This window comes from Lethenteron reissneri, chromosome 25, assembly GCF_015708825.2.
Source record: "Lethenteron reissneri isolate LAM-NWPU_2019-01 chromosome 25, ASM1570882v1, whole genome shotgun sequence".
NCBI classification, from domain to species: Eukaryota; Metazoa; Chordata; class Hyperoartia; order Petromyzontiformes; family Petromyzontidae; genus Lethenteron; species Lethenteron reissneri.
Genome location: NC_083803.1, coordinates 10,817,343 through 11,052,419, shown reverse-complemented (window position 1 = coordinate 11,052,419; position 235,077 = coordinate 10,817,343). Strand labels below are relative to the sequence as shown.

Here is a 235,077-nt window from a genome sequence, read left to right as displayed (position 1 = left end):
TTATGAAGATAAACAGCAAAATCATGTGCCTGAGTGGTGAGCGTGTTCCAGTACTGAGTGCCACTGGTTGGTATTAGGGTAAGAAATGCAAATCATGACTTCGAGTGTTCATACAAAATTACCCAAAATATCAACAGATAAGCACAACGATCACGTATGTCAGTATTTCTACCATAAGGCGTAACGTTAACAGTTACCATTTCAGGAACTAAGCAACGCAAAATGTTTTGTAGAAAATAAACATTGAACCAACAATTGGTTGACATTTTGGCCAAGGGGCCTTACGGATGGGGGAACTTTACTACAAATCAAATGCACACACAAGCTGTATATACAATGCAGTAACAAACATATACTTTACGTAGTACGGTGTATTATAAATTATGCGCACACAACAGCACGTCCTATGAAAAGCTACAATGCATGACACATTGAAATGCATTGTAAATTATTCATTTTTACAACGTTAAGCCATTCGATACTGTATATAAAATGCACAGGCACTCAATGGACTCTACGCTAGGTGGAACAGAAGTAAGATTTTTTTTAAAGACTGCTAAAACGATGAGCATTTTCACAGCCCATGTAGGCGGTCGTACAAACAAAATTGATTATTAATAAACACAAAATTAATTTGAAAACACCCGAGTATTTTCAACATTCAATGGTTTCCAGTTACCGTACGAAGGACTGCCCTTGAGTTTAGCACCGGGCTTGGTGCTCCACGATTGTGTCGATTGTGGGGGGCCCCCTGCACTTCAGAGTGGGGGGGGGGTACAGCACTGGGCATGACCCCATGAGTGCGGTGGGTGCTCGGCCACAGGTTAACGGGGTTGTTGGGTTGGGGGGGGGGCATAGGGGGGCCGCAATCGGGCAGGGAGGGATCAGGAAAAAAAAACTTCGGGCACGCGGGTTCTTTCTCGTGGTTTTTGTACGTTTTAAAATTTACAAAAAAATTACAAAAAAAAGTCGTTTTGCCTGTGACATGATGACAAAACAGATCTAAGAGTATAGTTGTACATCTTTTGTACGTGATACTTGAATGTAACAACTGATTTCGATCTGGTTGCACTTAAAACTGAAACACGGCGCCTTTCAATTGTGTACTACGGCCTGGCACTATTCTAACAGTTTCCATTTTTACGGCTTTTCATAGATGTGTGAGCACGCATGTTCTGTTTGGAAAAAAATTAAAGAATGTGACATTGTGGCCTGCGCGTGGGTTCCTGCGTGCACATGCAAACAACCGCGGTAGGGTTTGGTTGGAAATTCAATATTCATCACTTGCACCTCTCAAAGCAACTGTTTGCTGAAGCTGGCCAACTGCGAATTTTTATTAAATGAAATTCTGAAAATTAAAAGTCCATAAACGTGTGTGTCACACCAATTGCTCATTCCCATCAGTGTGATGCATGTGTACTGTATATCGGTATTTCTATTCATTTTAATAAAACAAATGAAAGGATTCACAGCAAAATTGAAGGTTGCGTTACAACTCCACGCAACCGGCCACCTTCAAATGCCAGTTGGTTTGAGAAGTGTAGACGATGCTGTTGTGAATTTTAACTTTAATATTGAACTTACAACCAATTCTGCTGCTGTGTGCAAGCCTGCAAATGCAGCTGGGGCTTGCGGTTAAAGCCCTCAGCTCTGAGACGCAACATTTTCGTTTCCCCCCAATACGGTCTAATAAACGTTTAATCGGCATTGGTGGTGCCATAGGAGCCGTTAATAGAACATCTTGGTGGTGGAGCTCAAAGGACAGTGAGAATGGAATGAGATTTTAGAGCAGCAGGCCATTTGTCTCCCGTGCACGTGCGGTGATGAATTCCCACTACGATATCTTGTCAACAACGCCACACACTCCGAGCCTCCACGAGATACCAAAGTAGGTTGATTACCCAAACATCCATATGCTCATTGGATTTGAATTTTTATAGGTTTTGTTTACAATTAGCATTGAGTGTTGAGAATTGTGTACTATTCGTTTTTAGAGAACTAAAAAAGTTATTATCCACGAATAATTATAAACTTCTAGGCTTCAAATATTACACCCCCGAGATGAATTTCAACCAAATCACAAGACAAAGCTCAAGGGTGACCGACCCTTTAGAAGTTTAGATGAACGTTAATTGCAAGTGCAGTCTGCATGTCCCGTTCCAAGTGAGCATTTTGTGCGTCAATTAAACCACATTGCGGTTTCCCATTCTGGCTCTTGGCACCGAAATTGTGGCTCTTGGGATAATTCTTAATTAGGACACTGCCAATGGAGTCCGAGGAGTCCCAATGCTGATAAGTTGAGATGTAAGTCGTAAGTTCCCCCATGAAATACACGAACCTGCCAGGGTTATCCTCGCCATTCATCGCTGTTGACACACTAAGCAAACTACTTGGATGTCTACTCGTCAATATGACAAGAGGGGATAAGTAGCTCAGTGATTCACGTACTGAACTGGACGTTTTGAGCAAACTTACCGTCGCGGCTAAAATAAGTGGCCAGTGATACCCGAACATGTCCTGGGACTGCCTTCAAAGATAAAGATCCCCCCCATAGCCTTAAGAGACTTGGGGCAAGTGCTGTCAGCGAGCACCTATGAAGGCCGGCATGGCACACAAGGCAAGAGAGTGTTGAGCACCACACCCGAACGCCTTAGTCTCCCCAGTGGCGATGTTTACACACTACACCAGGTGCTAGCCGACCGTAGGGGATTCCCAGTACCGGTTCAGATAATTGTCAATGTGGTGATGGCCGTAAACAGGACAGAAAAAACTCGGTTCGCCGGGTTCATAGCGCAGCGCGATAAACACTGCACTACCGTTCCCCAACCACCTTCACCCACCTGCGCTACGAGCGTGGTCGGTCAAAAGTCCCTGAGAATGCAAGGCACAGGGTGGACTTTGTACAAGTGGCTTGACAAGGGGATGGACTACAATTATAAATGAGGTGGCCCTTTTGTGAAAGATACAACCTCAATAGATCACTTAGGCAAATAATGATTTTACAGAATTCTGCCAATAGGGCATTCATCTAAACCCATAAATAGTGAAATACAAGAGTGCACGTGCAGTACATTTTCCTTCACAATGTTTTGCATACAACACTTTACATGAAGAGGGGTAATTTTATCAAATGTGAAAATACAATAAAGGAATTCAAAGCTGGCTAATCCACACTTCACAACTGATGTAATTTTACAAAAGAAATTCCACAAATGAATAAGTAAAATAGTTTATTTTAATATAATACATTAGCTATGTTATTAAGCAAAATGTGCAAATTTGCATATTTTAATGTAAAATATATATTAGACCATAAACTACCCATTCTCTTTCATTGGGAAAAACATTCTACTGAAATCTGATGAAATTTATAGCACTGCAATTAAAATCATTACAAGGAAAAAAATCTTATTTTTTTTTAAATACTGTGGTGTTGTAGGAAAATCAAGTTTTCGTACCAATTCACTGCCAAAGCAGTTGCACTAATGAACAATTGGTATCCAACTCTGAAATGACCGATTGAAAAAATAAACATCACACGTACACCTTTACATCACAAGGAGGTTCAAAACACAAAAATGTTACATTGCAAAACGGTCGTAAACTTTAAACTATGTAAGACTTCATCTGTTTATGGAAACGTTACACAAGTAAATGGTTATACAGCAATCGAAAGGAAGACAATTTTTTAATGATTGTCTTGGAACCCATCACACAATGCAGGCGCACACCCTTCTGAGGACGCGAGAATGAGTACAAAAATATCCTCACCACCTGCACTACAACTGTTCTTTTTATTTATTGGCGCATTTTCCTTTTAGAAATATTTACATGTGAATACGCATGGATACCTTGCCAGAATTACAATCAGAAGACAAATGGTCATTGCACATGTTAGATAATTTAGTGTTTTTATGCTTTTTTATGCTATTTACTTTTGCTTCAGGAGAAGTAGCCCTACCCAGAGGTAACAACTATGAAACTGAATGCAAACATCGAAAAACAAGTTTTCTTCTTACAATAACCCTACAGGGTTCTCAACCACAACCTTTTGTTCAGAGGGCATGGGGTACACTTGCCAGGCACCACTCAAAACTTTGTGAACCATGATCTCGCTAGCTCTGGATTAGCATTTTTTTAAAAACACCTCTCTCATGACACGGCCACTTGGGCCTCTCTCCTCACTCTTTCCGCCATGGAAACAATTCACATTCGGCTCATCTCTGGAATGTTAGGTACAGCGCTGCACGCACCAACAATGCGCCAAAGCTACCAAGTGCTTTATTTACGTCGCCGTAAGAGAAGCATCGCCACACTTAAAATGTTTCTCGTTGAATAATCAGGTAGTGCCTCTTCATCTTAAAACTTCATACCGCCCACGCGGAGTGTTATCGCTGGAAGGCAGGTGGGCATCAGGGCGAGCCCAGGAGCTCCTTCAGGGTTTTAGCGATGGCTCCAGGCTGCATGGACGCGAGCGTGATAAGGCCGGGTCCCATGGCGGTGTGCAGGCTCCGTGCCAACCTCACCGTGGAGGCACGGATGTTACCGGTCCCGCCGGACATCATACCCGTGCCCGTCATGTTACCGAGCAGGTGCCAAAAAACCGGCAGCACGTTCCGCTCGACGGCCTGTGGCTTCTTCGTGTACAGGTTCTCCACTAAATCTGCGGTCACAAAAACGACATCACGACCTCTCATCAATGCTTCGAGACCCGCTGGCTCACCGTAACAATGAATAAACATACACTGCTGTAATAAAGTGCACGACAATCATACCACCAATGATCATCATACTGGCTTAACGGGATTTTCCATGGAACAAACATATGTAGTGACATCGAAGAGGTGAGAGTAACAGAACACTGATATGGTATGGTTTATTTAAAATTGCTTAACTTATGTTATGCTCCTATTAATGTAGTTACCCAGAACATTTTTTTTTAAAGCCTAAACAATATTTTTAAAATATCACAATAAATATTGTGAGAAGAATATGAAAACGATAGCCGTCTCTTATTTTCTGTTACACAGCAAAGGGTGTTTCTCTACTCGTATACTTAATCATCTATTACTTATATTTCCTACTGATGGCACAGCTACCAATGGAACAGCCGATGAGAATTTAAAGGTGCGGTTTACACCTGATAAAATGAAACGTTTGACTGAGAAGCCTAGAATGATAAAAGGAGTTGCTAACAGTCCCATAGGGCTGAACTCAGAAACACTTTTGGTTGGACTGTCACCAAATGTACTTAATCAGCCACATTGCATTAGATTTCTCTTCCACCAAACTAGATTATAGCCCAACCTTACAAGGACATAACTTCCAAGTGATCATTCAGTTCCGCTGTCATGTGTGGATGCTGGAGTAGTAATGAAAGGCCACGTGTGTTAGATGCTCCTTATTTTACAATTCATGAAACCACCATGAGATGAGCCGTTTGGAATTCTAATGTTCAATGCAGCAGTCGGAAAGAGGAACCATACCTGCGAGACGTTCCGTCATATCCAGTTTGACTCTTCCACTTCCAAAATGGGCTTTATTGGAGAACAACTGCAGCAGATGGATATTGTCTGTAAAAGATCAAAAGAAATACGAAAACTGATTTGAAGGCCACGTGAAGACATTTTTCATGAAGATGTAATCCAGACAAGTGGAGAGTAAGCAAAGATGACGTATTTCATGATTATCTGTATGGCTTTGTATCGAGTGGGATGATGGTTGAACGGTATGTGTGGCACAGTAACTCGTAAATGCGTAACCTGAACTACACCATGATTACCCAATCATGGTATGTAATGATTAGCAAGGAAAAGGAACAGTTTCTACACATTTAGCTGTTTCATTAACAGGAAAAGGTTGACAACTTTTTATTGGTGCAGATAGTCTTCTTCAATTGCTCAAAATCAGCCCACAAATTCTCATGTTAAACACCACACACTGTCCACACTTGTATCCTGTGCACAATTCAATATGAATGTGGCACCCACAACTATCAAAATATCGGGGTGCATCAAAACACTAAACGGACTACTACGAGCATGGAAGCTGCCATGCTGTGATGGTGAGCACACTGGACTTGCAATCCAGAGGTCGCCGATTCCATCTTCCGGCACCAGCAGTTAAAACCAATGAGCCAAGTTTCTCACATCCCCCCCCCGCCACTGCCTCTGTCCACCCAGAAGTGTGAACAGGTGAACAAGTCGTTGATCGGCAGCTCGTGTATGATGGGATGAAGTGTGTGTATTCCCACATTTTCCAACATAACTGAGACCAATGTGGAAGAGTAGATAACATGCCCCCTCTTGTGGAGGCCATTCTGCGAGCAATGTCGTGAGCGAGCAATTGCCGGGCTTTACCTTCGTGTTAGCATACTGCACTCATTTTGTTTTACTGCTGCAACATTAAACATAATGAATGGTCAATTACTCCACTCCACCCCCCACGTTTAGTTTATTGGATAAATTTTTGTTCAGACTGCACGGCACTGTGCCCAGCCACCTTTTTTACCGTCAGTGCTGATGCCGACACATAAAGAGGCACCCAATGAAGGCTGAAACACTTAGGAAGGGACATCACGCGAGTTTTTTAGCCACCAATTGCTAATGGTTTTTGTCCATGGGTCGGGATCAAACCTGATTTTTTAGGTTTGTAGTAAAGCACACTGACCACAGAGCGACTGCTCCCCAAAGTCTACAAATGTAGCCCAAAACCAAATTGTGCACACAACGAATCTCGGATTTGAATCTGGAATGTCAGTGGTGCTGACTCAATGTTCTGGCCACCCGAGACACCTAACCACTGCTCACTCTGACCTACGCGACCAGCAGCTGCCACAAACTGGGAGCTATCGGTCGCCTTCTTGATGTGGCCGTCTCTCACCGATATGTTGCATGAGTGTGTCGATGACGCTGGTGGCAGCGGTGTAGATGCCGCTTAGCTTGGAGTTGAGGTTGTTGTCCACCACGGCTGGCACCACCGACTGCACCACTTGCACCAAGTTGTCCTTGAGCGCTGGGATAATGAGCAGCAGTGACTCCAGTGCTGCCTGGTTCACTTTGCTGTTTGACTCTTGGAGTCGTGGCGTGAACACGTCAAAGAACTGCATTCATTAAAACAAAAGGAAAAACAAATTGGCATAATTCACGTCGAGGAATGGCGCAAGGGTTTGGTAGAGAATACAAATTTGCGTCACTCCCAAAGCCACTAGCTTACATGGTAGCCAGACGGTGGCAGTACGTAAAATGTGCTTGTAAATGGTCTGGGAAAACAGTTTCTGAGTTGTATCCCATCATACACATGTCTGGGTCTTATCCTGATACTGTGGTTTCCTCTCACATATCCCAATGCAAGCCCCTCCTGCAAGAGTCCTGAGACTCGGCAAGGCTTTTCAGGATAAACATGAAATATAAAACATCAAACATATGATAACGTTCATCTAAACAGGGGACGACACCTGTCTAAATGACTGTCTATACACAAAGCACCACATGTAAGCATTACGTTTGTAAACAAGTTTTTGTAAATTATCACTTGACACTATTGGATCAAACTCGACACAAAATTTTCACCGATACTGGTATCCCAATGCAATTCATCGTCAAACTTTGACCATCTTGAAAATCCATCAAATATGTACAGATTCTATTTGTGGCATGAATTGAATTATTTATCAATGGCATTCTTATATTATTCATTGGCCTGAAAAATCACTGCTCAGGAACGCTCCATTAGGCTGCACGGAGCGCATTCACAGTGGACGATCGGTTTTGCGTCAGGGGTCATTACCCCTTTATTTGGGCTGGTTAATTTGGACGCGACACAGCACACGGAGCACATCAGTGTGGGCTCAGAGACCGTGAAGAATGGGGCCGGTCTGTGCAAACAGCCCTCCCCCCACGTGCCTCACTCAAGCCTTCACTCTGTTTTGCTCTCCTCCTTTAACCGCCGCACACACACACTGCTTCCGCCGCAAATACATGCATTCTCACGCAACGCAACCTTGTCGTCAAAACACTCGACATCACCAACACCACGCGCCCCCCCCCCAGGACTGCACCACGACCCGGTCACAGAACAAGAACCATGCCTGGCATCTAATTATATTCAATATTCAATGATAATGCGACGTGTGCCACGCACAGTTAAATTGAATTTATGGCGGTGCCCATTTCATGGTTACACAGCCCTGAGCCTGTGGGTGGAAGTTCCACATTCCTCTGGTTGGGGCAATTCTTCGTATATGACAGTAAAGTAAATTTTTCCCCAAAAAATCGTCTCAACTCAGGGCTCAGTCGAAGTGCCTTCGGCTCATAGATTACTTGAACAAAACTACACAAAACACATAAAAAACATCAAGGACGATTCAAGTTTCTTAAAATCATCAGGCCCTGTTCTTCACAAAGGGGCTGGCAAAACTTACCGATCAAATAGGATTGCCACCTTTTCCACAGACCAAAACTGGGCATATATTTCAGTCAGCCGAGGTCTGTGAAAACTGCAGTATACTGTAAGAAAGTTCAACATAATGCCACCAGACCTTGGTACAAACAAACTCCTGCCACTGGAACGCAGATGCAAATTGCCGGAGTGTACGAGTCAAACCCAGACAGGTGACAACCCTATGATCAACTGCTCACCTTGACCACGTTAGAGGCCACACAGTCGGGGTTGGCATGGCAAGTTTCCACGAGCATTTCGATGCCCTTGATGCGCTCGCGGAAGTCTTTGGATGCGAGCAGTCCCGTCACGGCCTTGAGGCGCTCCGAGTAGTCGCTTTGGCTGCGTGCCAGGGGCCGATAGGGGGCTTCGCGAGGAGGCATCGCCTCCTCCCTGGCCGTGGAAGCGTTGAACAAGTTCGGTTACATTTTGGCGGATCAGCTCTGCACACACGATTATTTTGTTATCATTACTATCACGGAAATTTGTTTACCCAGGAAAAAGCCTTACGGAGTCTCAAGACTCTTTAAGGAGAATCCTGCCAAGTTTTCGCTGGAGAGAACGATGACTGACGTTTTCCTATTCTGGCAATTTAGAAGTGATCTAAAAATGTGGCTATTTTGGAACGTGGTATGCCAGCACACAATGGCCTACTATTCTTTAGATTAAGGCAAGGGAACTTCAACATCCACTGTGAAGTAGACCAGGGTGGCCTGCCAGATTAGAACCGGAAACCTCTGCAACAAGCAGCAAACAGGCTACCGCTGGGCCGCGGCACCGCCCAAGACGGCAGAGAATTCTCTTCTCGCTGTGCATCATTGGGTACTCCACTGCAAAAGGACAAAGGGGACATACGGCTGTTCTTACTTGCAGTCCTCTTGAGCCGAATGTATTCCAGGTTTTCTCGACAACCCATCATGAGGTGCATTTACATTATGAATGTGATTAAAATGTATTACAAATTAACCTTAAAAAACGATCATTTGCAATGTGCAAATTATACACTAAGGATACCATTATGCCAATGGAGGGGCCCTGATGCATAACAAGGACATGGTCAAAACAAACCATTCTTAGTTGTAGACTCTTTACTAGTCTGTCGTACAAAAGTTCACCACAAGCACAACAGACATTCATACATACAAAGTCATAAACACGACAGTTACAATAGTAATGGAATTCAATAGACTGCCGATGCAAAATATGTGATTATGTTAAGTGAATGTTGTGTATAATTGAAGAAAGCCCTTTTGATGGAGGCTGGTGAGAAATTAAATAATATAATCAAGGACAAGATATTAGTGGGAAGGCTTTAGTAACAAGGTTGTTCAATAAGAATGAACTGGTAAATTTGGATGAATGCTTAAAAACATCTATTAAGACGCACCCGATATCTATTGCACTATTGCACATTATTTCTAAGTGCACATTTGGTGCTGCCAGTGGGCTGAAAATCACACCGACCCTGAACGACTGGCCTCGACGTTATCGGTAGAATTTAGTCTTGGAGAATTAACCACTCGGCGAATTGCAAGATGACTGGCGAAATGGATATTGGGCTGAGATCTGCTGGTCCAGTAATAGGCGAGATTTTTGGAACTCGAGTAACAAGTGCATGCTTACACAGCTTGTGAACAGCGCCAATGACTAAGCTGTTATGTATTAGTTTGGCTAGGATGCCACGGAGTTCATGGACATTTTGCTTACCAAGCCTATATGGATGTAGTTCGCTCCCATAGCAGTTTTGGCGATTGGCTCTGTTACCATCTCCTGTTGGTAAGCACAAGCTCCAGCTCCATCACCGAATAATGTGAAAGCTGCGTGAGATAGCTATCAGTGATGATGAGACGACGGTGGTGGTGATGGTACAGCCACTGACCTGGCCCTGGTGTTGGTGCCGTCCCTCACGTCCTGAGCGGGCCGCGTTCCCAGGCCGCTGCCAGGGCAGAGACCGACGCCCGTGTGCTGACGATATCTCGGGAGGGGATTCTCCAAGGCCCTGTAGGACCACGAAGACAGGACATATGGTGACATGACGCACAGACCCATCACAGATGGAGATACGGCACAGACACGGTTAGCATTACACTCTGCACCGACAACACCTCAAGGCACTCACTGTGTGGTTACTTAATAGTGCACATTGGTTCACAAGTTAGTTACATGGAAGTGCATACCAATGACAGTGTTTGCTGGACAACAAAAGAAAATGCTATCCGTAGTGTGGTTTTGGCGAAGACTTACTTTATTCCTGAGCGTGGTCACGGTGTCACGCACGTAGTGCAGATCCTTGGGCAGAACATACTTATCAATCATTTTGTCAAAATCCGGGTGGCCCATCATGATGAACAGCATCTTCTTGCCGTAGTACCTGTGTAGGTATAAAACATGCCAAGCGATATACTCAGTTGAAATCACTCACACAACCAATGGTTAATTATAAAATGAACAATTAAAACATTGCTGAGATTTGGAGACAAGATTCAATAAAAAAATAAGTATTTTTTTGTAAAATGCTTACCATTTATCTAATTTGTTTCTTTATTTTTTATAAGAATTGTAAAGTTTAGCTTGCTCCATTATCTTGAAAGCATATAATTCATATATAATTTGCAAAAAACAGTCAATGGTTAAATTTTCACACCATTGTCAATCAATTGCTAAAAGGCCTCCCCACACCAGACTGGTCATGAGGTCGCTTCAGCATACTTCACCACACCAGTCAGTAGAGTCATTGACCAGCGAGTTGAAAAGGGGGCAGGGCAGGCCAGGACCAGTTCAGATATCACTCGTCACCGATGTTAGTCGTGGTAAAGAATATAACTCAGCTCGCCAAGTTCGTAGCATAGTGCGTAAACCATTGCACCACTGCTCCAAGACTTATGCTTATCATATACAAATCGAAGCACCGTTACATGGCTATAGTTAAGATTTCCACAAAAAATACAATCTCAGCTCAAGTGTCGAGAGAGGCGTCGTGTGCAAAGCGGAGGGGGCACCTGGTCTCGGGGGAGGCGTCCTGTGCGAAGGCGGTGGCTGCGAGCAGCACGCGGTCCGTCACGTCCTTGATGCCCGCCAACAGCCGTGCGGCTCCCAGCCGTTCCACCACAGGGATGAGGTGCTGCGCTGTGCACTTGCGCACGTATATGTTGCGGTGCCTGTGAACGTTTTGCAGGGTCAGGGCCATGGCGGTTGTTATACAGCTTTATAGTTTGTAGACATTAATGACAACATTCTTGAAAAATGACAATAGGTTTTTGCGCTAGTCTGACACTTGTTTTCCAAAACCATATAAAATATAAATTATAATTTCAGACGCGTTTTTACAATTTTGTAATGCAGTCCCCAAGAAACCGATTACTGTGCTGCTGTGACTTGAGTTCCTGGAGGCTGAAAAGGTGTTCACGACTAAGATGCAAGTTACCCGCATGTGGTGTGTACTCATTGCAGCGTGGTGCTTTTTGGGAATTTTTACCGTTTCAAAATTAATCTCGCATTTACCCTAGTGTAATAATTTTCACGTCCAATCTGTATAAAACAAAACCACCGGAAGTTCCCTTCAAAAAGCTATATGTGTTCCGTAAAAAATAAACGAGATTCTCTCCGTGCATCTCGGGCCACTCACGCAAATCCCCCGTTGATGAGCGCAGTCAGTGCCCGTGTCGCTGTCACATTTGCAACCATGGTTTCCAGTGCCTTGACGATATCTTCTCGCATGAAGTTGTTGGTTTCTCCGGACTTGTGCAGCAGCACCTGGGTCACTGTGTCCAGCTCCTGGTCCATGCCCTTCTTGAGGTGAACGAACATATCACTGATGCAGCTCACCGCAGCGCGGGCAACCGTTGAGCGAAGGTTCTTTGCCTGTGAAATTGGAGGGACAGTTTTACTCTATCACTAACAATGTGGCTCAAAGTTCAGAGCACTGAGCTGGCACGACTGGAGATCCTGGGTTTGAATTAAAGCAGCCAAACTTGTGATTAAACCAGGTCCTCAAGTAAGGAAAGTGGATTGTCTCAGCCTGGTCATTAATCATATAATATTACAAAAAAATTGCTGGCTGGATTCCTGGCTGGCGTGCAAGTGCGCATGTGTGGAGCGTCAAACTTGCGGGATGCCGTCACCTGCATCCCACGGCATTGAGCCGGGTTTGTGTATCGTGCTGACGTCACGGCTCCCTCACCCACCCTCTACCCCGGACATGTATATCGTGCAAATACATTAGAAGATAGAGGAAGATAAGGGAGGTAGAGGAACGAGATAAACGAGGGAGTAAGAGAGTGAAAGGGCATGAAACGGAGAGGAAATAAAGAACAAAATGTAAAGAGAGTGAGGGATAAGCAGTGGGAGGGAGAAGGCAAAGGTGAGAATAAGGAAAGCAAAGGTGTGAGGTGAGGGAGAGACAGGGGGGGGGAGGGAAATGGACGAGATACAATGGAGGGAGGAGAGGAATATAGATGGCATAGGTAGAAAAGAGGAAGAGGAAACAGAAACAACATGAAACATTGAGATACATTGGGATATAAAATGAACCAGTTTTGCTGCCTGGGAGGGATGGACAGATGGTCATGCCCAAAGGATGTGCGGGTTGCTTTTGAATGGAGAAAAAAAAACTATCATGAAAAATTGTTCTGCAATTAATTTGGTAAATTTAGTATACTTCAGAGAACTCTGGAAAAATTAACGCACACTGCCCATCTGATAGGCCTGTAACGATTCACCATCCTCACTATTCAATTAATTGTTGAGCTTCAAGGTCGCGATTAAATTCAAGCAGCTACATTTTTGCAATTTGGTGTAATGCAAGCATCTATAATGATTCTAAGTGTGCCGTAAACCCAATTTCAACTAATTGATGTACTGCAACACTGCTACCGTCCAGCATCTGTTAAAACTTTATTTCCGCAGATCATCCTTGAAAACACTTACTTTTTGATAATATTCCCCATCCAATGCAATGTCTAGTTTAAAACAGAAACGTAAGCACTCAAAATAAGTGACTCCACGTACGAGGGGTATCACAGTCTGCCCGGTCGCGCTGCAGAAACGCAAGACGAAGCTCACCTCCTTGGTGACAGCAAAGGAAACCTCGTGCAGACGCGTCGCTAGCAGCTCGGGGTGGAAGGTGGCGAGCCGCTGTGCGTACGAGATGCCCAGCATCTTTTTCTCCCTGCATGAGAGTTTGAAAAACAATCTATTATCCTTCACCAACCTTCACCAAAGGTGGACTGAGAGAAGGTCGTAAGTTGAATATACATTTAATGCAAGGGGTTGTCACCTCAGACTTTTGACTTCATTATTTCAGCTGGTAAGACTCACCGAGCTCAGCAGCTCTGTTATAAGAACAACCAGCCCAAGACCGTCAGCAATGGTGGCAGTTACCGGACATTGCATGGAGGGTATGTGCAAGGTGACAACAGAAAAACTAAAAGTATTTACACGATACATGCTAAAACGTACTGCAAACAAGATAAATAGTGTGAAAAAATCCTGTCACAGACGTATGTTCGTAAAATATGTATACAGCCTCAAATTTAATGGAACTTCGTTATAGCATTCACGATTGTGGCAGAGGTAAGCCTGCAGCATGGCCTTAACACATTTTAAATATAGTGAATGTGGAATATTAAGCCTGGTTACGAGGACATTCCAAATGTGGATGATACACAAGAGAAGGCCCTGAAACCAATCTAAGTGCTCAACTGGCACTCATATGTCCATCTAAGGTTGTATTTTTTTTATGGAGGGAGAATGTCAGTTAAAAACCGAGCTGATATGGATTGAAGAACTCTGCAGATGTAAGTCCAAAAAATGTAAATTACATTTAGTGTAAAGCTCAGTGATTACTACTATCAGGGGCATCTCTGGCAAGTGTTACAATTGGCAAAGGAGTGATGAAGAATATTTAGTTTATTAAGGAGAGTATTTGCAAATTACAAATGAGCTACATCTCAGACATCAAACAGAGGTAGGATGGGTAGCTTCAACAATAGGAAGTTGGATCCTGAGAAGATAGCATTGCTTACTTCTAGAGAAAACAAATTTGACGTTTTACATTTTTAAGTCAATATGCGAGTGGAAAGTATGGGCAGAGTCGATCATGAGATCAAGGCATTTGTAGTAGGTTGTCTGTTCGAGAGCTGTAATTGGTGGGGCTAGAAATGGTTAATCCGTGTTCAATGAGGATATAAAATTAGTTTTACTAGTATTAAAGAACAATAAGCAATCACATTCGAAAACGGTGTGCAGATAGATTGCCCTCTCATTCCAATTGGATGGCTGTACAATGAAAAGTTGGCTTTAATATAGGACAATCAAACAAGTTACATGGTTTCATGCCTCCTTTTTGCAGACCCCCTAATGAGTTCCCTTCTTTTGGCTGCCAGATCATTGCCATTTGAACAATTGACAATCTTGATACATACAAATCCAGTGTGAACCCCAACAAATACTACTATAATGGCAAGTTGCTTTGAAGCAAATATGTTAGCATTAGAGCTAAAGCCAAGCATAAACTCGAAACAATGTTGCCACTACCACTCACCAATCATCTTTTGACAAAAGCATGAGCAGCTGATCGATGTCTGCCTCGGGGGTTGAGGATGGCTTCAGCTGTGCCGATGCCAGCTCCTCTGCTGACACATGCAAGGAATCCTGGCCTCTGGAAGTCTCAATATGAGGTTTGATTTTCTCAACTGAAAGAAACACAATGTGGCAAATAAAAAATCCATCATTTCACCAAAAATAACACACCATGAGCTGCTCTCAAAGCACATTTCAAACATATTAAATTAATATAAATAAATGTTTAAGTCATTGTCATAACTGCTTAACCAATGCACAGATAGGAAATTTCAATTGAGAAGAAATCAGGAAATGTTGTAAATGTGTGGTCGGTGGCAGATCTTGCCAGGTTTGTGCTGGCCACTTGTGTGCACGGCAGGCAGATTGGGTGTAATGAGATTGGTCTTCGCAGCACTGGGTCTCTTCTTTATTTCTGGAACTGGGGAGTGTCTGGTCTGGACGATATTAGTGGGGTTTATCAGACGTTCAGACACAACGCCTCCGTAGACAGTCAAACCTGCCCAAAAAACACACAGTGACCAACATTAACATTGCCACAGAACTCAGCGTACACATAGCATTCGCAACACTTAACATCATGCTGACAGAAACAAAAAATTATGCTATTGTACAACTGAAAATAGCATTCTTAAACCATTTAGTAGTATATACCGAGATTGCATGCTCGTCACCTACTCCAGAATTGTCAGGGTTTGGAGTCGCAAGTCAAGAGTCAATTATTTTTGTAAATTTTTTACCATCTCATTGGTATTTTTCTATATGGTCTGATTTGTACAGTTTTGCTCACTCTATAAGCATAACTGTAACATTACATTAACATAAGCTCCCCCGCCCATGCTGCTGACACTTGGGGTTATGCCCATTTTAAACCTTTATAAACAGTTTGCCTTTAGAGGCTAACCTTATTTTTTTTCCCTATGCTGATGACGACCGCTTGTGTTGCGATCGAAACGTCGTAGTTTTTTATTTTCTTTGAACCTATCTACGTGACTTTACCGAAAGATCGAAAGAATATGAATTCCCACAGTCACGAAAGCTTGAAGTCAAGATTTGTATACCAATTTACCAACCGTGGCCTGGAAATTTGAGTATTCACAGATAAGCACGGTGTTAAGGAAGTCACATGATGTATGACAGCATGACATCACTGTATTGTGACGTCATTCGTCTGCGGTCGCCATTCTATGAATCTAGAACACACGGGTCCGCAACAGGCATTTATAAGTTTAGCAGGGCCTTGGTCCTCCTCCGGGCCACAGTGCCACCTGTGTAGCCGATTGGCTGTCCATCTGTTCTGTTGTACACACTGTCCTGTCATTCTCGCAGCGCATAGACCGTGTCGCATCGCAACCACATTCACATTAACCCTTTCCCGCCCCGAGATGTCTGCAAGTTGCAGGGTGGGTCCCATTCACCGCCGAGTCTCGGAAGGCCCAAACGGTGCCATAGCGCCGTTGTTTTAAAGACATTGCACGGTACTCATCCAAGAGAATTGAAAATTCGGGAATTTTAAGCAACACACCAGAGACTGAGCTGTCGTCTATGCCGACTCTCCCGGGGTCGATAGACTTGAGCTGCTGCCACAAATTCTTGAAGTTGTCATGAGCGTGCGGATTCACGTTCTCCCGGCTGGGAGGGTCCCTCACGACCAGCTGTGGGAGTATTGCTTTACTGCTCTCATCCTTCTCGGGATGCTTCAGATGGATCTTGTCCAACATCGGAGACCGTAATGAAATGCTCAACTGCAAGGAAACACCCAAAGACATTTAGATTTTTCATAATAAACGCAGTACCAGCGTACGAAGTTGTATTCCAGTTGTGCTACCGCATCACGACATTGGATAAAAATAATTAAATTTTAAATTCCAAAATCACATTTTGCCAGAAAACAGCCCATCATAGAACTACTCGTGAATATCCCCCTATGCCAGTATTTTTTTGCATATCAATAAAACATATTTGTCAGAGCTTACACAGACCGAATTAATTATTTAAATGCTAATTTATTATTTTTTGTGCATTCATTGGTGACCGCATCCAAGACAACTCCCAACACTTGAGAACCCAGTTTAATCACAGATGGCTGCCCACATTCTAATCTACGATCTCTGCAAGGCTCAGGACTTTGAACAAAATTAGCCTCCCGAGCGTCCCAGCCACCTCAACTGTAGATGGAGGACCACTGCCCAAAGACAAGTATTTCTATCTTCCAATGAAAGTGTAAATGCACGAGCGAGCTCGATACATTTTCGACACACAGCGCTCGCAGGTGTTTACAAAGTACAGTCCTGTCGCCGTGCTTCACTATGCAGCCCCTAGCAGGTGGATATCATTTACCGACAAGCGGCTGGCATCAAGTGACTACATTAAAAAGTAAACGGAGGTGAAAGCAGCGAGTGCTACTCACAGTATTCCCACTTTCGCTGGCACCATGGCTGATGTGAGGAATGCTTTTACCATTTACCCCATTCATCGATTTCCTGTGATCGTTCCTGATATATGCTTCGGAACTTTTCGCTTCTTCCTCTGCAGAGGTATTTCCAAACTCTGTGTTGTCATTGACCAACCCAAACAACATTCCTAAAGTGGAACGCAAAACAAATGTTATAAGGAGAGGGAAAAACTGTTATCCATTTTAAATAGGTAATGTCATGCGAGCAATATTTGTATAATTAGAAAAGGAGTGATTATTATATTACAGCAAAAGCTGTTGTTATCTGGCACTTTACCATCCGGAATACTCCAGTATCTGTCAAGCACAGCCATACAAATCTTCCGTCACGTATTTGTAAAAATTCCGACAGCCATCCTGCATCTCGCCGTGTGCTTATCGTAGATCTGTTTGCTAGAGCTTCAAGACACTGCTCAGTTGTGGCGCTAGTGGAAGGATGTATAGACAATACTGTACACGACTGTATATTGTACAGTAGCAAACTCCGGTAATCCTCATAGTGGCGGCTTTGGCTAACCAACAAACAAAAACGGTCACTTGCATCACACGCTTTCAGATGTGCTTCTGCAGCCACCTGGAACGCTCTTCCTTTACGATATTATAAAGCCACTGAAACTATGCACTTGTAAATCTAAATTGGAAGCGAATTTTGCGAGAATTTATTTTTGTATTTGGTTTTGCTGTCCTCCCACACCTCCGTTTAGCACGGTTCGCTACAGTACTGAGCAAAAGAAGTTCAACATACTGCTTCTCGACAATCAACTTAGAATTGTCGACAACTGACTAGCGAGTACCTCTGTAAAAGAGTATATAATTTATTATATCATAGCAAAAATGCAGGCTTAGCTTCTTTCTTGAAAAGTTTTATGAATTTGCAAAAAATGGTGAACCATGACTATTACTCTTCAATAACCGGAATATTTGATTAACTGGCACCCTCCATTCTCCATGAATGCCAGACAATAGGTTTTTCTGCATAATAACGTGCAAAAAATAGAAAAAACGCAATGCGAGTTTAAACGGCATCCAAAAGGCAATCCCATGGGTATAGGAATTTGTGCACTTTTTCACAACACCTTTTCCAACAACGGCCACGTCTTTGGTAGAGTGCTGCTGCTCAGAAGCTGTTGCACCATCCATAGAGGCTGTGAACACAAATATCCGTCAGAACGAAATGTTCATCGGTGTAAATCAAGTGCTCAACAGGAGAAAACCAAATTTCAGTGAAAGGCAACCACACACACGCATTCAGATAGTATCTTCCAGAAACAAATGATAATCAGCCACAGTTCCATGCAATTATTTTTGCAAGCATTATTCAGGATGCATAACAGAGTATTTGAAAATGTCCCGAGTTTTTAGGTTTTTTTCAATGGGAGGAAAAAATTTCCACGACGTTTTGGCCAAAAAGGCCTTCTTCAGGAACTACTGAAAATGCTACCTTTTTGCAGTTGATTTTTATGCCTGCTGGTTTTGGGCAGCGTATCCTTGCTCTGAGAACTGCCTGCAAAGATATTCTCCACACGCTTGACTCCTTTCTCGGTGTAAGCGCCGCCTGAGTTAATCTGCTGCCCAGTCGCATTCATGCCCCTGTCAGTCTGCGGGAGGCCTGCGAAAGCACGCAGCCCCAGCATGGCAAAAGTTAATAAAGCATGCTCAAAGTCACCATTGCTAACAACAAGACCTTGAACATGTAACACATGAAATGTGCAGTAAAGCTGATTAATCTTTCACTTTTGTATGTGTAACTATTGGAAAAGTAGTAAACTACCTTTAGGAATAGCTTCCAATATAGGGTCAGGTTTGGTGATGAAAGATACCTCTTCAGTGCTGTAAAACAGAATACAAAAGATACAATGTCCATGGCTTCCACGAGTACTCTTCTATAAGAGTGCACTGGTCTATGCTACAAATGACATGATTGCATTGTGTACCAGATAAAGCATACAATTAATATTAATAAGTGCAAATCGAAACATTACTTGGACATTGAATAAAGAAAAACAAGCTATCAGTGCAGGTTTAATGCTCATTTATATCACATTTTTTAATTATGCATTTCAGATGCACAAACATCACATGTGCCATCCATACATTGCATCTTGACACACGCACGATTCATCTACCTTTTTGATGCAGACTTTGTTACAAACGCTTGCTGTGCGGACGGTGAGGGTGCATTTCCACCAATACTGGCCTTGACCCTCCTCTCCTGGCCAAACTCGGAAATGGGGGAGACGTTGGTCGGGGTCACGGTACGCGGGGTCACGGTACGCGGGGACGCCCCCCCGCAACTTGCGTCCCCGTCCGGTGGGTTGCTGTCTTTCAGCCACTGTGCATGCTTCTTTGCAGCGCTCGATCGGAGGCTCCGCAATGAGTTCTGTATCTGGACATTGGGAGGAGCAGGGAGGTGGGACCAACGTTCAATGTGAAGGGCTGCTAATCGCGAGCCCACTTGAAAGACTACAGGGTGTGCCGTGAAATTACCGTGCATCCAAATTGTGAGAAAATTAACATGTTTTACATTTTATAGCATGTATGCATGAGCGTTTGTCATCCGTAGTGGGGAGACCTCTCAAAGAAAATGCAATCTGAACAAACCCCGAGTATACAACTTTTCTGCAATTAGAGATGTAATGGAAACTGGGCAAATTACAGGGTTACCCAAAACTTGGGATTAAATACCGAAACAAACCACTAATTGCAAATATGCAAACACATTTTGCCCAACAGCTACCCTTGGGTTTCCCGAACGCTAGTTAAATACTTCCAAAGAAAAATGCTTTTTGGAAAGCATTACATAATCCACGGACGTACAGGATTTTTTACTAACTTGATTAAAATGCAAAGGCACACAACAGCAATAAATAACTTGAACTATTAAAAAGGGTCATGCGTTAACTCGGAAATACTTTTTGCAGCGTCCACTCGGCACACACACCCCCTCCCACGCACTTGTTTATGATTTACCTGGCCTAGTTAGTGGGGTACAATTTCTTATCGTACAAAAATGCACAGCACTTGTACAAATTCCATTGACATTAGAGATTAAGGTTGTTCAAATACATGTAACAAATATCCATTTTCATTAGAAATGTAACCATTTGCCTTTGTGACTCAATACATTGTAAAATATGGTCATATATTTGGAATGTAGCAACACTTCAATTCCTTAAACACAATCATTCAACTCGCAATACATGTATAAAGCAATGTGTGTATAGATTATTTTCAATTCGTATGTGTTGTGTGAACTATAATTGTGCAACGTAAATCCTGGAGCAACTACACATTCTAACTTGATCACATATTGGCTTCAACAAAATGTATTATTTAATCAAACCACCACTTACAATTGTAATATATTGATAAATGGGCGTGTAGTGGCTAGCAAACTCAACACTGAACTTGGCAACCCGAGTTTAATGCCTAACCATGGCAAACATCAGTGGCGAGTGACTGTCTGATCCAGTCCTGGATTCTCACCCCAAATTCACCAACACGCACTGACCAGCATGGTGAAGTATGTTCAAACAGCATCCATAACTTACATGTTGTGAAAAGGATTCAGGAGAGAGTTTGCAAAGCTTTTATATTCCTCAATTGAAGGATCGAAGACTGCAGCAGAATTACTATATAGCCGTGGGCTAGCAGACCTCAACATCAACATCGAGCTCCTTAAAATATTGCGATACGCAATAGAATAGAATGCTGCGAGAGGCATTAATCCTGCCAGAGTAAATTTAGTTTTACATTCCAAAATAATAGCTTTGCTTAAAATGACGTGCCTTTACATGTGAACAGCACGCCCACCTCTTCCAACTGCACCTCTTCCGTCTCGCTGTACGGTAGAATACCACTGGTCTTGCGCTCGTGGCTCTTGTTCGCCTTCTCGTGGTCCTGTGTGCGCTTAACGACACGGTCAAACGGATCCCTGGCGCCGCTGCCGCCGCCGGCGAGAACGTCGCCGTGGTGCTGCTCCCTGTCGTTGAAAGGGACGCGCGGGCTCATGGTCGCCTCCATCGGCGGCATAGGCCTGCCTGTGGCCCGGCAGGCGGCGCGACGCCGAGCGCGCGAGCGTGGCCTTTGTCGGCACCGGCGACTCGATGCCCTCCTCTGCGCACGCAGGCAAGGCACAGCAGACAACATAGCAACAGCGTAACCGGAACAGCTTCACACATTTGTTTTTTGTTAAGACACGAGTGATACAATTGTTTTTTTTTATATACATTTGACACATTTTTTATAAAGGTAATTAACTCATGATTGGAGTTCACTACCAATGAGCTGAGCAGCAGAGAAATGCAAATATTGCATTCACACTGAAGGTATTGTGACAAAGTGCAACAAACGAGGACATACGTCGCTTCCAGTTGACAATGAGTGCAGAGCCCATGTAATCTTCCGTTTTTAAATTGCTCAGAACAGTTTAATGTCAACAGTTACTTTGTTTAACTAGTGTATTCTTTAACCGGATGCTCAGGTGAGAGAATATTTTGTTGACACTGTGGTCCTGGTGACGGTGTAGGGTGATTTGTCACCAAGGATAGGAGATACAGCACAGACTGTGTTCCGTGAAGTTGACACCTTCCCCAATCGTAAATATCATGACGCCAAAATGACTCCGACAACTCTGGATGCATTGAGTGAAATACCAATTTTTTTTTTATTTTAATGTCTTTGAAGGGCATGTTTTCTAAATTCTGCTCTTATAGCATACGCTTCAAAAAGTTTAATATAAAAATGGATTACCAAAGAAAATATCCTTACAAAATGGTCTTCACCATGCCTAACATGCTACACGGCTTAAAACTTAATTCCGTCTAATACCCGTACCCATTTGAAGCTCTTCTGTAAAACGCTGCGGCAGTTTTGTGCGAGGACGGGGAAAGTCCTCAACATGTTCGGAAGGCCAAGAGTATGCGGAGCGGCCCTTGTGTGTCTGCTCAGCGCTAGCGGTGGGGAGAAGGTGGCTCACGTCCACAAACACGCTGTCACGCGTGGCCGAGTGGCACACCACACTCGAGCCCTCTGCCCAACTGTGCACCGCGGCGGTGTGCTCCGCTCTTGTCGCTCGTTTCGGGAGCATTGAATTTTTGTTGAGGTTACTCGCAAATGGCTCTAAATTTAAACAGATACACATATTTCAACAAATAAACAACAAATAAATAACAGAAGTAAAGCAAATGAAGGAAAAATTGTTAAAATAATTAGTCAATCTTCATTTGAATCTAACTTTTTTGACAATGTTTACAGTGTATATCACCGTGTGTTTGATTAAGCCTGTGATGACAGCTATGGGGTACCTTGATGTGTAAACCACTGGTTAGTGGCTTTTCCGAAGAACGGGCGTTCAGTTTCAACACCCCTTCCCCGCTCTGAGTCCAACTCCTCGTTAAAAAACTTCCCAGCCTTGTGGATTGCAGCAAGCGGTCTGTGTGTGGCGAGGCCTACAATAAATAGAAGTGGCCAATCAATTTATTTGCAATTTTACAAGAACTGTTCGTTGAGGACACCGTGTTCCACACGCACCAATCACCTCCGTTCCCCAGAGCACAAGCAGATGTCAAAGCATTTTCACACCACAAAGCAATTACTTCCGCGTGCAAGCAGGCCACACATGAAAGTTAAATTATTTCCATTAAATGTTACTGCACACTAAATAAAAGCACACCCCATAAAACTGTTATTAATCCAGTGGCTATACATTTTAAAAGTTTGAACACAATTTTATGCTTAACATTAATGAGGTAGTTTTTCCCGATAAGTCACATTTCAAAGCGGAACGCATTCCACAAACCTAGCATTTATAATATTGACGTACAAAAGTTAGCACATTTATGTGCACCATGAAACTAGACTTTACCGACAAATAAACTACGGATAGTAAGTACATGTCAAGGAAACACAGGTCTGCATCACACTAATTATACAAGGACCAAAGCCTGGAGGACAAATTGTACGTGCTCAATATAGAACAAACTTTAGAACGTAATGACTCTGATCTTCCACCGGCAAAGCAGCCTTTAAAAAATAATTGGCTAGGCATCCTTTCGGACGAACAATCAACACTGAGTTTGCCGACACATCCCAAATATAAAATAGCGAAGCTTCAATCACCACACACACACACACCACACAGAGGATATTTACCAGTAAATGAATTGAAATCCTGTCTGCCATGGACGGATGCTGGTAATGGCAATTCTTCACCTGGATTCGCCATGGGTCCTTGAGACCAGCACTCGGGAGCGAACCGTGAATCCTGCAAAGGGGCCTTTCGTTTGTTACCGACTCAGCGCCGCATACATCGCCTGTCCGCAGCAAAAAGTGAACGGCGAGTGGGGGTGGCGCTTGTAATACGAAAAAAATTAACCCGTAAAAACAAAGTTTTTCACTATGAATCCTTTATATGCGTGGCATCGGTTTTATTTTATTATTTATTTCTGTTTTTCTTGAGTAAGAGTTTCATTTTTATCACATTGGTATTTTAAATTAATATGACATTTTTTTCCCTACAAAGTGGAAAATTTAGAAGAAAAAAAATTTCACGAAAATAAATTGTCACGCACAACGAGTCTGTGTGCAAAGTGTCAGCTTCATTGGATCACGGGAAGTGGGTTAAAAAACGACCGAAAGATTTGCATGGCAGTAAGCACGCAAGCAAGCAAGTGAACTTAATATAAAGGATTTAAATAAAAAACAAAAAGGACTCCATCCTTACCGACGGGAAAACGTAACCAACAAAACTCAAGGTCTTTTTCATGGAATTCACATTTGGGCATGCGCTATCTGCGGTTTCTGAGGCTACAAGTTTAACATTAACAAAAACAAATGCTGACGAACGTTTTACCTGGGCAAGAGTGCCAAGCACACCAAGTTGGATGCAGAGGGTGGGTGGGTGAGGGGGGGTGTTCGTCAGTCATAGTACCCCTGCTGTGAGCAGTAAATTCCATCGCCAAAGTACACAACATCCTTTTATGGCCAACTCCAGGACTGGTGGTGGGCAACACATTTCAGTGAAGCGTACAAACAAATAAAATATATGTACGGCATTTAAGCGTGTGTTGTTGCTCCGTTTTAAAGAATTCTGTGGATCAACTTACACCGACAATCTCCCGAACGAGGCTCCTCCTCCATGGGTATTCGAGAGATCGAGTAGAGGCAAGCTCGCGGAATCTCCCATGAATATTTTACTTAATTTCGGACACGTAGAGCCATGTTTGTTCGATAACTGCTGGAAGCGAGCCTCCCCCTACGCAATGTGTATTGGTGGGAGCTTATTCAACCAAACTTCACCGTAAATGTTGAGTCTAACAACCGATTTTTCCGTACTGCCCTCTGCTACTCAACACGTTCTTACCCGGTCACTACACGTGCCTGCCTGCCTGCCTTTCCATTGCGAACGAAGCACTCGCTCCAAAAACTGCCACCATTTACCTGTCGCATGATGGACATGCTGCCACCCGGCAGCCTGTTGCTCTGTGGGATGGACTCAACTGACGCCGACCGAATGAGGAGCTCTTCCTCCCACGGCAGGCGGCTCTTGGGACGTCCCGCGCTCAGCACCCGCCGAGAGCCGACGGGGGCCGTGCCCTCTGGGTGCTGCTGCTGCTGCTGCTGGTGCTGCGGTGGCTGGTGCCGAGCCGACAGCTCCGCCTCGGCGCCGTCGGCGCGGGAGCTGCGAGCGCTGGACGATCCCCCGGCCAGGATCCACTCCATGTCGGCGTCGTGCGTGGCCGCCTCCCGCGCACCCCGCGCGCCAGCCGATGACGGGAAGTGCGTGGCGTACTCCACGAGGCCCGAAGCGCCCAGCTTGGGCAGCTGCCGCCTGGCCAGCCGCGCCTGCACCGCGGCCATGAGGCCGTCCACGTCGGCGCTCAGCTCCACGGCGTCGACCGCGTCCACCAGCGGCGGCAGCTTGCCGGGGCCCATGAGCGCCGCGAGCACCGCGAACGTCTCGAGGGCGGCGTGCCGCACCTTCCGCTTGGGGTCTGCCAGGCTGGGCGCCAGCACCCGGCACAACTCGGGCAGGTTGAAGCGGCTCCGCGGGAAGGAGAGCACGGCCGCGATCACCGTGCTCAGGATGTCCTCCCGCACGCGCGCGTTGCTGCGGCTGCTGCCGAGCGCGCCCAGGAGGATGTCGAGCACTCGCTGCGGCGGCACGGCCTCCATGAGGCTCAGGAAGATCCTCAGGCACTCCTGCTTGGTCACCTCCTTGCCGTCGCCCAGCACCTTCACGAGAGCCGCCACCAGGGGCTGAGCGTAGCGGCCCAGCTCGCTGCGCAGCTTGCCCACCAGCATGCCGATGAGCTCCAGGGCGCCGTGCGACACCTTGAAGTGCACGTCGTCGAGCACGTTGCTCAGGAAGCCGACGAGTCCCAGGACGTTGCACGCGGCCAGCGTCCTGCCGTCGGCGCGGACGATCGCCTCCTTGAGTTTGTCCACGGCGCCCACTCGCCGCTTGTAGTCCGTCTCGTCCACCAGCTCGTGCATCACGTGGCGCGGCACGATGCCGAACTCGCAGTCCTCGAGGCCCGACGCGGCCACGACGCTGCCGCCGCCGCTGCTGCCGTCTCCGGGCTCCCTGGGAGAGGCCGCACCGGAGGCCACCGCCGCCGTCGTCGCCACCACGACGCTGTGGGCCCCACCGCTCGCCGCTCGCGACCTCTTGAGCAGCTTCTCCACCTCGGCCCTGAGCGAGGCGGGCAGTCTGCGCAGACAGCCGTCGAAGACCGCGTCCCCCACCAGCGACCACACGTGCTCCAGGCACTTGAGCGCCGCGGGGTCGTGCTGGGTGGGCCCCGTCTCCAGGCCGCCACCCGGCGGCGTGAGCTTCTCAGCGGCGGCGCGCACCACCTCGCCGAGGTCCTCGCGTGCCGAAGTCTTCCCGCGTGAGCAGCACGGGCAACAGGAGCAGCGCCTGCGCGCTCACGTCGCCGTCCCGGCTGCGCACCCCGTGCTCGAGCAGCGCGCCCACCACGTGTCCGCGCCGGCGCGAGTGGCGCCCGTACACGTGCAGGGTCTGCAGCGCGGCCTTGCGCACCGCCGCCTGCGGGTCGCCCAGCTGCGCCACGAGGCGCGGGGTCACGACGGCCATGCAGCGCTCGAGCTGCGGGCCCAGCTCGGGCACCACGTCGCCGATGAGCTCCAGGCACTCCTTCCGCAGTCGCCACGCCTCGCCGCCGCTCAGGAGGGCGCCCAGGGCCTGGAAGAGCGCCGCGCGTTGCTCCGACAACGCCGCCGACGCCGGCGCCGACGAGGAGGCGAGGCCGCCGCCCGCGTCCGCCGTGGGGGGGTAAAGCGAAGCGCGGCCGCCGCCCCGACTCGAGCCGGGGGGGGCCAGGCCGAGGCGGAGTCGGCCCAGGGCGGCCGCTCGCTCCGAGTCGCTCCCGCGCCGGAGCTGCTCGAGCACCGCGGGGTCCTCCATGGGGCGCGGGGACGCGACTCCCTCCTCCTCCTGGGATCTCGGACTCCCACCGAGGCGACGGGGAAGGGGAGGTCGAGGCGGTGTTTGACGCGGTGGCGATTCGGAAACAATGCTGCCCCCCCCCCCCCCCCGTTAGGTGCGGCCGCTCTTACAAGTGGCCCAAGGCGCAGGACGGCGGCGGCGTTGCGGCGTTGGCGTTGAACGCGGCCACTTGGAGAAGCGGTCAGGTCGAAGCGCGCGGGCTGGCGGGGTTTAAACAGCGGAACGGGCGGAAGCCGCGGCGCGAGGCAGAAGAGAGACGACGCAGAAGAAGGAGGAGGAGGAGACGGCTGCGCGGGGCCCCACGGATGAGCGTCGATCTTCGTCGTCGTCGTCGTGGCGGCCGCCGCGGTCCAACGAGGGCGCCGTGCGGACACCGCGGGGCCCCCCCCCCGCGCCGCGTCTCCCCTAGCAACGGCGGCCTCGCACCCTCCTCGCCACAGCGGCGGCAGCAGCAGCCATCGGCTTCGACGACGATTTTAGTTGTGAAGTGGAACGGCGGTGGGTGGCGGGTGGCGAGGACGGGAGCGGCGGCGTTGTTTGTTGTTGACGTCCCGGAGCGTCCGCGCAGATTAAAACCCCGCGGCGGCGGCGCCGAGATGGCGGCCACGCGATCGCCAAGGGGGGAGGGGCGGGGCGAGGGGAGGGGCGGGGCGAGGGGAGGGGCGGGGCGAGGGGCGGGGCGAGGGGCGTGGCAAGAGGCGAGGGGCGTGGCAAGGGGCGGGGCGGAGGGGCGGGGCGTCTTTACGTGACGCCGCTTCCCGCGCGCGCGCTCGCGGGAAGTGACGTCACGCGCGGCGGAAGCGGCGACGGGGGCAACGCCGTGGCGACCCTGGGGCCTGGGGAGGCGGTGGCGCTGTCGCGTTGTGTTTGGTGGTGGTGGTGTTGTGTTGTGGTGTGTTGTGTAGTGTTGTGTGGTGGTGTTGTGTTTGGTGTTGTGTGGTGGTGGTGTTGTGTTGTGTGGTGGTGGTGTTGTGTTTGGTGGTGTTGTGTTTGGTGTTGTGTGGTGGTGGTGTTGTGTGGTGTTGTGTAGTGTTGTGTGTAGTGTTGTGTGGTGGTGGTGTTGTGTGGTGTTGTGTAGTGTTGTGTGTAGTGTTGTGTGGTGGTGGTGTTGTGTGGTGGTGGTGTTGTGTGGTGGTGGTGTTGTGTGGTGTGTCTGGTGTTGTGTTTGTGTGGTGGTGATGTGTGGTGTTGTATGGTGGTGTGTGTGGTGGTGGTGTTGTGTGGTGGTGGTGGTGGTGTTGTGTGGTGGTGTTGTGTTTGTGTGGTGTTGTTGTGTGGTGTTGTATGGTGGTGGCGTTGTGTGGTGTTGTGTGGTGGTGTATGGTGTTGTGTGGTGGTGGTGTGTGGTGTTGTTGTGTGGTGGTGGTGTTGTGTGGTGGTGTGTGTGTGTGGTGGTGTGTGTGGTGGTGGTGTTGTGTGGTGGTGGTGGTGGTGTTGTGTGGTGGTGGTGTTGTTTTTGTGTGGTGTTGTTGTGTGGTGTTGTATGGTGGTGTGTGTGGTGGTGGTGTGTGGTGTTGTATGGTGGTGTGTGTGGTGGTGGTGTTGTGTGGTGGTGGTGGTGTTGTGTGGTGGTGGTGTTGTGTTTGTGTGGTGTTGTTGTGTGGTGTTGTATGGTGGTGTGTGTGGTGGTGGTGTGGTGGTGGTGTTGTGTGGTGGTGGTGTGTGGTGGTGTGTGTGGTGGTGGTGGTGGTGGTGGTGTTGTGTGGTGGTGGTGGTGTTGCGTGGTGTGGTGGTGGTGTGTAGTGTGGTGGTGGTGTGTGTGGTGGTGTGTGTGGTGGTGTGTGTGGTGTTGTATGTGTTGTTGTGTGGTGGTTGTGGTGTTGTGTGGTGGTGGTGTTGTGTTGTATGTGTTGTTGTGTGGTGTTGTGTGGTGGTGTGTGTGGTGGTGTGTGTGTGGTGTTGTGTGGTGTGGTGGTGGTGGGGTGGTGGTGGTGGTGTGTGTTTGTGTTGTGTGGTGGTGGTGTTGTGTTTGGTGTTGTGTTTGTGTGGTATGTCTGGTGTTGTGTGGTGGTGGTGTTGTGTGTAGTGTTGTGTGGTGGTGTAGTGTTTGTGTGTGGTGGTGGTGTTGTGTGGTGGTGGTGTTGTTGTGTCTGGTGTTGTATGGTGGTGTGTGTGGTGTTGTATGGTGGTGTGTGTGGTGGTGGTGTTGTTGTGTGTGGGCCCCGGTAGTGTAGCGGGTAGCGCTACGCTGCGTTCCGAACCTGGCGACCTGAGTTCGATTCCCGCTCACGGCCACCAACACCCATTGACGATTATCTGAACCGGTCCTGAGCCTCCCCTAGGTCGACTCAGCCTTAAATGAGTACCCGGTGCCGTGTGTAGTAAACATCGCCACTGGGGGAGACAAAGGCGGCCGGGCATGGTGCTGGCCACCCACCCCGTTGTGTGCCGTGCCGGCCTTCATAGGTGCTCGCTAACACAACTTCACCCAACAGTCTGTTATAATAGGGGGGCATCTGAGAAGCGGGGAAGAAAGGAAGTAGTCTTTCCTCTTCCGGAAGAGTACTTCTATGTAGCAGGAGAAATCTCCCAGAAGAGGAGGGCCACCCGTTGGAGGAGTGTAACGATGGAGCACTTTTACAACGACTGTCAAATAAAATTCACAGTAATCCATTGAGTGTCTGTTCACAGATACTTGGCAAACACGTAATGACATGTGTGTAGATATCACCTAAATATAACTTTCGCGGTTTGTATTTTGTACCGCGGTGGCGAGATGTTAATTCCCTCGCCTGGTATACAGGAGGTCAGGGTCGATCTCGACCCTGACGCCTGCTGCTGTATATTTGGAGTGTTCATGTCATCTTTCTCTCGCCTTGGTCGCGTGGATTTTTCTCCGGGTCCTCCAGAAACGTGCGTTTAGAGAATTTGGCTGCTTTAAATTTCCACACGATAAGCCACTTCGTTGAGCTGTCATTTGTGGCCAGGTAGCTTCTGAAGAAAAAAATAGTTCAATATTTGTTTTTATTGTTTAACTGCTGCCAATCAACACCAGCTCACAAGCCAGCACTGCTGAATGGCTGAAGAACCCAGACATCGATTATTCTAAATCGTTTGTAGCTATTCCAAAAAATTGTTGCTTATCTCTGCAACACGTCGTACGAAAGGTGGATACGGGTTCTGTATAACGATTTCTCGCTTCGGAGATAATGGTTAAAGTCAAGGATCAATTTAAGCAACGTGACTTGCTGACCTACGACTGGACATCTGTGGAAAAAAACAGCTTCATAGCTCATCGGATTCCTCCAGGATAAACACTTTTTCTGATTCTGAACATTTTCATTGGCTTGTTTGTGCAATTATTTTCATACAATTTGTACACATCGTAAATAATCGATAATAAATTCACTTTTTAGTTCACCGTTTCAGGTTGAGTGGACCTGGTGGGAGAACAGACACGCAATGCCACTGCTCATATGCTGTACTCCCCACCCTACCAACTCTTCTCTTCCCTTGCATGCAATGCTTTACCAAAAACGCCATAATTTATCCAATAAGTCACACCACAAACAACAGTTCGTGTTAAATACTTTATCCTGGATTACAACAACGTACATTCAAACATGAAGCATTACAAATGTCGCTCCCACCCTGCAATTTGACGAGAATAGAGGCCACATTTGTCATTCACACAATGTGTAGCATTTCCAAATTCATAATCCTATTATCGAAAGACAATGGCAAGCCTTTATGGCAATACCCTAAATATTGCAACGACATTTCGAATACTTTTTTTTCAAATCAAATGGTTCAGGTTTTGCCGAACAGGTAAAAAACAAACTATTCAAATCTTTTAATATTCCAATGTTTATACTTCCACTTCACAAAGCTCATGGCTGACATCTGTGCTAATCCAAAGCACTACATACAGGTGACATCATGACAAGGGGGCATTCATACGCGTTACAGAGATAAGCAGGTGTCAAGCTTGACAGTCGATCACTCCGTATCACTCGTGTCTATTCACGTGCTAACTTAAGAAAAATTCATAATGTGTGTGAACCCTGATAAAGACCCAATTTAAAAAGTATTCAAAGCATGAATAGATGCATGCTGAGATTTAAAAAACAGCATGTACAAATAAGAGACACCATAAAATTAACACGTAGGCTTTCGTGACCAATATTCATGATAAAAGTCGTTTGGGTTAGATCACGTGAATGTGTTGTACACCCACCTGCACCAGACAGCCATTTAGTGAGTTTGTCACATGACCAGAACGTGCATTATTACTTCAGCACACCGGTTGTGTGTTGGAGAACAAACCCACAACATTTACAATTGAGTACGACGTTTCGCTGGTGATAGTGAAACGTGTATTAAGGTGCGGGAGATCTGAGGGAGAGACGACACGAACGGTTGATGTTGTGACCATCGCTGGTCCGGATAAGATGTTTATGTTGTAATCAGAAGAGCTTAGCCACTTTTGATAGTGGGTCGTGGGCACGAGTAGCATTTTTTTTGGTACGGTGGCATCTGTGGTTAGTACAACAATGTTTAGCAGCAGTAGCCCAACAAATGTTCACAACTAGTTGAAGAACTTAAAAATACTTAATTCTTGATTTGAGGCTTTCGTGACTGCAGGAATTCATACTCTTTGGTTCTTTCGGTAAAGTCACGTAGTTAGAAATAATACTTATTCCGGAAATGTTTATGAATTATATCCTCGAGTCTGGGACTGGCTTGGAAATTTAATCCGATATGTATGATAACGTGGATAGTGATCATGATAGTGATAATAGTACGTCAATGCTGTTTAGCAGAAAAGCCTGAGTCGCAAGACGGTCTCTTTTTCAAGAGGATCCTGCATTGAATTGTTTCACCAATTCCACGAATAAGTGCTTGACATTTGGAAGAAAAACTGTTTACTCATCAAATCTCGCATATACGAGGGAATACCACTCAAAGCTCCATGCATAAAGATGAAAGACTCAAGAATTCTTCTGCGTGGACTGCCATACCAAAAATGTTAAGAACTGAACCTGACCCAAACTAGGATCGTAGTGCAGCATTCTTCATATTTACTACACACCTATCGGTTGTGCCATTCCACCAGGTTTACCTTCCCGCGACTTCAGAAAATAACATCTAGTTTCGATGTAAAGCTTTCGTGACTGCAGGGATTCATCTTCATGGTTCTTTTAGTAAAGTCACGTAGAATGGAAATAATAAATATAAAAATAAAACATAATAAAATAAATCTCACTATTATGTTTTTTATTATTATTTTATTATTTCCATTCTACGTGACTTTACCGAAAGAACCAAGAAAATAACATCTCATTGTTAAGTGGTCGAGGACGGCGCTGCCCCCGTGACGGTCATGACTGCGAGATATGCGTGAAGGCCCTCACTCTGCTTAGTTCTCCTCCGTGGGGCCCGGGGAGCAGATGCCTCGTCCCTGCACGAGGAAGTCGGGGCCCCCGTCCAGCTTCCTCGGGTCACCGTGGCCCTGGGCCACGCAGCTGTACTCCAACCCGGCATCCGCACGGCCACCGTCGTCCGCGGAGCTGTCATGACAAAAGCGGAGTCCAGTAGGTCACCAAGATAGCATTTACAACGAACGCGTGAGAATATCGCCTTCGTGTGTTTTTGGGGTTTGTCCCGCAACGTTGTCCGACGTTTCAGTCCGTGCGCTGTGACCTTTTTCGGCACATGGAGTGAAACATCGGACATCGTGCCAAGCAACAGGCAGTAGAACACACGGCACGACCAGAATACAGTACTCATCACAGAGCTGTGCAGCTTGATGGTGAAAATCTGCATAGTAAAGCTTAGGAGAGTACACGTACAGCCTTTGGTCAATCCACTGCTGGATGAGGGCATCTCTGTGCCGTGCGGGTCGTGGGGGTTATATTCTCATACTTCACCATGGTGGTGATTTCGGGTGGGAGCATGATAGTACAATAGTGGATTTGCTGTACACAGAGTAGCTCCACAGCCTATAACACCTGTTAAGCGAGGTGGTTATCCATTTAAATTATGGTATGTACACAGTACAAAGAAAAAATATGTCAGCACAAATATAAGCAATTGATTTAAATACATATATGTTATTTCAAAGAGACCTTTTTTTACGGAAACACCATGTGACAGTCGAAGAGCGACATCAGATGTTTAGGAATTGGGTTGATTTCTTAAAATTGGGATCTAAACAAAAAAACGTGTGCCTGTTGATGTGTTGTGAACAATACCAAACGTTTCAGAAAAATACTTCTCTTCGTCCCTCTTTCCTCGCATTGCTCAACATTAGAACTCCCTCCAAATCGTCTCTGCACCCCCAAGTTCCTTTAATCTTGACTTAATTAAAGACGCATCTTGGGTTATTATCTGCTATACTAGTGCAAAGACGACTTGGACGCACTTGTCTTGAGATGGTTTATTTAAGGTGCCACGTGCTCGCAATCGAACAGGCGGAGACCCCCACTGCAACAGCCTCGAATCTCCCGCGCGTCTCCCTTAAATACGATCAGAGGCCACGCCCCACCTCATTCCCAAACCTTCTCGCTGGTTCTAGACCACTCACTCTACCAGCAGACTCCACTGTCCTCTTCCATCACCTGGCCATGCTCCTATTCTCGATCATTCCCATAGCCACCAGTCCCTTTGTACTGCAGGCTCACTTCCCTGCCATTACCTGTCGTGGCCACTAGTCCATTCACACTGCAGGCTGACTCCCCTGTCATTACCTCCCGTAGCCACTAGTCCATTCAGACTGCAGGCTCACTCTCCTGCCATTACCTGCCATGGCCACTAGTCCACTCACACTGCAGGCTCACTCCCCTGCCATTACCTGCCGTGGCCACTAGTCCATTCACACTGCAGGCTGACTCCCCTGTCATTACCTCCCGTGGCCACGAGTCCATTCACACTGCAGGCTGATTCCCCTGTCATTACCTTCCGTGGCCACTAGTCCATTCACACTGCAGGCTGACTCTCCTGTCATTACCTCCCGTGGCCACTAGTCCACTCACACCGTATGTTGACTCTACGATCGTTACACAAGCAACGGTGTCTTAGCTGCTTGCTATTTTACGCTAAATATCCCCCTTTTCACCTGTGTCCAGCAATCATGATTAAAAAACCTAAAAACTTCTGTTCATATGTCTATTGCATATTCAAACATAAAAATGGAAATACGTAGTAACGTATACAGTCTTAAGCTTGAACATGAAGTTGCTGCAGAATATGCTATTACATGCACCCCCAACTTCTGCATTTCCAAATTGAATTATGTAATCTCTCCTAATGCCCATGTTCACAGCATGTGTGCTGTGTAGGATGAGCAGGAGGTACATTGCCAGTCTGCCAATTTGACATGAAACCAAATTGCAACGATTTCTGTTCAAATCCGCATGGCCGCTCATAGGCCAAGCGCAGCCAGACACGTACTCGAATTTTCCTGAGAGACCAGACGAGTCGTCTTCACACTCCTCCTTGGACGCCCTGGCCGCTGCACTCCTGGCACCTTTGCATAGTGCATGCGCCTGCTGTTGTTGTTGATGCTGATCCGTTTGATATTGTGAGCTGGCATTGTTATACAGGCTCTGGTCATCCGTCATATTTTTCGCTTTAAACATGGAGCTGGGCGCACTGCAAAAGATAGAACCAGCGTTTGTTTTGGGGGACTGCCTGCACTCAGAAGTTGCTTCATCCGCTAAGCTTCTCGGCACTGCCACCGCAGGCTCGTTCATCAAAAATGTTCCCATTTTTTCTTGGATCGCCGGTGAAAGCTGCCTGAGCCGGCCCGGGCTCCGCTGCCTGCCATGGGGTGGCGGGCTGGGCAGCTTCCGTTGGCCGAGTGGGGGGCTGGGCAGCTTGCGCTGTTCTCCGGGTGGGCTGGGGAGAGGACACGGAGTGGAATGGCCCGGCTGTAGGGGCGGACTGGGCAACCTCCGAAAGGCCTGCCTGCGCTGCAGGTGCTGGCTTGGCTCCGTCGCCCAAGGTGGAGTGCTGGGGCATGCGCCCCTGGGTGGTGGGCTGAGCTGGCCATCGTGCGACAGTGGTTTGAAGTGCCTGCTACTCAGAAGGGGTGGACTCGTCTGTTCCTCCTCCGTGGAGGGCAGGTGGACTTGTCTCCACTGTCGGGGTGGACTTGCATTCCTTCGTTGAGATGGTGGACTCGGTTGTCTGATTATCGGTGGACTGGCCTGTTCAGTCAGAGGTGGACTTGACTGTTTGTCAGGGCAAGGGAATGTTACTCGCCTCCACTGTGACGGTGGGCTAGCACCCCTGCATTGAGGTGGTGGGCTTGGTTGTCCAGTCCAAGGTGGGCTGGCCCGCCTTGTACATGGTGGGCTGTGGTCTCTTGTACTAGGTGGGTTAGTCTGTGTGGTTCTAGGTGGGCTTGCTTGTCTAATACCAGGTGGGTTAGTCTGTGTGGATCTAGGTGGGCTGGGGTGTCTGGTTCGAGGTGGACTTGGCTGTCTGGAACTAGGTGGGCTAGCCTGTGTGGGTCTAGGTGGGCTGGGGTGTCTGGTTCGAGGTGGACTTGGTTGTCTGGAACTAGGTGGGCTAGCCTGTGTGGATATAGGTGGGCTGGGGTGTCTGGTTCGAGGTGGACTTGGCTGTCTCGTTCTAGGTAGGTTGGCCTGTGCGGCATGTTGTGCCAGGCTTTCCCGTCCTGTCTGAGACTTTGTACTTGAATCTTTATGTTGTGTAGGTGGACTGGGTTGTCTCCAGTGGGGCGGTGGGCTGGCCTGCCTGGCTGTAGGTGGACTCGACTGTCCATCTGGGTTAACTATATGACTCTTTCTCCATTTTGCAGGACTTTTATTTTTGTGCTGAGATGGGGGGCTGGGAGGCCTGGCTTGAGACACGCTGTCCTGCCTGTCTCTGAGTGGTGGGTTGCCTTGTGGAGGTTTTGAATCGGCACTTATGTCCATGTAGCTGCCATCTCCCCGCTCCTTTGCGTTGGAATGTTGGGAAGGCGGAATGAGCCCATCGTCAATATTCATGAGGCTGTCGGGGCAAACTACAGATTTGAGCAACCGGTATCGTGTGGGCAGTGGAGGAAGAACTCCCACAGCATTAAAAAGCTTCGGCTTGAATGGTATGCAACTTGTGCTGCTGTAGCTAGGCATGACAGGGATCCTGCTTGAATTGGTTTTAGGTGTGATAACTGGCACAACCCTGCTCAGTGGTATATGGGGCTCATTGTTTTCCTCTGGCAGAGATGGCTGGGCGTGGGGAATGATGGCTTTTAAAGGACCAGATTTTTTTAGAGAGGAAACCTTGTTGCTCTTTGGCTGCTCATTCTTGTTCCCTTTAAGCACGCCGTGACTTGGCAGCACGCTGAAGCCCTTATCGAGTGACGTCTTGATCCTGCTGCTCCTCGGCTGGGAGCCCTGCGCGGCACTGGATATCTTCGGCCTTCTCTGCTTGTCCATGAGGACACTCTGCTTCGCCGTCTGGAACGTCGTCTCCAGGCACTTGGCGATGCTCTTCTGCACGCGGTGCAGCTCCCGGAGCGTCACGTCCTCCTGCTGGTTGGCGAGCGAGTCGGCTGACCGCGAGCGCCTCCTGTTTGCGCCCTTTGATGGGCTGCCTTGTGCCGTTTTGGGCCGGTTGCCCGACTGCAGTTTCCCCCCCTCCTCCTCTGACCATTCCGGGTCTGGGGGCCCTGGCGACATGAACAGAATGCGACTGCTGATGGCCTCCTTCAGCTTCAGTACCAGCTCGTCCATCTCGCTCGAGTTGCCCACGATTTGCATCACGTGCTGCTTCGCGAAATCAATTTGCCGCTCGTCTTCACGCTTTCTGTCCCACGTCGCATCCAGAACGCCGACCTCGACATGCGCCTCGTCCACGATTTCATCTGCGAGTGCGTCCAGAGAGCGCAAGAACGAGGTCCTGCCCTGCTCCGCCATGCCGCGGTCGAGCGGTGCAATCGCGGTGCGTCCCACCGCCGCGCTCTCGGTGTCCCTCGACTCGGCAAACATGGGAATCTGCGGGGGGTAAAAGACGTCCTTGAACTGCTTCTCAAGCGCGCAGTGGTGGGACATGGACCTGTTGCCCGGCGGCTCCGTGCCCTCCAGCTGGCACACCGCGTTGCACACGAACGTGTGCCCGTTGCCGGGCGGCCGCGACTCGCATCGCCGGCCATCCCTGCGAGCGCACGCGTGCGTGCCGCTCGGCGAGTCGGTGCTCATCTCGCTCAGGGACTCGTAGTCGGCGGCGATGCCGCTGTCATCCGAGAGGGCTGTGGCTCTCTCGTCCGCGCTCGGTGACGGGGCGGCTCCCACCGCATGCAGAGCGAGATGCGCCATCGTAGCCGCCACGCTCGAGTCCAACCGCATCTTGGCGATCATCTTCTCCTGGAGTTTCTCGTGCGCCGACTTCATGTAGCCGACGATCAAGTTGAGGGCCCCCGACGTGGTGCTGTTGGTGCTGTCGCCGATGCCCTGTAGCTTGTTCACCGAGTAGCGCAGCACCTGCTGCGGTAAGTCAAGCCCTTCCATCTTGTCACTGCACTGCGTCGAAAGTCCGAATTTCAAACTCTTGAGCAGCGCTTCGCCGGTGAGCACGGCGCTCTGCATCGTGCTGTTGATCTCCTCGCACTTGAAAAACAGGAAGCTGATCATTTGCTGCAAGCTCTGCTGGGTCTCCACTATTTGGTCGGCAGAATTCATCATGTCGTCGTAGTCGTGCAGCGTGCGGTTCAGATACTCGTAGACGGCCTTGTGAGCCTCCACCATTCCGTCGGGAAAGTCGATCTTACTCCGCTCTTCCTGCCCGTCCGCCTCGCTCGGACGCCGCTCCCGCTCCGGATTACCATCCTCCCGTGTCTCGCCGACATTTTCAGGCACGGCTGGGCAGTGATACTCGAAGTCGTCCACTTTGCTCGACGCCTTTATTTTCGCGATCAAATCTTCGGCAAATGCCGGCTGTCCCGCGATCACCTCGGACATCACGAGCGAGGCGCTATTGACGATCCTCTCCCTCAGCCTCTCCTCCACACAGACGTGCACGATGTCCTTTTCTCTCGGGACGTAGTAGTAGCCGACGTGGCCGTCGTCGTCCGCGTCCGAATCGTCCGTCGTGTGTTCCCCATCGTCGCCGCGACGGCCGCTCGAGGTCGTCACCCAGTCGGACCGTGAGCATCGCTCGCTGACTGCTCCATCGCACGAATCCCGCAGCGGCTCCTGCGCGCAGGACTCATCTGAGCAGGTGAGGCCCAAGTGGCCAGGTAAGGAGGGCAGCACGTCCGCGTGAGATGGTGTACACCCCATGGCAAATTCTCTTCAACCTGTAAAGACAGGACACAGATATTACAGGTGTGCGAATGCAAATATTTACAATGCACAAACCGTACTTTGTTGAGGAAATGAAATGACCAAACCATGACATAAACGTTCGGCGTTGTTCTGGACGTGTCGGAACATTCTTGAATGAGTGTGCATTGTTTAAAAAAGAAAAACTATACAAATAACACAGTGATTTTATTTAGGTTAACAACAATCAGTTTATCAGCTGTTCACGTCGATCACTGAACAACTTTTATTTAATGACAACCAAGTTGTGAACAAATATCAACTTTTTGGTTCTTTCAGTAAAGTCACGTAGAAAGAAAATAAATTAAGCAATAGAATACGACGTTTCGATTGCAACACATCAGGTAGAAAACAAAGCTAGTGACCTTAGAAATACAATGCAATCCAACACAGAGAGTCGGCTAACACAACAGTCAGCACCTCACCTGGTTGATTACATTCATCCAAAGATTGCTAAATTTGACAGAGAGACAAAACACAGACACGGAGACACACAGACAGACACACAAGCAGAGAGAGAGACAACACAGAGACACACAGAGAGCGACACACAACATAGACACACACACAGAGGAAGAACTTAGAGTAATTCCTGCAGTCACGAAAACTTCAAATCAATAAATATCAAGTTCATTAAAACCATTCTATAGTCACATTATACAACATTAAAAAGCTATCTACAAATGTAATACATTATTATATATATACAGCCAACCCAGTGCTCTCGGGGGGGAAATATAAAACAAACAGTTGTTTAAGTCACCATTTATTTCAAATTACATTTGAAACAATTGCCTTGTTTGCATGGCAGCTGGTTGGCTAAGCAGAGCTCGGATTAAAGAGAACACGACGGACAAAATAAGCCTCATCGCTCCGTACCTCCGTGGCGATGACAAAACGCAGCCAACGTTGTCCATCTTCCACGGCAGCCGCCCTTCGGCACGGACTCCATGTGATCGGTGACGCCGCAGCCACTCATCAAAACAACAACAGCAGCAGTTTTAATTGTATTTGACACCTTATCGTCGATTCGCTCGCACATTGTCCACGGGTCGCCACCAGCGCAATGACGACACTCGCCTGCCACGTCCGTCGCGCAAGGGAAAAACACGCAGATGGTGGCGCGAGGTATTAGGGTAAAACTCTAAGCTGATTAGCGGGATTCTCAGGCGAGATCTGGCGCGTGCCTCGTGGTGCCACCTGAACGGGATGGCGCTGACGGAGTGGGTGACGGCGGTGCTAGAAAGCTGTGCCTGGGAGGCTAACCCACACAGACACACAAACGTGAGAAATGTTCAATTGCATTAAGCCACAGTGGCTTGGGGAGAACCATGGTGGCGAGATGTTAACTACCTCGCCGGGTATGCATGAGGTCGTGGGTTCAGTCCCAACCCTCATGCTTGTATTCTCTCCTTGTGGTCGTCGTGTGTATTTTCTTCCAGGCCCTCCCGTTTTTCTCTCTACATTTAGAAACATGTGTTTAGAGTATTTGGCTGCTATGCATTTCTACATGATAAGCCACTTCGTTGAGGTATCATTTGTGGCCAGGTGGCTGGCCACATACTAACCAGTCCCCATGACCCAACAGGCGTGGGGAGTCCTTCATCCAGCAGGGGATTGACAAAGAACAATAATTCACAATGTAAGTGCACATGTTTACCTCTGCTCACACTCCCCAATTACCAATTTTTTTGTCAATTGCACAACTAGCAGCGAGACGTGGTGACGCGTGGCATCTGCCCTGCCCGTATGTTCCCTTCATCAATGGTGAGTGACACATTTTCTGAGCCAAGCACTCACTTCATAACGCATCTCATCAATAAGTGACTCCCCCCACAATCGATCATCAGCCAGGTCCATTTTTATTTAATCGATCACCACAACAGTTATGAAAACAACACGTAAGAAATCACGACAGCAGTCTAGCGTAGACATCCACTCGTCTACAGAGCCGGTGAGCCAATGTGTGAATCCACGTCTTAGTAGGCGTTCTATCGCCGTGCCGAGTTTCACGTTGATCGGTCCTGACGCATTCAAGGTCACGTCCCCGCAGACATTTTCAGATCAGTCCCAAGTCTGGAAGCTCCCAGCGTGACGTCCCCTTGCTGTGCTGTGCGGTCAAATCCCACCGTGACTGAAGGAGGCATTCGCAACCCAGCCGCCACAGCCCGGCGCAAAATATTCAAGCGTCGACCTTTCAGAGCTCGGCTTGTATAAAAACCTTACGTAAAAACATTTTAAGACCTGTGGTCTATTACGTGAACATGTCAAGGCAATAAAATAAGTATAACCCGTAAAAACAAAGTTTTTCACTCTAAATCCTTTATATGCGTGGCGGCTAGTGTCCTCTCGTCCTCTGGCTTGAGATGGCTGCCACCTATGGGTCAGATGATTGTCTGCAGTATTAAACAATTGGTAATTAAATATTTAATTTGTTTTCCCTAAACAGTGTAAAATTGTGGAAAAAATTTTTCACGAACATTAATTGTCTGTCACAACGAGTCTGTGTGGAAAATGTCAGCTCGATTGGATCACGGGAAGTGGGTTAAAAAACGACCGAAAGATTTGCACGGTCGTAAGCAAGCAAGCACGCAAGCAAGCACACAAGCAAGCAAGCACGCAAGCAAGCAAGCGAACTTAATATAAAGGTTTTAAAAAGATGTAACATCCAAGGCAGTAAAATGAGTTTTCGTGGCTCGCGTTTGTTTTATTCAAAACGATGACTCAATCGGTCAGTTATATTCTACGATCTCAGCCTTCTCACCACCTGAACTGGAACCCAAGTAAATAAGAGGAAATATACTCTTTGGTTCTTTCGGTAAAGTCACGTAGGCATAAAATAAAATAGATCACGGTGTTTCGGGCGCAACACAAGCGTCCGTCATCAGGTGGGAAAGCATGGTCTGCTGCTGATGCAGACTGTTTTAAAAAGGTTTGAAATGGGTGCAGCCCAAGGGTCATAAAGAAGTGGCTGGGTCTAGTGATGTTAATGTGGGAAATTATCATGTAACTGGGCACGGAAGTGGCTATGTTAATGTGGGAGATTAGCATGATGTTAATGTGGAAAATTAGCATGTAACTGGGTACGGAAGTGGCTATGTTAATGTGAGAGATTAGCACGGAATAACAGCTAAAATAACAGCTGACATGTTGCGCCCGAAAGGCCGCTTGTGTTGCGATCGAAACGTCGTGAGTTTTTTTGCTTTCATTACTTTCACATTTTATTATATTTTTTTTATTTGTATTTTCTATCTCCGTGACTTTACCGAAAGAACCAATAATATGAAATCCTGCAGTCACGAAAGTTTTAAGTGAAGACATATATATTTTAAAAGTGTCATGCACAGTGCATGTGACACGCATTTCAACCCCTTCACACTTCTCAGATGCGCACGGAGTCTCATGCAATTTTTTTTCTCACTGCCAACCCGCTTCGGCAGACGCAAACACAAATCGCGCACAAACGCACACTACTGACACGCTTCTGCTTTGTAAGGCTGAGATGTCAATGTAGAGCGACAACTACAGGGTTACGTTGCGGTGGTTGAGTCAGACAATTGCGTTAGGCGGAGCGGAGTGGTGCATCGTCTCCCTCGTCATGGTGAGTCGGGCAGTGAGTCGTCAATATGATCCGTGCTCTTTGTTTTTTTCGGTAAAGTCACGTAGGTTTTTTTAACACCTGATGAAGGAAGCTTGTGTTGCCTCCGAAACGTCGTGATTCAATTGAGTTGTTTTATTTTATTTTATTGATTGTTTTACCTACGTGACTTTTTCCGAAAGAACCAAAGAGTATGAATCCTTGCAGTCACGAAAGCTTCAAATCTAGAAATATGTTCCGTGCTCTCTTCTGGGTGACCACATTCGCATGCTGTCAGACAGTTTTTTTTTAAATTTCCCATATGTGCATTGGGTATTGGCATCTGCTGCCGCCACCGTTACAGTGCGGATGGCGGTTTAAGGGTCGTAGCCCATAAGCTTGGCGGAATAACGAGGCCAGGGATCTGCATCATAATGTCTTGCACGAGATGTGTTTGTGACTTGTTGTGAAATGACAAGCACGTTACGCGTTAAGGCCATTCTATTCGCACGAAAACGGCGCAGAACTCACACTCACACCTCCCATTCCCCAGGCTACCGTGACCGTTTAAAGGTGAAGATCTACACTCGCTTTCCCCAATTATGGCAATTGGTAAATCTCACACATTCACCATAGGAAACCTAACAGGCCTGCAACACCGATTCTATTTTTGGGTGCTCTCGCCATCAAGGGGCAACAGTGGCGAGTGAACCTGCAACACCACACCACCGTGCTCGTGCCACGTTACCGAGGGCACCGTTCCACCTCTCCCGCTCACCCGTTTGTGTGCGGAGCGCGTGCTCCACGAAGAGCGGCGCTGGGCACCTCCCCGTCTCGGCTCCTGGCGTGGAGCTCTTCCCCCAGTAGCCAGGGCGTGCGCACGGCGGCCCCCGCCCGGCACGTGGGCCAACTCGGGCACCCACAGCCGCACGCAGAGGTCGCAAACGGGTTTTGATTCCTTACTCGTACCCGTACCCGGCCGCACCAGGGTTGCAAATGGGTACCCGTACCCGTACCCGGCCGGGTACGGGTACCCGTTCCTTACCCGTACCCTACCCGAAATGAGTGACAAACGGCTACTCACCAGTGACTCACGGCCTACCCGTACCCGTACCTAGCCGCACCAGGATCACAAACAGCTACCCGTACTCGTACCCGGCCGGGTACGGGTAGTCGGGTATCGGGTAGGGTACGGGTATCGGGTACCCGATTGCGACCTCTGGCCGCACGTACTCGCCCTGCCGCCGCCACCGCACCACCAACCGAAGCTCGGGGCCCGAGCTGCAGCGAACGCGTGCGTGCAAGAACGTGCGCGCGAGTGCGGTGTTCGTACGTCGGTTTTATGAGCGTGTGTATGTATGTTGAACTTCTTTCGCACCGTACGTAGCCAACCGTGCCCGTGTGTTTGTGTGGGAGTATATGCCCGTGCACGTGTGCGTTCGTGTTGCGTGGATTTGTACGCGCGTCCGACTGTGTTCGTGCGCAAGTTTGTGTTTTGCGCGAGCGAGCGTGCGTCTTCACGCGTTTGTGTGCGGTCGTGGGTGCTGCTGGCCACCCACCCCCTCGTGTACCGTTCCGGCCTTCATAGGTGCTCGCTAACAGCGCTTGCCCCTAACAGTCTGTCAAGGCTCCACGGGGGATCTTTTTGTCGTTTTGCTCACCGTGGGGTCGTAGCCAATGGCCTGCTTGATCATGCTGAACTTGCGCGGGTCATTGCCCACCCCGGGTCGCGCACTGCCGGTTCTCGTAGTTGCTGCCCACGTCGTGGTCGATCTGCGCAACGCGACAAGCGACTCCCCCCCCCCGTCCCTCGCTGTCCCCCCCGTCCCTCGCTGTCCCCGCCACGCGGACGCGAGACCCCCGGCCCCGCGGCACGCAACGAGGGGGGGGGGGGGGGGTCACTCCCTGCTGCTGCTACTGCTGCAGCAGGGCGCTCGTCTGCTGTCCGCGCTGACCGACTGACGGCAAATACGTCGACCCCAAAGGGTTCAAATCGGCGAGACTCCGACCGAAAAACCTTTTGGGGGGGGGACACTAAAAAACGAAAAATGCGCACAAACCAAAAATATAATTTAAAAAACTGATCAAATTTTACTTAAAATGTAAGTAAACGTTAAATGCAAGCCCCTAACCCAAGGAACTTGCCGCTCACACTCCGGTCAACGTCGTCATTGTGTCATTTCGTTCTATAGGACTGCACCCCTGGCCCTAATTTACCATCCCGACTGCAAACGGTGCAGATAGCAGATCGTTCTCACCGCGTTGATGTCACTGTGCAGTCAAACTGTGGTCAACATTCAGAAGAACATAGATCTTTTGTCCCTGAGGTTTTCTCCATTCCTCGCTCTCAAACGCCACCTCACTGAGTAATTCGTGCAAGAGACATTGAACTGTCACGCAGGCACGGGTGAGTCTACTTTTTGGTTGAAAGAGGGGTAAGAGGTTACTAAATGACTTTCCGTAGCGGTAACAGGGGAATGTAAGCCACTCTGTGAACACCCCAATAGCAAATTAAGTAATAACAACCTCGGAGAGTTGTTATTCGACTCACCTGTTTCTCATAGAAAGGCTGTGAGTAAATACGACGTTTTGGGATCTGACCCTGATCATGAGGCCTGAACCATCGGCAGCGGCTGCCACCGCACTGCACTAAATCGGGCTGAGTTTATGAATTGCAGGTAAACAACAAAAATGTGAGAATTCCCCAGGTCCTTTTTTAATCGTTTTTTTATTATATATTTTTCTCAATTTAATTCCAATTATGAGATTGGAATCGTGTCAGGAGGGAAAGTGTCCATCTGGAGCTCTCGCAGAGCAATGCATCACCTGGTTTATAGCAACAGATATTGTAGAACTATGAGACCCCTTTAAAGTGACCTTTATTTAACTTATATTGTACACTTCCCTACATACCCTGCTACAAGGGCATGTTGGATGGTAGATCTACCATCAATTAATTATCCTCAGAGGTTACATTTAGCTCAGTTACATCAAAAAACGAAATCACGTGATGTTTGTTTGTGTGTCGAGACATTGTGCGGTTGCAGACCATTAAATAGCTACACTTGTAAAGCCACGTGGGTATAAACTAAAAAAAATCACGACGTTTCGGGCGCAACACAAGCATCCGTCATCAGGTGGCAAAGCTTCAAATCAAGATTGTAAAGCCAGTTTCAGCACTGGTGGGTGAAACCTGGATTTGGATTTGAACCCAGCTGAGTGCCCTGTACACTGAGCAACCTCCATTCCGAGTGGGTCTTAAAACAGCAAACATCCGTGAGCCTCAAACGTGTTCTATTTAAGCAATCACAATCAACAATATTTATCGTGCGTTCAGTAAGTGCACGTTTTCTCGTTCATGCCCATTTATTTTACACTCCCAAGTGCTCGTAATTCAGTTCACTTGAGGCACCTTTCCAAGCGGTGAAGAGTTTCTCGTCCTGTTTCCATGGCACGTGTTTGTCCCTCAGGCCTGCGTGGGACACAGCGGCGAGTGCTTTCATTAAGCAACCCCCCCCCCCCCCCCTTAACCTCCTTGCGTTCCTCTCTTAGAGCCTCACCTCTTCGCCATTGTCCATTATCTTCCTATTCCCTCCCCCGCCCCTTCAATTCTCCCCTAACCTTAAACCCTAGGTGGCTAGGAGATGTTAACTATCTCGCTTGGTATACAGGAGGCCGTGGGTTCAATCCCGACCCTGACGCCTGCTGCTGTATATTTGGAGTTTGCGTGTCTCTCTCCCAGTGGTCGCGTGGATTTTACTCCGGGTCCTCCGGTTTTTCGATCAACATTTAGAAAGATGTGTTTTGGGTATTTGGCTGCTTTACATTTCCACACGATAAGCCACTCTGTCGAGCTGTCATTTGTTCCCATGTTGCTTCTGAAAACGAGCTGTATAGCTCAGTGGGCCTTACCTGGTAAAATAAAAAAAATAGTTTAGTTTATAGATTTATGTACCCTCTATCGCGGCCACCCATTCCCCATCCCTTGTACGCCTCTGCCATCTAAATACTGTCTTGCTTTACCCTATTTTTGTTGTTGTAAAAGGCGCTCTAGATATATAAAATTACAATAAAAATGGGGACGACCATTTCACGAGATGCATTACACCTGAAGTCGAATGTGTTTTTCGTACTTCACGACCTCAACTGCGCGCACCGTTCAGCTGGAAAATCTTCTCCCCCGCACTCGAGGCAAACAAAGTTGAAGTAGTCTCGCCACGGCAGCTCAAACAGCACCCTGAGGCAGAGAGAGAGAGAGGCAGCCCTGAACAGCGCTTGCACCGCGAGCACTCCCCAAGGCACGCGCAGCCAACGTAGTGAAGATGATTCTCTTAAAGATGTGCACGCAGTTGGCGTTGGCGTTGCACGTAAACAGCCGTACGCGCAAGTCTTCAGGTTTGCGTGAAGGAAATCGTTTGTGCTCGTGTCGTAATTGTGCTGTACAGCGGCTTGAGATGCGGTGGCATACAAAAAAAGCAAAAAAAAGCGAAATGAAAGGTAAAGGCACAACCCTGCAATTGCTGGCTCACGCTCACTGCTGGCAGAGGGGCCACCACTAGAGGGAGCTCTAGAGAGCCCCTCTGGAAGGTATTGTGGTTTACTCTTCCACGCTGGCAAGTACGTCTTAGAAGAGGTTTGAATACCCACACTTTGCCACACCATACGCCACTTGCCGATGATCTCTGATGAACCTGATTATACAACTGGATTAAATGCTGAATATGCATCAAAAATTGCGTAGTAATGTGTGGGATACAACACTTTTATAAGTTGGGAGATATTTACCACGCATAAAGTTGGACCCTGTAACAATGTCAAGCTTTGTGCGTGCTATTATTTGGGTCTTTCGGTAAAGTCACGTAGATAGGTTCAAATAAAATAACAAAAATAACAAAAAAATACGACATCAGCTTGATGACGACTGCTTGTGTTGTGATCGAAACGTCGGAGTTTTTGTTATTTTTGTTATTTTCTTTGAGCCTATCTACGTGACTTCACCGATAGACCCAAAGAATATGAATTCCTGCAGTCACGAAAGCTTTAGGTCAAGATTATGTGCGTGCTTTTATACATGTCCATGTTTATGCAAACTGGTGCCTGAGTCTATTAAAACGCAGGAGATATTCCCACGCAAGTCGTGCCCCGTGACCCCGTTTTGTTAAATCAAACCGCGAACAAAAGCCCTGTGCTGCAGTTCAAACAGAAGATTGACGACAGTCAGTTCGTCAACAGAGCCCTTTAACATTGCACCACGTGCCACTTCACCTCCCGCCGTGCTCCGCTGCCTCTCACAACAGCCACTCCACCGTCGGGGCAAATCCACCGCTGAGATCGTCCGGGCAACCATCTCACCCCAACCCATCCCGACCCCAGATGACGGCCGCACACTTTGCGACGCGTGCGCCAGGACGAGGGGAGTGGCCGCACCAGTGGGTGCTCTACACCAGTGGGTGCTCTACACCAGTGGGTGCTCTACACCAGTGGGTGCTCTACACCAGGGGGTACTCTACACCAGTGGGTGCTCTACACCAGGGGGTGCTCTACACCAGGGGGTGTTCTACACCAGTGGGTGCTCTACACCAGGGGGTACTCTACACCAGTGGGTGCTCTACACCAGGGGGTGCTCTACACCAGGGGGTACTCTACACCAGTGGGTGCTCTACACCAGGGGGTACTCTACACCAGTGGGTGCTCTACACCAGGGGGTGCTCTACACCAGGGGGTGCTCTACACCAGTGGGTGCTCTACACCAGGGGGTGCTCTACACCAGTGGGTGCTCTACACCAGGGGGTGCTCTACACCAGTGGGTGCTCTACACCAGGGGGTGCTCTACACCAGTGGGTGCTCTACACCAGGGGGTGCTCTACACCAGTGGGTGCTCTATACCAGGGGGTGCTCTACACCAGTGGGTGCTCTACACCAGGGGGTGCTCTACGCCAGGGGGTGCTCTACACCAGGGGGTGCTCCACACCAGGGGGTGTTCCACACCAGTGGGTGCTCCACACCAGGGGGTGTTCCACACCAGGGGGTGTTCTACACCAGGGAGTGCTCTACACCAGTGGGTGCTCCACACCAGGGGGTGCTCCACACCAGTGGGTGCTCCAGACCAGTGGGTGCTCCACACCAGGGGGTGCTCTACACCAGGGGGTGCTCTACACCAGTGGGTGTTCTACACCAGGGGGTGTTCCACACCAGTGGGTGCTCTACACCAGGGGGTGTTCTGGTCGGCCACTCTCTCCGCCTCGTACTTCTTCCAGAGGTCGCAAACGGGTTTTGATTCCTTACCCATACCCGTACCCGGCCGCACCAGGGTCGCAAATGGTCACCGGGTATCGGGTAGGGTACGGGTATCGGGTACCCGGTTGCGACCTCTGACTTCCCGCGTGCTTCCCACTTGCTTCCCACTCGCTTCCCACGTGCTTCCCACGTGTTTCCCACTCGCTTCCCACTCGCTTCCCACGTGCTTCCCACTCGCTTCCCACGTGCTTCCCACTCGCTTCCCACTCGCATCCCACGTGCTTCCCACGTGCTTCCCACTTGCATCCCACGTGCTTCCCACTTGCTTCCCACTCGCTTCCCACTCGCTTCCCACGTGCTTCCCACTCGCTTCCCACTCGCTTCCCACGTGCTTCCCACTCGCTTTCCACTCGCTTCCCACTCGCTTCCCACGTGCTTCCCACTCGCTTCCCACTCGCTTCCCACGTGCTTCCCACTCGCTTCCCACTCGCTTCCCACTCGCTTCCCACGTGCTTCCCACTTGCTTCCCACTCGCTTCCCACGTGCTTCCCACTCGCTTCCCACGTGCTCCCCACTTGCATCCTACGTGCTTCCCACGTGCTTCCCACTTGCATCCCACGTGCTTCCCACTTGCTTCCCACGTGCTTCCCACTCGCTTCCCACTCGCTTCCCACGTGCTTCCCACTCGCTTCCCACGTGCTTCCCACTCGCTTCCCACGTGATTCCAACTCGCTTCCCACTCGCTTCCCACGTGCTTCCCACTCGCTTCCCACGTGCTTCCCACTCGCTTCCCACTTGCTTCCCACGTGCTTCCCGCGTGCTTCCCACGTGCAATGAATACTGCTGCTGATGATAGTGATAACAAAATAGCAATACGATTGATGCCGATTACCGCACAATTATCATGATAGTGATGAAGATCATGGTGATTTCGATAATATTGATATTTCTGATGATGACAATGCCATTGATGACAGTGATAACCAACACAAACTCGTGAATTATCGTGAATTCTCAAGTGGCTTCTGAGCCACCAGAGAACAGTTCGTCCCATGGCTGTGGCGCGTCCTGCCAGCTTTCCCTTCTCGCTGTCTCTCTCTCTCTCTCTCCTCCCTCTTCTTACCCTTCTCTCTCTCTCTGTCTCTGCTCTCTGCACTTCTCGCCTGTCAGCGCTCGCTTTGTGTAACTCACACGTGGGGCCACGCCGCCCAGCGCCATCATCTGTTATGCAACCTCCACGTTTCTGTGACACAACGGAGTGGCTGCGTCGTAACTACGCACACACAGAAACGTGTTCACACACACAAGGACAAAGGTCCCCCGTGCAGCCTTAACAAACTCTTGGGGCAAGTGCCGTTGCGCGTGCAGCACCACGCGCGGCCGCCTTTGTCTCCCGGATGGCGATTTTTACGCACCGCACCAAGTACTCATTTGAGGTTGCGTCGACCTAGGGGGAGGCCCGGGACCATTTCAGATAATCCTCACCGGTATTGGTGGCCGTGAACTGAAATTGGACCCGGCTCGTGTGGTTCCTGGCGCAGCGCGCTAACCGCTGCGCCACCGCTCCTCACATTGCACGCGCACACACAGAGAGAGGCGCGTGGAGGCTGCGACCACCAGAGGGCGCATGGCAGCTGCTGCCCATGATGATGATCCGATCATCATTGATATCCACATTTACACAACCCGCACTCACCGGCACGGCGAAGTCTGCTGAAACAATTCCCATAGCCTACACGGTGTGAGCAGGCCTTCATCTGCGACTTGACAAATCACTGAACATAACAATATAGGAATTCATCTTCCTCGTATGGGTGATGCAGGTTGGAGTGCAACCGCTGTGATTTCACAGTGAGGTGGTGAAGGAGCCAGAGGATTGCCGAGTCGAGAGTAGCAGGAGTGGTGAATCGCTTCTGTGATGATGCCTCCTCCTCCTTATCCTCAGTAATTGTGAAGCGCCCACGGTTCTGTCCTGGGTAGTGACCACCAGGCTCAGACTGTGGTGCATAGGCGAGTTCGGGCAAATGCCCGGTGGGCCGGTCTGCGTGGGGAAATTGCAATTGTGATCAAAGTAAATACATACATTTATATTTACACACCATTTAGATATATTATTGTAATTCAAATATTGTATTGCCTCTTGTTGGGTCAAGTTCTTGGCCGAAAAGACGTAAAATTTTGATTTAAAGCTTTCGTGAATACGAAAAGACGTCATCGTTTTATTTTATTTTATTACCGATATTTTCGCCACGTTCCTTTGGGGGGGACGCTGAGTCGGCATTAAGTCCCCCGTATTCGGCAGCCCCAAAAATCCTTCCTCACCGGCCCCATTTGTTGTTGTTTTTCGGACCCAGCCCCCCCCCCCCCCAAGTGGAGCCAATGATGAGCGCACGCCAATTTGTGGCCCGGTGTGTTCACAAACGCCTGAGCCGATTTTTGTTTGTTAGTCCCAGTCCGTCACTGGTCACCACAGCCGCCACCGCACACCTGCCAGCGAGTGTTTTTCATTTTCCGTTTGTGCATCGCCAAGGATCCCGATGGTAAATGCACAACATGCCATCATGATATTGATATAGCGATTTGAAAGAGTAATACTAATAAATTGTTATCTCTGGAAGGCTCGTTGAGTCTTGAGACTCTTTTTCAGCAGCCACATTTGAATGTTTGGCCAATTCCTAAAGTGAGTGTCTGGCTTCATGGGGGACAGAAAACAGGAAGCACCCGAAGTAAACCCACGACAGAGAGATATGAGAATCCATCGTTGTGCTGTCATCTCCTCGCTGTCTCCCAGGCAGCCTCATCCCTTCCAAAAAATATCCTGAAACAGAACATCAGTGCTGCAAATGAGATGTGTGACGTTCATCTTTACCCATGTATCGATAGTTAACTTTTAATGTGCAATTGTATTCAAGGACCGTGCGTTGTCTTGGTGTGGTCTGGGACTGTTTTTGCTGTTGTTTTACTGTCTTACCCAAGCTTGTGAATTGGTGTACTTGTGCAATTTAACGTATTTCTTTTTAGTGATTTGCTTACCTTCCGTATATTTTGCACTCGTATCGTATTTTGTATTGTTTCCTGTTGTAACTGACTCACCCGCCCAGACTGGGCATTTGTGAAAAAGAGCTTCATAGCTCATCGGATTTCTCCAGGATAAATACAGATTCTGATTCCCAAGGAGTCTCCCATTCAAGCACTAAACTGGCTCAACTCTGGAGAATATAAACGCGAGATGATGGAGTCCAAACAACAATCAGTCCTCATCTTGAATCCATTTGCAGCAGCTGCGTTGTCACTGGCTGCTCGCAAATGCGCATGAATAATAATTTCATTTCAGATACTTTATTAAAATAAACTTTTTTTCTGTCTGGTTGTTTGGCTGGCGGGAGGGAGAGAGTGAGGGAGAGAGGGAGGGAGGGAGGGGCGGACGGTCAAGTCCTAAAGACGTGTGGGCTGCTACATACAATATATATTGTCCTTATATGGCAAGAGCGTTATTGACGGATGTGTTGAGCTAATGTTGTTATCTGCGCTTGCGCGCCGCAGATATCGCAGCAGAATCACCAACTAATGCGTTGGATTATAAACAGTTATTGACATGATCATGAACTAATATTCGATGCGGCGGAGCAAGCGATTCAGGTGAAACGCGCTCGAAGTACAAAACAACCCCCAGCGGTCAGAGCGGACCAGCTCTCGGGGTGCGCAGGCAGTACAACTGCACCCGGGGCCCACGTGACCGAGGATCCCAGGCCCCGGCTGCCACAGCCGCGCCTCGACACTTTGCGCACCGCGCTTGCAATCCAGACCATCGATCATAAAACATCCGCATGTCATACCCAGGCAGTCCAAGTGCAAGAACCGGGCTCAAAATCCCTGCTTGGCTTTCGATGACACACGTGCGACGAGATGGGGGCGCGTCGAGTCGAGGACCCTCGGTTCATTGCGGTGGTCGGGGTTTGCCGCATCATCAATAACTCCACAGGGTCATCGCCCGCGGTGGGGTCAGCCGCGGCCTTCGCCGAGCGGGGAGGTAGAGGGCACCTTGAGCTCCCTCGTCTCTCTCTCCGAGCCCATCGCCCTGTAGCCGTAGCTCGTCATCATGGAGGAGCAGGCCTCCTGCACCCTGGACACGCTCTCGAAGGACATCTCCTGCCTCCACTTGGAGGCCACGCGGAGCGCGTCCCTGGGACGCACGGAGAACGCGGGCCCGTCCGCCGCGGCGCCGCGCGTCATGTTCAGAGCGAACGAGAGGAGCTGCGGATCGGCGCTGATGCCGGCGAAACTGAAGAGGCGGCGCAGGGCGACCACGGGCTCCTGCACCAGGTCCTCGTATCGAACCAGGGCGTAGCGGTGGCGCAACAGCGCGGACGCCACGTCATCCAAAGAGCCACCTCCAACATCATTGTAACCACCACCACCACCAGGATCTGCACCACCGTCACCACCGCGGTCATCTGAATCGTCACCATCAGCGGCATAACCACCTCCCGCGGCACCAGCAGCAGCAAATATATCTCCGAGGCCTCGCATGCTCCGGCTGATGTTGTGGTTGGCGTCGCAGACGACCTTCAGCGTGCTCAGGTCGTCGCCGAGGTCGTGGAAGGCGCGCCCCCTGGACAGGTGCACGGCCCTGGGGTCCCTCACGAGGTGCACGACGCGGAGGCGCAGCGCCGGCTCCTCGAGAAGAGCGCGCAGCGCCGCGAGCTCCATCAGCCGCGTCTCCTTGATGACGGCGTGCTGGTGCGCCAGGCACGACTCCCGCACGCCCCGCTCCAGCCTCTCTCCGCCGCACGCGCGGAGGCAGTCGCTGCCCCGGGGCGCGTCTCGTTTGCCCCCGGCCGTGGCCACGGCCGTGCCCGTTCTCCTCCGCGCCCCGCGTCCCGTCGGCTGCGCGCTCGCGTTGCAGGCGGGAGGAGCGCAGAGCGCGCGGCTCTCCGAGAACTGGAAGAGCTGCGACAGCGTGGCAGACCTCATCGTCTGCTCACCATCCTCCTCCTCCTTCTCCTTATCCCCGTCAACAGCATCGCCGTCACGCCGACGGTGTTGGCGAGGAAGCGGCTGTGGACGATTGACGGGGAGCTTCAGGTACGGTGCGAGGGCCGCCGCGCGGCACTGGAGGAGTGACCCGAGCAGCGAGGCGACCTCCGCCTGCCTCTCGAGCATCCCCGCGGCCGCGTGGAGGGGCCGCGCGTCCCACACGTGCCACGCGGGCTCGGGCAGGTAGAACACGTCCGGGTGCCGGTTGAATATCTGTCCCAGGAAGGAGGAACCCGAGCGGAACGTGGTCAGGATGAGCGTGTGCGTGCGCGCGGGGCGACTCGTGCCGGGAGGTGAACTTGCATTTGGACCGTCGGCGTAGCTCTCGACGACGTCGCCGTCGGCGTGGCCGTGGTGGAGGCGACGAGAGGCGCCTCGGGGGGAGTTGCCCAGGCGGTGCAGCAGCAGCCGCAGCAGCGGGAGGGAAATCAGCACCAACGCGAGCAGGAGACGCGCGAGGCTGAGCGTTCCGGACCCCATCTAGGAGGGGCGGGGGGCAGCATGTGGCGAGGGAGTCAATTGATTACCGATCGCATGAGCCACGTACCCCCGCCCACGCACACAAATAACTCCTCCTGCTCATCCAAACTACCTGTATGCACTGGCGGAGTCAGTCTCAAGACTGTTTCGGGAGGGTCCCGCCTGCTACGTTGCGATTGCCTTCGTGTGCGAATGGAACTGGAGGATCGGGATGAAAATGAAATAAATAAAATCTAAACGCGGAGATTACCCACCACGGCACACGATGGGATTAGTGCATACGCTCCGCACAGATGGATTCAGGAGTCCATTGCTGGACTGTCATCTCTTGACCAACCTCGCAGGCAAAGCCTCCAACTCCGGGAACCCCTAAGGCAACCAGTCTCTCATTCAAACACCCTCCAGGCTCAAACCTGCTCGGCTTCCGAGGTTTTGGATTCCGGACGATTTGATCACCGGCATACACGATTTTACATAACGTATATTACAGTACATTCTAATTTACGCTATGACGCACAGAGATAATTGAATACGGCGCCGCAATGCAAACTCGTTCGGGAATGTGTTACAAGTGTTACAAATAACATTCCTTACCGCACTTCGCATTGTGGCGTCCGAGTGATGGATGGAGTGGCGATGACTCTTGCCTCTTGCAGACTCGCTTTCACAACTCCGCAGGGAGCAATCGCCGAACGCGAACTAACCCCCACAAGTAAAGCTACCCAAAGAAGCGAGGGTCACCACCGCGACACGTTCTCGCAAGGAGAGCGTTGCGCGATGACGCCTGCGTTGACCGGGGGACATTCCGATGTGTGTGTCCCTCGATGGTGTCGAGCGAGTTGACGTTTTGAGAGCGAGACCACCACCACCACACGAGACAGAGCCGCACGTGTCTCCCCGCTCAGCTGCGGCCGTATCCCGTGCAGGGCGAGCAGCTGATAGTCCGTGCATGTTTTTGCAGCGGGGACAGCTCACACGTGGTGCTTCATAAAAATGTGGGGCTTGGCCGACACTGCGGCTATTCATGTGATTATATATATACACACACGCACGCGCGCGCACAGTATCTGCAGTTCAGGCGTACAAATACAAAAATGAAAGCAGCAACACAAAGGCATGAAAAACAGATTCCACCTCTTTCTAGCGCTTTCGGGCTGTTGGGCCATCTGTGGAAAAAAATAGCTTTGTAGCTCATAGGATTCCTCCAGTATGAGTACGGATTGTGATTCTGAAGCAGTGTTAGCGAGCAACGATGATGGTGCACCTGACATCACCACGCCCGGCCACATTTGTCTCCCCGGTGCTGATGTTTTAACACCGCAGTCGGCACAAACGTTTAGTGCCGATTTAGTCCAGCGAGGTATCGTCCAAGTTGTACCATCAGGGCCTTCTACAGCATCCTCTGGAGCTGGTCGTGTTAGGCAACATCTCCGGGCTGAGCTGCGATGAGAGTAGAATGTGGTTCATTTTGACGAGCAGAAGGATAACGGGTTTTTTTTTAAATCTCATCGCCGTACTCAACAATGATTCGATCTCGCGTTTTGAACGACAACGGTGGACGATATATTGGGAGAGAATGTGATCTGATGTGGCCGCCCCAAAGCCCTGACTTGACAGCAATATAACCGCGAATTATGAAGGAGAGCACTGCACACTTAATACAGTATTGATGAATATGGAGGAACTCAAAACAGCTGTCCTGGACTATACGTTCACAGTCTGCGGCCAAGATCCATTTTGGAAGATCGTGTCGGGGGAGAGCCTGGGCACGAATCAGCTGTGCCCTGAGAGAGTGGAGGCCACAACGACGCGCTGTTCCAATCGGGGGGTGCAGTTTTTTTATGAAAAAGGCCACGCTGTAGAAGTCACGATATTGCAAGATATTGAGAAATGAAAAATGCTGTCCAGATAAACAAAAAGAACAACAACAAAACGCGGAACTTTTCTTGGAAGTCTCCCCAAGTTATTGTCATTGCGATTAGGTCGGGGAGTAACAAACAAAAAAACGCGGTTTTTGGCTCTCAATATTTACATTTCGATGGGGACACTGGGCTGGGGCGAGGGACTGTTCGTCACCAATAATGGTCCTGAGCGAGTATCACACTCACCGCGTTGGATGCCACTGCTCGTTACACATGCACGGCACGTGCACCACGTGCGTGTGCTGTTCCAATGTGGAAAAAGAGACCAGGGAGGGAATGTTCTGACATTACACTCGACACTTATGGCCCAAAGTCAGTGGAAAATTCTGACCAAACGACCCACAATACGGCCGATTTAGTCACATCTCAAAAGCAAATTTGAGCACGGATAGTGTTTGTATGGGAAACCAACGTGCGTACTAGGTGTTATCGGATACTTCGGGGCTACGTTTGCGAGCGGCAAAGGGTAGAGTGGCACGAGTACACATTGTTGTACCGTACTTCTATATCCTCCCGCGTTTACCTTCCCCGCCTTCACCAACGGGCACCGACCAGCGTGGTGAAGTATGGTCAAACAACCCCGACGACCAGCACGGCGTGGGGAGGGCCCTCGTTCAGCAGTGAATAATTTCCCACTATTATTAAGTGAGAAATAATTTTACGCGATCTAACCCAAAGAAAGCCTCTTATGGAAAATTCTGTTCGCTTCCGAGAGACGTGTGGATTTGAGATTAACCTATCTAATCTATTCACGTTCGTTTTGTTGCAGAGGTTTGACGCCAAAGGTGAAACAAACAAAAAACGCCTTGTTAGGAGTTTGCCTGTGATCCCGTCTGCGGCATACAACGATTTCTTGCGCTTATGTAATTCTACGCTTCGTGTCCTTAATTTAAGAAGGGAAGTTTCATGACCGAATCGCTCACTCCGCTTCGCGCGGAGCTGGAGCGATTGTTAAAGTCGCCGCCGCGTGTTGAGAGTCGTGGGTCTTTGGGCCCCGTTGTAGCTGCAAGTCGCTTACTTGGTCTTCCCCTTCACGCCACTCGGCTAAATCCGAGTTGATTTGAGAAGCGGTGTGAGTTTGGGGGGGGGGGGGGGGGTAGAGTGATAAGCCACTTCGTTGAGCTATCATTTGTGGCCAGGTCGCTTCTGAGATTGAAGCTAATTACTTAGTGGGCTTTACCTGGTCAAATAAAACGTTTTTGTGATTTGCTTACATTTCCTATATCTTTCACTCCTTTACTGGACATCTGTAGAAGAGCTTTATAGCTCATCGGATTCCGAGTTGTGCCAGGCGGAGGGCGGAGTGTGCGTGCAGCAGGGGCACAAGGGTCGCGCTTGCGTGGTGACAGCAGAAGTGGGTCGGATTCACGACCTTTTTAAATCCTTTATATTAAGTTCACTTGCTTGCTTGCGCGCTTACGACCGTGCAAATCTTTCGGTCGTTTTTTAACCCACTTCCTGTGATCCAATCGAGCTGCCATTTTGCACACAGACTCGTTGTGCGTGACAATTTCTGTTCGCGAAATTTTTTTCCAAAATTTTACACTTTTTAGGAAAAAATAAATTATATTTAATTACCAATTGCTTAATGGTGGCGGGCAATCATCTGACACATGGGTGGCAGCCATCTCAAGCCAGAGGACGAGAGGACTCTAGCCGCCACGCATATAAAGGATTTATAGTGAAAAACTTTGTTTTTACGGGTTAATTTTTTACCTGTGTAAGACGTTGTACCTGCGACCATTCACCCTGAGGTCAAGCAGGGCTGAGTCTTGTTTACCCTTAGCTGGGACATTGCCTGGGAAACACGTGTTTTATTTAGGCTTTGGCTGCGAGGTTGCTAGATGACAGTTCATCAATGGATTCTTGAAACTACTGTCTATTATTGTACCCGCATTTAGGCAGAAAAGCTTCAATCTGATCCTCGTTGACTTTCTTTTCAGGAGGGTCCTGCCAGTGTTCTCAGGAGAGGGACTATGAGTGGTGAAATAACATTTAGAAATGTAAACATTGAGAAATGTACGTCTCATTTCTCTAATTCGGCGCACAATGGCCTTCGTGTGCACCGCGGCGGCTAGGAGATGTTAACGACCTCGCCTGGTATGCAGGAGGTCGTGGGTTAGATCCCGACCCTGACCTCTGTTGTATATTTGGAGTTTGTGTGCCTCTCTCGCCGTGGCCGCGTAGATTTTTCTCCGGTCCAACCGGGTTTTTTCCTCCACATTTAAAAACACGCGTGTAGAGTATTTGGCTGCTATAAATGTCCACGTGATAAGCCACTTCATTGGGCTATCATTTGTAGCCATGTCGCGTCTTAAAAAGAGCTACATCGCTGTGGGCCTTACCTGATCAAATAAAAAGTTTCAGTTTATTTTTACATTTTCAAATGACGTCTCTGGGTCTTTAACGTGCACTGTGAAACGAGCAGCACGATATACGGCTATGATACCAGATCACGACGTTTCGATCGCAACACAAGCAATCGTCATCAGTTCTGCTGAAGTAGCCTCCTTCAGCAGTTTTTACTTGCCGTGGTTGTCCCACCTGATGACGCTCGCTTGTGTTGCGATCGAAACGTCGTGATCTATTATTTGTCTACCTACGTGACTTTACCGAAAGAACCAAAGAGTATGGATTCCTGCAGTCACGAAAGCTTCAAATGAAGATTGATTATTATACCCGCAGTGATAACCAGTGGGAGTCGCTGGTTTCGAACCCTGATCCTCTGCAATAAGCGGCGGATGTACTAGAGCTGGGCCCATAGCCTGACCATTAGGATTTATAGTCAATTCACCAGAGCAAACACTTTGTTATTTTGTATATGTAGGGCCCTCTTTTAAACGCTTAACATTTCTGCAACACCGCCACCCCTGCATGTGGCAATGGACCGACACGAGGGATGCGAATACATTTGATAGATGTGGATGTACTTCTGTATTGTCACCGAAAACCTGCCCGGTAGATTGAAAATGATCAGGTCGCTGTTCATCCGAAATTTCCCCTCGAGGGGAGCTCCGCCTTGCTGTGACAAAGAGGCGTGGCAACCTCGTAGAGCCGAGGAGCCCTAGTCGCTAAAGTCGAGGACAGGTTGCACCCATACACCAGCCAGGTTCTTAGCGAGAGGCAAAACAACAGCTCCCTTCACCAACCCACAGGGATCAGCTTTCCATTTTCATATCATCGATCCCATTCTCAACTCGCGAGTTTGAAGGGGATGGGAAGTTTGTTTCATCGCACATTCAGTTTTTCTGCATAACTTTTCGTGCAAAGATAAACATTTGGGTTTTTCCTCCCTTCCCGATGGTGCAGGGTGATGTCATTGCAGCATTACCACCATTACCACGGTCTAGGACTCTAGGCCCTCTGGGACTGGGTGGCGTCCCAGCTGCGCCCTCTCACGAGGACGTGGCCCACGAGGTGGAGCCATGAAACCCAGCCAGGCAACATGTGGACCCCAGCTGCACGGGGCTTGCCACACGCCCTGTATTTGGCATCGGCACGAGCAGGCTTTGAACAGCAGCGAATAGAGAATGATCAGCCACAAGCTTTCATAATCAGCCACGTTCTACCCACTGCTGGCTGCAGGCTCTCCCCCCCCCCCCCCCCCACGAACCGTGGCTTTGTCTCAGTCTATTGATGCAAAGATCCACCCAGCGCCTGCACTCTGGCCGATTTCATCGCTCAATTTTCGCGGTGGACGTCTTCTTTGGCGCATTGCGCCTCCTTTGATTGCCAATGTCGTGATACTAAATCACCGGCCATCGTATATTCTAGTGACGTCTCCTGCCAAAGCACACTTTTCTTGTTTCTAATTTCCGTATGTTAAATCACGACAACCTGCTCGTGTCCGCCTGTATATTATCAATTCTATTCAGGTCCACGTTGAATAGATCTACAGATGCTGCGCTTTTCCAGTTGTGTTCCACCAACAGATATCTCCAATTGTTGAGTGAAATTGCTGGACACGACTCCTTGTTTTTCTCACATGTATCCTGAGCCCAACGTTCACCGCTTTCCAATGGGCCATTACCTGCTTATAAATATCATCAACCATATCTGAGGCAGGAATTTCCAAAAATGTTACTCTTTTTATCCCGTTACCCAATTTTATGTATAATTTGCTATATAATGTATGCAAGAGTATAAACGCGCACGCTTTATTTACCTTAAATCTAAAACTATCTTGGCAGCATATTGTTAACAAGTGTTGTACCAACCGACATTCCATTCGCTATTTCATCGTTTGCCGTTACAAAGCAAAGACTGATGTTCGGTCCAAGGTTTCAATCATTTGTTGCTCACAGCTAAACCAAAAATGCATCTTTAAAACAGACGCACAGACTCCCGTTACCTCTGCATGTCGTCATCGCATAACTCACTCACAATCTATTCGGAGTCACATTCAAATTATAGCCACTCATCTCGACTTGTAACGTACAACGTATTCGCTCATTCTGGAAGAGCGAGAACGACTCAAAGATGCGAGGATCCACAGACACTTGAGAAGGCAGTCGCGCGGTGAGCGGGCACCAACAATTGCTCAAGATGTACGGGCCCCTGCATGAAAATGTTTTACGGAAACTAACCGGACCACCCGAAGGAAACCCGCGTGTGCGAAGGGGTAACACACTCCATGCCATACAGACGGGAGAGGTGGAGAACACATATTTCCTGTACTCCCTTCTCCTGGCGAGCCGGGGTACGGCAACATCGATGTCCTTGGGAACGAAGGTTCACAACATTTGCGTACGATCCGCCAACCCTCGCCTCGAGTGCTGAATTGCAGACATGCACCACCATCGCTCAGCATCATTGCGCCCTTCACACATATATATAGGCAGACACATCTAGTGAAAATGTTTTGTGTTTGTTTGTTACAAATGCTAGCTTGGATGTAAATGTGAATTGGTAGAATCCATCTTAAAAACCGTATGTTGTCACACATGCCCACCAGACCGACACGGCAAGACTGCAGTGATTTCTAAAGTTTATTACAATTATCAACATGCGTTTCTTTACTATGGTAATCATTAAGGTCGGTCTTCGGCCACTAAAATGGTTTTGTTAGAAAAATATCTGGCACATGCTTGATCCACCATAAAAAAGTGTCCAGAAAACGAGTCTGGAGGATGCGAGCCGACCTCCACAAGTGGGCTCTGGGAGATGAGCCAATGTCTAAAAAACGCCCTTGAAATAAGCACACGGGCCTCACGCAGCGTGGCTATCAGTTGTGCAACATCTTGACGGAGTTTCAAATCCCAAGACTTTCGGAAAAACAAAAACATTCGTCTCCAAGCCAGATCGGCGCTCGTGTACGAGGGCCGATCTGGCTCAATTGACGCAACCATCGTTTGGATTTCCTATAAACTCCGAGGCGTTGTGCAAATAACTCGGACGTATTTCTCATTGCAAACTTTGAAAGAGACGCTCTCACTGACGCGCGGCAACGGCACTGCGGGCATCTCCCAAGGCAGGTCTAACCTCAGACGGCGCTAACAATGGGCACTGTGTGGACTCCAGTAGAGCGTATCAACGATTCACCTGCCCCAGCAATGCCACGATTTAGGGGCTGCAAGTCAATTCAAGAGTTGATGCTTTTTCGTTTCATTTTTGCCATCTTGTAAGTATTGTTTTCTACCTTCCGTTAATAGAGTTGCATCTGCTCCATAATCCCAAATGTAACATGAGCATAACATCGTTTGCATAAACTCGTGACTCTTTTCTTGCACGCCATTTAATGTATCGCAGGCGTGCGAATCGTCGTGAATCGATACATCGTCACATGCCTCGTGGACAGACTGCACGGCGCAGATACACACACACGCACGCACGCGCTACAGGCTCCTCATCGTAACTAATAGCTGCGGCCAAACAGAGTGTACGCTTTGGCCGGCTTGTTGCAGCCGACGCACGGTGGTTTGGAGGCGTCGTCCATCTTCTTGAGAGGGTTGAAGGGGATGCACAAACTCTTGGCTCCCATTGACGGGGCCCCCGGCTCCACGTCTGCATCCCTGTGAAGACGCACAACCGCCACAGTGACATTCAACGAGCCTTCAAATCGCATTCCAATGTTACTTCATTCACAGCCCCTTTCGATTTAAAGCTTTCGTGACTGCAGGGATTCATCTTCTTGGTTCTTTCGGTAAAGTCACGTAGAAGGGAAGTAATAAAATAATAAAAATAAAACATAATTAAATAATTCTCACGATATTTCAGCCACAACGCAAGCAGCCGTCCTCAGGTGAAGACCAGGTCTAGACGCTGTCTCCCCAACAGACCTGGTCTTTTTATTTTTTATTTTATTACTTCCCTTCTACGTGACTTTACCGAAAGAACCAAGAAGATCACAGCCCCTTGTCAAATCAGCACGCGATTAAGGCCTGCACGTGCCGTGTTGGTCAAGGGGGAGGGGGTCGTCATTTGACATGATCGCCGCATGGAAATCCGTCCGTCTCCGAGCTGCAATTTTTCCAAATTAAGTGAAAATTATATTTCATGTCATTGTTTATGTGCGATTACTGATGACCAGGCTGATAACATCAACTCACTACACGCTTGGAAACTGGTTTGACAGGCAGTTGCTTTGATACAACACCTGCGTCTCAGTTGTGTCAGGCTGAGAATAGAACCACTTCCCTGACCACAAAAAATAGTCACACCTAACATATACGACACATTTTATTGAAACTAGATAGAAGGTTTTACAGGGTCCGCTGTGAAAACTTACGACCACTTTATACAGCACGTATATTGCAATTGAATGGGCAACATGTCAGGGCTTATGCCGATGCTGTATTCACGACAATTTACCAATTCCTCCTCTTGAGCATTTGCGTGTAGGAAGAAACTGCAATGCGTGGAGAAACCCCATGCGTTGACAGCCTGTCCATTACAGAACGAGCAGGCGTGGATCTTAAGCCACACAACGGCACTCTGCTTCTCCAAAGCTGTAAACCGAGCAGCACTCGGTGTCCAATTTAGTCGAAAGTCATTTGAGATTGGCAATATTGGATCCAGAGATTAATCTGTTGTAAATAGTCAACACTAAAAACTACTTGGACTGATAAAAAATATATACAAAATACATTTGTATTCCTTTTATGACAGTAGTGGAATGTGGACGTAAGTTGTTGGGGTGCCACGGTGGCAAGATGTTAACTCCCTCGCAGGGTACGCAGGAGGTCGTGAGTTCAATCCCGACTCTGACGCCTGTATATTTGGAGTTTGTATATTCTCTCCCCGTGGTCGTGTGGATTTTTTGTCCGGGGCCTCCAGTTTTTCCCGCCATATTTAGAAACATGCGTTTGGAGCATTTGGCTTCCATTAACATCCACATGATAAGCCACTTCTTAGAGCTATCATTTGTGGCCAGGTTGCTTCTGAAAAAGAGCTATATAGCTTAGTCGGCCTTACCTAGTAAAATAGTTTTAGTTTTGTAGATTAGTTTGTTTAAGTTTATAGATGTTTTTGAACGGACAACAGTTTAGTGTCCAGTCCCTGCTGGCTAAGACTTCAAGGCAAATGGAACCATTCTGAAAGAGCTTAAAGAATCACAAATGCCACCACGTGCCCGGGCTGCCGCCCACCATGCTCGCGCGTACGCAGACACGCACCTTTCATTGTAACAAGTGGCCGTGAAAAGACTCCATTTCTTGGCCACATGCAAAATAGCTAAACCTAACCATCGCACGTGTTATTTGCAACTGAATATATTCCAGGGTCCACTAAAAGATAAAAACCTACAGCCACTTTGTAGAGCGTGTATGTTGTATTTAGAATGCAACATGTCGGGGCTTTAATGGATGCTGTATATTTACGAATATTTAACTTGCTGGGTGTGTGTTAAGCCGGCATAAACGGCACGTTATCTAAACGCGCTTGACCATATGCGGGTAGAGGCTCGGCAGGGTCCGGACAACATGCGCAGCCCACGCCGTGACTATTTAAACAAGGCAATTATCCTGGTACATGCCGACGCAATGCAGATACATTCCTGAGCCTTCGGGACAGGCTGCCGCGTGTGCTACACAACGCACCTGGCGGTGATCTTCTTGATCTCGTCCTCGCAATCCATTTCCAAGCAGAAAGGAACCTGCGCCACCTGCATAGGTACAGAGAGGGATGTGCATGTGCGGGGTCACGGAGGGGTCTCGCACGTATGGCACTGGCAGCTCAACGGTTAGGCTGTGCCAAGAAAATTCGGTGACCCGATACCCGGCCCAAGCAATGGGTGGTCCCATCTCCGTTAGTGAGCAGCTTCTCGGTCTCTTTCTCTATGTTCACATTTGGTCGGTCACTTCGCAATTCACAAGTGTGCTGTTGTAGGCGTGAGTAAATGTCAAATGCATTAGCCAGTTGTTTTACAGCACACATTCGGCATGCTGCATGAGACAACGGTTTACTATAAACATGCCTGCCATTATAAAAGTCAATCTGAGCTCATTTTCTCAAACAAATTTGAAGCATAATTTCGCAATACTATTAAAACGAATTCATTTTCTTAATTATATGCTTGCCAGTTTAAGCAACACGTAACAATGTTCATGTATTTTAGTGTAAGCTGCACAACGATTTCTCACTAGACATAGCAATAATTGTAATATTTCTGTTAATTATTTAGCCAGGAGAGCCTTACCGAGTCCCAACTCTTTTCACATTTCGATCGGGATGTTTGGGAAATCCCATTCGTGACCATTTGGCTTCACTCGAGAATCCGGAGAATAGCCCACCGCACGTACGACGGGGTGACAATCAACACTTCGTGGCCACCACGCAGCAGCGCATACAACGCCTAGCGCTGCTGCTGTGCCACTGCCGTCGAGACCATTTGTGATGCGAGCGAGAACACAAGGTGCGCAAAACGGGTGGAGGGGACGATGACCAAACCCCAGACGACCTCACCTTGCCCTGGTCGATGGCCTTTTGCAGCTCCGCCATGCTGTCGGCCACCACCATGTGAGTGTGCAGGTCCGTGCTCGCCCTGCGCGCCGAGCACAGCACACGACCGTCATCCATCGTAAACGAGTCCAACTAAACGCCAGCGACCCCACGAGAGGGCGGCGGCAGTTCTCACACTCCGGTCCCCACGTTCCGAGCTTCCAGGTGATAATAATTGACAGCGTCTCATCGATCCACTTCTGGATGAAGGTCTTCCCACACCGTGGCAGTTATGGTATTCATTAACCATACTTCACCATGCTGGTTAGTGTGATTAGTGAAGGGGGATTTAGGACTGGTTCAGACATCACTTAGCGGTGGCTGGGAGTTGAACTTCAGTCGCTGGGTCCGGAGCACAGTGAGCTAGTCAATGCGCCACCACTTCACCTCCTCGTTCAAGTATCTAACGTTGACTTCTTTAAATGTCTACTGCGAGCATTAGTTTATTTGTGATGCCGTAACGCGAGAAGGAGCTTGGCAGGTATGTATGGAAGCACGTCACGTATTGTCTCATATCATAGATGCAATTCAGTCGGTGGAGGTTATGCATGCCTTGCACAAATATCCCTCTTGTGGCCTTTGTGGACTGATGGGGCAAGAGCTAATCACGAGTACCTCAGCAGGCGAGAATGGTGCGCGAGGGGGTGGTGCGTCTAGCACCACTCGAGACCGCCTTTGTCTGCTCAGTGCTGATGTTTTACACACCACACCAGGTACTCATTTTCGGCCAAACGGACTGGGGGAGACCCACAACAAGTTTCTGATATCACTCACCAATGGACAGGAGTTGAACTCAAGTCGCTGGGTTAATTAAAATAGTGAGTGATTCAGTGCTAACACCGAAAACAGTTGAAGGACGTTTTAGGTATAATGACCAGCAGCAACGGGGGAAGTACCGTCTGGTGAAGAGTAAACAAGCAACCAGAGTCACGGCAGTGGAGAAAACTGTACCCTTATCACTCAGATAAACACTGATGACTTCGCTTCTCAGCTACAATCCTACAAGTACTGGGTCAAGGAGAGAGCAGAGGAAGGAGCACGCCAAATGACTTTGCATAATGACAGTCAGTGTACAGCAATCAGTCAATTTAAAGCTAATTGTCAATGTGACGTTAATATTATTAAGCTGACAGTATAAAGCTACAAGTGTAAAGCTAACAGTCAGTATAAAGCTAATAGTATAAAGCTGACAGTATAAAGCTAATAGTATAAAGCTGACAGTATAAAGCTGACAGTCCCGAGGTCAGTGTTTCTCAACTCCAGACTTCACAACCCCCACCATACAGCTTTTCATGATTACCAACCATCCGTTGCATGCAGTGTGCAGTGGCTTCGTTAATGTACGCATTTTAAAGGTTGACAATGATGTCAAAGTGGACCCCCGTGGGATGGGTGGCAAGGACTGGGCAGTGGAGAGATGCCGCTTTTGGGTGTCGCTACAGGTGGGCACACGTACTTGGCGTAGAGGCTGCTCTGGATGTTTTCGAGCAGCTCCTTGATGAAGTCCACGGCCTGCTCCTCCTTGCGCACCAGCTTCTCGCCCGAGTCCCTCCGCACCGCCACAAACTCGCAGTTGCGCACGTCACGCGGGCCCAGCTCCACGCGCACCGGCACGCCCTGTGTGCAGCATCGCGGCAACGTCGACATCACCCATCAGCGCCACTGAACGGGGTGGAGCCAAGTGACGTTAAAGAAATGGACAGGAGGTGGCCAGGTGGCTCAGAGGTGAGATAGGCGAGCGGCACTGCTAACATCCTGGCATCGAATCCAAGCAGCTGCCTCCGATTAAACTGGCGTCCTAAGTGTCGTGTATTGATGGACTCAACCACCAATGACTGCACAAATAAAGACTATCATATTAAATCTGGTTCTGCATTCAATTTGGCTAAATTCTGTCTCTGAGGAAAATATTAAGCTGACCGTCATGCGGCAAACAGCAGGGTAGGTGATAAATTGCTACCTCCTCTCCTGTGTGGACCAGATGTATTTCAGTGGTATCCGCTTCCGTGGGGCATTTTCTTAACATGGATGGTTGCCGTGCTTTGTGAAATCTCAAAATTACCTTTTTGTCTCGTGACATGACACCGATATCATGATAGTGGATAACGTTTGGGGAAAAAAAAAACACTTTAAAGAGTGTATAGAGGTGAAGGGCGTGGGGGCTGGGAGGAAAGCACGGCACCTTCAGCTCCCAGTGGTTGAATTTCCAGCCCGGCGAGTAGTTGTCGCGCGTGTCAGCACGGGCGCGCACGCCAGCGTCCCGCAGCCTGCGCAGGTACTCCTCGCACTTCTCGTACAAAGTCTTCCGCTCCCCCTCGGCCAGGTTTACCGTGACGCCGCACGAGATGATCACCACCTGTATTGCGAGGTCGCAAGGAACCCCGCGGACAAAGTGGCATTCATCCCATCCCATCAATCGCACGAGAGGACTCGTCTTATTATCCCCTGTGTCCACCCCCCCCCCCCGGCTACATCTCTGGCCCAACACTCGGGATTCATAAATTTTAAATGTTTTACTTAGGCTCATACAATATATGCATCAAACCGCACAAGTCAGAAGAATAAATCATTGTGAGTTATGTCAATTCAATGCTTTTACAATTTGAAAAATAGTACAAACGAGGCAAATATGTATAAGTAAAAACGAGATAATAAAAACTGGACAAAAATAATAATGTTCATACGATCGTAACCTCAAATCGTGACAATACATTGAGTTTTTATCCTATGGAAAACTGGATGGAGCCAGTGTAGAGGATAGAAAGGTAACTGACACTCCATATTCTACCTTTACCCCACACTCCATTTTCTTCCCACCAGACCTGAGGTAAATTACAATTGTACTGTAATTGTGTCACTCATAATGAATGGAAATCACAATGTAATTGTAGCATCAGCCAGCAATGTTGCTGAAAGTTAATTATAATCAACCCCGGGTCACTCGCCGCCACTCCCTATGATGGTACCTGCAAGCAGGCCACGCGAGGGGGCACCACCAGGCCCTTGTCGTCCCCGTGAACCATCGTCATCACGCCAATGGTTCTCGTCGTGAGGCCCCACGAGTTCTGGAACGCAAAGGCCTTCTCCCCGGGACGCTCGGGGTCTTCAAACTCGACCTCGAACATCCGTGAGAAGTTGGTGCCCAGGTGGTGCGACGTGGCGCCCTGGATGACACAGACGCAATGAGCCAGACGCCCGTCTTGGGGGATGGCCGCTAGGCGGCAGCTCCAGGAGCCGGTGTGAGACGGTGTTTTGACTCCCACAGAATTCTCACCCCGGGATCAACGTAAAATACATTATGTGAACCACGACCGCCCCAAGCCAGTTTAGACCATTCTTATTTACTCACAGCTGTAATTATGTTATAGTCAATTTGCCTTGTACCTTAAGACAAACCAAAGCAAATTTGCACGTGGTTATATGAAACATTGGGCAAAAACCATAACCCTAACCACCGAACTCTAATCCTAACCGTATAAAGTATGCTCAACCTGCGGGGGAGCAGGGAGTCATTTTGATATTCTTGCAATTTGTATTTGTACCCAGGGGTTCAAACAATATAATATTCCGAATGTGGGAGCGGTCATTTTTGCACAGGGGAAGTCAAATCACAATAACAAAATTTGTACTACGATGTTGGGGTGGGGGCGGGTGTTCACACACACTCTACAGGAGTCAAGATACAATCTGATGCTGGCACGTGGATGGCACCAGGCCCGTTTGCGCGGGTGTCACGCGGCGCGTTAAACGGCCGCTCATCACGCTGCCCGCTTGCCTGGATGGCACGGCCGCTGGCAGAGATGAAGGCTTCCACGGTGGTCGTGTAATCGGCTCCAGCAAACTTCTCCTTCTCGGTTTTCTGTCCCCGCACGACCGGAATGGCCAGCAGCTTCTCATAGACGTCTGCATACAAGTCGAGGATCTGACGCACCTGCCGGGGAGATGCAAATGCCGCATCGTGAGGGGGGCGTGTGGCGCGCTCGTACAGAAAACACGCTCAACCGTGCTCCCATGCTGTGAGCACTGTATTGCACGTGCGTGCTAGGAAAATACACAATTTCATTAGTTAAACGTTACGTTAATCGTACACGTACTGAATTGAGTGCATAAGAATACATGCAGCTCATTTTCAATTTCTGAAAATAACATGCAATGGTTACATTTTTTTTAATGAGGTGAACGACGTTGTGCAAATGAGACAATGAAAATCAATATGAAGGATATAAAAAATAACACAAATATAATTATACATTTCTAAATCGGATCAACACCCCACATCCATATATCTAATTCAGCTGAAATCTCCTGTGAATCACGTGACCTCTTTGTGACCACCCCCACTCTGGGCCCTTCCTGCTGAATTAAGTCAAATCTAATAAAAGTCTAAAATCTGAAACCCCCCCCCCACTCTCCCCGACCCCTGTGAAAACAGAACCTGCTTCTCCATGCAGCTCACTTCTGCTTGTTCCTTTCTATTCGCTTCCTCTGCTCCCTTCCCTCTCATCATCATCACCGTCTAATCCCCGACATCTTTGCCCGGTCATTCCTTCTCCCCCTCCTCCCCTTCCTACCCGGCGATCCTCCCCCTCCACCCTTCCTGCTGCTCACCTTGAGCCGTGCCCTCTACGTCCGTCTTGGGACTTCCAACCGGGCAGCCCTTCCCTTTCCCGATCCTTTCTTTTTCCATGCATTAGATCCTTGAATCGACTTCCCTTCACATGGTGTGTGCCACGGTTGGACGTTTCCAGCAAGTTCCCGGAGTATCTCGGCTAACCCCACGCTGTTACCTTTGCCCCAGATTGGTTGTTACTTAACCGCGCCCGTACCCGAGATTCCCTTTCCAGGCCAGCAGGTGTCACCCCGTCATTACACTTGTATCAAAAGCTGCTCTTTGCCTTCCCCCCCCACCAGTGTGATGTAAGAACGTGTCGCTTATAACTGGTGGACTTATATCCAGCTACCACTTCACTACTCCTACCCCCCTCTGTGCGGAAGAGGTTGGGATTTGTTTGGATGCCATGGTGGCAAGATGTTATCTGCCTTGCCTGGTATGGAGGAGGTGGTGGGTTTGATTCCGACCCTGACACCTGTATATTTGGAGTTTGCATGTTCTCCCCGTGGTGGCGTGCATGTTTCTCCGGGTCCTCCAGTTTTTCCCTCCACATTTGGAAACAAGTTTAAAATTAAATTGCTATTATACGTTTGCACGTGATAAGCCACTTCGTTGAGCTATCATTTGTGGCCAGGTCGCTTCTGAAAAAGACCTTTCAAGCTTAGTGGGGGCCTAACCTGATCATAAAAAAGAAAGTAGTTTGTTGGTGGTGGAAGCGTAGGAGAAACCTCAATTTTGGCGTCCTTTGCATTGGCGTATGCCGTGTGGCCCTCCTGCCACAGGAACTCGCGCGTGCGCAGGAAAGGCTGTGGGTGCTTGAACTCCCAACGCTAACGATGCACACACACACGCACAGAAACAACAAAAAACATCAGCCGCCATCCGCCACTAATTGGTGGTGGCATCACTATTGTGCCTCTGCCAGGTTGGGTGCATTTCAAGGCCCTTTGGTGAAGGCTTACTGGCAGTAAGTCATGGGAGATACCCAAGTGTTTTGAGTTAAAAAGACCACATTTTAAACACAATAAGAATTAGAATCAAATATTCAATAATTTCAGGGCAAACCGAAACAATGGAGCCTTTTAACCTTAATCCTCAGGATAATTTTTTAATGACGCAACAGTGATTTCACAATGTTGTTTGTCGAGAACCAAGCTTTGAGATGGGTAGAGGTTTCGAGAGTTTGAGCAAGTTAACTGCTCGGTAGAGAGGGCAGACTCACCACCACACTGCACCACTGGTTCAGCTTGATGGGCAGATCCCGGTGCGACTGCACCCACTTCGCAAACGCGGGGTACATCACTGCCAAAAGAAGGAACGCGCGCTGGCATTACCGACCAACACGATTACATCAGGATTGACGCACGCAGCTCACACGCACAGCTGACAAGCAGCGGTGCACTAACGACGGCGTCTGTGCTGAACACCAAGTGATCCCATTACCTTTAGTGCTTTTTAACTACTGCTGCTCAATCAGTGTGCAAAGATTTGCCATCCACTTGCAATATGATGAATTGTCACGAGACATGGTGTCAAGATTCAAGATTTTTTTTTATTGCCATTAATCTAGTACCTCGAGTGCCTACAGAGATAACGGGAACCAATTCCATGCAACATGAATAATAATGTAAAGTTCTTGTCAATTAACTGCCGAACGATAGCTTCCCCTTGCTGTGTTTGGCCATATTTGATGAAGCTGATCAGTGCGGGTCAGTGAATGGGGGCCCAGATATCGCTCGCCACAAAAACGTTAGCCACGGTCAGGAATAAAAATTCAGATTGTCGTGTTCATAGTACAGTGTGCTAACCACGTGCTGGAATCATCGAAAGTATCCTGACCGCAATAATCTATTTTAATTAATGAATTGATGCAAAGTTAGAAGTCTATTGCTCAGCCAAAACGTTTTCAAGACGAATGGTCATGTGTCCAGTGGATGCATTTTATTTGATATGCAGTAAGGTTGGAGAGATTGATGACAAAAAAACAGACCTGTCTCGCTGGTTGGACGGATTGCTACAGGTTCTGCCAGGTCCGTTTTGCCTGATCTGGTAACCCATGCAACCTGAAGTAACAAATAAATTAAACAGTTATAAAACAGGGGAAGACATTTTAAGGTATTCTTATTCATTCCTGTAATTTTCTAATAATCACCGAGAGAAGACTTAAGCCTGTACCAGGGGACAAGCTACGTGCTGCACATCCCACAGTGAATCACTCTTTATTTATCCTAGAGAAATTCAAGGAGCTATGCAGCTCTATTCCACAGAGGCATGTCAGAAAGTTACAACAATACAAAACAATGAAAGGAGTGCAAAATATAGGAAGTATAATCAAATCAATAAAATAAAGAAACTACAACTAAACTCTGTTTTATTTCACTAGGTCAAGCCCACTGAGCTGTTAGTTTTTTTTTCAGAAGCGACCTGGTCAGATATGATAGCTCAACAAAATTGCTGATCATGTGGAAATTTACAGCAGCAAAATAATCTAAATGGTCCCCCTCCAGAGCACGACCCCGGAAGAACAACACATTGCTGAACCAAACGTATCAAAAATGAACCCCAAATGAAACCGCATCATCGTACATCGCAGCGCAGTCACTAGAAACGAGCTTACATTTTAGATGACTCACCTCGGGAGCGAAGTCTGCAATGTGGGATTTCTCTCTCTCCAGCGCCGCTTGGGACACCAGCATGGGGAAGTAGCAGTTCTCTACACCCAGCTTCATGATCTCAGCGTTGAAAAACTGCTGGATGGCCTCCCAGATGGAGTAGGCCCAGGGCCGCAGGATGTAGCAGCCGCTCACATCGTAGTACTCGACCAGCTCAGACTTGGTGATCACCTTCAAACGTGACGTGTCAATAACGACATTAATAATTATGAGTCGCCAGAGAAATTGAATGTAAATGGTGATTGAGGCACGCCATGGTGTTGCTCACTGGCTGAAATCACGTGACATACGTCACCGAGTTTGCAGAACGGCGAGCAAAACACTCCATAGCTGAGCGGTGTATTGCACACACAGGACAGCGATGAGTCCGAGATTCTTACCTGGGAGTACCATTCTGAGAAGTTTTCCAACTTTTTCACTTCCATGCCCAGTCTAACGTACACACACACACACACAAATGCACAGATGTGTCCAAAAATTTACCAATGTCAAAACAAAATGAACATTTGAGGGATGCCTTTGAAAAACGTTATAAGACACCAAATGTAATGGTCCATAAAGCAGGGTTTTTGTTGCAAGACTGCAGATTAAGTGGTGGATAAACTGTTAACTCAATTGAGCAGTCACCTGTCGGGAGATGATTCAATAACAAGAGGATTGGAAAGCGTTCCAATGGAGCTGGCACGGGTTATTATAAAACATATCTGTGGGTTATCACGTTTCCCCACCACATCCCTCATATAATGCCCATTACCATCCCAAAAACTGTATGGAATTGGTGATCAAATACAATTCCTAAAAAATAATAATCTATGATCAAACAAAACAAAGATCACCCAGTATAGCTTTAACAGACTGTTGGGGTAAGTGCTGTTAGCAAGCACCTATGAAGGCTGGCACGGCACACACGAGGGTGGGTGGCCAGCACCACGTCCAGCCGTCATTGTCTCTCTAGTGGCAATGTTTACACACCGCACCAGGTACTCATTTGAGGCCGAGTCGACCTAGGGAAAGCCCAGGACCATTTCAAATAATCCTCACCGGTGTTGGTGGCTGTGAGCGGGGAAATCGAATCCGGGTCGCCAGGTTCGTAGCGCAGTGCACTCACCGCTACACCACCGCTCAGACAAACAAACACTCACTCACCTGGTTTGTTTCTTGGGGCCATCGCTGCTGCTCGAGCCTTTGTCTTGTTCCTTTGGCTTGCTGTCCTTGCTAGCGCCCGCACCTTTGGGTAACACCTCCTTCTTCGCCTCCTGCTTCTTGGACTCCTGCTTCTTGGCCTCCTGTTTCTTGGGCTCCTGCTTCTTGGGCTCCTGCTTCCTGGCGCCGTTCTTGGCATCCCCGGTGCCGGCGGGTTTGTAATCGTGCCCCGTGGCCGCCTTGTACTGTTCCTTCAGCGCCAACAGCTGCTTCACAGCTGCCTCCACTTGCGCCTGAAGTTGATGGAAGTGACGTCAAGTGCATTCAACAATAAGTCATACTAATTAAAACCATCTGTCAAGCCTTTTGTAGATGAAGGCCACCACACTACACAAAATGTAATAATTGCAGACTTATCACAATGGTAAGCAGTAGATTGTCAGGCATACTATACATTTGTTATTCACTGAAATACTAAATTTAGAGTGAACTGAATTTATAGTGCAAATAAACATTTTGAAGAATTAAAATAATACAACTTCATTATTTTTCTCCATAATGCCTCCAACGAACACGCAAACACAGGCAGTTGCAACATGCGCTGGTCTGCAATATAATATCTTTGTAAACATGTTCATTTATGCAGCCGCTGGTAATTTCCCAGGTCGGGCTGCGTGTTGAGAACTTCTCCAGCGCTCACTTTGTGCTGCTGCAGAGCATTGACCCGTGAAGATCAGATTCAGAATATTTTCTATATACTGGAGGAATCCGATGAACTATAAAGCACTTTTCACAGATGTCCAGTAGATGCCCACAGCGGTGGTCGCAGCACGTGGAGAAAGCCCGAAAGAAGAAATGCTCAATGCGCAGCCAACCCACAAAACCACATCTGGAAGATAGGAGCTCTTAGCCGCAACTGCAGCTCTCTTTAATAAATGCGACTAGGTGAGGTGCCACAAAATATGGTGAACTAAATATTATGAGTCAGTCCGTTCACTTATATTTAATCAGGTAGGAGTATATTGCAGCAATACATTTAACCAATAAATATGTCATATCTAGAGGAGACACAAAACACATCCCCCATATAGCCTTAAATACAGCCGAGGCAAGTGCTTTAGCGAGCACCTATGAAGGCCAATACGGCACATGAGGGGTATGTGGGTGGCCCCAACCATGCATGGCTACCTTTGTTTCCCCAGTGCTGAGGTTATAACACTGCACCAGGTACACACTTAATGTCAAGTCAATCTAGGGGAGGAGGCCCAGGACCAGTTAAGATATTCGTCGCCGATGTTGGCCGTAAGCAGGAATCACACTCGGCTCACCGGCTTCGACACAAAAGACACACACCTTTTCAGCCTTGCTGGTTTTGAGCAACCTCACGGCCTCCCCCTGCTCGGCCACCTTGTCAAACAGCTCCTTGGCAAGGGCTCCTCCGTCCGAGGGACCTGCTGCTCCCTTCTCTCCGCCCGCCACCGCAGCCACCGAAGCCACCGCAGCCACCGTAGCCACCGGAGAAGCCACCGCAGCTACCGCAGCCACCGGAGAAGCCACCGCAGCCACCGCGGCAGGGGGAGCATCTGCTTTGTAGTCTTGTCCTGTCGCGGACTTGTACGCAGTCTTGGCAGCGAGCAGCTGTTTCACCGCGGCGTCGATCTCATCCTGATGAGCAGCAGGTGGAAAACGAAGGAGAAAGTGAGAGGCACAAGATCTAGAGGGCGACACCATGAAACAAGGTGCCACGGTGGTGAGATGTTAACTACCTCGCCTTATATACAGGAGGTTGTGGGTTCGATCCCGACCCCGATGCCTATATATTTGGAGTTTGCATGTTCTCCCCGTGGTGACGTGGATTTTTCTCCGGGTCCTCCATTGTACAACATGATGCCAATAGGACATTTTAATAGAGCATGGGGAATAATCAAGGATTTTTGAAAGCACATAATAAGTTCCAGCTCACCTTGGGAGCCTTTTTCCCCTTCAGCTCCCTCACTTTGTCCCCCTGCGCCGTCACGCTGTTGAAGAGCGCCACAGGGTCCGACGAGCCACACTGCTGCTCGGACGTGCAGTTCTGCGCTGGCGCTTTTCCCGGTTTGTACTCCTCCCCGGTCTTCGTCTTAAACTCCAACTTCAGCGCCAGCAAGGCCTTCACGGCCGCATCAACTTCCTCCTGTGGAAGCAGTGACGCAGTACAACACACCGGTGAGCTCACTCTGACAGAGCTCAAGCAATAAACTTTATACCTCACTGTGCAGACACTATGTTCATGGCGGAGCGTGGTTGGCATGGGCCTTGGCATAAGGAATGGATTTGGGGACCAACTCCCGCCCAATTTCCCCCACTACTTTGTAGCTGGGAGAGTGCAGGCCCATTCCACCCATGGAACCAGGTGCAGTTGCGACTTCCTGCACGCTCGAGAGCTACGGCACTGCACAGCGCATTTTGTGTGCACGTGTGCGTACGTCCGTTCATTGCGGTGCAGCAGAGGCCATCTGTGCCGCGTGCCGTGCCGGGCTCGTGCCGTACCTTGGCCGCCTTTTTTCCCTTGAGCGTCCTCACCAACTCCCCCTGCTCCGACACCAGCTGGTAGAGCCGTGCCGCGTCGCACGCCGGCGCTGCGTTGGGGGGGCACGATGCCACGGCCGTGCCACTCGGGAAACCGGCCGCCTTCTGCAGCGACAACAGGAGGACAGAAAGGGGCGCAGCACTGGCCCTTCAGTGGTTGAGCGAGCACTTGCTATTGGTAACTGAAGCACTTCTGGTTGTAAACTTTTATTAACCCGGTGGCGTAGTGTGATTGGCATTGGCCCGGATTAAAGGAAAGTAATGGGACTACTTCTCTCCACCTTCCTCCCTCTTCGTAACCCGGCGACTTGGGCCCTCTGGCCCGTGGGTCCAGGTGCAGTCGCACTGCCTGCACACTCGATACTGAAGCAACTTTTTCAACTGTTGCTCTACCCATGGTTATACCAATCGATCTTCAGTTAACTGCCTCTAGTCGTTTCCACAGATGAGCTCCGAGGTTTAGTCGAATTATTATGTTGAGTTATATATTGCTATATGGTTTTTCATTGAACTGGGACCCCATAGCGTAAGGGGGGGGGGGGGTCCTTGCCTTTAAGAATGGCAGTTCACCAGCATTGATTTAAGCAAGCCTGATGCGACACTGTAAGTCGAAACCAGTCCAAAGTTTGCTTGTCATAAAACAATGCTGCTGAAATTATAGACTCCCAGAAGGCCATGCGGTTGATTATTTGTGTAAGAAACACTTTAGTTTTTTTATGTGGAGACACCGATACGTGAAGGAGGTCTGCTTAAATATTTTGTACTGGTAGGAACCCACTGGTTCCACCAGCCCACAGGGAATTATTGTGTCCGTCCGTCGTGCAGGGAGGGGCTGGGTAGGGAGGGTGGGGCTGGGTGAGGATGGGAGGGTGGGGCTGGGTGGGGAAGGTGGGGCTGGGTGGGGGGTGGGAGGGGTGGGGCTGGGTGGGGAGGGGAGGGGCTGGTCACCCCGTGGTGCCCTTATAAAACTCAACGTTTAACCTACTCACGCCGGCTTGTGCCCGCCCTCACAGTCGGGCATATTTGCGGAATACACCACGCCGCCGTTGACGCTGGCCATTGACCGAGCAACCCAACGTTCCTACCAGCTCCCTCCGCAGGAGGAATGTGTAAAGGGCTGTCAGGTCGCTGCGGTGTCTCTCTGAAGCGTCCCCACCTCTTTCTTGCCAGCATCAGCCTTGCTCTTCTCCCTGGAGCCCGACGTTGGCATATCCTTGGTGTGTCCGTCAGGGATGTAGATGAGCACACAGGGAGCCTCCCTGCAGCTGTGTGGGCTGAAACACAAACATCTTCCGCATTGAGCCACATGTAATTTTGAAGAAAACATTTGTATAAGCATGCGTGATACGAAGAGTGATGTGGCCAGCACCACGCCCAGCCTCGATCACAGCTGCTTCTTCTCAATAGTACTCGCATCAATACACCACTGCACTCAGTACTCATTTTGGGCTGAAGAGACCAAAAGAACCCCCTGGGTAGATTTATAAACTGATTACCAAGTGTGCATTACCTGCAATTGGACCCTCGTCAGGCACACACATTGCAATATACACAAGAAAACACACATTCACACGTATAAGAGATGTTAATAAGAGTTTTTAACCATCCATCTCTCCCAAGTTTCAAAGACGTGTCGGATTCAGGGTGACAATTTAATACAGGAATCATTATCTGCCACTGTGGCGCACGGTGTAGAAGCTGTAGTGTGCAAGGACACCGATGTCCCTGAATCGGTCATAATTCTCATGCGCCCGACTTGATACCATGCATTGCGAGCCTAATATATGCAAAAAAAATCCATCAACTAATGCTTCGGCTCATGCTCATACATTAGCACACACTTACAAGTACAGCCCCCTTGTCAATCCACTGCTGGATGAGGGGCCTCCCCACACCGTATAGGTCTTTGGGGTTATTTGACCATCCGTCACAACATTGGTCAGAGCAGGTTAGTGGGGAGCATACATTAGTGCACAGTACAGTGACCCAACTACCCCCTGCTGACAATATAGACCCACAGCAGTCTGCAGAATCCATTCCACTGATGTCGGTTGCCCATCCAAGCATTATCCAGGTTAAATCCAGCTTAGCTTCTCAGATCTCACAAAATTGTGCACATTCTGGGTGGCTTCGTCATAGCCATAAAACAAGAACACATGCGTGCATAAAACCGTTTAAAAGTGCTGTCCTGAAGGCGGTGGTGGTGCGGTGTCTCTGCAAGGCTCGGCGAGCTGCACCTACCTGATGGTCTCATAGGGCTGGTCGCAGATGTAGAAGCCGCGTCGCTGCACCTGGATGATGTCGCCTTTCTTGAGCTCCGCCAGGCACGGGTCCCCAATCATGGCCGTCTCTTTCTGCACGCGCCCGCACACGGTGTGTCATGGCACGGACGTGGCCGCGGGGATGGAGAGGCACGAGCGGTTGGAGCGCGAAGCACAGGGTGTGGGCGGTGCGCAGCTTTGGGTGTGGAGCACTGACCACGAGGGTGTGAGACACAAGACAATGGGGGGTTCGTTTACAAAGTGTTTGAGGAATAGGGTCTTGGGTATAGAAGATGAATAGTGGGGCACAGCACATGGAGTGTGGAAAATAGGTCATGGTGTGTGGAGCATGGGGCATTAAGTGTGGATCACAGGGTATCGAGGAGGAGGGGTCTTGGATATACAACATGGAGTAATGGGACACGTGGCACAGTGTGTGCAACACAGAGCAATGTGCCATCGGTACAGGGCATGGGTAGCAGTACACGCGCACGCACATGGTGGGTAGCACGCGGGAAGAAGACGATGACGCACTTCGCAGGGCAGGGGGCGGGGGCCAGGGGGGTGCGGGTGCAACCAACCTTGCTGTTGCGGTTGATGAAGTCCTTGAAGTCGTCGTCCTTGCCCAGCACGGCCTTGGAGATAATGTGGTCGTAGTGGACACACACGGCGGGCGTGGCGGGGCCGCGCGCCGTCTCCGCCAGCCACGTGAGCTTCGTCGTGTTCTTGAAGTCTTTGTTGTCCAGGTTCAGCGCCGCCTCCACCGACGACACCGCGCCCGCCGCCGTCCTAAGCAAAGCCGCGGCAACAAAGCGTCTCTTGCAAATCGAGGTATTGAATTAACAGTATGGAAAGGGTAAAACGTGGTAGATTTTTGCAAATAGAACCTCTTTGCACCAATTTTGCCTCTGTTTTGGGAAACCTTTTGGATCAATGTGGCCAGTTTTCAATGGGGCAAGTCCCTTAGAGATGAACGGACGGACATAAACGCTTTCAACAGCTGGCCCGACAGCAATTATAAAAACAGAAATACATGATCAACTATAGAGCATCGTTGAGAGACTGAATACCGCGCGTTCACTCTCAATGCGAAAAGTTTGGATTTTGGTGCAGCGGCAAGGTGTTCCGCACCGGTGGATCTTGCCGATGCGGAGGTTCCCCCAGTTGATGAAGGTGACGACTTCGCCCTCACGCAGCGTCTCAGCGTCGGCGCCGTCGATCAGCACGCGCGGCCCATACCACACGGTCTTCATGCCGACCGCGACGTTCTGCCGGCAGCACACGCAAGGGCGACCCCGAGTCAATCCCAGAAGGTCACGGATTTGCTCGCTAAATTTCAGGGCAATTGGAGCCAGCAGTGGCATTTTCAACCATAATTAATGTAGTTGCCCGGATCTGGACAAATGTGTTAGTCTCCCTATAATAGGCAACTGGAACAGCAACGTCCACTCCGATGACACGAGGTTATGTAACTACCCAATGTTGTTGCGTGCTATGTGGACCAATCACTGTGCACTACATCATTTAGTAACAAACTCGGGTTTAATTGAAGTTACAGAACTCTGTCACTCATACCACGTTGCCAAAGCAAGTTGCAGTTGTTGTATAATAGGCTAGCATTTCGGGCTAAAACGGCAAACACCAACACCACTAGCCAGTCAAGGAGAGAGGCCGCATGCTTCTGTAACATGAGAAATAAGTGTAAAGCCACGCGGTTCATTTAACATTGAGCCTGTGTGACTGTAGCCAACAGTGAGGGGTGTCCGTCTTACCTTGGGGTGGTGGTTTAACATGTAGGCTTTCGCGACCAATATCATCCACAACACAGGTTTTTACCTTGGGGTGTTTGGGTGCATCCTTTTGCTCCTCCTGGGCCCCGGCCACAAGAACGGTGACAGCGCCCTCCTTCTGCAGCGCTGTGTAGCGCGGGGCGATTGGGTCGATCACCTGCACGCACACCGGCTCGCACGTCAGCCCTCGAAAAATCGGCAGGGACTCCCACACACGATGAGGATTTTCAGCTTCCCTTAATTGTTCACAAGGGGCAGATGAACTTTCTTAACAGTACAAGAATCCCTCTGATTATCTATGGATGCCATATCATGATGCTTTGTAATTTTTCCCCAAATCGGCACTGAACGTACCAAGACCCTGTAATGTTCATTATAATTATCACACAGAGAAATCCACTGCTGGATGAAGGTCTCAAGCCATCACCATCTATAGCTTCTGCACACAAGCTGATTTAATTGCTCCGTCTCTGCAGTAGATGTCCTTTTGGGTATGTTCCCTCCTTCAACTGCCACTGGGTCAATATTTTCGATCCCCAACCACCTTTCGGTCTTCTTAACAGTCTGTCTGATGGGTTTAGGATCGTGTAATGTGACAATCAATACCGACGTTAACTTAAGTGAAGTTGCATAATACCCTACTCCAAACAATGAGAATAGAACAAGCAGGTAAAGTTGGCATAAATTCCACGTGGCGATGACGTCAGTGAAGGGGTGATCAGATGGAGAGCACACAAACGCATTCCACTATGTGGCGTTTAAAAGGAGTTTCCCACCCTCTGGTGTTTACCCACCTTCTTGTTAAAGGCCCAGATTTTGTCCCATTCCATGTTCACGACCGAACGGGAGGAACCCTGCGGGTAAAAGGAGAATCACACGTGCGGTGAATACAAAAGCAGTGGACTTGCGTCCGACCTGGCATGACGACGAATCGATTTCAACAACTGGACTAACAAACGGTAGTGTCTTGTAATTTCATTTTGTTCATAAATCAGTATTGTGCCTCATGTAGCAAATTGACTTCTCATGAAATTATTAAACATTTATCCAAAATAAGTTATTAATGAAGCTAAATGTGATATGCATTTAAAGAACATAAGTTCGAAATTATACTTCCCAAAACAATGTGACCATAACAAATGGGTTTTAAAGTTACATCCAACGGGAAAACAGCTGAAGATGTGGACACACCCCTTAGCCAGGAAGTGCCGTATTCTAAAATACTTTGCAAAAAAGGAAAATTTATATAAGCGTGTCAGGTCTGGCGCACACGGTGATGCGGACGATGTTGTCCGCGTAATGCTCCATGCAGCACGTCATGCGACAACGCAAGGCGTGTCGCGTGTGGTACCTGGGCGGCAATGAACTGCTTCAGGCCCTCCACGGTGAGGCCTCTCCTGAGCACGCCCCGCACGGTCGGGAAGCGGGGGTCATCCCTGGGTGGGACAATCGCATCAAATCATCCTCCCGCAGCAACAGTAACAATAACACTTTGGATTGACGTACAAGTACCATTGTAACATTGTTTGGCAATACGTGTAGCGGCAGAACAGTGTGACGCAATAGTCTGTACCGAAAAACTCAGTGTAGCCTTTAAAGTATTTTATAGATGCACTGCTGGATGAGGCCCTCCCCACACTATGGGGTTATTTGATCGTACTTAAGTATGCTGGTCAGTCGGGGTTGGTACAGGCCAAACAACATATAATGACACAATGCCCGATCCCCACATAGGAAGGCGACATCACAGCGATACACTCTGTTACTCCTGTTGCGGTTATCTGGCTTTACCACCTGAATGTGAAAATGTAATTTTTGCTCTGCATCTACATCCGCCATATGAGAGAAGAAGAAGGGGTTGAGGAAGGTAGGGAGCATGTTTGAGTACAGTACAGTGGATGTTTCTGCAATGCCCTCTGCTGTCCACAATATAGCCCTGCAGCAGTTTACAACACCTGTAAGGATGAATGGAGCGAACTCATACAAGCACTTTCCTCCAGGCCAAGCCTCACTTAGCTTCTGAGATGTGATGAGACTGGATGCATTCCAGGTAATTTGGCCGTCGAAATTGGATTTAAATCATATCTAAAATGCAACCGCATCTCAAGAATTAGTTTAAAAAATTGTGGGACACACACATTCTGGGGTAACAAGGAAAAGTGAAGTGAGGAAATAAACAAATGATTTGGGGAAGGGGTAGTGCAGTGGTTCGCGCACTGCGTTATAAATCCAGTGACCTGAGATTTATTCAAACAAGTCCTGGGCACTCCCTACTCCACTTCACCAACTCGCACTGACCAACGTGGGGTAGTATGATCAAACAACTCTTGATGACCAGCACGGTGTGGGGAGGCCTTCATTCAGCAATACATTAACAAACGATTGTAAATGATAAATATGATAGAAGTGGGATTATGATGATGATGATGATAACAACAATGATGACATGCTATGGAAAAAACGCAACTTTTGACAAATCTATCTTGACAGAATCGGTTGGGTCAGCAGATGAGCAAATTATTGAGTCGTTGAATAACCACCGCGGGGAGACAAGGCGACGGACAATCACTCACCAGCCCTCCACGAGTCCCTCCTCCACGAACCAGGTGAGCTTGCGCTTGGACAGCACGGTGTTCATGAGGTTGAGGCGCGCGTACGCCCACACGTACGGGCGCCGCAGGCCGAGCGACTCGATCACCCAGTAGAACTGGTCGTCGCGATCGTGATACTCGGTGGTGCGCAGTGCGTGCGTCACGTTCTCCACGCTGTCCACGATGGGGCACGCAAAGTCGTACGTCGGGTAGACTCTGCGGCCGGGAGGGGGGGGGAGGTCGATGGGGCGGCGAGATGGTTGTTACGGACGGAGAGATAGCGGCATCGCCACTGTAGAACCTAACCACATGACTCGTTTTTCTATGTATTTACTCCACTCTCCAGAATATGCTTAATTGTTAATGGCGAACTGTTATTATTGATTAACGTTTCTATCATATTTAGGATTCTTGTGGATCATTTACTGTATTGCTTTATTAAACGAATTACTGGTAGAGAGAGACACGGCTCACCTGTACTTGCTCCCGGTACGTGGGTGTGGTTCGTTCTTGCAGCGGTAGAGAGTGGGGTCGCGCATGCAGCCGTTGTTGGAGTTCATATCGATCTTGGCGCGCAGGCAGCACGTCTGCCCCAGCTCTGAGCCCTTCTTCATCTCCTCCCACAGCTGCAAATTCTTCTCCACCGCTGCACAGACAACACCACTGCCGTCGTCACCACCACTCCAGAGGTACAACCGCCATGATGATGAAAATTATCATAGAGAATATTAATTTAAATGAGGCAGCTGATGTTCATGTTAATCAGCGGTCTCTACATCACATGGGACGTATTTGCTCGGGGTGAAAGAAACCAGCATTTTGTAAGAATAGGCGAAGTGAATTAAAAAAAGCTAATTTTAAAGTATTCCAACGAAGCAATCTTAAACACACATATATGGGTTATCACATTGATTTCAAGGACACCCCTCAATTGGCCCAACATCCCCACACCAGACCGAGCTGTGAGACTAGGTGACGACATTATTGGTGTGTTATTCTGCACTGTGATAGAGGCGGAAAATCTCACAGTTGCTCCTGTTCTTGGACTCAACGCGCTGCTCCCGCTCCTGCTTCATGAGTTCGGCCGGCGTGTCATCCACGTACGCCTTGCCCTCCTTGATCAGCTTCTCGGCGTACGTGGCGATCAGGTCAAAGTGGTCCGACGTGTAGGTGAACAGATCGGGCTTGATCTTGAGCATTGCCACGTCCTCCAGAATCACCTGGTGGCCACGGAGCAGGAGAGAACAACAACAGCAGCAATTTGAGTTGATAAGGCAACTGCATCTCAAGCCGCTCAACAAAAATAAAAACTACATTTTGGTAGAAAGGGAGTGGGATGGGGGGGGGGTGGTCAATGGAGGGAAACACGGGAGGGAGGGAGAGAGAGAGAGAAAGAGCAACACGGCCCAGAACCAAGCAACCAGGCTTGAGCACCAGCAACGAGTCCTAGGGACAGCCGGGGCAACCAGGGCAGCACCAATGAGTCTCAGGGCATCCTCAGCAGGCCATAGACCAGGACCCATACACCAACGAGACCCAGGGCATCCCTCTATGTCGTGCTCCTAATAATAGCCCGAAACGTAATGGTAAGTTTAACCCCAACGTTGAATCCTTTAGCAAAACTCTAACCCGAATGCTAAACCCTAACTTCATGGCTTTTCACCGAGAAGTTGCAGAGACCGAGTAGAAGGTAGGGAAATAAATGAATTGGCATGTAACAATTAATCAATTAATTAAAATACATTATTTTACTCTCAATTAATGCGTAGAATTGTGCATACAATAATCAACTCTTCATTATTTATGCAAACACAATCCATTCAGGTGAATGAGAGAACGAGACTATAAATTATACGGGGGGAAAAATATTGATGTCAGCTTCCCTACTCTCTTCACAGTGACCACTCTAACCTTCTCAAAGTCCTCCTTCTCCTTGGCGGGGTTGGTGTCGTCGAAGCGCATGATGAGCTTGCCGTTGAACATCAGCTGGTAGTACTGGTTGAGGAGGGCGGCCTTGGCATGGCCAATGTGCAGGAACCTGCCGAGGCAAACCCACAGCGTATGCACTCGCAGGCACAAGACGCACAACCTCCATCACTCGGAATGCTGAGAGGCATTTTACTTAAGAACGTATATGATGGTGTTGAGGATGTTCAGAATGATGATGATCATCATTACAATGATGGTTATCATGTTGATGTTCATGATGATGATCCTAAAGAAAATGATCATGATGATGATGCTTATGAACATGGCTACGCTGATCATGATGGTAATGATGGCAACGATTGTGGTCATGATTATATATGAAAATTAATTATTATGATGATGCTTTCATACCCGCTGGCCTCCGGGGGAAACCTCACGACCACCTTGCCCATCTCAGCGCCCGGGAGCTCCACAAATTTGCCCACGTCCTCCTTCTTCTCCTTCCCCTGTAAATCGATAGTCACCGTGAAGCAGCCTCCTTACACACACAGTGATACCTCGGTTCACGAACGCTTCTGTTCACGAACAACTCGGTTCACGAACGCTTCTGTTCACGAACAACTCGGTTCACGAACAGAAAAGTTCATAAAAATTTGCTCCGGTTCACAAACTCCGCTTCGGTTCACGAACAGGAGCCGCGGCCATTTTAATGCTATTTCCAGGCTGTCTACATGGTCGTGACTTCCTGTAGGAAGATCGTGGAGAGAAGAAGAGACACAGAAAGAAGTACTGTGAAGACACTTTTAGTGACTTTTTGCTTTTTGGTGTGCTTTTTAGCACATACAGTACTGTACTACTGTACTGTACTGTACAATACTGTACTTACTGTATTGTACAGTTCACCCGTTTGAGTGCTTACTGAAGTCATCTCAAGCAAGGTTAGTGTTCTCTCTTTATACATTACTATACTGTACAGTACTAATGTGTATTGTAATTTGTTTCATATTTTTGTGCTTCAAAAACCAAAAAAAAAGGTCAGAACGGATTAACCGGATTTACATTGAACCCTATGGGAAAATGTGCCTCGGTTCACGACCAATTCGGTTCGCGACCAGAGTCAGTTCACGAATTAAGTTCGTGAACCGAGGTATCACTGTACATCTACCAAATGCCCCAGACAACCAAAGCACATTAACAGCCCTCTTTTCAATCCACTGCTGGATGAAGGCCCCCCCGACCTTACTCTCAAGGAGGTTGCTCACCACGATTCACCATACTGATCTTTGCAGATTTGTGAAGGGGTGCCCAACACCAAGGTTAATAAATCACTTACCATTGGTGTTAACCGTGGCCAGGAATTGAACTAAGTTCACTGGGTTCACAGTGCAAAGCATTCACTATTGCGCTAACACTTTAGCCCCTGCATCTACTGAACATATCCTGAAGTTGCCGAGGCATTAGGTGCCCTGCCGTTTCAGCCTACGGAAGAAGACATAATTGTGAATTTCGCAGACACAATGACTTCAAATTACCCATAACGCACCTGATATCATCAGATCACGGAAGGAAAACAGGATTAAGCCTATCGAGTACTGAGATAGGTGAGCACCAGGCATAACAAATGTTATAGGCTGCAGGAATACGTCGTCAGAAGCACAGGGCAGTGCAGCAAATGTTGTCAAGTACAGTACTTCTATGTGCTCCCCACCGTCACCAACACACACTGGCCAGTCTGGTGAAGCATGGTCAGAAAGATCTTCATCTAGCAGTGGAATAACAAAGTAACTGTGCAACTACCACAACTACTACTACTCACTCCCGGGGCGGCAGAGGCGCTGGTGGCAGCAGCAGCAGTGGGTACGCAGCCCTTGAGGTTCCACGCCTTGGAGACGGCCTGGAAGGTTGCGTTGGCAGATAGAAAGGCAAACCAGCGTGCCACGTGCGTGGACGCCTTCTTCTGATCCAGCATCACCTGCCACATGTTGTTGCCTGCCACAGGACAGAGCCAGGATGAGAGGTGACGTGTTAAAGCTATTTTTATTACGAATAGAAAACGACCAACACCGAGCCACACTCGCAGACTTGGCAGCATTTATAGCCCCCTCCTCAAATCCTGTTTTTCATATCCATTGGACTAAACAAGTCGACGTGGCAGCTGTTGCAGTGGTGTTATTTATCCCGGCTCACTTATAAACAATTGGATATTAAAATTAATGTTTGTTTCTGGGCCGGGGATTAATGTGTAAACTGTATATTTTGTTTACCGACGCCCTTGGACATATGTAAAACTAAAACGACGGCGTGGCAGTGTCGCACACCTTTCAACGCGGCCCACACACTGATGTCGGCCAGCGAGAGGGCATGCCCGACGAGGAACGTTCGCAGTGCCAGGCTCTCATCCAGCTGCTGCACAGCGGCCGAGAACGAGGTGGTGCCGCAGAGCATGGTGGCGCCAAACTCCAGCCAGTGGTCGACCTGCACACAGCGACCGGCACAGGCGCTTGTCAAGTGCCTCGCGCAGAGTGGACGTGTAATAATTCTACCCCCCCCCCCTCCCTGGCCCCAACGAGTCGATGAATTTACACGATTTGATGAATTTTGCGATTCTATTAAATGTCGGGATTGAATGGATTATCATTTCGATTTAAAGCTTTCGTGACTGCAGGGATTCATCTTCTTGGTTCTTTTGGTAAAGTCACGTAGAAGGGAAATAATAAAATAATACAAATAAAACATAATAAAATAATTCTCACGACGTTTCGGCCACAACGCAAGCAGCCGTCCTCAGGTGAAGGTCTGTCGGAAAGACAGCGTCTTCAGTCTTCAGACGCTGTCTTTCCGACAGACCTGTTCTTCACCTGAGGACGGCTGCTTGCGTTGTGGCCAAAACGTCGTGAGAATTATTTAATGTTTTATTTTTATTATTTTATTATTTCCCTTCTATGTGACTTTACCGAAAGAACCAAGAAGATGGATTATCATTATGTGGGGATGCAGTTTCACTTTGGAACAGATTATTTTTTCGACTCATCTTTGGCATTTCATTTGTATTGTTTCTTGGTTATTTATAGCTCGTTTATACAGTTTTGTTAGATTCATCATTCTGTACGTCGAAATTATTTCGCACCGTACATAGCCAACCGAGCTAATTGGAATATTAGCATCACAGGTTACTGACTGGGCAATTGTAGATGCTGCCATTACCTCTGTCTGTTCCAGGAGGTTTGCCCCATACAGCCCATGGCTAGGGCTCTGACGTGCGATGAACCGGCAGATGGAGTTGGGGTCGTTGAACGTCACACTCCTGCCAAGAAAACGAACATTTTGGTCACTCATGTGTTTGTTTCAATCAGTATTGATCAACGTGGGTGCGGAGCGAACATTTTGAATGGAGCTCAGGTGGCAACTCATCTTGTGATTGCGCTGGATAGACACATTCACTGCATTACCTTCCCCCAAATGTAAAACTACCCACAATGCCACTGCCACAGTGAATTACAATCTAATTGCATAACTAAGGACCATAATTTTTCCATAGAATGCATTATATTTGGGGTGGAACAGTAGAACACTGCTCTATGAACCCAGCGACCTGAGTTCAATTTGCAGCCAGTTAAAATAAGTGGTGAGTGATATCCGAACTGGTCCTGGACCACCCTTCAACAACCCGCACTAATTAGCATAGCCAAACATGATCAAACAACCCCCATGACCCATATGGCATGAGGCCTTCATCCAGCAGTGGACTGCCAAAACACATGAGGTCTTGAAAGTCCTAACTTGATTGTGACACAACCAACCAGCTATATACACTGGGAAAATGTTATTTTACCTAGAAGATAACCATTAGAAAGATCTGCAAAGGCATGACATTACCTCACTTATATTTGGGAAACATTTCATTTGTGCATTCTCTGCTTTAGGACTTAACCAGTGACGAATGAATGATGAAACCGACTAAAAGTAAAAAAAAAAATTAAAGATTTTTACACTTATCTGTGTTATGCCATTTCTGTATGATTCGAATCATTTTTATAGTCAAAATCGCCAAATTTGCGGAGCTCCGCTGCAAATACAGGAAGAGACGAGAGGTGAGGCAGCGACGAGCTCAGCCTCCCCTCTGATTGCGCAACCCCTCAGTAACTGGATGGAGCACGGGCAATAAGCGCGTGCCTGTTACTATCTCTCTGTATGCCACCAATGTAATGATTACATTGGTGACATACATGTAATAATTACATTGGTGACATACTTTTACTATAAAAATCATTGGAATCATACAGAAATTACATTTATAATACAGATCAGTGGAAAAATCTTAATTGTTATATATTTTTTTACTTTTCGTAACAGCAATTTTCATTGGAGTATGACAGGTGAGGCTCTGCCTCCCCTGCCTCCCCTGACCTCACGTCCCTGCTACACATCCCATATTGTAATTAACCTGCTTGTCTTTGTTTTAGTCCTGGACACTTACTCGGACACCCGGAGGCTCGTTTCCTGTCCTCGCACCACTGCAATGAGCAAGGAGTCCTTCACTTGCTCAACAGCCACCAGCACGCCTTGAGTTCACAAACGACAGCACGCACAGACCGAGTGATCGACAGGCAGCAGATGAGGCACAAGAACGATGATGTCATCTCAACATGAAAAGAATGCTGCAATGCTCATTTGCCAATGAAGACGTTCGACATTTTTGTGTATTTGAGCAAAACTTTTGGTGAAACAATCTTAGCAGTACACTCCAAGGTTTGAACCCCCCCGAGGTATTCCTGAGTAACTGACTACAAAACTTCTCTATAAGATACGTGCACAGGCGTATGCAAAAGCAGCCTGCATCGTTAAGACACACTGTACTACAAAGTACAGAAATGGGGCTTAAAAGGAATACATCATGATTCGTCACTGGGCCAATTTCATGTATAATTTGGTGATGGTGCTGTGTTAGCAGTGGTGCACGAGCACAAATAACAAAAACTACTCATCACATCGGTCAACTTTGCCTTAAAAGAATAAGTATATTCTAGACGACGTTTCGGGCAATGGTCCTTTTCTTCACATCACATAGACAGGCCAAATGTGAAAGTGATGTATATTTCATAGTGTCGAATTGAAAATGGTAGGTTCTGAGTTTACGGTGCCATGTTCATAGCACGTACGTGCATATCAACACAATTCGCACAAACTTACAAGGACGTGTTTTACTCAGGTCAGCTGTTTATTCATGTACCCTTACACTGTAGTTTGAGGAAACAGTCCAAATGCATGTGTGGCCACAATGTTTCACTTCTCTGCAGACACGGGGCATGGCTGTTAAGTTTTCTTAAGTGACATGCCTAAGAACTGATGATCATCGCTTTCAAAAGGAACAGCTGTGAGTGCCAAACGTCTTGTCTTTTTGATGAATTCACTTAAACCACGTACACAAACCCTTCACAATTGCATGGCCCATCAAATGGCAGTGTCCCATGGTCTGTAACTTCGGGAGCCGCCTCCACTCATCGACAGACAGGAATTCACCAAAGTGGCTCAGCGTCCTGTATTGGGTTTTTTTTTCTCTCCCCCAAAAGTATTTTATTAACAAGACGTTTCAGGTACACACACGGAGGATATGAAGGGAAGTTGACACCAGCACATACACAATACGGATTACAGTCCAATGGAAACCTGTCGAAACCGCATGTTTCAATAAACTGTTTCAATAAACTCGAGAACGTTGGTGTCTTCCTAAGCTCTGATACCCCTGTAGGAGAAAGGTATCAATTAAGAGGGGGACGACCTAAATGCCCTAATGAATGATCTTAAAAAAGCAATGCCCACTGGAGGAGAGAGGTAGTGATCGGGTTCCATGTTTGGTGGCAAGCTTCCTCCTCGCCGGTTAGGTTGGCATTCAAGATGCTCTAGAGTGGCAATGTTTGACAATGTATTGGCCCATTCATGCAGTGCTGGGGGAGCATGCTACTACTTCCAGTTTGACCATAAAACACCATCGGTTGAGCAACAACACAATGAAACAACATATTCGTTGCTTTGTGCGTTGAGACGGTGGCGGGCGGGGGATGATCCCATAGTTTATACAGAGTTGCTAATTGTCAATAACAGCCGGCAATCTAAGATATTATTTTTTAACCAAGCCCTAAATTTGGTGATGACCAGGAATGATGAAGAGGATGAAAGTGGAAACCGTTTCAGAGTTTTCTTTAACAGAAAAAAAGCTGCTGGATGATATTGCCAATTTATTCAAGAAACTCTTTGGCTAAGAAGTGTTTTGTTTCCACGTAGCCACACAAGGCAATTGGGTTTCTGTGTAGTTGAGAAGCTGAACAATCAGGTTTTTGATCAGGTTGGTTCCCTCAGCGTTGAAACCATTTATAATTTTACATACGACGCTTATTATCTCTATGCAAAAATTAACTTTAATGACATGTCACAGCTTGCTACATGAAGGCTTTAGTGCAAAGCGTGATGCCGTTGTTGTTGCTGCACTAATCTTAGTGAGCCTCAAACAAACATTCAGTGTTAAATACTGTATAGAGTTAAGTATAATATACATACTTTCATGGTAAATTGATGGTGACAGCGGTGTTGATGATGTTAACTCTGATGGGACACTGGTGGTTGGTGAATGAACATGGCATTAGTCATAATCGTATTTAGTAATCGTGAAGATGTTATTGATATCCTCGCTAATGATGTTGTTTCGTGATGACGACGGCAGCAACAGCAGCAATGTCCACTTCAGCAGCGTCAGTACCAGCTGCTGCAGATACTGCCGAGCACATCAACGATGAGCCCAAAGCCGACGATGCTGCCGATGACGATATATACACAAAACCACGAAGTGACCAACTTTGAGGGCCGGGTGCACTAACAATTATCACGTCAATAAGAACAATGACAGCTGTGATGTCCCCCCCCCCCCAAACACACTCCTTCCCACCCAACCTATCAACCCGTCACCAAACCCGGTTGTCCGTGCTGGCTCAAAGGCTCCTCACCGGCAGGCGGGCTCGCCTCGTTCACCACGAGCTTCAGCTGCATGTCGACACGAGCGAGGGGACACGACGGAGCCACACGAAGGCAGTCTTCACAGCAGCAGTAGTAGCAGCAGCAGCAGCAGCGGCGGCCTCGTCCTGCTCCTCGTCCACCGCCTCCGCTGTCGCAGGCCCGGGCCACGTTGTGCAGAGACCCCGGCGAGAAGGAACCTCCTCCCCCCCCCAGTTACGTCACTTTTCTGAGACGAATTTACAGCGGCCATCTTGGGTAGGGAGACTTCTTCCACCACCCCCGCCCGCGTGCGCGTTGATGACGCGAAGGGGCGTGGCGCTGAGTGGGTGGAGGCTGCCCCCCCCCCGCCCCCCGCCATCCACCCCTAACGAGTTCTCTCCTTTACCAAGATGGCGAATGGGATGCTCGCTGCTAAAGTCAACGACGTCAACACCAGGTGGTCCGTGGTGTATCGATTCATATCGATTAGAGACCAGGGGTCGGCAACCAAAATAACAAGAAGAGCCATTTCTTTCCAATTCGGTACAAAATTCAGTATTTCAAGAGCCGCAATGCATCTGAGTACATACGTACTCATCGTCAAGAAGCAGCCCGTAAAGAGCCGCATGCGGCTCCGAGGCCGTAGGTTGCCGACCCCTGGATTAGACGAAAACAACGTCCCCCCCCCCCGGTGTAGCCTGTAACAGAAAGTTCTAAAATTAAGACTGTAACAGACTGTTGGGGCGAGTGCTGTTGGCGAATGAAGGCCGGAACGGTACACGAGGGGGTGGGTGGCCAGCACCACGCGCGACCGCCTTTGTCTCTTACCAGTGGCGAAGTTGACAACACCGCACCGGGTACTCATTTGAGGCTGAGTCAACCTAGGGGAGGCTCAGGACCGGTTCACGTAATCGTCACTGATGGTGGTGGTGGCCATGAGCGGGAATCGAAAGGTCTGCGCTAACCACGACGCTACCGCTCCCCCACTCTCTATAGGACCGCACATACACACGTGTAGTTACGATTGCGTTAGTATTACACTTGCTACTGTTCGTGTAGTTACGATTCCTTTAGTATTACACTTGCTATTGTTCGCTTGTTTACCCATGAAAGTATCACCGAGTCCCAAGACTTGTCTGTCGAAGTCAATTTGCGGTGTCCTCTTTCAAACTTGGGTACATTTGGATCGCACATGGCGTGGGTGCAGGCGAATGTGTTGCTTGAACCTAAGTTAAAGTTTTATTAAGCAAGGCATATCCATCTTATACCGCCTGTGTGTGTGTCATTGCACATTGCAGTTGCATGTCAACGTGTCATGATGCAATCCAACAACCAACGACGAGGATTTCACGATCGTTGCAACAACGCAATGAAGGTGTAACGTCACTAATGTGTACCCTGGTGGATCGATGAATCTACAATTTGACTGGAGACACGGCTGTGATGAACCTGTACAAGCTTAAACAATTACCGTCTCTACCTTATTAGCACGTCGGCGTTCGCGACAAATGATTCGTAATTTAAAAGGTTGCTAAATTGGCTGTGTCCGGTGGTGGCGGGTTTAACGACACATTCACTCGATCTAACCCAAAACAGCACCTGTATTATGGATTCGTTATTGATTTTGGGTCAGATCGCATTCATGTGTCGTGCACCCTCCACCCAATTAATATCACGTGAACAAACGTGCCAATTTAACACCAATGTGGCCTTTAACGTTCCGTGGCCAGTTAGACAGAAAAAAATCGTCTAACGTGATTTTGTGCTCTGCCATGTACTTGTCTTTCAGTGACACACGAATTATAAAGTTAACTGAAGGTGTTTAATGAAACTGTCTGCAGGTAATTAAACCCAATGAGCTCCCTGGAAGAGAAACTGCGAACCTTTCTAACTGGGCGACCACCTTAAAATAAATGATCGACGGCAAAATTTGCTTAGCACAACTTGCATATGAATTACCATCATCATCGGTCAATTTCATGGCTTAATTGCCGAAGACCTGTCCATAATGTAGCCAACGCTCACGGGCTTTACGTTGAGAAACAATGTCCAGTGTAATCGAGACGGCCAAACAGAGTCCCGTATTGGGAGTGAATTCAGCTGGTTGTTGCCCTAAATTCAAGGAATTTGGTGATTAAAAGTCACGATGGTTATGCATTGTGAAGAATCCAGTGATGCAATGCGAGAGTAATGTGTGCAGAACGCCGCCCAGGGTCTCGTTAGTACACATTATGTACACATTGTGTGGCGATAAAGTTTTACAACGGACAAGTCAATTGTGTCTCACCGTCGTTTCTTCAAACACACGCAACATTATTTGAAATGCCGTTTTAAAATGCATTTTCAACTTTATTTTTGCACCAACATCAATTTTCACAATCCCACAATTCATTCTCGTTAACACATTGGTCCACTATTCTTACCTCAAGCATTTAATGTAGATTGAAAATCAATGTTTTTTTCATTAATTAATTGGACAGCATTAAATGTGTTCGCCAAAATTCGAATATAGTTCTAATGTGAAAATGAACAGATGCATCCTTAAACTTAATTGGCTTGTGAAGACACCTGTATGGCTTAACCTTTATGGTTCCTGAAAGTTTATAATAGAATTTTGAGACTGCTTCAAACCAAGCTCACCAACAAACTCGTAACAACTTCACTAAATTAACAATTACAACAATAGCATTGCCAATATCACAACCACCAAAACAGTTTGTAATACAATACATTGAACTTTTAAACAGTTCAAACTGAAAACAGGCAGGATAACTTGCCCAGACCTGCAATTCAAAACGAGTGAATCGTATGGCCAGGTTTGTGTAAAACGTGAGATCAGGCTGGTAAAAATCCAGGTAACAATTTACCACTCAACAATTATGTCAATGAATAAGATGAACTGTTACGATTCAGGATCAGAATTTGTTTTGCTATTGTGGTGATCCAATCAAAATGCAAATGCATAGAAATAATAGATTCCTACACAATGTACTGCTTGTATAATGAGCTTAAATTCACATGTATGAATGAAACGTATGCCTGGTCAAAATGCAGTGGTTCAAAGGCCATACGTGGGCATCCAGGTCGCACAGATTAAGAAGCACACCTGTCTCACGCTGACAGAAACTTATAAAAATGCATAAAGTAACATCCCGCCAGGCTTGTAGCATAAATATATTCCAAATGATCCAGTGCATTGCACACTGGATTTTTAAATAGAAATATGAGAAACTACTGCACCTATACAATTACATATTGTACCTTATGCATTCGAAAAAAATGAAGGCCTGGTCTTGCACGCATTTTTTTTCTTTTGCAACGAGGTATGCGTTTCTTCATCTCAAAGATTTGACAAATATTTCCTAGCTTGAATAAATACCACTTATTCGAGCAAGAGTTAAACTGAAATTAGATGCAATGTTTTCACATTAATCAGAGAGCTCATCAACGCAAGTTCACTTTACGTGCCAAGCTGCTCTCGCGGCTGGGTGGTGTCAGCTGCCATGTAACTGTGCGACATTCAGCGTAGGAGGTGTCGTGTCACCATCAAAACCGCGTCTCGCGCGGCAATGTCAGGGCTTCAACGCGGCCTTTGTGGTGGGCGGCACGCGCGCTGCATAGTACTCGTAGTCTGTGAGCGCCGCCAGCACCCCCGCTGAATTCATGTGCTTCACCTCCTTGTGGTATTCGAAGGAGTTGCCGTGCATGTCCGTTAGCTTCCCTACATGCAGACATGCGAACAGCACCAACACGCTTACCATCAATACAAAAATAACAACTATCACCAAGTTACAATAATAAGTATATTCTTTAGTCATGTAATTACCCCACCCCTCTGCACCAGACTCCCTAGCTTTCCCTCCCAATAGCAATTCAAAGAATTGTCACAATTTGGGGCTTGTGATTTGCTTCAAGAACCGATTGTTTAGTGGGTTTCTTGGATGTTCTTCTTCAACATGCACAGACGATTTTTACAGCATTGCTTCTGGTCATCAGTGTTCGTTTTACTATTCAAATGTGTATAAGTCCGCACCTCCCACAGCATGCAGAATGGCTTCCGGAGCACACGTGTCCCATTTCTTGCAGCCGAGGCTAGCGAACACATAGGCCGACGCCTTCCCCTCAATCAGGAGCAGAACCTGGGGTGACAAGAGTCGCGTGACATTTTCACCCACGCATGCAAAGTTGGTGACCCACGCCGAGCCGTGGGTCACCAGGATCGACACATTGCCGAGGGTGCAAGTGGTACGGTCACTCCGAGGTGCGTAGCAATGTTTTATATGTTTGGAGGGTAGGCAGCTATGAATGTCCGTGTCGAGAAGCCAATGAGAGCAGCCGTCTCCCCTGCCAACTATGTTCTCACTCCCATGACTGCCCCAGCTGCAGTTTCAGCAAATATTGATCCAGATGTGGTCATTCTGTATAAATCCACATTATATTGCATTGTTAGTGGCAAAAATACATGTACTTCAAAACCTTCTGATGCAATCGAAGTGTCGTCAAATAAACCCCGTGGCCGACACGGAATGGGGAAGCCTTGATTCAGCAATGACAATTGACGAAGACCTGTACATTATTGAATATTTAACAGGAGGCATGACACTCGTGGTAAGGTTGACCTCACCGCACGATCCCACTCCGATGCCCATGCGCACCTTGTTGCCGGCTCCTCCGACCCGCAGCACATCGGTGGGCTCCATTGCATCCACACAGGCGCTCACCACGGGGTTGCTATGCGAGCGCGTCGTGGTGATGACGCGCTTACCCGCGGGTACCGATGCGGGAACATATCCAAAAGCTCCAAGGCCCAGCAGCCCCCACACTGTACGGCCCATCGTGGCACCCTCGCCCGCCTGCGGCATACGCAAGCACACGAGGTTTCGCAATTTCAGGAGAATTAATGTGCAAAAAAAACCTTTAAATTCACAAATGTAAAAAATATATGAAATATCTAAAATATTCAATGTGTTTTCGTGGATCAAGTGAAATGAGAAAGCACGGAGGTCACCGTAATATGTTCATGTGCATTTCATATTTAAACTGCACGAGATAAAAAGCACAAACCTGGTAGTTGAAAAACGGCTGGTTAATTACTCCAGCAATCGCCTTTCCCTTGTAGGCGATGCCGATGAGCACCGTCACATTGTCGAGGAGCCCTGTCGACGGGAAGAGTGGATGGGGATCAGCTGTGGTGAAAAGCAGCTGTGATGTCACATGACAAACAAAAATGTAAACGGGGCAAGTGCGAAGTGTTTAAGGTCAAGAAAGAAAATAAACCACCTTCAGTGTATTCCTTCGTGCCATCGAGAGGGTCAACCCAAACCACGAGCTGTGAAAATAAGCATCAGGTTCTGTTTTAATGATCACTGTGTGGCAACCACAAGCTCTTTTGTGGTACAGTATTCCCTTGCTCTTCACGAACTTGCTATCCGCGAATCGCATCTGGAACTCTATAAGACTGCATCGAGAGAAAGTGATGAGATCAAGTAATAAGATAAAGTGATGTGAGAGATAGAGAGAAATTCTCAGATTTAGAAGCATCTGCAGACATTTAATGTACGATATTCGTAGGCCAATATTATCGGTGAAGTTTGCTATTCATGAGCATCTCTGAAATGTATCCCTTGTGAATAACGAGGAAATACTGTACTCCACATCATCGTACCAGAACTGCCAGTCTACTCATGATATCGAATGGTGGGTTTTGATGCTTATCAGACATTACACAGTAATTGTGACACTCAATAAAAATTACAACGCCTCTTGCTTAATACATTTCATTGTATGAATAGTAAGAAGAATCATGAACGCACTTTGTTGAGTGACAGAACATGTGTGATACAACATGTGTATTGCATGGCAAGATCCCATATCACTTGTGAGATTTTATTCGGACACAACAACAAAGCAGTGAACGTGAATGTCTTCCAGAAATGGCTATAGAGGTGACTTCTCAACTAGCTGCCCCTTTATCAGGCGCTTACTCATCGGCTAGTTGATAACCGGTGCGGTGGGAGAACGTGAACGCCGATTAACTGCCACCTGCTTGCGTGCCATACACACCTCCTCCTCCTTCACGTTCTCGTACTCCGCAGGACACTTGTGTCCCAGGATCTCCTCCATGAATCCGTGCTCCACCATCTGGGCATCCACCTCTCCAGGTGGCAAGTCCTGGCACCGACAAGTGGCACTGTTAAACACCAAGCAAGGAGAAGCGGCCGCCTGGGCTCAGGGTCAGAGTACTGAGCTGGCACCGCTGAGTCCATTTGTGGTTAAAACAGATTCTCAGGTGTAGTGAGGTGATGGTCTCAATCCAGTCACCAATGACTGCACAAAACGATATAAAACATTTTTTTTTTACTTTATTTCGTTACATTCCAGTCGTGAGGATTAAAAAATATCCGTTCAACCGGCATGTGGCATATATCTCTATAGCAGGGCACGTGGGGAAGTGCAGTGCCCCTGGTGTATATAGAGAGATTATAAGTATCTTCTTGGTTCTTTCGGTAAAGTCATGTATTATATTATTTAATTATGTTCTATTTTTATTATTTTATTATTTCCCTTCTACGTGGCTTTACCGAAAGAACCAAGAAGATGAATCCTTGCAATCATGAAAGTTTTAAATAGAGAGATCATAAGTAGTTGTGCGACGACTCATCCCGCAGGCTGTGCTATAACATGGCCGATTCCGCTGCTTTGCGAGAGTTCTGAACAGATACTTCATCTCCTGACATGATGCTGAGAGATTGTGCTGATGGTACACCATCTGAAGAGCAGAAAACTTGTCAAATACTGTTGATGTAATCATGAAAATTTCTTTAAGAACATTTCTCGAAATGTTTTGGGTCAATTCGAAGTGCCATAGTGAAGACCAAGATTTTAGAGATCCGGATCTGCTTATCAAAAGATAACCAGCGCTTTAGGGGAATACAGGGTTTGAATGAACAGAGATGACGTGTTTCAGCAGTACACCGCCATAGCAACTCAGTAATGAGTAAGAACCTAGTGAGGACCAGAGAGGCAAAGCCTTGAGGAAATATGGTGAGTAGATGCTCAGAGGTCAAAACACAAGTGTGGGCGGTTTAGGGTGAGAGATGGAAGGTACTTTTACGTGTTAAATGCACAGACGCCAAGCACTCCTCTCACCGCACCGTGCCACCACAATGTACCCACCTCCTCGCCGATGATGGTGAGCTTTGGGAACTTGAGGGCGAGCGAGGTACAGATGCTCTGCTGAGCCAGGCGGTCAGCCTTGGTCTGAAGGTCATTAACATTCTCCTGCGCACCGCATCGTAAACCCCGTTAACACTCCCCCATTCTTGGGGACTCACCCAACGTTTACCAGCAATAACGAGAGGCAAGCTCCGTTAAGACAACTACGAGCAATTTTCCTAAAAAGACGGCTCCGTGTGAGCCGACAACATAGATCAGTGTTGTCCATGTTGTCAGTGCTGTCAGTACACACCCATCGAAGCGGATGAGCGCAGTCATCATTACCAAGGGTTTAGTGGGGGTTAACACAACAATTTATGTGGGCTCCGCTCAAGGTCATGGCTTGCACAAATGTTTCTTCAGCCGGCAAGCACAGCCACTTTTTTTACGGGCCACCATACCTGTGCACTGTGTGGTTAAACCCAATTCCCATCGGCAATCCTAACCACTCCCCAAGGGCTCAGCCACTTCTTCCCAGACACATAGCCGAGAGCCTAACCCAGTCCTGGGATGACAACCTAATCCTTTTCTACAAATAAACGAGACCTTTTCTACAAATAAACATATGGACTTACGTAACTTCTTAAAGACTGACACCCTAACAGGGAGAGCTTACACAGAATCCAGTGTGCGAGTTTGGTGTGCACACAGGCAAAAAGCAAGGTGAAGAGGTCATCACGACAAGTGCCATCGATACCACCACACCTTGCTTCCATCCATCATCTCAACATCACTTCATCTTTGACAGAAAAGTGGAAACTAGTAAACTATTTGTTCATGTAAGTGTTTCATTCAGGTCCTGCATTAACATATTTCTTCCAATTTCATCTAAGGACTATTTTGCATGCAGGAGGAAATTCCAGTATTTGAGAAAACCATACTACCTTAACAGCTGATGCTCAAAGGTTCACACAGCATATCTACTGATAACTTCACATACCACTGGGTTTGAAAGTTTCATACAGATGGGTGATCCATCAAACTTTGCCTCCAAGTGATGGATTGAAAGGTGTGCACCGTCACCTATTATACACCTTTTTCTTCCAAGGACATTTAAATTGAAATATCTGTTAGAGTTTTTTTATTCGTGCGTGTGCACCACTGCCAATGCAATACCACCAAATAATTTTCTTAATTTATTTGTGAATTTGGTTGTGCACAAATTAAAGATATGCACGCTGCACAACTGAATCACGGGAAGGGGGATCGGCTACGTGATTAGGGAGCACAGGAATGCAACTGTTATCATTCAGGGTGTCTGGGAAGTGGCATGGCGTGGCATAGCGTGGTTGGCATGGGCCCTGATGCAAGGAGTTAAATGGGGCCTCCTGTCCAAATTACTCCATATTCCCAGCCTGGCGCCTGGGCCCCTCTTTCCCGTAGGTCCCCGGTGCAGTTGCACCGCCTGCACACTGTGTATGGGACGAGGACAACTTTGCAGAGCGCAGGGGAGACAGCTCGGGTGTGCACACCTTGATGACGATGCCGAGATCTCCGGCTCGGAGGACGCTCCGCACCAGCTCGGCCGCTCGTTCCGCCACTCGCCCCGCGCTCGCCAGCACCCGCAGCACCAGGGGTCCGCTCATGGTGGGGTCCCCGCTCGCTCCTCGATGCTCACCGCCACGTACAGCCTGCCAAGACGACACAGACACCCCGTAGAGTGTTAATAGCGGGCTGGGGCAAGTGCTCTTGAAGCAGCGATGTGGCCAAAACCACGCCAAGCCATCTTGGTCTCCCCAGTGCTGATGTTTACACACAACACCCGGTTGTATATTCAATACTCTTAGTTTTTTCAGTAAAGTCACGTAGGTAAAAAAATGAAATTAAAATTAATAAAAATAAAATATTTTAAATGAAATTAAAATTAATTAAAACAAATTTTATTTTATTTTTATTAATTTCATTTTTTTACCTACGTGACTTTACCGAAAAAACTAAGAGTATGAATCCTTGCATTCACGAAAGCTTCAAATCTAGAACGTATATTCAATGTTGTGTAATTACTAGAAGAGGCCCAACACACGTTCAGATATTCAACACTGGTGTTATAGCCGTGGCCGGGAATCAAACTCAGGTGACAGGGTTTGTAGCCCAGTGGGCTAAACCACTGCTCCACACACATGGCACACCCTGAATAAGTGACACACGTACAACAGGCACACGAGGTTAACGTGCCCGCACACGGCTGTATTGAAATGTACCAGAAATGCCAAACGTCGCCAGGAGGCGCGCTGTTCGGTGTGCGATAAATGCAAGCACAGTGCACATTGCTATGCACGACCAATGCAAGTTCGGACGCACAAACTTCCAACACATTAAAACAAACACTTGGTACTGATCTCTTAAGCTAAGCAGGTTAAGTTAGCTTCAATTGTGCGTGGATGCCCCAACATAACGCTTCAAACAGAGAATGTATTGTTTTAGGTTGTTTGCGAGGCTACGTTGATGGCATTATAGAGCAGTATAACAAAATATTGTTGTATTGTACTATATCGACGTATCTGACCGTATTCTTCTACCAGCGTGGTGACAAATGACAGGGCACGCGTTCTGAGGCCCCTCATCCAGCAGTGGATTGGCACACGGGGCTGTAGTGTCATACACAAAGACAAAGATCCCCCGTATAGCCTTAACACACTGTAGGGGCAAGTGCTGTTAGCGAGCACCTATGAAGGCCGGAACGGCACACGAGTGGGTGGGTGGCCAGCACCACGCCCGACCGCCTTTGTCTCCCTAGTGGCGATGTTTACACACCGCACCAGGTACTCATTTGAGGCCGAGTCAACCTAGGGGAGGCCCGGGACCGGTTCAGATAATCGTCAATGGTGTTGGCCGTGAGCGGAAATCGAACCCGTGTCGCCGGGTTCATAGCGCAGCGCGTTAATCACGATACACTACCGCTCCCGCTACACACACACACACACGTGCACAGGCACACACACACACACGTGCACAGGCACACACACACACACGTGCACAGGCACACACACACACACGTGCACAGGCACACACACACACACGTGCACAGGCACACACACACACACGTGCACAGGCACACACACACACACGTGCACAGGCACACCTGATGCACAATGTCAACTACTAGACATCTGTGAAAAAGAGCTCTGTAGCTTATCGAATTCCTGCAGTACAAATATTTTGATCGAACACCAACACCGTCTCTTTAACTCCTTGCACTAACAAGACACGATCAACAATAGACCCACCGACATTGACGTACCACCACATGATGTAACAATGTAGCAACAGCACACTAAACAACAAGCCCACGCCACCAAAGTGCTGTGGGTTTGTTGTCCGTCCCTATCAAGCCCTGGGTTCTGTTGGGCGAAGTTACAGGAAGCAAGGTCACAATTGACCACACGGTGGTACTGGTCAGTGGTCACATCAATGAAAATTGAACGCCCCTTGCTGTGGCCGGCACCACGCAACAATTGACACCCACTGGGACTGCCTTGCAAACGAGAGGTTTCATTTCGATTTAAAGCTTTCGTGACTTCAGGGATTCATCTTCTTGGTTCTTTCGGTAAAGTCACGTAGAATGGAAATAATAAAATAATTAAAATAAAATATAAAATAATTCTGAAATAAAACATAATAAAATAATTCTGATAATTACTTTATTTTGTTTTATTTGTATTATTTTATTATTTCCATTCTACGTGACTTTACCGAAAGAACCAAGAAGAGATGTTTCATCCCAAGGGGTTTCACTTCCCAGGTGAAGTATTTAAATGAAGACAGCCACACACGGGGACACCACAAACACGTGGGAGCTGTGATGAGTGGCGGTGACAGTGGGGGGTGGGTGGGGATGGGGGTGACAATCCAGCGGTGGATAGAACATGACTGGCCTCGTCACAGAGACGTTCTCTCTCTCTCTGTGCCGATGTGTGCTCTCTCTCTATGTATCTTTGTGATATCTGTCTGCTTATATGTCTGTCTATAGTTCTCTGGTTAGATTTCTGTTGCTATTTCTTTTATACCTGACGACGATCGCTTGTGTTGCAATCGAAACGTAGTATGCTATTATTTAATTTATTATTTTATCTTTATACGCGACTCTACCGAAAGAACCAAAGAGTAATTCCCGCAGTCACGAAAGCTACAAATTAAGATCGATGCTTTGAAGTTCAGTGATCGGGAACCGAACTCGGTTATCCCACTACTACTACTACCAACCAGCACAACACAAGCAATGACACAGAGTAAAACACGGACATCACCACCACCACCCCGCTACCCTCAACAGCAAGTTGCTGTCAGCGAGTGGCAGCTACGAAGGCCGACACGGCAACCACCACGGGGGGTGGTGGGTGGCCACCCACGCGCCCGGCCGCCTTTGTCTCCCCCAGCGACGGTGTTTACTACACACCGGGTACTCGTTTGAGGCCGAGTTGACCTACACGCGGCGCCACGAACACTTAGAAGTGGGGCAGGAAATAAGTAGAGCTACACAGCGCCACGAGTTACTACCGCACACAGCAAGTACACAGTCTACAGATAGTATTAACACTGCACACAGCAAGTACACACAGTCTACAGATAGTATTAACACTGCACACAGCAAGTACACACAGTCTACAGATAGTATTAATACTGCACACAGAAAGTACACAGCAAGTACACACAGTCTACAGATAGTATTAATACCGCACACAGCAAGTACACAGTCTACAGATAGTATTAATACTGCACACAGCAAGTACACAGTCTACAGATAGTATTAACACTGCACACAGCAAGTACACACAGTCTACAGATAGTATTAACACTGCACACAGCAAGTACACACAGTCTACAGATAGTATTAATACTGCACACAGCAAGTACACAGCAAGCACACACGACTCTACAGATCGTATTAACTTGAACGAGTGTACAAGACTAGCTTTAAACACAGCGCCTCTTACAAACGCTACCTCTTGTATCGGACCCGCGGTATAACGAAGACGACGACGCTGCTGCTGATGTCGATGAGAGGGAAAGAGACGATGACACACAGACACCACCAGCACCACCAGCACCAGCAGCACCACCACCACCAACCACGAGAGACAGAGAGACACGGGGGGGGGGGGGCGAGACGCAGCGGTGTGGCGGTGTCTGTGCTGAAGGCCGCCCGCGTTAAATGGCCCCGCGAGGCCCCCCGGGGAGGGTGGGTTCAGAGCAACCGGCACCGCCTCCTCCTCCTCCCCCCTCCTCCTCCTCTTTCTCCTCCCCCCTCCTCCTCTCCGTCCCCCTCCCCCCCTCCTCCTCCTCCCCCTTCTCTCCCCCCCCTTCCCCTCCTCCTCCCCCTTCCCCTCCTCCTCCTCCTCCCCCTCTTTCTCCTCCCCCCTCCTTCTCTCCGTCCTCCTCCCCCCCTCCTCCTCTCCCTCCTCCCGTTCCCTTTTCCTACCCCCCCTCCTCCTCCACCTCTCCCCCCTCCCCGTCCCCCCTCCTCCTCCCCCCTCCTCCTCCCCCCTCCTCCTCCTCCCCCCTCCTCCTCCCCCCTTCTCCTCCCCCCTCCTCCTCCCCCCTCCTCCTCCTCCCCCCTCCTCCTCCCCCTACTCCTCTCCGTCCCCCTTCCTCCTCCTCCCCCTTCCCCTCCTCCTCCCCCTTCCCCTCCTCCTCCCCCTCTTTCTCCTCCCCCCTCCTCCTCCTCCCCCTTCTCTCCTCCCCCCTTCCCCTCCTCCCCCTTCCCCTCCTCCTCCCCCTCTTTCTCCTCCCCCCTCCTCCTCCCCCTCTTTCTCCTCCCCCCTCCTTCTCTCCGTCCTCCTCTCCCCCCTCCGTCCTCCTCCCCCCCTCCTCCTCTCCCTCCTCCCATTCCCTTTTCCTCCCCCCCCTCCTCCACCTCTCCCCCTCCTCCTCCCCCTCCTGGTGCTCGGGGGGGCGCGTGGTGCCCGGGGGGCCGCGTGGTGCTCGGGGGGCCGCGTGGTGCCCGGGGGGCCGCGTGGTGCCCGGGGGGCCGCGTGGTGCCCGGGGGGCCGCGTGGGGCTCACGGTGCCACGCGGCAATCTCACGGCACTTGCCCGTGCGCTCATCTCTCTCTGTCTCGCCAGTCGTCACCTCAACTCGACACCAGGGTCATACCACTCATACATGTGTTGGGTAAGCAGCAAGTGGTGCAGGACTCTATCAAGCACCGTCTGCCAATGAGTCTTACGGTTCAAATGGACGCAGTGCTTGATTTAGTCGCGTTAACTTTCAACACGGGTTCTTTACACTTCATCTTTTACCGTATTTTATTTCACGTGTACACTCTCGCGTTCTCCCTCGCAAGAGATGTCTGGCCTCAGTGGACACTCACCACGGAATGAGGCAAGTAGTACTTAGACCGCACTGGAGGAAGCCCATGAGCTATGCAGCCCTTTTTTAACAAATGTCCAGTACCTTGTCATAAAGACCATCCCTCTGTCTAGAAAGTAATGTGGGGGCCCCCCCTATACCCTGGCAATTAGTACGTGCACCGTTTTCGAGGACATTTTGTCTTTCAATAAATAAATCTGGAGCTGTGCTTTGGTGTACACTTTTCTTTAGTTAACTCGGGTAACCCTGTGTGAAGAGCGGGTGGCGTAAGGGTCAAGGTCCCTGTTTGCCCGGTATGTTGAACCCACAGACTGCACCTTAACCCTAACCGTGCTGTCCGCAGGCCCGCACAGAACCCACACACACCAAGAGACGTAAAACTTATCTCAATATCCCTCTTCTATAACCTTTCGGGCTCACACGGAGCATCCATTTACAACCCGCTCTTCCAGGTCCTTGTGCATCCAACTACTTCAGCTGTGCCAAACATCACGTCCCATTGCCTTCCATTAGTGCCTTCTTTACACATTACAGGTGGTTAAACACGTTGGGAACTGCTTTTTCTGAGGCTGTTTGTGTCTGGGTAGGGTTTGTGAATGGAAGGGTATTACAAAAATAGCATCTATGGTGGAATGAATGAAACACAACTGCAAATATTGGTGTAACTTTACGTATTTAGGCCTAAATGCAGTTTGTCACAATTTCTAAGTTTACAATTTACCATCAGGATAAAAACCTACTTTAAATACCTTTAACAAACGATTAAATGTTAATGTAAAGCAAAAATTATCTTAGGTATTACCTGTGCAATGTGACTGAGATGTAATACCCTAATGGAACATTCCCATTGAATCCTGAGATGTCATCTAAAAACGTACATCATCATAAATCTACCCCTGCCTAAATATACACTCAGAAATGTTCTTGTAAAATCGATAATCAATCTCAATAGGTCCTTACGTGGTTAAAATAATCAGAATTCTCATCACCACAGCTTCCATACACTTCACAAATATGCATGGAATTATTAGAAGAAAAAACATTTTAAATGTGTGGGTAAAAGCCAGAACCTGCTGTAAATCATTGACGTAAAAAAAAGCTTGGTTGTAATATTGCCCACTATTATGCAGAGGAGGACGATGACCTGTAGGAATCACACCAGAGAATGGAGTCAACAACCCAGTGAGCAATAACATTTTACAACAGAATGCGAACGTTGCCATTTGACTCGCTGCAAAGCTTGATACAGAAGAAAAAGCATCACTCGTGTAAAGGCACAAAGGGTGACCAGCCACACCATATGCAAACCATCGTGAGAGTAGAATTTGGTTCAACGACACTACATGACCCCGTAAACACCCTCCTTAAGAACTCAAGTAAGGATTTCATGCATGGAGCACTCCAAGAAGTCACGACTAAAGTGTGCACATTTCTTTCCATGCAGATTGCCGATACTCTAGTTTTAAAAATGTAATACCATTCTCTCAAAGTCACCATCAAGCAACATCCTCAAATTGCAACGGTTAGAGAACATTACTCGTGCCATACTTGGTGTCCATCATAGACAACTCGACTCAGCCACCGCTCTCCGTACTCTTCTTTGGCTCCCTTTCGCTAGCAGGACAAATGAAAAACTCGCCTTTCTTTTTGATTGCGCCTTCACCACCACGTTCCCACCATACCTCGCCTCACTGCTCTCTCCTTGCACAAAAGCTCATGGTAGAACCCTACGCAGCATCACTCAAAATCTGTTTCAGACACCGATGTCTCGACGTGTTACAGCCTCACGTGGGTCCTCTACTGTCGCCCCCTCGGTGTGGAACTCTTATCCCTTTGCACATCCGCAACATCAAACTGCACTCTTGACTTTTAAGAAGCATCTAAAGGCCTGTTTGGTCAGGCTTTTGAGCAGCCGAGCTTGGCGCCGTGCCCCTTGAGTTTTTCACTTGTCTGCAACATCTGGCGCATTGTCATAATTGTGTGCAAAAAAACCTCTGTAGAGACTATACATGGTTCACTTGTTCATTCCATGGATACACGTTTCCCAACATGTTGTTAGTGACCATGCTGCAATAAGCATCCATGCAGTCAACACCTAAAGTGTGGATGAATTCCTGGAAACATCCATCTACTTCTCAAAGTTTTATTCAACAGAGATCAATAAAACATTACCTCGCTTCTGGCTTTCGCAGATATCCACGGGAATTTTCTCCCTCCCCCCCTCAGATTGGGTCAGCACTCGCACAATCCCTACACAAAGCAGAGAATAATTAATCAATCTGTACAAATTGTTGTACCAATAGGACAGGTTTTCTATAAAATGTTTAGTCTCATTGCAAAAACATTTATATTTCATTTGACCAGGTAAGGCCCACTGATCTATATACTGTAGCTCTTTTCCAGAAACGACCTGGCCACAAATGACAGCTCAACGAAGTGGCTTACGTAGAAATTTATAGCAGCCCAATACTCTAAAAGCATGTTGATATTAAATGTAGAGGGAAAAACCAGAGGACCTGGAGAAAAACGTATGCAACCATGGGGAGAACATGCAAACTCCAAATATACAGGCGTCAGGGTCGGGATTAAAACCACGACATCCTGCATAACAGGCCAGGGAGTTAACATCTCGCCACCACAGAGGACCTGGAGAAAAACGTATGCAACCATGGGGAGAATATGCAAACTCCAAATATACAAGCGTCAGGGTCGGGATAAAAACCACGATGTCCTGCATAACAGGCGAGGGAGTTAACATCTCACCACTGTAGCACCCCTAATCAGAGTTCAATCCCAATAAAAGCTGTTTTAAAGCTATATCAGTGTAATGCTGTGGTCAATAGCTCTGCAGAAAATACTAAATGTCAGATACAACATCTATCCACATCTGTTGCTGAGAACTAAGTAAATGAATGCGTTTGGAGACCTATCAGTTTTAGTACTAATTCTTTTGCCACTTGCTGAACTTCCAACATAGTTTGTGCTGCTTGTTTTGATTTTTGCAAGTGCTCATGTCATGCTTTAGGTTAGCTTTTCTAAATATTGGACATTTATCCAAAACACACAAACAACATAAACAGGGTGTTGTACCATTTATTTGAAAAACCATATACAGTATCTGCAAATTATGGGCCATAACAGTTCGTTACATACACATAAGCGCGAATTAATAGCTGTTGAAACTTGTATCCATATATGCCTGGTCAATCTCTATGTGATAAATGGCAACAAGTAGACATTTATAAAACGATGTATGATGAGGCTAGACTTAAAAGCCTTTCTCCAACAACCACCCCTTGAGTTGAGTATCAAAGTATCCTCTGATGGTTAGCTTCATGGAGACTTCATTGACTCTTATAAGTGGTTCCTCTCCAGATAAAGTTTTTACGAGTTCTCGGACTTCTTTCTCCAGAACCTGTGGACACATTAACTGCATCAACGACAATCTCAATGTAAAGAACATTCATGTTATCAGTGCACACCAATAGCTTGTACTAAATCATACAGGCATGCAGCCCGATAGTCGTAGAGCCAGGATTTGATGAAAAAGGAATCGTGTTATGCATCATCTTTAGTATTATTACTATTATTGTGAATGTTGTTCTTTCTCATTTACAAAGCTTGGTTCACTTCACTTATCTAAACGGAACAAAATCATACTATTTGCATTCATAATAATTTACAGATTATGAATCCATTGCTTCCCTGTGTTGTGTTGATCGTGTGGTTGTTTGACCATAATTCACTACACTAATCAGTGCTAGTTGAGATATCACCACTGATATTAGCCATTGTTAAGAATTGAAAGCAGGTTGCCCAGATCATTCAGCAGTACACTAATCACTGTGACTGCTCCCCCACTTTATTTGCAAATAAATTGCAAAAATAATTCATAGATTCTCACATGCACGAGTCGATGCGTGCATATTTAGTACATTATTGCATTTTTGTTTGAATAATCAGTGCAATGTTACAAGCCTCATGGAGACTATCTTACATTTATGTCAAAAAACCAAAACACTTCCAATGATTTAAAATCACTAAGGTGACAACATAAATCAGCAATTGTATTTAAAAATAAGACATTTCAACTACATCAAGGAGATCTCGTCACCATTAGCATGAAATTTCACCACAATTACTGTAGGCTAAAGTAGGTAACAATAAGTTGACGTGGGGAAGGAGTCCACGTACATTATACAGCTCAATAGAATGTCCAGATTATGCAGTTCATGCTTCTCACTTGTGAAATACCAAACAATCTGCTGTTTTATGAGCATCCGTATTTCCAGTTGCCCAAGGTATATTAATGAGTAACGTCAATTACATTTTTAGCAATGCATGTGTAATGCGACAATAAGACACTTACCCAGATATCGCCTTCGATGTTGCTGATGACTGTCAACTCCCGATTGCCGTGAGTCATTTTTTGATACACGGGGATGTTGTGCATTCGTGTTCGCTTCACAAAATATGGAAGAGCAGGTGGTGGATCTGATAGGGACAGTATTATTTAACGCCCATTAATAGCCAAGTACCATTAACCACACGGTAATAGGCAAAAACCATATCACCTATTGAACAGAGTTCAACAGAATTACATTTCAATGCACGCATTAACTTTGTAAAATGAATGCAATGAATCCAGTTGCCATTAAATAATTCAGCAGTAGGCAGCCAACACAAGTAGATGATACAAATAATTTAGTTTGGGCTGTTGGTCACGATGAATGGCAATCAGCTTCCAAATTGTGCGACTTTTAAAATATACTTGTACACAAATCCAACCGTAGCTATTAAGGGACGAAAGGGTAAAAAAAAACATCCCTTGCATGGCAGCAAATATGTGGAACCAAAGGAAAACTATTTTGTATGTAAAGATTTAACTTCACCAGGCAGGTCTTTTGCATGTTCCAGTGGGTGAGTGTACAAAAGTGTGGAAGGAAATTGCCTCCTTCCACTTGACTTTCCACTTAAGTGACAACTTCACGGAACAAATGCCTTCCCTGTGTAGTCAATGACCATCTTGCAAATGTTTTCACGTTAAACCAGGTCTTTAAAGAGACGACCATGAGGTTAGTCCACATTTTAACACACATTGACCAGCATCTCAACAATCATGAGACAAAGGTAGTATGCCTATCGCAACTGTTCATAAGCATCAAACATGTTTTGTAAGGACACAGTAGATTTGGCGAGTGATACATAGTTTCACAGGTTTCGGATAAAGTTCAGTTATGGCACGGGAGTAAAATGAAGTCCGACCTTCTCAGTTCACTTTCTGCAAGGGCCTACATTACATGAAGGCTGGAATATTAATACTGCAGCTGCTCTGTATAACAAAACCATTCCTTCCCAAGCGGTCTCTAAACTGCATGCACTGCTCCATAACTATGAATGTGCTTTTTGAGTTATACCTCCATTTTAAATGTTATCCAAAATGAATTTCACCTCATTTAAGTTTGAAATTATATTTCTTTTTTTCATTGTGTTACCTTTGATTCTGTATTTCATTAATATGCCATGCTTTGTTGTGACCCGTCTTTCTTGAAAAAAAGAGAGTCTTGTTTTGGTTTCAATGGGTTCTCACCTGGTTTTAAATGTAGGTATTTTTCAATTAAACAAGTAAATGAATGTACTGTGCAGATTCACTAAGTGCCTCACACTCATGTGAACCATTTCCCATTCCGAGACATCTGCAAGTTGCAGGGTGGGTCCCGTTCACCGCTGCACCTTGGAACGTGTAAGCGGTTAGCATTAATTTTATTTAGAGAGGTTTAGTGCCGTTGTTTTTAAAGACATTGTACTCTCCGCAGAGAACTATAAGGACACGATTGCACTCTATGATAGCTGGCGCCAAATTGTGCCAGACACCCATGGTCTTGTGGGAGCCTCGATACCAATAAAGTTATTTTAGTGTACGTCATCGGAACGGAATTGGAAGAAAAACTGATGACGTACATGTACATCATCGGAATGGGGAAGAGTTAACATGTGGATTTGACTAAGACGGTATGGTTATTAGCAGGCCCACTCTCACCTCGTGGGGGGCTCCACCCTGACGGCGTTGGGTAGTGCTCGTGCTTGGGAGGCGTGGGAACTCGGAGTGGAGGAATCAGTCTCTCAACGTAGTGAAAATCGTCGTATGATATTTTTACTCCGGTGTATTGGTCAGGTTGAGATGAAACTTTTTCACAAAAGCACTGTAACAGAAAATAAACACACGCAATATTAGATAAACGTACAGCCTTTTTTGTCAATCCACTGCTGGATGAGGGTTGTCCCACCCTGATTAGTGCGGGTAGGTGAAGGCAGACAGCATAGACGTTGATGCATAGTACCGTGCAATGCATTTTGCTGTCGTTCCCTTTGCTCACGTGGCCCCGTGCAAGCGACACATGATACATAACTAGATAAGATACAGAATAAATGCATTATCACCTCCGATTAGCACTGTTGGCTACGTACAGTGTGAAATAAGTAAAAAATTACACTGTATGTAGACGTTTTAATGCACAAAATTCCTGTGGATTTAACATTAACCCGTGTGGTGTCCAATTAAATATCAACTATTTCATAAGGATTCAATTTCAGAATTATTGCATACAGCCTTTGTTCATTTACTCTCCGGTATAGAAGTCCAACTAGTTATGTATAGTTTAGTGGACCAAATAATATATGCTAGGGGGGATAACGCTCATATTCCAGGCGCTTGCATGAACCGCTTTAGTTGTGCAATATTTGTTGATGTATTGCTTTTACATTCATAACAATGTTTACTGAGGGATGTAAAATCATGTCATGAGCACAACGCTATCAAGGTCTCGCACTCAGTTCCTCCGTATGCAATGACACCAGCAACTGAGATGCAGACATTATTTAAGCAGTAAAAATGCTGTGACGTGGTACATTTAGACGCTGTCTGCAGTACATTCCAAATGCATTCTCCGTGCCAAATTTGCAATAATGCGGCAGCTATCAACGTTGACAGCCATGAGTAACCGGTGCGAATTCAACATTCCCATGACAGACGGCAATTTTCTGACAGAATGAACATCCTTTACTTCCTACAAAATGGTACTCGTATCGATTCCAGATGATGATAACACTCATGACGGGCCGGGTCAAACGCCGCCCGTGTGCATTTGAGCTGTCGACCTTGATACCACAGCGACACCAGCGACAACGGTATACGTCCATGCTGACAAACCAAAGCACAACAGTCATGCCGTTTGTATCCGACTCATTGAAGTAAACCCCGTGCGTGCACCGTTGGCCGATTAAACAATCACTGCTACAAGACATTGTCTTCTTCGCGAGGCGTTGTAGTCTTGACGGACAGTCAATGTTCCTTCATGCCGTAAATGTTTGATGAGTAACTCAAACCCCCTTGTCTGCGTCACGAGCTGCGATTGCCATCGTTCTGTTGTAAAGATGCGCGCGTGGTGGAGGTCTCACCCGGGCCGGGCGCACGAAGCCGGCAGCCGCGGGGATCAGCGCCCGGCGCGTCGCCGCCGCCACCACCGCGGCAGCCGCCGCCATGCTCCTCCAGGGCGCCGCCATCTTTCTCTGCGAGGCGAGCACGTGACCGCCCTCACGTGACCCCCCGCACGTGACTGACTTCCACCCCAAGACAAAGGTGCCCCGTATAGCCTACAACAAGCTGTCGGGGCAAGTGCTGTTAGCACCTATAAAAGCCGGCACGGCACACGGGGGGGGATGGGTGGTCAGCAACCACGCCCGGCAGCCTTTGTCTCTCCTCTCCCCCCCCCCCCCCCCACAGTGGCGAAGTTTACACACAGCACTTGGTACTCATTTGAGGTGCCCAAATACAAAGATCCCCCGTGTAGCTTTAACAGGCTGTCGGGGCAAGTGGTGTTAGCGAGCACCTGTGAAGGCCGGCACGGCACACGGGGGGGATGGGTGGTGAGCAACCACGTCCGGCCGCCTTTCCGTCCCCCCGTAGCGAAGTTTACACCCCGCACTTGGTGGTCCTCATTTGAGGTGACCGATACCAAAACCCGCCACAACGGCGCCTGTGCCAGGCCAGGTGCACTTTTGAGGCCACGTGACGTGTCGAAGGTTCGCTGACAGGTCACGGGACAAACCACCAACCACCACAACCACCAACCACCACCAACCACCACAACCACCACCCCCCACACACCACAACCACCACCCCCCACACACCACAACCACCACAACCACCCACCACCACAAACCACCACGTCGTGGATGGTGTAGGGGGGGGCTCATGCACCCCCCCCTCCCACCACGTGACATCCCATCGCCCACAGCAACCGAACCCATCCCGGGACCACGTGACCGGCTCCCCGTGTTTCCACGGCAACCCCATCCATCCCGACCACGTGACGCGGATATCACCACGGGGCAGCGTCGCTCGCCCACGTGGTTCGCCGCGACGTCGCCCCCCCCCCCCTCCGCGCATGCGCACTGCGTCCCCCCCCTCCTCTCTCTCCCTCTCTCTCTACCGCCTCCATCTTAGGCGCCTCGCAGGTGATGCAGCGCTCCGGTCTCGTCGCGAAGCTTCTCTTCTCCCCTCGTTCTCCTCTCCCCTCGCTCTCCCACCGCGCGTGAGGGAGGCCCTGTTCCGCTTGTAGTTGTATGAGCTCCGTACGGCTCGCGGGGGTGGTGGTGGTGGTGGTAGCCGAGGGGAGGTTTGGCACGAAGGCCTCGGGCCTAGCGCGGCGCCGTCCTGGGCCGGTGGCGTGAACCGACTCGGCGTGGCCTCCCTCCTCGTCTGTGTCCAGCCTCTCGCTCTCTCTCTCTCTGCGTGTTAACTCGGGAGAATGTTTCGCTTAAGATACAGCCGGGCACGTAGATTGGTGTGCGGTGGAAGGGGGGGGCGTCATATTAAAGGGGTTTGTACGAGGGGCTGGTTATGAAAAGCGAATCGTGGCGACTTCACGTGGTGTGAGGGTTTTTAATGCGAGGCCGATTCTAGGGTTCCTATCGCGGCGGGAGGTTTGATTATCTTTGTACGGCGTCTTGTGGGTCGTATTTGCGTTTGTTGAACTTAGTTCGCACCGTACGTCACCAACCGTGGTAATGGGAAGTACAATCGCACTAGTGTATTCATAAATGGTTCATTTCAGAGTTATTTTGTTGGTGTTGAGGGGTCGGGGATTCTTGTGGGAGGGCTTCATGGCACAGCGGATTGTGTTGTGAACTCGTTTAAGAGTCGGGCTGAACTAAGTTCACCAAGATTTTTTTTAAAGTTTTGAAAATGGACCGCCACACGTGTTTTGGGCCGGAGCTCAGCGCTTGAAGCCCGAATGACTGCGTGGGCTCAGCGACCAGGGGTTGTATTACCCTCCTTCCACGCGTATTCTAAAGTCTTACATGTACAAATGAGACGAAGTCATCGCTCATACTCCACTGATCGTACATCTCCACCGATTATCTTTACAGCTTCAACATGCAGCTGTTTGTACGAGGTCAGAATGTCCACGCGTTGGACATTTCTGCGCACGAAACCGTCCATGAGCTGAAGGTAAGTTCTTGCAAGTCTGATGCGACCTTCACTCGAGTCCAGATTACAAGTATGGGGAATTACTCCTTGAATATTACTCACATCGTCAGCCAGGGTAAAGCCACTGCTGGATGTAGGGCCTTCCCAATACCTGTGTTGGTCATGAGGTTTGTTTAACATTACAGTACTTGACGCTGGTCAGTGCGGGTTGGTCATGGGCAGCTCCAGGATAGGTTCATGTCACACCAGATAAAAGCCATGGCTGGGAATTGAACTATGTTCGCCTGGCTCGGCACATTTTCCTGCTCGTCAAATTCCGAGGGAACTCTTCTCCAGATGGTATTTGGCCTATTCCATGCTGACCAGACACCTTGTTGGAGATGCGAGTGCCCACACGTTACACCACCACTTTACACCTCTCAAATAACTTGCATAGAAACATTTAGTAAACGTGGCCGTGTCTTGTGTGCGTGCAGGAGCGCATTGCTCCTTTGGAGGGGATCCCTGCCGAGGAGCAGGTCCTCACGGTGGCTGGGGCCCCCCTGGAAGATGACGCCGTGCTGGAACTGTGCGGCCTGGCCGAGTACGCCACCCTGGAGCTGACGGCTCGCCTCCTGGGAGGTGTGCCCCTACGCCGCGCTACCTGGATTTTGCCAAAACGCGATGATGATTGATGCAAAGGTTGCACGTGTTTGCTTTGCTGACCCGGTGTGATGCGTGTGTGTGTGTGGTGCCACAGGTAAAGTGCACGGCTCGCTGGCGCGTGCCGGAAAGGTGAAGGGTCAGACTCCCAAAGTGAGTTGAAACCACATGTGTGTTTTGTGTGAATATGGCAGGGTATGTGGATGTTTGTGTTGAAGGCAAAAGGAAGTTTTCCCGAGCGTTATTATTGCTGGGAGGGAGCCAATTCACAGTTCTGGTCAGAGGCAGTAAGAAGCTGGTATAGATTACCTTTGCCCTAAGTATCCATTCGTTAAGTGTTCATTTTCACCATCCTAACAGCGATGGAAAAATTACATTGTTATGCAATTTGAGTTAGTGCTGGCATTTAGACCTTTCAATCGCTGTATTGTAAACCATCGCCTTCAAAGCCATACATTTAATGTTAATTTGTTTTTCTAGTTAAATTGAGGCCACTTGTGCAAATGAGACTTTCCATGGTCTCTTGAGTTATCAGGTGACTACAAAATGAACTTACAACAGTGGGGGTAGGGGAAGGATATTGACCTGTTGTGTCTGGTTATGCTCTTCAGGTCGCCAAACAGGAGAAAAAGAAGAAGAAAACGGGACGCGCCAAGCGACGAATCCAGTACAACCGGCGCTTCGTCAACGTGGTGCCCAGCTTCGGCAAGAAGAAGGGCCCCAACTCCAACTCTACATAAATGCTTCTAAAATCTGTTGCATTGTTTGCTTAATCACAATTCTAGAAATACACCCTGCAAACAAAACCTTCACTGTGTGGTGTCCTTTATTAAAATCTATATTTGTTTACGCGTAAAAATGTGAATAATCGGTAGAAATGTTTCTTAGTGCTCGACCAAGTGAATGCCATCTGCGCTTGATGTACAAAAGTGTTGTCAAACTGCTTCATAATGTCAAACTGCTCAGAGCTTGAATTGTTTAACATTGACATTAAGTAACCCGGCAGGATTTTAAAGTCAACTTAGGTGGATGGGTGGTGGCTCTCCTGAGAGATCAAATCTGTGCAGCCACGTTTGATTAAATTAGGTTAAATAGTTGATGTGGCCTGGTCACCAATACAAAAAGTTTGCTTTTGCACAACTTTAGATTTAATATGAGCTCAAACTCTGGTTTGAGGGAAAACAGATGAGTGCATGACAATTTTGGGATTCTACCAGGCTTGTTTTCTGTGGGGGGGGGGCAGTGATGTGCTGCTTTGGCATTGGTTCTTGTTAATGGCACAATTTTAATCAAGGATGGGAGACAGAATCGATGTTTATACTGGAAGAATATGGTGATCTTTGAGGCTCTTTCACATCCAGTAAGGGTGGATCTGGAATTTACAGCTCCAAAAAACAGACTCGAAAATGCGGTCATAAATTATGCTGATTTCTCAACATTACATGCAAGGCAGCAACCAACCAATTTCTATTCGTGTTGAGAGATTTTGGAAATGCTTACTGGAACTGTTCATCTGCAATGCGGTACATGGATGAATATTGTTTTTTGGGTATCATCTGCGAGGCTGCGAAAGACCAAAGTGCGAGAACCCTTTGCCACAATCTGCTGAAGATCAAGATAGGTTTAGAACTATTTATACTGGCGGTATCTAGTAGTGGGTAAGAACGTTACAACAATACAAACACGATAGCCGTGCTAATTACAAGAAAGGTAAACGCCCAAATGCAAAACATTACCAGGCAAAGCCCACGGATATTAACTTATTTGTCAAGCAGCTTGACCACATGAGAGCTCAACGAAGTGTAATTTATGGCAGCAAAATCATCTGAATGCTTGTTTCTAAATGTGGACGGAGGACCCGGAGAAAACATCCACGCGACCACGGGGAGAACATGCAAACTCAAAATATGCAAACCCCAGAACCTGCATACGAGGCGTGGAAGATAAGATCACAACCACCGTGGTTCAGAGGCCGATTGCATGAAAGGCTTTTCTTGAAAGCTATCTCAACCTGTCGCATAATGAAAGAAAAAACCCGTGGAGGAATTTAAAACTCCGTATGACGAAGCAGATCACAATTCGAGACGGACATCGTCGCAATATCCACTTGGTGAAAAACTGCCCGTGGGCGTAAACGTAAATAGTCTCAGTCCCCAGTGATTTAAAAGTCACGCCAACCTTTGCTCAGAAACATCCCACCACTACATAAAAACCTCCGAAAAGCCTTCGGGCAGATCATCGCCTATCTCAGAAAGCCACCGTGCCATAACGTGGCCAGCAGATGTCAGAATTGGGTTAAAAACGCTCCCCGAAAAAAAAAATCAACCCCAACGACCTGGGGGGGGGGGTGGTGACGGACGTCGCGAATTTCCGCGTGCGGGTGGCGCCCCCGTGTGGCCGCGACAAAACCAAACGAATCCACGGGCCCACCACACATCACGGGGGTGGGTGGTGCTGGTGGGGTTCGTTCGCCGTTTGACCTCCAGCCGACGACTGCTTTAGCCGACAGCCGCCCAATGTTGAGCAGGGTCAGGCTCAGGGTCCGCGTTGGAGTTGGGGGTTGGATCCCGGCATGGCAGAGCCCCAGGCGCCAGCTTGTGGCCGCGACGGAGAGGGCAGGAGCGCGCCGAGGAGGATATTGCACAGCACCGTCTACCACTTCGTCGTTGTCGTCGTCAGCGGCGGCGGCATCGCCAACCTCCAAGGAGGTGCGAGAGACGTTCGTCCGCTTCTTCAGGGAGAAGCACGGACACGCGTTCGTGCCGTCCTCGAACGTGAAGCCGCGGGCCGACCCGAGCCTCCTGTTCGTCAACGCCGGCATGAACCAGGTGCGGTGCCGTGGACGCGAGGGGGCGTGGGACAGCCGAGAGCACGTGGTGCCGAGAGGGCATGGGTACTGAGAGGGCATGGGCCAGGTTCTGAGAGGGCATGGGTACTGAGAGGGCATGGGTTCTGAGAGGGCATGGGCCGGGTACTGAGAGGGCATGGGCCAGGTTCTGAGAGGGCATGGGTTCTGAGAGGGCATGGGCCGGGTACTGAGAGGGCATGGGCCGGGTACTGAGAGGGCATGGGTTCTGAGAGGGCATGGGTACTGAGAGGGCACGGGCCGGGTTCTGAAAGGGCATGGGTACTGAGAGGGCACGGGCCGGGTTCTGAGAGGGCATGGGTTCTGAGAGGGCATGGGTACTGAGAGGGCACGGGCCGGGTTCTGAAAGGGCATGGGTACTGAGAGGGCATGGGCCAGGTTCTGAGAGGGCATGGGTTCTGAGAGGGCATGGGTACTGAGAGGGCACGGGCCGGGTTCTGAGAGGGCATGGGTTCTGAGAGGGCATGGGCCAGGTTCTGAGAGGGCATGGGTTCTGAGAGGGCATGGGTTCTGAGAGGGCATGGGCCAGGTTCTGAGAGGGCATGGGCCAGGTTCTGAGAGGGCATGGGCCAGGTTCTGAGAGGGCATGGGCCAGGTTCTGAGAGAGCATGGGTTCTGAGAGGGCATGGGCCAGGTTCTGAGAGGGCATGGGCCAGGTTCTGAGAGAGCATGGGTACTGAGAGGGCATGGGCCAGGTTCTGAGAGGGCATGGGCCAGGTTCTGAGAGGGCATGGGCCAGGTTCTGAGAGGGCATGGGTTCTGAGAGGGCATGGGTTCTGAGAGGGCATGGGCCGGGTTCTGAGAGGGCATGGGCCGGGTTCTGAGAGGGCATGGGCCAGGTTCTGAGAGGGCATGGGCCAGGTTCTGAGAGGGCATGGGCCAGGTTCTGAGAGGGCATGGGTTCTGAGAGGGCATGGGTTCTGAGAGGGCATGGGCCGGGTTCTGAGAGGGCATGGGCCGGGTTCTGAGAGGGCATTGGCCAGGTTCTGAGAGGGCATGGGTTCTGAGAGGGCATGGGTTCTGAGAGGGCATGGGCCGGGTTCTGAGAGGGCATGGGCCGGGTTCTGAGAGGGCATGGGCCGGGTTCTGAGAGGGCATGGGCCGGGTTCTGAGAGGGCATGGGTTCTGAGAGGGCATGGGTACTGAGAGGGCCAGGTATTGAGAGGGCATAGGTAGAGTGCTGAAAGAGCATGGGTAGAGTGCTGAAAGGGCATTGGCTAGGTTGTAGGTCTTGAATTTGAGGTGATAGACGAGGCATGGCCCGATAACTAGCTACGAAAGTCATTTGAACCAATATCCCACAAACAGCATGTGACATAACTTTACATTTGTCAGACAATCCCATTCTATCACCTGTACCATATTGTGTATCCATCACCGTGCCAACACCTGTACCATCACCCGCACCATCACCTGTATCGTCACCTGTACCATCAACCGTGCCACAATGCCTGTACCGCCACCAATGTCATAATCTGTACCATCAACTTTGTTATAACCTGTGACGCCCCCCCCCTCTCCTGTGCTACATCCCCTGCGAAATGACCTGTGCCGCCCCGTGTGCCCGCACTGTGCGCAGTTCAAGCCGCTGCTGCTGGGCAGCGTGGACCCGCGGAGCGAGCTGGCGCGCTGCACCCGCGCCGTCAACAGCCAGAAGTGCGTGCGCGCCGGCGGCAAGCACAACGACCTGGAGGACGTTGGGCGAGACGTCTACCACCACACCTTCTTCGAGATGCTGGGAAACTGGTCCTTCGGAGACTATTTCAAGGTGGCCCATGACGGGCGGTGGTGGCTAGGCACGTGGTCTGTGATCCAGAACAGTGGGATTTCGCAGTGTTGCACAGTCGGCAGGAATCTATGAACTTACTTATATATTTGTACTCCTATACTTTATTTACGTTTATTTATTTTTCTTTACGTGCTTAACTTTCTTATACTTGGCACTCTTATCGTTTTTTTCTATTATTGTTGTAACTTTATGACCTGGCCGTACTGGACGTCTGTGAAAGAGAGCTCCATGGCTCATGAGATTACTGCAGGATAAATACAGATTGTTATATTCTGAGTAGTTGTAGGAAGTTGACCCAGCACACGTTAGAACTGCCAGGTTGCTAACAATGTAAGGCTTTTTCTATCTTTGCGTGTTCAAATGTGTCGAGTAGCTACAAAAACAAGCACTAATATTTTCTAAGATAATTTTTGCAATGAGAATTTTTACTTGCTTTTACAGCAAAGCAAAGGCTAGATAACACATACTGAGCAGAGTAACGATGATATTGCTTTGTTCAGAAGTTGGATCGAGGCAGGAAGAGGACTGAACTGGTTGCATCTTGCATGCGAGCAACTGGATCAAGATTAAGCAGAGACACTTTCTGGTTTTGTAACATTTTCAGGCCTCATTCCACAATTTACGTCTGGTGTATGTGGCGCGTGATGTTCGAATAACACTGTGGTATCGTTTGTGTTTTTTTTTTATAAACACGCAGAGAGAGGTTTGCCAGATGGCTTGGGAGCTGCTGACGGAGGTCTATAGAATCCCCAAGGAGCGTCTGTACGTGTCATATTTCGGAGGAAGCCAGGCCCTGGGGCTCAAAGCGGACGAGGAGTGCCGGGAGATTTGGCTGCAGCTCGGGTAAGTGGGTGGGTTTACCGTGGGTAGTGGCAGCACCAGCACCTGCGTGTGCCGGGGTGGGGGTCAGGACGTCTGCTCGGGGCCCTGGTGCAAGGAAAATCTTTATCCACTTTCCCTCCTCTTCGTAGCCTCAGGCCAGGTCCTGCCAGGCTGTGGACCTCTGTGCAGTTTCACCGCCTGCACACACGATAGTTACACCACTGCTTGCTATCCCCACCCCCCGCCTGCCTCCCGACCACCTCCTGTGCTTCCCAGCGTGGCCGCGCCCCACGTGCTGCCCTTTGGGGAGAAGGAGAACCTATGGGAGATGGGCGAGGTGGGCCCATGCGGCCCGTGCTCCGAGATCCACTACGACCACGTGGGCGGGCGGGACGCGAGTGGCCTCGTCAACGCCGGGCACCCGGACGTGGTGGAGATCTGGAACCTGGTGTTCATGCAGTACAACAGGTGCGCCCGGTGGTCAGAGCAGCACAAGCGGGGCATGGGCCAGCGGCGACACAGCGACGGCCTGCCATCCTGTGAGAAACCCAAGACGTAGTAATCTGTGAAAAAGAGCCAAATAGTTATTTCGGGATAAATAAAGATTCTGACTGATAAACATTCTAAAGATTCTACATCATGAGGCCTCCTTTGCCAGTACCAAAATATAATAATAGGGTTTTTCCCCTTTATTCTGGTGACAAAACTGAAACCTGTTGTAAGGATTCATGTTTACATTAATCACAATACTTGCAGTAAAAATGCAAACAAATGCTTACCCCGAGCCCTCATTACTCTGATAGTGCGTTGTCTTTGAACTGTGCGCTTTTTGGCGTCATCTGGTCGAACACCTCATGAGACTAGGCTCTAAGGAAAGCTGTCTCGGGTGTGGACCAATGAGTTTCAAGGACAATGCATCAATTATCAAAGTGTTGTTTTTTGTTTGCATTCTGACTGCAAGTATTGTGGTTAATGTCAACATGATTCCTTGCAAAAGGATTCAGTTTTGTCGCCAGGAAAAAGGGGAAAAACCCTATTATTATTCTAAAGATTATAAAACACAATAATGAAGGAAGTGTCTGGGTGCCTCATGGGCTAGAGCACCTCGCCGGCACCGCTGAGATTCTCAGTCCGAATCCAGACATTGCTCTGTAACAGGGCAGATGGGAAACGGCTGCCCCGTACTGCGTGGATCGGAGATTACTTAAATAGATCTCAGAAGTAGTTTTGTGACATCTGCTTCCGTGATTCATTCTCGAGCATGGTGGGATGCGCTGCTCTGCGAGAGTTCCAAATGGAATCTACATCTCGTATCGTGACATAGCAAAATTTGGATAACATTGGGGAAAAGAACCCAACAATTGTCAATTTTATCATTTTGTCTGATAAACCTGTACTGCTCTTGTAAATCTGTTACCCGTGTTTAATATATGAGTGGTTGATACCAATGGCACCTGGGTCTATTCGGTGACGTCCTGCCAGCGGGCGTTCGACACTTCACGTGGCCTTAACGTGCACATAGTCTGGCACAAGCACCGTGGTGACGTCACCGCCACTTAGTGGCAAATGGCGGTTGTTGTTATTGTGTGAGGAGCGGTAGTGCGGTGGTGAGCGCACTGCACTATATAGCAACCCAAGTTTGATTCCCACTCACGACCAATGTCAGTGGTCTATATTTGGACCAATCTTGGGCCTCTCCAAAGTTGACTCAACCTCAAATTAATACTTGGTATGGGTACGGTGTGTAAACATCAGCACTGGGGAGACAAAGGTGGCCGGGCGTGGTGTTGGTCCACTGACCCCCTCGTATGCCACGTCGGCTTCCATAGGTGCTCGCTGACAGCACTACACAGGGGATCTTTGTCTTTGCGCGGCAGGGAGGAGAACGGAAGCCTCCGTCTCCTGCCGCGCCACAACGTGGACTGCGGGATGGGCTTCGAGCGCCTGCTGGCCGTGCTGCAGGGCAAGCGGTCCAACTACGACACCGACCTCTTCACGCCCATCATGAGCGCCATCCACAAGGTCGGCCCAGCTCCCCGCTGCCCCCGGTGTGCGGTTCCATCGGAACCACGGTGCAGGAAACTCCTACTCTAGGCTGTGCTAGCACGGTTGGCTACGTACCGTGCGAAAGAAGTTCAACACACATACATAATATATATACGTAGTTGCCATTTAACGATGCTTTTGTTACATTGACTGAAGTATTTTACTCCAAGGTGCTGCACAGTGTTGTTTGTGGGAGATTGGTTCAGATGACTCTGGCAGTCACTGGAGGTGCAACGGTCAGTCAACCACAATGTCAAAACTATTTTTTGTATTCTTAAATCAAAATCAATCCCTGTAGAAAATCGCAGCGCTTCATTAGTTAGGATTGCAGGGATACGTTGGGTGGCGGTAGGGGTTGGGAATCGTCACAGGCCTACCGATAGCGGGTTGTGGTGTGCACTTCACGATGCGAGCCTGTGCTGTGCACCGCGTCCTGCAGTGGTGCGTACCGCTGCATCGTGGCTTTGTGCTGTGCCCCACAGCCACGTGCTGAGGCCCAGTGCTGCAGGTGGTTGTGCGCGGTGCAAGACGTGCGACGTCGTTGGCACTCTACTGTGTGCCGTGCTCTACCGTGTGCCGTCGTGTTCCACAGTGTGCCGCGAATTGCCACAAGGATGCACCATCCTTGTTGCGCCCTAACCCCCGCCGCGCGCCGTTCCCGACTCGCAGGGCACAGGCGCGCGCGAGTACCGCGGCCTGGTGGGCGAGGCCGACGAGGGCCACGTGGACACGGCGTACCGCGTGCTCGCCGACCACGTGCGCACCCTGGCCGTGTGCATCGCTGACGGCGTCTACCCCGGCATGACCGGCGCCGAGTACGTACCACGGCCTGGCACACGAATACGCAGCGTTACATTGCAAAGACAAAAGAGAAAGATTCCCCGTGTAGCCTTAATAGACTGTAGGGAAAAGTGCTGTTAGCGAGCACCTATTAAGGTCAGCACGGCACACGAGGGGGGGGTGGGTGGCCAACATCACGCCCGGCTGCCTTTGTCTCGCCAGTGGTGATGTTTTTACACACCGCACCAGGTACTCATTTGAGGCTGAGTCGACCTAGGGGATGCCCAGGAGCGGTTCAGATAACCGTCACTGGTGTTGGCCGTGAGCACAAATCGAACTCGGATCTCCGGGTTCGTAGCGCAGCGCGCTAACCACTAAACTACTGCTCCCCACAATGTTACACACAGCCTGGCACACACACAATGCCCATGCCATACCTTGGCGTACACACAGTGCCCTACACCCATGTCACATACACACCATACCAGATCATACACAGCCTGGCAACACACAGCACTCAACACCATGGTGACTATGGCACACATATCCTTGTATGGACACCATGACACACACCATACAGCAGTGATCTCGGGAGATGTGTGTATGTGTGCTTGCGTGTGTTGTGTCCGTGTGTTGATGGATTTCCTGTTGGGCCCGTGTGTACCTAGGCTGGTTCTGCGACAAATCCTACGTCGCGCGACGAGATTTGCCATCGAGACGCTGCGGGCCCAGCCAGGGTTGCTGGCCAGCCTGGTGCCCACGGTGGTCGACATCCTGGTGCAGCTTCCCCTGATCTTCTGCCCTCTCACCGTTGCCACGCCGTCGTGACCTCGCCGTCACGTTGACCTGAGAATTACCAGACCTCACCTTGCTGTCACCACACCACATTGATCTCACAAGTGCCACCCCGGCCGTGATCCGTATTGCGACCTTCATCCTCGCCCTCGCCCCTGCTTCACCATTCTCTCCCTGCCCACGGCGCCCTCACTCCCCACAGTCCTCTTGGTGACAGAGAACGATGCAAAACCTATTGCCGTTCGTGCACATTGATGACGCCTGCCGCGCTTGTCTTTCGCAGGGCGACACGTACCCCGAGTTGAACAGAGAGGCTCAGGTGGTGAGTGTTAAAAACACGCACCAACAAACTCCCCATATTTGTATAACACTGCTGTCCCCCGTTTGTTTGTGATTGGACGCTTTGCAATTAAGATTGCCTGTGCCGCGAACCGACTCTGTTCCTCCGCCCCGGTCCACGGTGCCTGTGCCGGATTATCCCAGTAGCAAAAGTAGCTACGATATGCTACGTGCCCCGCACTTTCAAGGGCACCGCGCTAAATGCTTTCAAGATATCGAATCCGGTTCAGTGATTCTACACTAGCTCTATTACTATAGTACTATACTGCCTTCAACTTTTATGAACGACTGGGTGACTGGGTGTTAGCGATTTGCTTTTAAGGGATTACATCTTGAATCATTGCCTCACTTGATGCAGCTAATCCGGCTGTGACGGTCCCACCTGATGACGGAGACTTGTGTTGCCTCCGAAACGTCGTGATTTTTATTTTTTATTTTATTTTATTTTCATTAATTTTGATGTTTTACCTACGTGACTTTACCGAAAAAACCTAAGAATATGAATCCTTGCAATCACGAAAGCTTCAAATCTAGAAAGAATGTTAGCGATTTGTCGTATTATCTGTGGCTGTATAGCAAATGAAAAAAATACAATTACAATGCAAGTAAAAAAAATGGTTTTTTAATATTTATGTGTTTTTATTTTATTCCGGGGCCCTTAATAACGTATGCTACAGGCCTCGCACTAGCTTAACCCGGCACTGCGCGGTGCCCGCCCCGGGCGCGGTGCCCCTCGCGCAGGTGATGGACGTGATCAATGAGAACGAGGCGGCGTTCCTGTCCTCGCTCTCCCGGGGCCGGCGCCTAATGGAGCGGACCGTCGCCAAGATGGGCACAGCGAGCGCCTCCTTCCCGGGTACTGGCGGCACGCGCCCCGGGGTCAATTGTAGTCGCAATTGCAGCAGCATTTGTAGCCAAAGTTACAATTACGTTTTGCGACGTCACTACACTTGTGGCTGCGGCGACTGTATATCCAACATTGCTGGGGTGACAGTGCGGTGATGTCATTCGAGTGTGCCCAGCCTGGCTATGTACATGCGTGGCTCTCTTTTTTGTTAACTCACTGCTGGATGATGGCCTCCCCATGCTGTGCGGTTCACGGGGTTTATTTGATTTGACCGCGCTGGTCATTGGGGAAGGCATGGAACATTGACGTGGGGGCATAGAACTACACTACGACAGTGTGTTTTGCTACACTCCCCTCTGCTGCCGTCACGTAGCTCGGCAGCCCATGACATCCGTTATGAATGGTGGTTGCCCATCCAGGCACCATCCAGGTTTAACTGTGCTTAATATAGAGACATCTGAAAAGCATGGGCACATTGCTGGTGATTTGGTCATAGGCTCAGCCCCAATGCATATCCTGGAAAACAAGATTGATTTGAGATTGATTTGTTTTTCACGAGTTCCGTCGTTAATCACGGGGGATTGGATCGAGTTTAAAACAGCAGCGTGCGCTGGGGAGCGAAGTGACGTGGAGACGAGCGGCACGCTGTGTTCCGCCCGTGCTCGGCGCGTGTGCAGTGGACGTGGCATGGTCGCTGCACCGCGGCCTCGGCTTCCCCTTCGACCTCATCCACCTCATGCTGGACGAGCGGGGCCTCTCGCTCGACACGGTCGCCTTCAACGAGCTTGAGCGGGCGGAGGTGGGTGCAGCAGCACACACGCCAAGGCACACCAAGACACCACACCAAGACACAGATTGGCTACGTACGGTGCGAAAGAAGTTCCACATACATACGTACTCCACAACAGCAAAAACAACCAACATTCGCCACTAAGTAGTGGTGATGTCACCACAGCGCTTGCGCCAGGCTAGGTGTACTATGAGGCCACGTGAAGTGTTGAAGGCTCATTGGCAGTTGACGGAATAGGCCCTCTTGCTTTCGGTTGACCGATCATGGTGACTGGCAGATGCACCACCCGCATTCCTCACTACCACTTGGCTGTGGTGTAGGCACCTGGCGTTCTGCTCATTGTGAAATCTACACCCACGCAGACACGTGCACCTACTGCACTCACGTCCACACACACGGGCGAAAACGCACGCACACTGACGCGTGTGTACACGTGTACACGTGTACACAACTCGGCAGCGCACGCCGACACACGCCGTCTCGACGCGCGCGTGTGGTGCATGCAGCTGAGGAGAGCGCAGCAGCAGAAGCAGGAGGGGGAGAAGGGAGAGGCCCCCGGGCGAGAGTCTCTCCTGCTGGACGTGCACGCACTGGACGAGCTGCGCAGCAGAGGTGTCCCCGCCACCGACGACGCCGCCAAGTACGCGTACGAGCTGCGCCCCGACGGCCGATACGGTACGATGGCCCCCGAGGTGCACGTGGTACTCACGGAACACACGGGGTCGCACGGCATCACGGCGTCCGCAAATGTGATTGTAAAGTGGTACCTTGTGTCTCATCTGTATGGCTACGTCTCGGCGAGCCGCATCTGTTTGCGCGCCACTGCCAGGCCCGTAGGTCACATCTGGGCTGAAGGGCGCCAATTGAAGAACCCTGGCTTAGTGGTTCTAAAGCCTACGGTATAACCACGCCAGACACAGCAGCGCGGACACAGGTGCACGAGTCTCAAAGTGACGCCCGTGGTCGCGGCCGTGGCGTCGGCGTCTGTCGCGGTGCAGAGTTTGCCCGGTGCTCGGCGCGGGTCGTGGCCGTGTGGCGCCGGCCGGGTCTGAGCGACGTCGTGGGGGCCGGAGAACGCTGCAGCCTCGTGCTCGACGCGACCTGCTTCTACAGCGAGCAGGGCGGCCAGGACGGCGACACCGGCGTCTTGCTCGCGGTCGACGCCGCCGGGCAGCAGGTGCGGGCTACGGGCGGGGCATTCGGCCAAGAGACGAGAGGGGCCGGCGTCAGCATGCGGTTGCAACCGTCGAACCGACGCCAGCCCTACGTCGGCCCGACTTGGGCCCGACGTCGGCCCGACGTCGTTCCGTGTTTTACTGGGTTGCGCCCCGCTCGTGTTGTCGCAGGACATCGTGGCCATGGTAGAGGACGTGCAGGTGTGCGGGGGGTTCGTGCTGCACCACGTCGTCACACGTGACACCGTCCGCGTCGGGGACCGGCTGCTCCTCGCCATCAACGAGGTCTGAGATGCTACCGCATTTAAACACGTCGCAAAACCCCGGTCGAATCGCGCTTGTTTATTACAGCGTATGCCGTGGCCAGCATTTGTACACGCAATCGTTTTTGTTATGTCTATGGAATAGGAATACAACTAAATCTGGTGTGGTGACGCACTCCTGCGACCCAGCGTTTTAAAGGCAAACGGATCGTGTTCGATGTGGAAGTTCCTAATCTGCTGGGCTGCGTGATGGCCAGGAGATGGCAGTATGGTAAATGGGATATGAACTCATCTGGTCAGAACTTTGAATTATCCCAAAGTACTGTACGCGTATCGTGAACTTGCTCGACGAATCGAGACGAATTGAGGGGCACCACGGTGGCTAAATAGTTACTACCTCACCTGGTATGCAGGAGATCGTGGGTTTCGATCCCGACCCTGACGCCTGTATATTTGGAGTTTGCATGTTCTCTTGTGGTCGCTTGGATTCTTCTCCGGCCCTCTGGTTTTCCCTCCAGATTTATAAACTTGCATTTATTTGGCTGCTATATTATTTGGCTGCTATACATTTCTATATTATAAGCTGTCATTTGTGGCCAGGTCGTTTCTGAAAAAGAGCTATATCGCTCAGTGGGCATTACCTGGTAAAATACAAATATGGTTTTATAGATTCATTTAATCGTTACTCACCGAGTCATTTCCCACACGTGAATTGTTTCTGGGGCCTCAGGCTCGACTAGTGGTTTACGGTTCTTCTGCCCCCCCTACGTGCCCGTGAAAATAATTTAAAATTTACACAAATTATATGGCAGTGTTACATTCAGACTCACGGAACCAAGAAATCTCCAAATGAGATGAAAAAGTAGAAAAAGAAAATCGTTGAGAGGATAAAACCGTGGCAATAAAATTGACTTGTGTAATAAATTGCAAACGCAAATCGTGACACTTCATCGAATCGCCGCGCCGTGAATCGTTCCGGACCGAGCGGTTGGTGGCTGCGCCGGCGTCTGGTCGAGCGCCGGTGCCGACATCCGCATCGCTGTGTCCTTAGGAGCGCCGCCTGGGCTGCATGATCAAGCACACGGCCACGCACCTCCTAAGCCAGGCCCTGCGCGACGTCCTGGGCAACGCGACGCAGCAGAGGGGCTCCCACGTGGCGGCCGACCGCCTCCGCTTCGACTTCTCCACCAGGGTGAGACACGCTCGCTGGCAGTCGGGCCGGCGTTGCGGCGCCGCGGTGGCAAGATGTTACCTACCTCGCCTGGTTTACAGGGGGTCGTGGGTTCGATACCGACCCTACGCCTGCTGTATATTTGGAGTTTGCATGCTCTCTCTCTTTCTCCCCGTGGTCGCGTGGATTTTTCCACGGGTCCTCCGGTTTTTCCCTCCGCAATTAGAAACCTGTTTAGAGTGTTTGGCTGCAGGTGTACTTTCAGGTGCTGTACAACAAAATTCATGGAGATATATTTGTTTAATATTTAAGATGCTGTACACCAAGCAGGACGTGCACATCGTGAGGAAACCACCAAAATCCATGGAGATATTTTGTTTAATGTTTAATATGCTGTACAACAAGCGGGACATGCACATCGTGGGGAAACCACCAAATCCATGGAGATATGTTTGTTTAATATTTAAGATGCTACCTTGATAGGAGACAGTCATGGGCAGAAGAGAAGAGGAAGGACTTACGCCTGGACTGTAACAGGGAGCTGACAGCTTCGGTGGCCCTTAGGGGAGGGCATTCTCTCAGAAGGGGCAGCAATAGACCAGGAGCAAGCAGACCTCCCATTGAGTGGATGTCGACAGACTTGTCACAGAAAACCTTGGGTTCCAAGAGTAGAGAGCATGCGAAGAGAAGTCGAGGGTCATGTTACATTTACCGAATTCCACTTCCATTGTGATATACACACAAAGATATCCCATATAGCTGTAGCAGACTGTTAGGGCAAGTGCTGTTAGCGAACACCTATCAAAGCCACCATGGAACACGAAAGAGTGGGTGGCCAGCACCGTGCCCGGCTGCTTTTAACTCCCTAGTGGTCTATGTTTACATCGCACCAGGTATTCCTTTAAGGCTGAGTCAACCTAGGCGAGGCCCAAGATAGGTTCAGTTCATCGTCACCGGTGTTGGCCATGAGCGAGATTGAACTCGGGTTGCCGAGTTGATGGTGCAGTACGCTAACCGAGACACTACCGCTCCCCAAAGACAAAGACCCCCCATATATCCTGAACAGACTGTTGGGCAAGTGCTGCTAGCGAGCACTTACCACTACCCCACACACGCACAAACACGAGCACATTAACCCCACACGACCTTTTCCATTGGTTTCGTCACCTGCTCACCCGCCGTACATTCCGCCCAGTCACCAGCAGCTCAGCCGAGCGAGCGCCCGCGCGTTGCCATTCTTCCCGTGCCTTCTGCAACTGGTTGGTGCCGCGTGTTTGGCCGTGTGTCCCCCCTCCCCCCGCCGCCACGTGCGCGTTCTCAGACGCCCGTGTCGGTGGACCAGCTCCGCTCCGTGGAGGCGGCCGTCTGCCGCCTCGTGTCGGCCGACGAGAGGGTGTTCGTGGCGGAGGCCCCGCTGGCCTCAGCCCGCCGCATTCCGCACCTGCGCTGCGTGGACGAGGCACGCGCGACCGCACGGGTGGACACGTCAATCCCTGCCTCATCGTTTTAGGAAGCTGCCCTTTGGCCTCTTGTGGTGGACGAGCGGAGTTGGGTGGACGTCCGTCCGGTATTCTGTCCGTGGGTGGGCAGGTCGGGTACCTCGGCCTAGTCGCCCTTCGATTGGTAATTGTCGGTGTCATTGCCGAATTGTAAACTTAGAAATAGAGCCACAGTGGAAATTCAGATTGGTAATTGGCGCTTCGAGGGAGTTTTTTTTAACCCCTTGCTCATGTGCCAGTTGGCTGGCTGTAATTTGTGGGTGGAGTGTATGAGGAGTGTCACCCTTGCTCACTTCCGTCTTCTCTCGAGACAAAGCGATCATCGTCTCAGCTCCAGTCGAAGCTGAAGCAACATCCAGTTCTCCTATGTTTTTCCATTGTCCGATGGATGCACTTGGCTCCTCACCAAAAGAGGATCACAGCAGCACTCACACACGCATCTGGGCACAACACAGCGGCAGGGCACAGCACTAGTTGCCTCGTATAGGACGATAGCTTTATTCTTAGCGGATGCGTCACCCTATTAACACTGATGTTCTGATTGCCCTATTTCACCCCAATGCTTTATGTCAAAATAAATCCCGTTTCACATTTCCTCCGAGGGCCACTGCAGTTTTCCATACCCGATAGAGATTCAGTGCTCTCGCCTTACTCGTCCAAATACAGGATGTGCAAAGCTTACAGGAAGCCAGTGTACATTATTTCCCAACGTTCATGTCTCTTTAGACTACGTCTCTTTTAACGAAAGCTTCATAATCTGTAGACGTTCTTCATAATCTAACACGACGAGCCATGTTCCTAGGGCTACTCGCGTCTTACAAAGACCAATGCGTGGCCCTCAGCATTAGCGGCAGTAGCAGGCGGTAGCCATGTCAAGTGACTGCCTGCCTGCCTCAAATCTTGCTATGGAGCTGCTGTCTCTCATACGCCGCACTGGGTGTAGCCCCACTGTCAGTATTTCAATCAGTTGGGGGGGCGCTAATTCATGTTTTGAACAATGAGAAGCTCGCGTCCGTGAGTGGTCACACACCCCCAATGATCTGGGTGTACAGCCCTGTCCGGCCTCACTCGGGCTTCAGCGCTCATCCAGCGACGAGTCTGATGAGACCACCTCGTTGCTCTCGTCATCCAACCACCTCGTGCTATTTATCTGTCGTGGTAAACTCACCGGTTGTACGGAATGAGCGAACTGAAGGGAGGCTTCGAGTTGTGGAGAGAGACGGACGAAAGGGTGGAGGGCAGCGGAGAAGAATGGAGTTGTGCGCTGCGGTGCGCAGGACTACCCGGAGGAGGTGCGCGTGGTGTCAGTGGGGACTCCCGCCGAGCAGCTGCTTCGACAGCAGCAACACACGGACGGCGCTGGCTCCGTGGAACTCTGCTGCGGCACGTACGTACACCGCCGCCGCCGCCACCGCCGCCACCGCCGCCACTGCCGCCACGCCAAACTTCTCACCGCTCGCGTGGCTTGTGCTCCTGATGAGACTTTGCTGTAGTGATTCGTGGGTTCCAAGTTTCCAAATGCTTTATTTGGACACTCGAGGTCAGACGATTCATGCTTCTGCTTTGATTCAGTCATAATTTGGCATCATGAGTTGATTCACAAATCGGGTTTTATTCTTCCGGTGAGTGTAGTGGATCTTAGCCGTCAGAGGGGTCGCATGATCCCATTACAAATCACTCTGATTGAAAATATCGATTCTTACAAATGTGATTTATGCAAGTATCACGAGCCTATGAAACTATTCATCCATGCATTGGTACATCTCTATTGGCCACCCACCGGTACAAGTTGCTAAAATGGTCAAGACTGTCGTGTCATGTGACCTTGCACCTGTCGTTTGTGGCTCCCCCCCCCCACCTGCCCCCCCCCCCCCTCCCCGCCTGACCCTCAAACTCAGTCACCTACAGCGGACGGGGCTCATCGAGGATTTCGTGATCGTGTCTGAGCGAGCAATGGTCAAGGGGCTGAGCCGCGTCGTAGCCGTCACGGACCGGGAGGCTCGCGAGGTGAGATCGGGTGAGGCCTTCAGGGCACACGGGGGAGAGATCACCCCGTGCCCGCGATGGCTGCTCGCGATCGGGCAAACAGGTATTGTATGTTGAACTTCGTTGGCACCGTACGTAGCCAACCGTGCTTATCGAAGGTGTGGGGGAAGGACAACAAGAAGTCAACACACCACGGAACTACGCAGCATTGTGAAGGTCTCCAATCCTCGGACGTTTGGTGATTGAAAACATTCACAATCAAAACCTTCATAGTGCAGGACTGGTAGATGTTAATTGCATGTTCTGAATCTTTTTTTCATTACATTACAATTGTGCTATTGGTGATCATATGAGCGTGCAGTGAACCACCTTGTGTCAAAATAAGATGTCATTTATCTGCAAGGGAACCCTTATCCACACTAGGAGCACACATTTTATTTTGCCCAACGTGCCAATCAAACCAACATTTGTTTTGTTCTAAGCTGCAATTTTCAGAATTTAGGGGAAAATGATATGTAATATGGTTGAGCTTTGTGTGTGCAGTCATTGGTGACTGGGCCAAGACCAACTCGTGTGTGTACACGTGCGTGTACGTGGTAGTGTAGCAGTTAGCGTGCTAGTTGCCCGGGTTTGATTTCTGCTTACGGCCAACACCAGTGACAATTATCTAAACCAGTCCTGGGCCTACCCTAGGTCGACTTTGCCTCAAATGAGTAGCTGGTGCAGTGTGTAAACATTGCCACTGTGCAGACAAAGGCAGACGGGGCTTGGTGCTGGCCACCCCACCCCCCTCCTGTGCCGGCCTTCATAACAGCACTTGCTCCAGCCGCCTGTCAAGGCTATACGGGGGATCCTTGTCCTTTGCACGTGTGCGCGAAGGCTCGCCGGACGGGAGAGGCGCTGGCGCAGCAGGCGGACTCGCTGGGCGAGCGGGTGGCCCACGGTGCGGCCTCGCTCCCTCGTCTGCTGGGCCTCTCCAAGGAAGTGGGCCAGCTCACCGACGTGGGTCTCGCTCCGCCGTCACCTCGCCTCCAATGCAGCTCGATTACTAGAGTCGTTTTACGACAACCAAGTTGGTGAATGTTTTGGTAAAATTTTTTAAAGCGTCTGATGATTTGGGCGGGGAGGGGGAATGGAAACGTGCATCATCATGGGACTTGAACAGTGGAGTTTGGGATGTGTATGCAGCTCTGTATGCGCAACACTTTTTCTAGTTAACATTCAGCTTCCTTATTGCTGACACAAGTTTGTTTACAAAGCGTAGCATTAAATATTTAAGAGCGACTCAGTCGACAAAATTTGACTTGTTTATCACCCAGTTTGCCCGCTCGAGTAACACGCCGGCTCATTGAAAGATCTATAGCTGCTTTATCTACACTAAGATGTCAACAGGGATACGCACAGGGCGGCGGGCACTGGTGACACGTTGAGTTCATGTCTCCTTTTCGCCGACCTCCACAGGTTGTGGACAGAGCGGTGATGCCTCAGTGGCAGCGGAAAGAGCTGCAGCAAATGCTCAAGACCATGCAACGCAAGGCCAACACAGCGGTCCGCAAGCTCAGGACCTCTCTGGTAACAATAATAATAATAAACTCGATTATCTAAAGCACAATTCTCACACGGCCTCAAAGCGCTTTACATGAAGCTTAAGTTATGGAGAAAGCATGTTGTAAAAGGAGGTGAATTTTAAGACACGATTTAAAAGTGTAACAGATTCAGATTCCCGAATGGACTGAAGAGGAAAGGAATTCCACGATCGCGGAGCATGTGGCTCCAAAAAGCTCCGTCTCCCATAGAACAAAGTCTTGTCTTTTGAATATTGAATGAGTCGATCAGAATCAGCAGATCTAAGTTTTTTGCAGTGCAATATAAAACTGAAGCAGATCGGTGAGTCATTTAGTAGCCAACTCATTCAAGGCCTTTAACACGAGAAGAAGAATCTTCAAGTGGATTCTGTACTCTACAGGGAGCCAGTGCAGGGAGGAAAGAAATCGACGATTGAAGGTTAAGGGTACCGTAGATGTGAGGATGTTGTCGACTGTACAAATGCATTTTTGATCAAATTCCGCTCTATGCCGTGCGCTGAGTTCAGGCCGAGAAAGCCGCCGAGACGCTGGCGGAGAAACACGCGAACGAGACGCTCATCGTGGACGTGATGGAGGCGGAAAACCTGTCGGTAATTACAGAATGAGCGACCGCGTGGTGGCATCGGTGCTCGCGCAATTCCAGCTCGGTGTCACAGATTGTGCACAGAGCGCCCGCCACGACGGGCAGTGGCCCCGCACTGTCTGCCGGCTGCCAACGCCCTTGATGCACTGCACGATAAGCAGATTGCCATGCATCGATTAATATCGCAATCCAACACGTGACTATCGTGATAAGGGAGCGTTGGGTAATGAAGGGAGTATTTTCAGCTTGCGTTTCACACAACTGCATATGCAGTGGTTAATGGGCACGCAACGACGCGTTGATTCGTCAGCTACACGGCTCACAATGCCGATTGTGCGCGCGAGAATCAATTATTTTCAATCCATATACAGTGCGTTGGAATCGATTCACGCAACCCCCTGACACCACTAGAGGCGACCGCTTGTGTTGTGATCGAAACGTAGTTTTTTGTTATTTTCTTTTCACCTATCTACGTGACTTTACCGAAAGACCCAAGAATATCGACAATCACCGCCATGTACAGAGACAATGGACTCTGAAATTAAGTTGACAATTCAATGAATTGCGTGGTGGGATGGGTGGATTGGGGAGCATCAAGGAACACATGCCGACTGAACAAGCGCACTCTCACGCGTGGTTCTATGCAGGTGCTGGTGAGGACGGTGAACGAACTGAGCAGGGCGGTGCCTGACGCCCGCGTCCTGCTGATGAGCATTCAGCCCGGCGGGCAGCTCCTGTGCGCCTGTCAGGTGCCAAAGGTGAGCGTCGCCAGCGAATGACCCGCGGCCACGGGGGGGGGGGGGGGGGGGGGTTCTGGATCAGTGGAGCGGCAACCGGGACACTTTTAGAGTCTCATTCTCAGCCCAGCACTTGGTACACATGCTTTTATTGACTTGGCAAACATTGGGGCAGCAAAAGTGTGAGTGCTCAACGCCTGAGATCGGGTTGAGGAATCTCTCGTGAAACCCTGGGTTATTGCATTACATAATAACGAACAATGATTTTAATTACTTTCTCAATCCACTGCTGGATGAAGGCCTCTCCATGCGGGGGTGCCCAGGACAGGCTCCAATATTACTCGCCACTGATCTTAGCCTTGGTCTGGCATTGACATGCGGTCGCATTCCATGTCCACGTAAACTGCCTGTACATGCCAGCCAAGAATAGATATCCTGAGAAGGTATTTTTGCCTAAATCTGGAGCCATGAGGTACCTCTTTGCTACACAGCTGTCCGGCCAGCCTTCGGCAGTAGAAAACACGGCAGGCATGCGAGACGCACATTGGGACACGAGAGTTAATCCATTTTACTTTTATGGCTATAGATTACTTTCATGACACCGTTATACTAAAAATATCATTCACCCCCCCCCCACCCCTTATGATTTATGAATTGATTCAGTATTATTAAATTAAATAGCTTATTTAACAATGTGGTGAATGCAGTGGTCACGAGTGCCCACAGGGTTCATGTGAACCCATTACCTACAAACATCTACATTATTAGGCAAATAATAAAATTCACGTTTTGACATTAATACGCATAGGTGCATCAACGCAGCGTCACACCTCCTTGCCAGAAGATATTGCCGAGCTTCGTGCTGGTTAAGACTTCGGCGTGGGGGCACTGTCACTGTGCCTGCCGTTGCAGGAGATGGTCGATGCATTCCCAGCGCTGGACTGGGCCCAGGCCGTGTGCGGTCCCATGGGCGGGAAGGCGATCGGCTCCCAGTTCCTGGCCAAGGTCTCGGCCACAATTGGAGACCACGGAAACAGCACTGCCGCGATCGTAGACGCAGCTCTCCGGCGTGCGAGGGCGGAATCGTGATGGCCGCCAGTTTCACCACAAACTTCCTCTCTCTGCTGCTCAAGCTTCAGTCCAGAGCCCCACATCTGGCCCAGCTTTACAAGTCTGATGATCTTGATAATGCGTCTGCTGGTTTGTGGGGTTTGAAAATCGGATGAGACGTTTGACATTTGCGGGCTTGAAAAGAAGTACTGTGACTGATCAACAGAAAACCACTTGGCCATGAGGACTTGGCTGTTTGGAAGAGACGTCAATGCGTCTGTATGTGTACTACGGGTTTTCTTTCGGAGAAAATCTCAACTAGGCCACCACAGCAATAGACAATCAATGTGCGGCATCACGCATCCCGTTTAAACCGGCCCCATGTACCACGCATACAGGGGCCCATGAGACGACGCCTCCCCGTGCACCGGCATCCACAAACAATCTCCCGGGTCGGAACCGACATCGCGTCTGCGGGCTTCCCAGCCACCAGGGTCCATGCAATGTGCGTTGGTGACCGTGCATCTCCTCTGAAAAAGCATCAGTGTACCCCGCCGAGCATAAATCAAAGAACATGTCCTTGTGTTTTTTTGTCAAAACATGGTTTATTAAAAACGGCTCGCTGAATAGACACGTAACGTGCTTCACCTTTGCCTTATAAAGCTTTTCATACAGGTAGCATTCCAAAGGGGGCTGCTCATCAACAATGGTTATGTGAATTGAAAAACGATTGTGTCACATACCGCAAAAAGGTTAATTGTTTTTATATTACAAAAGGCAGAGTATTACTCTATTGTCCCTTTCGTTTAAGGCTTTGTTGTTCTCAGCAAAAATATCGATACTGAGGACCAATTACAGACTGGAATGATTCAACCCTGTAGAAATGTGATGCATGGCATGAATAAGGTGTGGCAACTCAAGGCCTAAATCAAATATTTCTTTCTCCCCGTATAATCGTGAATGTCTTTATGGACATTTGGTAAACGCATTTTTGAAATTAAACTGACAGAAATGGACACTATAGACTACTAATCAACCTTGACATTGGGTGCAAGTAACATTGGTGACTTTGAAAGTATGCTGCACAGCTACCGACAGTATACCCCCAGTATCCTTCCCATCTACACTCAGACGAGTACAGCCTTGACACATCTGCTAGCCGTTTGTCTCAATTTTTTCTGCTTGCACTGTATGTCTTCTACACTATTTTTTTGCCTTTTGTTGGCACTTTTTGTCTGGTCTCGTCTATCTACCCTCACCGGTCTGCTCTGGCATGAACACAAAATGAAGATCGGACGCAACTTTACATTAAATGCAGAAGCAACATTTGATTAAGGAAAACGATTCAATGCGTGAATGCATCAATCTTGACAAGAATTGACTTTCATCAACGCATCGTCCAGTGATTCAATTACATGCCCAGTTTGGATCACCCTTGCTAGGATGGCGAGAAGATCAACGCGCCAAGAGCCCCCTTTAGGAACTGCTGATCTCAGCCTGTGATCGCTTGGGGACGCAAGGTTTCTTAAACCCAGGCCAAGCTTTCACATCTCAATGTCAGAAAGCTTATGTTTGTTCATCAATCCATTTGTATTTTTTTCTCTCCATAAAAGAGCAAAGGGCTCAATGTACAGCAGAGAACACGTAGAAATACGACGTACAATACTTGCGTAAAAGTAAACAAGTTGTATACAAATTCCACTGAAATGCAACAAAAACACACATTCTTCATTTAAAAGCATAATGAGTAATGACTGCACTTGTCTGCACGAGCTAAGGTTACTATGGCATAGGCAGCGGGGAAAATGAATGTGTGATGGCAATTGCAGCACTCAGCTGGTAAGGGTAACACACAAAGTGGGTGAATGTTATTTAAATCTACATTAACACAGACTACTGGGTCTAAACTGGCGAGAAATTCATCACAGGCAACTAGTAAAAATTTGTTTCACTTCGTAGCACACGGACGCACCCTCCAGGAATGTATGTTGTGAATTTGATGATGTAAATTGATGTTTTGTGTTTATAAAAAGTAGAGGCAATAAAAATCCGAGAGGTTTTGAGTGTTGCTAAGCCAGAAACGAGTTGAGATCAGTGACAATACTTGCGTACTTAAAAAAATATAAAAGACGCAATCCAAAAAAACCTACCCAGGCTGTCCAACATGAGTATAAAAAACTTTGTTATAAAAATTGCAAGTGACTTTCAGGCGAGTTGTCTGAGGACTCCAGCAGTGACTTGTGTCACCCTGCTGCAATTTCACTGGACCCACTACTACAGTGTCGCCGAATTCCACTTGAAAATACTTTTTCTCATTAAGAAATCTTAAAACTTGTGTTGGACAACTTGTGACGTGCAACCCAGGTACGGGTCTACAAGAGCTCTTTTGATTGCGGATGCGTCAACCCTTAATGGCAACACTTTGAAAAAACACTGAATATTTGCCACTCATTAAATAGCGGAAAGATAATTTAAAACCTCAGAAGCTCTCGTGCAGACACTACACATGTCTGCACATTCCCACTTACACACAGGTGTATGTTTGTCTCGCACAGACGAAGGGGAGTAGGTTAGTATACACAGGACGGAGAGCTGGGACAGCCCTGGCGGTCATCCCCACGCCTCACGATGCAGCAGCATCACCAGGGAGTACGCGACAGGGACGTATGGCAGTGGGTGGCTGAAGCCTGCTTGCACATACACATACACAGGGATCCCTCCGTTAAGCTGAACAGACTGAGACAAGTGCTATTAGCAAGTGCCTATCAAGGACAATACAGAATGTAGAGTTTTTATGTATAACTTAGCCCCCCGCATGATGTTGATCCTTACCTTTAACACCGGCAAACCTGGAAACACTTGTTTAAAAGGCCACAAACTGCTGATGAGTAAATTTTATATATATAGTTTGCCTGCTGACACAAACGCTGCTGGAAAACGTTCATCCGGAAGGCCCAATGTGCATAAAATCCCACATTCTCTGGTGTTAAAACAGGCCTTGTACCGGTTTACAATGAATCGCTTATTAATAGCAGCATTACACAAGCAACCCTTTCCCAATTGTGACTAGTTACGTCTGGCTGCCTTTGTCATCCCAGTGCTGGTGTTGAACATACCACACTGCAAATGGCACTCACTTTTGGCTGAATATATCCATGTCGAGGTGTAAGGGCAGCACAGTGGTGAGCGCACTGCACTGTGAACCTGGCGACCTGATTTTGATTTCTGCCCACGGCTAACATCAGTGGTGAGTGATATCTGAACTGTTCTTGCACCCTCCTCCACTCACCGACCCACTGACCAGCCCTCATGAACAACAGGGCACACAGAGGCCTTCACCCACCAGTGGATTGACAAAGGGCTGTAAACAATCATTACTCCATGTGCTGCATTGGAGGAGTCGAGTACACCGCGTGCACTTGGTAAGGCATCACTCAGCCTCGAGGCCAATAACGGGGAAATTTACAAGATACCTTCACAAAAATCTCTCCCTAGGCACCGTAATTCTGAAGCGTGCGTCGATAACGTCTCATTGGATCGACTCCAGTTACGAGGCGCCAACTGTTACATCGATTGTGATGTGGGTGTACATATCAATTTGGCACTAGTTACCAGCAATCCAATTATTTATCAAAGCATGAATAAAGACCTTCCGCCACCTTAGGAGTGTACAGTTTCCACCAAAGGCTCAGGTATTAATTTTAGCCCTTGCATGGATATTTGCTTTACAATACAATTAAAATGTATACAACATCGAAATGCAACTTCATCTTAATGCATTGTACAAAGCAGTGGCAAGTGTATTATACTGAAAGAGGGGGCATATATTTTCAAAAATTAAAGACTATAAACCCGCACCCCTTTGGACATGACCATCCCATCCATACATTCCTCCCAGCCAGCAAAATGTATTTCAAATACCGAATTTAGTAATTGCTGGCAGAAAATTAAACACTGCATTGACGTTCACGTATGTATAAACGTACAAGGTCGGTCATAATCCCCGTGTAAAGGGACCCTGTGGCAGGATCATTACCGCAGGGCAGGCTCCATGCAAGCAACATCAAGAGCTCGCCTAGACGCTCCGGGTGGCGCAGGCGGCTCCACCAGCCCAGCACCGGTGAACTCCGGCTGTCAGCAGATTTCCCACCTGCGACACAAGCAGCACAAGCAGTGTCGGTCTCGCAAACACAGGGCAGCGCCTCTGATACACAACTGCCACTCACACTACTCGGTGTTGCCAATGGGAACCGATTTCAAGCTGTGGATCAAGACGTATAACAATTCACAATAACCGCTACACTATCGCTCCCCACAATGCTGATTTCACAACCTTGACCAGTCAGAAAATCAGTTGCAAAAAAACATTGAACAATGCCCAGCGAACCTTCATGATGAGGACCAACAGGGATGGTTACTTACGATCTCCGGCACTGTCGCTCTGAGCATTCTTCTGCGTGTGCGCCCTCCGGGAGATGACATAGCCCACAACTATGCAGACAAACAAGGAAGTCAACCAATCAGGAGTTTGCCTCTTTAGATTCCAAGTATTTCAATTAAAAAAGTATAAATCAAATGTAAAAAAAATAATTCAATGCACAGTTAAGTATATAAAAAAGAATATCTGAAGCCTATTTTTACACTTCATTTCTAAAAGATATATTTATCTGAAGAAAATAAGAAAACAATAAATTTAAAAAGGTGCTCTTTTGGTTCAATCATAACATTTAAGCACATGGTTACCACATGCCATATTTTACAAAGTAAGACTACATCAACGATAACCAATAACAGGTCTGTGAGCTTTCTACAATAACACAATCCCTGACAATACAACCTGAAGAGCATCGATTAGCACGGTTGGCTACGTACGGTGCGAAAGAAGTTCAACATATATACAGCATAGAGATGGGGGGTATTTCCTTCAGTAATTCTCCAATCTGTCCCCCTCCCCAAGAATGACTTAAATCTGCTGATGTCACAGTAGTCTATGCTGTGATTTTTGCTGAATGATGGACTACAGGGCAACCAGTTTCCCTGCGGTGTGTGGTGTGTGACACAACACACACATGTACCATACATAGCACGCACAATTGCACCGCACATGCGCATGTGCTGTGCGTGTTGTGTGCGGTACGTGTGCATGTTATGCGTGGTTCGCGTGTCTTGCATGGTACACGTGTGCGTGCTGCAAGTGGTACATGTGTGATACGTGTGCTTGTGTGGGACAGGATGGCAGCACGTACGGTACAGCAGGCAAATCGCTGCGGCCCAGTAGGCGGTGAGCTCCTGGTGGTGGTGTACCAGGTAGTAGGCCGGCAGGCTCGAAGCAAAAGGTATCCACGCCAGGTTGGTAAAGGCCAGCAGGAAGCCAAAGTGTTTGTGCGGGATGTCGCCCGTCGATAGACTGCGCTCCTGTTGCCGTCCGAACCGCATACACACAGCCAAACATGTGTCTTTGTAATCATCATGCCTCTAAGTTCCTTTCATTAGAAGACGTATTGATATTACAATTTTATGACGGATAAACAAGCACGCTTTGTCATTGTCACATAATAAAAAACAGAATTGGCCATGCAACGGAATCAGGATGCTTTTGAAATAGTCTACAAGGCTCAGTGAATTACAATACTTTTCAGAAGACGAGCCTAATATAATCCTATGGGAAGCTGAACATAGAAGGTATATATCTGAGGAAAAATGATCATCTTTGGCAAGCTGCCTAAAAGCCGGACTTGGACTCTGTAAGGGGTGTGAAAACTTTCTGGCCTGCAACGTGGATGTGACAGGCCCGAAGGTCGGTGAATGCTCGGCAAACAACTGGGTGGGCGGCTCACTGCAAACATGCTAGCAATAACTATTCCCAAGTGTGATGTCACGCTCGCTCACGCGACGCTTAAGAATGTGACGTTACTCGCTCACGTGACATCGTGTCACTAGATTTCCACGTGGCACTCTTGGCCCGTAGGGCGCTAGAGATTCTCAATGTGGCCTGCGCTGAAAAAAGGCATAGCAACAGCTCCAGCAGGCGAGAAGGTTTTCGTTCATGGGCCTCAGCAGAAATTGGTTATCATTTGCGGTAGCATAACTTTAGTTGTACCTATGTATTTATAGGACTAGAATGAATTATTTGATAACTGAATGATTTCAAGTGGATATCATAACATTATTTTATTGTTGACCACATTAAGAAATTAGAACTGGTATATGTATGCCACCTCAGGTTTTACCAACAAATGAAATACCTGGTCTGGCCTCATGAACCATTGCAGTGGAGGAGGTTAAATTAATGAGTCCAACTTTTTTGGCTCACCTCGTTCCACAACACGTCAGCCACATAGATGAACTGTAAGGCAACGTAGAGAAGTAGGGCAGGCGAGAACGCCTCATTCTTCTGGAGGTCTTGAAGAACCATGACCAGGCTGATGATGGCCTGTAATCCACAAGCATGCAGTCAGAAAAAACCTTTACATGGCCTCTTAACAGAAAAACTCCCCTGTGCACTGGCATCTTCACATGAAACTTCCAGCATGCAGTTTTAACCGAATGAAAAATCCCATCCCAGAAATATCCTACAAAGTAGAAAGTGTTAGAGACTTACTTACCCAGCCAATAAATCCAGGCCGCAATTCAAAGAAACTCTTGAGATCCATGTTTCCAATCCGGGGATTCAGCTCGCGTCCAAAGAAGAAGTCGTAAAAGATGTTTCCTGATAAAGTGGACGTTTATGAAGTGCTTCATCATCACCATTACATGGCACCTCTTAAACAAAATATCACTACAGATGAGTTCCATATTTTTGACTGTGGTGAGAAGTCGAGGAAAAATAAAAGTGGCCAAAAGCTGAATGAGCTCTAACTGAAATATTTTGTGTGACTTATCACAAATAAATCGTGTCTATGAGTAACATAAAAAAACAGGATTTAATGCAGCAGGATTGCCCGGGTGCAGAAAGACAGTTTGCATGAATTTTGTGTACAACAGCCAGGCGCTTTGTTTCAGGCACGTTAGCCACTCTTGTTGCCGCTCTATCATTAAAACAGTGTGCATGGGTTTCACTTGATGTCTTGGTTGGGTGTGTGCTAACACCAGCTTCAGCGGGTGCTCACCGGGGCGTCTGGTAGTGGCGACAGCAATGTGCGAGGCACAACGTGCGCGCACGAACAGGTACGCGGAGAGCAGGTAGGCAAGCAGCACAGCCGACACGGCCAGCTGCAGGAACTTGTCGTGAACAAAGGCAACGTAGGCCTCCTTGTACTTGGCGAGGCTGAATGCTGCGATGCTCAACACCAGGGCGTGGATCCCTGTGGTGGAAGCAATGCTCAAGTGAGACATTAATATGCAGGCCAGCAGCTTCATATTTATTTCATTTTAAATGTGCAATTGGCATCATGTCATAAGACAAAGTATCCATTGGGAACTCTAAGCAAAGCAATGCGACCTTTCCCATTGAGAATAGCCGACAGAAGCGGATATTGCAAAGCTGTCTCAGAGATCCTTTCAAGTGAACTGCCAGAGAAAGTAAAGTTCGATTGCAACGAATATTTAGAATCTCAGAGCTGGAAGTCCAGTTAATAAAACCATAAACTCATCAACTCACGATTGAGAACCCAGTTTAATTTCAGGTAACTTCCTGGATTCCAATCTAAGATCTCAGGGGTACCAGCTCAGCTCTCTGACCTCTGAATCTCCACAGTAGCTTAAACTTATTATGGGCAGGCAGAGCCATGGCCCAAGCACGTGTTCAGGTGATTTAAGTTACTTAATAAATTACATAATTTATTCAACATACATTTACTTTATTTTGTCCATGTTTAAAAAATTATTTTTCTGATTAAAAAATATACCACTCATCACTGGACTAGACTATCATGAATGCCAACTGAAATAACCAATCAACTGTGAAATTCCCTTCGGAGTGGCAATATAAATTAATTTACAAAGTGTTCAACTTTAACATGCCATTCCCAAAAACATTGTGACAACACAAGCTTGCCGCCTATTGATCTGCATCCCACAAGAAGGTTCTCGGCCGTTCTGAAGTAATTTGCGGGAAATATATTTTCATGAAAATTTGGCCAGAGCATCGGCTTACTCATGCGAAGACCAAACATCACGGGGTCTCCCGTGGAGCTGCCAAGCAGCACCACCAGCTGCTAACCTACCCCCCCCCCCCCCACTTGAGACATTCCTCACTTTACAGTAAACGTCTGCATAAGCAGCACAGAAAAAAACCGACACTGACGCACAAAACTCACCATTCAGCCTGTACTTCAACCGCTGCTCCGTGTTTGGTGGCACCCTCTCCGTGACCTGAAAATTCAAAAGCAATAAAGCCATCTGTTACAAACACAATAAGAGAACCCTGTCGCTATTAATGTGAGAAGTGGGACGCACGGAAAAATTGAACAGCCTTGCCATGTGCCCAATTATGCACGTAAAAATATCCAGAGACTCCATAAAAGTGACAAATGTGAGAAGCCACACACGTGCTTAATCTCAACTGCATTAATTCAAAACAATGTCTCACTACTGGCAGTTAATGCAATGCATCCAGTAAACATATCGTCAAATGTGGCTATGTCACAGTTAATGTGGTTATGTTTCAAGCTCAGAAGTGGTCATCCACCTCAGGCTCAATTCAACCTGTCTTTAGCATTTGTTTCCATCAGTGGGGATCCTCTTGTAGTGTCAAGACACATATTCCACAAGGTTTAGTTTGTGTACAGTTGGCCAAAGTGATGACAAAAACATAAACACCCCTGCAGCATACACACTCAACTCAAACACCCAGGGTAACATGCATAAAATGTAAATTTTACATGCAGCTAAATTAAATGCTTAAACTTCATACACATATAGAGACATCTATGTGGCTGTGTTGTTGTCGTATATGTATTTGAGAAAGTTATTTATTGACAATCATGCTGCCGAGGGACTGCACATGTTCAGGTGACAAATAAGGCCCTTGGGACACTGGCTTCTTCAGCCTCACATTGACAGATTCCAAATTTACGACACATTCACCCTTACAAACAGTCACATTGGAGAGTCTTGGCTGTGTGCTGCGTACATTAACCATGTACAGCTGAGCTCAACTTGCAAATATTTTCGCTAGTTGGCAGCTTTATTGCAACTGTAGGTGAACGTGCATTTACTCATCACACCAAGTACAACCGTTACACTGCAACTCTAAATCCAAAACCGCTTTGTGCAAAGCGCCTGAATAGGTAAAGGTGAGACACATGCACCCCCATTATCCATGACCCCCCACCCCTCAGCTCCCTGAGCACCAAACAGTGCTCGCGAGCACATACATTTCCAAGGGGCAGGCGGCAGAGCAGGGCCTGGAAGAGACACCAGCCAAGGCAGAGAACCAACGTGCACATGTCCCACAGCGAGGCCAGGCCCGGGGGCGGGGCGGGGGGGGACAGCAGGCTGCAGCCGTCCGAGCAGCACACATGCAGGACGTAGAGCAGCACCAGCGGCAGAGCCAGCGGCAGCAGCGCCGTGCCTGCCGAGCCACACACAGCCGCCGGGTGTCACCGGGGGAGAGAGCCCGAGCAAGGCTCGCGAGTGAAACCCCTGCCAGATTCAACATTTAGAAGGGGAACAAAGCCACTCAACGGATTCAAGTGAATCGCGATTGGTGCAAGCAGCAGCCACGCATTTTACATTATTTATTATCATTGTTGTTAGATGTTATGTAACATTAGCATAGAAATCTGATATATTATTTCACCCTGGATGCATTGCCATCGGCCAAGAGAGGCCTCACGGAAGAAGTGACCACAGTGGAGGACTAAATGACAATTTTTTTTTTTAATAAATTGCAATAACTTAAATATATTGCCCTCGGTAATCTACAGGTTTCAAATATCACTAATTTGGTATAATAACCATAATGTATTGATTCATAATCCCTATGCAACATGACCGAATGTCAAAAAAATATTTTTTAAGGCCCACCTCTACTTTTTTTTGCAGTCAGGAACCAAATCCGAAGGCAAATATCCGTTGTTGGTCGATGTCATTTAGCCATTTAGTAGATAAGGAAAGATGCAACAATCAATACATTAAAATCAATTATTACTCAATACATACATCAAATAGTGCAAGTAAGAAGCAGTAAGTGATTTATAAGCAAATGACATGCATGCACAAAACAGCCAAACAAATTCAGAAAAAAAAGACAGATGGGAAAAATGAGACGAGAGATAATCGCTTAATCGAATCAGTGGGGGGGGGGGGTACATCGTTCCATGCCTACCAAATTAGGCATGTGTACATCCAACTAGCGGTGACCAGTGAGGGACTTGAACCCAGTTACACAGGTGCAGTCACCGCCTTAGGCACCAGACCGACAGTGGTTCAGCACAGCTGCTCTCGGCAGCGCTGCCAGCAACACCCCGCAGGCGACACCGACCTACCGAACGTCACCCCGAGCCCCGGCTCAGGGCAGATCTCTTCCGGTTTTGAGGACAACTTGGGAAGTTCCACGGGGGGCGTCTCCTTGGGCTGATTGATGCCCTGCCGACTCCTGAGGCGGTAAATGACTAACGGGCTGCTCTCGCTCGCCACGGCACCCATCTTCTTCTTCTCCTTCATCGCCTTTTCCTCATTCATCACCTTTTCCTGAGTAGGAGACCAAAGGCAGGAGGGGCACACGCACGGGGATCGTGATGCTCCAATGCCGGCGAGGCGCTTGCACGTTTCTACCCTGCGGGTTCCAAAGCGATGACCTCGTCACCATGTCATGCGCAGATATCCCAGTATCTGTGCATGCATGTGTATAGGTGTGAAGCACCAACCTTTAGTTGTGTGAAGCATCTTGATGTACATTGTTTATAAATTGTGCGAGACAAATGAGCAATGTTATTCTAATTTTTTTTATTAATTCCAAAATGAAACCACCAAAATATAGCCATTTGAGACATGTTTTTTTAACAATTAACTGAGCAATACAAGGAAGACAGAGGATGTACAAATGGAATCACTAACGAAGACCAAGGCATTTTGACGAGACAAAACCACACTGCAGAGGCAAACCACGCACCTTCACGATGACGGCCGCTTGCTTCCCAGTTTCCGCACCATTGTTTTCTTTGCTGATTTCCTTCACTTTTGTGATAGCCTAGGAACACAAGAAAATCACTTTCCAAGTATCACACTTTGCTAACATTCTGTCCACCTTCACAATTTATGCACCGTATTGGAGGGATTACTTTACTGTTGCAATATATTTGAAATGTTGTATATTGTCATTATTTCGGCTTAGTGATCATCTTTCACTTTCATATCGATCTATTATAAGAACGCTCTTTGTTTACCTAGGTAATCCTGAACATTTGGCATGCTGGAGGAGACCAGAATAGCCGAGAAAAACCCATGTGTTACAAGGGCGTAACACATAAAGCTCCATACACACAGGTTCACGATTACATTTGCTTTACTGCCATCTCCTGGCCACCTCGCAGCCTCATTTTTATTAATGCATCTTCCACACAATTTAATGTATCTTAATTGTGTTACGTTTAATAACCGTGATGAGTATCATTGGAACATTCAATATCACAAATTACATTCTTGCTTTTAGAAAAAAGAGAATGTCTGTTAAAATACAAGTAAAGTATTTGCAGCCTGTGATTTTAAAGTACTTCCAACGCAGTGGTTAACAGAGCAATGACCTATTAATTAAAATCGATTCTTACACTTATGATAAGAGTAAATGGTGTGCGCGAGACTTGATTACTTTGGATTTTTTTTTATATGTTGCAAGTTATCGGTTCACACAACCCCCTTTGTAGTTCACCACAACGTTAAAATATTCGTGAATCAAATCACCACAGAGGCGACTCGTGACATGCCTACAGGCTAAATAACCGGTGTTCTATTATAAAACCAATTTCGACTCTTTTACAGAGTTTCGCCTTGTTGCAGTGCCAAAACCCTGCCTGCGTTACCTGCTTGACGGCCGTGTGGTTGGTGGTAGTCTGGATGGGCTCCTCTTCTCGCTTGGTGGCCCTGCTGCTCTTGGCTTCCTCATCGTTCTCTTTGGGGGAACGGATTGGGGAGCGAGCGCGGGGGCGCCTCCCGGGCGAATTGGATCGCCTCCCGGGCGAATTGGATCGCCGACCCGGGGACTTGGAGCGCGAGCGAGAGCGAGACTTCCGGGGTGTACGGAACGACCCGATCTTCTGCTCAACAGGCACGCACATTCGCAAAAGAAATCTAATCACTTGCTCGCTTGCTGGTTTTAAACCGAAACATGTACACCCGTTTTGACAATGCACTATTGAATGAGGGCCTCCGAACAACATGTGGGTCTTGGGGATTATTTGTGCAGATTGAAGGTGGAAAGTACATTACAACAATGTATATTGTTATAGCTCCACAGCCGACAACCTGGTGTGAAAAGTGAATAGCCAACCAAGCACGATCTAGACTAGACCCTGCTTCAATTAAGATATTTGACGAGCTCAGCTGCATTCCAGGTGATTTGATCACACAGGTTCCTATTTTGAAAATGTTATTTTACGAAATTCGAGATTATATGTATTTTTGTGATTTTTAAATATGCTGCACCACATTCATGCATATTATTCTCTTTGAGTATAAACTTGCCCCCACTAAAGAGGGCATAGAAATCATTTACAGTATGACTATAATGACAATTGAAGCCCTACTAATAGAACCATCCAACACATATATCAGGGAATAAGATGCTACAAGTGCCCCAAATGCAGACTTGAGTACATTCTCAGCTGTGGTAATGGTAAACGGCTTCATGCCAGTGTTCAGAATGGAAATTTAATCGTCTCATGATAATTAAAAAAAATGTAATCTCTTAAAAGTGATGGCCTAGAAATAAAGCCTTGATGGGGATCAAGACTCTTTCTTGAGGATCCCACATTGGGATGTTTGGCCAATTCTTATTCACAAGCATTGCCTTCCTGTAAAAAAATGTAAGCACCCAAGAAAACACGCATACTGGTAGGTAATACTCAATGCTTCACACATGCAGATTCAGTGCAAGACAGTTCGGATTCAGAGTACTGTACATTGCGTCTAAATGTGACCCCATCTCAAGAATCCATCGCTAAACCCGATTTCCGAGTGAAGTGCACTTGATATCTGGGTTCATTACCTGATGACAAAAAATGTGTTTGAGTGAAACGTCATATTTTGATGTTAAATTCAGTCATTCAAAGACTTAAGACACCAGTGAGCTTTCTTGGTCAGAATTTAATCAATACTTTGGCACGTATAGATGATGTATTTGTAAACGTGACCAATTGCCACGTGGCTTACCCCACTATCGACTCTGTATTTGAGATCTGATGAAATTGTGTACACTCAGGGTGATTTGCTCATGAGATAGAGTCACTGGAAGAAACACCAACTTGTCATACTAAAATTGGAGGGCTGCTGTGAAGCACAGGTACCTTGATGGAGCTCGGCTCCAGCTCCAGCTCGGTTCCGTCCTCATACTTGACGTTATAGATGCTACTTCCTTCGCTGTAGGACAGCACCTGCACCTTATACCACATGCAGCTGCCGGGCCAGCGCGCCATCACCTCCTCGCCTATCGTGAACTTGCTGTGCACCATTTTCCTGCGCGCTAACAAAAAGCAAATGACAGTAATGAATCCGTGTTGTCCACAAGTTTTACGTGCAAATATTAAGTTAGGTAAAACTTACTGAAGATAGTTTATTACTCAACCATAAACCAGAAGCTTCGACAATATTGTTTAGGTCGGCCAGCATCAATCCAAACGCTGTTTTTAGCGTTGAGCAACTAAGCGAACCAATTTCTTAACAACGATCGATTAAATAATACGGTATGTATATACAGTATATGCATACCGATATGTTTAACATCGCGCTCTTTATTCATTCCCGCACAAGCCCTCCACATGAGGGCACATATCCAACGATTTTCCTCATTTGGGAAGCGCATATTACATGGCACACCAGATGGTTCGTGCACGGCTCTGCAGCGCTGCGCACACATTTATTTCAGTGATGCTTTTATTGCCAATACACTATCATGCAACGGGTGTAATCGTTTAGGCCGAATTGAGAGAAAGTCCAGACCAAGTATACCACTTAATATGCGTACTGTTAATTTACAAGGACACTGCTTCCAAATCGAAGATGCCCTGTCACGCATTCTATACCACACACACGGGGAACACTTGTAACCACCATCAAGAGCAGTAGCTGTCACGCACGTGGGTGGGTGTGTCCGTGTGTGTTTAAATTAAGGCTGTCATGCCTACCTACGACCCATCCTGGGTTTTACCAGACTGGATTGTGAGCTTACAGATCCTTGAAAGATCTTAGATTTTTATCGGTGATCTCATCCAACAAGGATCGCATGACAAAGCAGCTTGTTTAGCCGGATAGAGAGGTGCTAAACGGACGCGGCACGGGCTGGAGAAGAGACGTGACTAATGTGGTTTATTCGCCCTACAACAAAAACAAAGGAGCGATGCTCACAACTACGAACGTAAATTAGCATAGCCGGGAACACAGGAGAGTACATACGCCAGTCATCTCAGTCGACCGATAACGCCTGGCTCTGTCCCATGACCTGCCAGCCGAGCTCTCAACCCTTAAGGGAGGCGCTGGGCGTGCACCTAGCCTGGCACAAGAGCTGCGGTGACGTCGCCGCCAGTTAAGACGAGCGTGGCGGCGGCTGTTGCCGTGCGTTTAGACGCCGCGCAAGTAACGGCCCCGTACGGCCCCCCAGTTGAACCCCGCAGGGCCCCCCACGGGCCCGCAGTTGAACCCCGCAGGGCCCCCCACGGCCCCCCAGTTGAACCCCGCGGGGCTCCAGGCAAACTCCGCGCGCCTCGGCATCGACAATCGCTCCGAGTTGACTCTCGACAACAGTAACGCTCTGCGTGCACACCGGCTTCAGACAGCCACCCACCGACGGTCATATTTAAACAAGGCTGTGGAATTGCACGTGGTAAGAAGTTACGATCTTAAACGCGTTTGTTTACGAACCGCCTCGGGTCTCTCTCGTTTTGAATCTTTACGGGCCGCGCTCGACTAGCCTAGGCCTCGCGAGGGCGGGAATCGCGGCTCTCGTACCCAACCGCTGTTGTTGTTGTGGTGGGGTGGGTTTAACGTTTAAATGATTTACTTATTTTACGTCAACGTTCGCCCGCACCTTTGGCTTCGGCTTGAGACGGAAAAAAAACTGAAGCGAAATAAAACAAAAAATAAAAACAGAAATCCCGCGAAATTTACGCCTCCACCAACCGACTTCCTTCTCGCGAAGTTGGGCGCGAAACTCGCCGATTGGCCCCGCGCACACCACGTGGGGCACTAACCACGCCCCCAACTTCCGCCAACTCCTCCGGCCAATCGGAAGGCCGCTTGCCATTGCGTCACCCGCTAACCCCCCCCCCCCGCTGGACGTTACGAAATGACAGCGTCACCACAGGAGGGCTGCGCGGTGACGTCAGCGTTGCGCGATGACGTCGACGTTGCGCGATGACGTCGCCCCGAGAACCGAACGCGCCGCGACGTCATCGCTCAGCAGCTTTTGCGTGCCGTCACGCCTCTGACGTCATGGCACGTGGAGCGCGGTGCGTCGTGACGTCAAACGCGCGATCATCCGTTTTTTTGTAGAGGGATGACGTCGCAGGGGGGGAGGGAGGTCACAGTTTGCGATGACGTCACTAAATACAAGCGGTCGTCTGCTGCGGGGGCAATGGAATCAGCACAAAGCGTCAGAGTCCACGTGTCGCTTTATCTGACGATCTTGATTTAAAGCTTTCGTGACTGCAGGAATCCACACTTTTTGGTTCTTTGGGTAAAGTCACGTAGGGTATAAAACACCTGATGACGGACCCTTGTGTTGCGCCCGAAACGTCGTCACTTATTTTATACCGACCGAAATAACCAAAGAGTATTCATCTCACCAGCTTAATCGAAAGACAAATTTCACTATGATCACCGTTTCATTGCTTTCATGGCTTTATTTTGGTGAATTAGAAAAGTTTTTGGTCTGGCCATGTTTGTTTGTTGTAGTACGGAGTTAGACTGATGACCTTAATCTAAGTTATCTTGTGGTTGTTGTTTGACTTGCATCCCACTGGGATTTGCGCACACATTGTGGGTGTACGGTGCTTTTCTGCAATATTTTGCTGTCTTCTCTTGGATTTTCGGTTTGCACTTAGTCTGCACATAGTCACTTTTAGATGTTTTCTTGTTCATGTTTTTTGTTTGTTGCGGTTGCACCCGATTCAAGAGCCGAATGGCTCACAGGGCTATACCTAATCAATGAACTTTAAATGAACTGGGCTGCGCTCCTGACTGTTCTCGCACGTCTAGTGGTGGCATTTCCACGTTTACGTGGCAGGGTCCAGGACATCCAACCCACGGGATGAACCACCAATCGCCGACTCTTTCCGACATCGTTCTCGTTTGGGGCAAATGTGCGCAGGCCTTTGTAAATCCACTGCTGGATGAGAGTTTCACCCCCCCCCCCCGAAGCAGTGAAGGTTATTCGACCATACTTCACCACTTGGTGCAGGTTGACTTCCGGGAGCCGTAGCCATTGCCCACCGTCAGACCCTCAAGCCCGATGACCACCTGTCTGTGCACCCATTCACTTGGTTCAATGTGTACACATCAGGAGGACTGGGGAGACAAAGGCGGCCGCGCGGGGTTGCTGGTCATACCCAGTCTCTCGTGCTGGACCTGAAGAGGCGCTCGCTAAAAGCACTTAACCCCTACCACCTACAAACACACCAAGTCTACACAGATACCCACCCCGCCGTATGTCCTCCGCATACTTTGGGGCAAGTGCCCTTAGCGAGCGCCTATACGGGGCACGAGGGGGTGTTGGTGGCCAGCACCACGCCCGGCCGCCTTTGTCTCCCTAGTGGCGATGTTTAAACATCGAACCATTTGAGGCCGAGTCGACCTAGGGGAGACGCAGGACCTGGCGTTGGCCGTGAGCGGGAATCGAACTCCTGTTTGAAGGGCAGTACGCTAACCTGCTACAACACCGCTCTCTTACATAGATCGATTCAGACCGTATTGGTCACCCCGTGCCCTTACAAATCTCAACGTTCATCCTACAAAGTCCCATCACAGGGGAGAACAAGTATAACCCGTAAAAACAAAGTTTTTCACTATAAATCCTTTATATGCGTGGCGGCTAGAGTCCTCTCGTCCTCTGGCTTGAGATGGCTGCCACCTATGGGTCAGATAATTGCATGGCACCATTAAGCAATTGGTAATTAAATATAATAATTTTGTCCTAAAAAGTGTAAAATTTTGGAAAATAATTTTCCACGAACATTGTCACGCACGACGAGTCTGTGTGGAAAATGTCAGCTCGATTGGATCACGGGAAGTGGGTTAAAAAACGACCGAAAGATTTGCACGGTCGTAAGCAAGCAAGCGCGCAAGTGAACTTAATATAAAGGATTTAAAAAAATACTTTTGTTGCCCGTATTGTAATGGCGGTACGCCGTATGGACCTGAAAACTCAATTTCCCTGTTAAAGAATACAGGCAAACCGTGTGGGTTGACAGGTTTGCATTATTATAATATACTAATTAATTGAAAAATACTTTGTTCATTCTTTTAAATGAGGGATCAAACTAATTTGAAGAATTTGACCCACTAGCCTCCCGTCATATCTAACCAATTATTCACGAATATCATCACACAGGGGACAAAATAATGGACAATTTAGAGGTCACCAAACAAACACGAGGAAGCTTGATTTATACAAAGCTGGTCTAACAGCAAACACGTCATTATAGAAAAGACAAATGAATACCATAATGCCCGACTTTTCAGGCTACAAAAACGAATTTAATTCAGTGGATAATGATGCAGTCAACTAAATCTCCCACAAACCAAGGCCTTAAAAAATATAAATTATAAAACCATAGGTCACTGCACTGACTACATGAAGTAACGAATACAAACCAATCGGACAAGTAGATGCTTTTTGCCAAAACTATTCACAGCATTGAAAGATATTAAATTAATGGTAAAAACAAATGCATTTATTGTTACTCCAGTATCTGTTGCAACCACCCATCTTAAATCCCATCATATCCCAACCACTCGCCTGAGAATCAGCCAACAAAGTGGATCGAGATCCACGGGTGGATTGCAACAGAGGTCTTGTGGATCTCAGGGCAAATAAGAACACTAAAATAAGTATACAATGCACACACATTTCAGTTTTGGAAGATGGAAAATACAAATCTCCGACTAAGAATTCATACCTTAAATAACTAATTTCTACCAATAGATGGTGCTAGTACTTTGTCAGTAGTCTAGTGGTATTTGTAGGTCACAGCATTCTGGTGGAGCTCGGGGCCTGCTGAGATCCACCAAAATGAATCGGTGCTTGGTGTATTGGCCACCGTTGCCTTGGATGCTCCAGAATATGTAAAACTGCTAATGAAAGCTGAAGGCTCAAAATGGTAATGAATTGTTTTTTTATTTATAATACATTTTACCCAGGAAGCAACTCCATGCCAACAACACCAGGGCAAGGCCTGCTGGTGGTCACTTGTTTAAATGCTGTATTAATCAGGCTCATCATTGCTTACTTTTTGAGAGCCAATGATATTTGGTTGTCTCAGAGTAACTTGGTCAAAGGTGTGCACAAAATATTCCTCCACTTGTTAATTCCTCGCAACATAAAGGTTAAGGGGTGAAGATTGGTACAGAGGTCACGCAAAGCCCCTCCACCACGACCAACATGCAAAAGTAACCTCTCAGACAACATCTTTATTAAGTTACTTTAATAAGGTAGCATGCAACTGATAACGCCACACGGTTCACTAAAAGCATGAAAGGACAGTCAGTAGAGTGAAAATTAAAAATCTGTTACCTACGTACAATACACCAAAAAAAAAACTTTATTTGCACGCAAGTTTAACTGCCAGAAACACGTGCACGAGCCTCATGTCGGCAAACTAAAAAAATAGAAACTAAACATTTCATTTGACAAATTTCCAATACCTCTGCGTGAAATTGTATTTTCCGTAAACACCTGCGGCTGCTTAAACTGCAAAAACGTCTAATTGTTATTTTTAAAAATAAAATAGTACTAACGCAATATTTTAACAAAAGCCTGCTTGTGACGGGAGTACTTTGAGTGAAGATACTCAGCTCAGAGCCCCTCATGACACACGACTCGCGCTGCCCGACAGCTGTTTTTTCTTGTAAGAAGAAACGAGTTTTGTTTCTGGTCCACACACAAAAAACAAGCGTTTAGTGGCTTCAACAACGCAAAATGTAAACATCAGTTAGAGCAGTACGTGACTTGTCTATCGTTATTAATAGTTATCTTCCTTCACAGAAACACACATGAAGCGGTGAGCTACAGCAATATTAAAGTGTTTTGGCATGTAACAAAAATTTTTTTTTTTGTTCTTTATGTTTTTTTTCCTCTCTCCATAATTTCTAACTAAAGCATGGGTTTTAGAACTTGAAGTGGTGGTTGTGATTTGTTATTGTCACGTGATTAATTTAAAAACTTATAGCGATAAAGTGTGAGTGATTTTTTTATTTACTTTTCTAGTATTAGTGAAATTTGGATCCCGTACATTTCATCAGTGGCATTGCAGCTGAGATTAACGCGCCTGCGCGGAACGTGCCATGCCTGGGCAGTGGCAGTACCCTCGTGTAAGCAGAGAGTGATGAATCGCACCGCCTGACCAGCGCTTTTGCCATCACAGGCCCTCATACCGGCACTTTAAAATCGCTCTCAACTGAATTAAAAACGACTCCGAGTGTACTTATTCAATTACTGTCCCCCCATGGAGTTTGTGATTCTTACGACAATTTAACACGCACAAGCCTACCCCAGCCCTCCCACATTGGACGAGTGACCACCAGGGTACATCTATATTATTATAACGGTATTTATTATTTCCCCAGTCAGGATCAAGGACGTTAGAGGCAGCAGCCTCATTGCAATGCCTTGTGGACCAGGCAAGGCAGGCTTGTTGAACCTGACAGACCTCATGCTTGGGCTCCGCTGCTGCGAGTTGTCCCTGGAACGCTACGGTGGAGGCGACTTTAAATCCGGCTATGCGAAGGGAGGTCAAACTAAGATATAGTCTCCTCCCGCCATGTTGTGAGCTAGCTGGCGCCACTTGCGCAGGGGACAGGCGCACGTCCCTGAAACTCCTAAAACCTTCATCTACCCAATCGTGACCTGATCACACCCAGTGGCTGCCAGCGCAACCAAAATTAACCGCCGTCACAATTTGGCACTTTTTGCTCGAATATTCGAGACTCCGCTGCCCTCTCACGACGTGCTGAGTCGGTTGAGCTCCTCTCGAATAACTGGAATAAACAGAAAAAAAACAGACACTTGTCACGAGACTATTTTTAAAAATCTACGACGCAACTGTGTTCACACGCGCTTGCGAGTAAAAACTATATTTGCAATTATAGCAACGTGGGTAAAATAAATAAGGCAGCCTAATTCACTGTGATGATCTTTCCATAAATGGTCAAAAATGTGCTGTGAAAGAACCCCTACATTTAACTGAAGTGGCAATTGCATATAATGGAGCAGTGTGCCATTGCAGTAATTAAACCCAGTGCAAAGAAAAGTGTTAATAAGGTTATATTTTCATTAAAAAGTGACATCTCACCATTAATGATCTCTTCTTTGACCTTTTGTAGTTCTTTCCTCATCTCCTCCATTATCTCCTGCAAAGGAAGCATGCAGCGTCATGCACATGGAGGGGTTCTACAAACGCCCAGACAATAGGGGCTCAAATGAGCTATGCATGACCGGCAGCAGCACTCACATGCTTGAGTCGCTCGTTTCCCGTTTCGGGTGCTGCACCATTGGAGGATCCGCCATTGGTTATAGATTTTGTCCTGTGGTGATTTGAACACAACGGGAAGTCGTTAAAGCGTACATCCGATTGGCACAGTTGGCTACGTACGGTGCGAAAGAAGTTCAACAGAATACACGCATAATGTAACACGTCAACTAAACAAAGAGGAATAACCGCAGCTGCTCATCGCATTCTACTCGCCTGGCGATCACGGGGGATTTGTTTCCAGCGACAGCGTTGCTCCTCTCCCATGTCCTCCTGCTCACATCTGTCAAGAGGAGGAAATATTTTCCGTTGTGGTAATTTATCCACCACTTAGGCAATAACAATTCAAATAATTAATAATTATTTACAGATCTGATGGATTGAGGATCTACCCAATATGTTAGTGCAGATTGGTGAAAGGGAAGCCCAAACTAGCTCGGATATCAATTGCCACTGATGTTAGAGTGGCCGGTATCAAACTCAGGTCGCCGTGTTCAAAGCATAGCGCGCCAACCAATGAACTACCGCTCCACCCCGAAAATGTTTAAACCATCTACGATCCGAGCTGCTGCATGGATTGCTGCTGACCATGGTATGCAATGGTGGGGCTGAATGGGTCTGCTACATTTAGACTGTGGTCACAGCAGGTCAGAGCACATCCCCCCCCCACCCCACCACCTCGCCAACTAAGTGCTGCGATGGCTTTCAGAAAAAAAATGACACATCCACTTAAGCAAGGGCTGGGCAGTCGACTAGCTCCGAAGGGACGTGGCTGTTAGATTTACCTGCGGTGCTCACGGGAGTGGAGCTCCTCGCTCCACCTCCAGCCTCCACCTCCTCCTGCATGGATACGCACAAGAGCACACAACAGACAACGAGGCAGTGTTTCGATTTGACTGTTGGGGTAACATGTTTCTCGCAATAAGCTAATAAAGTCATGGTGGTACATCATGGGGTGGTGTGTGGCTGGCACGAAGCCTTCCCAGCAGTATTTGTCTCTGGAGTAGTGAAGATGTTGAATGCCACTACTACACCAGGTACTCATTTTAGGCTTCGTCAGCTATGCTCCCCATCTTCATTAACCCACACTGACTGGCGTGAAGTAGGGTCAAATAATCGTCACGATTCGCACGGCGTGAGGATTATTTGTATTGACTAAAGGACTGCACAAGTACAAATTGCCCATGATGTGCATGGTCAGTATTGAACAACGGTCAGATAATCCACTCAAGCTATAGAGTCTGTTTTCAAGTTACTGAATCGAGTTTTTCAGATAACAAGTTTTTGTATGGGCAGATGGACTGCTTCTTCCTGTCGATATCAAGGTCATGATGGATGACCCGAAACATCTGGTGTGACACAAAGGGGGTTAGGCACCCATGGACAGACACACACGCACGCACGTTTTCACCCAATAACGTGCGCGCATACACCCCCTACCCTACAACTGTGCAGAGCTGTTCGGCACACATTTATTTAGCCAGCAGCCCTAAGGCTTTGCACATTCATCCGTTTAAGAGATAATGTACTCAAACACCTACCAGTTTTTCATCTTTTGGGTCAACTTTCTCAGACGAGGTCCCCGTTTCGGCAATCCTCCTCCTGCACATGCGAGCAAAAAGAGATGCTGATGGTCATACACATGGAAATACAGATCTCCACGGGCTGTCGGGCGTAACACTTTTAGGCCCCTGGATCACACGGATAAAGACAAAGCACAGTTAATTTCACGAACTTATAAACATACACCTATGTTTTGTGGGCATGTGTCCAGAGCCGTCTGACATAAGTTTGAAGCTTCATTAAATGATAAAAACGTTATATTTACATTACGGTCAAATACACTGCCAGAGCATCCACTATCACTATCACAGCACTGATCCTTACATATAAAACTCGATGGGTGCGATGTGACTCGAGTGCAATATTGAGGTACATGACCCGACCCCAACTATAAATGTTAATTTAAATCGGCGATTTTTGAGGCCACTGCTCCCCACGCCCTGCCCCTTCCCCAGACCCGAAAACACAAAGTTTCCCAGGCCTTAGGAGAGAGCAATCCCCACACTTCTCATGAAAGCAGTGTTATAGCAAGGCACCGCTTCATGTTGCGCATTACCGCGTTGCGTCATACTGATGTTCCCCACACACACACTATCAAAATTTCTCCTGCACACACACACTATCAAAATTTCTTCTGCAAGGTATCCATGCTGCAGACTGCCCCCCCACGCACTCCCCCCAAAATAATTTTGCACCCCCCCCCTCCGTTCCCCTTCAGGGGGGCAATTCCAATTGGTTGACAATTGCTGATTTAAAGTCTCATGAATGAAGCTTCAATCTCAAGTTGAATAGCCCAGGACACAGCCTAGGAAACTTGGTGGAGTGTAAGAATTCAACTCCCCCATCCCCCATTCACAGCAAATCGTCAATATTTGTTGTTTCAATTTCATTAAAAAATCGATTCGTTAATGTTTCAAATGTAGTCTTGTTTTAATAATTTATAATTTCTATCCGTCTCATTTGCCCAACTGTGTTGATTCCTTTTAGCCGGCATGTAACATTGGCATATACTTTTGCTTATAACTTGTATAAACCGTGAATAATCGATTCTTACACACGTGATTTGATGCATGTATCAAAAGTATACATTTTATGATTCCTGTAAAGCTCCTTGGAATAAGGCACTATAAAAATCTACATAAGATAGCTCATGATCATGTTGAGAATTATCTATATATGGGAGGTCACACCTATTAAAAAACGTGAAGTGATGTCAATGGGAATGAGTGTTGTCGCCTCCCCTGCCGCGTGGAGGTCACTGGACATATCAAGAGATGACAGTACACACCTGCGTGCCAGCAGGGCGCTCATCTCTTCCATGAGGCCACCTCCTACAAGCGGCACAGGCACACGGGACCCCTCCCCTCGGGACGAGCCCGGGCTGGACACGGCCACCCCACCATCTTCGGACTGACATCACCACGCACACAGAGACGCACATCTCCACTTTCGCATTCAACAGACTGCTGGAATAAATGCTCTTATGAAGGCCGGCAGGGCGCACAATGCACACACACGTATACAGGCAAGAGACTGCAAGGTGGCCAGGTGATGATAGAGCAAGGGGGTTTGTGAACCCACATGTGAGTCTTAACCACTGATAAATATGTATTGTGTCTTCTTCGTGCTGCATGAACCACGTTGTCTGCAAACAATGGCTGCCGCAGCTAGAGCGGAGAGAGTCAAAGGGACAGTGAGGAGGTCCACTCACCCGGTAAACCTTGCGAAGGCGCGCCGAGCTTAGGGCAGCAGCCAAGCCCGTCAAGCAGGGCCCGTCCTCAGCCTGTTGCTGCTGCTGCTGGGAGGCGGCTGCTGCTGCTGCTGCCGCTGTGAATCCCGGAAGGGGGGGCGGTGGCGGCGGCACAGGGGTGGCCGGGGGGCACGCAAACACAGACGAGGAGGAGCAGGGGGGTGGAGAAGGTGGCCCGGGGGAGCCGGGCGGCTGAAAGGCACCTCCGAGCAGCACGGGCGGGGGCCCCGGAGGGGGCGGTGGTGCTGGGTGGGCGGCCATGCCCACCAGGGGGGGAGGAGGTGGAGGAGGAGGAGGAGGCGGCGCAGGGGGTTGTGGGGGGCCGACTCCCGTCGGCTGAGCACCCAGTGATGATGGAAGAGGCGGAGGTGGCGGTGGAGGTGGAGGAGGAGGTGGGGCGCCGGCCGGCAGGAAAACTGAACCAAACGCACACATGGGGGGTGGAGTGCAATTGTAATGCAGCGCTTTGCAGGCAAGGCTGGTGGATCATCTAATGTTCCAAGTTTCAAGAAATTTGCAGCCTATAGTTTTATTGTACATGCATGTGTACATGTAGAGCTCCCCCCCCCCGTGTCAATCACTACAATATAAGTCTATCCATGCCAAGCTGGTTGTGGAGGTTATTACAATACCTCAGCAAGATGGTCAGTGCAGGTTGGCGAGTGCACAGATGTTGCAGTATAGTACAATACAAAAGTGGATTTTACTGCACTGCCCTCTGCGCGAAAACAAAGCCCTGCAGTTGTATTTGTAGATGCAGAATGCATAACGGACACGTTTTTTTTTATAATATTAGGTGCTAATCAATGCATCCGTGAAATTCCATCCTTACACCCAACAAACGTGCATCAAATCGTGCATATGAGAATTACTTAATAATCGTAAAGACTATATACCAACTATTTTATAATGTTACACTGTAGACTTTTGGAAAGAGCAAAACTGTACAAACAAATTAGGGAAGAAATGACACCTACAAAAATGCACAAAAAAAATCGATTCTTGAATGGAATCACAACCCCCGAATAGTGACGATTCATCCAATCGCTTGGGGAGAGTGAATCATCGGTAGCCTTACAAAAACATTACTCAATCATGAATCGCACGACCGTTTGGAGAAAGAGTCTTGAGATGATCGAGAAGTAACAGTATTTCACTTGCCAAAGAAAAGATGACGATGATCGCTATTGTAAATTACATGCGCAGAAAATGGGGAGTCGTGGCGAAATTCATTTTTCTGAAGCCGCGTGCCCACTTCATGAAACAGTTGCCCATGGAAACAGTTTCATAAGCACAAACACAACAGAAGAGCCTTTTGAAAGCGATCAGCTTTTCATCTCGCCATGGGTTAAATAGGACAGCGATAAAACAAAACAAAATAACCCAACAGAGCTGCACAAGAACATCAAGTCCCCCCTGCGGAAAGCGGTGCTTTCATGGTGCAACTCAAACATGTAAATGTGAACACAACTGCACAGGACTGCTCCCAATCACGTCACAATACCCACATTACAAGTAATACGCACATACAGCCCAAGTGCTGCATTACAACACAGCTTCAATTGTCTAATTTGCAATGAAAAAGAACCAGTTCCTTGATGCATAATTAATTTCTTTTGGGTTAGATCAGCATGGAGGCATATCACGATTTTAACCATAACCCTCCACCACCCGACAGAGGTGGTGCTATTATAATGATCTGATGTTTTCTGTGCCGTTGATGTGGACTGTGATGTGCATTTAGATTTTTCTGTTGCCCATACGTGGGGGTTTGAACATTATGCCCTTTTGAGTGTCTAGAGGAGACCCTAACACGCAGGCGTGTGGCTCAATAGAAAAAAAAATAAACCACCACGAGGACGACGATGATGATGGTAATGATGACGACAAATGCTCAAGAATCTATTCCTGCATGCACAATTCGACGCACGGATCTCGGGCAGTACGAATTGACCGCAACAAGCGAAGAAATCAATCAATGGGGACGTACCGACGAGTCACCCATCGGCACCGCACCTTGCCATGGGGGGGAAGGGGTGCTGGGGGGGGGGAGGTTGGCTTACCGAGTGACGAGGCATCCGGCTGGAAGTCGCCGGCGTCGTCAGCAGAGCCCGGGTCCTGCTCGAGCCCAACGGGCAAGTCCTCTACACCCTCGAGGCCCTCGTCCTCCTCGTCCTCGTACTGTGGACAACACGCAGAGTTTCACACGTCTCACCCTCCATCCCGTGTGCAATAACAATAACCATAATGTAGAAGCTGGATATTAGCGCACCGTATATAAACTTCTGATGCGAGTACACTTTGGATATTAGCACCACTGGCCTTGCTCCAAAGGAGTGTGCTCATGTCCAGATTGTACTGTAATAATAATAATACATCTTCTTGTATTAGGGATTCATCTTCTTGGTTCTTTCGGTAAAGTCACGTAGAAGGGAAAAAAACATAAAAAAAAATCTTATTTATTTACTTTATTATGTTTTCTTATTATTACTTTATTATTTCCCTTCTACGTGACTTTACCCAAAGAACCAAGAAGATGAATCTGGGCAGTCATGAAAGCTTTAAATCAAAATGTAACCATAATGATATTAGCGCACCGTATATAAACTTCTGATACAAGTACACTTTGGATATTAGCACCACTGGCCTTGCTTCAAAGGAGTGTGCTCATGTTCAGATTGTACTGTCGTAATAATAATACATCATTTATTCCCCAAGCTTAATTCCTCACCAATACAGGAATAGCCACGTGACTATGCACAGCATTAACGAGAGGAATACTGGATGTGGTGGTGTGCTTGGCTCAGAAATATGTTACGCGTCGCTGACCCTGAGGGACGTAAGATAAATTAAGCCCCATTATTCGTCACCATTTGCCAAATTACTTTTCCAAATGTCCTTACAAAAGAAGCCATCTTCAGCACCATTAAAGCAATGCTTTATTTGTTTTAATCGACCCACATCGAAAATAAGATTTCTGGCGTACAGACTTAAAGATAATCCAAATAAATGTAGAAGCGTACAGATCATATGTGGGGTTGACTCTGGAATGACGGCTGGGTGAATATTACAATTTTAGCAAACAAAACCAAACGGGGCTAGCACGAATAGCACCAATTACCGAGTCTGGTGCAGGACGGTAATTGCACATCACTCCAAACTGGCATTATGGAGCTTTGGCAAAGCTTTATGGAACTGTGGCAAAGCTTTAGGAGGGCACGCATGATGATAATTAGTGTTGAGTGCAGCAGGGTTGTGGTCATCCTCAGCACTACGACGCACAGCAAGTGCGCGCGCATGTATTGATAGAATCCGTGATGGGAAATGGGGGGGGTGGGGGGGGAGTCACTCAAACTCAAGTACCTCTCCACATCGCTGTCATAAGCATCTTTTACTTTTCAGCTGCCCTGCATCGATCGGATTATAACTATGATAATAACCATTGTCTCAGGCAAGGTCAATCGCCTAAATGCATACGCAGCGCGCTCACAACAACCGTGCGTTGTAATCAAAGAGGGGGGAGATGGGGCACGTGTGCTCACTGCCGCGTTCTCCTTCTGCTGGGCCTCCAGCCTCTCCTGCTCCAGCCTCTCGTGCTCCGCGTGCTCCAGGCGCTCCTTCTCCTGGCGCTCCCGCTCCTTCTCCGCCCGCTCCTGCTCCACGCGCTCCTCCTCGCGGCGCTCCCTCTCGCGGTGCTCACGCTCCAGTCGCTCCAGCAGCTCACGGTCCGCGCGCTCCATCTCCTGACGCTCGCGCTCCTGCTTCTCCCTCTCCTGCCTCTCGCTCTCGAGCCGTTCCCGGTCCTGCCGCTCCCTCTCCAGGCGCTCCAGACGCTCCAGGTCCTGGCGCTCCCTCTCCAGGCGCTCCCTCTCCTGCCGCTCCAGACGCTCGCGGTCCTGCCGATCCCGTTCTATGCGATCCAGCCGCTCGCGGTCCTGTCTCTCCCTCTCCACGCGCTCTCTTTCCAGGCGCTCCAGCCTCTCCCGGTCCTGTCGTTCCCTCTCGAGACGCTCGCACTCCAGGAGCTCCTGTCTCTCCTGCTCCTGCCTCTCGCGCTCCTGCTCCAGCTCCTTCTGACGTTGCCGCTCCGCCACCTGCAGCTGCCGCTCCTGCATTTGCCTGCGAAGGCCGTGGACGAATAATAACGGTGCCAACAACTCCGTAAAGCCGAGTCGGGAAACGGTACTCAAAATGTCATGGGCCTGATAAACATAGTAACCTCATGCAGAAACAACTGATACAAACCCCGAATCTTATATTATTATATTGAGATACGAACAGGACTCTCACCTCCTCTGCATCTCCAGCTCCAGTGGAAGGGGTCCATTTGGGTGCTGCGGGTGCTGGGACTGCTGTGGGTGCGGTGGGTGCTGGGGATGGGGCGGATGTGATGGCTGATGCTGCGTGCGGGAATTCTGTCGCTGGAGCATGGGTCCAGCTGCAAGTCGCACGCACGCAAGTGCACGCAAGTTTACGCAAGTGTACGCAAGCACAGCGACCAGGAGTGTAAACACACGGCCAAAAAACGCACATCATCGGCAAGAGCTGCAGGTGGCAATGGGTGGCGAGTTGTTAATGGTGTGTTAAGCGACACAAATTCCCTGCGAACACAAGTAGGGCAAATGGGAATATGACCACCGTGACAGGTTTGAGCACACACAAGCCTTTTGAACGCTTTTCAAATAAAGTTGAAAGTATTTTATGCATTGGCTCTTCCACCCACCCGTCTGTCTATAACACTTCAATAAAAGTTGTGTTACGATTAGGAACTCATCCTAGACAAAAGATAAATTGATCAAAGGGTTACCCAAAACTTGAAACAAAACCAGCGGTAAAAAGGATTTACCTTAGCATTTGCACCATAACGTCCCAAGGGAGTGCTTCCCCCCTAACTCCTTTCACCATGACGTAATCGAATGTCAAGTGAATCTCAGGGTGTCCCGCAGTGTGCCATTATCTCGTTGTTAAAGCAAATCAAACATCTTGCGAACACAAGCAAGTTTTGACGACGGCAAGTAAAATATATTAAACACCCATCTAATATATCACCACAGATTTGAAGTAGGCACAGCACCCATTAAGGGAAGGATAGTGAAAGGGGTAGTAACAAGTGGCGTGCCTCAACTTGTCGATACGTCAACCCTTAGCGGTTCAGCACAAGCTGTCGTCAGGGACACTTGCGATATCTGGTCAATGCGCGTGTTGGTCTTGCGTGTGCGCAAGTCACGTGTGCGCGTTTCTTCGCGTTGCGAGATCGTCACGAAAGCACGCTGGGTGTGCGGGTGCGCCAAATGCCACATGCACGTCAGTCACGCGTAACCGCCGCTCCTACACACACGCGTGTGCGTGTCGCGCAGAATAATTACCGTGCAAAACGATATCGCGTGAACTAAGACGGTCAACTGCATCGTGCACTTTCATTCTTTAGAAAGGATGTTTACGTTTAGTTTGTTGTCCTTACCCCGGACCTCCGATTTGCACGGATGGCTCCGTACGGTGCGAAAGAAGTTCAACATAGATACATACAGGTTATCTGTGCGTGCGTGCGTGCGTGCGCGTACGCTGGTCGTGCGTGCGTGCGTGCGCGTACGCTGGTCGTGCGTGCGTGGCGGGACGTGGGTGTCCCCTCCGCGGCCGTCCTCACCAGGCTCCTGGGCATTCAGCACGTCCAGGGCGTGCATCATGGCGCTGGCAAACACGTGCGCGTCCTCCTTGCTGCCGAAGTTCAGGCCATAGACCTGGCGCGCGTCGCGCCACTGGTGGAAAGTGGGCGTCGCCTGGTTGTACTTGAGGCCGCGGATTATTGCGCAGTTTATCACCACCTGCGTGCCGCGATCGCACATTCGCGAAGAGGTTCATTAGCGGAGGGGAGGGGAACGAAAAACACAGGTAAAATCGAACGCAAGGCCGTAGTGACTATTTACACGCGAATGCAGCAGTTCATAGCCACCAGACAACTGGTGGTTGACAATCGGTATATTTGGTTGTCAGATCCGTTCCACCATCATGGAAGCAACCTCTGTGGTGTCTGGGTTCGCACACTTGGAAGCACTTCTGCAGGGCTGCACATTTACGTACCTTCTGCCTCCAACCTCGATTGCACTCCTCAATCTGGTTATGAGTCAGGTCTCAAAAAATATATCTCTTCCATGAGGCAGTTTTAAATTAACGATACTAATTTGTTTTTGATATAGCGCCCTCTATGCTGGGGCGTCTCAAAGCACTTTACATCTCATCTCAAACGTCTGGAAGGAGATCTCTAGCGGCAGCTGTCCCTGTGGGCACAACGTGATACAGCTCCTAGCCTAAAAATGGGCATTAGTCTGTCATCAGGGGGTGGCGATTGCTGTGTGTTATCCCAATTGCGGAATTTGCGAGTAATGTTAGAATTTACCATACTTGGACCCTGACCATAGCACAATGGCTTACTCTTTCAAAATACTTCACAGGATCTTTAACATCCAATGTGAAGCAGACAGGGCATAGTATTTCTTAGAAATAAATCCTTAGTATTAATCAGGGCGGCTGCAGATGCGAACCGTTAACCTCTATCACTCGCCTTTTGCCCGTCCAAGGACGGGTGTATTGCAGTAAATCTAAAATTTGCAAGCGAAAAGCAGACCGCGACGTGATATTCATTGCAATAATGCGTGTGCAATTTGTAAAAGCGCGGTGACACAGACTTATTTCATTTTAAGGTTATAGTCCCTTGTTCATCAGGACGTCCTTTTTACTTTGAGGTCTCAACAGCGTTACGGAGATCGCGTGACGCGAGGGTTCTGCCTCCTCCCCCCTCCTCCTGATGCCGACGAGGGGGGAGGAGACGCCTCGGCCACCCATGTGGAGTGACGTCAGCCGATAATTATTATGAATGGGGGGGGGGGCGTGTCCATTTGGAGAACGTCACCTTATAATGATTATTAATGAGGGGGCTGTTTGATGTGGAGTGACGTCACCTGCTCATGATTATTAATGACGGGGGGGGGGGTGTCCATTTGGAGGACGTTATCTGCTCATGATTATTAATGAGGGGGGGCTGTTCGATGTGGAGTGACGTCACTTGCACATTTATTATTAGAGGGGGGGGGAGTACTAAATATTGATTGACGTCCCCCGCTCATGATTATTAATGAGGAGGGGTGGGGGGGGTCCATTTGAAGGACGTCACCTGCTCATGAATATTAATGAGTGGGGCTGGTCGATGTGGAGTGACGTCACGAGCGTTAAGGACAGACATTCATGGGTGATTATAGTCGGTATAAACGGCAATCGTGCTACCACTGGGTCGTGTCACCACCCCAAATAACCATGAAGCTCATGGCAAGAGAGCGTCTGGTCCATGGTTTCATGCCCTACGATCAATATTTGAGCGTATAATTACGCATGCTGTATAGGATGATTGTACGGTGCGCGCATTGGAGTGGTTCCTTGTGGAAAACCATACTGCAAATGCGGCAATCACATGGCTCACACGCTTAAACCTGGACGTATAATATACGCACTTGACCTACGCTAACGACGATAAATTATTACAAATTTTATTATTGTTTGTGCTAAATGGGACAACTCTTCAAATCCATCCACCATGCAACAGTTTAAAATAATCAGCTCATTTATCTTTTAAAATATTTTTGATTATACAAATAATGTAAAAAGAAAAGATTGTGTACTTTCCGTACATGTTATTAATGTTATAATTTTGAAACAAGGGGGAAAAACACTGTGGGGGGTGAAAAAATGCACGTGAAATATTGATACAGTTTCACCAGAGTAATGCAGAGCCACACTTAAGAAGAGATACGGCGAATGCACCCGCGCGTGATTTGTGAGCGAGCCGAGAACGTGACGTAAACCCACAGAGAAACTGGACATGGCATGGTCATAAAAGCATGCTCTTTCCAGTGCGACGCAGTGATAACTTCCAGGTTATAAATTTTAACAACTCAGACCTTACCCCAAGCCACACAGTAAATTATAAATACAAAGTGCTATGGTTGATATTTGTTAATTAGCAAATTGTTTGTACAAATGCTTATTTCATTATGAAAACAAATTAATAAAAACCAAATCCCGGGAAGGAATGTTTGAGGGAAATAAATATCGCGACCAATAAATATTCATAACCAAGCTCTTCTTCACAGTTACCATCGGCAGTACTCCCAAACTGTGCCCCCCCTCCCCCCCTCAGTGATTCAGGAAGGGCTTTCCACACAAAGCAACTATGCTGTTCTATACTGGGACTTTTAGAATGAACAGAGCAAGTTGGTGATTTGAAAAACCATCCCCTCACACCGAGGAAATGAATAGACTTGTATTAATCATGTACAGCCAGTGCTCGAACTGAAACAAAACCATCAACTCGGCAACTAACCCATCCAGCCCGGCTTTTCACAAGCGGCACCCCCTGGGTGAGTGCATACATATATGTAATTCAGCTTGCTGAAAGACTTGTTTCTTTTTTAAATTGCAGAAACATTGTGTTTCATCGGCTTTTTTAGTAAGCGCAGCAGTGGCAAAAATCCAAGACCCTCCACCGCTTGAAGAGAGCAGGGATGATATCGGCAACGGCTGTAGAAATGAAAGGCAGGGGGCCAAGTGGGGATTGTGAGACGGTGGGGGCAGGCGCTGCCACTCCGAGCACCACGCAAAAGGCAGCACGGCCATGCAAATGTTTGAGGTGATAATTGATGATTTTCCCCATTCGAGTCGGGTCGCCCCTGTTAGGAGGCGCGTCTGTTTCTCGGTGAGCCCAGTTTTCAAAGCTAAGCCAGCAGTTTCAAACGCCCACAGCAAGTCACTTCATGGGGCCTGCAGTGAATGATATATATTTAAAGAGGAAATTATAAGGTGCCGAAATACAGATGTCTGTGCAAAAGTGAAATGCTTAAATATTTGCAAAAACCTACGAATGTAACTTTGCCAAACTGCCTGTTAAACAGACCGTGGGTGTCCACTGCGGTTGTTTAGTTTTCTATTGTTTTTGTTGTTGTCCTTTTTATCCAGACAAAACCAGCCACATGAGATGAACGAGGGCAGTTCGCAGATGGAATCAATTTAGTTTAAGCTACTTGTAAAGAGGAAAAAGTAAGACAAAGAGGGGGAAAAGAATAGGGGTTTTTGGATCCAATAAAAAAATGAAATCCGTGCTGCATTCCCCCAAGGTTGGATTTAAGAGACGCAGCACCGAGTGGGAAACAGGAGCCACTCGGAGACACACACACCTAGCACTGCAACATACTTCTGAGATTTAAATATTGAACAAAATAAATCACAGTGAGCGCAACAACAGCACTTTGCTCAAGGGTCCAACTACGCCGTTTCAAATCATGTGACATATGCCGTTTGACTAAATCTACAGCCCTTTGTCAATTCACTGCTGGATAAAGGCCTCTCTATGCCATGTCATTTATAGCGGTTGTTTGACCATATTTCACCACACTGGTCAGTACAAGTTGGTGGAAGGGCGACACCAATTCAGATATCACTGGCCACTGAGCCCCGGCGGCTGGGATCGGACTCTGTCCAGGTCACAGTTGAGAGCGCAGTGCGTCAACCATTGCACCAAGGTCTCAACCCTAAACAGCGTAGGATATTTAGATTTACACAGATATGAAGGGCTGCTCCTTTCACTATTTAAAACATATATGCAATGCATCGTGCCTCACAGCTTTTACACGCCACTGTTCTACGAGCCAGTCCTCCGATCAACCACCTTGTTCCACTGAACAGAGCGACATGCGAGGCAGATGTTCTAAGATAATTAAATAAACCCCACACACCGCTGGGGAATAATACGTGGGATGATGAAGAGCGACGGACTCGGCACACCGAGCGGTAGGACGTATTTTAGGCTTTTTCACACAACAGAGGCGGTCACTGTACGACGCTTGTATTCCCACAGTGAGCGCAGGGTCAACACAGTCGCCATGACCACCAAATTTTGCACAAATTCAATGTGAGCAACCATAGGGACAAGCCCCATTTTGAAGCACTTTAATAAATAACTGCTTTTAAAAACCCATAACAGTTCACGTTCCAAAAACCACGTCCGTCCTCGTTCTTTCCAGACTGGATCCCTTGGGCATAACAGGAGAGCTTGCATGCACTGTGCTGCCTGCACAGTAATCGAGTTCCTCCATTGCTAAAACCCTCAAGCTGATCTCCTACACGCAAGTGTATAACAAACACACACAAGAAAATAAAACCCCTCTTCTTGCATTGCCAGGCCCCCCCCCCACATCCCCACACCAACCCCCACTACAACATAAGCTTTGCCCGCGTGCCACACTCATCCAAACACCTATGTTCCACTCTCTCCTGGGACCACCCCAGTTCCTTCACTCAAGGTCTGCAATGACCCAGAGGGCCCCCTGCTAAATCCCAGCCCTTCCTGCTCAAGAGTTTTCCAGATCATACAAACACCGTCTGACGAGTTCGTCATCATTTGCAGAAATTATTTATTGTCACCCTTAGGCAACACTCCCAAACTGCACCCGTCCCCCCCAACTCCTCTGTGATCAGGAGGGGCTTTCCACACAAAGCCCCCTACGCATAAGCCAGCAGTAGGTGATGACGACTATAATGAAAATTGTGAAACTGGAAAACTTGACTTAATGTTCTGCTGCTGTCTAAAGTGATACGTTGACAATTTTGACCCTTGGGATCTGAAACTAGGCTGCGTGCTTCATACGCATAAAATAGTGATGTCATTTGGCATACAAAAGTGTGTTTTTTCTGTCTAGAAAACATCTTTTCCGTATTTTATTTCTCCACATTTCTCAACTCAAAAATTTGATAGAAGCTAAGGCCTTTGTAGTCCAAGTCAAAGTTTAGCCGAGTCCGTTAGGTTTTGACACGTCTCTCTTGTGAAATAGATTATTATGTTATCGGGTTCTTATCTGGAAAAATTATGACACCGACTCATTGGGTCAAAGGTAGGACTGGAGTATCATCATGGGACTACATCTCTGACAGGGGTAGGACTGTAACAGGGATGTGTGTGTGTCTTTGGCTTGGTTATGAAGGCTGTCTGTAAAAAGGCTCTCGTCTTCATGGAGTCTAATCTGTGCATGTTAAGACAGCCTTTCGTTCACTGACATGGACATTTTTCGATTTAAAGCTTTTGTGACTGCAGGGATTCATCTTCTTGGTTCTTTCGGTAAAGTCACGTAGAAGGGAAATAATAAAATAATAAAAATAAAACATTATTAAATAATTCTCACGACGTTTCGGCCACAACGCAAGCAGCCGTCCTCAGATGAAGACCATTCAGACGCTGTCTCCCCGACAGACCTGGTCTTCACCTGAGGACGGCTGCTTGCGTTGTGGCCGAAACGTCGTGAGAATTATTTTATTATGTTTTATTTTTATTATTTTATTATTTCCCTTCTACGTGACTTTACCGAAAGAACCAAGAAGATGACATGGACATGTGGGGCAAGCGGCAACTCAACCCATACAGGGCCAATAGTGCCACAGTCTTGAGGCCCAAATCGTTCATGGGCCCTGGGAATGAAAATACGAGTCCGAGTTTGCATGAGTCTGACTGTTACAATGTTTTCTCTTATAACGTTCTAAATGCTGCGTTTTTATTTGTATCACCGGACCAAGTTTACCGTTACGATGTATTCATATCTGACCCAAATTTCCCTTGAAAAAGAGACTTTTAGTCCCAAGAGGCTCTTGGCTCGTAATGAAGGAATTGTATTAACGCATTTTGAGCCTGGAAAATGTGCACTATTGTGAAGTCCTCACTTAATAACCATAAAAAATACAGTACATTATTTTAAACCCAGCGATTAAGAAAAGTTATTTTTCAAGTAAGACTGGCAGAAAAATGGAAAGCTACCTCCATATAATAACTAAATCCACGTTGCACGATCCAACAAAATTAATGAAACCGCACCAATCAAAAGTGGAGAGGCATCTAAAACTGGAAATCCATTCAAAATAAAGAATCTGTAGCAAACATCACAAATAATAAACAACTTTGAGAAAACGCACAGTTACACCGACACTTTGTCACTTCCCACCCTCCTCCGCCACGCTCCACCCTTCCTCCTCCTCCACGCTCGTCCTTTCTCCACCGCCAGGCTCTACCACCCGCCACCCTTCCTCCTCCGTCACACTCCAGCACCCTTCCTCCGCCACGCTCCATCACCCTTCCTCCTCCGCCACGCTCCATCACCCTTCCCAGTCGCAGGGCATGTGCAATCGTGACATCATGCAACTCACCTGGTGGTCCTGGATTTTGCGCCCGACGACGCGGAAGGTGTTGTTGCCCGTGTGGTGGTAGATGTGCACACGGCTGAATCCCAGCGAGCCTCCCGACGGCACCCACTTCTTGTTGGTGTCGTCGTAGATCATGACGGAGGCACGGGCCTGGCAGATACTCTGCTCGCTGCTTGGGGGGGAATGGGCAGAACCGCTGGGGTTTGAAAGACAGGGACCCCCCGCACCCGTGTCAGCTTTTGGCACTTGGGACAACAAACGCAACTACAAATTCCAGCACGACGCCTGAAGTTTAATGCTCCCCCCCCCCCATATCCACACATAGGAGGTAAAACCAGCCCTGTAGGATTGTAGGGGGCTCTAAGATGAGCCACCCTTTGTCGAAGGTTCAGCAACTCTGATAAGCACGGTTGGCTACGTGCGGTACAAATTAAGCTTGACATACTTACATACAACCGCTATTTTAAATTCCTGGAGTCAAGTAAAAATAAATGTTGTACAAAATTTAAAACACGTGGTAGTTTTTTTTAAATGATCTTTCTTTGTCTATATTGGGGATAGAGCCAGAGCAGAATGCACGATAGACTGAAGCAGATCGTATCGTTATATGTTATGCTTAGGGTTCAACATGTGTCAAGTTTGTGTAACTTGTGTTGCACTCCCACCCCCTAACTTGTTGTATGCCTCCCCATTTCAACTAAAAAGTCTACAGGCCTGGGTCAAACCAATAAACATACCATGCAATTTCACGTAGAGTACTTGTACAGTATTTAAATGGTCACAGTAAAATAAACGTGTACATGTACAGCTCTGTTGTCAATCCACTGCTGGATGAGGGCCTCCCCATGGGTCGTGAGGAGTATTTGGTCATACTTCACCATGTTGGGTCAGTGCGACTTGGTCAAGGCAGCGAGCACAGATGTGGGAACATAGATGTCAAGTACAGTATAACAATAGATGTATATGCACTGCCCTCTGCTGCCGAGCACGTCGTAACTTAAATACGATTATCTTCTTGGTTCTTTCGGTAAAGTCACGTAGAAGGGAAGTAATAAAATAATAAAAATAATAAATAATAATTGTATTACTTCCCTTCTACGTGACTTTACCGAAAGAACCAAGAAGATGAATCCCTGCAGTCACGAAAGCTTTAAATCGAAAATTAAATACGATTACTTTGAGAAAAATCAGTGTTCCCATTATTCATGAATGCTCATTATTCATTAATCATGAGAAGCATCACTGAAGCTTCAGATGATTTCCCCCGAAGGGTCCCAATAGGATATTTGACCCCATACAGCACAATACTTATGCCAATTAATACAAGAAAGAACTCCTCTAATCCACGGCACTATTACCCATGTCTCCTATTATCAGTGGAGGCTATAGAAAACCTATCTTTGGCCCTAATTGTTACTATTATGCGCGATTTTTACCTATAATGCATAGCAATCTTGCTTACCGATGCTCATGATCTTTTCATGGACAACAGGAGATACGCGGCAATAACAAGAGATACGCGGCAAAGAAAGGGAAACAAACAGATACAGAGAATCACAGAGATAGACACACAAAAAGGAGACAGAAAGACACGAAGACGCCATTACTATTATCTGTGATTTTTTTTCACAAACAAGAGAAGTCGTCTGGCAAATTAATCTTATAGAAAGTATCCTATTATCCGTGGGTTTTCCATAATTTAGAATTAACCACAATACTTGTGGTCAGAATGCAAATCAAAAACACACTCTGACAATATATGCATTGTCTTTGAAACTGATTGGTATTGTGGTTAATGCAGACATGGTTCCTTGTAAAAGGTTTCAGTTTGGTGTTTTAACATCTTAACACAGCTGTTTTGTTGCCAGAAAAAAGGGGAAAACCTATTCTCATATTTTGGTACTGGCAAAGGAGGTCCCATGATGTAGATGTTCCATAATTATTAGCCTACGGATAGGAGGTGTAAACTTATGGATATCACCACGGATCAGTGTTCTCCTGTGCAAGCATGACGCCTCTGCACATGATGATTATTGATTGTGCTTCATTTGGAAATGGGCATAAATAGATGACCACTCCTGCCTCCAAGACCCATGGGTAGTCTCAGTTTCCATATTTATCACAATCGTTAGTACAGCGATACTTGTGTGCAGGCTACATGCGTTCGCAATTGTTTGCCCGAGGAGAGGTCAGAATGTTTAGACAATTAATCATTTAATAAATAACAATCACACAGACCTAATACCAGACTTATTTTTCAGATTATTAATAAACATGACCAACTTATAAATAAATCCCAATATAAACTGAATCGGTACGTACTCTGAATATCCCTTTATAAACGTTGACAGGCCTCTATACATGCATTATTGCACATACGTACAGAATAAATTCATATATAATTAACTACTCCCAAAATGAAAAATTGTTTGCAAGGGCTACAAATCGAAAGTTGTAAGTTATTTGAAGAATTTTCAGTAACGATTTTCATTAATTCATCTATTAATACATGACTGCATCTAATATTTATTCTGGTAGATATATAGTAATACATATTTTTCAAATTCTAATTCAAGTGTGTTATCAGAATCATTGAGTGTCAATTCATAACTCTCAGAGCAAGCAGCATGTCAAAAGAGATCAACACTGCTTATGGGATTCCCTTTATGTGACCTCTAACTCAGACGAGGATTGCTACTGCTCTCTCTCTCACGCACATTGCGAGAGGGGTGTGCATCACGTGGCCGTAGCACTTCATTCTTTTTTTTTTATATTCCCAAAGATGAATTTTCTTTAAAAAAAATAAGTAACAGTTTTAATATTCTTGGTTCTTTCGGTAAAGTCATGAAGATGGGAAACGATAAAATAATAAAAATATAAAACAATCAAAAACACAGCAAGAACATTTTCTTGCTGTGTTTTTCACATCTGATGATGATTGCTTTGTGTTGCAGTCGAAACGTCGTGAGAATTTAATTGTTTTATTTTATTATTTTCCTTCTACGTGACTTTACCGAAAGAACCGAGATTATGAATCCCTGCAGTCACGAAAGCTTTAAAACAATTTCAATGTAATACTGTACATTTGTTTTTAAATGCAGTCATTGTGTCACGGATGAGACCAACAACTCACTAACAGTTGGGAACCTGATTTAATCACAGGCCGCTCAAACCCAGGATCTCAGAGCATCACGATGCTGGTGGTGCCAGCCCAAGTGCTCCGATCCTGAAGAAACCCAACCACCTCAGGGGTGTCCAGTTTGTCTGAGAGTATACTTTCACGCAAAAAAATATATAGTATATACAGTACGACACACGAGAGAGATATGAAAGTGACGAGCGTTCTAGTCAACGCGTTTTTCTTGCGCGTTTTAATGTTCAACTCGTGTAGCCTTCAGCAAGGGTTATTATTTACATTGCGTGCACAATTTCAAAACATTTGTTTTGCATTTACGCCGATACGGTTTATGAATATTAACGAACACAACAAGAATGCGTGCCTCCACGTTCCAAACTTTTGGGGGGTCTAATAGTACTGAAAAGTCACTGGAGGCAACACTTGTGGGAGCATATACCCCCCCAGATTGGAAGCCAAAACTTCTGGGAGTATAAACTAAACTGTGTCTGCCAGACCAGCAATCCTTGATCCACAGAAAAATTAGTATGCATTGCTTTTTCCTCATTACTCCCACATTGGACATGTCCAAAATAAACACAAGTATGATTCACAGCCTTTCTTACAAATCGCTAAACGCTGTTCCGTGGTCACACATGGATGATGTGGGCGCTTTAAGAAATGTGCTTCTGGGTTATTTTGTTCCACACGCAGGCGAGAGGGAAGTTGATTGAGAAGCATGGCATATTAGGGTCAATGTCGTTTATTTATTTATTAAATATGTTGAATTCTTATTTGAACCACTTTCCAACCCCAATCCCCATTGTCATTCATCACTCTACCCACATCAAACCACAACGCTTACGATATTTACGGGATTACATTGACACTTTCGAACAACTTGGCGAGGACAAAGTGACGGGAGCAAATTTGGGGCAAACGCCTTCTACGTCAATTAACTGCACAGCGACACACCTCAAGCGAGTCGTCTGGAATGTGGTGGCCAACTCCTGTTACCAGACACCACATGTACAACATCTACCAAAGCCTAAGCAGCCAACTGAAAAGTCCATAACCATCAACTCCATCCCAACCCTGACCTCCCCCAAGCCATCGCAACTCAGGAAAAAAGCATTCCACAAGAAATAATATTGACACTAACTGCATGTCACAAGAGAAGGAAGGGCACTGCCAAACACAAAACAACTTTTAATGGTTTTGCCAACACGCTTAACAGTGTCCTAACAGATGCTCGACACTAAATTGTTAAGATAATAAATCATTAAATTAACAAATATATTAATCGCCAATGTCCTTACAACTCCAAGGGAGCAAACAGTACCGTGGCCACCTTTTTTTATACAATTAATTCACAACCCCATGGCAAATTTTGCCACGGGGCATCACAGGGTTTTAAGAGGTCGCTGGGGCAGCTAAAATAGACGCGCCAAAGAACTGTCGTCAGCTGCTGTGGGGCAGAGATATTTTTACAGGGATGTGTCACATTTTCGCAGGGTTAGCTACCTAACCATGGTATGGTCACTGCAGCACATGCCACCACCACGACCACACAAAAAAAGAAGCACTAAAAACCGTACCACGTCCTTGGCCCCATTTCATGAGGCCGTTCCCAAAAGTGTAAAGGGCCCTATGTCAATGGCCTGAGAGGCGAAGCTTCCTCAATATCCTTGTCCTGCACGAAGAAACACTTTTCCTCCTCACTGGGTCCTTCCCACCAAAATGCACTCGTGCTTTTCAGGGTAATTAAACGTGCCCCACGATGTTCATGAAGAGGTCTTTCTTATAACACTTGATAACAAAGCTGCATTTATTTTACAGTATACATGTTGCCGATGAGCTACATTAACCGGTCCGAAAATCAGTCCAGAGTTTACTAAACAAATACTGCCGAAACATTTTTGGGTTTTAAGACTGATACAGCGATGCATTTAAATTTTGCTTTACATCGTTTTTTTAATGTGGTGGAACACACCGTCTCCTTATTACTTTATTACGACAGTATTGACTGGTGCGAGAATCATAGCTGTCAACTCCTTATCAGTGCCCACCTTATTACAGTCCAATTCAGACCTTATTGGTCACCCCGTGCCCTTACAAATCTCAATGTTCATCCCACAAAGTCTCATCACAAGGGAGGAGCACAAACAAATAGACAAAAACATTTGCCCGTATTGGAACGGCTGTACGCCCTATGGACCTGAAAACTCAATTTCCCTGTACAAGAATATGAGTAAAGAGTATGGGTTGACAGATATGGAGACTGGTAGAAGGATCATGATTTTTTTGAGCATCTTAAACTGCAGTTGTACAATTTACCACAGAGCAACGTGTTCTTCGAAAAATGTGCTATATTTGGACACTGAAATGAGCAAATGCCTCAAGAATGCACAAGGCGATTGATTAAATTAGACCACCACTTGGGTCCACTCGGGTCCACCGGCTGGTCAAAAACTATGCCCCACTATCCCGATTTGTAAGCGGCTCGTTGCAATTGTGTGCCGTTTCCCTGCTGGCCATGGCTATATGTAGACATACAGTGGAGTATTTTTGTACTTGCCATTTTACTGTCCCTTTAGTGCCCTCTGCAATTGCACGCCTTTCATCTCTCCCTCCTGGGTAGGCCAACCTTCTTGTGTAAATAGTAAATACACACCGTGCATTGCAAGTGAGCACCCGTGGTGCTTGTGCTGGGCTCGCGAAAACATTGCCCGGGGCACCATCGCTCACACACCTTGCTAATTGTTTAACGCGCTCAGATTTGCAGATGATTGCCAAGTCCAACTAACAAAGCAGTCCAAGTATTTTGCTACGGAATTGTCAATGGGTTTCATTTTTGTGCTTGTTTATTGCTGGAAAGGATCGCCAAGTCTCACATTTTTCACGTGCGAGTCCTGCAAGGTTTTCGAAGTAGTGGGTAACGTTGCCATGTGCCAAGGCCATAATTATAATATAATTTGGGGGGGGGACATCCCCCCCCAATATTCAAATATGCTCAAAATGCTCCCCCCCCCAATATATTGCTATAAAAATATTTCTGTTTGTATGATTGTTGTTATGGTTGTACTTTATTAATCCATAATCTCTGCCATTACATACAATGAAACAAGAAAAGATAAAACAGAGCAATGTAATACAATACACTATTAGACATTATTGTAAAAATAAATAAAAAGTCCACCCTATGTGTTAATGCATTTTTTAAGATTTTAGGCAGGAAATTCGTTTTCAAATTTAGATTTATTTTTCTGGGGGGGGGGGGGGACCCCCCAAACCCCCTGGAAGATTTGCTCCCCCCCAATGTTGACTCCATGGCTACGGCCTTGCCATGTGCAATCCCAATTGAGTAATTTGCAGATGAATTTTCAACATTCTGATGTTTGGCTAAGACTAGTTAGTGTACTTAGGGGATTTTAGTTTCTGCTCTGGGAGGAAATCAGAGTGCCACGGAGGAGACCCACGTAGAACAGGGGGAGAAGTTGAGAACATACCAAGTCCAACACAGCAAGGCAGCTGTGTAGCAGAGGTCGCAAACGGGTTTTGATTCCTTACCCGTACCTGTACCCGGCCGCACTAGGGTCGCAAACGGGTACCCGTACCCGTACCTGGCCGTACCCTACCCGTACCCGGCCGGGTACGGATAGGGTACAGGTATCAGGTACCTGATTGCGACCTCTGGGATGAAGCCATGTTGCAGGCGCGGGTGGGTTGATTCTAGGAACTTGAATTGTGAGAAGAGACAAGACGTTGGGAAATGAGTGACAAACAGTTACTCACCAGTGACTCACGGTCTACCCGTACCCGTACCCGGCCGCACCAGGGTCGCAAACGGGTACCCGTACCCGGCCGGGTACGGCTAGCCGGGTATCGGGTAGGGTACGGGTATCGGGTACCCGGTTGCGACCTCTGCTGTGTAGAGGAATCTAACCCAAGCCCCTTCCTCCACCCACAATCATTTTGCCCCTTGTTGACTTGCAGTGCAGCACTTCAATTAAATGTACGGTCACAAAATGGGTTACGTGGCCATACCTTACTACTCTGATCAGTACAGTAAAATGTCTTAATCGTACGCAGTATTCCGTATTGTAACTCTGTGCTGTGAAGCCATTTGAAATGTCCACATTTAATAATTCGTTAACGAGCTTGTATCGAATTTGATTTACAGTGTCCATGCTTACAGTACATGCGAGCTCCATGCTGCAGTAAAGCTGCACTGTATAATGAACACACATGGGGGAATCTTTAATCCACAAACACACGTACTGCTCTCCCATCAACACAGTACACCAAGCGTGTGTCCCACACGTGCGTATTCAGTGATGCCACTACAGCACACACTTTATATACTGCACACTAACAGTGTATACTGGCCATTAGTATATAGCTATATATAATGTCCTATTCACATGCAAACAATGCGTCTATGCGTGTATGTATGTATGCAGCACATGGCATGTTACATACACATCGTTGACAGATTCACATGGTATATATGCACTAATTTTTCTACGCTTTTCCAATTTTACTGCACCGTATTAACGTAGTCTCTATACGTCGACGGTACTCTGCCGTGTTATGCAACACATACATCTGCGTCTGTCAATGCAGAATTGTGCTTCCAGAACGTATGGACGAGGGACAGGTCTCGATAATATGAATACGTGAAGGACCCCTGGGCTCCACTTGCACATGTGCACACACGCGCAGGAAGGAGCATGCACCCAAGTATGTCGTATTCAAGCACACCACAGAGTTCGTGCACACAAGCAGTGTGTGGGTGTGTGGGGGTAATGTGATATTATACTACCCGTGCACACCTACAGGAAATCGTGTGTGCACTGGGTATGCACTATGCAATGCATCCCGTATCATGCAGTGAAGGTGGCTATGAAATGCACTGTTCACGATATTTGATGCACAGTAATTGCGTATCCATTCACGAACATGTGTATATTAAGTAAACACAGTAGGCATGTATTCGTGGATGAACATGTCTATATAGAAACGTGTCCATGTAGCCCAGTATGTGTATGTAGAACAGGGGTGGGTGTACACGTGCAGTACATGCACTGTGTGTTTAGAGTGTCCCGGGTCCGGAATGCATCAATCCGTAACGATTCGTGTATATTAATGCAGAATTAACTGTTCTAGGCGAGCACGAATCATCCCTTGTACCCACATGTGTTACGCATGTCACATCATCACATGTGTGTCGATGGTAAGTGGCTATGTATATAGCCAAGACACACGTGTACACGGCGCATTCCGAATGTTCAGCATCTGTAGAGAGTCACGCAGAACCGTGCGACGACGAGCCCATGGTCCGTGTGTGTGTCAATGTACATGTAACGTGTCCCTGCGTGTATTATGTTGTATGTTGTGTGTTGCATGTGGTATGTTGCATGTTGTATGTTGCATGTGGTGTGATGTATTTTGCATGTGGTATGTTGTATGTTGCATGTGGTATGTTGCATGTTGCACGTAGCATGTTGTATGTTGCATGTGGTATGTTGTATGTTGCATGTGGTATGTTGCATGTGGTATGTTGTATGTTGCATGTGGTATGTTGCATGTGGTATGTTGTATGTGGTATGTTGTATGTTGCATGTGGTATGTTGCATGTGGTATGTTGCATGTTGTATGTGGTATGTTGCATTTTGTATGTTGCATGTGGTACGTTGCATGTGGTATGTTGCATGTTGTGGTATGCTGCGTGTTGTATGTTGCATGTTGTATGTTGCATGTGGTATGTTACATGTGGTATGTTGCACGTTGTATGTTGCATGTGGTATGTTGCATGTGGTATGTTGCATGTTGCATGTGGTATGTTGCATGTTGTATGTGGCATGTTGCATGTGGCATGTTGTATGTTGCATGTTGTATGTTGTATGTGGCGTGTTGCATGTTGCATGTGGTATGTTGCATGTTGTATGTTGCATGTGGAGTGTTTGTGTGGGCGAATGTCCCGGGTCTGGACCGCACCTCATGGCTGCTGCTGCTGCTCGCCGCCGCCTCCTCCTCCGCTCTTCTTGCTCGGGACACCGGCTCGGATTTGACCGCAAATTATTATTTTTCTTTCCTTCTTAAATCACAGAGTAATCCACGATCTAGCGAGGGGGACGGGGGGATTGGGGATTGGGAAGAGAGGGGATTGGAGATGATGATGAGGTTGGACAAGGTCCGTGGTGGTGGTGGTGGTGATGTTGGTGTTCGTGGCTTTTTACAATGGCAGACGCACGTTTTTTTGTAACACGTTCACATATCTACTACGTTTCTTACAACAATAAAAAGACGGCTTTAACAACAGGGAGACGGGATAAAACGCGCACACGCCTCGTGTAGAAGCAGCAGCAGCGGCGGCGGCAGCAGCAGCAATCGCACGAACAAATAAATTAATCCGAAACAAACGATTCACATTTAGGGGATGAGAAGAAGCGATTGCGAATCCAAGTGAATGAAGGTGAATAAGGCAGCGGCACGAGAAAGGAGGACCCCGCACTTAGTGAGATGGACAGAGGGAGACGGGACACGACGCCGAGATGACACGAGAGAGAATCCCGGGGAGGGGAGAGGGCAGAGATGGGGAGATAGAGGCGAGGGTGGTGGTGGGTGGTGGTGATGAGTGAGTGGTGGTTGGTGGGGAGTGAGTGGTGAGTGGTTGGTGGAGAGTAGTGGTGAGTGGTTGGTGGTGGTGAGTGGTGGTGGGTGGTGTTGAGTGATGGGGAGTGTGGGTGGTGAGTGTTATGGGTGGTGGTTGGTGTGAGTGGTGGTTGGTGTGAGTGGTGGTGGTGATGAGTGAGTGGTGGTGGTTAGTGGGGAGTAGTGGTGAGTGGTGGTGGGTGGTGTTGAGTGATGAGTGGTGGTGGTGGTGAGTGTGGGTGGTGAGTGGTGTGGGTGGTGGTGGTGAGTGGTGGTGGTGGTTATGAATGAGTGGTGGTGGTTGGTGGGGAGTAGTGGTGAGTGGTTGGTGGTGGTCAGTGGTGGTGGGTGGTGTTGAGTGATGAGTGGTGGTGGTGGTGGTGAGTGTGGGTGGTGAGTGGTGTGGGTGGTGGTTGGTGTGAGTGGTGGTGGTTGGTGGGGAGTAGTGGTGAGTGGTTGGTGGTGGTGAGTGGTGGTGGGTGGTGCTGAGTGATGAGTGGTGCTGAGTGGTGGTGGTGGTGAGTGTGGGTGGTGAGTGGTGTGGGTGGTGGTTTGTGTGAGTGGTGGTGGTGGTGATGAGTGAGTGGTGGTGGTTGGTTTGGGTGGTGAGTGGTTGGTGGTGGTGAGTGGTGGTGGGTGGTGTTGAGTGATGAGTGTGGGTGGTGAGTGTGGGTGGTGAGTGGTGTGGGTGGTGAGTGGTGTGGGTGGTGGTGGTGATGAGTGAGTGGTGGTGGTTGGTGGGGAGTAGTGGTGAGTGGTTGGTGGTGGTTGGTGGTGTTGGGTGGTTGGTGGTGGTGAGTGTGGGTGGTGAGTGGGGTGGGTGGTTGGTGTGAGTGGTGGTTGGTGTGAGTGGTGGTGGTGTGGGTGGTGGTGAGTGAGTGGTGGTGGTGAGTGTGAATGGTGAGTGGTTGGTGGTGGTGAGTGGTAGTGGGTGGTGTTGAGTGGTGGTGGTGTGGGTGGTGGTGAGTGGTGTGTGTGGTGGTGGTGGGTGAGTGGTGGTGGTTGGTGTGTGTGGTCAGTGGTGTGGGTGGTGGTTGTGAGTGGTGGTGGTGAGTGGTGGTGGTGAGTGGGGAGTGGTGGTGGTGTGGGTGGTGGTGAGTGGAATGGGTGGTGGTGGTGGGTGGTGGTTGGTGTGTGTGGCGAGTGGTGCGGGTGGTGGTGGTGAGTGGTGGTGGTGTGGGTGGTGGATGGTGGTGGTGGTGAGTGGTGGTGGTGGTGTGAGTGGTGGATGGTGGTGGTGGTGTGGGTGGTGGTGGTGAGAAGGGGTCGGTTATGGGTGGTGGTGAGTGGTGGTTGGTGTGGGTGGTGGTTAGTGGTGGTGAGTGGTGGTGGTGGGTGGTGGTGGTGAGTAGTGGTGGTGTGGGTGATGGTGGTGGTGGTGAGTGGTGGTGGGTGGTGGTGAGTAGTGGTGGTTTGTGGTGGTGTGGGTGGTGGTGGCGGATGACTCCTCGGTCCGCCTGCACCGCTCGCTCACCCGTCTCGCTGTATCACTCAGAGACGCAGAGACGCGAGAGAGACAGAGGGAGGCAGAGAGAGGGAAGGAGGCGATGTCTTCTCGTCTCTGTCCCCTCCCTGGCCGACGAACAGACGCTGCGGCGGTGTTCGGATGTTGATGGTGGTGCTGGCGGTGCCGTGATGCCAGTGATGGAGACGCGCATCCCGTTACATCTTCTTCATCATCATCACCGCCACCGCCATCATCGCCATCTGCAGCTGTAACGGCCTCCAGACGCCTTAAATAGCTTCCGGTGCTGGAGGGTGGTGCACCCCCCCCCCCCCACACGGGGAGACTATAGACTGGGTCTACATAGACTACAGACTAGTCTACATAGACCACAGACTGGGTCTACATAGACTACAGACTGGGTCTACATAGACTACAGACTAGTCTACATAGACCACAGACTGGGTCTACATAGACTACAGACTGGGTCTACATAGACTATAGACTGGGTCTACATAGACTACAGACTAGTCTACATAGACCACAGACTGGGTCTACATAGACTACAGACTGGGTCTACATAGACTACAGACTAGTCTACATAGACCACAGACTGGGTCTACATAGACTACAGACTGGGTCTACATAGACTACAGACTAGTCTACATAGACCACAGACTGGGTCTACATAGACTATAGACTGGGTCTACATAGACTACAGACTAGTCTACATAGACCACAGACTGGGTCTACATAGACTACAGACTGGGTCTACATAGACTATAGACTGGGTCTACATAGACTACAGACTAGTCTACATAGACCACAGACTGGGTCTACATAGACTACAGACTGGGTCTACATAGACTATAGACTGGGTCTACATAGACTACAGACTAGTCTACATAGACCACAGACTGGGTCTACATAGACTACAGACTGGGTCTACATAGACTATAGACTGGGTCTACATAGACTACAGACTAGTCTACATAGACCACAGACTGGGTCTACATAGACTACAGACTGGGTCTACATAGACTACAGACTAGTCTACATAGACCACAGACTGGGTCTACATAGACTACAGACTGGGTCTACATAGACTACAGACTAGTCTACATAGACCACAGACTGGGTCTACATAGACTATAGACTGGGTCTACATAGACTACAGACTAGTCTACATAGACCACAGACTGGGTCTACATAGACTACAGACTGGGTCTACATAGACTACAGACTAGTCTACATAGACCACAGACTGGGTCTACATAGACTATAGACTGGGTCTACATAGACTACAGACTAGTCTACATAGACCACAGACTGGGTCTACATAGACTACAGACTGGGTCTACATAGACCACAGACTGGGTCTACATAGACTACATACTGGGTCTACATAGACTACATACTGGGTTTACATAGACTACAGGCTGGGTCTACATAGACTACAGGCTGGGTCTACATAGACTACAGGCTGGTCTACATAGACTATAGACTGGGTCAACATAGACTACAGACTGGGTCTATATAGACTACAGACTGGGTCTACATAGACTATAGACTGGTCCGCATAGACCACAGACTGGGTCTACATAGACTACAGGCTGGGTCTACATAGACTACAGACTGGGTCTACATAGACTACAGACTGGGTCTACATAGACTACAGACTGGGTCTACATAGACTACAGACTGGGTTTACATAGACTACAGGCTGGTCTACATAGACTACAGACTGGGTCTACATATAATATAGACTGGTCTACATAGACTACAGGCTGGGTCTACATAGACTACAGACTAGGTCTACATAGACTATAGACTGGGTCTACATAGACTACAGGCTGGGTCTACATAGACTACAGACTGGGTCTACATAGACTACAGGCTGGGTCTACATAGACTACAGACTGGGTCTACATAGACTACAGACTGGGTCTACATAGACTACAGACTGGGTCTACATAGACTATAGACTGGGTCTACATAGACTACAGACGGGTCTACATAGACTACCGACTGGTCTACATAGACTACAGACTGGGTTTACATAGACTACAGACTGGGTCTACATAGACTACAGCCTGGGTCTACATAGACTACAGCCTGGGTCTACATAGACTACAGACTGGGTCTACATAGACTACATGCTGGGTCTACATAGACTACATGCTGGGTCTACATAGACTACAGACTGGGTCTACATAGACTACAGACTGGGTCTACATAGACTACAGGCTGGTCTACATAGACTACAGACTGGGTCTACATAAACTACAGACTTGGTCAACATAGACTACAGACTGGATCTACATAAACTACAGACTGGGTCTACATAGACTACAGACTGGTCTACATAGACTACAGACTGGGTTTACATAGACTACAGATTGGGTCTACATAGACTACAGACTGGGTCTACATAGACTACAAACGGGTCTACATAGACTACAGACTGGGTATACATAGACTACAAACTGGTATACATAGACTACAGACTGGTCTACATAGACTACAGACTGGGTCTACATAGACTACAGACTGGGTCTACATAGACTACAGACTGGGTCTACATAGACTACAGACTGGTCTACATAGACTACAGACTGGTCTACATAGACTACAGACTGGGTCTACATAGACTACGGACTGGTCTACATAGACTACAGACTGGGTCTACATTGACTACAGGCTGGGTCTACATAGACTACAGACTGGGTCTACATAGACTACAGACGGGTCTACATAGACTACAGACTGGTATACATAGACTACAGACTGGGTCTACATAGACTACAGACTGGGTCTACATAGACTACAGACTGGGTCACATAGACTACAGGCTGGGTCTACATAGACTACAGACTGGGTCTACATAGACCACAGACTGGGTCTACTTAGACTACAGACTGGGTCTACATAGACTACAGACTGGGTCTACATAGACTACAGACTGGGTCTACATAGACTACAGACTGGTCTACATAGACTACAGACTGGGTCTACATAGACTACAGACTGGGTCTACATAGGCTACAGACTGGGTCTACATAGACTACAGACTGGGTCTACATAGACTACAGACTGGGTCTACACAGACTGGGTCTACATAGACTATAGACTGGGTCTACATAGAATACAGACTGGGTCTACATAGACATTTTGGATCTCCAAAAATGTGGCTTTGGGGCAATTATTTTGAAATGTACTTTTTGTGCGTAAACCTGCACCAGATGCACGTTTGTATTTGGTGGCTCCCAAAGCTGCTAAATCCTCAACTGTATATTTTAAAGCCAACTTTTTACAGTTGCCTTTAAAATGCACCACAAATTTTGCAGGGAAAAAATGTTGAACGTGTTTGAGCGTAGTTTCTCTTAAGTTAAAATCTGGATTGTAAATTACCAAAACATGCATTTTCAATGAGATTGTTAGATCCTTTCTTTAAGGGTGTCACACTAAAGCCATATCCAGTAAAGAGTAGAACATACGTACTATTATATAGCCATAAACAGATGTATACAAATCTACACTACAGTCTAAATACATACAGATAATAGGTATAAATACTGTAGGCTACATAATATTGCATACGATTTCAAAGTCAACGTGTCTTCCTGCTCACGTGAATAATGGTGGGGCCAGTCTTCCCATAGAACAACCACTGATTTCCCAATGTACATCGTATAAACCATTGACTAAACAAACTAGCTAGATTCGAAGCTTTCGTGACTGCAGGAATTACTCTTTGGTTCTCTCGGTAAAGTCACGTAGAAAATACAATCAAATAATAATAGAATGTATTCTATTATTATTTGATTCTTATTTGATTTTAATATAATGTATTCTATTATATTTTATTTTCTACGTGACTTCACCGAAAGAACCAAAGAGTCATTGACTATACAGTATATTTCAGTCTAGAAGAGGCACAAATATACTACAGACGAAACTTATAATTCAATACAACGTAAGTTAAGCCCCTTTGTCAATATACTGCTGGATGGTGGCCACCCCACGCCATGTGGGTGATGCAGCATGTTTCACCAGACTTCACGCTTAGTGCAAATTGGTGAATACCGCACTTGTCATTTGTGCATACAATACAGAATAATCGCCTGCCATTACAATATCCGTGGCAATTGGTATCTGCAGTACGTACTTTCTAAACATGCCTTGGGACTCCTCTACGTTGCCTCATCTAAATTAGTACCAAAAGAGTGTTGATTGATGTCAACATTATCACTGGGTAGGCAAAAGCAGCCGTGTCATGGCCACAGATGGCTTGATCAATGAAGGTCACATTCAAGATTAACTTGGGTGCTTGTTTGTATACAGTGCATGTACAAAACTTGACACTGGAAAGAGCGGGTAATGCCCCACGCGTGAAGAATTCGGTGTTTATTCGTCCATATATAGACAAGCCGAGCAGCAGAACAACCAAGGTCCAGGCCTGGAAAGTATTGGCAATTAAACCCATAAAAAGAAATAAGGGACCTTAGCACGCTGGCACGCACATACGTTCACCAGTGAAATTCATAGCACATAAAAACATGTACACACACATATGTATACATGTGTGTATCATACATACATACGTATATGTGTGTATCCATCTCAGCAGAGCTTAAAATGTTACCTCTTGCTATGTGTGAGTGAGTTTTGTTTTCTCTGGGTACTCCAGTGTCAACGCATGTTCCAAACAGTAACGCGAACGAATGCAATTGTCCAAACTTCCCAGAGCAGGATACTCATGAAGAAAGTATTGATCCTCGGTGGGGCTTTTCTTGATAAAGGACATTATCGTATTGTGAATACAGTATGGCACTCGTAATGAGTATTCACCACTTTAATTGTTATGGAAATTCAAAACAAAGTGTCCCCATATTCAAATGAGCACAGTGTGTGGTTGTCACGAATCCTAGTGGTGGCATTTCCACATTCCAATGGCAAGAGGCCAGATTATTCATTGGCTTTGCCGCTAAAAAAATTTTCGGAGGCCTGGGACAAAATGCCAAATAAGGCCATCTCGGCCCCTTCTGAGGTCTGCTTGGGATCTAAGACGCAGGGAAAACTGCCCCAACTGCCACCCCTATCGCAACCCACTTCTCTGCGGTCCTTCATCCACGGGGCCAAACATTGAGAGCCCAAATCCAGTGTACAAGTTGGCGCAAAGGCGTTTGATTTAACTTGCTGTTTGGTGATCACACGCAGATTTATATTTACTTGGGAAATATATTCATGGGTATGCAGTCGTTTCCGTAGAGTTGGTTGTATTTTTCATAAGCTGTCTTGTTATGTCACCTGGTTTATGAAAAACACCTACGCTGTAATATGGACGCTGCAGATTGTGTCCATCATGTGCACGGTCAGAACACAGTGTATCAGCACAGGACCCATTTAACATGTATCGACTTCTGTACAGTTCTTGGTAGTATGGTAATAATGACAACGGCTCCAGAATGTACCACATAAGTGGATAATCTATACTGTATATGTATATTTGTCTGGATAACTCCTCTTAGGCCGCTCCACACATGTTAACTTTTTAATATTCAAGTTTATTTAGTTTGACTTTGTGAGCGCTAGAGACCAGGATGAGTGCCATTTTCAAGCGTGACCTGCTTTTTGTGTTCCCCGCACCTCCGATTTGCACGGTCAACTACGTACGGTACGAAAGAAGTTCAATATACATACGGGTCAATCTGATGACAAAAGTAAAAACACAAAAAATATATACAACAGTGAAGTAAACTGAGATCAGAGCAAAAATTATTCAAGTAAAAATGCGGGCAAACCCCTCCTTACAGAAGACAAGAAAACAGTGCACATAGTCAATATGAAATGAAATACATTTCCTGTAATAAAAGTTGGCTCAGGAAATTAAAAAAACACACAAGCAGCCCGCACGTCCTTTGGAAGTGACCGTCCATCCCAAACTCCCTCTAGCCAACAAACACGGGGTTTTTTCCTCACATATTGTGGAATGAAAAGGTGGAATTATAACGTATCTCACGCATTTGCACGAGGTCTACGTACGTCACCACCTCGCGTCCAGCGAGGAATCCAGCCAGGCAGCCCAGGAATCCCGGCAGCCAAGACTCCAGCAAGAAAAAAACTGTTTTACTATATAGTAAATGAAAGTTATAGAAACAGGGTGATTATTAATTCTAGATTCGAAGTTTTTGCGACTGCAAGGATCCATACTCTTTGGTCCTTTCGGTAAAGTCACGTAGGTGAAAATAATAATGTAAAACATATTTAAAAAAAAAAAATGAAAAACCAATTTTGTTGTTTTTTCATTTTTATTCACCTACGTGACTTTACCGAAAGAACCAAAGAGTAGGGTGATTATTACACTCGTATGTAAACCAACAAAGTATATATACATCAAATACAACTCCAAGTTATCATACAGAGTTAACGATGTGACAATTGGAAGCTTGCGGTTTGTAGTTCACGTGAATGAGGTCAAAATAATAATGATAAAATGTTTCACCAGATAATTCAGATGTGGCTATGCAGCCCCAGCTCTGCTTATCCGCTCTATTATTTACGATGGCATGTGACGCGAGCTCCGTTTCAAAATCATACAATGGGTGGACGTGTTATTTGAGAGGGACGTGTTGACAGGGGCTCATTTTTGTCACAACATCAAAAAGTATCGAAAAACATTGCGAAAAATTCGTTTTCATTGTAAATATTCGTTTTTGACAGAAAAAGTCATCAGTAAATTGCTTCCCTTGAATAGCAACGGGCTTCGCACTCGTAATGATATATTTATTTACGTATTCATGCTTTTAATTGCAAGCTCCCTTGTAAAATAAACATCGAATCTCAACGGGTTCTCACCTAATTAAAGAAATTACTTCTTATAATGGCCATGGCAAAGCAGAAGTGGCCTGAGGCCCAGCACCACTTATCACTGTGGGATTGGCACTAACTTTTTCTACGTGTTTTTATTCATTAGAATATATTTCGCATGGGAAATCCCTTGACATGGAACATCTCATTTGCAATGGTGTCCAGGTCAAATATATACCATTTAAATGAATACAAAAACTTAAACAATGTACACGACCTCAATGTGAAACTGCAGAAGGTGTGAGTGCGGTGGGCCTTGCAAGCATCGGTCTCACAACGACGGCAGCTTCGTCTTGTAGAACGAAAGGAATTGTTACCGTGGGGTGTGACGGCACCAATGGCATTGACCGTGATGCCCTCCTGACCTTCAACTTGAACGCCATCTCAGAGGAGCTCCCTTCAGATGGGGGGGGGGGCACGCATGATGATGGTGGTGATGTTGGAGCAGTGCTGGTCATCAGGGGGAACTTTTCCCATAGCCACCCCCCCCCACTCTTCCTCATAAAATCACCATGAGCAATATTATATGGTTGTTAGGTCTAAAACGTGTGTGAGCTGGCACACACAAACACGCGCGCAAACAACTCGCGGTGTATTTAGCATTCAGGGCTCGGCCGCAACTGTGAAACCAATTTAGTTTTTTGTGTTTTTGTTTAAACCACACGAGAGCTCGACAAACACCTCGTGCCATCAGGCATTATAAAACGCAGCGTCCAAGGTGCAGAGGGAGAAGCCTCCGCATCTTCCTGGCTGTGTGTGGCCCACCTTTCAGCCATGTGGTTACGCACCCACCCATCAAACCCATGTGTGCAAAGACAGGGTTAGTCTACACCATTGGAACCTCATTTGCCAGTAAAAAATATATTATAATTGTTTTTTTACCCTTCTATCTGGCAACAAAACTGACACCTTTTTTTACAAGGAGTCATGTTTGCTGTCTCGGGTGTGGACCAATCAACTTCAAGGACAGTGCATACATTATCAGAGTTATGTTTTTTGTTTGCATTATGACTGCAGGTATTGTGGTGTATGTATATCAGGGTTAGTCTAGTCAGAATATTCAAGTGATTCAATGCTCAATGAGTACCGTGTGGCACCCATCACTGTTGATTCCCAGATAATAATAATGTCCTTGATACAGGAAAGCCTCACCAAGTCTCAAGACCTTTTAGGAAGGTTATGCAATGGGTTGTTTGACCATTCCCCTTAATTAGCCTTTGGCACATGGAAGAACATTGGAGTGAGAAAAGCCACACATAGGAAGGGGAAACAGTAACATTTCTACACAGTCGGGTTCACAAACCCTCTTGCTTTCCTAGCATGTCCTGGCCACCTAGTAGCCCAAGCCTCCAACTGGGATTCTCAGGGAGTGTCATATCCAAATACTAACCAGGCTCGAACCTGCTTAGCTTCCGAGATCGGAGTGGAACTATGTGCGTTAAGAGTGATTGGTCATAAGCCTTGAGTCAGTAAGACTGTGGAAGAGATGGCAGCAGTTGAGACGAAGTCAAGGAGTTCACCGGCGACCACTGGACAGGAACATCTCAGGAAAGGAAGGAATGTAAGAAAATGGGGAGTGGGCTCTGTCAAGGAGCGGGAAGTCACCAGCTGGCAATTCGAGCCAGTGGTGGACACTCAACATTCTCATGGCAAGGACAATACTTTTGACACTACATAATCTGATCAAGTGGTGGTCATGTCATTAAACTCTGAGCAAAATTATGATAATGATGAGTGCGATGAAGAATAAGATGATGGTACAATATTAACTGTCGAAAATAACCATGTACCCTGGCGTATGTGATGCCTGTGGACAGGGTATATTTTCACTCCGGTATATCAATGTTTTATTTATATCTGTCGAAAATAAAATGGGATTTGTATGACGGTGGGAACGGAAAATAAATGTTAGTCACCTCCCACGCACACATTCCTTCGAGAAACACATTCTCATCACAGCTCTATCAGCGCCATCATAATTTTCATTTTCGCACACAATAAATGCCTGACAGTAGCCATTCTCTATCTACTACCTGATGGAAAACACATTCGCCTTAATTACAAACTAAAGCTTATATGTTACTTATTTCATTCAGTTCTGAGCTATAATTGACCTTAATGTTGTACGGCAATTGGCTTGAATCTTGAGACCTGCCAAATGTAAATTAGCACTTGCCAAACATTCTTATGCACGACCCTCGTGAAAAAATAGTCTTGAGACCCTGCGAGCCTTTCCTGGATAAATAAAGATAAGTATTATTATCTAAGCAACAATACAACACGAACAGATTAATTCACATCATTTACATGCAACTGCATCTCAAGAAGTTTGACAACGCAGCCAGACGCATTACTGCATACTGTATATATTTGCGGTTCTGCTACTGCGTAGCGCTCCAATGTAATTTCGAGTCATGCTGTACATTGTTCAGCACGATGTCCGACGTTTCGCTGCACGTGCAAAGATATCCACGTGCTGGTTTCGTACGTGGACGAAAACGTCAGATGTCATTCCGAACAGCACGTGCAATGCAATCCGAAAACACATTGGAGAGTGGGACGATACTCTTTGTTTTTTTCGGTAAAGTCACGTAGAGAGTGGGACGAGTTCATAATGGGGAACAGGAAGGCATCGTATGTGTATTGTGGATATATATTTTATTTAAGATATGAGACAGTCCTGGGCAGAGGAAAACAGAAAGTCTCGAGCCTGGACATCAATAGGTACAGGGAGTCAAGAGCACAGGTGGCCTGTAGATGATATTTACAAACTACGGCTAAGATAAAGAGTAATCTCCCACCGAGATGAGAATAACTGGGGGCTTCGACAGTAGAGAGCACTTGAGTTGGAGCAGAGTGAGATTAGTGGGGAGAGGTAGGCATGGCCAGGTCCGTGGGGGATCTTGCAAATGAAATAACAAACATGAAATATCACCACACGGCAAACGTGTCGAGAAACTGTGAAGGCTTGAATTAAAGTGCGGAAGAAAACAATGTCACATAACAACAAAAGCAATAACGCGTTTAATTCTCGCGTAATCTGATATTTTATATTCATTCCAAGCACCATGAATTTTATTATCCATACTAAATGTACTGTGCGTCTATTGAACACGAATGCCGGCCTCAAAAAAGGCACCAAGTGAGAGAAAATGCAGTAAAAATTATTGGAAATTGATATAATGTCGAATTATGTCCATGAACCTTATACACTGTGCCTTTTTTGTCCACTGAATTTAATGATGAAGTCTTCTGATATTAATCGATGTAGTTATCGCTTCATTACGCTTGGCATGTGTGACCCTTTGCAAAACGATGACATTTAATTCCAAACTAGAGCTTGTATATTATTTTGACTCTGCCTATATTTAATGACTTACTGGACTGCTGGCACGGAGCCCACCCGGCCCCCTCTATGAGCGGCCAGGCTGATGCGAGTGGCCTGGATGATGCCCTCTCAGCTGCGCCCTGCTGTGAGCCGCCCTGCTCCATATATAGCCTCGTGCTCGGCTCTAGTTTGGGAAGCCTTGGCGAGAGGCGAGAGAGTAACGCTGTTTATTGAAGGAGACAGTGCTCTCTGCTCTGCCTTCACCGCAGCGGAGGCGATCCGCGATGCCATCGGTAGTGCTTGTCGGAACTTTTTGGTTGGCTTTAGTTCCAGTTGCTGAGCACATGCCCAAAGGCCCAAATTGCAGGCAAACAGGACGATAGAAGGTGTAATAGATTAGAGTGAATATGTTTTTGGAAGGTAGCAAGGTGATAGGAACGTGGGAAAAGAGACGATGGAAGGCAGTTCCAAAGTCGAGCAGTGCGAGGGAAGAAGCAGAACGAGAAATTAACTGAAAGATGTGGCTTGCTATTGGGATGAAGTTTTATGAGCTACTGAGCTCACTTGTGTGGCAAGAATGATGATGATGGTGGTGGTGGTGACTAATATGGCGTGAAATAATTGGTGATCAACTAATGATAATGGTTAATTATTTACATGTGTAGCCCTTTTGTCAATCCACTACTGGATGAGGGCCTTCCCCATTACGTGTGGGTCATGGAGGTTATTTGGCCGTACGTCTCTATGCTGGTCAGTGTTGCCTGGTAAAGGCAGGGTTTATAGATGTGGGAGCAGAGTACAATACAACGGTAGATATTGCACTGCCCTCTGCTGCCCACAATCTAATCCAAATTGGTTAAATGCAAGACTATAATTACAATGTATTACATCGTGATGTTTCGCATCACGTATGAATTTATTTTGTAACAAAAATTCGAGATCTTTACACAATTGTGACATGATGATAACGATGATGGGGACACCCATCCACTGGCATAGAGATAAGTATATCTGGGACGATTAATCGATTACGTCAATTAATCTTCTACAAATTGTAATCAAAGACTTCGTTATTCTGGTCTATAATTTAGACCCATTCAAAAAAGGTGGGCCCCCTTAAATGTCCTGCCTCGCGAAGGTGGGAAACCCTGCTACAAGCCACGCCCAGTGTGACGCGGTTGATGATGGCAATGATATTACCAAGACCCGCCCATCACCTCCCGTTCAGCGGCACACGTGAGAAAATAGGTAACACCTTTTTTTTCGTGTTATCCAATTTTTCTGGTTATCTGATTTCCCAGAAAACATGAAACGTTGGGCCAACACTGAGCCAACGTTGGTCCTATGGTTTCAACCACATGGCAACGTTGGCAGAACGTTGCATGTTTACTGGGTAGTCGAGTGATTGAAACGATAATCTATAGAGTAACTACTTCTTTAAGCAAATAGTCCAGAGCTAATGATGACACTATGATGGTAAACCTCCGTTATGATGAAAATCGTCATTGCTCTAATCACACGGACGCAAACACTCTACTCTACATGACACCCCGATGGTGCTGCTGATGATGAATATGCATGACCTCATAATAATGCTGTTAATGATTTTTGCGCAAATGATGACGATGGAATTTACACATCCGATGGGCGTTCTCACAAGATTGTGCATACAGCACATGCTTCGGTTATTATTACCGAACCCTGCCACGCAACATGCATACAGGGGGGCCCCAAACACTCGCGTCCACAAATATACTGGGGGACCCACAGGTCACCCGGTCCCGCTCCGGGCCGGTAACCCATTTAAACTTAGTTCGTGTCATTCAAGACACTGCCTAATTCTGGTGGCATTACCACAATGCTAGCCCATCTAACCTATAATTGTAAGCCCATGTTCCATTATCTCTGCAAATAAAACTCCCTGCGGATTAGCCACGAGTGTGGATGCCGCTTTGCTTGTTTATTTGTATGTATGTATAGGGCTGTGTTGACGTATTTTATTTTGGGGCCATGTTCTGTGTAATACTTGTGGAGTCATTTCGATGCATACAGTCGTAAGCCCACGATACTGTGCATCAAAGCGCGTGTGCACGAATCAGTGTTTGCTGATCTGCGTGACGCTGTGAGGCAGGTGTTAAAGTGCAGCCCTGCAAATTCATTTCTCACCACGCACCGATGGGTAAAGGTTATTTATTTATTTTATTTCCACAGGTAAGGCCCACTAAGCAATATATAGATATTTTTCAGAAGCGACCTGGCCACAAACGATAGCTCAAAGAAGTGGCTTATCACGTGGCAATGTACAGCAGCCAAATACTCTAAACACGTGTTTCTAAATGTGGAGGGGAAAACCGGAGGACCCGGAGAAAAATCAACACGAGCACGGGGATAACACGCAACCTTCAAATATACAGGCGTCAGGATCAGGATTAAACCCACGACCTCCTGCATATCAGGGAGGGAGTTCACATCTCGCCACCGTGATGCCCTCATCATATATCATATGATAATAACTCTGGAGTAGTTGCAATTGTATTGCATCCCAAGGAGGGCAAATCATTCCCTGTCTGATTCATAATTGTGTTTTTTTATCAGGTCGTGTAAGTGAAATGTGCGTCGTAATCTCTCCTCCACCCAACACAGGCAATTCATAGAGTAGTCACGTGATGAACAAACATGCCGATGTATTACTGCTTCCGCACACGGGCGTGTTGAAGAGTGATCCACACACGTATCTCTAGTAAAGTCACGTAGAAGGGAAATAATAAAATAATAAAAATAAAACATAATAAAATAATTCTCACGACGTTTCGGCCACAACGCAAGCAGTCGTCCTCAGGTGAAGAACGGGTCTGTCGGGAATTCAGACGCTGTCTTCCCGACAGACCTGTTCTTCACCTGAGGATGGCTGCTTGCGTTGTGGCCGAAACGTCGTGAGAATTATTTTATTATGTTTTATTTTTATTATTTTATTATTTCCCTTCTACGTGACTTTACCGAAAGGACCAAGAAGATGAATCCCTGCAGTCACGAAAGCTTTAAATCGAAATGTATCTCTAGTAGTTACAGCCAGCATGATCAGGCAGTTGCGATGACATCTCCAGCATAGCAACAAACTGCCATTCGCCACTAAGCGGCGGTGAGATCACCACTACGCTGGTGCCAGGCTAGGTGCACTTTGAGGCCACATTGAACTGTTGAAGGCTCGCTGACAGGTCACAAGACAGGCCCAGGTACCATGAGTTGGCTGATTGAGATAATTGATAGATGCACCACCTGTGCTCCCTACTGTGGCAACTTAGTACACAGTACATATGCTGTAAACTGCACAAGGACACATTAGCAATATGCCCAACAGGCAGGTAGGTACATTCGTTCACGTGTATATGTAATACGATTGACTTAAAATTGCGGCACTAGATGGCGCAAAGGGATTTTGGTAATCTTTAAAGGTGGTTAATTCATTCTCACATGAACGAGCACAAACTGAACAACGGAAAACGGACAAAACGTTCTACCTTTGTATAATACATATACTGTATCTTACATGTTGAACAATTCATCTTTTAACATGAAACCAATGTACAGGTTACGGCGTTTTCAAGGCTGCTGTAAAGTGGATCTTAGTTAGAAGTACTATACAATACTAACAATTATATACACATCTGCATGAGATCGTTAACCTTAATGCTCGATTATTTTAATGCCATTTTTTCTAGTTGTTTTCACTTGAGCCATGTTTACCTACAACACTTTTACCACCCATCCTGTAAAGCGCAATCTCCATTACAGTATCCTGCCCTGTCTCTTCTCTGAATGGCGTTAGGCAAATTTACGCAGTTTTTATCGGTGTTTTATGAAGGCAGTATTAATGACGAGGGTATGTGATTTCATTTCTAAAACATCCTTTGTAAATGCTCGACACTGCCTACTCAGTTATTTTTTTTTTTTACAATTTTTACAATTCAATATTATCTTTCACATTATTTTCACCTGGCAGATATAATTTCACTTTTACTGTAACTGAGGTTGTGTTTATGAGTTTTGATATCAAAACGTTTGTATACAAATTGAAAGCCATTGATTTGTAAGCCTTGTTGTAATTGCAGTGTCCCAGTTTTCTCAGGGACCCAACACGTGAAGTCGTACCTCCAACTCAAAGTCAGTCATTCCCCTTGCCCTCTAAACTCAAAAACAAGGGTAATTGCCTCAAATGCCAGAACTTATGCATCTTATTGTTATAAAGCAATGTTCTTCTTGGTTCTTTCGGTAAAGTCACGTAGAAGGGAAATAATAAAATCATTAAAATAAAACATAATAAAATAATTTTCACGACGTTTCGGCCACAACGCAAGCAGCCGTCCTCAGGTGAAGACCAGGTCTGTCGGAAAGACAGCGTCTGAAGTCCGACAGACATGTTCTTCACCTGAGGACGGCTGGTTGCGTTGTGGCCGAAACGTCGTGAGAATTATTTTATTATGTTTTATTTTTATTATTTTATTATTTCCCTTCTACGTGACTTTACCGAAAGAACCAAGAAGATGAATCTCTGCAGTCACGAAAGCTTTAAATCGAAATATAAAGCAATGTTATCAACACGTGGTCAGTTGGCGTGTCCGTGCTCAAGCATTTTACCAGGGATAAGGGCATCATAATCATCAGCCATGATCAATGAACTGCTGGATGAAAGCCTCACCAAGCCATCGGCATCACTGATGGTCCCACGATGCGACTATTCGCCCAGCACCTGCACAATAAACAATCTCGTCGCTCCGTTTGCGTGGTGGTGGAACTCCCGGTTGGGGCATTTTCTTTGGCTGCCACCCATGTGCAAATACTCACCCACCGATCATCATCCCTTCGAGCGAAGTTTCCTGCCCAATGCCACTGACAGTGCTCTGCTTAATAGTCAAAATAATGTCTCTAACCTGTCTATATTTTCCAACCCACGTGTTCCTCTTTCCATCCCTCTGTATAAATCACAAGCATATACAAGGCCCCATGCTCATGGTAGCAAATGTTTGCTTTTGTTCGAACTTCTTCATCGGTGTCCATGTTCTTGATCCGTATGCTATAGCAGGTGGAACACATTGATTAAATTATTTTCTTTAGACACGTTGTAATGTTGCTTCTTATGATAAAATTTTCATTTTCCTAAAAGTGCTCTAACCTGCTTTCATCCGCCCCTTTACTTATTTTTTTATTTTCTGAGATCTAAAGTATCTACGTATCTAATTTCATTGTCATCGAAGCTGCCGACAGTCATTCAGTTCCAATGAGACTACAGCATCGTTCATTTCTGTAACGGGGTACAGAGTTACACACATCAACAAATTTGACGAACTTATTTATACATGGATATTAATATTTCGCCAGCGAGACGGTGATACAACCCCATGACCTCATGGTCAGCTCTGCCACCAGGGCAATCAAAACACGTTGGCGATTGCGCTAAAGATGACTGACGTAATCTATGAATGATGTAATTTAATAAGCGCAGGCTTTGGTGCAGCCGGTAATTGGCGAGTGATTATCTTTGCGGGAACAATGCCAGTGACAATGATGTCAGGCGGTGTGCGTTGAAGAAGAATCCAAACGTTTGTTTTCAATGTTGACACATTTTTTTACAATTGCTACAATTACAAAGGAGCAAACTAGAAACAACAAATAATAATGAGTTTTTAAGAAGGATGTAAAACATTTCACGGACAGACAAAATGAGTGACATGATTGAATTTCGGAAACAGCAGGGCACACAAGAATATAAACACGAATGATTAAAGAAAGACAAAGTTAGATTTATTGGACACATAATGAGAAAACAAGAGACTGAATATGATGTTTCGACTTGGAAATGATATGTACAAGAAGCCGGGAGAAGACAGAAAATAAAGTTACATAAGCAAGTTGAATAAATGGATGAAACACGGGAGCCTCTGATGCAAAGTTCTTGAGTAAATATCATGGACAGAGCTCAATGGAAGGAAGGCTATGATCGCTGATGTCGTTTAAAAGGTACATGGCACATAGAGAGAAAGAGATACATGTGGACCCATGTTAATATGTTGTAGGAACTGGAGGGGATATGTACATCGAGGGTGCTTAGAAGGGACCTGGGACTTATAAAATGTAATTTAACGTGATTTTTTTAAATCTAGGAAATCCTCACCGAGTATCAAGTCTCAACATCGCAAGACCAGGAGAGGGGTAACAGCAGGTATTTTGGGCCATCTGAAAAAAAAACAATGCAAATTGGTGAAATTTACAGAACAATGATAAAGTTGGGTAAAAAGCTACACACGTGTAAAGCTACTATAGTTTCACTTCAACTATAGTATTCACAATTGTTGTTTCATTGAACAAAAACTCTATGCATTTATGGAGCGTCATCCCTCCACGTACAAATATATTTTATTCTGTAAGCCTATGAGATTCCCAGACAAATATTACCCGGTATTATTTGTTAAAGCAAGCAACCTCTGAACCAATTTGAGTCAGGCTTCTTAAGTGTCAGATGTTATTGGCATGAGCAATACTGTCTAGAATGTTCTTGTTTAAACAAGTGCTGTTGGGTAATATTGGTATGAAAATCCCATAGATTGATGGACCAAAATATTTTATTTTCCTGCGGTAAGCCGAATGAAATTACATTTAGCTTCTGTACAGGAGTATCTTACGCGTGGAATACTGTATATCACATACAATGTAGCATTACCTTTCAGCAAGTACACGTCCTTCATGTTTAAAAAAATTCACATTTTGTAAAAATGCTACAAAACATCGGAGTATAAGTGATGTTAACTCGTATCAGTTATGCCTGCACGTATGTATCCAAATGTTTCATTGTCGTCAACTATCATCTATCTACTTTTCATACTCTTTGGTTCTTTCGGTAAAGTCACGTAGGTATAAAATAAAACAAATATTTGTTTTATTTTATATTACCCAGAAATATATATATTTTTAAATTTTGCTTTATTTTATACCTACGTGACTTTACCGAAAGAACCAAAGCGTATGGATCCTTGCAGTCACGAAAACTTCAAATCTATCTACTTTTGCTGTAAGCCTCTCGAAGTTGTCCTCAGTCGCGTGATGCCACAATCCATCCTGCCCCCACCACACGTGAGCTGATCTCGTCACTCTGTCTCCACATTGATCGTCGTCTCGTCCGTGGCTGCCACTCAATTACGAGTCTAGTCTATGGGCCATCAACCCACAGCGTGACATATCCTGCCCATCTAACATCAAACGTGTCGAACTACCACGCGCAACAACAAGCCATGGATATGGGAAAAAAGGGGAAAAACCCTATTATTATATTTTGGTACTGGCAAAGGAGGTCTAATGATGAAGTATGCCAAATGTATGAATAAATCAACCAACTGCTAATGGGGGGTAAAACACACTCCAGAATCATAATATACAACTTTAATGTAAAGGGAGGTTAAAATAGTAGAGATGAAAAGACGATTGGTGCATTTGGTTTCGAAGTAAGGAATGAGAGATTAAAGAGTCTACTGTACTTTTCAGCCAGCGGGGAGATGAATATGAATGTCTCTTTCAAAGAAGAGTACAGGATTTGGACATGGTTGAGCCCAAATTAGAAATGACATTAGAAATGAAAGCCAGATTGCAATAGAAGTATCTGCCCTCGGAAAATCTAAGACAGGATGTGTCGGCGGTGGGGAGGTGCAACTTAACACCTCAACGTTGCCAAAGAAAGGAAAACGCTATTCACATGTCAAAACAAGCCAACATCCAATACAACCCTAGTTCAAGAGGTAGGAAAATTTAGACTACAGTAACTTCAGCTATGGATTTAAAATTCATTGAGAAGCGAAATATGAAACGTCACCACTTTAATACTGTATTGAAATTGCTAACACGGCCAATGTAATTGCTGGCGAAACGTCGTACTCAGATTGTAAATGTTGTGGATTTACTCTCCAACACACCGATGTGCTGTATTAGTAACGATTTGGAATGTTCTGTTTACGTGACAAACCTTACAGATTGGCTGTGTTGGATGGTGGAGGGTTTAAACGACACATTTATATATTTACGCGATCTAACTAAAAAAATACTTGTATTATGGATGATATCGGTCGTGGAATCCTACGTGTTAAGCGGTAAATTAGATTCTAGACTTGAAGCTTTCGTGACTGCAAGGAATCATATTTTTAGGTGTTTTCGGTAAAGTCACGTAGGTAAAACATCAAAATTAATAAAAATAATAAAATAAATATTTGATTATTTTTATTATTTTTATTAATTTTGATGTTTTACCTACGTGACTTTACCGAAAACACCTAAGAATACGGTAAATTAGAGTTTACTGAGAGCGGGGGGCAAAGTAAAACACATCGATAAATAGAGAACAAGTTACCTTCAGGCACAACAAGCGTGTTGGATAACATGCAGATATTCAAAACGATGGAAAGTCAAACAAAAGATAGAATACACAAAACGATATGAAACCATCATGATAACAAGACAGGAAATTAACGAAGACAAGAAACAATGGATTGTGTCGTCATAACAAGTCATGAGACCATAAGAGCAGCAAAGAGGAGGTTGACGATTTAGAATTCACAAATAGTAACCCGTACCATAATGGAACCGAAATACGCTATAGACAAATATTAAATTAACGGAAGCATTCGATGCAGATCTAAATATCCAACACAGTAGCATCTTCCTACCCGCATACCAACGAGTGCCACCATTCATATATCCCAGCAAACAAATATGAACTGTTGCTTTTCCATCCTGCGATGCGAAATAAGAATACGACTACATTTTATCACGACAATGCTCAGATGTTCCACTTAAAGAAGCGACCACAGCTTTTCACGGTGTGCGAAACACGAGAACACGCTGTCTGGACGGATCAAATAACTGTTGACATTATCAAAGTAGCGGAAGCAGCTGTTGGAACAAAATTAGCGGACTTATTTTCGAGACATTTACACAGACATGGAGTGCCTCAATCGTGGACCGATGCATGCTTTGTTCGTATACTGTGCAGTATTCCGACGGAAGGCAAAAATGATTTGGAGAAATACGGATCCGTTCGCCATCTGAGCTCATGATGTGAATCGTTCACAACGATAATCGAGAACAGGATTGAGAGGCCAGCCAGCCACAGTCGGAAGCTGGTTTTAGAACACATTTATCTACCAATTAAACACATACATTCTCGCGATGAGCCAATTTCAATAAAATACCGTACGACTTGTGTGCGGCTATTGAAGACTACATATTGACGCGCATGTTATACTGGTAGGAACCTCCTGGTTACACCAGCCTACAGGGGATTATTGTGTCCGTCCGTCGTGCAGGGAGGGGCTGGGTGAGGCTGGGTGGGGAGGGGCTGGGTGGGGAGGGGCTGGGTGGGGAGGGTGGGGAGGGGCTGGGTGTGGAGGGAGGGGCTGGGTGGGGAGGGGAGGGTGGGGAGGGGCTGGGTGGGGAGGGTGGGGCAGGGTGGGGAGGGGCTGGGTGGGGAGGGTGGGGCTGGGTGGGGGGTGGGAGGAGTGGGGCTGGGTGGGGAGGGGCTGGTCACCCCGTGGTGCCCTTATAAAACTCAACGTTTAACCTACTCACGCCGGCTTGTGCCCGCCCTCACAGTCGGGCATATTTGCGGAATACACCACGCTGCCGTTGACCCTGCAGGCCATTGACCGAGCAACCCAACGTTCCTACCAGCTCCCTGCGCAGGAATGTGTTTCAGTGGGAAGTTACGCAGTGATATAAAGCTCTCACAAACCAAGGCGTTTGGTATAATATATTGCTAGCCTTACATTTACTTACATAACTCCTTGCTTGTAGCAGCTTTCTCACCATGTTTCGCCTGATGGCGGACGCTTGTGTTGCGTCCGAAACGTCGTGATCTATTATTTTTCTACCTACGTGACTTTACCGAAAGACCCAAAGAGTAATAATCATTTATGAAGATGAGTAAAGTAGCACGGTACAAATTAGAACAGGAGTCACATGAGGATATCCACTATTACAAGGCTATTTAAAAGGGACGTGTTTTACAAACACAGTATCGTAGCAATAAAGGAGAATGACAAATTGAGATACTCTGAACCACCTCACATGTGTGTGTTTCATACTTGGCTGAACAACAAAGTGTCATCTTCACAGCAATCTCATTCACGAATGCGCCAGGCGTTAGCGCGAACGCTTAACGATGGCTCGGCATTCAAATCGGCAAATGAGTAGAAGTAAATCAATCAATCACAAATTCCCCGTCGCCCTGTCATCATTTCCTGCAGTTCTTGTTGACGATATGCGGCGTTTAGGCGCCCTCTGGCGCACGGTTGCGATCTTATTTCGTGCGGATTCGAAACAGCCGGTTAAAAGATGTCTGGATTTGAAGCTTTCGTGACTGCAAGGATTCTAATACTCTTAGGTTTTTTTGGTAAAGTCACGAAGGCAAAAATAAATAAATAATAAAATTTTTTGAAATACAATAATATAATAAAATAGTATTATAATATAAATAAAGTAATATAACAACTATTTTATTTCTATTCTTATTTCTATTATTTTTTATTTTTATCCTACGTGACTTTACCGAAAAAAATCTAAGAGTATTAAAATATGTAATTTTTTAAATTCGTTATCCACTCGAATGTTTGTTCAGAGGCAGGAGGATCTTTGCGAGGACGTCTGTCTTGGCTCGGGATAGGCCGTCAACGTTGAGCTGCCTTAGGGGCCGTCCATAAATGACGTCACGCACCTATAAGGGGGGGTGGTCAGACATTTGTGACGGGAGGGGGGTGAGAAATGTGACGTCACATCAAAATGCGCAACTTTAAATCAATATAGACAACACGTTCTACTTAATTAAATCTACTTTTTTTAAATATATATAAATGTTTTCTCCTAGAACATCAGAGTGCAGCGGGACATTAAGTACGCACTACAATGACAATAGTTTAACGCGATTTGAAGCATGTTTTATTTTTGGGGGGGGGGGGGCAGAGCTTTGTGACGTCATATTTGAGGGGGGGGTCTGACTTTTTGTGACGCCGTGTGACGAGGGGGGGGGGGGGGTCAAAAATCGTCCAAAATCGCGTGACGTCATTTATGGACGGCCCCTTAGACGAACCAAGGTGCCGATTGATCGGCTCGTCTGGCTCTCAGAAGATGACCTTGTTTTGTTGTTGCCAGGATTGTTTGTTTCTGCTGCCACCCCAGAGGTCGACCAACTGATGACACCAGTGACGTGCGCTGAGGGGGGCGTGGCCTCACGGAGGGAGGCGTGTTAGACACTTCCCCCTCCCTCAGTGAGGCAGATGTGATAGCTGCCTCCCCTGATGGTTTTTCATTGCGGTTTCATGACGAGACCAGCGAGCCTAAATAGCTCCGCAAATTTGGCGATTTTAACTATAAAAACGATTGGAATCGTACAGAAATTACATTTATAACACAGATCAGTGGAAAAAAATATTCATATATATTTTTTTACTTTTCGTAACAGTTATTTTCATCAGACGTGGGGCCCAGCGGTTCCATACTTACTGGGAAGTTGAAGCAAAACACAGTTTCAATAGTTGTATCATTTTTAAATCCTTTATATTAAGTTCGCGTGCTTGCTTGCGTGCTTGCTTGCTTGCGTGCTTGCTTGCTTACGACCGTGCAAATCTTTCGGTCGTTTTTTAACCCACTTCCCGTGATCCAATCGAGCTGACATTTTCCACACAGACTCGTTGTGCCAGACAATTAATGTTCGTGAAAAAAAATTCCCAAAATTTTACACTTTTTAGGCAAAAAAAATATTTTACATATATTCAAATAGAACTCATTCATCGCTTTGGCTGAACGTCACAGTATAGGAGCCCAGAGCGTAACCCCTCCACAGGCCGTGGCGGAGTAGCGCAGTTGGTAGCGCCCTCGCTTCCCATGCCAAAGGTTGCGGGATCGATCCCCGCGTCCTCCACAGGCGAATATATTTTTTAATCCTTTATATTAAGTTCGCTGCCACGCAAATAAAGGATTTATAGTGAAAAACTTTGTTTTTACGGGTTATACTTATTACCAGAGGTGGGACAAAGTCATTGTTATGCAAGTCCAAGTCGAGTCTGAAGTCATCAAATTCATGACTCGAGTCTGACTCGAGTCCAAGTCACATGACTCGAGTCCACACCTCAGAGGTGGGACAAAGTCATTGTTATGCAAGTCCAAGTCGAGTCTGAAGTCATCAAATTCATGACTCGAGTCTGACTCGAGTCCAAGTCACATGACTCGAGTCCACACCTCTGCTTATTACCCAACTATGTTTGGATTGTGCTTTTCGTGGAATGTCACGGGGCGGATGTCCCATTGCAGTCTCTTGCCGGCAAGCAGTGCAACACTTTGTGCCAGAACGTCGCGTGAGCACTTCATTAGCCGCCCTCAGCGAAACCCGCTTCTGTAATGAGAGAAAGGGCCGCTCAAACTGTTATGACATAATTCACCCTAACTGTAATTAACATTTATATCTGCGAATTTCCAGTTCTTAGGTATTCCACCAGGGGGAACGCTAATGACGACTCTTTTAATGGCCAGTGTCATTGCCAAAGCAACTTGCCAAACATCATGTTGGTAGAAATTGTTCTTTGCAACACAATAACACAGCCCCGTAGCTGGAGTTGAGTCCCACCAGCCTTGGCACGTTGTGGATTTTAAACCCCTATCGATGATCGATGTTGCGCCAGACAAGAAGGTCAACTTGTTGATGGCCTTCCGTCAATAACATTGATACTGAAGAGTTTCTGAAGCAGATCATTAGCCTATGGGCCAGCAAGGTTGCGGCTGTGGTAAATGGGAATGACTGTGGACGTCCATGCAAACGAAATGTGTCATCTCGAGGGATTATCTGGGCGAAATATAATAATTTTAAAAACGGCCTTCCACGTGTTCTAATGACTGTTCAGACACACTCATCTGCGGACGCCTGTTACTTTTTATTTGCACCTTGTATATACAAACTCTGGAACAAGTTGGAGACGGCTGGAAAAAAAAGTGAAAATTAGTTCAAGTTAGTGATTATCAGGACACCATTTCTTCAAGTGGAGTGCGGGGTGAGAACCAGAGCAGAATACACGGTGGATAAAACCAGGTGGTACGGTTACTTTGTGGAGCCGTTAACCTTTGTGTAAAGTTTGTTTAAAATTGGCCATGTCGTGCCCTCCGTGAGTTTGTGTTATAGCCCCCGCCCGCTCCATAATGTAAACAAGGTAACGGTTACATCGCTGATAATTGTTTTTTTATCCTTCCATCTGGCAACAAAACTGACACCTTTTTTTACAAGGAGTCATGTTTGCATAAACCACAATACCTGCAGCCATAATGCAAACAAAAAACACAACTCTGAAAATATATGCACTGTTCTTGCTTGAAGTTGATTGGTCCACACCCGAGACAGCTTTCCTTAGAGCCTAGTCTCACATGGGTTGGACCAGATGACGCCAAAAGGCGCACAACTCAAAGACAATGCACCATCAGAGTATGAGAGCTCGGGGTAAGCATTTACACCATTGGAACCTCATTTGCCAGTAAAAAATATGATAATTGCAATTATATGAATACCGAGAATTTCATTGGACCAGTCGACATCGGAATGTCAGACTGCCCGTGACACCTTTAATGGCTGTCTTCGCGCGCCTTGTTTTGGTGATAGGTGTTGTGGGTTTGGCACCTACATAATAGAACGTGCGGGAAGGGAAAAGGAGGAAATTAATGCTCCAGGCGCATCGGATTGAGTTTCTGGAGTCCAAGTGAGGCCGCCATGACTCCCTGAGATGGAGGGGCAATGCACCAGGTTCATAACCTAATTGTTTTATGTATTTATTAATAACTCTGTGTTTGCGCGAATCATGCTAAATTACTAATTATAATAAAGTACGTAGGTGGTGGAGTGTACATCTTCAGTCTCATCCACTTATAGCATCGGCTCCCCGTGGGAGTTTGACTTCCAAATGGGACAAATTGAAACCAATGCGAGAAGGGAATTCCCACCGACTATAAGGGATTGGAACGCCCCACGGGAACATCTTTCTATTCGGCACCTCCTAAATCCCCACAGACCCGGGAACAGAGAACACGGAATGGCCACGATCATTCATTGCCATTCCGCCTCCGTCAGAGTCGATGGGCGTTCAAGTTTCCGTCTTTGCTTGGAATTACAACCCCACCTCTTGCAGATCGTGAACGACCAGCGGGTGGCGTGAGATTGACCCGGGGGGGGGGTGGGGGCTGCGTGAGACCGGTAGAGGGGCTGGGGGGACGAGGGGGGGGATGAGGGGGGGGGCGAGGGGGGGATGAGGGGGGGGGGCGAGTGGGGGGATGAGGGGGGGGATGAGGGGGGGGGGATGAGGGGGGGGATAGGGGGGGGGGCGAAGGGGGGACGAGGGGGGGGGCGAGGGGGGGATGAGGGGGGGGGACGAGGGGGACGAGGGGGGGATGAGGGGCTGGGGGGGGGATGAGGGGGGGGTGAGGGGGGTGAGGGGGGGATGAGGGGGGGGGCGGGGGGGATGAGGGGGGGGCGGGGGGGATGAGGGGGGGGGGCGAGGGGGGTGAGGGGGGATGAGGGGGGGGCGAGGGGGGTGAGGGGCTGGGGGGGGGATGAGGGGGGGGATGAGGGGGGGGGTGAGGGGGGTGAGGGGGGGGATGAGGGGGGGGGTGAGGGGGATGAGGGTGGGGACGAGGGGGGTGAGGGGGGGATGAGGGGGGGGACGAGGGGGGGATGAGGGGGGGGACGAGGGGGGTGAAGGGGGGATGAGGGGGGTGAGGGGGGGACGAGGGGGGGATGAGGGGGGGGCGAGGGGGGTGAGGGGGGATGAGGGGGGGGCGAGGGGGGTGAGGGGCTGGGGGGGGGATGAGGGGGGGGATGAGGGGGGGGGTGAGGGGGGTGAGGGGGGGGATGAGGGGGGGGGTGAGGGGGATGAGGGTGGGGACGAGGGGGGTGAGGGGGGGATGAGGGGGGGGACGAGGGGGGGGTGAGGGGGGGGGATGAGGGGGGGTGAGGGGGGGGGTCTCCCTCCCCCCTCGCCGCCGTCACTGCGCTGAGCCGCTACAGTGGCGGCGTTGTCCGCCTCTCTCCACTCTCTCTCGTCGTCGTCGCTCTGAGCTCCCCTCACTCGCCACGTTTCTTAACTCGCCACGTAGACTAGCAGCAGCATAGTAACGACGACGACAACAACAACAAAGTTTGCTGCTGCTGCTGTGGTGGTGGTTGTTGTTGTTTGTTGTGGAGCGAGCCGCGAAGAAGTGAAGTTGGCGGCGATGGTGGCGGCGGCGGCGAAGTCGTTCAGAGTTTTTGTTTAAACTTCGAGGGCTGCTGCTGCTGCGGTCACGAAGTGGAGGAGACGAAGAGGGAGGGAGGTGTGAGAGAGTGTTGGGGGTGTGAGAGAGTGTTGGAGTGTGAGGAGGGAGGTGTGAGAGAGTGTTGGAGTGTGAGGAGGGAGGTGTGAGAGAGTGTTGGGGGTGTGAGAGAGAGTGTGGGGAGGGAGGTGTGAGAGAGTGTTGGGGGTGTGAGAGAGAGTGTGGGGTGTGAGGAGGGAGGTGTGAGAGAGTGTTGGAGTGTGAGGAGGGAGGCGTGAGAGAGTGTTGGGGGTGTGAGAGAGTGTTGGAGTGTGAGGAGGGAGGCGTGAGAGAGTGTTGGGGGTGTGAGAGAGTGTTGGAGTGTGAGGAGGGAGGTGTGAGAGAGTGTTGGGGGTGTGAGAGAGTGTTGGGGGTGTGAGAGAGAGTGTGGGGAGGGAGGTGTGAGAGAGTGTTGGGGGTGTGAGAGAGTGTTGGAGTGTGAGGAGGGAGGTGTGAGAGAGTGTTGGGGGTGTGAGAGAGTGTTGGAGTGTGAGGAGGGAGGTGTGAGAGAGTGTTGGGGGTGTGAGAGAGTGTTGGAGTGTGAGGAGGGAGGTGTGAGAGAGTGTTGGGGTGTGAGAGAGAGTGTGGGGAGGGAGGTGTGAGAGAGTGTTGGGGGTGTGAGAGAGTGTTGGAGTGTGAGGAGGGAGGCGTGAGAGAGTGTTGGGGGTGTGAGAGAGTGTTGGAGTGTGAGGAGGGAGGTGTGAGAGAGTGTTGGGGGTGTGAGAGAGTGTTGGGGGTGTGAGAGAGAGTGTGGGGAGGGAGGTGTGAGAGAGTGTTGGGGGTGAGAGAGAGTGTTGGAGTGTGAGGAGGGAGGTGTGAGAGAGTGTTGGGGGTGTGAGAGAGTGTTGGGGGTGTGAGAGAGAGTGTGGGGAGGGAGGCGTGAGAGAGTGTTGGGGGTGTGAGAGAGTGTTGGAGTGTGAGGAGGGAGGTGTGAGAGAGTGTTGGGGGTGTGAGAGAGTGTTGGAGTGTGAGGAGGGAGGTGTGAGAGAGTGTTGGGGGTGTGAGAGAGAGTGTGGGGTGTGAGGAGGGAGGTGTGAGAGAGTGTTGGGGGTGTGAGAGAGAGTGTTGGAGTGTGAGGAGGGAGGTGTGAGAGAGTGTTGGGGGTGTGAGAGAGTGTTGGAGTGTGAGGAGGGAGGTGTGAGAGAGTGTTGGGGGTGTGAGAGAGTGTTGGAGTGTGAGGAGGGAGGTGTGAGAGAGTGTTGGGGGTGTGAGAGAGTGTTGGGGGTGTGAGAGAGAGTGTGGGGAGGGAGGTGTGAGAGAGTGTTGGGGGTGAGAGAGAGTGTTGGAGTGTGAGGAGGGAGGTGTGAGAGAGTGTTGGGGGTGTGAGAGAGTGTTGGGGGTGTGAGAGAGAGTGTGGGGAGGGAGGCGTGAGAGAGTGTTGGGGGTGTGAGAGAGTGTTGGGGGTGTGAGAGAGAGTGTGGGGAGGGAGGTGTGAGAGAGTGTTGGGGGTGTGAGAGAGTGTTGGAGTGTGAGGAGGGAGGTGTGAGAGAGTGTTGGGGGTGTGAGAGAGTGTTGGGGGTGTGAGAGAGAGTGTGGGGAGGGAGGTGTGAGAGAGTGTTGGGGGTGAGAGAGTGTTGGAGTGTGAGGAGGGAGGTGTGAGGAGTGTTTTGAGTTTTGTTTCGCGGATTAACGAGAACGGCGCCGCGAGAGGGAGAGACGCGGGACAAGGTGAGGACTGCTCCACTCCCTCTACACCACCACACACCACACGTGTAGCACTATTACACACCACACGTGTATCACTATTACACACCACACGTGTAGCACTATTACACACCACACGTGTAGCACGATTACACACCACACGTGTAGCACTATTACACACCACCACACACCACACGTGTATCACTACTACACACATACACACACCACGTGTAGCACTATTACACACCACACGTGTAGCACTATTACACACCACACGTGTAGCACTATTACACACCACACGTGTATCACTATTACACACCACACGTGTAGCACTATTACACACCACACGTGTAGCACTATTACACACCACACGTGTATCACTATTACACACCACACGTGTAGCACTATTACACACCACACGTGTAGCACTATTACACACCACACGTGTAGCACTATTACACACCACACGTGTAGCACTATTACACACCACACGTGTAGCACTATTACACACCACACGTGTAGCACTATTACACACCACACGTGTAGCACTATTACACACCACACGTGTAGCACTATTACACACCACACGTGTAGCACTATTACACACCACACGTGTAGCACTATTACACACCACACGTGTAGCACTATTACACACCTACACACACACCACACGTGTAGCACTATTACACACCATCACACACCACACGTGTAGCACTATTACACACCACACGTGTAGCACTATTACACACCACCACACACCACACGTGTATCACTACTACACACATACACACACCACGTGTAGCACTATTACACACCACACGTGTAGCACTATTACACACCACACGTGTAGCACTATTACACACCACACGTGTATCACTATTACACACCACACGTGTAGCACTATTACACACCACACGTGTAGCACTATTACACACCACACGTGTAGCACTATTACACAACCACACGTGTAGCACTATTACACACCACACGTGTAGCACTATTACACACCACACGTGTAGCACTATTACACACCACACGTGTAGCACTATTACACACCACACGTGTAGCACTATTACACACCACACGTGTAGCACTATTACACACCACACGTGTAGCACTATTACACACCACACGTGTAGCATTACACAACCACACGTGTAGCACTATTACACACCACACGTGTAGCACTATTACACACCACACGTGTAGCACTATTACACACCACACGTGTAGCACTATTACACACCTACACACACACCACACGTGTAGCACTATTACACACCACCACACACCACACGTGTATCACTACTACACACATACACACACCACGTGTAGCACTACACACCTACACACACACCACACGTGTAGCACTACTACACACATACACACACCACGTGTATCACTACACACCTACACACACACCACACGTGTAGCACTACACACCTACACCACACCACACGTGTATTACTACTACACACACACGTGTATCACTACACACCTACACACACACGTGTATCACTACACACCACCACACACCACACGTGTAGCACTACACACCTACACACACCACACGTGTAGCACTATTACACACACACACGTGTATCACTACACACCACCACACACCACGTGTATCACTACACACCTACACACACGTGTAGCACTACACACCACACGTGTAGCACTACACACCTACACACACCACACGTGTAGCACTACTTCACACCACACGTGTAGCACTACACACCTACACACACACCACACGTGTAGCACTACTTCACACCACACGTGTATTACTACACACCTATACACACACTACAGGTATCACTACACACATGTACCATGCAAAAGTGCACTATACCTGCATGTGTAGAGTACATGCAGTGTACACGTTGTGTGTACATGTGTAGAGTACAGGCAGTGTACACGTTGTGTATGTGTAGAGTACATGCAGTGTACACGTTGTGTGTGTATGTGTACAGTACATGCAGTGTACACGTTGTGTATGTATGTGTAGAGTATATGCAGTGTACACGTGTATTTGTAGAGTACACGCAGTGTACACGTTGTGTGTGTATGTGTAGAGTATATGCAGTGTACACGTTGTGTATGCATGTGTAGAGTACACGCAGTGTACACGTTGTGTATGCATGTGTAGAGTACAGGCAGTGTACACGTTGTGTGTGTGTAGAGTACATGCAGTGTACACGTTGTGTATGTATGTGTAGAGTACATGCAGTGTACACGTTGTGTATGCTGCATGTGTAGAGTACATGCAGTGTACACGTTGTGTGTGTATGTGTCGAGTACATGCAGTGTACACGTTGTGTGTGTGTGTATGTGTCGAGTACATGCAGTGTACACGTTGTGTATGTGTAGAGTACAGGCAGTGTACACGTTGTGTATGTATGTGTAGAGTACATGCAGTGTACACGTTGTGTATGCTGCATGTGTAGAGTACATGCAGTGTACACGTTGTGTGTGTATGTGTCGAGTACATGCAGTGTACACGTTGTGTGTGTGTGTATGTGTCGAGTACATGCAGTGTACACGTTGTGTATGTGTAGAGTACAGGCAGTGTACACGTTGTGTGTGTATGTGTAGAGTACACATGCAGTGTACACGTTGTGTATGCTGCATGTGTAGAGTACATGCAGTGTACACGTTGTGTGTGTATGTGTCGAGTACATGCAGTGTACACGTTGTGTGTGTGTGTATGTGTCGAGTACATGCAGTGTACACGTTGTGTATGTATGTATGTGTAGAGTACATGCAGTGTACACGTTGTGTATGTGTAGAGTACAGGCAGTGTACACGTTGTGTGTGTATGTGTAGAGTACACATGCAGTGTACACATTGTGTATGCTGCATGTGTACACACACCTAAGAGTGTAAGAGCACACACGAGGTGCACAATGCATGCGGTATCCTGCATGCACTGACAAAGATCCCCCGTGTAGCCTAACAGACTATTGGGGGCAAGTGCTGTGAGCGAGCACCACCACCGGCACAGACGGTACTACATGCACTGTACCCATGCACATGGTGGGAAGAAGCAGGTGTACACATCACCACGCTCTCGTGTGCGTGTTTGTGTGTCCACAGCTGGTGCGTGTACAGATGTGCGCACATGCATGTAGCTATTACCTCACACATACTTGGTTCTTTCGGTAAAGTCACGTAGAAGGGAAATAATAAAATATTATAAATATGAAACAATAACAATTCTCACGACGTTTCGACTGCAACACAAGCAATCATCAAGAAAATGTTCTTGCTTTGGATTTCACACCTGATGGCGATTGCTTGTGTTGCAGTCGAAACGTCGTGAGAATTGTTATTGTTTTATATTATTTTATTGTTTCCCTTCTACCTGACTTTACCGAAAGAACCAATAATATAAATCCCTGCAGTCACGAAAGCTTTAAATCAAAAATATTAACACACACATAACATCACATGGTGTGTGTTGTGTGTAGTTAAGCAAGTTGTGTACACACACACGTATGACTTGCTTGCAAACGATCCATAAACAGTCGTTATGCAGTGTGCAGTTACATGCCTGTGATGGATGAATACAGTCGTCTATAGGAGTTAGAGTGCAGTAGTTTAGGGATGTTGCCTGGAGTGAAGGCGCAGTGGTTAAAACACGACACAGTTTGCGTTTGTGCAGATGTCTATGTGTTTTTGTATTGGTTGCTGTCCTGTATTTGTTTTGCTGTTGTAATCTGAGCGAACCCAAGGATCACTCTTGCAAACGATGCTCCTAAAGTCCCGGTTTTAAGTTCTCTCACCTGGTTTAGCAAAATGAACCAAACACTACGACACTGCATTGTGCACCCGGCAGGTAACCCGAGTTCGATACTTTGGCACGGCTAACATCAGTGGCGAGTGATTTATGAACCCCCTTTCCCCCCCCCTCCTTCACCTGATCAGCGTGGTGAAGTATGGTCGGTCACATATCCAGCAGTGGATTGACAGGCTGTCAAGTCTACAATGCGGGCATATCACGACACAGTACACATCTCGTACTAAACCTCTGTTTTACAATAATACAAATGTAAATGTTTATATATATATACTACAAAATTTACACTGCACACAATAGCATTTGGTGGATATGGGCTTGCCTCTTGACATCTGGCACCCAGCAGGACTTGTTCATGAACTGGCCTGACACTGCTGATGATACTTTTTAAAAGTTAAAACCGACCCTACAAGGTGTTTGTCTGCTTTAAGCAAACGTTGCTGGGAAACACATTGGTCTGAAAGCCCCATAAACGACAAGACTAAAGTGTAGTCGTATGTTTATGTGGAGTAGTTTGTACACTACTATAAATGTGTCGCTGCGATGACTAATGCACTGACTGGTTTCAGGATGCTCGTGGGATTATACCAGAGCGGTGACGTGGACTGCTATTAGGGTTTGGGGTCGGGCCAGTATCTCAGTTACTGGCAGGGGATTCATGGTGGTAATTCAATGCTAATGTCTTCATAGAAAACACCGGACTAAAGATTCGAGTTTTAAACGGATGTTGCTGAGCACAGGCCAAAAAACAGCGACCAGCAACCAACAGCACTATTGAATCTTCTTGGTTCTTTCGGTAAAGTCACGTAGAAGGGAAATAATAAAATAATAAAAATGAAACATAAAATAATTCTCACGACGTTTCGGCCACAACGCAAGCAGCCGTCCTCAGGTGAAGAACAGACGGTCTGAAGACGCTGTCTTTCCGACAGACCTGTCTTTCCAACAGACCTGTTCTTCACCTGAGGACGGCTGCTTGCGTTGTGGCCGAAACGTCGTGAAAATTATTTTATTATGTTTTATTTTTATTATTTTATTATTTCTCTTCTACGTGACTTTACCGAAAGAACCAAGAAGATGAATCCCTGTAGTCACGAAAGCTTTAAATAGAAAAGCACTATTGAAGTTGTAATACAGTCGAAATGAGTGAATACGTTCATTGAATTGACCGAGGAATTGAATAGAGCTTGGGAAACGATAATGGGAGGCAATTCCAAAGAGGAAACGTGCGAGGGAAGAAGCAGAACGGGAAGTGTCTCGACCTGCAGCAGTGTGGTGGGTGATCGGTGTGCATGAGTTGGCACAGTGAGGGGCACAGCTGGTGCATCTGCAAGTCTTCTCGGTCAACCCATGGCACCTGAGTCTGTCCCGTGACCTGGCAGCGAGCCTTCGACACTTCGCTTGGCCTCAAAGTGCACCTGGCCTGGCACAAGGGCCGTAGTGATGTCACCACCACTTAATGGCGAATGATGGCTGCTGTTGATGTTGTTGCATGAGACCGAGTGCTCAATATGGGTGGAGATGCAACAACGCCACACCTCACCCATGTCCGTCCAGTGTGGCAAGCGATGCTATGCAGCCAGGATTTGGTCTTGTCAGTCATCCGCAAACCAATTCACTTTCCATTTATATCGTGTCAGACTCATCGGGCAGTCATCAATGCTTCAAACAGCCATCATAATCATCATAGTCACGTTGTGAAGAATAATCTTATCCCATGCTTTAAAACAATCTTGTAGAAGCATATTCTTCTTTAAAGGTATGGGTGTATACAGAAACACAATGATCTTAAACAAACTTTAAACAAATATACTGTGCCACAAAAACACAATGAGTAAATATATTGCCTGATTTATCTGTCATGTATACTGCTCTATCAGAATCAAAAGCTTTATTTAACCTGGAGAAATCCGATAAGCGCTAAGCTATGAAGGTCTTTTGACAGATGTCTATTGCTATATATTTTTTTACAATTTACAAAGGGAGCTGAGCCTTCAGTAGTTAGGGGGGCAGGGGGGTCTCAGCCCTCTCAACACTGCATGGCTGCTTTAACAAGAACACCACACATGACAGTACTAACTTTGTTGTCATGATTGTAACAAAGTTAGTACTGTGCTGCAGTTGTTTTCAGACACCAGGAATTTGACTTGAGCAGTGAGCGAATCTGAATCGTTCCAACCAATACAATCCTTTATTTCAACCAAGTGAGAACCCAGAGGATAATTAGAGCAAAACATCATAACTTGATCTACAAGAGAACGTGCAATAATATAGTAGTCCTTAGGATCTATTTAATATACAAATATAACAAAACTAAATGAGAACAATTGAAAATGCGCTCTGAGCTGTCCATTAACAGAGGGCAATGGAAAGTGGGCAGGGGGGAGCATTTGCCTTCCCAAATATTTGACAGGCCAAGACTTGTAATTTGTCCCATCAACGGCATTAATGAGCCCCATTTGAAATACTCAACGTGTGGCCCCAATGACTGTTGCCCCTACCAACCTCAGAATCATTCCCACAGGCCCAATAATGAATATCTTCTTTGTGCCTCTCAGGTCTGCCTCGCAAAGGCAATCTGTAATTACAGTTATGTATCAATAAGAGTGTATAACCCAACGCGCTTGACTCGACAGTGTTGTAGCCACTTGTGTAACGGTTCACGTGGCGGAAATAGCAAGTAATTATCGGATCATCTGCACGCCGCCAAGTTCTGCGCTGCTAGAGCGAGTGCTGCTGTGCTGTTGCGGGGCATGTCTGGGGATGTTAGTTAATAAACCTTGATTTGGAATTCATTAACCTAGGGCTGGGGTGGTTGGGTATTGTACGTGGTTACACCGGGGGGTGCCTTGTGCCCTCTGTGTGCCGCTGGCGGCTAAGCCACACACATCGTGGCTGTGGAGAAGAGTGGGTATTGGATTGTTGGGGAGTCGGGGGGGGGCACTGCTGACACCGATTTTCGCAGTTCAATTGAACCCCCGAAAAACCCACGGGCAATGGGGGCACGTCACGTTCCACTGTGTTTCGTTGCATTTATGAACGTATAGAAGAGGACTGAGTACGATGCGTACTGTTATTAATGGAGCATTCAAAAGTGATTAATAACTGTTAAGTTTTGCCTCGTAGAAAATATATTGGCTCGCAGTAAGATTTTTTAAAAAAGAAACTTGAAAATGAGACAAAAGGTGGGAGACAAGCCGATGGCTAAAACACACACGATCTCACGCTCACTAGAACGTCAGCACATGAATACAAACATACTTGTTTTTTTACAAAACAACCAGTGCCTTTAAATGCAGTGCCTGTAGAACATCCTCCACCAATACACTGTAAGACATTGAGGTTCCTCATCCCTTGGTCGAAACTGTAAACCTATTGAGCAGTGGAAGAAACCACCCGAGCCATCTTGCACGGGTTGCCTTATTTTAATCACCCGGGTTTGCCCAGATGGGGTGTAAAGTTCACGAGAAGTTGACTTGTGGAATCTGTAGTCGTGTCTCTGTGCTAAAGGTCATTTGACGTGTGCACAATTAGTGGGCATTTGTGACTATACTACCGCAGTCGCGCAGGGCACAGTGCACCAGTCATCGTCAGAACTCTAGACTGGCAGCCCAAAACTTAGACAAAACTTGCTTGTTGAAATTTCAAACTCATAACCAGATGCTTGGAAGGAATGGCCTTCTTGATTGTGGGATTTAATGCTCTTTTGTAAAGGTGGCGGGCATTGTGGCGTCTCTGAGTGACGTTTTTTTTTACTGAGGTATTTACTTTCTTATTCTTGCTACGAAGATCACTGCATATATTAAAATATTGCGTTTCTAGCAATTGCTGACTTGAACGCAAGTGGAGAGTAAGGTAAGCTGTGGAGTTGTGCTTGCTGTTCACAAAAAATAAAAATGCTACTATTTTCATGTCCTGTAGTAGCACATTATATCAGAAGTTCGGCAAATACCCTGCAGTTAATCTCCTTTGCATGTTCTATTTTATTCACAAAGGAATACACATTTGAGGATAAATCTAAATCTGTTGACCGCGATGACCGTTTGATGAAACTGGTTATTGGCAGGCCCAGTGATTTTGTGCAGATTTTGCGTATGCCTGGCTGGCTGGGAGCACGTCACGGGAAACTTATCATCGACCACACACTATTCCGGACGGATAATTGCTCAATGCGATTAATGTTACGAGTGCGCTTGTGCCCTGTGGGTAGGAACCACCGAATAACGCTGCCACCCACCGGGGGGCCACCGGAGCACTGGAGCGGACGGGCCATGGCTATGAATAGCGGTGTCGCGGCACGCAAGCCGTACAGGAAGGCGCCTCCTGAGCACCGCGAGTCGCGCCCGCCGGGAGCCAGGCACCTCGTTGAGCCCGCCATGACACGATATAAGTCAGAGGTAATCAAAGAGGTATCAGGGCAGATTCTGAGTTCAGTTCCGCCGACTGGTAATTTGTTGGGGAGGGAGGGCGTGGTGTCTGAGTTAGACAGCGGTGAGGGTACGACGACGTGGGAAAGGCATTCTTCTTCGGGGGAGGACAGGGCGACCGTACGGAAGGGAGCTCGAGCGGGAGACCGAAGCTGGGGGCATATTTCAAGCAAGGATATGGCAGAATCGCATCTTGCCTCTGCACGGAAGCTCCTTGCAAACCGGAGAGCCAAGTCGGCTGACTTCAGAGACATTTCGAGCGCTACGACGTGCAGCGACAGCTCGTCCGATTGGAGTGCGGGAGCCAATACCAAGTCGGCAAAGCTTTACAGCCGGCAGCAAAAGTTGCACAAGCTGCAGAAGCAGATGGCTGGTTCAGACGCGGTCCTCTACAAGTCGTCCATCGGCGCTGGCTCGCAGATGCGACGGTCGAGGACGTTGCAGCCTCTAAAGTTTTCGGCGGTCGTAGATGAAATCTCATCGCAAGTTTTAAGTCCGGTGACACTGAACAGCTATGGCATACGCAGAGCTGCGAGGGAGGTGGTCGTAGAGGTGAGGAAAGCGTTAGGGGTGAGGGAGCGGGACGGGAAGCACGAAAGTGCGCAGGCGAGCGATCGGCAAGAGAGGCGAGACGGGCACGGGGCGCACGGCGCCGGCAAGGAAATGACGCACAGTTCACAAGCGACAAGCTCGCACGGCAGGAGGAAGTGTGCGGCCACCCCGCTCGGTCTTACGAAGGATAAGCTGGAGGGCATGGCCATCGCCAGTTCGTCGAGGCGTGAGCCCGCCCGTCACTCGCCGCACGATGACACGCACACGGACACGGGTTCCCAGTGCAGCGAGGACATAGGCTGCAGCAGGAGCAGAAGCAGGGACAGGCGTCGCTGGGATGGCAGCCGCGCGGAGCAAGGGGCGCACACGCACGGGGGACGCAGCCAGGGCTGGGAGGGTGTGGGGACCGCTGATGCGGTGCGCCCAGAGGGAGCGAGTAGCGTTGAAAGCCCAAAGGTAATTTACGCCGAGGTGGTGCGGAAGGAGCGTGGCAGTGATGCGAAGAGAGCGCAGCAGACAAGAGCCTGCGAGGCTGCAGGAAGGGGGGATGGGGGGTGGCTTCAAGGTGGTACCAACGTTTTCGGTGCAAGCTCTGTGGACCCACCGTTAACTCTGGGCCCGTCTAAGAACTTTCAACTCTTTCAGTCCAAAAAGGTATTGGACTAAATAGTTTTTTTACCCATATCGCTTATTGCTATTGCTGGTGTTTTGACCAGGACTGTGGGTTTGTTCAGCGTTTGACATTGCAATAATTGTTTTTGTGTTGCTTTCTGTGCAGGAGGTGCTTCCAGATTCTCATAAATCCAGGTACTCAATTACCTCCAGTTTCCACTAACAGCAAGTGTTTGCCGCGCGCACTGTGCCACATGTTTGTTCAGCGGTGCACGCGCTGTTTTCACGAGTCAGGCTTGTTCAGCCGGCGCATGCACATCGTCACGTAGGCAGGACAGACATTCTTAGGAGAGAGCATGCATCACCCACCGCCTTCCCTGGCTGCTCTCGCGCCCCCACAGGCCACAGCACGAGGAGCACGTGAACCTTCCGGTGCCTCACTCGGAGAGACCGGGCGACGGGCCACACCTCGCACAGAGCGCCGAACTCGGGAGGCCCGGAGAGTCGCATGGCCCAGAGAGGGCCGCTTTGCCGGGGCTGGGCCATCCGGGCCTGCCCGTCAGGGTCAGTCCCGACACCGCAGCAGTTTCGAGGGATGGGCCTGGCGGGGAGCAGACGGGGCCGAGGAGGGAGGCAGACAGACGGGCAGCACAGCCAGGCCTGGAGGCCGAGCTGGGTCAGGCATGGGAGGAGATCCGACGCCTCCAGGATATGTACGGCAGGTGTGTTGCACGAGCATTACAAGCACGCGTGTGGGCGCGACACGCACCGATCGGTGCACAAAATCACACAACGCTACAAAGTGCTATTAGCGAGCATCTATTCAGACCAGGGCGGCACACAATGGGGAGGTATGGTAAGCACCATGCCCAGTCACCTAGATTTCCCCAGTGCTGATGTTTAACACATTGGTATCGGTGCATGAATGCAGGCAATGTTCGTAACATTGTTTTCCGCATATTGAGGCTTGCCTATTTTGATGTAACTGCTGTACAGAAATAAACTACTTGGTAATTTTACTAATAACGAATGTCTTAAGCCTCACATTTGTATGGGCAAGTGCTATTAGTGACCGCCTACCAAAAGCTGGGCTCAGTGCAAGAAGAGGCGCTGTAGTCGGCACAAAACATACCTGGCCGCTGTTGTCTCCCAATTATGATACTGACTACCTTACCGGGGATGATTTTGGGATGAGGCCTCTGAGGATTGCCCAGACCAGATTTAGATTCCGATTGTCACTTGTACCGTGACCAAGGCTGGCGCTCAGGTTGCCATCATCGTAATGCAGTGCGTGAATCACTTCCGTCGTCACGTGAGGACAGAGCGCACGCTCGTCCTCAAGAGGGTTGTGTTTTGTCCGTCTTTCTCAGAATGCAAAGCAGTTACTTGTCCTCCCAGAAGACTAACCAAGACCTGGAGGAAAAACTGCAAAAACTGGTGAGCTTCTCTCTCCGTGTTCGTCAACTTGTATAAATGCACACACGTGCACTAGGCTCTTGCTAAAAAGGACATCATGTGTTATAAGGGGTGTCACAGTGGTGAGATGTTAACTACCTCGCCTGGTATACAGGAGGTCGTGGGTTCAATCCCAACCCTGATGCCTATTTGGAGTTTGCATGTTCTCCCCGTGGTCGAGTGGGTTTTTCTCCGGATCCTCCGATTTTCCCTCCACATTTAGAACATGAGTTTAGAGTCTTTAGCTGCTGTACATTTCCACGTGATACGCCTCTTTGTTAAGCTATCATTTATGACCAAGTCGCTTAAAAAAAGAGCTATACAGTATAGTGCAGTGGGCTTTTCCTGGTAAAATAAAAAACAATTGTTTAGTTTAGTAACAAATAAAAGAAACGTCATCTTCATTGTTACCATTCATGCATGCATTGATTGATAATGCTGCAATTAATATTTAACATGCATCTGTGCATCTCATCATGTCTGTTTCTTATGGGAGGTGCCACTGATTTCCTGATTTCACGGATGGTGTATTCACAAATGCATTTATAAATATTGTACAACTCATAATGATAAAAATAAATATTCTTGTTAGCACGCTGCCAGCGCAGCAACAGACGGCGCTTCCCGCTCGTTGTGTGCCCACCTTGACGCACTGACAAGGGAACGGCAAATAAAGTTGCGTGCGCAACAAGGGCAGGGCAAGTCGCTGCCTTGGCAGTTGGGCCCTCGCCATCCAATGTAAAGTGTCCCGATAGGACGGTGTGACCCATCAATTATTTAAAGCTGCCACTGTACACTTCATGGCAGAGCCATTCTTTTTTTATCCAGTTCCCCACGGTGATGAACAATCTGTGCCGTCTCTGCCTCTCTCCCCACCTCTGCTTCTCGGCAGGCTTCTCTCTGCTACAAGTGGTATAATGCAGCTGAGTGTTTTCTAACGTTCAACTTCACATTTCTCAAGCTATGCACCCCCACCCGCTTTTCCACCGCCAATCCCCCCCCTCCTCCTCCCCCTCCCCCGCCTATCCGCTCGCCCGGAGTCTCATGCGTGTACATTTGGACGCTCGAGCTGCAAGCTGCACTTTCACTCTGGGACGCTTTTGGTTTCCTTTTTAAATGGGCCACATCCTCTGGGTGTTATTCCTGGTATATACGGAGGTAACGCCTGTAACGGGAGGCACATGACTGGAACGCGTATGCAGAGACGCAATTTGTCTGAGTAGAACAGCTTCCCAGCGACTCGCAGCACGCTCACGCTGAGGTTTTCTATGTAAGAGAAAGCGAAGAGAGGAAGGTAATGTTAATCCTTGACTGCCCAATGTCACTCAATCCACGACCATGACTCTTGTTTCCCTACTGCAATATGCAGCAAGCTGACCAGGATCCTGTTGCAGCAAAAACGTTCAGGGGAATGGTTGGAATTTTTCCTTTTTTTCCCTTGGACAAAAATGCACGCTTTTCCGTTTGAGCGAGTAGGGGTTGGGTTTAAGTTGGAGGAGGTGTGTGCACCTTGTCGGGGAATGTTTCACACTCCCTGCCATCACATGTGTGACATCGTATTTGATAACTTGTGAAACGTTCACCCCGCCCCCCATGCATGAGCTGAGCTGCGATCACGCTCCAGCATATGTGGGTTAAGTTGAATGGAGTACGAGCACAGCCAGAAAGCAGGTGCTCACCATGGCGCTTGGCTTTCGACGGATGAAAGACCTCGCTTGAGATAAAAAAATGCAACGACTAATATAATCGGTCTAATTCACGAACCTCCGTCATTCAAGGAAAATCGGTGGCTGAATCTGTCACTTGAATAATACGTTTCACAGTTACGTTATGTGACCGGCAAATTCTCCATTAACCCGTGAGGTGTACTGCAGGTGCGCGCAATTTATCGCTGGACAAAAATTCCCATTTGCATTGGCTTTGAGGGAGGAAGGCAACCCACAATAAGATGCGAGCACTGGTGACCTGACTGCATGACATGAGACAAATTAAAATCAATGTGACCCGTGCTGCCCACGAGTGCACGTTCCATTTTGTTTCGGAGGCTCAATCGCAAATCCTCCTCTGACATGGACAGTGCAATGGTGAGGGGGGCTTGCCGTCCCGTGGCCTTAATCCCTGCAGCCGTTCGCACAGAACCACCCGCGGGCTTGGGGGCGACATCACAGCTGTGCTTTCACGAGGTCAGTGCCAGGGCTGTCTGACTCACCAGCGAGTGCATACAATTATGCGAGTCAGAGCAGAGGGCTCCTGCCTGTGCCTGGCTTCCTTGCTCCTGCATCGTCCCCGCTTGGTCAGCTGCTGCCATTACATTTCCGACGCTGCGTTTAACTCTTGTCACCACCTGGTTTCAGTCTTTGCTTGGGATGAGCACTGCCTGCCACCAGTCTTATAACCGCGTGCAACGTCTCGCCGGCAAATTTCCTGCTTTCAGGCTCAGGCATTTGAGGAAGAGAAAACGAGCCTTAACGTGGAGATCGTGGCGCTCACGGGCAAGCTGATGGACGCCAAGACCACGATCAACAAGTTGGAGGAGGAAAACGTGGGCAATGCACAATTGTCACAGCCACTAAACAACCCCGGGCAATTTGAGTCTCCGCCGGACAGAAATGCTCTTAGCTATAGGTCATCCGGTCAACGGTAGAGCGAGCGGATCGCAATCAGAAGGTTGCGAGTTCAAATTCTGTTTGGGAGTTGACTTCCCCCTTCGTCCCATCGGGATTAATACACGAGTAATTCGTTACGGATAAGTCAACAATGGTTGTCCTCTTCTTGGTTCTTTCGGTAAAGTCACGTAGAAGGGAAGTAATAAAATAATAATAATAAAACATAATAAAATAATTCTCACGACGTTTCGGCCACAACGCAAGCAGCCGTCCTCAGGTGAAAACCATGTCCGTCGAGGCGACAGAGTCTGAATGAAACAGCACACGGGCAGCCCGTGTGCTGTTTCATTCAGACTCTGTCGCCTCGACGGACATGGTTTTCACCTGAGGACGGCTGCTTGCGTTGTGGCCGAAACGTCGTGAGAATTGTTTTATTATGTTTTATTTTTATTATTTTATTACTTCCCTTCTACGTGACTTTACCGAAAGAACCAAGAAGATGAATCCCTGCAGTCACGAAAGCTTTAAATCGAAAAATGGTTGTCCTATGGGAAGGCTTGTCCCTTTCATCGGAATGTGGAATTGGACTAGACTGGAGATGAGCACCGCTCCGGTGCTCAACATCTTGGTGGTTTGATTAAAATCAACATGTCTAACCGGATTGACCTTGGTTTCCAATTGTTATGCCGTTTTCATTGTACATTGTTATTTTTTGTAATTGTCGATTCAGATCCATTCTTGCATTCATGGTACAGGCATTGAATTGTGCAGCGGAGAATTGAGAAACAATACAAAACAAGTAGGGGCAGGGTTGGGGGGAGAACCAAGACAAAAAATAATTCTTTATTTGAATCACGACTCTCAACTGTGTATTCATCGAATCAAGATGCATGGCGGTGAATCATTACATACCGAGCTATTCCATTTGTCCATACACTGTCTCCACATTGCGATTTTCATAGCTCTGAATGTGAGCGCCACGGTGGTGAGATGTTAACTCTCTCACCTGGTATATAGGAGGTCATGTGTTCGATCCCGGCCCTGACGCCTGTATATTTGGAGTTTGAATGTTCTCCCCGTGGACGCGTGGATTTTTCTCCGGGTCCTCCGTTTTTTTCCCTCTACATTTAGAAACATGCGTTTTAGAGTATTTCGCTGCCATAAATTTCCACGTGATAAGCCACTTCGTTGAGCTATCATTTCTGAAAAAGAGCTATTTAGCTCCTGGTAAAATAAAAAGTAAAAACTAAATTTACGTGCAAAATTAATATCTGAAACCGGATAGACGGGAGATGGAATTTATCGTCTCATTAAACTGTAGCGAAGAGCCACACGTGTTAGCCCTGAACACAGGCCAGCACGGGGGTCGCAGCACGTTTATCCGACGTCGCATTGCGTTCCCGTTTCAGGAGCGCTTCAGGAAGGACTGTAACCTGGCCGTTCACCTCCTGCAGTGCAACAAGTCCCACTTCAGGAACCACAAGTACTCTGAGGTGACCACCACCGCAGCTGACGCCGGAAATAACGCTCGCCATTTATTTCGTGAAACATAAAGGCAATGCTAATTTAAGGAAATGCACGTTAATGTTAACGTTGTTATATATTTTTGCAAGCGTGTGTTAAAAAATCCAAACGCACGTATGTAGTATTTCTTTGTTGGGACACAAATGATAAGTAAAATTATCCTAAAAGGTGTTAAATGTATATAAATGCCCCACAGCATTCAGCTTTTCTATGTGTCCCAAGGTATTGTGTATATATGATTAATATTTTAAGTAATGTACAATTTTAGCAAATTATCATTAGACCTCCTTTGCCAGTACCAAAATATAATAATAGGGTTTTTTTCCCTTTTTTCTGGCAACAAAACTGAAACCTTTTTACAAGGATCCATGTCTGCATTAACCACAATACTTGCAGTCAAATGCAAACAAAAACACACTATGATAGTTTGATAGTGCATTGTCTTTGAGCTGTACGCCTTTTGGCGTCCTCTGGTCGAGCAACAATTGGGTCGAGGCTCAAAAGAAAGCCGTCCCTTGGTGTGGACCAATCAGTTTCAAGGACAATGCATATATATCATCATAGTGTGTTTTTGTTTGCATTTGACTGCAAGTATTGTGGTTAATGCAGACATGAATCCTCGTAAAAAGGTTTCAGTTTTGTTGCCAGAAAAAACGGGAAAACCCCTATTATTTTAGCAAATGACTTTTGTAGGAAGCTCAGACTTTAAGCCTCTTAAAGCATTCGCCGAATTCGAGCTGCTCTGCCCATTCTGCATGCACCTTTTTGTCCTTGGTGATTTTTTTATTCCACCACATTTGATTATAAATCTGGGAAACGATTACGAGCAAAGAACTAATGTGACTGCCGCTTGAGTGAGTGGCACACGTTCAGCTGCAGGTGTCGTGTAATTGTCCCAATAGGCCGTTTTAATAGCTGGGGTAATGTAGTAGGTACGGTTGGGTATGGTGCAAGAGAGGGACATTGGGTGGCAAAGCACAAAACACGCCTTCCGCCTTTGTTTCCCCCAACTGTGACATTGACCTTCGCTGTGAATTGCACAATATTAATGAAAATGATGATGATCAATATTGCCTGTGCTTAACGGTGACGATGCCCGCGCACACGCAGCTGCCCCAGGAGCTGCAGGAGCTGGTGAGCAAGCACATGGGCGGGGAGATTGGCGACGCTGCCAGGGCCTCGCCGTCCCACGGTCCCCCGTCGTCCGCTCACCCCAAGGACTCGGTCCCCACGAGCGTGATCGTACGCGTCCTTGAGAAGCCCGAGCCGCTCGGCCTGCAGTCGGCGAGCTCGCGCAGCGCCCCGCGGCCCCTGGCGGGCGACACCTTCGTCCACGTGGACATGAGCGCGGAGCATTACGAGCAGGACGAGGGCGACGACGCGGAGAACGACACGGCCGCCGCCGTCGCGGACATGGTTTACGACGACGCGAGCGACACGTGGGTGCACAAGGGGTCGTCGTCGTCGTCGGCCAGCGGCAGCGCGTGCAGCCGCCAAAGCAGCGTGGACGGCGCTGGCGCCCCGCGGGACAACGGCTGCGAGAGAAGCGTGCCGTCCCCTCGTCGGCTCTCCCCGTACCCGACGCCGGCGCCCGCCGGCGCGCACGCCACGCCGCCATCGCTGCCGCCTTCCAGCACGTACGGCGGGCGCCGCGCGTTGGTGGAGTTCTCCGGCGACGATCACGTGAGGATCCCCAAGAACAGCCCACTCCCCAACTGTACGTACGCCACGCGGCAGGCCATCTCCCTCGGCATGGCCACCAAGGAGGACTGCCGCGGCTGTCGGAAAAGCGGTGCCACCGCCGACGCCGCCGGGCTCGCATGCGGAGGGAAGTCGCTCGCCTCAAGGCCCCATCCAAAACAGCGCCGGGCACAACATTGTCGTCCCCGCAGAGCTCGATCACGGCTACGGCAAGACACGTGACGGTGTTCATCCTTGCATGGGCAGCCCCGGCGCGCATGAGCAACACTCGCGCCTTCCACCGCTGCCTCATCGTAGCCCACGCACCAGTGCGGAGCAGGATCTGATGCACTTGGCGCAAGGTGGAGGGGAGCGGCAGGGTCTGTATTACGAGCCCCCCACGTCGACGCCATATCCGGGGACGGTGGCATGGCTCGGTGGGCAGGGGCAACCGTGCGACAACGCTTGCTCAGACACGCACAACCGGCAGAGCTTCTGCAACTGGGAGACGGAGATGTTGGGCAGCTGGCGCCGCATGTTCGTGGACAAAGTGGCGCCAGACTCGGACAAGGAGATCTCCAGCCGCACTTCTTTCGACAGCGAGTCCGTGCAGCTGCTGTCCGAGGTTTTGGGTCAGAAGCGTGCGGGAGACGACGGGGGCAATGGCGAGTGCCGGGGGGCGGTCATGCGTCGCACCAGCGGGCCATACCACTCGGACGGGGAGGAGTCGTACACGGCGAGTCTGTCCGAGTCGCTTTTTTCGGGCCACGCAAGTCAAGATTCTGGCCCCGACACCGACCGCGTGGAGAGGAAGGCGGAGGAGCGGTGCGTGGGCGAGCGATCTGCGGAACGGGAGAAATCGGCCTGGCTCAGGGACGAGAGCGCTGTGGTCAGTCGCATGCAAGGACTCGCGCACGGGCTCGATGCCTCCGACAAGCCAGGAGAGACGGTGCACAGTGTGGAGGAGGTGCGTGGAGGACAGGGCCATCTACTGAGCAGCGAGCTGGGGGACTTGCCTCCACCCAGGGCTCACAAGACCCACAAACGCATGGGTGTGCATCACAACCTGCGCAGGAAAAACAGTTTCACCAAAGCACAGGAGGACGGAAGCATTCTGGACTTGGCAGCAGGCGAGGGGGCGCACGTGTTGTGATGTCGCAATTGTTCACACGCAAGTGATGTTGGTTAGCGATGGCACTTGCCGATGAATTTCTTGGATCACGTGCCATTCGCCTTGTCGTCGTTTAGTCACTGCCAGATTCAAACTGATTGTGAAATTGTATCAAACGGATGGCGTGTGAAATGTGCAAGAGTTGGTTTAATGATCTGTTTTTAAGTTAGCAAGAGGACTGTAGATTAAAAGCCACTGGCAACCCATGATGGGATGTTTCCTGTTTGGCTCATCAGTCCCGCTTAGGTGTGAACAATGTAAGGGATCTGTTTTGGTGTCACCACGATTGTTGTCAGCGCAGTGCTAACACAGATCACACGTCTGCGAAACAGACCCTGAGACAACAGGCCCCGCTCCTGCTTCTTCAGTTCTAACTTTCCTTATCGATCAACATCCGCAATATGCAATGTATTTTTAAATTACGAAAAATGGACGAAATTGATATAAGCAGGATCCTGGACTGTTATAGATGGCGAGGCCTGGGCTGTTGAGGGTTTCCTAGTTGTAGAGTCTTTGGATTTTAAAAATTCCCCCGTCTTCTCACGCCCTCTCACGGCTCATGGGTGCACGGGAAACTGCCAATGACGCGGTCTCTTTATATTTCAATTCAATAGACGTCATTGGAGCTGTTTGTTCGTTATCGGCTAGGTCAGAGGATCAGTAATGCCGGAGACTTCAATCTGCAAGGGGGTACACGACCTCGAGTTTTAAATTGACTTTAAAATGTCAAGAAAACATGGCATGCTCTGAACAGGAGCAATGTCTAACTAGCTTTACCTGCCTATGTGTTAGAATGTTACTTATCGTTTATTCTGTTTGTGTCGTCATGCTTATCACTTTATTTGATTGTACTGTACTGTTAGCAAATTGTAGTGAGGCGGCACAGGAGACGGTTAATGAGATTCCACGGCGAGCTTCAACACTAGAAATGTTTTGTCTTTTATATAACAAAAAAATGACATAGTACTCTATATTTGTATTCTTCGTATCGTGCTGCAGTAATTACGGATGAACCTATTTTAATCATGAACTAATATTTTTTTCCCTGATGTATACTTGCTAGTCTTGGTGCTGTCGCTTCGACTTATAGACTTAAAATATGCTGTTTACATGACAAAACACAGGACCAATACAGCTGACAGTTGAGTTTCAAAGATAAAATAACAGTGTTGGCACCATGCCCAGCTGGATATGACATGCCGATGCAGTATAATCACTTTGTATCTTACGGAGAGCGCAAAATTCGTCTTTTAGCGCAGCACTTTGCTTTCGCCTACAGTGGCACCTCTGATTTTGGTGGGAAGCAAAGGAGGGGAGGTGGTGTTGTAAACGGTCGAGTTTCAAAACCCCTGCTCTCTACAACAGTTGCTGCAGAAAAGACGTTTTCTACTTCACTTATAGAGCTGCTTCTGTACACGAGGATTACACGTGAAACGTACGTGCATGATGCAAACGTCAAGTGTAAGGTGAACTGCGAAAAAAACTGCGTTGACTTGTGCAGTACATAACACCATGGACTTGAGGGGATCTCCTTTTACTTAATGGACACGTGCTTTAGCAGTGGGAAATTAACGTCATTATAAAAAAAAATAGAAAACGTCTCCAGCAACGTCTGCTTTCCACGATCCGCGGCCGAGACTACCCAAATGTTTTGCTGGTGCAGGTATTTTCTAGCTATACCATATTTGGGATGAACAAGTAAACTTGTAAGTGTATTTATTCCAAATACATTTTTAATGTAAATGTTAAACTGACAACTTTTAATCCTGATCCGGTAAGCGCCAATTGAGAACAGGACTCTGGTTTTTAAGGGGGACTTGTGTTTAAATACATATGGGAAAACAAAACATCTTGGACAACAAAAGGATGTTTTTGTCCCAAAAGTCAGGCGGCTGACATGGCGGAACCAGCAAAGTACAAGCGTTGACGTTACAGCCGTGTATGTTTTCTCTGAGCCTGCATCGCTGTCGGTGGTGGTGGTGGTGGTGGTGAAACTCTTTAGGGAGGTTTTTACCGTTGCCGTCATTGCAGTGGCCCAATGTTTCATGTTTGCCAGGTTATTGCTCGGAACCCAAATGGGAAGTCACGAGGATGGAGCCATTCTTCCGGACACGCGAATGCATCCGGACACGCGAATGCATGCCGTTGCGGCAACTGCTGTTGCTGCTGTCCACCCTTTTTTTGTGCGGTCGGTGGCTGGTTGGGGGCTTTGTGGCAGTGTGTCGCTCTGCCTTGCAGTGTGTCGCTCTGCCTTGCAGTGTGTCGCTCTGCCTTGCAGTGTCGCTCTGCCTTGCATTGTGTCGCTACCAGGCCGTGTCCTCGTCAGAATCTATGCACCCGGCGCGGCAACCGGACTCGCGGAGCCTGCTCTCGATACTGGCTGTGGGCGCAGCTGGTGCTGAAGACTCTGTACCTTGCAGTCGACTGCACAGCCACATGCAACGTTGGGTCAACGTTGGAATTTGGTTGGAACTGTTGGAACAACATTGACCCAACGATCCATGTTTACTCCATTTGCTCGATACATTTCGTCGATACATTTCGTCATAGTCGTTATTAGTCAGTCGGTGTGTGTATGTTCATTTTATTCTCCTACGAACCAACATGTATACTCGGGAGACCTTGTTGGCGTGACTGAAATGTCCTTTGGATTTTATAGAAATTTTGTTTATCGTACATTCATTGTCTTTCCATTAACACAGCAAAATCAACGGGCCTTGACTTATTAAATGCACCACCAGGGAGTATTCGCAAAGCAGACCGTGTTGTGCCCGTGCCGGTTGAATCGACTTGAAGTGTAATGTGCGAGTGTGGCCGCCCACCCTCCTCACGGCGCCTCGGCTCGCCCCCGCGCGTGCTATTCAGGGACACTTGTAAACGCAGTATTTATTTTTGTCCATGAAAATGTAGTAGGGGTGTTCTGGGTGCAAGCCTAATCCGGACAATCAGGGCGGCCTCTCTTTGCCTGCACTTGCTGAAACGCAATAATAAAGTATTTGATCTTCCTGCGTCCGTGAGCCTTGTCCGGTTTGTGTACAGGTTATTGTTACACGGCCTCAATGCACTCTTCCCCCTCACGCTTCCATCTTGCCATCTCCCTTGTACCATTTATTTAGCTAATGCTTTTACACGTGACTTATACACAGTGCCATGATCCCTACCCATCACTTTCAACTACACTTAATCTACACTCACAATAAATCATTTGAGAATGCACATAGTTGCATCTTAGATATTCTTGGGTCTTTTGGTGAAGTCACGTAGATAGGATCAAAGAAAATAACAAACAAAATGACGACGTTTCGATCGCAACACAATCATCATCAGGAGAAAAAATAGCGGGGAAGCTGCTGAGGCAGCTGTTTTAAAGGTTTGAAATGGGTGTAGCCCAAGGGTCATAAACGAAGTAGGTGGGGCTTGTGATGTTAATGTGAGAAATTTGCATGTCAATGTAAGATCGGAGAGCTTCCTCCACGACAACGAAGCTGCGGAGGTGGCCATTGTATTGTGAGAGATTAGCATGTCAATGTAAGATCGCAGAGCCACCGCCACATCGAGGACATCAGCGACGGTGGCTGTGTTAGTGTGAGATATTTAACCTGTTAATGTTAAACCAGAGTCGAAAATAACTACTAACATCGGAAGGTAGTATGGAAACATCACAGCCAGTTATGACTAATAATGTCCTTCCAATGATTGCTCAGTTTGTACCCATCTCTGTTGAAATTGTGTCTGTATATATATCTGGATGGCTTCATGAACAAATCTTTGTTGATAGCCAGTGGGCTTGCAAAGTACCTTCGTCTTAGAGAAATCAATTTCGTGTGAGCTCATCGCAATAAAACAATTATCAGCCATGGCCGAGGTATTGGTCCTACCATGTCTCAGATCTGCCTTATGTTCACGAACACGGTCCGAGACATGTCGCTTAGTTTCCCCAATGTAACTACTGCCGCAGACAGCTTAATTTGTAGACGCCGGGGTATTGCATGTCAGGGATCACATCCTTCACAGATGGGATCAGATCACGAATTTAATGTACTGTGTTCAATCTAACCTGCATCTTGTGTTTACTCATGATTTTGGAAATATCTTTCGTGACCCCTGCTATGTCTGGCAAGGTGATGGTTTTGATTGGGTCCTCAGATGGTTCTTTCCCAACGGTTGGGGTGATAGCTTTACGGATTGTGTGGTTTGAATATCCATTCATCTTGAGAGCTTGGTGTCCGTCTTCCAGTTCACTGGCTAGGTGATGACGGTCGGAAATACATCGAGCTCTATGGTGTAGAGTTTTGATTCTTCTGGGATGGATGGTGGTGGGAGTCAGGTTTTAGGTAGGCATCCGTATGGGTGGCTTTCCTGTAAACAGTGTCCCATTGAGCCATCTGGTCTCTTTTCAATTAAAACATCCAAGAATAGTAAATTGCCATCCTTTTCCACCTCCATGGTGAATTTTATGGCTGGGTGTATGGAATTGATGTGGTTGAAGAATTGATTCAGAGCTGGTCGGCCATGTGGCCAGATGACGAACGTGTCATCTACGTACCTCTTCCACAAGGACAGACGTAGAGTGGATGCCTGGATGGCATCTGTCTCAAAATTTTCCATGAAAACATTGGCTACAACTGGAGATAAGGGAGAACCCATTGGGGTACCTTCAACTTGTTTGTAGAATGTTCCATTCCAGGTGAAGTAAGTGTTGGTGAGGCAGTGTTTCACCAGGGCCGGTACATCAGCATTCCGTCCTTGTTGGACCAAATCTTCAATAGCTGCAATGGTGTCCAGCACAGGAACTTTGGTAAACAAAGAGACCACATCGAAACTAACGAGCAAATCACATGGAGATTGTCAGATGTCCTTAATTAACGATACCAAGTGACCTGAGTTGAGTACAGCTGAAGTAGTCTTACCAGTGAATGGTTGTAAGGTCTCAGACAGAAATTGGGCCAGTTTGTAGGTGGGTGAGTCAATGGTGGAGACGATAGGACGAAAGGGATTTTTGGTAAGCCATATAATCTGGGTGGTCTAGCAGCAAAGGGTTTTAAGGAAAACCGCTTGGTTGGTTCGACCAGAGATGTCAAATCAGTGATGATATTGTTGGTTTTCGTAACGAGGCAGTTGGTAGGATCATTAAGTAGATGAATTTTGTTATTGTTTGTGGTTTTGTCCATGATGACTGTGGAATTGCCCTTGGCGGCTGAGAGGATGACGATGTCATCTCTCTTTTTTTAGTTGAGAAAGCTCAAAGCGCTCATCTTTACTGATGTTGCTAAAAGGTGTCTTAGCGTTTTTGACGATTGCAGCTATTTCCGATCTTGCCACGTCTGCAGTAATGTGCCCCAAAACCTGAAGGGCTACGTCGACCTGGGCAATGATATCATCAGCTGGGATGTGCATTTTAGATATTGTGATAATTAACCTTTTTTAAAGCCGGTGCGATTGCTAAATTGCAACGATTTGCTGCCACTGTTGTCTGCCAGCCGAGTTGCCCTTGACAAAGCTGTACAGTGATAATTGTTTTTTTACCCTTCTATCTGGCCTTTTGGCGTCATCTGGTCCAACCCATGTGAGACTAGGCTCTAAGGAAAGCTGTCTCGGTTGTGGACCAATCAACTTCAAGGACAGTGCATACATTATCAGAGTTATGTGTTTTGTTTGCATTATGACTGCAGGTATTGTGGTCTATGCAAACATGACTCCTTCTAAAAAAGGTGTCAGTTTTGTTGCCAGATAGAAGGGTAAAAAAACAATTATATTTTTTACTGGCAAATGAGGTTCCAACTGGTGTAAAAGCTGTACAGTTCAAGGGGCTTTCCTCGGGCAGTAAACTTCTGACTTCCCATCCTATTCCTCTGACTCCGTTACCATCACACCCACTGCATCAGTCCTTTTCCCCGTCACTTTCTCTCATCACTCCATCCTCTCCATATCACTCGTGCCCACTCAATCACTCCTCTTCTCATTGCTGCCCTAGCCTACCCTCAACAAGAACCAATCGGCATGCATAGATTATCTAAATGCAAACCGCATCTCAAGACACTACCGCATCAACGACGAGCTACACACCCAGGAAATATGGAACGTTGGGCCAACATTGATCTAATGGTTCCAACCACATGCCATCGGCCCAACGTGCGTTTACAGCGTATACCATTACTATTACCCTTCCATCACTCCCACCCAATTGCTGCGATCCTTATAAGATCTTTCCCTATCACCCAATTACTTAATCTATTCCCCATCACCTTGCCTCTCATGTTGCTGCATCAATTCAGTGCTGACCCGTGGTCAAGAGCAATGAACTCTTTCTTCAGTCGAGTGACTAAGAAAGCTAAACATCTGATCTGGGCCTATGAACTTGTTCTGGCCTCATACTTCATACTTACCACTGATTTCGCTGCTGCACAAATATACACGTGCACAGGTGATTTGGATTGGAGGGAAATCGTTAATACAGTAAGCGGTTTGCAAATGTTTGCGTTTTTTTGCTTATGTAAACCTACATGTTTCAGATATCCGGCATACTGTGGGTATATTTGTTTATGCACAGCTGGTGGTCGAAACTAATGACAGTGGCATCTAAACAAGGGAATGCCCAAGAGGATGCAACCGTGGACATGGAACGACGAAATCAACTCGTTAGAGGGATTGCTCCATCGAGGTCGCCAGCAATAGATTTTACTGCAATTCATTAACGAATTTAAT

General features: G+C 47.7%; 10 protein-coding genes across 22 annotated transcripts; 3 read left to right on the top strand and 7 right to left on the bottom strand.

The window, feature by feature from the left end:
- Positions 1-3,221: 3,221 nt before the first annotated feature.
- LOC133347198 (TOG array regulator of axonemal microtubules protein 1-like) lies at positions 3,222-27,575 on the bottom strand. Its single transcript, XM_061559277.1, is given in 25 exon segments — positions 3,222-4,663; positions 5,487-5,573; positions 6,883-7,102; positions 8,640-8,832; positions 10,319-10,383; positions 10,385-10,438; positions 10,684-10,810; positions 11,439-11,597; positions 12,065-12,300; positions 13,501-13,606; positions 14,981-15,131; positions 15,347-15,517; positions 16,544-16,763; positions 17,429-17,601; positions 18,550-18,618; positions 18,915-19,082; positions 19,245-19,303; positions 19,600-19,859; positions 21,287-21,514; positions 21,516-21,589; positions 22,310-22,594; positions 22,780-22,923; positions 23,627-23,738; positions 24,914-26,353; positions 26,355-27,575. Coding segments are annotated over 25 exon segments (5,601 nt in total). The 5' UTR covers positions 26,904-27,575; the 3' UTR covers positions 3,222-4,412.
- A 4,558-nt stretch (positions 27,576-32,133) lies between these two features.
- PCARE (photoreceptor cilium actin regulator) lies at positions 32,134-39,217 on the bottom strand. Its single transcript, XM_061559281.1, has 4 exons — positions 39,098-39,217; positions 38,644-38,671; positions 34,338-38,193; positions 32,134-32,455 (listed from the first exon to the last, which is right to left on the bottom strand). The coding sequence occupies exons 3-4, from the start codon at positions 38,174-38,176 to the stop codon at positions 32,305-32,307; spliced, it is 3,990 nt and encodes a 1,329-aa protein (XP_061415265.1). The 5' UTR covers positions 38,177-38,193; positions 38,644-38,671; positions 39,098-39,217; the 3' UTR covers positions 32,134-32,304.
- Positions 39,218-51,949: 12,732 nt separating this feature from the next.
- LOC133347210 (carbohydrate sulfotransferase 6-like) lies at positions 51,950-54,331 on the bottom strand. The gene is made up of 2 exons (XM_061559301.1): positions 54,144-54,331; positions 51,950-53,549 (listed from the first exon to the last, which is right to left on the bottom strand). Exons 1-2 carry the CDS (start codon positions 54,153-54,155, stop codon positions 52,035-52,037), a joined length of 1,527 nt encoding a protein of 508 aa, XP_061415285.1. The 5' UTR covers positions 54,156-54,331; the 3' UTR covers positions 51,950-52,034.
- Positions 54,332-60,441: 6,110 nt separating this feature from the next.
- EPRS1 (glutamyl-prolyl-tRNA synthetase 1) lies at positions 60,442-91,172 on the bottom strand. Of its 2 annotated transcripts, XM_061559280.1 has the most exons (34): positions 90,973-91,172; positions 88,452-88,536; positions 87,179-87,278; positions 86,293-86,449; positions 85,791-85,963; positions 84,386-84,480; positions 83,957-84,083; positions 83,073-83,265; positions 82,520-82,691; positions 82,028-82,261; positions 80,806-80,890; positions 80,249-80,308; positions 79,501-79,611; positions 78,796-78,932; positions 78,246-78,453; positions 77,645-77,757; positions 76,560-76,677; positions 75,365-75,508; positions 74,799-75,008; positions 74,374-74,500; positions 74,189-74,325; positions 72,839-73,128; positions 72,073-72,124; positions 71,654-71,863; positions 71,011-71,083; positions 70,243-70,322; positions 69,749-69,850; positions 68,184-68,339; positions 67,375-67,572; positions 66,591-66,764; positions 65,865-66,025; positions 64,373-64,451; positions 63,508-63,572; positions 60,442-61,482 (listed from the first exon to the last, which is right to left on the bottom strand). In XM_061559280.1, the coding sequence occupies exons 1-34, from the start codon at positions 91,013-91,015 to the stop codon at positions 61,326-61,328; spliced, it is 4,626 nt and encodes a 1,541-aa protein (XP_061415264.1). In that variant the 5' UTR covers positions 91,016-91,172; the 3' UTR covers positions 60,442-61,325. The 2 variants fall into 2 exon arrangements, with proteins under 2 accessions (XP_061415264.1, XP_061415263.1); XM_061559279.1 differs by having other exon boundaries at positions 74,189-74,500.
- A 2,114-nt stretch (positions 91,173-93,286) lies between these two features.
- LOC133347211 (3'(2'),5'-bisphosphate nucleotidase 1-like) lies at positions 93,287-112,666 on the bottom strand. 3 transcript variants are annotated; one of them, XM_061559304.1, is made up of 12 exons: positions 112,375-112,393; positions 111,944-112,054; positions 110,526-110,688; positions 106,657-106,735; positions 99,649-99,805; positions 98,138-98,242; positions 97,025-97,132; positions 96,242-96,290; positions 96,026-96,117; positions 95,617-95,814; positions 94,995-95,100; positions 93,287-94,682 (listed from the first exon to the last, which is right to left on the bottom strand). In XM_061559304.1, the coding sequence occupies exons 2-12, from the start codon at positions 112,046-112,048 to the stop codon at positions 94,534-94,536; spliced, it is 1,311 nt and encodes a 436-aa protein (XP_061415288.1). In that variant the 5' UTR covers positions 112,049-112,054; positions 112,375-112,393; the 3' UTR covers positions 93,287-94,533. The 3 variants fall into 3 exon arrangements, with proteins under 3 accessions (XP_061415288.1, XP_061415286.1, XP_061415289.1); XM_061559302.1 differs by having other exon boundaries at positions 111,944-112,666; XM_061559305.1 differs by lacking the exons at positions 106,657-106,735; positions 110,526-110,688; positions 111,944-112,054; positions 112,375-112,393 and adding an exon at positions 103,119-103,324.
- A 242-nt stretch (positions 112,667-112,908) lies between these two features.
- On the top strand, positions 112,909-115,426 carry FAU (FAU ubiquitin like and ribosomal protein S30 fusion). Its single transcript, XM_061559307.1, has 5 exons — positions 112,909-113,002; positions 113,918-113,999; positions 114,455-114,599; positions 114,718-114,773; positions 115,232-115,426. The coding sequence occupies exons 2-5, from the start codon at positions 113,925-113,927 to the stop codon at positions 115,358-115,360; spliced, it is 405 nt and encodes a 134-aa protein (XP_061415291.1). The 5' UTR covers positions 112,909-113,002; positions 113,918-113,924; the 3' UTR covers positions 115,361-115,426.
- Positions 115,427-116,944: 1,518 nt separating this feature from the next.
- On the top strand, positions 116,945-137,792 carry AARS2 (alanyl-tRNA synthetase 2, mitochondrial). Its single transcript, XM_061559282.1, has 22 exons — positions 116,945-117,448; positions 119,066-119,254; positions 119,973-120,118; positions 120,374-120,565; positions 121,975-122,119; positions 122,813-122,958; positions 123,592-123,700; positions 124,002-124,040; positions 124,799-124,913; positions 125,582-125,703; positions 126,201-126,369; positions 126,693-126,871; positions 127,041-127,154; positions 128,184-128,324; positions 129,625-129,762; positions 131,080-131,189; positions 131,701-131,809; positions 132,668-132,790; positions 133,250-133,360; positions 133,881-133,964; positions 134,605-134,715; positions 135,607-137,792. Exons 1-22 carry the CDS (start codon positions 117,137-117,139, stop codon positions 135,781-135,783), a joined length of 3,081 nt encoding a protein of 1,026 aa, XP_061415266.1. The 5' UTR covers positions 116,945-117,136; the 3' UTR covers positions 135,784-137,792.
- On the bottom strand, positions 136,973-151,078 carry LOC133347208 (delta(14)-sterol reductase LBR-like). 4 transcript variants are annotated; one of them, XM_061559294.1, is made up of 14 exons: positions 150,926-151,078; positions 149,190-149,365; positions 147,708-147,941; positions 146,801-146,878; positions 146,175-146,379; positions 145,062-145,258; positions 144,003-144,057; positions 142,854-143,048; positions 142,350-142,453; positions 142,058-142,177; positions 140,991-141,159; positions 140,167-140,235; positions 139,781-139,894; positions 136,973-138,431 (listed from the first exon to the last, which is right to left on the bottom strand). In XM_061559294.1, exons 2-14 carry the CDS (start codon positions 149,352-149,354, stop codon positions 138,355-138,357), a joined length of 1,782 nt encoding a protein of 593 aa, XP_061415278.1. In that variant the 5' UTR covers positions 149,355-149,365; positions 150,926-151,078; the 3' UTR covers positions 136,973-138,354. The 4 variants fall into 4 exon arrangements, with proteins under 4 accessions (XP_061415278.1, XP_061415280.1, XP_061415279.1 ...); XM_061559296.1 differs by having other exon boundaries at positions 149,190-149,358; positions 150,926-151,054; XM_061559295.1 differs by having other exon boundaries at positions 150,899-151,052.
- Positions 151,079-154,767: 3,689 nt separating this feature from the next.
- Positions 154,768-183,631, bottom strand: LOC133347204 (protein enabled homolog). 4 transcript variants are annotated; one of them, XM_061559285.1, is made up of 15 exons: positions 183,372-183,631; positions 181,241-181,365; positions 172,129-172,321; positions 165,485-165,716; positions 164,185-164,332; positions 163,437-164,013; positions 161,958-162,075; positions 159,856-160,310; positions 159,433-159,554; positions 158,123-158,183; positions 157,367-157,421; positions 156,798-156,864; positions 156,564-156,636; positions 156,405-156,462; positions 154,768-156,090 (listed from the first exon to the last, which is right to left on the bottom strand). In XM_061559285.1, the coding sequence occupies exons 2-15, from the start codon at positions 181,243-181,245 to the stop codon at positions 156,053-156,055; spliced, it is 2,202 nt and encodes a 733-aa protein (XP_061415269.1). In that variant the 5' UTR covers positions 181,246-181,365; positions 183,372-183,631; the 3' UTR covers positions 154,768-156,052. The 4 variants fall into 4 exon arrangements, with proteins under 4 accessions (XP_061415269.1, XP_061415272.1, XP_061415270.1 ...); XM_061559288.1 differs by having other exon boundaries at positions 165,539-165,716; XM_061559286.1 differs by lacking the exon at positions 183,372-183,631 and adding an exon at positions 181,674-181,929.
- Positions 183,632-209,910: 26,279 nt separating this feature from the next.
- BEGAIN (brain enriched guanylate kinase associated) lies at positions 209,911-227,444 on the top strand. 4 transcript variants are annotated; one of them, XM_061559293.1, is made up of 9 exons: positions 209,911-209,927; positions 210,490-210,564; positions 218,556-218,742; positions 220,103-220,131; positions 220,338-220,658; positions 221,307-221,373; positions 223,826-223,933; positions 225,407-225,490; positions 226,632-227,444. In XM_061559293.1, exons 3-9 carry the CDS (start codon positions 218,617-218,619, stop codon positions 227,442-227,444), a joined length of 1,548 nt encoding a protein of 515 aa, XP_061415277.1. In that variant the 5' UTR covers positions 209,911-209,927; positions 210,490-210,564; positions 218,556-218,616. The 4 variants fall into 4 exon arrangements, with proteins under 4 accessions (XP_061415277.1, XP_061415275.1, XP_061415276.1 ...); XM_061559291.1 differs by lacking the exon at positions 209,911-209,927 and having other exon boundaries at positions 210,445-210,564; XM_061559292.1 differs by lacking the exons at positions 209,911-209,927; positions 210,490-210,564 and adding an exon at positions 215,401-218,200.
- Positions 227,445-235,077: the final 7,633 nt, after the last annotated feature.

Coding starts and splice junctions, on each gene's coding strand:
- EPRS1 (XM_061559279.1), bottom strand. CDS start 91,015: ATGCAGCTGAAGCTCGTGGTGAACGAGGCGAGCCCGCCTGCCG. Junction 78,454..78,795: donor CGCATCGGCAAGATCCACCG/GTGCGGAACACC, acceptor GGCTTTGCTTAG/GACGGCGGCGGGCGCGGTGT. Junction 66,026..66,590: donor TCAACCACTGGGAGCTGAAG/GTGCCGTGCTTT, acceptor TGCTGCACACAG/GGCGTGCCGGTGCGCGTGGA.
- BEGAIN (XM_061559290.1), top strand. CDS start 218,242: ATGCTACTATTTTCATGTCCTGTAGTAGCACATTATATCAGAAGTTCG. Junction 220,132..220,337: donor CCAGATTCTCATAAATCCAG/GTACTCAATTAC, acceptor GCGCCCCCACAG/GCCACAGCACGAGGAGCACG. Junction 220,659..221,306: donor CTCCAGGATATGTACGGCAG/GTGTGTTGCACG, acceptor CGTCTTTCTCAG/AATGCAAAGCAGTTACTTGT.
- LOC133347208 (XM_061559294.1), bottom strand. CDS start 149,354: ATGGTGCACAGCAAGTTCACGATAGGCGAGGAGGTGATGGCGCGCTGG. Junction 145,259..146,174: donor GGGGCTCGGGGTGACGTTCG/GTAGGTCGGTGT, acceptor GTGGCTCGGCAG/GCACGGCGCTGCTGCCGCTG. Junction 138,432..139,780: donor TGCATGGAGCCTGCCCTGCG/GTAATGATCCTG, acceptor ATGTGCAAGCAG/GCTTCAGCCACCCACTGCCA.
- LOC133347204 (XM_061559285.1), bottom strand. Junction 164,014..164,184: donor GAGCTGGAGATGCAGAGGAG/GTGAGAGTCCTG, acceptor CGGCCTTCGCAG/GCAAATGCAGGAGCGGCAGC. Junction 160,311..161,957: donor GCCGGATGCCTCGTCACTCG/GTAAGCCAACCT, acceptor CGTTTGGTTCAG/TTTTCCTGCCGGCCGGCGCC.
- PCARE (XM_061559281.1), bottom strand. CDS start 38,176: ATGGGGTGTACACCATCTCACGCGGACGTGCTGCCCTCCTTACCTGGC. Junction 32,456..34,337: donor GGTCTCTCAGGAAAATTCGA/GTACGTGTCTGG, acceptor TTGTCATGACAG/CTCCGCGGACGACGGTGGCC.
- LOC133347211 (XM_061559302.1), bottom strand. CDS start 112,048: ATGGCGGCGCCCTGGAGGAGCATGGCGGCGGCTGCCGCGGTGGTGGCG. Junction 98,243..99,648: donor ATCTCGGCATCGTCATCAAG/GTGTGCACACCC, acceptor TGCGGTGCGCAG/GAGAATGTTAATGACCTTCA. Junction 96,291..97,024: donor AGAACGTGAAGGAGGAGGAG/GTGTGTATGGCA, acceptor TTATTTTCACAG/CTCGTGGTTTGGGTTGACCC.
- AARS2 (XM_061559282.1), top strand. CDS start 117,137: ATGTTGAGCAGGGTCAGGCTCAGGGTCCGCGTTGGAGTTGGGGGTTGG. Junction 126,370..126,692: donor GCGCCCCGACGGCCGATACG/GTACGATGGCCC, acceptor GTCGCGGTGCAG/AGTTTGCCCGGTGCTCGGCG. Junction 133,361..133,880: donor GCAAGCTCAGGACCTCTCTG/GTAACAATAATA, acceptor CGCTGAGTTCAG/GCCGAGAAAGCCGCCGAGAC.
- FAU (XM_061559307.1), top strand. CDS start 113,925: ATGCAGCTGTTTGTACGAGGTCAGAATGTCCACGCGTTGGACATTTCT. Junction 114,600..114,717: donor GACGGCTCGCCTCCTGGGAG/GTGTGCCCCTAC, acceptor GTGGTGCCACAG/GTAAAGTGCACGGCTCGCTG. Junction 114,774..115,231: donor TGAAGGGTCAGACTCCCAAA/GTGAGTTGAAAC, acceptor TATGCTCTTCAG/GTCGCCAAACAGGAGAAAAA.